A 238,818-nucleotide genomic window follows, 5' to 3' on the forward strand; every position below is an offset into this window, starting at 1 on the left:
TGCGCGTGAAAGTGTATGAGTAAGTATGTAGGCTTTAATTATCTAATTCTTTATTGACAATGTTGGTTCATTTCATGACCCATTAGGCTGCTCTGCTAAATGACCAGCATGTGTTTGTGATATTTCAGAAACGAGATGAAAATAAATTAGGGACACTCACACACACACACACACACACACACACACACACACACACACACACACACACACACACACAAGGCCACACAGACTGAAAGGTAAAAATGAATTCACTTCCTTAAAGGAGCTTTGCCTCAGGTCTGCAGAGTTGGAGTTGCAGTGTGTGTAGGTGTGTGTGTGTGTGTGTGTGTGTGTTCAGCTCAGACTGTGAATATATCTATGTGATCCACATTGTAAAACTTTTGTTTAAACTATACAGAAGAGATTCCTTTTCATGTGAGTGTTCATGTAAGTTGTTTCTAGTTTGAAATGTGCTCCTTTGTTTCCTCCAGCTGTTGACCTGAAATATGCATCCACTCACTTTACTCATAAAATATACTTATGGCACTTTGCTTTCTTTTTCCACAAACCTATAGCGGGGTCTGAGATAAAATGTTGAGATAGAGATGGTTGTGCAGCGCCACCATTAAGCCTGGCGTTCAGTTTTTGGTTGGGGATTTTTTATTCCCTTTATTTTGAAATTCAATCAAGAGAGAAATTAGATATGAACTTTAAACATTCAAACCATGCAACAACAAAAAAAAATCAACAGAATGTAAACGAAGGTCAACTCTGACAAAAAAGTGTTTCTCTATCGTAGCCTTTTGATGCACAGAGTTCACAACGACAGACAGCTACTCAAAGATACAGTATTTCATACTGAATGTCTGGTTTTTTGTGGGATGGTTTCACATCAGCTACTTCACTGGATGTTTTGTAAGTCATCTCATACACTGCCATCCACTGGCCATGTGTTGTAGGTGCACCAAAAATGTCTTCAAAATCAAGATGGCCACGAAGGTCACAGATGCCATGCAGCTCAGGAATATCTAAAAGCTTCTTCTTTTCATCGACGTCGCAGACGATCATTGTTTGTGACAGCTAAGGAGCGATAGATTTGTTAGAAGTATTCATTTTAAGTTTGGTGAAACTGTTTGTCCATTACATTGAACAATTCAAACGAATACAGCCTGCTGTTCTATTGTTTGATGTGAAGTTACTTTTTTTCCCTTCTAAAATCTATGAATTAATATAGTTTAACTTGCAAATGTTTCTGTTATGAAGTTAATAATCTCAGTTTATATAATGTGTGTCTATGGAGAGAGAGTTTAAATTCAAATCCATGCTTTCAGGTTGTCAGGTTCAAACAGTTTGTCATCAGTCCGAGCTTTCTCTCAAAGACAGGAACACTTAAAATTTCAAATTCAAGAACTTAAAATGTTGAGATTTTTTACAGTTTAGCACTCATTCCCATCAGTATTATATTCAAACAGGACCACCTACATCATACACTCTATCAAGTCTTTCATGTGAGGCGTACAAGTTAACTACTGATTGGTTTGTGTATGTCCTTTCTTTGACTTTCATGAAGTTGTATGGTGGTTGGCGTGGTATGGTGGCAGCTGAGGCATTCATCCAGTGAATAGAGATACAAACAGCAGAGCATGCAGTGTAGCAGTTCATCAGAAGGTTTAGATCCTGTTGGGTTTGAGCTGTAAATCTTCAGAGGATTCTTTAAATAAAGAGTCACTACAGGAATCACGTCACTGAATGCAACAGAGTTTTTTTTCTCAACAGAGTTCGGAACTGAAAACAGACTTTGAAGTGTCGTATGACAACATATCATACAACTGGACACTACAGCAGGGCTTTAAGCATGATTCACTGAATAATCTCTCTGATGTTTTTAAACTAGGAAGTTTGATTGAATGGAGCTCTATCCCCATTCACATCACTCACACTCCACTGTCTTGTGTCTGTTTCTGCAAATACAGTGACCACAAACCCAGGTTAGCTCTGCACTTACACCTGTGTTTTATACATGTTAAAATCCAGAAATCTTTTTAAAACAGACACAGTTTGTAAACTCGGGAGGGTTTGCTGAAATAAGAGATTTGAACAGATGATAATGAGGGACAATCATTTTATTTCTTCTGCTTTTGTTCCCAAACAAATATTTTGCAATTATTAGACTGTATCATAAATGGACGTAGTATCAGTGACATCACTTAAAGCGCTGGAGCTGAGGCGGGTCTTAAGCTTCCTGACAAATAGCTTCAACACACCAAGCTGTCAATCAGATTATCCCCGCCCCTAGTGATGAATAACTCTTACAGTGTTTTTCATTAAATCAAAACAGGTGACGTCTAAAAAGCACAGTGTGCACCGATAAAGATACAAATTATACAGACCAACATCATTTTTGGTACTAGGCTGTAAACGTGCTCATGCTGCTGTGATATGCTGTGTATGTGACTTCCACAGCTGGACACTCAAGAGATAAAGGGTTTTTTTTTTTGCACTTTGGCTTTGGCTTAATTTTTCAAAAGTGGAGGTCGCCACTTGGGAAAAATTATCAGTATTATCAGTCAAGTACCTTTTAAATGTCCCTGCTCCTTTTTAAGATGATTTTCAATAGAAAGGTAAAATAGTGGAGAAGGTGTGATCAAAGTTCTTTTCCTGTCCAGTTAAGATGAAAGTATATCAGCATGTTATACCTTTGTACAAAGACAGCTCAGTTCACCAAAGTTAAATTCTGTGTGTGTGTGTGTGTGTGTGTGTGTGTGTGTGTGTGTGTGTGTGCGTGTGTGCGTGCGTGTGTGAGAATACCCGGCCAATAAAGATGACTCTTATTCTGATATTCTCCCTCCAGGTATTTGCACACCATTTACCTGGGCATCAGGAGTCGACAGAGTGCAGAGACGGAGCGATGGCGTTACCACTGGAGAATGGTCTACGAGTTTGCAGACGTGAGCATGCTGCACCTACTCGCCACCTTCCTGGAGAGCGCACCGCAACTGGTGCTGCAGCTGTGCATCATCATACAGACACACAAGCTCCAGGCCGTTCAAGGTAGCATATTTCTCTATCAAACACTTACAGTACTCACAGAGGCATGTTTGTGTTTTTAAACTTTTAAACTGCTCTTTGGGGTTTAGTGATGCCCTTCTGTGTGTGTGTGTGTGTGTGTGTGTGTGTGTGTGTGTGTGTGTGTGTGTGTGTGTTGTGTGTGTGTGTGTGTGTGTGTGTGTGTGTGTGTGTGTTGTGTGTGTGTGCAGAGCTCCCTCTGTGTCGTACTCTCTCTCACTTCTGCAGTGTCGAAGGGCTATGTTTCAACTGTTCGACATATAACCAGTTTGCTGCTTCAGTCATAAGAGGGCTCCATAGTAACAAGCTGAGGGGTCAAACATACTTACATCCAAAGATGGATTCTCACTCTGTGCTTTTTTTTACTGGGACAAGAACAGTGGTCCAATTAAATGGTCTAATCAAGCTTTAATCGTAGCTCAACTAAACTGTGCACGTGAAAGTATGCCGCTGAGTGTGGCACCAAATCAGCATTCGTAGCACCAAGACTTTTTTATTGATTACTGTTTATTGCTGTGAATCATTTTAATCGAATTTGCCAAGTTTTAGGGGTTTCGTGACTATGGTGCCTTTGACTGCTGTGGTTTTCTGTTTGAATGTTTCTGTGTTTATTCTGTGCTGCCAACGACAACAAAAAAAACAAACTGCCTTTACTTCTTATCATCACTATGACAATCAATAATTATTCTATGCTAATCTGTTGTGTTGCAGGTATGACAGCAGCAGCCTCCCTGGTCTCTCTGGCCTGGGCTCTAGCCTCCTATCAGAAAGCCCTGCGAGATTCCCGAGATGACAAGAAGCCGATCAGCTACCTGGCTGTCATCATTCAGTTCTGCTGGCACTTCTTCACCATCGCTGCGAGGGTCATCACCTTCGCCCTGTTTGCTTCTGTGTTCCAACTGTACTTCGGCATCTTCATCGTGCTGCACTGGTGCATCATGACTTTCTGGATCGTCCATTGTGAGACCGACTTCTGCATCAGCAAATGGGAGGAGATCGTGTTCGATATGGTCGTGGGCATAATCTACATCTTCACCTGGTTCAATGTGAAGGAGGGACGAACAAGGTGAGGACTCTCGAATCGCCTTTTTTGTGAGCTGAAGTAAAAAAAATCCTGGTGGGTGGCTTGAGTTTTATAATTTAGTCATTTAGTCTTGTGAGTTTGTCACCATCCTACAGCTGTTAGGTTGGAAAGTAAAAAAAAGGTAGTACTCTGCATCTTACTGTCTGCATTGACACTGAACACATCCTGCATGTTATTTGACCTGTGTCCTGACCCGGCCCAGGAGGCCACAACAAAAAGGAAACAACATGTTAAATATTTAAATAGTTCTTTATCCAACCAAGTAAGGCCAATTAAATACACAAAGTCAGTTGCGTCATTGGTGCGTGATGAACATTATAGGAAGAAGTGTGCTTGTGTGTGTGAGTGTTGTCAATGCAAAAATAAACAATGGGTTAGCTCAGGTTACCAGAACCAGGCCAAAGCTCAGTGTACTTGTGGAGCGAGTCAGAGCAGAAAGTGTGACTGACACTGCAGGAGCTGAAGTAGAAGCGTAACGTTCTCGATGGATCATACGGCCTCCTTCAAAGTCATCTGTATATTACCTTTCATATTGTGCCTTGTCCCCCTCACCAAGTCTCACAAAGTGTAGCTCATAAAAAACACAGGAAGGAAGCATCAGGGTGAATCCGGTACAAAAAAAACGAAACTTTTCTGAGAGATATCTGAACTGGTTTAAAGTGTCAAAAAAAAGAAAGAACAACCAATTTTCTCTCTAAACAACCACAACAGATGAAACAGCGTTAAGTAAACTGGCAATCCAACATACAGGAAAGTAGGTGATGCCCGCAAGCTAGTTCAGGCAGTCAGCTCGAGCAGCACTGATTTCACACTCGACATGTCGCCTCCTCAACAATCTCCTTCCAATAAGCGGTCCATTTAGCTGAACGATTTCCAGTCCCTTCCTTTTTGCTCTTTCATTGCCAGCTCTGAGACTCTCATGTAGCCGGACCGCCGCCCCCAGCGTCCACCTGTAAGATCACTGACGGGCTGAAGATGTCATCCCATCACTCCTGAAATTTCTGCATGGAGTGATGAGGTCACAGACTTGATATGCCTTGCATAAATATATATTCCAACGATACAAACGTGAGCTGTCTCACTGAACCAGCAAACATACAAACAAAAGGATAACTTCTTTTTTTTTTGTCAATTTATTGAACATGTTGAAATAAAATAATACAAACATAAAATAAGAAGTATTAGATCCTCAGCACCAAATAAATAAGTCAAATATTATAGTTGGGAGGTTAGGAGAGGTAGAAAATGGGATTCCCTCTACACTGCAAATTGCATCGTTCCAGTTATATAGGGGGATACACCTCAGCCTATCAGCTGCTGAGATAGAAATCAATCAGCCTATCAGCCCCTGGAAGTGGCAGAAACAGATCTCATACAAACAGACAGATAATAATAAAGATAAATAACTAATACTGATTCAGTGACTCTGTTACATGTCTTCTGATCGTGTCTTCTCCCTCTGTTCAGGTATCGTCTTTTCATCTACTACCTTGTGATCCTGGTGGAGAACGCTGCTCTCAGTGCGTTGTGGTACCTCTACCGCTCGACGCACACGACTGACGCCTTCGCTGTGCCAGCACTCTGTGTCATCTTCAGCAGCTTCCTCACCGGCGTGGTCTTCATGCTCATGTACTACGCCTTCTTCCATCCTAACGGGCCCCGCTTTGGACGCTCGCCGAGCGGGCAGGGTCTCGACCTGGACCCCACCGCCCAGTTCTCCACACTACCGTCTGAAGGAGCCACCAACTCACTGCGCTCCAACCGAGGAGCCACCGCCACCCTGGAGCGCGACACGGGGAAGTACTCTGAGCGGGACGGCTGTATGCCGGTGTTTCAGGTGCGAGCCACCGTGCCGTCTACGCCATCGTCTCGTGCTCCACGCCTCGACGAGACTGTCATCAAGATTGATCTTTGTAGGAACCGCTATCCGGCGTGGGAGCGCCACGTTCTCGACCGCAGTATACGAAAGGCAATACTGGCCATAGACTGCTCGGCGACTCCTCCTCGGCTGCAGTACAAGGATGACGCTCTGGTTCAGGAGAGGCTGGAATATGAAACCACGTTATAGTCCCGAACAGAAATACAGATACCTGAGGATTATCTCACGGGGCGATACACGGCAAGCAGGGACTGTGGCAATAGGAATTTATTAGTACCAACAATATCACCACTCATTGTGCATTCCTTATAGTCTCTTTCTGTTCATCAGCATCAGCACCCTGTTGGTAGTGATCAAATGAAGCGTAAGTGCAGCTGTCGAATTTGTTCCGGTGCTCTGAAGGGTTGTTGCTGTTTTTTTTTTTTTTCGTTTTTTTTTAACTTTCACTCATCAGGGAAACCTCGTCTGTTATCAACGAAATGCTAAATCAATAGAGTGCTCTGACACTCTGCACGGGCAACACGCCGATGAAGCGTTTGGCTAACAGTGGAAATGAGACGCATCTCCACGTCCGTCAAGAGGGATTTTAAATCACAGATATTCCACTCTAACATATATGACACCTTTGTAGTGAAGAGAATGATCCCTCCTTCAGCTTCAACAGAAACACTCACATCGCTCACTGGTTGGAAATGTGAAAACTGTCCGTTTGTTGTTGATGATAAATCCCCAGCTGGGTGGGTGTTTTCATCGATAGGGACACGATTCCTCTTAATGCTGCTGTTTCTTTCAACAACAAGAAGGGATTAGAAAAAAGCAGCAGAGCAAACTTATGTTTCAAATGTTATTAATGATTATATGTCAAGTTGTGCACCCTTAGAGAGATCACGAGAGACAACAAAAACAATCTCATTACCTTTGCTGGCTGTGGTACATCTTGAGCATTTTTATTTGAATCCATCTGCTGCTGTTTGCTAACTTGCTGGTAAGAGGTTTAGTGCCAAAAAAAGGTTCCTTGGAACATCCTCTCTCTTTTGCAGGAGTTATAAAAACGTCTCAACTGGAAATGAGCGGGACAGAGAGCGAACTACACGCAGACAGGAGTCCAAATAGCATCTTTACTAGGTCATTGTGTTTTGTTTGAAAAAAAAATCTACCAAACTGGCTGAAAGAAAGGATAGGTAGACAAAAAAGGAGGATTAAAAATCTGGACAGTCACCAGCTCACAACCTTTGCCCAGAAGAAAATCGGTCAAACTCACACAATGCCAAGGCAAAATCTTTCGGGCAGCTCAGCTGAACGATTTGCAGTCAGCCACATAAAGAGAGAAGGTGGAGGAGAGGGCAGAAGAGAAAAAAGTAGTGAACTACATGCAGGAATGAAAAAAGGAGATGACAGGGGAAAAAATATGAAGAGGAAGAAGAAGAAAAAAAAAACTCAATGTGGAGCAGCCAACTCAGCCAAACCAAACCACCAGGATGTACAGTACTCTGATATAAATGCAGCATTTTTTACTTTAGAGATGATATAGAGGGTACTGAAGTCACTGTAATGCTGTGTATTTGTGGTTAAGTGTGTGTGTGTGTGTGTGTGTGTGTGTGTGTGTGTTAGTTAGAGGTGATGTGGGTGTTAGTGTGTGAAAGTGTGTGTGTGTGTGTGTGTGTTTGAAATGAGAAGCAGCTCAGGAGGACGTGCTGTTATACGCCTGATTCAGCTTCGTTTGGTGTCAAACTCCATCAACACGTCTCCTTCTGGAGGAGATGATCCTGCTTTTGTTCTTCCAGTCCAAATAATGTTTATTTTTCAACTGTCACACCAAGCACAAGGGATGTCATGATACAGGGTTTTAAAACGTCATCATGATTTTAGTTCAAATCGAACTATTTCAAGCAACACATGAAGAAGTCCAACACGTCGGCTATTGGATCATTTCTGGCTTTTAACGCTGACACAAATATTTTGCTGTACGTTTTAGACAGTAGCCACTGACACATTACGGATTGGACCATCAAAACACGTGAGACTTGATTGGTTCTTAGCTCAGTTAACGTTGGCTTGATGAATATTCTGTTGTTTGCACCAGGGTGAGAACGGCACTAAAAAGATATCTGTTGTCTTTATTAGTGGTATATTTGCAGTTAAAGTCTTTAGTAGGTTTACGTGCAAACACTGGAGTTGTATAAATGACCTAAATATCTCCTGATGATGAAACTACACGTTTCTAACAATAAGACCAGATGACTGCTCTTGGCCTTCTTGTCAGTCAGTGGTTGAAAATGAAACATATCACCATGAACCAGGAGAAAAGAAAGTTTGTTTGAAATCTGAAAAGCACATTTCTTCTTCTCTGTAGCTCATCTTTGTAAAGGCAGCTTTATATGATTTTAAACAGGGATGCACCAATGAGATACCAGCATCAAGACTCGGCCATTAAACTACATGCTGCTGCGCCTGGCACCACTTCACAGCGTGACGATAGCCTCTGATTATTTGAGCTGGAAGGTGGAGGAGGAGCCGTGTCCACAGTGTGGAGATATTTCAACATAAAAGAGAATGTTAGAAGAAGAGCAGACTGACGACTTTGTACTTCTAAATAGTCAAGAAGGTGGGCTGATTGCTTCTTTAATAAAAGCTCTTTTGATGCATCAACATGGACAACATATCAATTGAAGAGCTCTGCATGTAGTCTAATGAGCATGCTACAGGTTATAATGGTATCATTAAGTACTCAAACTGGTTATCACATCAGTGAGTGCCCAAATGTATGAACCACAGTATTAGTCTCTCAATATTAATGATGCACACTGTTTCCCTGTGCGAGGATTTTTACAGTGTTCAGCAAAGTCCAGTGTGTAGTTTCAGTGCAGCTGTGGAGCCCTTGTAGTTTTCACCATGCAGAATGTGTAATCCTGCTAGCTACCTGTAAGCTACCTACTTCTCACTCCACCGCTGTTTCATTTCCTGAGACGGCAAAGAGGTTTAATTGTGACTCTGCCTTCTGCCAGTCTGGTCTGCGTCACCATATGTCCCAGCACGTTTTACACTTGCAGTGAATGGGGGTTCATTTTCAATTGCATCCAGTCGTGCGCAGTGGGTGGATGATGATGGCGGCTGTATGTGCTGTTCATGATGGTGCATGTCTCATCATTTTAAACTGGTACATTGGTCTCACAGTAGGGTGCGGCCCACTTTTAGTGTCTTATTCACATCGGTGCATCCCTAAAGTCGAAGCATTTGACTTGAGTTTATGTGCAGTATCTTTTCAATCCAGTGTAGCCTTAGTTTAATGATCCCCGTCTCATGAACTAACACAGATCCTGATATATATGATTTACACTAAGCATTAAACTACCTCAGTTCGTTTCGTCAGACAACCCTCCGCCCTCTTATTAACACATCGTCTCTCTGAAACAATAAACTTTGCAGTGCTGCCATGACAAACTACAACAATACATGCATCACCATAATTCATTTCAAAAATACTTTTTTTATTTTCTCCGGAGCACAACACTGACATGAGGAACTTTTGCACTCATTGTGCCAAAATGAACTTTTCCTTTATTTTATATTGAAGCCATTTAAGGCACAACACATCTTATATTTGCATAGTTTTCCTGAAAGCTGTACTGACTCACATTCAAAGATACTAAAGCACATGGCCGTTTGAATTCACACTGTCAGTAAAGTTTCTCCTGCCGGCTGCAGAAAGTGTATCAGAGACAGAGAATAAAACAGACTCCATCCTCCCTCTAAGCGTTCTTTAAAGCTGCTTCCTCTCTTTGGTTTGCCTTAAAGAGAATATATTTCTATTATTTCTTTATTTAGAGTCCATGACACAGGACGTTGTTTAATGCTATAAGAAAGAAAGCACAGCTTGGTTTTCAGATTAGCCCAGTGTGTTTGTGTTTTGTGTGTGTGTGTGTGTGTGTGTGTGTGTGTGTGTGTGTGTGTGTGCTTCTAAAGCACAATGTCAACAGCAGGTACTGTGCTTATACCGAGGACTGAGTCTTTGTCCAACATGGAGCTCTATACACACAACAGTCCTCCATCCTACGAGCCTGAACATCAACTCTCAGTTTGGTGCAAGCTGGAGGACTGTGTCCAATGACACTTAAGTATGACCGTCACAGTTTGAGTTGGGCCTCTAACCCAGCTAGAATTTTTCAAGATTTGTATTTATTTGACCAGGAAAGCCTCATTGAGATTTACAAGAGGGGCAGCAGCACAATTCAGTGTAACAGACATACAACACATGCAAAGGGTCATTAGATCGTGGGTCACAGAGCAGGAAGTCCTTCATCAAATCCTCTTCCTTTATTCTACTTTCATTAAGAGAGCAGCTCCCCCAGACCCCTCATCCTCATCTAGGAGCAGCATGCCTGACGCTCCTTTTCCCTGTTTCAAGACGCACGTTGGGAACAGATGACAGGAATATTTGTTGTGACTGAGTCACAGAGCACAGAGCATTTTCCACAGATATAAAGCACACACACATTGTCTCTAATAACAAGTGAGAGGTCAGTGCAGGCCAGCCAGCTGAATCATAAAGAGTACAGTGAAAGAAGTGAGGGTCCTCAGTCTAGTTATGCACTTACATCCAAAGATTTAAGTCATTGAGAGGATGCGCGAATAAAACATCACTGTAGTCAGATCATGACGTTCTGAAAAGAAAATCTGTTTTTTTTTTGGGTTTTTTTGCAGCAAAAGTAAAAGCAACAAAAAAAACATTCTGAAATAAAACCCATCTGCAACTTTCACTTTTGTTATGAGCAGCTGAATATGAATCTGAAGAAAGAGTGACTTATCAGTTAAGAACCTGACATATATTCAGTGGCGATCCCAGAGTCCTACTGCAAACTGTGCTCATTTTGAGCCTCTGTAGGGGTTCCAGGTGTTTCAGCCCTTGGGGGGCCCCTACTGGCCTGAGGCCTCAAGGAGCTGCCTGCCTTTCCTGTTTATGAGCAGCACCTTTGGGTGTATTTAACATGTGATAGAGACTCACATCCTCCTGAGATGTTGTAATAGAAGGCAGGTTAGACTGAAAACAAGAATTCAACATCAGCCAACATTGCATGTCTTAAATAAACATCACGTCACCTTCACCACAGTCTTCTCCCACACTTTAACAAATGCTTTCGGTTTCCTGAATGTAACGAAAAGGTTCAAAGATAAGTAAATCTCTGAGATGAGTCATTCATAGTGTGCTTCATAGTTTGGTCTCAGTTGGAACCAACATGTCGAGTTTGTCTTTTACGCATGAGGACAGGTTGAAGGAGACCTGTGATTGTCTACACAATGAAAGCGATGACAGACACTGATTAAAAAATCTGCGTGCGTGTGTGTGTGTGTGTGTGTGTGTGTGTGCGCGTGTGCGTGTGTGCGTTTACCAGCTGATCAAAGCTCTGCTGCAGAGGTCAGGCTGAACTAGCCAATCCCAACAGCAGAGACGGCTTTTAACTGTCGGCTCACCGTGGATGTTAAAGACACGATTCAGATAAATCATTGAGCCTTAGTGTAAGCACAGTAACCAGTAGGTGAGTAGTGATAGGACTGCAGTCACTCTTGTATAATCATTCTGTACAGACGTCCATGTAGAGAGCTGGTTAAACACGGAGAGCCACAGATAGTGAACAGAACAAACTTATCTGTAAATAAATGTATGCAAAGTGTACACGTTAAAAAAGAACATTCCTCTCTTTGAGTTTGACTGTGAAGGGTGTCTTTAGAGGTTTTAACGCCACCGCGATGGCTCTAACTACGACAATATATAACAGAGGAAAAAAATGATAAATGTGGTGTATGTGGTGTGTTTAAAAAAAAAAAAAGAAACTAATGTAAAAGACAAAAAAACTGGTCCTTTCAGTGAGTTGCATTGTGTGATGAAAGTCTGAAGTGCTAAAATGAATAACGGGGAAAAGAACATTTTATTGTAAAAAGATAAATCAAGAGCGATAAACATGAACAAATTACATTTTTGTATATATGGGATTTTTGTAAATTTTTATTTCAATCTAATGCAACACAAACTACCAAAATTCATTTAATAAAGTACACTGTGGTCATTTTTCCAGCCTCAAGTTTCTTCTTTCATTTTTTCTTTTGAAGCTGGAGTTTGGAAAGTAATTTAAAATGTTTATTTTTTGTGGTTCATTAGTGTGTTAAAGGATATATATTCTCCTCCTCGTCAACCATGTTAAATCAGTCTCAGAACTTCCAAAACATGACTGTGAAGTGTCTTGTTGTCTCTGATCCTGTTTGTGATCTGTCTTTAAACCCCTCTATTTCAGCCCTGCTCAAAACAGGCTGTCTCTGTGTCTGTAGCTTTAAATTTGTAAATGAGCTGTTTATGACCACGCCCCCTCTCTGGAAGGGCTTGGGCTTCCTCGCTCCATGTACTATTTACGATAGTAAATGCAGTAAAAAGGTGTCAGTGCCGTTGTATCTGTGTAGTTTTCAAGTACGAGTACTCAAATATGGTATTTGACCGATGCAGAAGAGCAGAACAAACAACTAGCTGTGGGAGTGTCACACACACCTGGGGGAGGGGCTACTGCTCTTTGTGATGTCATGAAGGTAAAATCTCCAAAAATCTGTGAAAAGTGGAGCAGGCTAAAGATGGAGAGGATGGACTTTTCTCATCATTGAGAGGTTAGACAGACTAGGGACACATATTGTTGTTAGAAAAACATTGTGAAGTTTAATGAATGGGAAAAGGGAACTGGACCCAATTACAGAACGAACAGAAGATTTATTTAACAAAAAGGCAAAAAAAAAAAAACGTACAACTCTAAAACTTAATCGAAAATGTCAAAAACAGGGAGCCACAAGGATTAACGAGGAACATACAACCGCACATACTAACAAATGACAAACGACTATAAACTGACACAGAGGGAAAGAAACACAGAGACTAAACAGACACAGGTAATCACACACATGTGAGAACTATCCTGCCAGGAGGGAAACACACAGAGCCAGAGGTAACATAGAAGAAGACTTAAACAACACTGTTTAACACTAGGATACCAAGTTACAAAATATTAAATTAGAAAACACACAAGGGAAACACCAAGATCAGAAATGACTAAATAAGACAGGTAACACTTAAGACCAAACTAGGAAACATCAAGATAAGACACAAAGGAACCAGAGGGGACTTGGTAACATATGCCAGTGCCACGGCTGAGCTTTTGGGACCAGGAAGTTGGGTCAAGAGCGCGACAATTTGGGAAGAGGAAAAATTGAAACTTCTTGATTTGTCTAGCGCCAATTCATAACAAGTGTTATCTCGAGGCAGAATACCTGACTATATTACAAAGACCCTTATTAATCTATCATCAGAGAAGCACTTCAGCAACATTTTAACAAAAGTTAAATAAACACAAGATACTTGTTTGGTGTTAAACTCCATCAAGAAAAAACACCTTCAACAGAGCCAGGATCTGTTGATGCTAGCTGTAGTAGCACTGATACTTCCTACCCTAAAACATAGACCCTATCAGCACACCCCAACCCAACCATGTAGACAGATGGACAGCACAAGCCAGGACTTCATCAAATGGGAACCTCCCTTAACGGGTGTTTTGTCCAATTAATCAATTAAAAGAGATGTTAGAGAGAATTTCAGGGCTATTCAGGGTTATCAACTGTTTGGCAGGAGTTGCTTGCAGGTCTCCTATGAAATAAATGTGTAAAGTACATTTCTATTTCAAAAGTGGTTCCTTCTGTGTTTGTGCCGAGTCACACTCCGCGTGGCGGCTGCCTGAACCTCAGAGAGTCTGGCCGTATCAGTAACTCCTCCAGACAGTTTTGTTAAAATTTCAGCAGGTGTTTCTTTATGCCGTCTATGAATCTGACACATTAGGTTCATAAACAGATTGATGCAACACACACACAGACGCACACACACACAGACGCACACACACACACACACACACACACACACACACACACACACACACACACACACACACACACACACACACACTCTAAGTATTAAACTCACCCAGGGTGACGTTTCCATTGTTCCTGGTCACAGATGGTCTTTTGTTCTCACTCAGTGTGGTCTGGATGTAACACTGCCTGACAATTTGACCCATCAACAAAAACATCAACAACCAAAACACTTAACAAAACAACAACAACATTAACCATGGGCACAGAGAATAAACAGGAAGCTCACTTCACTTCATGATGAGTTCAATGCTTTGCTACATGTCAGGGGCTGTAGTGCTGAGTCAGTCACTTACATTAAACTAGATTTCATCCCATCAAAACAAAGTTATTAGGGATATATAATAATTACAGTCTTCTTCAATTGTACTCATTTTCTTAAATGATCAACGCAATCCTGATCCTGAACTCAAAGATCATGTTAAGTCTGGAAAAAAAAAAAAAAGCCATCATTATTATTTATTTTTTTAGGTCTAAACTAATACTTGTCAAGGAGCATGAGGAGTGGCTGCCAGCAGAGGGCGCTCATGGATCTGGAATTCCACATTTCCCCTCTCACATAGTTTTTTTTTCTATTTCTGCAACATTATACATCTGATGATCTTTTGCTCCTTGGCAGTGTTATCTCAGGGCTATTTAGAAAATACGGGGCCATTTATTTTGGCCAATAACTATTTTACAGTGACGTGGTTGTGTCATTGACAACAACCTGATGAGCCAATGAGGAAGAACTGCAGTTCAGTGAGTGTCCACTTGAGGCTCGCCATGTCATGTTAAAATGTCAGTTTTTACAGCAGAAAGCTGTAAAGAAAGTCAGCTGACTTTACAGATACCCCATAATGCTAACCAATGAATTCTGCATTCTGCAATTGGTGGCTTCAAAACAAAGTATTTCAACAACAATTCAACTCGGAATAAACAAACATTGGATCACAAATCCAAAATAATAGTTTTTATTTATAGAGCATTTTTCTAAATCCACATTATAAAGTGTTTCAAACCAAAGTCAAAAGACAAAATGGTGAAAACCATCAAACCTGGATAATCCCACAAACTGAACAAGCGGTCAACAAACCCAGGAGAGTTCAGGGAAGCTCTCAGATCTTCAGCACATCTTCAGAAGAGATGGAAGAATAGTCAGTGAGTGTGCTGACCTGATCTCCTCAGACAGCTCGTTCCAGAGCTTTAAGGCTTTCACTGAGCACGCTCAGTCACCCCTGCCTCAGAAACACATACATGATGATAAAAGCTGAGTCCTGCTTCATATATGCCAAGAAGGTCAGATAAGTAGCACTGACATGGGCTTTAAAAAGATCACAGGGGAGATCTTCAAATCACAGACAAGCAGAGAGCTGGTCCAAGAAGGCCGAAACAGGAGGAATGTGATCCCTTTAATGTGTAGACTAGTTCTGCACAATGACGATCAAATGAAGAGGTCGTTGTAACAGTCACAGCGTGAAGGGATGAAGGCGTCTGACAGTCTTAAAAGCATCAAATAGATGTTTCTGGGATGGTTAAAACAAGACTGTACTCGTGTTGATGTGTGAGACTCCCTGACTGTGTTTCAGCAGGAGGCCACCAGAGGGCAGAGTTTGTTCACACATAAAAAGCAATCAGCGTACAAACTATGCACAGGCCATTATTCACTAAATGTGCTCAAACATGTAGAAAATGGTAATCATTATAAACATAATTAATTAACATTTTATGGTTTCTTAAAAAAAAGGGTGCTGTTAATAATCAATCATCAACTTCCTTTTTATCAATATACATTCATTTAAGATTGATGTGCTAAAATATGATTCTAATTTCAACTTCATATCTAATATTGTAAGTGACTATTTTGTTTCTTGTCTGCCAAAACAAAACCTTCCCTCCCCCACCCTCCCACCCACCCACCCTAAATCTGAGAGTTGTCTGTTGATATGTGTCATTGATCCTCCATTCATTCCTCGACCGGCCCAGCTGTCAATCACTTCCACATCACTGCTTCCCCAACGGCTGCTCGCAGTCCCAGTGCAGCTCCAGACGTCTATCTGTTACGCAATGCGCCTGCTCGCTGCTCCAAGAGAAAAGCGCTGACCCTGAATCAGCTCCTGGTGCAGCACTCTGAGGTGGGGGGGCGTGGGGGATATATGAGAAAAGGGTGAAATAGAAAAAAGGAAGGAGAAAGGGAAGCCAATCATCATCAGTACGTCTTCAGTCAGACAGAGCAGATCTGTTCTCAGAGATTTAAATGTTGGTAATTAAAAAAATAGGAGCATATTGTTTAGCCCCCAGGGCAGACTCATACAGTAGAGAAGCTACGCTGGAGGAGAGGGGGGTGGGGTCACCTCTCCTGCCACCAACAGAGACATCCAATAGAGGTTTGCAGGGGCCGGGGGGCAGGCGAGCGGGGGCCATACACTTCCTCATCCAGGGATTATGCGGCTCAATCAGACTCTGGCAGATTATGTCTGACCAAAACAGACTCTGCTAGAGATTAACAACTATTTCCAAATAATGTTGTTCCATGAAAACAATCAGCTTTGAGATTAGTTAGCTGGAGGCATCAAATGGCCCACAGATGTAAAAGCGATGGTTTTGGAAGATAAATCCGACCTGAAATCCCCTCAGATTCAATGGTTTCAATATGTTTGGGAGGTTTGAGCGTAATTGGATTGATTTTACTAATCCATAAAATATATTCTCATAAAGCTCCCCAAAAACCAATTAGAGCTGTCTAAAACATGTCTGCCAGGGCCATAATTAGTGTCACCCGTAGTGTCATAAACATCAAATCAGAGTTTAATGGATGCATTTACAGATTACTCTGTTGAACATATTTTTAAATTGGCTGGATTTCTGTTGTGTTTTAGAGCTTCATTTGTGAGTACATGCATTATGTCACTCTCACAGTGCAGCATCAGAGCTCGTTCTTTAATGAAGACAGGATCATTCATCAAATACAATTCTATAATTCATGTTTTTAATCCAAAGCGACATCAGAAGCTTTTTCAAGTAGCTGCATGTCGTTACTGCAGCTTCACGAGGAGCCAATGATCCAACAGATCCTGCACAACACCTGACTGATCGATTATTCTCAACACTGATGCTAATCATTCCTCAATGTGAAGGGAAACAACACAAATAGAGAAATATGCCTCACCTTTAACAAGCTGTCTGTTTGTTTTTGTTGTTCATCAGTAATCAGAAAAAACAAGTTATGAAATGTTTTCATTAAAATAAGACATCAGCAAGATACATCTGAGCAGCGTCAGCAACATAAATGATTTCTTTTCACTGTTAACTTGTTCATCGTGATGCCTTTCACATCTGTAATTAACATGTACATGAACATGCGAGTTGTTTAATCTCTTTTGTTGAATCACAGTAAAGCCAAACAGGCCATGTGATCAAAGTCCTTCAAGTTGAAGCTTCACCGTACGAGTTTAGGCAGCAGTGTAATGTCAGCACCACAGAACTGTGGATGAAACGACATCCAAGAAGTTCATGTGTAGAAACTGAGTGCAGGAGAGGTCAACATCGTGGAAGACTCGGGTCTGAGGGACGACCTCGGGTTGGGATGTTGTTGTGAGTCACTCTGGAAACTAATCAAAGAGATTATTTCTTCTGATGTCATTCAGGCTGAATCGTGAGTGATAACACAAGGCATGGCATCAAAAGGTCAGAGCAGTTCTAGTCTGCTGTGTAGCCGACAGCGTTCGAGAGCAGCGACGAATATGAATCATCAGCATGGGAAGACTTTCTAAAGCTGTTTGAAGTGACTCTTCACCTCCATCACTAGATGGAGAGACATGAAGAAGGCACTGATCCGGGGAGCAAACAATGTAAGGACTGCTTCAGCTGCTTTTTGTTTCTGCAGCACTTCTGTAGTTGTTCACTCGTTATACCACACAGTAGGCCTGACCTGCACACACGTGGCAAGTTTCTCAACATTAAAGTTCACCAAGCATCGCCTCAGGAGCAGGATGTCACAGGATCATCTGGAAGGCTCCACACTTACGGAAACAGAAAAAGAGATGCAGATGAATATGGACTCTGATGACGTGATGACAGGATCAAGGAGAAAATCTCTGTGACTGCTCAGTGCTGTCTCATGTTCTGGTCACCTACTGTTTGCATTGTAGGCTAGACCAAACCAACAGAGACCAAGACCAGAGTGCTCCGAGACCAAGACCATTAGAGATCAAGTCAAGGCCAAGAACAAGGCAGGGTGAGTCGGAGATAAAACCAAGGCCATAGATATCAACTGAAAATCATCAACTCGTGTGCAGCAGGTGTGTTTTTCATCTAATCACAGTAATGATGTGGAAAAACCGGCTGTCAGTGCCACACCACGGCACGACCTTTGAGGTCATCCAGTCAATCTGCTGGCTGTCCCATCCTCCAAACTCAAGAGGAAAGCTGACTGCGCCCTGGTTGTTTTAGCTCCCCGACTGTTGCATGCACTCTCTCCTGAGATCCCTTCAATCTGTTCACTGTTGAAAAAAAAGTCCTCATAAAAACCTTTAACCAACCTTTAACCACCATAAAAATCTTTTTTTAACTTTGGCTGTAAAATAATCCTCACTGCTGTCCTCTCTGACCAGGTCTGTTAGTCCTTTTAGATCACTTTAAAAGTTCATCTTTCTAGGTTTTTATTTGTGAAGTTGTATTGTTGCTTTTATTATGGTTGTAAACTTTAATCACCACATTTTCTCAACCTTGTTGTTGCTGTAGAGCACTTTGTATCCTGGGACGGGTGCTATGGTAATGCAGTTTTTTTGTTATCATTTAGTATCTTCAGAAATGGTATTATATAGCAATCATAGTTCAAACCATGAATTTATCATTAGACTTGTTAAATTCGAGTTATTATGCTGAAATTGAATTAACCTCTGTGTTAGTGACCGTGCTTAGTGCCCGTCTGCAGCGCAGTGTGTGTGTGTGTGTGTGTGTGTGTGTGAAATAGAGCTGCAGACCGAATGATGAGTGACACCCTGAATGTGCATTCCACTTGATTTGCTCTGTGCTTCAATTCACTGATGGAAGTCCTTTCATCCCATTAGCTCCAAATTCCTATAACGGGCTCTCTAAATGCACAGGCCCCAACATCAGGGCCGTCCCCTGCTGGGAGGGCATATGGGGGGCTTTGTTGGCAGGAAGGGAGTGTGTGTGCAGGGTCCACCAATCACTGCCCTCGCCTGGGGAGTTAAACAAATTGATTGGCAGGCAAGTGGCGGCCAGTTCCAGACACTGTGGTCCCCATTCATGTGAACACAGAGCCCAAAGAGCTGTGCAGAGAACCAGCTGAAAGGCCCGAGGACTCATAAAAGGGGATTAGCTTTTTTTTTTATTCCCTTTAAACATACACTTCCACATTTTGTTACAACACAACACAGAGGCCTGAAATCTTGAAATGTACTCTCAGCGCACAGAGGAATTCAACTGTGAACGTCAACTGGGAGGAGATCTGAGATTTAACCTTAAAAAAAAACACGAGGTGGGATTGTAAAGCATTTTAGTCTTGTCAAAGCAAGAGCTCCTTAGTTATTCACTTTTATTGAAGTAGTGTTATCTTACAACATCTAATGCTAGTTGCTCTCATTTGTTTTTGTTTAAGCACAAAGAAAAGTTAAGAAAGAGTTCAAGTTACTGTTTTGTATTTCTTCAGTGCTTCATGTCTTTACATTGAAAAAAAAACCCATTTAACCGAGCCTGAACAGCACTAAAGTATTCAGAAACAGAAATGTCAGATTCAGATTCTTTATTGTCCCACATGGAGAAATGTTCTTCGCAGCAGGAGCACACACATGACAACAAAGACAAGGAGGACATCACTGGTCAATAAAACAAAGATAACACAATATGAAACAATGTAAAACATGGCAATAAAATCTGTCAAGAGCTCAAACCAAGATGGGAACTCATACCAAGTTATTCAAGTGTAAAGTGTGTTTGTAGCAACAGCACAGAGAAATGGCTGTTTGTTATTTCATGTATTAATTACAAGAGGGACAAATGTCACGTAGAGTGTTTTCGCTCTAAACGACGACCTGAGAGTGAAAGCTCCGACTCACTGTGAAGTGAGTGATTTAAGCAGACCACGATAGTCTTGTTATCAATCCCCAAAAGCTGAGTCTGACGCCCCCCCTCCCAAGTCTGTTCTCACTACAAACAGAAATGCTGCTGAAGGATGCAGCTTGTTGAGGAAAATCCTGAAACTCCCAGGTGAATGAAGTTCCTGTAAGACTCTATCAAGTAAAAGTACAGATAAAGTATTTCATATTTACTGTCCTTCAGCAGCAAAGTGTTTTCTGATATTAAATGTACTTCATTCCTTGAGTTATGAACATTATCTTTAACTGTTAGGCCTAAAAAACTGTCAGCATCATGTCTGGTGCTCATACACAGCTGAAAAAACAGGAACACTAAAAGCACACCTGAGATCTTGATGAACAAATGTTTTAAGTTAAACTGTTCTGTAATGATGAACCTTTTATAATCTCTTGAGAACAAAATGACGTTACAACGGTCATTGGACCAAGTTGTCGACACACTGAAAGCTGGATTCAAAATCTCACTGAAATTTAAAGTAAAACAGTCCCAGGCTGAGTCGCTCTACAGTGTTTACGGCCCCACCACACTGCATGGTCGTGTTGTCCTGGGGGATTTCCTCCCAGACCTGGATCAGAACATGAGTGAACTCCGGGTCAGGCTGTGGCGGTACTGTGCAGAGTCAGAGACATAACATCGAGTATTGATTTACATAGATCCTGAGGGGAGACGTATGAATGGGTCAGTAGACATTTTATTCAGGAAATGTGTCTGAGTAGAAATATTACTCCAGTAGAGATCTCCCACCTATACGTACAATGACTTCATTATATCACTGCTGATACTGACGGTTCATGTGCAGCATGCTACAGTTCTTCTGTCCTTCTCATTTCTAATTTCATGTTTTCAGTAGATTTTTCTGCTCATTTAAAATCAAAATATAATAATAACACAATGACTTTATTCGTGTGGCACTTTGACAACATGGTCTTCATCACCTTCAGAGGTTCGTTATGAATATAACGGATTTCTTCTTTTGCTCAACTGACTACATTTGTTTCCTCACCCGTGATGGTCCTGTAGTGACACAAACAGGCGTGATGAAACCAGACGGTCACACAGACGTGCTCGTCTGCTCTGCTGATGCCAAGGTGAATGGCTCAGTGCCCACATGTATTAAACCAGCCAGCAATTAGCCAGGGCCAGTCAGCCAGCAAGATATCAACACATGGGTACCACTCGCCAACCAAGCACAACACACACACACACACACACGCACACACACACACACACACACACACACACACTGAATAATAGAATTAGGTAGTCATTCTCTGTGTATAATAATTGTGCGTTATCCTCAACTCATTTCAGTTCATAAACCAACAACTTGAGCCTTTCACTGCCGGCGTTCACCTTTACCTGCCTTGAGTCAACTCGTGCGTTTGAATCACCTGTCAGTCCGTTGGCTGTAACTAATTCCATTTGTGTAATTTTAATATAGGCTTCCTTTAAATGTATTTTTTAAGGAATTTGCCAAAAGGACAGTTGTAGGAGTCACTGTATGTTTACTGCAAACGTTGGTGTCTCTCTGACCCCTCCCCTCCTCACCAAACCATACCAAGCACCAGACTCTTTATTCTGACCTCACTTCATGATTTATACTGTGCTCCGTTCATCAGCAACACAGAAGCATCTGTCACTTTGAAAACAAAGAACTTGAAAAAAAAACTTGGGCAACTTCATTTTCACAGTGACGACTGCCTCATATTCATTTCAAGCCCGAGCACACCTGTTTGAATACACATCGTTTGGCACATGATCTCTGTACTTTTTTCTATTTATATACTCAGCTTGCACATCTGGTCAGAGAGAACAGTTTTATCTAAATGTCCGTTCTTCTGTATGTACAGTACTCTGTAGACTGTCAAGAGCTGATGTTACATGATAATTGAAGAAGCGTTCTGTGAGGCTGATCAATCCACCATGATTACAGAACAAGAAGTCGAATGGAAACTGTCGAGCCAGTGCAAACTTTTCTGTAGTCTCATTATGTCGACAAACAGAGTACACACAAATACTCTGCGTGTGTGTGTGTGTGTGTGTGTGTGTGTGTGTGTGTGTGTGTGTGTGTAGGTGGACCGGCCCAGCTGCCGATGTGAGCTCTCTACAAAGCACTGACCTGAGTGACATGCAGCACCAGTATGAGGCATATTATCCACCTCATCAAACAGACCCCCGGAATTATTCTCTTTGTATGTAATGTAATGTGCTACTTTCAAAGGGGTGTGTGTGTGTGCGTGCGTGCATGTGTGTGTGTGTGTGTGTGTGTGTGTGTGTGTGTGTGTGTGTGTGTGTGAGTGGGATAGGGGGAGTTGAAACGACAGAGAGAAAGGAGAAAGAGAGAAACAGATTTTTACTCAACACTGGACGGAGTAGAAGACAGAAAGTCGCCCTGTTGCTTTGTGACAGAATGGAAATCATATTTGCTGCACAGCTGGGGGTCCTCCCCTTTGTTGCTTATTAAAAGAATATCTGAAAGGACAGAGCGCTCGTCTTTGTGTGTGTATGAAGTGTGTGTCAGCATGTTGCTCACTGCTGCAGTCTGAAGAATGTGGTAACATGGGCATAGCCTTATGTAGAAATGTGTCTTTGAGTAACAGTATGTAAAGAAAAGTTAACAATAACTTTTAACAGGGAGAATGGGATCATGTCCACAGAGCGCAAGGTCACCTACTGTCAAAAGTCTATAACCAGTTCGCTCTTCTCTGAACTTTTGAGACAAAGAGGGGAAAAAAAGAGAGCAAGAAGCTGCATGCTGTTTTTTTTATCTTTAGAGGGTTTTACTGAACCTGATGTGTGGAGAGCTGGAGTGACATGAAACCTCCGAACAGCCAATCAGAGAGATTCCTCTCTCCGATTCGACATATTTAATCGGCCAAATTAAGGTAGACGGGTAGCAATGGAGCCAGACACACCTCAAAAAAAAAAAAAAAAAAAAAAAAACAGGCCGACAACCGCTCACTGACGGTCCAACTAGGACCGACGGCCGACGATCTCCTTAGCCTTGAGAGGGGAAGGCTTGCACTGTTTGTATTGGCTTGTATTATAAAAGAATCAACGATCGATTGTGCAGAATTCTAATTATCGCAGCAGAGGGAGAAGTTGACGCACTTATCGTCCTTTAAACTTTCTCTGACGTTCAGTCATTCAGTCCTCGTAGCATTCTGATACGTTTCTTCAAAGACATTTTCAATATTTACAGCTCCTATAAAATTAAGCATCAAAGAATGATGGTCCACAGTGTCATGGTTTGTGTTCTGTGTTTATGTTTCCAAGTCTTGTTTACTTTAGTCTTTAGCGTGTTTCCCTGTGTCCTCCTATGTTGCCTGTGCTGTGTTGTGCTTTAAGGTTCCGAGTTCAGTGTTTTAAGTCTAGTCTTTAGTGTTTCCTGTTATAGTGTGTAATATTCAGGTCGTGTTTTCAGTGTTGGGTTTTACTTTGTACTTGTCCTCAGTGTTCTGGTCTTGTGTTCTGTGTTCCTTGTTGATTACCCTGATTAGTCTCACCTGTGTCTGGTTACCCCATGTTTATTTAGCCTCTGTCTTTGTTACCCTCTGTGTCAGTTCATTGCAGTTTGTCGGTATAGTTTGTGGAGTGTCAGTCTGAGCCCGTCGTTTGTTTCCTGCTCCTTTGGATGGACTTTGTTTTTGCTCCGCTTGGTTTTTTTGGACATTTTGGATTTATTTTGAGTGAGTTTTGTTTGTTGCCTTTCGTTTAATTAAACCAACCTCTATTACCTGCAGTTGGGCCCTTCCTCCCTGTTTTCAGCCCGTCAAACCTGTGACACACGGGTGATAAGCCATTTTTTCCAGTAAACTTTAATTTAAATCATTGCAATATTGATATACAAAGTCCAATAGTCATTCAGGCCCCTGAATGCTCCACATACTCCCAGTACTGAGACTGCAGGTCTGCTCATGCATGTTTTATCAAGCTGCAGATTGCAAACAGCCTGCAGTGTTTGACAACACTTCTCTGTTTGACCACTGTCGGGCAGCGTGTGGGAGCTCTCTGAGAAAAGACAAACAGCATACAGCTGCATTCACAGCTTTCAAGGGCTTCTTTATCTTGTACAAATGTTGACTGCCAGTCATGATGCTTATGTAACTTGGACAGCTACCTCAAGGGTCTTAGAAAAAATGCTAACAAGAATAATTGACACCATATCTGTCACTGATGGATGACTTGTTCACACCAGGGAGGGTCATTACCCCCTCTGATGTCTGCTTCTCTGAATCATCAGCATTCTCCAGGTGGCCTGACCCTCGCCTGCTTACATGCCCATCTTCTTTATGTTTCTCTTCCTCGTGGACAAACTGTGTGGCTGCCCTCGACCTCTGAATACCTCCTGAAATCACCTGTCGTCTTTCAATTCCTGCTGCTGAGCTTTCCAAAATCCGCTTATGAGGCCATGTGTAGCAACTTTGCACAGACGCATCTTATCACTGTTAATGTTCACGTCTTAGTATTCATTGAATGCATCAATCATTGTGTGAATGATATTTCTATCCCCTCTGTGATTGTTAATGTTTGTTCATGATACTTTTGATGCACTTTGAAGTTCTTTGTTGCTTCAATGTGCTATAAACCTGCCTCGTCTTAAATATTTCATGGCATTGACCGACCTGTTTTAAAAAGAACTGAACGTGTTGGTTCTGTTTTCAATGTTTTTAGTTTCTTTTCTTTGCACTATTGAAAAGACTTAAAGAAAGGTTAGATTAATGTTAATTTCATCATGCTTAAACTTGCCTCTTTCAGCTGCCATCTTGTTCGGTTTGGGAGGAGGGGGGACTGAATATCTCCCTCCTCCAGGGGGGACATGACAGAAGAACATTCAGAACCACTGCTCAGGTGTGATAATAGTAATGTAATGTGTTTTCAAATCACTTCATGATAGAGTGACTAAACATAATGTTATCACATAGTTCAGATAATAAATCTTTTATTAAGTTTGTATCTTACATTCTGACCATATGAATAATGGATCCTAGTTTCATGGTGGGTAAGATGACTGTTTTAAACGACAGTGCTGTGTGGTTCGCTGATAGGGAACATTTTCTATGAGATTTTCATTCTGTTCGGATTAAACTGGATGAAGTGCTCACCCAACAGCCTGACGAGCATTAACTCCACATTACCAGCTCAGTGTGCTTTGTTGCAGTCCAACAACAAGTCGAGTGGAAAGGAACGCGCCGACTTGAGCAGCCTTTATTTGATGCGTGTGTGACTAACGTACTGAGCGTAACGCAAACACTCACTAGAACTTTGAACCCAGTGGTTTGGAGGTCAGAACCTGGTCAGACGCCGTCAGGGCGAGGAGCGGCCCTTTGGGTTCAAGTGGATCATCAGCAAGTGACAACGGACAATGGGCCTTCAGACACACACACACACACACACACACACACACACAAACACACACACACACACACACACACACACACACTTTAACAGAGGTGAAGTGTCAGTGCAGATGTTTTGTCTTGTGTCCAGCGACCCATGGGCAGATCAGGACAGGGCGTGTCAGAGACTTGATGCTTGGTCAGCCTCCATGTGATTAGTGACTTGTGACTTGTTTTAGCTGGTTTTCACTTCAAACACATACAGCAGTTATGTGCGCTATTAGCATCCGTTTGGATAATGTCTTTGAATGTGTAAATGTGTAAAGCGCCATTAAGCACTGGTAGATTTGCACTCCACATCATTTGTGCCAGTATTGTATCGTCTTTAGAGATGTCTGTGTCGGTTCATCCAGGTCATCATGAATTCTTAGAGACAGTTCACCCCTCCTCCTGGATAGAAATGTAAGCCAGACGGTCGCTGAAATCTCACCAGTTGGTGGTTGCCAAAGTGACAGGTGAGAGTCTTTTATCTGCTAAAGAATCAGAAACCAACATACATGGAAACATTTTATAACAAGTCCCTCAGTGACAGTTCACCCTGCAGCTACTCTGTATTTAAACAACACGTGATCAAACATGAAAGATGCCAATAGATTTGAGACTGTTGGACCAGAGAAGCAACAGACCAGTGACGGAGACTCACTGGATGCTTTTTATTGGATGTTATCAGCCTCCTTTGGGCCCCACAGAGTCAGTTAATCATTGACCAGCTTGCACTCTTCAACACATGGCGAGCGGGTGAAGCGTTGTCATAGCTTTGAACCTTTATAGTCTCATTGGTTCCCGGCTGGACAGAAGCAAATACTGATAAGTAGTTTTAGTGCATTGGCATTCTGCCACTGTTCTGACTTGCTGATTGTGATGATTTATTTTTATTTTGTTGATTTTCACGCTTTTTAAATGTTGAACTTAAGACATGACTATAAACCGATTTCAAAAGCAACGAAAGAGCTTCGAAGTTTCTGCCAGTCACAGCTCTTACATCTGTCTTTGAGCCTATTCTCAGGACTAAATTATTGTTTCTCAGTGGCAGCAATTAGAAAGCTCTTAATTGTTTCTGACTACTGTTCTGGTGTTTTCTGTATTATTTTTGTATCACATATTATTGATAAGGCTGGAGATAAACTCACTGTTAAACCTTGTGTTAGCATACACATCCAGCCCCTTCATGTACCTCAAGAGGGGGCAGCAGAGAGCTGAAGCCAGACAACTACCTGCTACAGACATGGCAACACTCGAGGAGGCAACTGTTAGTCTGAGATTACTAACATCATGTTAACATCTGTAATCAATAGTAACATCCAAACAGCTCAGGTTGATGACCGGTGAACAGAACACACCGTCTGCACACATTTCCCTCCGTACAGTCTCTGTCCGAGTGTTTTTAACAACTATCACGTTGTTGAAAACAGAATCCTCATGAAAGTGTCAATCAGGGTTTTCACACTTGAAGAAAACTCCTGGAAAAACTCCTGATATCTGCTGGAGGAGCTGAAGTGAAAACACAGCAGGATATTCTCCGGAGAATTCAGCTCGAGCCAACGAGAGAGGGGAGTGACGTTTACTGTATAAACTGTGACTGTTGCATGCTGCCTAAAGTGTTTTCAGTTGATCGCTACCATCTCCATGCATGTAAATAAACAGCGACATTACATTTTCTGTTTGTCATGTTTGTTGTTCGTTACTCTTTGGTTCATATTCTCATTCTGTTGAACTAGCATCGATATAAAGGCAAATCTTGTCATTATCACGTCATATAGTGGCCTCGGTTGTTTCCATCGTTTCTGGCATGCCTTCGGAAACCCCCTTTTCCTGTCTTACAGGGATAGTTTCCCCCTAGGAGGTGCATGTGTCAGGGGAAGTTCTCCTGAAATCTCTTGAAAGGTTACAATGTGAAAGCAGCGAAAACATCTGAAAGTTTGGATGCATTTTCCAAGAGTGCTTTAAATAGACGAGCAGAGGGAGTAGCAGCAGCAGCAGCAGCAGCAGCAGCAGCAGCAGCAGCAGCAGCAGCAGCAGCAGCAGCAGCAGCAGCAGCAGCAGCAGCAGCAGCAGCCTGATTGACAGGGTTGTTAAGCAGCAGGACTATTTAGAAGTAACATCATGCATTTTACTGATAATAACCTAAAGAGCCTTCCTTTAGTGTTCCCCAGTGTGGAATAAAAGTGTCAAAGGAGACTGAAGGATTTGAGTTGCAACGGCAACCTTCACTTTAAGGGGCATCACAGCAGGAAAGCAGTAAGGACGGACGAGTCTTAAAAAACTGGAAGAATGAATTTATACATGTTTGATATGTAGATAATATATATCATTTATTTCTTAATGGCGTCGAGGGGGATGCAGACTTCAGCCCCCCCCCTTGCAGTTGACGTCTTGCTAATAAAGACCTTCCCCCTCAGGTCACTTCCATCGCTTGCCATGTTTTGTCTTATAACCCATCCCCCACCCACACACACTTTCATTGAGGGTGCTTTGTGTGTGTGTGTGTGTGTGTGTGTGTGTGTGTGTGTGTGTGTTTAGTCTTTTAAGAGCCCAGGAAACATGAGTGGGAAAGTGTGTGTTTCGTCTTTTTTTGTTTGACTTTGATTATTGTTTAGAAGCCTTCGACCCCCTACACAGCCACACAACAGCCTGTGCTCACCTCTGCCCTCAGGATGGAGGTACAGAGCCTTAAAAGCACACACGAGTAGACCGGGGAGACACTTTTTCAACCTGGACACTTTTAAATGAATAAAACCTCGGAAACACACCCAATGCAAACATCTCCTTTGTGCATTACTGACTCATTCATGAACCTTAATAATAATGATTATGAGCAATGTATAAGTTCAGTGACTGTCATACAAGAAGTGCACCTTGTGCTTTACGATCAGAAAAATCAGAGGACACAACACCAGACAGAAGAAACACATGTAGAAGAAAACCCTTTTTTCATGTAGCCTAATGCGCCAAGCCAACCACTAGATGTTAAAATATGTTTTTTATTTGGGTGCAATATTTCCAAAGTCTTTCCCATCCTATAGAAGCCATATCAAAGTGATGTCAGTATGACGCATCTTTACCGCGGGTGAAATACCAACTGCACGTTTGATGAACAGCAGGCGTAACAGCTGAGCTAAGTTATGTTGAAAAAAAAAACAAAAAAACAACATTGGGTAAATAAAACTGCATCTCATCTCTCTTGTTTAGAAAGGTGCAGGAAGACAAGCAGGTGCAGTCTCTTTCGCTCTGGTCCATCACTGCACCCTGTTGTCACACTATTGTGTTGGACCTTTGTGTCCAATCTTAATTGTGGGCCTCTCAGCCCTTCAGCACAGATACAGACATCTTTAGCCTCCATATGACTCTTACTTCAATGGTGCCAGAGACCTGTTCGATAATAACTGCCCTTGTCGCCTTCAGTTGAAAAAGAAAACTGCTTTTTGAGTTGCCTTAAGTGCTCCGTTGTTCGGCGGTTAGAGTAAACATGACCATCATTAAAGATCTCTGAAATCACTCATCCTCCGGGGACAATATAAGCCCTAGTGATAAGAGGTATATTCAAAGAAGTGGTCAGTGTCTGCAGGGCCTCAACGCAGGTCTGTGACGACACTGAAGACTGATGCTGGTGTGAATACTGCTTTTAACCTTAACACAATAACACTAGTCAGAGCAAAAACATGGGCTGATACATAATGCTTCTTTTAAGGTTTTAAGAGCTGACCCCAGAGATGAACGCTGACAAGCAGGTGAGTCGAGCGAAAACAGCTGACTGACTTTATCTGATATTATCAACGGTCATTTTTAAACAAGTGTTTTATGTTTACTTCATTTACTGTCTTAACTCGTCATTCCGTTCTGCTTGAAGATCAATTCACCGCGATATGTTACAACAAACACAAAAACAGGAAACACCTTTTCTCACCTTTAGCCAATCATAGCTCTCTGATGTTTCTGCTCTTTTTTATTCTTAACTTCCTTTGCAAATGTTTAAACCCAGCAAATCCATCTATCCGAGCCAAAACTAAGCACACGCGTACAGATCAAAGTTAATATCATGCCTGAATTATATTTAACATGTTGTATTTTAGAAGCCAAAGATCATTGGTCTCGCAGGTAAATTTAAAATATGTTGATTTTTTTCAGAATCTTAAAATATATAAGTTAATTAAAAATGAACAAAACCTGTTGCATGCATGTATTTTTGTTGTTGAGTACTTTCATTAAGCCAGAGAAATGTGTCATTTTAAGGTAGTAACGGGACATGTCATAAGAATCACCTGTAACAAATCTTAATGCAGAATGACGAACAGAATTAAGACGTTTGAAGAATGTGGAGGGTGAGCTCAGTTTATTCCTCCACCGTCCAAGACTGACATCGAATCTGGCTGCAAAAACCTGTCCTGACAAAATACTGTCATATTAGCTTGTTTTCACAGACCCTACAAGATTATTGATATGAAAGTTGTCTACCTTTAATTGGATAGGAGAGGTGAAGGAGAAGGAAACCAGGGAGCAGTTTATTTGAAAATAGCACATAAAATAGATATTACATAAAAATAGCACATACATACATACAACATACGGATGTTGTTCTGTCGCCGACTGGTCCTATGACAAACTAATGCTTGCAAAAGGTTCCTAGGTATGTATTGAAAGTGCATCAACTGGCAGTGGAGGAATACGGACGCCATTTTGCTGCATTTGGAGCAGAAGCGGTTTGATAGTCGTCAAAGGGGTTAAACTAAACCTTATACAATGACATGTTGATAAAGCTATTCAGATAAAACTTTAGCAATAAAAAATGTGATGAAACAATTAATAAATAAAATGAACATTCAGTGTGTAATGCATGTGGGAAGTCTTACATCAGAATGGTTTCTTCAAATAAAGTCTGTGACTGGGTGATTTCTGTCCATTCTTTAGACAGGGGACAGCAGAGTTCAGGCAGAGACCAGGGTTAACATGTCACCTTTGACCTCTGTGACAGGAATTTTTCAGACTATCTGTCTCTTAAATACTTAATCAACAACACCTCGCAGGCTGTGATGGCATCATTAGAGCTATCAGACCAAGACAAAAACTGACACGGGCTGCATACACAGACGGCTCCCGGCACTATTGATTTGTAGTTAATGTATGACTTCTGGTTCAGCTCTGGATCAACACTGAGGGTTATTTATCAGGGTGTCAAAACCAACACTTCACACCAACACAGTGGATTTCAACTTGGAGGATCTTCAAAACCAATCAGTACCAACATTAGTAACCATTTATTCATTCTGAGCACAGCACTTTGAGTTAGTACTTTATTACTTTGGTGTTTTTCTTTTTCATTACTCACTAATTTTCTACTCATTCTTGAAATGACTTCTTATATTCAGACCTTTTTTCTTTCAAAGCTATTCTCAGGAAATCCCCCTTTTGTTACTAAATGTAGAATGAGTAATGTTCAAATGTCAACTTCTTCTCTATTTAGTTATAGTTGTAGAAACTAGATTTAGACTGTAACATATTCCACACCTTTCATCTTGCTGGATATGAAACTGTTTCACTTCCATTACAAACAGATTTTGATTGCAGACAGTGTAGTGAGGGGAGTTCGTTCAAAGTGCGAGGCAGTTTAGCTCACAGACGTTAATGAAGTTGTGAACTTCATAAGCCATAAAACATGTTGAAGTTTAGCCACACAGAAGCTAATGACACAGAGCAGCTTGTCCTCAGACGTTTATTAAGCGAGGCAGTCAAGCTTCCTGTTAAGTCTCTTTTACGTCCTGTTCTGTGGAGTTAACCTCCAAATGATGCATCTGTCTTGGCTGGTTTTGATTGAATAATTCTTAGTGTGTTTACTCATAAATGTTACATCTGCATGAGATGCACCATCCTATAAACTAACTTCATTGCAAACACATGTTGGAAGTCGTGTTTATTGGTGAGGAGCTATGGGCCACCCGCTTGGAGGACAATAGCCTCCGTACATGGGACAGGCACACTAACTACTAAAGTACCAGCGCCCACAACAAGCAAAGTACCGGTAGTTCTCATATACTGAACCAAACAGATGTTAACCACTTGTGAGAAAAAAACAACACCTTCAGATAAGCCTACAAGGAACCTGCAAACATCATGATAAGAATCTCTGTGTGTCCTTATAAGATGAAATTGTGGAGCCATGGAATATTTACTCAATAATTAAAAACAATGTGTACATGAGGAGAATTTCTTAGAGTTATTCGGGTATTATTTGTAAGAATTTAGATTAACCATTGCATGATAGCATAAAGCTCCTTTGGTATTATATTGTGCACATTCAGATTAAGCAGACAACCACACACAGTTGTCTTTCACAGAGTCAGAAGGACTCAATGGTAGTGAATGTTCCAGCTGTAGATCTGCAGCTAAGCAGGCAGGAGGATGCTGTCGAGTCTATTGTCAGATAGAAACACCTACACATTTACTGTCCTGTCCCAAAACACAAAGCACATCAGGGACCAACAAGCAGGAGGCCTGTCCGTGTTTTTCATCTCTCAAACTGAGAAAGAGGACTGAGGGTTTGACTGTGTCAAGCCCGTCTGATCCACAGCAAAACAAACCGTGACAAAAAAAAAAAAACGCCCACAAACACCATGGATAATGTGACAGCTCAGGCTTTTATTCCGTCTCACACTGACACACACACACACACACACACACACACACACACACACACTCATTTCCATACACACATTCACTTACACAAATGCAGTCACACTCACACACACCCCAGTAGCACGCAAAGCCTGTCTAACACATGCTTTCAGTCCAGTTGGTAATGTGACAAGAAGGTGAAGTGAATCCTTCCCACACCAGTCTCTCTGGGTGACATTGTTCTCAGTGTTGGCAGGATAACACATAAACACTACATGTTTGTATCTCAATCTACAGTCACATAACATGTCATAAATCATTTTTTACATTGATCCCTAAAATGAATGAATTCTAACAAAACACATGTAAAGTTTGTGTGCTTCAGTTGACCACTGTCCCAAAGTATTATTGCTCTGTGCAGGTTAGCGTTTATTAATGAGGATTAAACATTCTGTCAAATAGTCACACAGCGGTGTTGATGTCTCATCATGACTGACAAAAGAAAAAGAAACCATTCATAAGAAGATTAATTATCAAAAGGGACTTTGTGATCCTTTAAGAGGCGGCCAAAGGCCAGGACTTGTTTTGGGGTTTTAAATCTGCTATAGAGAAAATGGAGTATTTCATGAGCACCACCTTCTACATCAACTACTGATCAAAACAAGCGAGGCTGATCCACTTTGATTTCCTTTTCAACAATACAGAGCTCCACAGTGACTGAACATTTTTTAGGCAGCTCTGGTTCTAGGAGTAATATTCCCCGTTTAAATCCTCAGCTGACATTTTAATGTGGTGAAAAAAAAGATTGATTGGAAACCAGAGTAGAAGGCACAGGTACAACACTGTGTACATTACTTTTTCCAGAAGTGAAGGAGCTACGCAGACCACAATGAGATTAAATGCAAGCGGAAAAATGACCTCTCGTCCCCAGCAGCGGCCAAAAACACTGGAGCTGCAGCTTTTGTTGATGCACCAAAGATATTGAACTTGTTGCCTTTAAATATCAGGGAACTGATGAAATGCTTTGGCAGTAGGCTTAAAATCTCAGCTCTCAGCATGTCGTTAGGTTGACGGCGCATTAGCCTGAGACAGGATTTTCAGCACTGGGTGATGTCACTCAGACTTCGTCCATAGGGTTTATACAGCATCCTAAGGGGGCGAGGATCCTAAGGTAAAAGAAATTCTGCACCGCTGTTGTTGCCGTGCAACAGTAATAGTCTGACAAATTAGTTAAACTGCATCACTAAATCAGGGGAGACACATTCTGGCTGTTATGTAATAACATCATCTACCTGGAGAGATAGACTGAGTGGGCTTGTGTTGAAACAAGAGAGAGATGAAGAGCCGGCAAAAGTAATACAAACCAAATATTTTATTCACAAACAACAACATGAACTCCAACACAAAACAGTCCTCCAAGAACGGACAGCTTGTTAACAGCTACAAACCTCTGGAGGAGTCAGGGGTTAAATGTTTAATTATTCAGGAAATATTAATTTTACTCTTGGCAGCTTAGAACACATCAATCAATCGATCAATCAATCAGTCTTCATTTGTATAGGGCCAATCAATGACAAAAAGAAGAAATGTTGGGCAGGTTTCATTTTCGTTTGTTTTGGATCTTTCTATCTGCTTCTGAATTAATATCGCTTCTGTAATTTGCTGCGTGTTTGTCTTTATGTAAATTGTTCGATCGTTGCTGAGCTTTTGCACCTGTCATTGTCGTGGATTTTATTTCAACAGAATATATTTCCTGAGACAGCTGGTCACTTCAAAGCTCCTGTTAGGACTTTGGTGCACATTGATTATGTCCTGTACATGTGTATGTAATGTTTACTGATGACCAAATCTCACCTTACAGTTTTTGAAGAGTCGCTCAATGATGAGCTTTGCTGTGGATCATCTCAACCAAGCTGTTTCTGCAGCGTGCTGATACTGACATTTTTCCACATTGAAAAAAGGACTAAACAGAAATTCTAAGTGCTTTCGTAGCTTTTCATGGCATCATTATTTATTTCCTATCCAGCTGAAAACGTCTCTACTTGACCTCCTCTTGTGATCAAAGGAAATTCCTGAAGAACACCATCCAAAGGATCTGATTGGATGCGGAGCAGGAGAGGAAGATTTTACGTGTTGCCGTGTGATCTGGTGAACTGACCCTTTAAATTACTTGACTTTCTTAAGTGTATAAAAAGCATGGCTGCCTGTGAAAGAGCTCCATCATGTCTGTGTGACATTGGGCTGGCTGCTGCCTCAGTCCTCCTGCTCATTACAGCTCCATCTGAGTGACCGCAGGCGGATTGAAGAAAATCAGTTGTTCCGGGTTTGACCTCTGCTGCCCTGACCTTCACCTGCTCCTCTGACCACAAGCTTTAAACCAGACCACCGTCCCCACCCCCGCCCTCCCTTCATTCACAATACTGGCCGAAGGTCCCGAAGAAAGGCCAGCACACCCATTCACAGCGCAGGACTGTGGGCCATGAGAAAGGACAGCGCCTGCCAGGTCGCCCTCCGCTCTTTGTAGAGGCTGAGAGTAACGGCACAGCGAGCACTGAAAACACAAACACTACCATTCACAGGGAGGAGCCTGAGAATGGACCCAAAACACACAATGAACGCACAAAGCGACGCCTCCTCAATCAGAATATAGACCTGACATGTTGAACAACGTCTTTATTCAGTCACAAGTGATCCATTGATTTGTTACAGGGATGATCATCAGGTTTGTTCTTCATTAGAGGAGGATTATTCGACATGATGACTGAACCAACAACTAACCGTCCTGAAGCCTGAACCTGCGACCGCCATGCTTTTACACTCAGCTGCTGAATGACACTATTTGATTACACAGGGTTACATTTCCCAAATTTATTGTGAACACTGTTTTTGACATAAACAACGAGAATCTGTTCATTTAGTTGAGTTAGACAACTAACGTGTGATGTACTAACAGCTGTAAATGCTTTGTTAAATTTCTTGAAGATGTCAGACTAAACCCAGCGTAAGGGCGGGGGAGGAGGAGACCCAGGAGGTGGGACATGATGTAAGAAGGAAGACAGAGAAATAAAGCTGTAACTAAATGCTATGTGTATCTCACAATATCAACAAAAGAGCAAGATGGTGGCACAATACACATGATGAAGCTGTTTCATTACACGGAGATCGCATACAGTCTATGGTTGTATCCAAACCGACATACAAACCTACGTTGATAAAATGACAATCTTACATAAAACACATCCATACATGTGTCGATAGAATGACTTACACACCTATGTCGGAAAATAAAACGTTTGAAACTAAAGACTTCCGGTTACTAGAGAAGTAAAGGTACATCTCATCTGAATAATTATGGCATTTTAGGGGGAATTTGTCATTCAACTAGGACTTCCTGGTTTCATTAACATTCAGGTAATCAAAGCAGTTTTTAAAGTGATCTCAGTGAGGTTTTATTTTCATTGTCTGTTTTTCATTAGAAAACTTTGAACACCGGGAAACCTTTCCTGCCTTACCTTTATACTAACTCAGTGCTGAGTTTAAAACATGCTGTACAACCGAAACTACACTATTACAACAACAGCTCAGACAAAGGGGGAAAAAAAGTCCATTTAACTGTTCCCCTGCTGCATGCTGGAACACAGCAGGATAACTTGTTGCTTTCTGGGATTGACATGACATGATTCTATGATGTGTGACAGAATTAGTAAAATCACATTTGAAGAAAACGGCCCAGCACAGTTAAACATAAATGATGAGTACATATCGCGGGGCGCTGGTGGCACAGTGGTTAGTGCGTGCGTCCCATGTGTTGCATGCTGCTGTCGTTCAGCCCGGTGTTAGGATCCGGCCTGTGGCTGCTTTCCTGCATGTCATTCCCTCTGTCGTGTTTGTACGGCGGGGGCGCACATGTCCTTTCCCTCTGATTGCTAACAATTGATTTATTCACAGTACATGTGCTGTGTCCTCTGATCCCACCATGCTGATGTTGATTTTTTTGACAGTTTTGGACAAAAGTACACTTGTCAGCATTTTTGATACATTATACTACATGTTTTTAAATGATACCCTGAGTGTTAGTTTAATTATCCATACTATCAGTATTTCATATACATTGTGTGAAAACCCATCAAACAGGCATTAATATTCATGAATCTCTTCGAGGTGAATTGTTTTCTTCCACTTGTTTTTCTCTGCAGAACATTTTGACACAAACCGTTCAGAGTTCACCAGGTGCTCGTCCCGCTAAGCCGTACTCGTCTCCTCCTGCTTTTCACTCAGCCAATGAATATTCAAACATTCACTGAATCATTAATCTGTCTTCTCAGCCACGGGGGGAAAACACACACACACACACACACACACACACACACACACACACGCACATACACACACACACACACACGCACATACACACGCACACACACACACACACACACTCGCGCGCAGACACTTCTTCTTCTCACCTCAGCAGGATGTTCAACACTTCCCTAAAAGAAGGAACAATTAGAGAAAGATTAGTAATGCAACTTTTAAGGTTTTTTTTTTTTTAGCTGGAACCACTGAAAAATCTGCAGCCTCAGCAGATTGTTATAAATTTATCTGAAAGCATGAAAGCATGGATCCTTTACCTTTCAGTAGATCATGTTGAGTTTCTTCTTCAAAATGTGTTAAATCGAGGTTTAGGAACTTGGTTTGAAGAATCTAATCATTTCCAGAATTTATCATGTACAGTGATGAGGTGTTTTACTGGACGAAGTCGGCAGGAAGTTAGCTGGTGTTATCTTCTGCTCCATTCACATCAGAGAGTTGTTGTAAGAGTGTGTTAGCAGAAAACAGTTAAGCTAACACTTAGCAATGTGGTGAGGTTTCATGACCTGTACTCACATGTCAGTGGGTCATGTTACAGTAGTACGTTTCCCTGTGCTTTGTCCCTCCTGTTGTCTCCAGCTTGGCCCAGGTGAAGCTTCTGATCAGCTGAGTTCAGAGAGAGGCTTTTTGAGTTGAGTCTGTGCCAGCAGTCTTTGTTTAACAATTCTTCTTCTTCTTGTGTTAACGGCAGTAGGCATCCATCACATTGGTGCATTAGCTCCTCATTCATTCAGCTGTCGAAAAATATTAAATCATTTGGTTTTAACTTTGTGAAGGTGTGATATGTCATTTCTTTGGGTCAGTTTTGTGGGTTATGAAGTGGGCGGACATCGTGTGTGGAGGAACCCAGCGTCCATACTAAAGAAATACTACAGACAATCTAATCTCTTGACTCATACAGTACTGTACTTTGCTGTCATGTCGGGGACATTGAACACTGAGATTTGTCAGATGTTTTTGTGTATTAAGGGCTGACGTACTGCAGAGTCAGCAGCAAGGATATAAAACATGCAGCTATACAAGGTGCTGTCTGTCTCAAACGAGTCAAACAGCTACAATCTGAATCAGAAATACTTGCTTCTTTCCTGGGGGGCATTAAAGGCGTCACGGTTGCTTTTATACACAATATAGCAGTAAGAAGTCGAGGAATATAAATATGAAATAAAGTACAACAAGGGCAGAGTATTGCAGAAATAAAGCCAAGTCCAGAGATGTTTAGAAAGTAAGCAATATAAATAGAATGGCAGCACAGTAGAGATGATTGTTAAAGTATTGCACATTGACTTGAATGGCCCACCATAAAATAAATCATTAATAATGGAGGCGTTTATGAGTGTTTTGAGGTGAAATAAGTTCAGAGCCAGACAGACGGTTTGACGTCCACGGGCAGGAATGACCTCCTGTGGTGCATCATGGGGGAATGAGTCTTTTTTTACTGCACCTTGATGGCTAGGTTTTCTCTTTAAGTTAAAATCACTTCACTAGCTTCCTACTCTAAATTGATTTATATTTGATCTTATTGCAGGCTGTGAGACATCAATACTAACATTCATGGAAGAAATCCTTCTATTATTTATACTTCAGGATAAAATGAACCACATTTTATTTGCCTGTTGAGCCGCTGACACCTGGCTGTGTCCTTCTCTGGGCTTTGATGAAGTGAATGAAGAGCAAAGATCACGGCTGTGTTTCCTCCTCGGGCTGCTGACGAGGAAGCCGACCTGGAAGCTGAGTCAACTGCATTAATCTGCAGCCTGATATTGACTTAGTGATAATTGGTCTGTGCTCTTAATGAGCTTAGCTTACATGGTTAGCACAGATAAGCCTGAGGGGGAGTTGCCCCCCCCCCTCCCCCCGCACCCTGTCAATATGGAAGCTCACACCACAGACTGCTGCACAGAAGCCAGCCCATTAATCTCTGCAGATTACACCATTGTTGTTCCAAAAAGACTCTAAAATGTGTCAACAAGAGCATCCTGTGTGGCGAGCAGTGCTCAGAGAGAGCTCAGGGGAAAGCTGTTTGTATGTGAGTCACAGAGCAGAAGATGAGGGGGATTAAACGGCAATCACCAAGTTTTAGTTTAATCATATCAGACCACCTTGTGAAGAGCACAGCAGGGCTGCAACATAGGAAAAAGTGGTCTTACGTTTAAGTAACCCTTAAAAAAAAAAGGATGAGTGTACAACAGCAATTGAGAACAAATAAAAAATGTGAAGAATAAATGTCAGAATACGTCAAATGTCCGTGTTAATGTCAGGCATGAGAGAAATAGATATGGTGGGGGTCACACTGGGCCACATTCTGACAATCCTAAAATCCTGTTATGATTATCCTAAAGATCAGATGCTCCTGTGGTGTGAGGTGTGTTAAGAGTGATCTGATCTGATCGTCGAGGCCACACCGAGCACGCTCTCTGTGGATTGTCACATGGCGAACGTGATGATAGCCGATTGGGCGGGAGAAAGAATCACAACAATTGCAGCAAATAGATTTTTACATTTTTATTCCCCCAGCTCACTCTGTAACGTGTGCAGCCCCTGCTCATGCCATCTCCATGACTTCGTCCTTTACTTTTATCTTTGTGCTTTTTTAGTGAAAAGTAGTCAAAAATGTGTTTGTTCGTTGTCAAATCACCTTTAACGATGAGAGATTTATTAAGGCTTCAAGTTTTGACAGGACTCTGGTTGTTGGCGGAGGAATCTGTGTGTGGTGTGCTGGTGTGGTCATATGTTCACTCTCCCACACTATGGTTGGATCTAGGATTATTTGGTGTCATGTTTGGGGTCTATTCTAAAAAAAAGAAAAAAAGTTGAGTAATTGTTGCACCCTTATAGTGTCTGACACACACAGCTGCCACAACATCTGTATTGCACCTTGGCCTTGATTCTCCTCGTGAATGAAGAGTGGTGGAGTCATGTAGAAAACTTCAGGTTTCACATAGAATAGACTGTCAGACGTAAACCCTGAGTGTGCGCACAGACACTTCCTCCAGATCTTTGATGATTGATGCTTTATTGGCCATCAGAGAGCACTTCCCTCCACCTCCTTCTCCACACACACTGAGAGGAATATCAGCCATCCATCACTGTGTGAACACAGCTGTGTGACTCTCTGTGCTGAGAGCTGCAGTCAAGTAGAAGTCAACAGAGCTGAGTGGGGGCTCTCCAATAAGCGATTGGTCCTCTGTCTGTCCCTCACTCCCTGAAAGGACCCAGAGGACACCCTCAACGTCACCCCTCCCTCTGCTCCTCCACACACCACCCAGCTTTGGTAATAACTTTATTATCCCATCCACACACACACACACACATTCACACACTCGCCCACCATGAGCATGTGGTCTCAGGCCAGGTCTCAACCTTCACCCCCCCCCCACACACACACACTCACACAAACATACGCACACACACCCTCCACTAAGCTCATGGATCACCGCTGACACATCAGTAATTGAGCTGGGATAGATAAGGCCGAGCGGACATGGCCCCGGGGTCCTGACACCGCTGAAAATCACCAGAACAAACTGTGTGTGTGTGTGTGTGTGTGTGTGTGTGTGTGTGTGTGTGTGTGTGTGTGTGTGTGTGTGTGTGTGTGTGTGTGTGTGTGTGTGTGTGTGTGTGTGTGTGTGTGTGTGTGTGTGTGTGTGTGTGTGTGTGTGTGTGTGTGGGTGTGTGGGTGCGGGTGTGTGTGTTTCACTTCACTAAACCTTAACCTGGACTTTGACCTCATTTGGGACTGCATGATGTTAGTCAAATTGATGATCACGATTATTTTGATCATTCTTGAAATCATGTTTAAAAACCTTAAAAACCAGGTTAACTTTTTGATCTAAGGTGCCTTTTTAACGTCTATCGTTTATTGTCTGTTGCTCTATTTCTTCATTTCATGTTCTCAAGTGGTGAAGATTACTTTGTTTTCAGTAACCCAATCACAAGTGAGTTCATGAAATAGCCTCACACATTTTATGGTGGTCTTTGTCTGATGCTTGTATTAGTTACTTCTGATGGACTCTTTTCATAGCAGCCTCGACCATCAGTGTGTGAACGTGAAGGTGTGACCTGCCGTGTAAAAGTGCTTTGAGTAGTCAGAGAACCAGAAAAGAGCTCGACAAGCTCAAGTCTATTTACCATACTGCCTATAACATATTAAAGAAATATATATATATATATATATATACTGCATAATGCATACTAACCGGACCAATAGAATGCGGTTTGCAAGATACTTCCAGTCCAAGTCTCGCATGAAGCTTGAGAGACCGTCTGTCCGTACGTATAATTTAACAACATTCAAACATTCATTACTGCTACACAGTCGTTTTATTATTTTTGGCAACATATTAAATGCGTTTCAGCATGGAACTTTTATTTTAAGCTGCTAGATGGCTGGATGGCCAGGTCCGCGATTGAACTGCCTGAGAGCAGCAGTGCATTGTGGGGCATTTAGTATGACCAGTATGTTTAAAAACATAGATATTCTGGTTGATCTAGTATACATCCGGTAATACTCCCATACTGCATACAATAAGTCTGAATTATACCAAGTGCTCAATGTGAAGTCACAATAAGAATGAAGAGAATGAAGTTATGTGATTTCGGACACAGTTTAAGACTACAAACAGAATCCTTTTGAAGTGATTTCCCAGGATGCAACTTTTGAAAAGAAAACTGAAAAGGAAGGATTAACTGGTTGAGTCTTCGAGAGAGCAAGAAAGTCCTCCCCTTTGTACCATCGATCAAACTCGACTATCTAGAGGGCATGAAAGTCATAACAAGGTTTCCATAGGTGAAGCTGTGTCGGGATCATCACAGGTGCGTATATGCTATAGGTAGCTATTAGCTAGCTGTTGCATACTCTCCAGAGATTTCAAGGTCTGCACAATTTCTGTCCCACTTATTTCCTTCTCCACTCTATGATACACAGACAGAGCTGCATGTAAACAGGTTCCCACTCTATGGGTACCATTATTTGAGGATGATCAATAATTGAATATCGAGATAGTAAACTGTATTGTAAACAATTCCATGGTTCTTTTTAAGTTTACAACACATGAAATAATTCAAACAAAGTTAGATTTGAAATCACAACATTCGACCCAGTTATTCATGTTATTATGAGTTGTTTCTCTTCTGATCCAAACATGTACTCGTGGCTGTATGGGCATGTTTTCCCATCAGGCTTCAAACGCTGCTCGGGCTAAAGGAGGATCCGTGTTTAAACAAGAGGAGAGAGAGCATGTTGTTAGCAGGACATACAAGCGTGATAAATTTGCGTTGGTCTTTTGTCACTGAATACGTCTGGGCCCATATGCTGGACTACAAAGCTACGTGAAAGCAGCATTTAAAAAGCCAGGCCTACCACATTAAAGCCTATAACAATCTGTGTTCATGGTAAGTTATCACTCTCAATTAATCACCTCCCACAATGGGATTTCTGATGTGTTCAAGCCCCCTGAAAGCTGCAGGTCAAGCTGAGGGCAGACTGACTCTCAGCTCCCCATTCTCCGTCCCCTCAGTCTCTTTCACTCCATCACATCTCTCAGCCGCTGCCGACTGAAGCGCCTTTACATTTTTCTTATTGGTCCGGCTCTGTGAAAGAATGACAGAGCGAAGCATCACGCACTCCAAAACAAACAGAGAGAGAGAGATAGATGTAAGTATGGAGATGTGGGCCTCTGTAGTCTGACGGACTGATGGACTGAGAGTCATTCTGCCTGATTCAAACCCCTCCCTGCTCATTCCAGTGGGCCTGTGTTAGCCTATGAATGGTTTTGTATTGTTCGGGCTCTGCCCATTCCTCCACTGCTGAATGGGTTTAACCACTGGTTTAGATTCAGTTACACGGTTTTGGTTGAAATTGTCCCCCTCCTACCGTTTTGGACTCCATGGTTCCCTTGGCTGACCTGTTTAGAAGCTGCAGTGGAAATGTCATGTCGCCCCTCCCATGGGCCGGACCCAACATTCACTTTGATAGGTAACAAAAAATGACTTGGGAAGGGATTAAACCAATGGCTCTTTGTGCAGCCCGATGAATTGTTAGTCTATAACAGTGTGCTGATGGAAGACTTTGAAGTGGAGGATGCAGTCTTTCTTCAGCTCATAATGGACAGGCATTGGTGGAATGTTAAATAGTCACCGCAACAGAAACACTTTCTGCAGAAGACAATTACAGCTGCACACATAGAAGCTGACTTTAAGAGCATAGATGCAGGAGAGTGGTTTAGATTTGACTGAAGAGTAGAGAGCCCATGCATTCACACGGACGTTAGTTTGTTGCTTTGCACCAGAATGCACATTCACACTTTGATTGCAACTCGATGTTTTCAGCTCTACTGGAGTGGAAGAACAATGTTAATCAAGCAGGAAGTGAAAGGAAACACACTCGGGGTAAAGGGAGTGTGGGGCCTCAGCAGGAGCCTTCAGTGCTCGTATGCATCGGGGTTCAAAAAGCAGTGACTGATGATGAATTGAACCTGCTCTTGTGGTCTCACATGTCAAGCTCTCTGAGGATGATGAGGATGATGATGATGAAGTCACAACAAAGATGCATAGATTTATATTCATAAGGAGAATGAAGGGGCGGAGGACCATGTGTGTTGCTTGCCAAAAAAAGACTTTAGCCATGAACTTAAACATAGTTGTAATTTTAAAAACATTTATACGTCATTTACATTTAATATCTCTACAATATCCTCTGATCTTTAACACAGCTGAGGAGTCTGTCACTCCACACATGAACAAAGGAAAAGACAAGGACTTTCAGTTTTGTGTTTTCTGCTTCGAGGCTTCCTGTAGAAGATGAACGTTGTATTTTTAAAAAAAAATTTTAGACCTTTTACAAACAGACAACAAACATGAGTGTAAAACTTTGATGGTTTTTACACAAGTTCATGAGCTTCCTCTAACACAAGTATTCTCTAGAGCCCAAAAACACAAAGGTATTCCTGAGTCTCTCTTTCTCATCAGTCCCCTGGTGTGTTGGAATAGGGCAAGCCTATAATCAATTAGCTGCTCCCTCTCCGTGTGGCTGTCAATTAGCCCGAGCAGTGATTGGGCTTATGACTGCTTTATGAGCTGAGCCAGCTGCTTCCTGCATCACTTGACAACAAGTAACCTAATAACTCGACTTTTACAAGACGTTTATTCGACTGATAAGTCCTGGAACAGCTCTCAGCATGATATGATGTCGCCTGGATTAAAGCCCTCTCACCCTCCTACACAATATCCAACACGTGTTAAACACGACAACTTTTTCTGTCAGGCGGTGTGAACAATCCAGTGCAGAGGTGGAACCAGCACACGAATAGAGGAGCAGTGATAACATTATGAAAGAGACAGAAATGAACGCTGATACTTCTAATGCAAACCAGACATCAGCAACAAGACTTTTTTTATTTTACATCTTTTGCATTATATCTTCACAATGAGTGATTCCTTCGACTGTTGAAAATACGGAACGATTAGATTTTAGAAACACGGTCGATGTGTGAACAGGACGACAGTGACAAAGGAGGAGGATCACTTTGTCCAAAGACGACGCACAAAAAGTAACTCACAGCAGCTTTATGTGCAGATATTCCACAAAAATCCTCCTACTTAAAGGACTCATATGTAGAAGTGATGCTCACTATGACACACTGCACTCAGACTGCCGCAGACTACCAGAACACAGTGGGTCTGACATCAGGTCAGGGAGGAGGTTAGACTTGGTGGGATGTTGCCAATCAAGACTTAATAAATAAATAAAGCTTTCCTGTGCAAGTCAGCTGGAGAGTCCAATGCTAGTCAGAATCATGCTCTGCACAGATAGATACATATAATAAAAACATCAATATCACACATGACAAATCCTATCAGCTGCTGTTTGAGGCGCCCAGCTCGAGAAGTAATGTTTAATATATATTTCTGATTTAATTGAATTTTGTGGACTCTGTTTGACAAAGATGAAATGGTAAACATTAGAGCAAGTCTCATACAACTCATTCCAGAATAGGTTAATGTTAATAAGGAAGCAATAATTCATATGTTCAGATAATTCATCCTTAAAGATTCAATTAAACACTTTGTAAATAGCGTTTAGCTACAACTCTAGACATCATGGCAACAGCTGAATACAAATCCACATTCACATTCGAAAACAACAGGATGTAGACACGAGCAGCGTCATATTAATGCAAAACATTGTACCTTGTCAGTCGACATGTCTTTAGCATCTCCAAACTTCCTTTCTTGCTTTGCAACTTTAAAAATGTGTTCACATAACAGATTTGCCATCGTCCATAGACTTCAGGAGATCAACACGATCTAAACCACATATTTAGTGGGCCAGCTGTAGCTCACTTGGTAGAATCGGCTACATGTCCCATTTGCAAGACCCTTTGGGATTAGCTACTTCTGATAGTCACTTTACGTAGCAGAGTCTCGAAGCACTTAAAACAGTCAGAAGACTAGAAGAGCACGATACAAACTCAAGTTTACCATTTACACCCCCCTTCACATAAGCAGTGGAAGTGGTTGACAGACGGATACCTCACACCTGGTCAAAAAGACCCAACAGAGACTCCTTCCTAAGGAAGCTGAAGGAGGCCCTGCTCTAAAGACACAGCTGCTCCATTTCTATAAGACCACCTTCCAATGCAGCCTGATCATAGCATCACTGCGTGGTATGCCAGCTGCACGGTCACTGAGGTGATGGACTTGCACCAAATAGTGAAGGCAGCCATGTTGTGGGGATGGCGAACACACTCTTTTGCCTTTAGTAATGCACAAACTACATGATTACAAAAAATAGGAGGGAAGAATCAAGATTAAGTGTCCAACAGAGCAAAGCATAACCTCACAATTACATTTTCTCACATTGTCTTATTTCATGGGAAGGCAGATGCAAACAAGATGGAGACTGACACTGTACAGAAACTTGCAGTAAGTGAAAAACAAAAGCTGAAAGCACAAGTCTAAATGAGAACATGTTTGGGAGAGGGGACACTGGAGGTTAGCTCTCAAGTGTCACTTTTAGTATTTGTCAACAGTAGTATACTTACAGCTTGCATTAGCCTCAAAGGCTAAAATGTTTACAGTGGCTCTGCAACATCACCATCTCCTTAAGCCCCAAGTAGATATTACATTGATAATCCTCCAGATTTGTTAAATTCTCACTAACATTTAGCATGAGGAAATGTTCTGTAAACCCCTTACGATCATTTAGGCAAACATCGTAGTTCCCAGAAAATATTGAAGTGTTTGTGAAGTGGGGTGACTGATGTGAAATGGCCTAAAACCTCTGCACTTTAAACCAAGCTCTGTAGAGACACGTTTCATGTACTTTCATGGTGTTGTCCGTCTCTTCACAGAGTTTAGCACATGTAAAGAAACTTAAAGGCACAGTATCTAAATTCCACCTCCAGGGGGCTCTCAATCATAAAAACAACAATGGATGAAGTCGAGGTCGAGTCATGGCGGGATACAGAAAGTATAATCTGCATGTTTTTATCACAGCAACAGAATGGCAGCCTGAAGAATTAGTTCCCGCTGCCTCATGCAGCAATTATCCATGGCAACAATTAACGGTTGTGTCCGTCGTGGCGACCCCGTCATGGTGGCTGCCATTAAAGAAACTACAGTATAATAGAAGTGATTTATCTGGCTTTGATAACTGTTAGAAATATGAAATGTAATAGAAGTCCCAAAACTATATGTAACATAGGTTCAGTAAATTCATAGATATTTTCATTAATTCTACATGTGAGTAACTTTCTAGAGAGGATAAGTCTCGGACAACCCTCTGGTAAAATAAATAAAATTTGGTGTGTACATCAGTTAGATTGCAGAGTACAACATTAACTTTCCACTTCAGCTAGTCCTGCTGTTTAGTCCACATCAAAACAATTCTTACACTTACAATCTGGCATTAACTCCAAACAAAGGATGAGATAGATTCAATACAAAGAACTTTATTTGTCCCCGGGGGGATTCAAAAGGCACACAGAGCAGTAAATGACAGACAGTGCTGCTCTAAAACATACGATAAAGTGTCAAAAGAATAAAGTGTCAAGATGTCAGTTCAAACTTAAAATACAGAAGAAGGTATACGTGGACAGTAATCGGATTAAACAGCCATCTGCAGTAGTGAACAGATTTAAAAAAAAATAAAAATACAGTAAGCAGGCAGATACTAAACAATACAGTGATAGTGGTGCATGGCAGATAATAGAACAACAACTTTATTAATCCCTTTAGAAGGTTCCAGAAGCAGGTAGCAAAAACAGGAAAAGCACTACATACAGTGATACAAAACATACAAGAAAAAGACAAGTTGTATATAGATATATACTGAACACAACAGCACTGAACTTTTTAAACTTGTGTGCATAGTATTTGCACCTTCTCTGTACAATCGTTACTTACCTTTAGTCAGAAACACATGAAACTTTTCTGTGCACTCTTTCCCTTTGGTAAAATGTTTTTGCAACATCTCAACCAACCTCATGCAAAGCTGTTGAACCTTGCTTGCATTATTTTTACCATCAAAGTGGCCTTGATATTTGCCATATGCAGTATATTAGAACAGTCATAAGCCAATGTACATGTCATATTATGAACGAAGTTATCTTTGCTTGATAAGTGTCTTACCGTAAAACATTGAATCCATGTTGGTGTTCTGCTGGATGGAGTCAAAGATGGCCGCCAGCTCCTGGTCAGGAAGAAACTGGGACGGGAACTGTGACATCATTGGCTCGGCCTCTGGAACCATCCGCAGCGCCACGACAGCTCCCATCGCTCACCACTTCCCCTGTGGAGACACAGATTAATCCGTTTACTATCAATGATGCCAAAAAGAGCAGGTTTAGCCTGTACTCTTTTCTATGTATAGAGAGCCAACATGAACCCACCATGAGCCATCTCTTGGCATCAACTGTTAATGGCAAGAAAAAACTGCCTTTTAACAGGCAGAAAAACTTGAGTGAAACCTTCCTCATGGTGAGCAGCCATTCACCTCGACTGTGTTGGACTTAAAGTGGACGATTCCGTGAAGCGGGAATCTTTCCTCTGTCTACTACAGAGCTAAAACATCCTACTATAAGGTCCACATCATTATTTACTCTAAACTAAGGGGAATACCTGATGCATCAAGGCTAACCCATCTAAACACAGCAAAAATACAAACATTACACAACAATACAATAATGAAAACATTTGACAGAACATTCAAAAACCCAAACAATAAATAAACAATACAATTAAAGAACACATGACAGAAACACAATGCATCCATGTTATAGGGGGAATCCAGCGTCCCTATAAACAGTCAATGTTCGAAGGCTGTCCTCAGGATCCCGGGTTTCTCCTCTGGGAATCATGAACTGCGAATAATCCTGGCAACTAACTGTCAAGGAAGGGAGTGTCCAAAGGAATGCCTGAACATCCTTTGGGAGCGCCAAAGTGCCAATGCTACTCATAGACCCCCCCTGTATCAGATGGAACATCTCATAGGACGTCTGCATTCCCTACTTAAGGACAGATGAAGCTTCTGTCGGGAAACCCGGAAGCCCGCTGAGAATGGAAGAAGCGTACAGACGTCCCTACACTCAGTCCAGCTCTTTGGGAAACCAGGCTCCTTCAAGTCACAACACCCACCAATAAGAGGAAACGGGACACTCCACCCAACACAAGAGAGAAACCCGAGAGTACCACGGACAAGCCAACGCTCGCCAAGAGGAAGTCGCAGCACCCGGTAGAACACTCCTGACCTCAACAGGAAGCTCTCAAGACTTCTTCACAGTCCTTTCATCCCAAAGAAGACGTTCACGCCGGACACGGAAGAAGCCCACGAGACCTGCAAGAGAAACCCAGAGACACCCGGACACCCAGGGACACCCAGGGAGAGACTGCTTCCAGGATTCCCTGGAAAAAGCAACACATCATTAGTGAAGAAGTAATAATCCTGTATTCACCACAACACTTTCCACAATTGTCCATCAGATACAGAGGAGCCGATTGTTGGAATAATTTACCCAGCTACATCAGAACCAGCATCAACTCGTTTATAAAAAAAACTGCATTTCCTGCGTGGCCAATTAAGTAATAGTCCATCATAAACATTTTTTGTTAAATGCTTCTGTTGTCCTCTTCCTTAATATTTACTCTCTTGCTGCATTTTCTTTTACATTTTGAGCAGGTTTTCTGGTTAGCTATATTATATTGGACTAGTTTAATAACTCGTTTCTGTGTTACCACTCAATGAGCCCCTCTGGGTTTGATTTACTTCTCCAGCACATTTCTTTCAAAAGACATCTTTTTTTTTTTGTATTAACTTAATCATACCGTCCTTTTTTTTTTCTTCATTTTTTGTTTTAAGTGCATGAAATAAATAAACGGCTCACTCCTTTGACCAGTTTCAATTTTATGGTGTTTTTGTAACTTCTGTGTGGAGGACATTTAACTCTGGAAATAACACCAGTCTTACCATCACAGCACGGCTGGTCAGTGGCCCGTACGGCATCCACGTCAGCTTCGGCGAGTAGTCAGCAAAACCCTGAAACAACAGCGTGCCTTAATGTCTGTACACAACATTAACACTACACATTACATTGGTGGAAAACAGGCATCCTGAAGATACTCCCCTTGTGCTCCAGTAGTCCTCCAAAGCCGTCCTCCGGATCCACTGTGCAAGCTCTGCAGAGATTAGGCCCCCTTGACAGACACCCCCGTCAGATGGTGACAAGTTGCTAGTAACACAGGCCGACACCATCAGGAGAGAGACTGCCTACTCGATCAGCTCACAACCGCTGATGTGAGAGGACTATTGGGGATGCCATTGTCCTTCAGGACAGAGGAAACAGAAGAGGGCCTCCAGTCCGCTGCAGAGCAGGCCTCCCTCCTACTCCACAACATCATGGATGCCCTCGCTCCCTCCATCCGTCAGAACGCTAGCCTTCCCCTCCTGTCCTGGAGGAAGCTCACACCAACAGCCGCAATTGACCAAGCAAAGCACCTCCTCCCGAAGATGCTAGCAAGTGAAACCAGCTCCTCGCCATGACCACCATGTGTCAGGGTTCCCGCACCCCACAAAGCTGCACACAGTGAATCATCCCTCTGGCTCCATCTGCGTCGGACCCTGGGGGTTGGTAGCGTGCTGCAGGCGGTGCTGGACAGGAAGCTCTGCAACACAGGACAAAAGCAACACGTCATTGTTAGAGATCAAGTATGAACAGCTGCAGTTGATATATACTCCTACACATGCAGACAAAACTAATAAACACAAATAAAAACAGTGAATGCAGACAACAGAGCGATACACATCCCAAGCAAACACAAAAAACACCACCAAAATATACTTCAGTGAGTGAAGAGTGAGTGAAACCCGAGGGGGTGGAGAGACAAAGTTGGAGCAGAAAAAGTGCACTTTTTAATTCACGTGTTCTGAGGTGGTATTATTCATCAAAGAAAGGCCAACCTGATACTTATTGTTCTTCTCATTAAAACGTCTAAATTCTACTTTTTAAACTTCTGGGATCATAAATGTGCAGCTGGACCTTACCTGCAGGGGACAGCTTCCGGCGGCATAGAAGGTCTGATTCAAAATGGCTGTTTATAAACGTTTCGTCGCGCATGCGCATTTCAAAATGTTTGTATGTTGCATTTAGGAACAACAGGAAATATAAAACCTGACATGCTGTCCAAGATCAAGTAAGTCAAAGAAATAACTATGTAATTGTTCTTTATCAGATGAACGAAACTCAATGTTTCATAGTATTTTGAAAACTTCAGATAAAACAAGGTTACTTTATTTATATCCTATTTTGATAAAATGTGGTTGTTAAAGTAGCTACTTTATTATTATTATTATTATTATTATTATTATTATTATTATTTGTGCTGTATGTTTGATGTTTTGATGATGATGTGTTGGTGTGTCAGTGTATTAAACCCTTTTTAATGTTATTTTACTGGGAATGCACGCCAAGTTGACCTTCTCCTAAAGATCTAGTTGGAAAAAGAACTATTGGCCTATCATTACAATTACTTCAATCCTCCATAAAAGCAATCTGTTGTTGTAATCCTTCACATAACTTGTATCAAACAAAAAATTCCACAACAACCAACTACAAAGGTTAAGGCGCATTTTTGTATTGAGAGCAGTGGTTATAGTCTTTGTTTTTCCTTGTTGGACTTTAATGCAACCTCCTATGGTCCCGCCCCCTAATTAGATCAACCATTAAGCACCTGTGGCAACATGGCCACCTTGTCTGCCTGTTTGTTGCCACTTCCTTGCTGTGAGGCAGGTTATGCATTCAAATGATTAGTTCAAGCTGGTTTTAAGTCATTTTGTAATTTGAAGTAACAGAGTTTAATTCGTTTTTAAACTGTTCTCTCTGTCATGTGTACAGGTGTGTGGTTTGTTAAGATCTGTCTTAAATAGTATCATATCACTGTGGAGATACAGACATATTTTATAGAACCCATTTTTGTCTCTTAGGCCAATATTGTAGTCTGTTTTCCTGCTGGTCCTGCACTTGAGGTGTTAAGACTTACCTGAAGTCTGGGTTACTATCCCCTTAATGTAAGTTTCATTGTAATATTTAAACTTTTTCTTCTGCACCTCATTTTGTACTGTAACTGTTCATGTTTCAAACAAATGCAATAGTTAACGTTTGTTCAGAAGTGTTCTTAATACCTACTATGTATGCATAGGGACGGGCAGAGCAGAGTGTGTGACGCTGCTGTGAGAGAGAACCGGAGAAAGTTAGGTGAGTGTCTGTCAGTGTTACCACAAGGTGTTCTTATCTCTGCTTTGTTAGTAGCGTGATCACGGCCGACATTGAGCACTTATTAAAACTGATTACAAAAAAAAAACATCTTGTCATTACAACGCCCGGACCGACGTTACAGCAGCCTTGCTGTTCCTCCCTTTAGTCCATTACCCTTGATTGGTTTCTGCTCATACTCTGTCACTTAAATTATTATGATTGAAATAATAATAATAAGGGTTTTAAAACTGGAATGAAGTCTTCTTTTTATTTTCTATTGGCAACAAACAGAAAATGCAAAATATTGCTTTATTGTCAGAAGATACAAATAATCAGTGTGTCATTCTTAAAAAGCATAGTTAGTCAAGAAAGCCTCTCTCTCTCTCTCTCTCTCTCTCTCCCCCCTCTCGCTCTCTCCATGGAAACTGACTGTAGGTATATTTTACAGCCTGTTGAAGCAGCTCAGGAGGGTTTCCTACTTCACGTCTGCCTCTCCTTTCACACTCATACTCTATTGGTCTGCAGGAACAACACATATAGTGTCGGCGCCGAGGCCTGCTCTAAAAGTAATTGGCTTCATTGGAAAGTGGATAAATAGCAGCGGCTGGTTGTGGAGGGCTTCCTGCGGAGTTTGACCGCTCCTGGGTTAATCACAGAGCGTCTGAGGCTGGAAGCTGTCCCAGTCAGCTCTGGCCACCAGCCATCGAGAGCTGCGAGTCACTGCAGGGCCGGCCGGCTGCAGGGAGACAGGAGAGAAAGGAAGTGAACACTTCCTCTTGTTACAGTCACACCATCAGTTTTAGCTGGATATGTCGGTTCACTGTTTCCATTTTTTCAGGAGAACAGTTTTTAACGACACTTCAACTCACTGTCCACTTGAAAATGTCAAACATTAGCTGAAGTCCTAAAAATGAGTGAGGTCTCATGATGATGTCATGATACAAACAAAAAGCACACTGAAACAAATACAGCAAACATGACAGACACTCAAACCGATCACACTCTGTGCTGAAGAGGTCAGAGATCATCGTCTTATTGACCATGAGAAACAAAAGGGTCAATCTGAAGACTGTGAATCTAAGAATCTGTGAGCTCATGGAGACACATATGAAACCGTCTTACTGGAATGAACCTGTTTGTAGAGGCTGAAAGGTGAAGCAATCGGGTGATAGTTTAAATATTGTGATTTTTTATGAACTGGGGCAGGCTGAACAGCAGAAAAAGAGTTTTTATATGAAAAGAATGGTTAAAAGAAAACTTTTATTAAAGCCAAAGTGTTCTCACTAGCCGACCTTGCAGCTATGAAAAGGTTTGACTGATGGTTGTTGATGTTGTTGTTTCTCTGAGCGTTGATCTCCCTCTATTCTACCGTCCAACCCCCAGTTTAATGCTACACACTCATCTGTGTGTGCTAACCCCCAGTGTAATAATATGCTGATCTGCATGTCTGTAAAAAGGGTAGAAGAGTCTGAATGTTCAGGGATACCCGGCAAAGGTTAGGCAGCTGGGTAGGAAGGGAAGTACAGACAACATTAGATAATAGGGCTGTGCTGATGTTTCAGTTTGTGCTGATGTGAAAGTTACAGTATCTCATCATCATGTTACGTACTCTGGTACTTTAATACTCCCACACTCCCCTAGCAGCACTTTAACTTTGAAGGTCACTTCATCCTGGTATGTTTTGAGCAACATCACAAACCAGCGACTTGTTGTGCTTGTATAAACAGTACGTGTCTCTATCAGCTAATGCACAGTTTGTACATGTATGAACCAGCATAGGGACTGTACAGGTGGAAATGAAGCCTCCGGCTGCAATCGGACATATTTCATGTTTATGTTCATTGAACTGTCCCTATTTTATGTAAATATAATAAATAAATACAGTTCAGCAGAAGGCTGTTCGTCGTGAGTCCAGTTTTGCTCGAGGTTTCTGCTTCGTAAAGGACTTTTTCTTGCCACTGTAACTTTGCTGACTTTGTGCTTTGGTCGTGTTGGATCATAATGTTGGGTCTTTATAAATGATATAACACAGACTAAGGTGTTTTACCTGCTCTATTTTCATTGTAAAGTTTCTTAGTTCAATTGATGCCACACAAATAAAGATTGATTGTTTGATTTGAGTAAACTTTAATGTTTTGCTGTCTTTGTTAAAGACTGTGAAACTGTCTGTTTATTTGTTGAGGTGTAACATGTCATTCATGTTAGTCTGTTTGAGGCCGGCTGGATAACACTTGAAATGAATTTGGTGCTATACAAATGAAGATCGATCCTTGATGCATGATGTAAAGATCTAGTTCATCAACAAACCATCATCTAAAATGATAATTTAGTGGACACCTTCTCTCAGACAGGATCCAAAGAAAGAACTGGAGCACACAGATCACTTCAGGCAAATACATTTTAGTGGAAAGGACCAACATTTAGGTGAGTCCTTGCTGACAGAAGGAGTCCACTAAATTATATGTTGAGGTCCGTCTCTGAGAGCACAGACCTCTATTTATTAAACAGCTTGTAAGTTTTGTATGAGAACACAACAACAGCCTTATAATGTGACGTTTGTGTCACAGATTAAGTTTGTACCACAGGCAAGGTAAACATGAGTCACTGAGTTGTGCACAAATGAGTCCACTTCCCCCTACAGTGTTTTGTATTCATTCATTTAAATGGGACTCATGCAATGAGTGTGTAAAATACAATGAAGATCCCATGCACACGTGTTTTTCTATTTGGCTAATATGCAACCCCTGTCCTATTTCTAATGTGTTTTATAAGGAATCAAAGAGTCACAAAGAGTAGAAAGGCTTTTTTTCCTGACATTTATTTTGTTTAAAAAGAACATACAGTTTAGGTCTATATGAAATAGAAGGAAGTTTAAAAGAGGTACTTTTCACGCCTTTCTTTGAGATTTGTTTTCTTTATTTTTTTAAATCAGTGTTTTGTGCTTCTTCAAGTTTGTTTTCACTGCTCTTTATCATGATTTAGTACCAGATCAATCCAACCTGTTTCAGCATGTAAGCTTATTTATTGTTTGTAGGTTTTATTTAAATCTGAAATGAACTTCCTTCTTTTTTTTCTTTTTTTTTTTACTTTTTGGAAAACAGATCTGACTTCCAGACACTGTTCAGCTAGAAGAAAGTGTCACTGACGATCTCCAGTTTTATAATCGCTTGTAAAAAGGGAGTTTATTTTGAAGGCACTAAAGACGCTTTTTATGCTTGACAAAAATAAGCAGCCATTTCAGCTCCATAAACTGGGCACTTTGTGTATGGGAGAGTAGGGGGGGCTTTTGTTTTTGATTGATTTGACGCCCGCATAATGCTGACTTTCTCCATGCCATCGGCTGACTGAAACGGCCTTTTTGTGCCACTTGACTCCCTCACACTCACACAGCTGCATTTGTCTTGCAAATCCATCCCCGCTGTGCCGCGTTCAGACGAGGAAAAGAGAGCAGTCGGACATCAGTGAAGTTCAAGCCAGCGAACAAGCGGAGAGGCTGTTTCATAGCAGCCGCTTTTGTCGATATCAGAACGGAGAGCTGGTGAAAAATGATGCATGCTTTTACACCTCTGAATCCTGGCAACTGACAGAGCAAGGGATGCAAGAGCACAGGGGTGGAGGGGGTCAAATGGTAAAAAAAAAAAAAAGAGAGAGAGAGAGAAAAACTTTCCTTGAAGGCTGAAGTCAGTGCTCGAGACAAACAAAGAGCCCCGGTCTGAACGGGTTGAGTGTCCTCTTGCGCACGACGGGGATCAGCAGCGCAGAGTGGAGGAGATGGATGGAGACGCACACGTACAAACGGCCGTGACAAAAAATTAGCATATTTGTAATTTATCACTTTTTCTAGAGTTATTCAAAGTTTTATAGAAAAAGTAGAAAAAGGATCATTTGTCACTGCGCTACGAGCGAAGATAAAGCTTTCAGACAGAAACACTCTGCATGAAGTGAAAGCCTGAGATCAGTTATGTTCTGCTCATTTTCCTATTTTCACATTCATTACTTTATTTTCCGGTTTTGTCCTTTAAAATCCGTACGGGGATCATCTCAGACTGCTTCATTTCCATATCTTTTCACGGCAGCTTCCTCATGAATAGATTGTAATATTTCATGATGGGGCACGCAAAAGCTGTGCACAATGCCTCTCATATCCACTCTGCTTTCAGCCACAACAAAGATCATAGCAAGACGTCTTTATGGCTAATTCAGTCAAAGGAGCATCTCCCGTCCTCTGGCGCGGAGGTCAGCCCGCCGTGTTTCGTCCACCAGGGGGGTTCTTCAGGGGCCAACTGGCTGCACACACACACACACACACACACACACACACACACACACACACACACACACACACACACACACACACACACACACACACACACACACACACACACACACACACACACACACACACACACACACACACACACACTTATTATATTTCATTTCTATAGAGCAGAAGGCAGGTTTTGTTTCGATCCTCGCAGAAGAACAAATCTCAAAACCTCATGAAACGTTTTATCCAGTATTTAATTCAAAATATTATTATTAATAATAATTTATTTTGATTCTATGTAGACTTTAGCAGACTGTGGAACTATTGGTTTTGTGAAATGTTTTTTTTTCTTCATATATATACCAACTTCTAAAACAGCATACTTGTTTACTGCCCTTCTCTTGATTTTAATATTAAAATGGTAAAAATGTGCACCTCATGCTAACCTGCCTGGCTGTGTGTGCATTGTTTTCTGCTTCCCTGCACAAAAAAAACGGTGTTTCTTGTCCTTCCTTTCAGTCTTTTGTTGCATGTTTCTCCTGTTTATGAATACGTCTGCACAAGAAGTCCAGAGTATAGTTAATGTCGTCAAGTCCTTCTTATTAACTCCCATTAGAGCTGTTTTGAACATTATTTCATTATAATGAATTCTCGCTTAATGTGTACTTAACGAGTATAATGATGAGTGATGGCTGTCATAAATGAAAAGCCGGAAATCTCTCTTCATCATTCTGATCGGTCACCTCATATTTAACCGTCCTCTTTAAATCGACCAGCTGATCTTCTGCTCCTGTTTGTTTACGCTTCACGTCACTTTTCTTTGGTGCTCTCCCGGTGGGAGTGAAAGATGCAGCCAACTTTTGTTCTGGGTGTCTTGACGCGCAGCAAACGCAGATTTACGCACAAGACAACAGTCGAAGCACGCTCTCAGCTTTACGCATGAACAAACTGCAGCCCAAATCAGACTAAATGCAGACAATTGTTTTTTTTCTTCATCGAACGTTTCGTGGTTGAATTTGAATCGACATCATCTCTTATAGAAACTCACATTTCACCTGTAGGCTACATAATAAACTCAGGCATTATCTTGATACGTGTGTATAAAAACATGTTGCAAGGGTGACATTTTGGTATCACTGAACTCATATCAGTCACATATTCAAAAATACTTTAACATTGTTCACTTAATCAGGTTTGTCCAATACTAACTTCAGCCTGTCTCTTCGTGCGTTTTCATGGATATACATGTGCCAAAAAAAACTGGTCTGTTGGAACAATTCCAAAATGGCTCACGTTCCATTTTCCTTAAAATTATAGACAGTGTTTGTGTTTCTTAAAAATACAACATAGCTTATAACTAAAATAAATTCTCCTCTAATTATTTACCCTTCTGACTCTTTTGTCTTGTCATTCTTGATTCTCTCCATTGAGAAAGCTGCTCGTGCGCGCTGGAGCCACTTGTTGCCGGCGCATAAAGTTGGAGCTTTTGAGAAGTTAAATATCCCGGAAAGAACACAAGTTAGTATCTCAAGGGCTCGACGGGGACAAAAGACCAGCGCCTTAGCACCATATGCTTAATGGCTACAGTCGTCCAGCCTTTATTAAAGGCAAAAAGTGGCCCTTTAAAAGTTGGAAAGGCTCCTTTATTTGAATTAGATGGAGCACTTGCGCACAAAACCAGAAGCGCGCATTGCCATTGACTCGCCCCTTTTCTCTTTCTTTCAGGAGTCTGAAGCGGCCACCGTCATCGCCCGTTTCACTCCAACATAAGCTTTTCATCACCCGGCTTTGTTCCTGGTGAAAGTAATGCTGCGAATCAAAGACATGACAATATTTTCCATCAGCTTGGAGACCCTGGACAAGAGCCCTCGAGCTTTGGCAAAAATCAGGGCCGGTTATTCATCCTGTCACTCCGCACCTGTGGTCCCGCATTCAAAGTATACAAACTTGTCCCTATTAACATTCATTATTCACAAACAACACAAAGGCTGAAATAGAGCAGGTTGAAGTCTGTTTATGGCTTCTAAATGTTTTATTCCTCTGAAGATGTGCCCAAAGCTCTTTTCTCTTCCTCGCTCACCACCGAGTGCCCGTCTCTCTTTCAGGCTTGAGTAGCCCTACAGTTTGGATGTCACAATCGCAGCATCTGCCAAATCTTGCGGATGAAAATATGAAACAAAACATAGCTACAAGAGGATTTGTTAAATCCTGATAATGAGTGATCAGCGTGAGGGACAATGGCGCAGGATGGTGAGAGCCTTATGGTTCCGGGGGCAGCAGGGACAGTTTGCTCTCTTGTGCAGAAAGCGCCAGGTGATGGCAAGAAAATCGTCTTTCCAAGGAGAAGAACACATCAAACCCACTTCCTTTCTCCCCTTGAAAAAAAAACACAAGACATAAATTTAATTGGCTTATCAAGGCGCGGCGAAAAGAGCTCGCTGGTAATTGGCTGGGGGCGCACAAAACAAACGCAGAGACATGTTTAGCCTTGCTGGCCCGCGCTGCGCTTTCAGCCTGGTGTCACATCATTGAAAATGTGTTTTATTATTGCAAAACGTCATGCTTTACAGTTGCCATATTGTGTCCTGGACAAAGGCTGATAGGACATTAAAGACGGAGAACACGGTGCCAACCCGTCTCGAAGACACTGCGAGGGCCTCTCTCTTTGCTTGTTTTTTAGGCAGCTGCTGTCCAGGGCGCATGAAAAGAGACAAAGTTTGAACTACCAGGTGCATCCCCGGAGATCACGAAGGAGACCAAGCCACCCCGGGACCAGGAACCGCTCATAAAGATGTAATTTAGGCTGGAAGGTCACGTCTGAAAGAAAAGAGCGCATGTCTCGCTCCCCTCCCTGCCGCACACCTCCTCCTGCCTCCTCCGCTGTCACTATGGAGCTCTGTAGAAGACACCTGTTGGTCACCAGCAGCTCACGCGCACACAGTAAAACAAATCAAGGAGCTGAGATCTCATCTGACCGCAAAAACCTGAGAGTCAGATGTAGTAATACTGACTCAACGGGCTTTTTTTTTTCCTGCACAAGGAGAATCGGCACATCAAGCCGCTTTGGTGCTGTACTTGGCGTCTCCCCCGGCGCGCTAACATGCGGGCTTAGAGCGGATTTGCCGCATTAGAGACGAATAAACCTCTTCTTTTCGTCCCATTAAGCTGTTTAACTTAAGCCTCACACCTTCACTGCTAATTCTTTTCACCACAGCGTAACGTTTCCCTCTTTGTCTTTTAGCACTTGTTGATTTTTTTTCCCCCCAGCCATGGGTGCGTCAGACAAACATGCTCACTGGTGCGTAAAAGTGCCATTCACTCCACCTTCTGTTTATTAAGACATCAAATGTCCTTCATCAAAACCATAGATCGACAAAAATACAAGACACATGCCTCTGTGACAGCAGGGACATGACTCTTTGATATATTCTCTGGTTCTGTGCCCCATTAAAAGCCACGAATCTCCTCCATGATGAGTCGGGAGCGACATGTTTAAAAGTGACCACAAATGATTCCTGTTCTTACCAACGACTGATACAATGTAAACCTCCCATTGTAGGGTTTGGGAGAATTGATTGAAAAGTTCAAGTTTGATCATCAATTTAAAGATCAAAGGAAGTAACTATCTGGTGTCAGAACTCGGTGATGGTTTATTTATTGATAATGGAATCTGCTCAGTGAAAAATAAATGATTTGGAATCTAATTTACAGCATTGTGCTTTCCTGTTTTTATGCATTACTACATATGAGCCACGATGATTTTTTGAAAGAAAATCTATGCAGACAAAAATAACAAAGACATACATATTATTTATATCACTGTGCCACTTTGTCTCAGTTTTAAAAAAAAGTGTGAAATGTGCATTAATGTCGAAAGTAAATTAAGAATTTTAAGAATTCTTAAACTGGCTCTCTTTAAAAAGTGATCACACTCTATTGCACAAGCGCAATATGCAGTTAATGTTTTATAATATCAAACTGGAATATCTGAACGGTTTTTTTTTTCTTTCTGACATATGGCAGAATATAACTGAGTCAATGTGACAGTGATCTGTTTCATCCCCACTCGTTATTCCAAAATATTTCAGTAATCTTTCATCACATAAATAACATTGATCCGAGCTTGGTGTGTGTGTACCCGGTGTACCCGGACAGCCTACTGTAGGTGTCAATGTGCGCTGTGCGTCTGTGAATAAGCGGCCTCTGAGCCTTTTCATCCAAATTACCGCTTGGCGTGGTTCTCCAATGTTGAAGCCCTCTGAGCTCCAAAGAGAATAAAACCTGTCTGACAGTAAAAATGGCCGTGTCCTTTTAAGCCCTGCCAAGACCGTATAGCTGGAGTGACAAGATAGCCGGAGTGCTTTAGCGCGTCTATTCCGCTTGGCTGCGGCCGCACCAAAGCGCTCTGCACTGCGCACTAAAAACCATCAAGTGCACAAAGAAACCACAAAGCTACCAGTGTTTTAACCAGAGCCCTGCAGCGTAATCAGAGTGGAACCGGCCCAGCATTGACTCGCCAACATTTGACTTTCTAATGACTGTAATGGAATTACATGGTGCTGTCGCGTTGGTAATGAGGAGCGGACTGACTGAGTCGCAGAGAGTCTTCAGCCCTCTCAACTATCAAATAAAAGAGGTTCAAAAGAGGAAATATTTGGTAACCACATGTTTTGTTTTTGTCCTAAAAATGATCAAACGTAAGAACAATGGAAAAAAATAAAATAATGAAAATAATAGAAAGCTGATCCAACCCACCTACGATGCTGGAGGTTTTTTAATAATCCATATTTTTATAATCCTAATCCGGCTTTGCCCCTCTGCTTTGCATGTCGCCTCTGCCATGTGTTTGCAGCTTTCGGGCCCACATGGTTCATATATGCGGCGGTGGAGTGTCGGTGGAGAGGGGGCGGCCTCAGAGGAGGCCGTGGAGGGACACATGTTGGAGGAATGCCGCTACCACGGGAAAATCTGTCCCGGCAGCACCTGGCAGCACAGAGCCGCATTCAACAGCCTCTCACCATGCTGCTGCGCGCCCGCGTGCGCTCCAAACACCTTCAGCTGTTTTGGGTATAGTGTGTCTGCTCATTTGCATACATTAGCATATTTATGTCACATTATTAGTGCGTTTTAGTTTGGGTGATTTAATTCTGACTCAATCTGCATGATAGTTAAGATCTCACGTAGATATAACGTGTGTACTTAACATGTTAATATCATGTGAATATGAGGCTTCATGACATGCTCCACGCGTGCACCTGCTGACACGTGAGCTGTTTACTGTGAGTAAATAAAGATCATAGCTGTTTACACATGCAGCATGATGACAAAGCGAGGGAAAACTATTAAGATACTCGAATTTTTATTATGGCCTAGGATGGGTTTATAAAACAACAGCCTTATTTTTCAATGAGAAGTTGAGTTTAAAATCTTTACTTTTGCGGGACCTCATGCCTCGTTACCCCAACATTACTTCAACGATATTGTACTATATAACATGAGATATTTTAAACGTCCTGCTTAATTCATCACGAGTAAAAAAAATATGATAAAGACAAGAAGAAAACGTGTCTGAGATTGATTGGACAGACTAATAATGCCTCGTTTCTTTGGACTGATGCAGATTTACCTCTCAGAGTGCAGAGCTGCTGCTCTGGTGGTAAATAAAAATAATACAATTGATAATAGTAATAAGAGAATTTCATTTTCTTTTCCTTTTTAGTTTTGAAAATGTCGTATTTGTGCGGAGTTGCTTTTATTATTTGATTTTGGACCAGCTTTTCCTCAGCAGACATTTAATTAATAAACTGTCAGAAAAATACTGATATGTCGATGGACGCTTTATTTCACATTGGATTAAATAACAACAGTGATTGCAAACGATTCATTTTCATCAGTAAGTGCCTTTTATTTGCAGTGAGCATAAATATAACATGTTGCAGGACAATATATATTTCGTAATCATTGAATTAAATTAAAACATATATTATCACTCGTAGAAAAAAATAAATACATGATTGCCATTTGCCTGAATTACAAAAATAAAATTATCAACGTGATAAAACTATTTACAACATTGAACTCAATATTGGAAACTGTACAGTCAGCTCACACGGTGTCCTCACTGTTACACGGCGCCTCAGTGCGCATTCACACACACTAACACACGCTCACACACATTAACATGACCCGCTTCATCATGGACACATTCACTATGTGCAACACAAGAGTCTGTTCATTTAAGCCACCAGGCCGAAAGGAGGCTCGTTTTCAATGTCTGTTAGGCCCGGTTTGTTGTGGAGCTTTCGGGGGTCTTCCGGTGTCCAGACTTTGGCAGTGCGAATGATGTTCTGCTCCCGGAGTTGTTTTTCATCAGACCAGGACAGAGAGTGACCAGCCAGGGGAGGGAGGCCGTAGTCGGGGTCACTGGGAGAGGGAGATCCTGAAAGAAAAAGTGGAGGAAAAACACGTTTAATAACAGTTCTTTATATGAACAGCATGCAGATGAAAGACATGCAAATAATGCATGCGTAATCTGTGGATGAGAGATTCTTGGACAGACACTCTACATTTCATCCTACCTCCTCCTAACATATTAAATGCTCATGACCAAAGTGGAATCATCTTGAAATGGACTTACTTGTCCCTCTGTGACAGATGATGATTTTCTTGGGCTGCGCATGCGTCTCGCTGCTGGAGTTTCTGATGGGCAGATCAGACTGCACAAGCTCTGCGAGAAAGTTGATGTATCCGATGGCGAGCCGCAGGGTGTCCACCTTGGAGAGCCTTTTCTCGTAGGGCAGGGTGGGGATGTGCGAGCGGAGCCCCTCGAAGGCGTCATTGATGGACTGCATCCTCCGCCGCTCCCGGACGTTGGCCGCCTGCCTCAGCTGCTGCATCTCCGTATCTGACCTCATCCTCCTCCTCCGCTTCATCATCGGCCCGCCGTGATGAGGGGACAGCTCCGAGGTGCTGTCTGCGCAGCCGTACGAGAAGGTGGAGGAGGACGAGGAGAAGGACAAGTTTCCGATGTCATAGTCTGCATCGTGAGGCGCTGCTCTGCCGCCGCCCTCTTTGCCGTAGTAGTCCTGGAAGTGACTCGTGAGAAAGTCCACGTCGTCATCCAAAAAGTCGTCAGTGTCAAAGTGGCCGTCCCTCGACGAGTGGTCGGTGAAAAACTCGTCATCGTCGAAGTAAGGAGGGGAGGAGAAAGATTCGAGTCCGGAGAACGGGTCCAGCACGCTGTCCATGCTTGTCTCTGCGTTTCCTTCTATTGTTAGTTGGTAACAATGAATTCTCTTCTTTTATGAACTCTGTGTTCACTCTCCACAGCCAACAGTTAGTTTTTAGTTCAACCGGCACGCGAGGCTTCTTTATAGCGACATCCATAGTCGCGTGCCGTTTGCTAGAAGCGCCAACCAATCACAGCTCGGTCCGCGAGGCGCATCTCGAGATAAGCCCCTAGAAAGACACGCCCCCTGCCCCCCCTCAACTAACATCTCAACTCTGCCCTGACACCGGCTGCTCAGCCGCATCACAGCGCCTTGATAAAACAGGCTATTTTATAGTTTGTCACAAAATTCAAATATTTGATCCCTGCAGGTCTGACCTGAGAGAATGTGAGTATTTTCCTTAACCACCGCCATAGTCCTCCCTCCCCCCTTTTTCTATTCTTAATATGACGACAATGCACAAATCAAGGACCAATAAATAAACATTTTCGATCTGATATTAACCACTTGCTTTTATCCGTAGTTTAGAATAAAATGATGTTTTCAACAAGAAAGTCCTGAACTGATCACTAATAAAACAAAATTAAAAAAAATTGTAAGCGCACAGCTTGTCCTCACAGCTTGTTGTCAAATATTGCAAAACTTGCTGTTGAAATCCTCAAGAAACTGAGCAGCAGCAGGTTGCATACATCGAGTTTTCCTTCATGATCAGAACTCAACGTGGTTCGATAAATGTTTAATCATGGGCTGTTGAAGTTATACTTCATTAATGATCATGGGGACATTGCACACAACATGAGAAGAAGAACATATCAGAAATATCCAGTCAGGAAACTGAAGGTCAAAAAGTCATTAAAGACACTGCAATGGTATTGTTCTTTCTTAAAAGTGGTTTAAAGAGTTTTATTGATGCTACATGACATATCAATTATATCAACCTTGATATACACATTATAGTCTAACTTGGAGCAGTGCATATGATGGACAGGTTTGAAGGCTCACAGTCCGCCTGCTGGTCTGCACAGAAGCCCTCAACTCTCTCATTTATTTAGCGGTAAGTGGGCAGCGCAGCTCCATAAAGAGCTGCACCAGTAGAGTGGCCGATGCACCACTTGTGCCCGCCAGTGTGTTTTTTATTGGGAGAACAGGTCGACAAATAAAAGCACAGTGGTGGGCCTCGGAGCGCACGCCTCTCTGACACCTCACGCGCCATATTAGCGCTCCCCGGTATACCGACTGAGACTGCCCACCGGTCTGGGCTCTGTAAGTACGCATCTATTCAGAGCACTGAGTGAAAGGACTCACTTTGTTCTGGAGACAAAGTAGACCTTTTTGCAGGAGCTGCCTCGGTGCGCGCGCACCGCGTGTGCGGTTAGTGGTGGTGTGACAGAAAGCTGCATCGCGGGCCGTGGCCGTGGGAAGAAGGCCAGTTGCGTCCTCAACGCCAGTCAAAGCAACATGTCGGGTTATAAATGAGGCTTGCGCTGCTGTCGACATAATGAAGCTGTCGCTGGGAACCCGCGTGCATTAACAAAGACACAATAAACGCACATCCCGGTACCAACCAGGTGCTGAACACAACACCAACCGCTGACAGGACCCTGCAGAACTGTGCATGAAACCCTGCGCTGAAAACACCTTCCAAATAAATGAGGAGGAAAATTCACCCTTCAGCTCTCTGCTTCCGCATGGTTCTCCTTCCTCCTGCAGACAGACGTGAAATAATGCCACTGGTTGTTTCTCTAATCTCAAAAAAAGGAGCGACAGCTCTGACAAACAAGCCACCATATTTACTTTAAGACAGCGAGGCTCAGAGGACAGTTACTCATTAGCTCCAATGATCCCGAGCCTGTTCAGGAAGACATGTTGGATGTTTCTCAGTGACTTTTAGGAGCTGACCTAAACCTTTTTTTTTAGATACATGTAAAGCGTCTTAAATTGTCAAACATTTAAAAAACGATGTCATTGTGACAGGTGTGATTTCTGAAATTGGTTGTTTATCATCATCTGTTATTGCTGTGCGCCAACACTGATCCACAGGTTCCTTGCGCGCAATCCGAATCATAAATGAGTCTGTATTTTCTTTAAAGCTAAATAATAAAACGTAATTAGAAGTGAAATAAAATGAAATGAATATGTAAACACACTCACAAAACACACGAGTTGATGCATTATAATAAAAATTAAGATTCAAATGTCTCTGCTCCTGTGGCTCATGTTGTCCCAGTTCATCTAAAAGGATGATTTTTAAAGGTCTTCTCTTGTTCGCATGCAGACACTGTTTAAAACACTTTGGGCCTTTAATTATTCTTTATGCATGCACACATGAATAAACTAAAATGCAACATGTGTTGGAGTGACGCTATAGTCTTTACTCATAAACAAAATGTATGAATGCCACCCTGGCTGATTCTTTTTCTTTAGATGATTTTATGGGAGCTCCTCAGGGTCAAACAGTGCGCGTCCACAGGCTGCACCAACATGTTAGAAAAGTGTGTGTCCCACCCTGGTCTCACCCCTCCCTTTGCTGAAACCAGATGATAATTCGAACCGTGCAGGTTTTTAACGCGCCGTGACCGCGCGCTCCACGCAGTCTCATTGATGAACGTGCTGTCTCTCTGAACGGACCGACCTGCGCGAGCGGAGCAAGTGTTTCTGTTCCCATGCTGCCCCTCGGTCTGCAGCATGCAGCAGGCTGGACGGTACATTAACACCGGCCTCACCGGTCACGGTGCAAGCCAGCGGGGGTGATGGAGGAGAAGCAGGGCGTAGAGGAGGGGGGGCAGACAGTCACACACACACACACACACACACACACGCACACACACACACACACACACACACGGTATAAAGTCGCAAAGGTTTGATTTAAAACCTTTGTAAAATAAAAGGGCTAACCCTGACACACAGATTAATTAATAACCATTAATTATCGATATGTAAATACATGACTATAACTACAGTGGCTTGGCTTTATTTAATTTAAATATAAGAATTAATGTTTATAATAAATAATAACAACCTAAAATACAAAGAGCTTATTTAGACTTTTAATAGCCTTTTTTAAAAAAAAAATTCAGATGCATTTTAAACGATCACACTGTTTTAGAATAAGAATTTGTGTCAAATCAGTGTTTATACTCTGTCCATTAAAAATCATTCTAATACAGAAATCTGAATTTCAATACTTTCAATCAGTAATTTATTCTTTGACACTTTACACTATCACACAAATTTAACATTTTGCCACTGCAGAAAAATTCAAATAAATCATCTTCGTCATCTTTGTGATTCTCGTGAAGTCTCAGTCAAAGGTTTCCTTATGCAGCCATACATACAAAAAAACAAAAAGGTGTTTCTAATGCGTGTTTGTCTCCTTTCAGCTGCCACAGAGCCCATGAGCACCTCAGCCATCACAACGTGAAAAACGAAATCCAGAAAGTGAACTAAAGCAGACAAATGTTTGGATTTACAGCTGCAGCTATAATCCTCCTCACTGGGATTCATAATCCTGTTAATCTCTGGCTACAGCGGATTATCCATCTAGATTACTCCGACTAATTAAAGGGATTTCTGGAGAAATAATTGAACTACTTGATTTGCTGCATCATGATTTCCTGTTGGTCTCTTGAAAGTATTTGTACACATTTTTATTTGACATGAAATTTGCATTTATCGAGGCCGGTCGTGACAAATGTGGCTGCAAAGATAAGACATCAAAGCAACACGTCCATTCACGTTATTTTGATACGATGGAATATAAAGTGGAATAATTTTTCACCGGTCGGAGTTTAAGCTCTTGATAACATCAATGAATTTTCTTGCAATAAAAATTTGACCAAATCTCAGTACATTTAGTCAGCCGAGTAACTATGGTAACCATCGACTTCTATCCAAAATCTAACAGATCTCAGAGGACACGCGCTCAACATGTTGGGATTTTCACTTGTTGCATTTGATTGCATCAAGATTTGAATTTCAAAAGTGTGTGTAGTTCATTTGTAAATCAACAGACGTCACAAAGTGCTTCACAATATAAGATTAATAATAAAAGCATTTTTTTTTCTGGAGATCTGAACTGACTGACTCATCTTTTTATCGAGGGATAACAAAGTATTTTCCCCCCAAGATAGCCATTTATTTTGTAAGATTATATTTATGAGAAAATATAATTTAAAAAAAAGAATGCATGTCCCATTAGGCCCTCTGTACAGATGCATCATTCGTTAACTTTTTAGAGTAAAGTCATACATTTATGAGATAATAGTCACACATTTTCGAGATTAAATTCGTAAAAAACTATTATAAAGTTACACATTTACGAGAATAACAACATAAATGTATGAGAGTGAAATCATAGATTTACGTGAATAACATTATAAATTTGCGCGATTCAAGTTATAAATGAACGACATTAAAGTAGTGACAATTTACGAACATAAAGTTATAAGTTTAGAGAATAACTTCATAAATGAAAGAGAATGAAGTCGTTATTTCAGTATAAGAAGAGCAGCAGTCGTCTTCAAAATTGAGGATCATTGAGCATCTTATACTCCAGTAAAGGTTTACCAGACAGGCATCTCATTGTCATAGCTGAACCCTGAAAACATACAGCAGGAAACTGCGGAGAAAGAACTACACTCAGGAAATCATCTCTTTTGTAATAAATGACTTTGAGGTTTCCTCTTTCACCATGTTCATGCAGACAGACTCTTCTCACTAACTCTGCTGATACAATCTGTCAGAGTAATCACCATAGCCTGATATAAATCATTTCAATCGAGAACATTTACAACATCATTCTTGTAAATGTATAACTTTAATTTTAGAGATGTGAATAACATCTTTAAACCTTTGCTCTTCTCAGTTTTCACCGATGACCTTCCTCTTGTTCTAAATCAAGCCCGAATAGTGAGTATGCACATGATACAACACATTACTAACCAGCAACATCAACATTGGGGAATTATGAGCTTTTGTAAACTGGTCATGGGCTCTGGTCATCAAAAACAAAGAGCATTTTATTTGGAACAAACTTGAGACTGAAAGCTACAGATTTACCTGAAAGGAGTGACTGTGGAACAAGCAGGAGAAGTGAAACTCCTTGGTGTGATATGAGACTGATATTGGACTGAAGTGGTTGAAGCAGATTGTCCAGAACAGAGTCTTAAGACTGCTTCTGAACTGAACAACTACAATCATTAAAATGGACTTAACTTTAAGTTGGTCATTGGTGAAAGAATGGGCGATTATTTTTGCTTTTATTTAGAAATACTTCACCTTTTAAAATGACATGTTTTGTTTAATCAGTTGTTTTTGTATTGAAATCATGACCATTACACCTAAAAAGTAAAATTGATAATTTCTTAACTGTCATGGTCAGGATTTCAATATGAGGCATGCTTCAAGAGGTTATTTACTTCCACCCTCAAATACTAATGTAAAACAACATTACTGTTACGTATGGAGGCGTGAATCAGACTCTCATGAACTTATCAACTGCTGCATAATACCAATATTTGATCGTTCATTTATTACTCATTTTTTATTCATGTGTTCATATGTATAATAATAATACATTTTATTTATGGACGCCTTTCATGTCACTCAAGGTCCAGTGGGAACCAGGGGGCAAAGTGGGAAAAGGAAACAGTCCAAGTCTTTATGGAAGCGAGATCAGGCAGGATGCTTTACAGTGTGTCATTTTAGTGGGAAAGCAGTTCTTCAGGAGTGGTAACATTGTCTTTGCCAGGGAGGTTATCAAGTCTATTTGTAAGAGCAGATGAATCAATGTTCTTGATGTGATGGAAGCAGATAGAAAGAGATGGGTTTGTTTTGGACACTGGTAAGTCAGCAATGAAGGACACCAGCTTGTGGTCAGATATGCGACACAATGAAGAGTGGTCGCACAAGAGCAGCAGATGAGATCAAGAATGTGGCCTTCAGTGTGAGTAAGTTGATGAATTGTTGTATCATAAATCTGTCGAGACAGGATGGGAGGTCCCTTGTCACTGTGTTTTTGGTGTTGTCCATATACACATTACAATCACTGAGCAGGATTACATGAGGGGATATGGAGCACAAAGCAGAAAAAAAAAAAAGAAGCTGAAAATCCCTTCTAGACTTCAGTGTTACCTTGGGATCGCTGATAAGAACAAAGAGAAGCGGATCTTTGTTGGTGAGCAAGCGGGTGTTGCTTGCTCACCAACAAGCCTGGTGAGCAAGCAACACCCAATAACCTCAAGCTGAGCTTGTTAGCATGTTCGACGCTAACCAACCTAGCAGGGTATGCTAGCGCATTGTGGTCAGCGGTCCGTGCAGATTTCCTTGTGGACCGGAGAGACCGGATAGGTTTTGTGTCATCACAGTTTAAGTTGCGTTGGGACCCACGGTGGACAAGGTGGAGTTATATCCAGATGCAGGTGCAACACCGCTGGACGCTCAGCGAGGCAGAGACGTACCAGACAATTGATGCCCTCTTTGTAGTCCATTATCAGTAGATTGTAATTTTTACACAGCAGTCCAATGTGACATCTGTAACATCTGCCCAGTGAAAGAACAGTCTGATACTCTTAGCCTCTCATTTCCTTGATCCTGGGATCTATTTCATCTGGGTCAAGGAAAAGTGGAGAAGACAGGTGAATTTAGGGTTTTACACTTTTAGGGGTGCATGTGGTCTAGTGGTTAGGTCGCCCGCATGTATGGAGGCTGTTGGACCTTTGGGTAACGCTGAAGATCAGCGCCCGTGCACAGTGTCTGTGCAGGCATGTACGGTTTAATGTTGCGAGAGGAGACCATCGTGTCAGAAGTGAAGAAACTTCACCCATAACACAGAGATTGGATAATACCGTTACAGGTGGAGTCTGAGCAAAACTGAAGCCATGACCCAAGAGTCATCATCGAGAGCATCCAGAGGTCTGTGCTGAGAGCCACAGGTCCACAAGTTTGACTTTGCTTCTGTTTGGAGGAAGGCGGTAGCTGATTTGATTTTATTTAATTTGTATTTTTGTTTTATAACATTAATGTAATGAAGACTATCTTTCTTTTGAGTAACGTTCCTCACCTCGCCACAGGAGGCAGAGCATGTGAAAGACTCATCGCAGGAGGATGTTTGAGTGGTTCTGTGCGTCAGTGAAGGCTGACACATCAGTGAGGTTTCATTTACCCCCTTTGGTTAACGCGGCCAATTAGGTAAACTGTTTCTCTTTCCGTTGTTTCAATATTATAGCCTACTTGTTGCTAATTGCTAATACGTTTATGTTTAATATAATAAGCTAATAGGCTAAGCTAATGACTTTCAATGACAACATAATTCACATGACAGTTGCAATGAATGTTTATCAGGCTACATTTTTGGTTATTATTCTCCATGAGACTGCTCTCTTATTTTATGCTTTGTGTATTTTGTTTTGTTCTCACGGCTTGATTGATGGCATAAAGAAGCTGATAAATGCCTGTAGCTCAAAGGACACCTTGGTTTCATTAACTGTCAGTGAAATTACAACAGACTATGTTTTAATAATCTGAATTTACCTTAGTTTCACTGACCTAAACTTCAATAAGTGTATAATAACCATATAAGGAGCTTTCAGGTTTAGGAAGGGTAAAGGACACCTTGACCTTGGCTGTTGAGAAGGCGAGGGGGGTTTTCACTCTCAGACTCTCTAAAAGCCCGATCATTCAGAGCCAGCTTTCTGTCTAATCATACCTCATGGAGTCTCCCAAACACTCTTCTTACTTTCTTTCCCCTACAAGATATCAACACTAAACACCGCTGATGTCTGGATTATAATCCTAAAAGTCCTTGAGGGTTGTCTCTGGGTGGGTGTGTGTGTGTGTGTGTGTGTGTGTGTGTGTGTGTGTGTGTGGGGGGGGGGGGGGGGGGGGGGGGGGGGGTTGGGGAGGGTGGGTATTGACTCATCTGTTGCTGGCTGTAATTGATTTGGGCGTTAATCTGGTGGTCTCAGACTCGGAGCTGAGCTAATATGTGAGGGGACGGGAGAGAGTCCAGCTCTGCCCGGGGGCTGTTGACAGTCGCAGGAAGGATTGGAGAAGATTAAAAGAGATTTCATGAGCGTCCAGCTCAAAAGAAACTCAGCTCAACTGTTTGTCTGCTTTTTTCATCAAACTACAACACGGAGTCTCAGGAAAGTCCTCGATGCTAATTCAGATAATTGAAATGAAGTACAGATTTTTTTTGGGGTGGGGGGGATATGGGGTCAAGGGGGCTTCTGGGGCTCCTTTAAGTTTTCTCAGGAGTCAGTGAGGAGCCTGTGGATGCCCCTCGGGGGGTTTACATACTGATTAACTGATTGTAGCGGTAATTCTTAGCTGCAGGAAACAGGACTGTGCAAGCTTAGTGACGTTATGGTCAAAGGTTATGTTGGTCATTTCAAGAATAGTGGTATCAAGGTGTTCTGTATCACACATTTTAACAGTAGAGCCACTATTAACAGAGAACGTGGGTTTGAATTCTGGTTTGATCTCTTTTCATTGGAATGAAACAGACGTAATCATTTTTTTTAATCCTGAGAGTTTAAAAATATAAATTAATTGACTGACATCAAAAAGTGACTCCAAAGTACAGCCAAGTCTCAGTGTTCACATTAGAAACACTACTATGCAACTGAAATGTTGCCACAAATTCATGAGATCCAACGTGAAGGACAAGTGATCAAGTTTCTGTTGTTTTTTTCTCTAAAACTAGAATACAGTACTTTTTGATTTTAATAATAAAGTTATTCATTAGTTGTTACTCAATGTCAACCTGCTGGGTCTTGTAGAGGATCAGGATGATGTGGTGTAAACTCCAGCCAGTAGGTGGCAGCTTATGGAAAAAACTTGCTAACCTGAAGTGTCTGATGTGAAACCATTCCTTTTAAACCTGTGCATTGAGACAAAGGCTGCTGAATAGTTGTTGACTGCAGTGACCACAGTGTGTGTTACAGGTGGAATTAGTGTCGTTAAACTGAGTTGATTAGAGTTTTTAGTCAGACTGAATTCTAGATTTATAAATGGTATTCTGACTACTCAAAGCACTTTTTACACCTCACTTCACACCTACAGTATATATTCACACTCTGATGGCAGTCTGCTATGACAGGAGTGTGTAATCGATTCCTTCACATTTGAGCACAGCTGAAGCAGTAGCAGGAGCTCCTTGGGTTTTAGTTCCTTGCCCAGGAACACTTTGACATTTGACTGCAGGAGCTGGGGATCAAACCCTTGACCTCCCAGCGACCTACCACTGATCCGCAGGGCCCTTGAGGATGTGCTGTTTCTTGACCGGTTTCAAACTTGTGCTCTGGAGGTCTTGTATGATGCTTTATTGTCTACTCGTCCCCCTTTACACAGTCTGAAACGATTACAGTCTCCATCAGGGGTATAAGACCTATTGGAGGGCCTCATATTTGGCCCCCTTCAACACATCCTCAGCTAACCTTATAAATAAATACAAATAATTATACCTCAGCCTATTTGATCAGACAGGGGTGTGAGAGAATAAAGCATCCATCATTAATCATACCAACACAAACGGGTGTGTATTTACTGTCTTACATGTGATTTCATTTTCACTTCACTTAGTGATGTGTTGTTGTTTGTATTTGATATTTAACTAATGTTTTAAACAAATCTTTAGAATAATGGGTTCAATATAATAATAATCTATATTCATTTTTCTCAAGGACATTTCATGACCCCCCCTTATGGTGGCTAGTGACTCCCACTTTGGGAACAGCTCTGAATGTAGGTATCAGTTTTATTTTTACTGAAATCAAATTGAAGTTTTAAGTTCTGGTATCATATCTTGGTGTTACACCCTGAAAAATGGTTGGTTACGTCATGCTCCCTATGTACAGTCCTCAAAGCAGGGAGCTTTGGACTCCCCATCCCCCACAATGACATGTTTGTGCACCAAAAGTTCATTAAAATATTTTTAAATTGTCTCTGTAATCAAACTATCATTTAACCATCATCTTCTTTAAAAAATCTAAATAATAAGAAAACATGCACATTGAATCGTACATCCCTCACAGATAAAAACTCTGACATCACCCAAGTAACCATGAAGGAATGGTGAGGTGAGGTGAGGAAGTGTGTGTCTGTGATGTAAGGCTCCCTCTAGAGGACAATCTATAGCCCTGCTAAAGATGTAGATTATTCAATCCTCAACGCAATACTGCCACCATGTGGTAACAGGATAAACAGTCCGATCCAAGAGGTCTGCTGATGGCTGTTCCTCATCTCAAAGAAGAGGACTTTCTGTTTCCCGCGATTTGCATTCAAAATAATCATTCATTCAAGAGAAAGTATTAATATTGGATCTACCTGACGGACTCGTTTACTCATTTTATGCAAAAGAAAACAAAACAACAACAACAAAACAATAACAACAACAATAGATTAGGGACTGAACCCTCATGAACCGTAATCTCTAACACTGCATGTTACAAAGTTACCAAACTTTAGTCTCACTAAGGTACGGCTGTGCTGCAAGGTTTTTGTCTCTTAATCAACAATAGGAAGCATTGATTTGTATTGTTTTCAGTAATGATTGTTAATGGGGGGTATAGGGGCTGTGGCTCAGTTAGTAGAGATGGTCATCGCTCAACTGGAACCGTTGGGGGTTTGATCACCTGCTCCTGAAGCCACATGTCCGTATGACTGTGTATGAACAGGAATGGTTACTTTCTTCTGACGATCACTTTTCATCAGTGTGTGAATGTGGCGTGAGGTGTAAAAATCACTTTTCAAGTTCAAGTCCAATTACCCCCATTTTAGAATGAAACGGGAAACTGAAAAGTTACTTTCACATATGTTTTAACCAATTGCAAATTGATTACATCAAGCTTTAATGCAAACCTCAATAGAGTTTGAGATTGTTATTTCAAAAAGTAATATATGTGTAGAGAAATGGGTCAGTTTTTATTATATTATATTACAAGGCATACCGGGGTTCCTCCAAGTTCACCTGAACAATTTAAATATGGTCACAAACATTTTCCACCCCTGCTTCGCTCTTCTATGGTATCACATTTAAAACGCTTACAGCACCCTCTGCTGGGCGGCCAGTGCAAATACACAAATATGATTTGGTCTGTCTTTCAACCAAATCAGACTGCAACAGATGGTTCTCATACACATCCTCAGGTATTCAAAAATACATATGTGTACATTTATGACTCATATGCTTGTGTCTCTATTTCCTTGAATTCCTTTATTTCTGTATTTGCTGTAACTTTTTCTCAGTTACATTTCTTTAAACGAACGACTACTGAGCAGATCGTATTCATGAGACAGATTGACAGGAGAGAGGAGAGGCTCCGGCCCACTGCCTGACCTGCTATGATCTTATATTTATCTGCAAAATCTCCTCTGACAAATCTTCATTGGGCAAATTGATTGTGAAGAGTTTTTAAACGCTGTGTGCAATACGAAGGAATAATGACAGTCTCCAATTTCATACATGAAGCCAGAAGTAAGTGAGTGCATTCTCATTTTTCTCATCCTTAGTTTCTTTTTAAAGTCACAGCACAAATAATCCTGCGTCATCTTTTTAACCCTTTCAGTCCCTGAATAACTGTGTGGGCATGAAGACGAGTCATGAGTCTTTGAAGAAGAGTCGATAGTTAATTTTATTATGGGCTCATCAATAGTTATGGACATATAATCATCTCTTTACAATACAACAGAAGATCAGAAGAGCATGACAGACCACTTCAACAGAATCTCATATTAAAAAATCAATAAATAAGACCATAAATAAACCAAGTACGTGTTTTCAAATCAGATATAGATTTATAAGTACTAATATTGTGTCTGCATGCGTCATGAAACACCCTCAACCATTGTCTGTACAAATACATGATCTGCTGTAGGTTATATGAAGAGGGCAAATCTACAGAATGACTCTATGAGGCTACTCGACCGTACTGAGGAAAGGCCCGACATAGAAAACAAGGAAGCACTTTAAAGAGACCTCACACACACACACACAGACCCTCTCTCACACACACACAGACCCTCACACACACACACACACACCCTTACACACACACAGACCCTTACACAAAGAGGTATACACACACACACAGCACATCTTCCATGATGATTATATTTACATATGATGTGCTTACACCCTGTATAACACTAAACTTTCACACACACTCACACACTGAGTAACAGACTCATGTCTGGGAGACCCTGATTGTAAAGACCATGTTTTCTTTCATCACATCCTGAGAACAAATAAATAATTAAATCAATAAAAAGCCACAGACAGCTGAAGCACGCCATTGGTTGGATTCTCTCGGTTTATCAGCACCTTCACGTCCAAGCTTGTCCTCTCTAAGAGCACAACTGAAAATTCAAAACACATTATTAAACAGAATTCAGATTGTGCATCATGTGTGAGTAAATCTAAATGTGTCTCTGAAGGCCGCATAGTGCAATGAAACACAGTGGAAACCTTTCAGAGAGATCACGTCTGTCTGGCTCAAATGGAACGGGGGTCCTGCAGAAAAAGTTTTAGTACTGCTACAATCAATCTATAACTTATCTGACAATAAAAAAAACTACAGAATGCTGCAGATCAACTCCAGCAATCTGCTGCCAGACGTGATAAACTAAAGTCCAGTGTTACTAAGTGACACATTACTGCAACAACACTATCTGCAGTAACTAATAACAGATTAGTTACAGATTCAATAACACTGTTATAAGTACTGACGTTAAAAAGCACTTATTACTGATAAGTGATAGGCAGGCGAGGTGACGTTAACATCAGAACATCCAGGAATAAAAAAAAACAAACACAGGCAGGGCTGAGTAACTCAGTTACTTTTTGTTTGTAGTTACTAGTAAATGTAACAAGAAAATATTTTCAGTTATTTGCCAAACACTGCTTCACTCTTGTTTAAAGTTTCATTTTTATGATGCAGTTTCTGCAAAATGTTTACATAAAGTGTCTTTTATTTGTCTTTGTATGTTATCACAGTTAGGTTAACCTCGGGAGCCCGTGACCATTATAAATCAGACGAGTTCTTTCAATTCCTTTAAGTGTGACAACAGTCTCGGTCGTGACCGTTTTAAAATGCAATTTAGATTTAGTCACAGATCATGTCCAAGCCACACGTTTTTTCCAAATTTGAAAAACCCCAGCCTTGACATCGTTATTCAGTCACAGTCTGTAAACCTCCGACACCGAGGCCGAAGAATCAAATGTCTAACAAAGAAAACACATTCAGTATGTTCATCTGAGAAGTAACGATCTCTGACACCATCCTGTTTCCTCATGTTGTTGTGCTATTTCTGCTCTCTAGTTCCTCCCAAACAAACACACACACACACATGCCCACATGCACACACGCACACACACACACACACACACACACACACACACATACACACACAAAGCCTGCTACTAAAACACTAAAGAAATGATTCAGTCTATGAGTACACAAAACCTCGCAGGATCTGTATGGCCCTTTCCTCTGGATAAAAAGGATATTTCACATTAAATATGGCTCACTGTCATCGTCACTGTCATTGTTATATGAACACAGAGGTAATCAGCTCCTGTACAAAATACCACCCCCCCCACCCTCCCCAGCCAAACACATACACACACACACGCGCACGCGCACACACACACACACCCACAACTAGTCTTTACAAAAGAGGAAAATAAATACAGAACACTTTCATCATCATCATCATAGTAGAAGAGTCTGTATAATCCTGTGACCGTGTTTCCTTTAGATAGTTGCTCTGCAGAAATAAATGGCAGTTATAGAGGTCGTCACAATAACTGTTAATGGCATATGTTGTAGTATAAATGGCAACATCACATGTAAACAACATGAAGTTCTGTTTGAAGAAAATCCTCCTGTCAGCAGTTCTGGTCCAGCTTTGGGTTCCAGCTGTGGAGGATGTTGGGATCTGAAACGTCTCCTTGTGGCACTTTTAAGCGCTCCTCACTTGGTGGCCGAGTGTTTGTTCACCTCTGCTGCCGCTGAGTGACGTGTGTCCGTGCATAACATGAGTTCATCGTCACACTCTCTGTACCGAATTCAGTGACTGGTTCTTCGGTTTGATATTTCAGCTTGGCAGCTTGCCCCTCAGTTCTTGCACTGGCACGTATAGGAAATAAAAGGAACCCTTGACTACAGCTGAGTTAGAAACTTTCACTCTAAGTGTGACAATGCGACAAGCCGATGGTTACATTTTCAAGGGGCTGCATCCTCTAAAAGAGAGACAGTGTCTTGCCAACACTAGTTATGTAAGCTAGTGCCGGTTCCACTGTTGAGGTTGCTAAGCGACAGGCATCGACGCTTGGACAAACTCTGCACCGAAAAGTTGCCAATGTACTTGTGCAATTTAGATAGTGCTCTCTCTCCATCTTTTGCTTGTGCCAGTTTTTGGTTAAAGTGTGACTGAAGTGTTTTCAGAGCTTTGGAACTTTTTGGTAGCGAAAACCTTCGGCAGAGCGTCAGCAAGTTTCAGACACAACCGACTCTTCATTTAGGTTAACCATCATCACACCCCACGCCTTTTTACAGAGCTGTTGGTTAACTGAGCCTGGTCTCCTTAAGATTTCTGTGAAGCCAATAATCAGTGTTCAAGGTAAACAATTTTTCTCTTATGAAGTTCTTGAGTGAAAAAGCTCCATAAACAAGTATCAAAGATTCAGCGACGCTGCTGTCCTCTGAGGCGGCGGATGCTGCTGCTGCTGCTGCTGCAGAGTCTCAAAGGAAAGAGGCCAGACTTTCAGCTGTGCATGCTCCAAACACTTCACTGCAAACATGGCAGTCTGGTCTGTTGCTCTACACTTCAAAATGTGACCTGCTGAGTTCCTCTTCACCATCATAGCGTGGTCCACAGCTGTTCATTTGGATGGAGAATTAGGACGGCTGGTTTTCCTCCCCTGAGGTACATTACTCCCATAATGTTCTTCAATTATTTTGGGCTTCTTAAACCCCGAGTCATGATCTTTACATAAATCTATCCAAGCAGTTCAGACACCAGACGTTTCTCCTTTTACGACTTTTAGCCTGTGTTAACACTAGTTGCAAAAATGTACTTTCAGAGCTCATGAACTAAAATTATCTCAGCAAGTTTATTGAATGTTGTTGATTATTGCTCACATGACTGTGGAGCCCTTTAAAAAAAAAATAATTCTGAGGAGTACTCAGTTGATCGTATTTTAAAGTGTTGAGCAACTGACCATGTCGTTGGATTTAACCCAGTCGGTAGTGAGATCATTGAACCTGAAGCCCTGCCTGTAATCACACTGACATGTGAAGGAATATAACTGTACACCTGATAAGTGACCTGGCCCTCTGGCAGCAGAGAACAAGGAAAAACAATCCATTACCAATAATAACGGCAGGGCATCACAGACATCATCGCATCACCGCAAAGTGACTCTAACAGAGTTTGAACATGGTCAAAGATCCAGCGAAGCTCAGACCAGTCTCATCTCTGTGCAGCTCGTTGTTGTTTTCTACAGTATGTCCTCTAACAGAGACACTCTGTACCTCTCATATAATCTGCCACTCTACACTACAAACAGAAGTGTAATGTGACAAATGTGAGGGTTTCTACGGATGCCAATAGAAGAGTGTCCAGACTTTTTGGACTGAGGCTTATGACTTATGTAGGTGTGGCCACAAATAAAAATCAATTATTATACTTTCTAACTTCACCAATAACAACTCCTTTATAACTCAAGATACATGTTTTTAACTCAAGTCCTGCCTCTGACAGATTTTTGGGGTGGCCAATCAGATTTCTAGTGGGGGGGGTCCATGCCACCCATGGCCGCCATTCTGGACACGCCTCTGGCTGCAAGTCATGCACAGCTCCTCTGTACATTCACAGAGTGACAGCATGAAAGGAGACAATGAGGACAATACGGGATCTTTAAGGTTAGTGTAGGATAAAGTTGTTGTTGTTTTTCGATGCACAACAAAGAGCTACAGAAGAGATGAGAAGAGATTCTTACAGCACTGCTTCAGTTTCCATCTTACTCATTATAGGGTTTGAAAGTCACGCTCTCCATTAAGTAAGTATTGCTTGGTTGATAATGCAGGTTTAAAAAAAAAAAGGGAAAGGGATGAAACCAAAAAGGAATAATAAAAAAATGTGCACAGGCGGCGATCAAACAAACATTCACATCAATTCATCTCCAAACATTTTTTGGCTCAAATTCTCTCTATAACACCCTGACAGTACCAACTTTATATTACTGCATTCGATGGCTTTAATGGTAAACGAGCACGGTTTGATTCTGTTTCTGGTTTTCACCTTTTCTTTTGTAGTTTTGGTCATCAAGTCAAGTTGGGTTGTTTTAGATCGGGTAACAAAGCCACCAAACTTCTAAGGGACTGATTCACAGCACCTGATGGCTCCTGTATTTGAGCGCCCTCTGGTGTCCCAACAATGAAACTGTGAGTAAAGTTCTCACAGCCAAAAGGAATGATGTCCAAAACGCATTTGTAAAAAAATCAGACTTTACCTTAAATAAATTGTCCCCTTATAACAAGTCTGTGTTGAACATTACATGAAGGTCAGTCAGTGTGTCTTTAAATGAAGATAAACAGTGATTGTGTTGTTCTCTTCTCCACGGAAAGAGAGAGAGAGAGAGAGAGAGAGAGAGAGAGAGAGAGAGAGAGAGAGAGAGAGAGAGAGAGAGAGAGAGGGACATTATATAACAACAGCCTGCAGGGTCATACATTCCCCTGTGAGTGTGGAGTGTTTACATGACACATGTTAAAGCATGAGTGTGTGATTGTCCACCCCCTTCGTACAGGTGTGTGTGTGTGTGTGTGTGTTATTCATGAGAGACCTAAGAAACCTGAACTCAAAAGTCTTCAGGTTTCTTGTGTCTGAAAAACAAGTTGATTTCTTTTGGATTAAAGAAATAAATGATGTTTGAAATGAACCAACTTGTCCTGTCATGATCTTTCGAATATGAGAGCAGACGAGGGGCGGGTTCTTTTCTGAAGAATATGTTTTTCTTATTTGTAGTCCAGTGTTGGCTGACGTCTCATGGAGAGAAAAACAGGCAGAATGCGTCATTTTGCTATCTTCAGATAATTATTGTATTACTTTTGGAGCGCTGATAGCCTCGCAGTAATGTAACGGACCACGTACAGAGGTTATAGTCCTCGTTCGCATGTTTTAACCTACTGCTCATTGCTGAACACAGTGGAATACATCATACAGAGAGACAGTTTAAACCTTTTGTGTTTAATTTACAGATGTAAAACATATTCTGGATGTGACGTCAGTAGTTTTTGTTTAATTTTATCATCTGTAGACATCAAACTTTTCTTGTTTTTTTTTTCCAGCAATTGTTTTATTCACTAATAACTTACGAGAGAAGAGAGGAAACCTGTCCAGTCTGGCAGAACAAGACTGTCGGAATGAATCCTGCATAATATAGCAGCAGTTTATTTTGTAAACTGTAGGATTGAACACAAATGAATTGAACTTTAAAATGTAGCTTTCATTAAGTTATGACGTACGTCAACATGTTCCTCTTTTTATCCAATAGAAACCTGATTTGGATCAAAAAAACGTAAGCCTCCAGGAAAGCTGATGTTTGTGAATAAATAGAAAAGAAAGATTGAGAGCTTAATCAGATGTTTTTTCTGTCTGTTCAGTGAAGATGGTCTCTGAATGTCCAGTTAAACACCTCTCCTGTACCGTGGAGTGGACAACCCTACACATGAGTGTGTGTGTTTGTTAGTGAAGTGCATGTCCACCCTTTGTGCGACCCTGCAGTGCCCTCATAGTCGTGTCTGAGCCTCGGGGATGTAGATTTCGATGCTGTCAGCGCTCTCCGTGGCGGAGTTTTGTCGTACGGATGCGGCTCTCTTGGCCGCCATTAGGCGCTTCCTGGCCTCCTGCCGCTGTTTCTCTGAGCTCTCCAGGGAGCGGTCTCGTGCCAGAGGTGGGTGGTGGTGGGGACCCTTGGGTGGCTTTTTTGGCACTGGAGGAGGGAGCCGCCTCTCCTGGTGGGAGAGGACGTTGGGGGGAGGGGAGGACATTTCAGGAAAAAGACACACGTTTGTGTGTGTGTGAATGTGTGTGTATGTGTGTGTGTGTGAGTGTGTGTATGTGCCTGTGACACTCATCTAATGCTTTTCGTTTAATTAGATTTTTTAAAATGCATTGTTGAACAATATCCTATCTTTACCGAGGAATCTGAAAGTATTGCTGCTCTACATTCCTATCAAAAGCTATCATGTGCATGCAAGAAAAGTATTGAAGTACTATAACAGATAGGTTTAGTTATTTGTGCTGATGTCTATCTTATGGTACGGCCTGTGCTGAATATGGCTTCAGTGTCACTATGCAGATATCCTGCTACATCTTTCAACTGGCATTTTCTTGATATGATTCCATGTAACTTTAAACTGGTCGATTATTGGAGCTGTTTTGGTGTTTGGCTTTAATGGCAGGGCGAGAGGTAAATGTACTACCAACCACGTCCACTTAAAGTTTTTTCCTCTACTTCAGTCATACACAAACTGTGCTTTAGTTATTTATTTTATCTTGACCTGTTTAAACCTGGGAAACTACTGCACATATCAGACACTTCAACATCTACCAATCTGGTTCCTTATGCATGCAAAGGGTTAAATGTTGCTCTAACTGAGCAGCAGAGCAAATAGCATCCGTGTGCATCTCTGGTGTTGTTATAAACACGCTTTTATACAATAATCTGAAACATTGGCCCCTTGCTTGCAAATCAGCCTCAATATAAATAATTAATTCACAAACACAGAGTGCTAACATCCATGAGCAGTGAGAGCAGTCAGCTGAGAGTTGGTGGAAACTGCGCCGCAATGTTTAACAGAGATGTCATGTGCAAGCTTTCCCGTGATCAGGAAAACTATTCCACCATCCGAGTTCATAAAAGCTGCACTTTAAGAAACTGCCACCTCAAAGTAATAAACAATTCTGATCTCAATAATATAGAGAGATAAAGCTCCTTTGGTTGTGAAAAAGATGTGAAAATAGAGAATTAAGTGAATAGATAGAAAAGCTTTTTCCCATCTCAATAATTCCCTTTTCATATTTTGTTTCTTGACCTATCTTTGTGGTGAATGCGCTTCATTCAACTAAATATTATCTTCTTTTAGGTCACCTGAGACTGCCTTGTAAACTGTGTAATGCAAACTGTCATGTATGTATATAGAAGGAACATTAGCGACGGTCCCTGACATCACTGTTTTCACTCTGGAGGCAGCCAAACGCTCAACAAAAAAAGTCACTAGTGGTGCGGCGGCTGCAGGCGGCAGCAAGATGAAAGGAAGGAAGGGTAGAAGAAAGCATGGAGATATGGATGGAAGGACAGACATTATGGATCTACGGTGGCCCAGAGGTTTCAAGGCCCCGTGGTGCTGTTGGCATTGCAGTTATGCTGATTGATGCGTGGCTGTTTGCAAGCGCCTTCACTGTCGACACAAAAGAAGCACAAGAAAGAAAAAGCACAACAATGAGAGCGAATGAGGAAGCAGATTCAATCTTCAAAATGATACAGAAGCAGACACAGATGCTGAGAGAGCAGGCGATGGTCACACTCACAGTAGCTCTGCACAAAGTATCTGTACTGCTGGAAGAACATTTGATACAAACACACTCTGACTTTGCACCATTAGTTTGGATTGGTGAAAGTTGTCTTTTAAAGCTTACGTTGGTGTGGTGGTTCTTGGAAGACTTTGCTAAACACAAGGGCAACAACTCGCTAACCCACAACTAAGCTAGCGTTTAGCTAGCGTTAGCGTTATTCAATCACTTTTATCTGCACAATCTTTGGGAAGGTTTTATAGCCATGATCTCATCAACAACACATGTTTTTTTTCTTTACTACTAGAGAGGTCACACCTAACTAAACAAAAAAAACGACCATATACATCCACAGATAAGTCTATGCAGGCTGCTGGGCTTTTGGAATAACTGTGGGGTTTCTATTTCCCATGTTGTACAGTTGTATCAACATGGGAAAATTTGTTGGAAAAAGTCAGTGTTGAGATTCTTCTAACCTCTCTAAGTGTCATAAATGATGATCAACCAAATAGATAGATAAACCGCTGTTTTTATGCCTCATCTTGTGGACAGTCATGTTAAAGTATTTGACTTTAAAGATCCCATATTCGGCAGTACATAATAACAGACACGTTTTTGGACATAAGCGATTGTTAACGTACGTTAGTAGGCACATAAAACATATGAACCTCAAAAAGAGCATAATATGGGACCTCTTAAGATCTGGATCATGACAACGTTATTTCTGCATATTTTATTTATTATAAAATCTGTATATGTGGTTTCTACTGCTGTATGAAATGAGATAAAAGCTGACTTGCTTGATACATCTGAAGTGCCAGCAACTGGAGACACACGTTCAGACCCTCTGTTCAAAGGAAACGCTGTCAGACTCAAGTAGCTGAAGTTCCTGACACCGCTCCTGCTGTGTGTGCCTTCAGAGGGTGTTATGAGCAAACACTCAGCAGAGTTTAGTATCCTTTCATATCTGAATGAGGGATGATCACGGGTTTGAAAAAACACCAAATGAGGTAGTGACAAAAAGTAAATCCACAACAGAATAACAGTGGAGCAGTAAGAAATGCCTTTGTGTGCAGGAAGCCACTTTATTCTGCACATGACTGTCATTCAAACCCATTCATTAAAACTTTTGTATAATACGATCCCTTTGTTGATACAACAAAAATGGAAGTCCAAGGAACCCAATATTGGATCATTTCTTGTTTTTGATCTCCAAATAATGCAGTTAAACTCCTGCACACGGTCAAGATTGCACAAACACTGAGACAACGTCTTGTTGCAATCTTGACAATGTTCTTTCCCCCTGCAGGCTTCGGTACTTTCTGATACTATTGGTCATTAAAAGAAGAAAGACTGCATAGTCTGGAAACACGTGGTATCAAAAAAGGATGAACGGGTATCATACTGTAGGATCCAACATTATTCTTACATTTATCTCCTTCTTTATAGAAAACAAATGAATGGACTAACGCTACTTAAATCCTTCCAGATGGATGTCAGCCTGGGGGGGTTTAGGGAGCTTTTGTGCTTGTATGTGTGTTTGTATGTGTGTGGATCCATGTGTGTGTGTGTGTGTGTGTGTGTACCTTTCTCTCTGGGGGTTCCAGGGGTCTCCAGCTGTTTGCTCTGAGCTGATGAAGCTCATCAAATTTGAGGCTTACGTTCTCGATGGACAGCTGAAGCATGTCCCAAAAACCAGCGAGGTCTGAGGCCACAGGACGGGGGTGGGCGTTCGGGTTCTATCACAGAAGGTTACAGGAAATAATGGGGAGAAAATTAACCCAAATAATTCAGTGTTCAATTGTTCTCTTTTTTCACAAAAGAATGTGCCGCCTGCGGCCCCCAATTTGCTTTATCTTTTCAACATGCAGGGCTACAGAGGAGAACACCAAAATATATCATCCTCAAAAAGTATCATCTGTCGTGATCAAAGTTCAGTCTATAAAGCACAGAGCGAAAGGTGTTTCAGACTCACCAGGTTCTCCTCACACAGCTCCCTGAACTGTTGAAACTTCTGAGATATGAGAAGCTGAGCGCTTCCAACAGCACTCCGCATCTTTCCAAGGACTGCGGCAGAGACACACAGTTTATCATCACATTCCATCCCTGCAGAGACACTCCTCCAGGTAAAGGTTTAGGATTCATGGGGAACAGCTGTTACACTGGTCAGTACAGAGGAAGCAGTAGACATGATCATCCTGATCTAAGAGGTTAGTTTGTTTTTCTGACTGCTTAGCAAACAGCATCTATATTTGTTGGCTCTGTTTGTGTGTTTTTGAATGAACCATCATGCAGTCTAAGAAAAAACATTATGGCCCTTTCTATGCTAGCTATCCTGATTCCAAAAACTGTAGGAATCACAAACATTGGCGCTAACAGCCATGCACAGTCAGAGTGAAAAAAGTACCCTCTGCTGAGAGTTGGTGGTAACTGCGCTGCAGAGTTCATAAGAGATGTCACGCTCAAACTCGTCAGGGTTCAGGAAAATATTCCACCGCTGTAAATAAAGTCTGTAAATATAACCGACAGTTCAATCATGCCGGGGCTGTCAGAGGCTCCAAACGCTCTGAAGCGTTCCTCAGGAGAATTTAAAGGTATTTTGTTTCTTTTCTTTCTCAAGTTGTCCTTTCTACTACATCCAGGGAGAAAACTTTGAGTTCAACAATGAAACTCAGATCACATTTGTCAAGTCGAGCACTCCTGAAGAAGTCTCCCCTCCCATCCTCGCTCATCATCTTTAGGTAGACTGACCTCTTTCAGCATGAGAGCGCAGCTCCGTGCCAAGGTGCAGGTAACGTCTCTCCACATTCAGACACAAAACAAGAGCCAACTGCACAGAGCAGGACAACTTTTGAGGTGACGTTTATATCCTTCAACCAGTGCACATCCAGAGACACGCTCACAACAAGTTCAATCTCTGTGCACATCATAAACCTGCTGCACCATGGTTTCTGTTTGTCACTATGTTCTTCTTGCTCTTTTGTGATTGGGTCAAAATACAGCTAGCATAAAGGTATTGAGGAAAAAAAATCTCATTATAGAATGTCCTTCCTTTTTAAGAGCAATTTCAAAGACTGACAAATAGGTGTTTCTGATTCTGTCGTCTTTCTTCCTGAGACCCATCAGGGATATTCTACTGCTGTGACGGACAGGGTGATTTTCTTGATATGATCAGGATTCACACAGGTTCTTGTGTGAAAATGGCTAGAGACAGATTTGGGTTGCCATGGGTAGCAACAAAAATACAGTTAGTACATGTACAGTACATGTAAAAATACAGCCAAGGTTTTAAGCGTAGACATGACAAACACACACAAACACTTACTGTCTTCTGGCAGGTCGTTGTCCCGCTGGTCAAGCTCCATCTGTCGACACCAGCCATCCAAACGGTCCGTCTCTGCCTGCAACAACTTCAGAAACCAGCGTCCGTCTCTCTGGCACACCGACCGCTGCGCAGCCTGTCGTTCAAAAGCTCAGACTTTAAAACATGGAGAGACTCCTCGTAGGAGGACGGATTGAGCATACGGGCACTGTGAAAATGGTGTAAATGTTTATATTATACATTAACATGGACACCTGTGCCATGAACCAGTTTTCTTACGTTTTATAATACGTTATAATGCAAATCAAGATGTGGGTGAGGGGGTGGTGAGAGCAGGGAGGGGCGTGATTGGTTCATAAAACTCGTACCGAGTGCAGACATTGGTCAAAGTTTTTTATGTTTACAACCTGTACAGATGACGGATTTTCTTTGTTTCTTTTTCCAAGCATGTATGTTATTAATTCATGTCAGGACCTAAAGACAATTTCAAACATAATCTTAAAAAAGTGAATCTGGAGAAAATGACCAACCCTGCATTTAATCAAATTAATTTAAATAAGATATCTAAACACACATAAATAAATGGCTTTAATAATTAATAATAATTGGCTTGTGGTGAAAAAACCTTGTTTGAATGTTTCACCTTGAGTTTATATGAAGTCAAAGACAAAGTTGAACCTCTGCATGAAAACGTAGAAAATGACATATTTTCCATTTGTTCCAAAAGCAGACCTTAGTTGTTGTCTCTATTTAGCTGATGGTTAAATTATTATTACTATTGCTTTAATGGGACGACTCAAGGTCCATTTAAAAGACATCCAACACACACACACAAGTTAAAAAAAAACTGGTATCCTGTCTATATATTGCCCTCTGCTGTGATTGTCTCATCATAAACCTCCCTGCGTCTGTTCTGAGCGGACTCCAGCGTACCTCCAGAATAGAAGAGCTGTGGAAGTTGACATCGAGCGAGTCGTCGGTCACGCTGTCTATCCAGGGATCTGGAGGGGGGAGGATGGACGGGTCAAAGCCCACGTCGTCATAGTCATCAGAGGTACAGGCGTGGTAGTGGTTCCCTGAGCCCTGGATGCTGACGGTGGACGTGGCAGCATCACGAGAGTATTGTCGAGAGAGGGCACCGGAAGACAGGACCTCCACGTCCGTGTCCGAGTCCAGAGGGGTGTCCATCAGGTCCGGCAGGTCCAAATCTGCCTGGGAGAGAAAGATGTATCCACCTCAGTACCTGCCTGAATGTGAAACTGTTTGAGGGATGCAGGGCTTTTTATGCATGAGCAGCTGATAATCAGTGACAGATGTCTCCTCTCAAACTTGATGCGTCTCAAGGTGGTGGTCTCAGGTCTCATGGTGCGATTTCAGCTGAATTTTAAAAGTCAGATTCGTTTTCAGATATTTTGTTACATGATAAAAAGTTGACACAAACTAAAATCTCCTGGATGTAGCAGGAGAAGTGTCCGTTGTCAAACTGACCCTGAGTGTCCGTCGTAGTCGAAGCTTACCTGTACAGCAGCCGTCACACTGTTGGAGCGCTGGAATCGACGATACCTGACCACAAGAAGAAAAACAGAGAGTAGAAAACAGAGATGATTCCACCCTTACTTCCAGACTGTTCAAAGACTCAGGATTTATTCGAGTTAGTCTTATTGTGTTGGTTATAGGTAAACATGTCCAAACAAAGCAGCGCAGGAAAATGATGGGAGGGTCTGGGAGGGTCTGATGGTCATGTATTAATTGATGTATTATACTGATCCATATTTGAATAGGCTACAAGCATATAATGTTAAAATGTTGGATATCCGTACTAAACCTCAGCAAAGTTTTTTTTAAATCAAGATACACATTTGTTTTTCGTATTCTCAGGACGTGGCTTCCTGCTGCTCTGAAAGTGCTAAAACAAAGCATGGAGCAAAGTTATAAGACACACCCACTTCTCACTCACAAAAGCCGAGATGAGATGAGATTTATATAGAAAGACACCTCCAACTAAACTGACTTGCAGCGTAATCCTATATAAGTTTATACATGACAAGCTGGCACAGACGGATCTCTGAAGTCAGTGAAGAGTGTCCTCAGTCACAGTTATTGGAGTTCATGACACAGGGTAACCAGGGCTGAGGACTGTGTGGGTGTTTGTTGTGACCAGAGAGAGGAATAATTGCATGACATTCCAAGATGACTCAGCTCCACTTCCAAATCTGTCTCAAACCTGAGACTGAAGCAACACACAATTATGAAAAAGGACTTGACTGGTTCAGATTCATTTTCATGAATCCATTCATCTGGGTTATGTTAGTCCAAGTCTTAAGATGTTGCAGATGTGCGGCTTCTATCCGTACGTGGCCGTTATATGTGAGCAGAGGTGTCAGCAGGACTTCTGGGCTCCATGACCACAGCCACAGCCAACCCTGAGAAATTATTAAAACCACACCTCCACTTCACAGGTGAACCACGATCAGCTTGTAAAGTCACATATTATTCTCTAAGTTTAAAGACGTTTCAGAGCTCCTCAAAACGTCTGATCCTGTATTTGATCATGACTATAAACCCCATGAGCTCATCAGCTCCGTGGTGTTGCTGACTCTAAGATGCAGCCTGTTGGCACTAACATCTGACATATTTGCTGTCTCATTCATGCAAGTGATGAGGGTGACGACATGAGTATGAGTAGGTGGACACGAACAAGGACTCCAGAAGGGTGGAAAGAAAAAGACTCAGAAACAAAATCAAAATCAGGTTTAAATGAGTTTACGCTCACAAGGAATTTATCTTGGTTTTTTAGGTGCAAAAACAATGAACATGATGTGAGATATAGAGGCAGAGATAAAGTGAGCAGCAGTTATAACAGCAAGATATTGTGGTGCTCACGCACACTGGCTCGGATCCATTCAAGAAGGACGGTGTTGTACCCAAGAAGCTTTGATTGTGCAATGTTACCGAACGCTAAAAGTTAATAAAAGTATTCTGGCTAATGCACAAAACAGGTCCAACAGGTGTTAAAGCGCGGTAAAACACATTTCTGACAAAGTCCCAGTTTGTGAAAATAGTTCTGAGGATTATCTTGCCTGATGATCCTGTGGTGTGACGTGATTCAATCTGCAGGGAAGGACGTCCAGGCTGCCTCGATTTCTCATCATAAATACTAAACATGTTCAATATTTACAATCAGATCTCCTGTCGTGTGGAGGACCCCAGAGGACAGTCGAGCTCACACTCTCAGGAGATCGATAATCCATTGACAGAATATTTGCTCTGTGAGCTCGATGTAGAGGATTTTCTGCAGCAGATTGTTAATCTATGTATGTTATCCCCTATTATCACCTCTGCAAACACATCAGTAGCATAGTATCTGTTTCTCCCAGTATCGATGAAGATATCACAGGATGGTAAATGGTTTCAGGCTTCATACTGAAACCTTTCTATAACCTTGATTGACAGTGTAATTCATTCATGTAATGAATGTCCTGCTTTTTCAGGTGCTCTGCAGTTATTAAATGGTTAAATATACAGAAAAAGATGACAACAAAAGGAAATATAGCGTGCCTCACCCTCTGTCATCCTCCACTTGCACCCCTACAGATGTAAACTTAGAGGGGTCCTCTGGATCTGGAAGCTCCTCTGGTCCATCCACCTATAGAAGACAAACAGGGTCAAACCCAGACACTCTCTAGTAACAGATCTGTCTGTTTTCATATCGAAAGATGTTCCAGCTGTAGTCAGAGAGTTTTAATCCAGTCGAGTTTTAAGTGAGCTTTTGGCTCAGTGCCCAAACGCAGACAGTCTGTATGAAGAGCAAACTAAAACAAGACAATATACATCCACTGTTACGAAATACTGCGACCAATCGGCTTTTATTGGATGAGTAGAGTTTATAGTAATATCCATAACCATAAATCTGCATGCAAGTCTGGTTTACAATCTCCTTTTATACAACATCTCTGAACACTAACTCTGCTCATGTTTCTCAAGCAAGCTGTAACCCCTGGTGTTCAACGACTGAATCCACCTCAGGTCAATAGATGCAGGTCCTCAAGTGTCCACTTAAGGTTAGATGCAAAAGTGAGTCAATCCCCGTTAGGCCCACCATCAAACTGTCCATTTTTACAGCAGAAATACACGTTTACAGCCTGGTTAAAACAAGAAGTTGGTTTAAAAAGGTCCTTTCTGGGATCGTCGGTGGCGAAGTGGCAGGGCGCGCGATCCCATGTATTGAGGCTATAGTCCTCGCGCGCGGGCGGCCCGGGTTCGTGTCCGGCCTGTGGCCCATTTCTCGCATGTCTCTCCCCACTCTCTCTCCCCCTTTCCGACTCTATCCACTGTCCTCCCTCTATAATAAAGGCATAAAAGGCCCAAAAATAAATCTTTAAAAAAAAAAAAAAAAAGGTCCTTTCTGAAACAGTACGAGGATGTTTTTTTTTCTTACTCATCTGTTTTAATTTGAGCTTAATCATGACACCGACACCATCTGCACTGGAGCTTACAGGTATATGTTTCATAAACTCTATGAAGACAAACTTAAAAAAACTGCTGACTCATGCTAGTCTGATCTCTGATCCATCTTAATCAGTGCTTCATTTATGCCGGATCCTGCCGGAACAAGATCTGACACCTTCTGTACCAGATTGGAAACCTGCACCTTCTGTATGTGACTGGATCCAGCCTCTTTCTCACTCTCCAAATATTGCATTCTCCAAATGCATTTGGCGTTATAAAAGGTTTTTTTGTTCTGACAATATTTTTTGTATTGAAATAACACATCTTATTTTTCTTGTTGTCTGCATTTTTCAATTAAAAAAACAAACAAAAACGAAGGACAGAGTGAGAGGTCTGATCGCAGTCAGGCTACATAGCGACACAGGAAGAGTTTTGTGCGTTTCATGAGAGCTCAGCGATTTGCCAATGTCTAAGGATCAATGGTTGTTATTTAGATTCTGAAGTTTAAGTTTATTATTATTAATTGTGGAACAACGTGTGAAAGGGAGTGAGTGCTCTTTATGTCTCAGATCATTGGGTGTATCACTCTGCTGCCTCCTTCTGGGTGGTGGTGTGAAATTCATTCAGAGGCACGTTATTCCTGTGATCCTCAAAGCTCAAAGCTCCGAAGCAAATGCATATGTGCACTTTATAATAAGAGTCAATGGATGCCATCTTTCAAGTTTGATTTGATTTAATAACTACATTATATTTACTTTTTCCATAGACATTGGTCCATGTATGTATGACTTAAAACTCCCTTCAGCCTCATAAATACCTGGATGCCTATGGAGAGACATTTCCCCTTCCTGAAAGCTTCTTTCCTGTAGTCATCCCGGTGGATTTCAACCACTGGCCCCCGGGTCAGGACGGGCGTGGGGGTGCTGACTGTCATGTTGTTGTTGCTGTTGCTGACGTGCTGACTCGCTGGACCATGGATCTACATGTACAAAATGAAAACAGACATTATGTGCAATATAACCACATACTTCAAATGCCTGTTAGGATTATCATCAGTTACACGTGATGAAAACATTATAAAAGCACTGACCTGTGCGTTAGCAGCTTCGATAGCAGCTGTCAGAGCCTTCATGCTGTCGATGCTCTCTGTGGAGTTACTGAGTCCCGACTGAATGGTCATGTCCCCTCTGGGCCCCTCCTCCTCCATGTATGCATCCTGGTTCATTAAAACATAACAAAATTCTTTTCAGACATACATTTGTACCTGAGTCGTAACGACTTTGATATCATTTTCTCATTAGCGTGTTTCGTAGTAAGTTTAAGTTTGTTCTAGTCATTTTAATGTATCCCTCTGTTGGTCTCACTTCCCCTTCAAGTGCATGAAGTCTAATTTTCTTAACATTGCACATTTATCTATCCTGATTAAGTCTCTCCTGATTTAAATGGTTTTAACCTTTTAAATCACCAGGTATGTTAGGGAGAAGTGTCGGAGAGAAGGTGACCTGGATGGGTTCATCAACTGTTTTTTTTTTTTTTTCTTAGATTTTTTTTTGTTGCCTTTTTTTACCTTTATTTGATAGGACAGTGGACAGAGTTGGAAATCGAGAGATACAGTGGGGTATGACATGTGGGACTTGAACTCGGGCCGTTCAGCTTGAAGGACTATATCCTCTGTACACAGGTCGTGACCTAACCGCTAGGCCATCTGTGATCCAGTTAATCAGCATTTTAAAAAAAAGTTTGAACCAAGATCCCTTCCGAATAAAAGTCTTGAATATTAAAGTCTCAATGTGTCTGTAGTGAAGATTTAAAGTGGGCCGATACAAATGTCTGAATACTTAACCATTCATGATGTCAATATGTGTCCTTTAAAACATGACCTGCCAGTATGTCAACTTCACGTCACGTCTTCACTCTGTTGATGTTCACTGTGTTCATTAAGACAGAACTTCTTTTTGAGGCACATAGTGAATCTGCCTTCTCGACCAAATGTCTTATTAAATAACAAGAGATGTGCCTGAATGTGGAGGTGAATCAGTGCAGAGCTGTTTAAACTTCTCTCTCTCTCTCTCTCTCGTTGATGAACTGTGGGAAGATTCAGCGTCATCAGTGATGCCGTCTCTTTATAAAACAAAGAAGGAAAACAAACATTATCCTTCAGTTTCTTCTTCTCTTCAAAAAACTATTTATCATCAATAGTGTCTTATGCTAAAGGAATTATTTCTCGGTTACTCCCTCTTTGGTTTGTTTTGACCCTGAAGGGTGAACAGGCGGCGACCAGCAGCATGTGTCTCCTGTCTCTCCTCCTCATTATTATTTGTCTGTTTTAAGTATGTTTTACATTTTGGCAGGTGGCTGAGAGCCCTGTGAGGAAGACTGAAAGATTATCCTGAGGTTACTCTTCTTGTATTGTTATTGCACATGAATATGATTCTTCAATACTGTGTTATTTTGAATTGAGTCATATTTTCCTGTTGATGTTGACCTTGTGTCTGTTGTCTTTCTTTGTGCTCCTGATGATAAACTGATTTCCACTTGTGGGCCAACAAAGATAATCTGAGTAACCAAGCAGATCTGAGCAACTGAGCAGAAAGTGTAACCAAGCTCCAGAGCACACATTTAAATAAAGTCAAATGATTTGGAGGAAAACTGACTTCTAAATATGTAGAAAGAGTTTCTGCCAAAAAGAAGGGGGCAGCGTGTAAAAGCAGTGCAGTACCTGTGCAGACTCTGTGCTGCTCTGGGCGGTGATGGAGATGTACGGCTTGGAGGCTGTGGAGCAGGTGGTGGTACGGGGCGGCACCGGTGGAGGCGTTTTCTTATAGGTGGTGATGCAGGATGAAACTTCACAGAACGAAAAAGAAGAAGGAAGGAAAATACAACGTGTTAAACTCGTATGAAATGTATCTTTTTATTTGCTCAACAAAAATGGATGAAAATAAAAATAAAATAAAAAAGCCAATTTCAATATAATACACATTTGACTCATTTGAAAAGGGATAGGGAGAAGTCTACCCACATTCGTCACCATAAATAGAAAAATCTAATTAAATAAACTAAATGGACAATAAAAAAAATAATACTCCAATCGAGCTATGTCAGTTTGACTTGCAGACAGTGTTCACAGCTGTTCACAGGCTTTATATGAAGTTTGAAGAGTTAATGCAGCCGAGAGAAGTAAAAAGCTAACGTTATGCTCTAGCGAACTACACCGCAGTCGGTTTATAATGACGTCACGACCGTTATGCTTCATCGATCTAATCAGCAGTTTTGACAAGCTAGCTAAACGTTAGCTTAATAAGTTGTTGATTAACCTAATATTCACAAGAACACTGAAAAACATGACTAGAGGCTTTGATGATGTGTAATGTAATGTGATGTGTAATGTCTGCGACAACCACTGTAGTTTCAGTTAGCTACTCGTTAGCAACCGCCGTTTAAAGTTCGCGTAAAAACTTTAAAAGTCACAAGTGGGGTCTTAGCTAACGTAGTTTTTCTCGTCTAACAAAATGTCAACATCTCTTCAGCTTGTGTTCACCACAGACCTTACTTCAGGCGTCGAACCACAAACCCATTCCAAATCCCCATTGACTTTTAGAGTTAGGAACCCATGGCGCTAAAATGCTAACTCACTTCCTGGTTTTAGGACTCAAAACTAAACCAGTCTATAGACTCTTGGTCTTATTTCATATCGCTCCAGCTCTCGTCAGAGTTTGGCTGTTTTTAAGTTCACCTACTACGGCCTACTATGTAGCGTATAGTGTGTCGTACGACTGGCAGTCTGCGGTTATTTTGTAGTATATACACTCAACAAAAATATAAACGCAACACTTTTGTTTTTGCTCCCATTTGTCATGAGATGGACTCAAAGATCTAAAATTCATTCCAGATACACAATATTACCATTTCTCTCAAACATTGTTCATAAATCTGTCTAAATGTGTGATAGTGAGCACTTTTGCTTTGCTGAGACAATCCATCCCACCTCACAGGTGTGCCACATCAAGATGCTCATCAGACACCATGATTAGTGCATAGGTGTACCTTAGACTGTCCACAATAAAAGGCCACCCTGAAATGTGCAGTTTTTGCTTTATTGAGGGTCTGGGGACTCAGAACCAGTCAGTATCTGGTGTGACCACCATTTGCCTCATGCAGTGCAACACATCTTCTTCGCATAGAGTTTATCAGATTGTCAATTGTGGCCTGTGGAATGTTGGTCCACTCCTCTTCAATGGCTGTGCGAAGTTGCTGGATATTAGTGGGAACTGGTACGCGCTGTCGTATACGCCGGTCAAGCACATCCCAAACATGCTCAATGGGTGACATGTCCGGTGAGTATGCTGGCCATGCAAGAACTGGGACATTTTCAGCTTCCAAGAATTGTGTACAGATCCTTGCAACATGGGGCCGTGCATTATCTTGCTGAAACATGAGGTGATGTTCATGGATGTATGGCACAACAATGGGCCTCAGGATCTCATCACGGTATCTCTGTGCATTCAAAATGCCATCAATAAAATGCACCTGTGTTCTTCGTCCATAACAGATGCCTGCCCATACCATAACCCCACCACCACCATGGGCCACTCGATCCACAACATTGACATCAGCAAAGCGCTCACCCACACGACGCCACACACGCTGTCTGCCATCTGCCCTGAACAATGTAAACCGAGATTCATCCGTGAAGAGAACACCTCTCCAACGTGCCAGACGCCATCGAATGTGAGCATTTGCCCACTCAAGTCTGTTACGGCGACGATCTGGAGTCAGGTTAAGACCCCGATGAGGACGACGAGCATGCAGTTGAGCTTCCCTGAGACGGTTTCTGACAGTTTGTGCAGAAATTCTTTGGTTATGCAAACCAATTGTTTCAGCAGCTGTCTGAGTAGCTGGTCTCAGACGATCTTGGAGGTGAACCTGCTGGATGTGGAGGTCCTGGGCTGGTGTGGTTACACGTGGTCTGCGGTTGTGAGGCCGGTTGGATGTACTGCCATATTCTCTGAAACGCCTTTGGAGACGGCTTATGGTGGAGAAATGAACATTCAATGCCCGAGCAACAGATCTGGTTGACATTCCTGCTGTCAGCATGCCAATTGCACGCTCCCTCAATGCTTGCGCCATCTGTGGCATTTTGCTGTGAGACAAAACTGCACATTTCAGAGTGGCCTTTTATTGTGGGCAGTATAAGGTACACCTATGCACTAATCATGGTGTCTGATGAGCATCTTGATGTGGCACACCTGTGAGGTGGGATGGATTGTCTCAGCAAAGCAAAAGTGCTCACTATCACACATTTAGACAGATTTATGAACAATGTTTGAGAGAAATGGTAATATTGTGTATCTGGAATGAATTTTAGATCTTTGAGTCCATCTCATGACAAATGGGAGCAAAAACAAAAGTGTTGCGTTTATATTTTTGTTGAGTATATTTTGTGCCATACTGCAGACCTTACATTTTTCACATACTGCATTTTGCCACAGTCGAAACATGCTAGTACATGAGCCAGTTTTTAATTTCCAATGACAGCGCTTGCTGATTTATTTGTAGCTGCATTACATGGTGGTGTGTCAGAACTGCCAAAGAGAGTGATAGAAAAAGAAGTGAAAAGTTTTTTTATAACACATGTTGATAACAAACATAAATATGAGATCAAAACTCTAATTGAGAGAGAGATCTGAGACTGAGTACGACAATCAAGTTCATGATAAAAAAGGTCAAAAGGTCGTAGAAACAGCCTGACATCTTTAAAGACTGTTCTCCCAGGACTGGGTAAAAGGTAAAGGTTTGCTTATAATGAGATCATTAATTTTCATCAGTGCTGATTGTCTGTCCCATATGCTCAATAGAAGAAGGAAACTTTTTAAAAGACTCATATTTTTCAGTGTAGAACAAATCAGCTCAACCTGTGCTGCGACCTTCACAAGGACACAAGCTCTGAATCGTACTCCTCCTGAAGGAGATTGATAAGTACAAACGCCAAGGCTGCACAGACGTGTGAGAGTGATTGAGGATGACAGAGGGTTAACATGATCCTAACAGACGACAGGATGCAGATAAACAGACTCATTATTTCTGTAAATGGGCCGGACGATGCGTTGTTTCCTACTGAGAAGTATTCAGAGAAGAGGATTTTGGATTTGGCTTATTCTGGTTGTTCCATTTAATGTCCCCTTTTTGACAAAATTGATCAAAACAGCAGCACGTCCATGCCACTGATGCAACACGAATATGAATCAATTGTTGAAATTCAAATTGGTTACATTACAGACAATATTTTCATTTCTAAGGAAACACCCACAGATTTTTTTTTTTTTAGAAATCGCATCCAGCTTACAACAAAAGTGTTTACAAGTGTCATAAACTCATAGACTGAATTCCCCTCTCAAATAAAGGTAAAAGAAGTCACAAATAAAAACTTTACCCAACACACATAATTACATTTTTAAAAAACCTAACTTCAAGCATGTAAAAGAAAACATAAGCTTTTAAGTTAGTATTGAATTAAACATAGAATATACTGTACAGGTTATTTATATGAGTTACTTGTAAAAAGTGTTACTACTATACTTGTACATGTGCACACAGTAACACAGAAGACGCCTAGCCCTCTGCACAACCTTTTTTTAGTCTCTTAGTACATTTGAACCAAGTGGCAACCTCTGGTTTTCAAAAATGAAGCCGATGCAAAAATTCTAAATCCTGCATTTCTGCTTGAGGCTGGCTACAGGAACACCAGAAGTCACACATGAGAGGCAAAGAAAAGCCATTTTTACAGCCTAAATAAACGCATTTACAGGTAAGAAAAAACAAAATAGTTCTGATTAGTTCTTGCCATTGCAGGCACACACTGTATGAGGGCTGAATTTCTTTTAAATCGACTCCGTTTGGATTTTGAAAACGATGAGTGTCATCCAAAGTTAGGCACGTAGCTGACATGATTGACAGGTGGGCGGGATTTAACGGTTCATCAAGAGGCTTAAAACCTGAGGCAGGATTTCCAGCATGTTCCTGTAGTAACAGATGGCTGACGTCACTCAGGCTTCGTCCATGAGTATTTACAGTCTATCATTTAAACCCAGTTCCTTTAACAGCTTACATGACAAATATCAACCTATTTTTATCAAACAGCACTGTGACTGCTTCATGCTTCTGGATACAAATCACTGATTGTGTTTCAGCCTCGGTCCAGTTTGACGTTTGTGGCTTCGACTCGTGTTTCCTTTGAACTGTTTTCATGTCTTATGTAAAAGCACTTTGCCAGCCTGTTGAAAAGTGCCAAACAAATCAACCATGTCTTGAGGAGAGAGGCTCAAGGCTTCCTCAGACACTTACTTGCATAACCACTACTTTTTTAACCCATGTGTAGGAGGTCAGGTTGTATTGTGGGTAATGCGGGAAGGGGGAGGGGGGGGCTGGTTATGATAAAAGAAGAACATGTTTCATAACTCTGCTCGGCTTTGCTTTTTTAACTGTTAATTATAAGTCTGCTCAAGTTGTTTTTGTAAAACTCTGACAGGAGGATCGTATCACTGAAACACAGTTTGCTGAGACACTGAGTGAAAGAAAACATCCACCATGGGCCCCATCACAGACACAACAGCACATGCTATCTAACTCCAGGTTGAAACTTGATTTGCTTTATGATTCCATTAAATCCTCCAGCTGATGAGTAAATTCTATTTTGCGGTGAATGAGATATGAGAGGAGGGAAACATTAGCGTCATGACGGTTATCCTCAATCAATTGAACTGTGATTCATTAAGGCGTGTGGAGAGGTAAAAACCTGTTTGGAGAATTGTCACTTTGAAACCAGAGTGACTCCTCAGCTCACTGTAACTGAGCGTGCACAGATCCTGCAGGACGAGATCTGTCTCCATCTTATCTCCCCCGACGTGGACACATTGAATCCTTATCTGCATCGTTTGATGATCTGTAACCACGCTTATCATTTAGCCAGTGGCTCCAGAAAAGCTCATAAAAAGACATGTTACGGAGTTTATTCATGCTTGTGTGTCCATAAATAACATGAGGCCTGAGGGGGGGATAAGCCACCTTGTTAGTTATGCAGCTCGCAGATAAATCTAAATATCAATGCACTGCTGGACAGAAAACAATAGCATGAAACACAATAGACAGCTACACGCAGCCATCAAAACCATGTCTGTAGCTTATAGGATATGAATCCTTTAATATTCTCAACACACTGATCGAAACTGCAGATTGAGATCACTGTGGACTTTAGAGAGATTTAAGTGGCACATAGATCTGTCTCGATGTCAATGAGAGGAGCTGCATTGATTCATTTTGATCAGTTTTAATTAAAACTGTATGACACATAAAAGCTCTTTCAGATGTTTCGTTGGGATTTTTTGGGAGCATTTCTTCAAAACTTTCAGACACTTTAAAGTACTGGTAGTTACAATCTTCGCTCCCAGGACTTTTACCTTTTAACTCTCCCTAAAGCCCGGACAGAACTGGGCAAAAAGGCTTTCTCGTATGCGGCTCCCTCTTCTTGGGGAGCTGGTTTCCTCAGATGTTTTTAAAGGACTTCTTAATGATCTGGAGGCGGGCATATTTGACTGTAGATGTTTTTACTGACTCATATGGCCTCTTTTTGATCCCTTGCTAATGATGATTTATAACACGTTTTGATGAATGCTTCTTATATTTAGTGATTCCTTTACTTTTACATTTATCATGAAGTGTTTTATGCCTGAAACAAAGTGAGTTGTGCTGCTGCCTGTCTTCGCCACCACGCTCTTGTAAAAGAGGTTGTTAATCTCAGTGAGACTTTTCCTGGTTATATAAAGAAAACAAGGAAAAAAAGTTACCTTTGGGAACATCCCTACAGTTCCTCTTACAGCATGGTCACAAACTGCAGCACAGTGTGATATGTAAACTACAGACTACATCACTATGCATCATAGTCAGGAACATCACAGGCTGTTTGACTCAATCTTAGGCACTACACAGGCTTACCAAGCAGCACCCTCAGGTGCTAAATGATAACACTCTAAGCACACAACACTGCAGTTCCTTTATTCTCCACTTGGCTGGCCAAGTAATCCTCATTTGATTCTGTGTCAAAAGTTCTTTTTCTACATCAGTTTATAACCGTAAAAACGTTAAACACCTCATCTGTTTTTGATGATGTGAAGGCGACATGTCCTGCACATATTTGCATACATTTGGGCATAGCTGAGTGGAGTGACAGGTGGTGTGTGACGCGGCTGTCAGGAGGCTTAAGGCCTTCCTCAGCTCCCTCTCTCTGCCTGGTTCTAGCTGGATGAAGAGTTCGGTAGGGACAACATTTCCAATATGGCGACTGCCCTCCTTGACCTTCAAAACTCCCCTCAGAAAACCAAAGGGTGATGTCACTAAGACTACGCCCATTTTTAGGCAGTATAATGAAGATGAGAAGTACAGATCCCTGAAGTTGGCAATAAAATATAATAATATAAAAGGGTTAGTCACATAATAATATTATATTATAATAATATTATAATAGCTTAATGGCTTTGTGCAGAAAATGACATGGCTACCTGGACTGCATTGAGTCGCAGAGAGATGGTTAAGGTTAGAGCGGCGTACAAAGTGATGTTTTTTTCCCCCGACTCAGGTAGGGATCAGATTTGGTAAAAGTTGCTCTGTTTAAGTTCATGTCGTATCTCTCCAGCCCACGATTTGTTAGCCCGATTTGTACTGCAATGTAGTTTGTCGGAGAAACGTTAAGTGTGATGTAATCATCAGAAACCCCTCCATGTCATCGGCCCCAACCGTCTGCAGCCTCCTCCGTCTATGCCATGCTTATAGACTGAACTACAAGTATCGGCTGTGGGACCACCTGGGGACTACACATGGTGAATAATCCTTATATAGAAGGAGTAAGATTAGCAGGGAGTAAAGCCTTCCTCCTCCTCAGTGTCTCCGCTCCTCCGTGTGTCATGCCGGCTCGATGTATTTCCAGTGTTTCAGCAGAATGTTCTCGTAGCTTTTGGACAGGGTCAGGTCAGCTCGTCACTTGTTTCTGATGCATCAGCAGAATGCTAAAGGTTCACCGGGGCCTCCTTTGAAAGAGGGAGCTTTGGCCTTTTGCTCTGTGATGTCAGCTCCTTTGACTGACGTAAAATGTGTAAAGAAATTGCTTGGCTGCTTTATTTGTCCCTCCGTAGAGCTTCAATCTCACACATCCAGCTCCCCGCGTCACTCTCTCTGTTCCCTAAACACTTCTCCTCTCAGGCCTTGTACTTTCCTCCAACTCCCCACACCTCACACCTTATAATCATCCATATAAGAGCCCTCCTACTCTCTCACCTTTCCGCATCAACAGACTCCCCCACATATCTTCACATCAGTGGTGTATTCAGGGGGATAAGAGGGGGAGGATGTTGCTGCTTCCAGCACAGCTTTTTTTTCCTGATAAATTTCCATAGTCCTCGATACCTAAATATAACTTCCACACTGTCTTTTTCTTTTTGGAAGCGTCAGCAGGGGAGTGAACTTTGAGACTTCACATACCTGATGAGTCTAAATGATGCAGACACTTCTTTTCTATTTTGACTTGTATCAAGTTCCCCAGTCTTTGAACATGACCTTGCACAGGCCGTCGGTAACAGCTGCACTCGGTCTGGTCTCTCCAGCGCTCAGAAACATTTATCTCGTACGTGGCCAGATGCCATCAGCTCACCTGCCCTGCATGGCAGCATCAAAGTCAGATCAATGTCAGCTGCTCTGCCACCTCTGACTGTAGTTAAGAAGCCAACACCGGTCAGCTGTCCTATTTCATGAATATGTTTAAAGCAAAGGTTTAAAGTAGAGGTGAACATTTGATGTCAATTTGACTTAAACAACCCTAAAAAGAATGAAACCCATCCCTGCAGCCCCTTCATTCAGACTCACATCGTTAGGGAAACAACTCCTAAACTAAATGTAAGGCGTGCAATGTGTACCATGGTAGAGCTCCTTTGTCAAATTTTTACAACTTCGATAAAGCTAGTATTTATCTGGACACAACACATTCTCTACAAACAGTTCCCCACACTTTCAAAAACGACAGCTCTTCAGTCATTTTGAACTGAAAACTGCCTTCAAGAGACAGACAGCACAAACCAAACTCCTGCACAGGGTCTCGGTGGCACAAATATATTGGTCCCCATCCTTAGATTTTATTAATGTGTAGTAATGAGACGGTGTCGTTCAGTATAGTAGTAAGTACACCTCTAACACGCTGTGGTCCTGCTCTGTGCAGCTGGCCCTGATCTGACGGAGCTCAGCTGTGTCCACATCAAGACGATGAGCTGGAGACGGAGTGGAAACGAGTTTATTGTGTTTCCAGACAAACAAAAAGTGATATAAGGTTCACGGTTTAAAACAAAGCTTCCTGCCTGTGTGGAACAGAAAAGAGACAAAGATCATTGTGCTTAATGGCAGTGTGGCCAACATGGCGACTTTCTCGCTATATCTGGTAACTTTCCATAATCCTCTCTGTGACTTTTTTTGTCAAAAGCCTGACTTTTCATTTAGAGAAGTGATGGACGATTTCAACGGCAAAAAAAACAACAACTAAAAACCGAGATTTATTTGGGTTGTTTTATTTACTCACTTTTTGTCTCTCCCACAGCGTCATTTCTCTCCTACAGCGTCCATTACGATTGCATGCTTATTGTCAATTATGCAAATTAGGCAATGATGTCATTTAGCGACTTTTAAGAGTTGACAACACCGGTTAATGGCTCCAGAGCATCTCAACACACGTGGATGAAGCCGCTGATAGGCCAGGACTGATTTAAGCCCTGGTTGTCAGAGTCATATTTACAGACTGTATCATCTGTATCACAGTGCGGAGCTGTTATAGCATTGTTTGCACTGCAGCGCAGCAAGGGGAGCATAAACCCTTGTTTCCTGGTTTTGTGAATTAAACACCGTCTTTTTGATTCATCTGCATTTTTCTAGCAAGTGCAAAATCCTCTTCTGAACCAGGCCCTCAGTAATTTCATATATCTGGAAACCAGACTTTTTTTTGTCATTTTGGCTAAAAAGAACAATCAGCCACAAAACACTGTCGATGTATTGGATTATGATTTTGATTATTAGACTTGGAAAAAAGCGACTTTAGCAGCTCAACATGAGTCAGATACATCTGTACTCCAGGCAGTAATATAGACAAGGGTTTTGGGGTTTACTTCCTGCTGGGTGGATATGGATAGAGTAGATTCATGATTATCTAAAAAAGACCTGAATGAACTTTAACAACAGTCTATTAATATCCTGCCTCCTAGACAGAGTTATAGAAGCACATTAAACAAAGGTCAAACATCTCTCAGTGAAAGCGCTCCAAAGAGCCTTTTTTTTAAGTGTGCTGCAAGAAGGCTTATCTCTCAGGGACTTTTCTTTATGTGAAAGTTATACAGCTGATGTCAAGTGTGCCCTCAGTGGCTGAATGCGGCACACAGAGAGAGAGAGAGAGAGAGAGAGAGAGAGAGAGAGAGAGTGCTGCATCTGAGGAGGCACAAAGAGAGGAGGTGATTAAGAGAGCTTAGACGGCTTATCAGCCTGCGCTGCCTCAACACACGCTGACCTCTTTTTAAGTTTTACTACTGAAAGCTCAGACAGCCTCCGTCACTCTTTCAGTGGAACAGATATGCAGTGTTTCTTTAAGTCTTTAAGTATACATTTGTCTTTGCCTCGATTGCAGGCTTCGTTTGGCTTCAGCTGTTGCACTGCTCTCTCTCGTCAAAAAATTGTTTCATTAAAACTTTTTTTACACTTACCATCTGTAATTCATTGTATCTTACTGAGAACGGAAAACATAATGAAACCGTTTCATTACATGCACAATGATCGAAAAGCTCACATAAATACAGTCTGACCCCTCAATTCCACCAGATATGTGTGCGTTGCCTGTCCGCTCTGGTGCGTAACAGCTCCATGCACTCTCGTTCATCAACACCTACCGGCTGCGATCTCATCAGCAGGGAGACAGCCGGTCTGCAGGAGCGCCGAGCCAAAGGGATTCCTGCAGTATTTAAACAGATTCACTTGCGACAGCGCGACATTATACTTTGTAAGTGGTCTAAAAAGCTGTGTCATCCTTATCAACACAAAAACTAACACGTATACAATTATTTTTTGAACCATCAAAACTGAGTGTTTTATTCAGAAAATAAACCATCCAGCAAAAATAGAAGCCTTGCTTATCTGCTCCAGAGGGCTCAGGACTGCTGGAGCTGAGACGCAGCGAACCCAGTAGTAGCACACACATCGCATGAAGGGAAACCTCTCAGAGACGGACCGAACACACATCTGGTGGAATTGAGGCGTAAGGTTTTGCAATGGACACTGAATAAATTGAATAAACATCCTCACCCCCTCCTACTCGCTGACAGACAATTTTCCTAAATATTTTGTGCTGCGTTCTTACATCAACTCACAGAGAAAATGTACGAGGCGGCTAGCAGAACAATTCTGGGGAAAGTGGCAATGATAACTTCGGCTGTTGTGCTCAACACTTCTGGAAGCTTTTCAGGAGTTTTGTGTAAATTTAAAAGTATTATTATCTGGAAAAAAACGTGTCAAATGATCCAATAAAAAAGAAAACTAAATGCTTCAGTTGGAAAAACACTTTTTTAGCCAGTTTGAATCATGAGCTATTTTAAAGAATTAAATTGTAAAGATACAGATGATGAGTTTTTGTTATTATTTTGTGGCCATACAAATTACAAGCAATACAAATGTTTGTGATTCATGTAACGTTTGAATCAAGTTTTTTAGTGATAGCAGATGAATCAACGTCACTAGACTAGCAAGTTACAAATTAAAAAAAACAAAGTTTGTTTCTTCTTAATCTGTATTTTGAAGAAAGTAAAGCACTTAACACATTTTGTTTTTTTATCATTTGCATTTGGTCAGCTAAATCTCCAACATGTTAATGTCCAAAGAGCAGAAAACCGGATACTGTTAAACTTCTGGTTTCTGAAGGGCTGTTTAAGCCCAACAATGGCAACGCCATATTGTAAATGCTGACTCTTCCTAACGTCAAATGAATCTGGTAACAGGCTAAGAGGTAGAGCTGAGGCGGCCCTTTAGCCTCCTGACAGACAGATACACTCCAGCCGATTGCCGTCCGCTCAGCCATTCCTGGAATTATGAATAACTCTTATCCTTCATAAAATTAGATGAGTTTAAAAAACAACCTAAATCAACCCCTGTACAGTGTGAGCAATTCAAACCAAACGTGTTGTTTAAACCAGGCTGTGAACACGTTTAAATGGGGATGTATACAGTATGACTTCAAGTGCTTCAACAGCCAGCCTCAAGAGGACATTTGAGGGAACTGCAGGCTTTTGCACTTCCACATCACGTTCATTTTTCAACATTGCTGCTTGGTTTATAACCTTCTATTTGTGTCTTCATACTAAACTTGGCTAATCTCCTGCTGGCTGTGATGTTATATTCAGTGTGTAGACAAGAGAGTGGGATCAAAAGACAACAGGAAAAGAGCAAAGGAGCAGAATTCCCCACAAACAGTCAAAGACAGCTAGTCATGGGGAGTGAAGGGTACAAACGACTGCTGTCAGTCTTTTAGAGATATTTTTGTGTTGTGTTGATATTTAACCTTACTGCCTGCACTTGTATAAACACTCTTTGAATATTTAAGGCAGATGCAAAGTTTTTACAATCTTAATATTGTGAATGCAAAAAATAGCAGCTGTACTCTGGAGAGCTTAGTGCAGTGACCACAGGAGCACCTGCTGTACATCGGAAGCAAATCTAAGTGGCTTGCAGTGGATTATGGGGATTGTAAAGTGCATTAAAAACGGTTAGTATAAATACACTAAAGTCATGAAATTTAATCCTCCATGGGGTAATGTCTACCCATCCTCTCCTGCCCCTCCCTGTCTAGCTCTGGACCGCTGTGGTCAAGGCCTCCGGGGGAATCAAGAGGAGAGAAGTTCTCTACTTTAAACAATGTCTCTTTTGCAGAGGCACTCCAGCCCAAACTCTGGGGTTTAGTTACCCTTTAAGATGAACAGTAGTCCTGAGTGGATACTTCATTAGTCATTGGACCAGTGTCTTCCAGCACTACTTTCAGTCATGTGGAACTAACCATCTACTGTACAGTGTGATCGCAACGTGCATGACTGAATAATATACATACACTTGTGTGTGCTTACATGTATCCTCTCGGTTAACCGTATAAGAATCCCCAGAGGAGCATCAAATGTAGGTCATCAGCAGTGAGGCACTTCACAATCCTAATACCCGCCTGCCGACACTCTGCAGTGCGCAGAAACGCACCCTGCGGCATCCTGTGTGTTCTTGTTTCAGAACCAGGCAGAAGGGCCGCCTTTTTTTTTACTTTTACAGGATTATCTTTACACATTACAGAGTGTACATATGCACATGACTGTATGATCTTTATCTGTTCAGAAACTTTATGGATCAGAGCTTATATGAAGGGTAAACATGAACAATGATCTTGAATAAGAAGTTAGATTCAGTTGGGGTACTGACAGAAGTTATTCTGTTTGAGGACAATATAATCTGTGTAGCGCAAATTCATATTCTAGTGATCAATTTAAAGGTCACGTACTATCCTCCTCGTCATCAAGTTTAAATAATAAAACACTGTCCCCTTAAAGGTCACATATTATACTCACTTTTCAACCAGTTTAAATAAGTCTCAGAGCTCCTCAAAACATGTCTGTGAAGTTTCTTGTTATAAATCCACTCTGATCCTGTATTTGATCATGTCTATAAACCCCTCTACTTCAGCCCTGCTCAGAACAGGCTGTTTCTGTGTCTGTAGCTTTAAATATGTAAATGAGCTGTGTCTGACCACGCCCCTCTTCAAGGGCTCGGACTTTCTCATGTTGTGCCCTGTTGTTTATCGTGAGAAGGCAGACTCAGAAGGCAGAACAAACGCCGAGCTGTGGGAGTGTCACCCACCTGTGGGAGGGGTAACTGCCCTTTGTGATGTCATGAAGGGAAAATCTCTCAAATTTTAAATAAAAAGATGGACTTTTCTCATCCTTGGACTAGCGAAATAGTGTTAGGGAAACATGGTAAAGTGTATGTTGCACAATATGTGACCTTTAAATGTTAAGGGTCTTTTTCTAACTCGTACCAATTTCAGAACATTTGACACTGATGGTGGCCGGTAGTTGCAAAAGTTCTGCAACAGCTGAAACGACGTACATCACATTTAGACAAACACACAGCATATTCAGAGATGCTGCACATTCAAAAGGCAAACATGCTAAACCAATACAACAGCTTAAATGTGCTGCAAAAAAACCCAAAAAGCAGTATAAACCTGAAAACATCCAATGTTCTGCAAAGAACAAGTCAAGTTGAAATGTTTTTATGATCGTTTTGTTTTTATTTTTCTGATCAGACAGCAATTTGATTGACATATCAAACAATTTCAAAATGTTTATTCATGAAGCCAGCTTTAGTCTCAAAGCTTGAGCTACAGATGATCATTCACACTTTGATAACTTCCTGGCTGACACCCTGTTATTCTCTCATTTTCTAGTCTGGACCGTCACTGGTTTGTATTCCGAGCCAACATATCCACAGAAACATCCATCTTTACTGCTTTTTTCTTTTTGTCCACACACCCAGGAAATATCAAAACCTGCATCAGAATACTCTGCTCTGATCAAAACAATCTCTAGCATGATTCTTCATGACAAATAGAACTTTGTACACCCTGCAGCTAAATGTTTCCTCCACCCAGCGAGCATTTCTCTGTGTATTTTAAAATCCTTTACATTTTTAACACATTTGTTTTTACTGTGCTCAAATTGAACTTGAACATAATACATGTAGCTATTCTTGAAAACACAAATAGTTTTTCTTTCCAAGTGTTATAAATAACCAATGTACGTTAATATAATATGAAGTCTGTCAGTATATTCAAACGTTTTCTGAATGTATAAGGGGGGTGGGGTTGGGGTTTCCCATTTAGTAATAAATTCAACTCTCTTCCATAAATAACTGTTCCAGAGCGCCCCCTAGAGGCCCGGAGCTCTCCTAGATTCACAGTGTTTGTCAATTAGCAGGTGTTTATTTGTTTTTTTAGCTTGAGGTATTTGTTGCATGTTTGATCTTAACTCGGTTTGTCTCATTTGCAGTGAGTTTAAGTTGTTTTGGACTTCTACATGTGCTTTTAAGTTAATATCATGTATTCGCTGAATTCATTGCAGATATTTGTTGTTCTAGGTCATTGCTGCCATGAATGGTCAGCCAGCGTTTCGGACAGCTCATGAAGCACCATTTTCATGATTTTTGTATGAAAAATAAAATAGCTCAGGGTTCCGGTGGTATAGTTGTTTGTGTGTGCTCTCAGTGCCGGCCTGTGTTGGTGACAGTATAGGCAAATGCTAGAGGCGCCCCAAATGAGAGAGGAAGAAAAGTTGAAGTTAAGAAGAAGAAATAGAAGAAAAAATGTGTTTCGATATGACGAAAGATGAGTGTGATCATGATGATCATTTTCATGCTATTTATTTAGGAATGTTACAAAAGAAGCCATGAAAACACAGCTCCATCACATATTTCAAGGCTCTATTTTCTTGCCTCCTGCTTGACGCATCACAACACCGCTGCTTATTACCTGCTCATTGTGGAGGAGAAGGGCAAACCACCGTAAAGTAAAAAAGAACAACAAAGTGACCAGGAGTTCAGGGACGAAAAAGAAGAAGAGGAGGAAGAATCTGCTGAAGACACAGAGGTAACGAGCTGCATGGATCAATGATTACTCTGTTGGAGTTAATCTAGCTTGTTATGGATGGATGATAGTAACCTTATTAGATCCTCATTCCTAAACAATAGTTATTTCTACTGTACTTTTCATTTACTCTCATTCTTATTTAGTCTTGTACATATTAGTCTTGTATTACTTGTTTATATTTTCAGTTAATTGTTAAATTACTTCATGTGTACATCTGTACAGAGAGAACACAGGCTACCAAAGTTAAATTGTGTTAAACATACCTGGCCAATAAAACTGATTCCGATTCTCATTTGTTCTTCTGTTGTTCTGAGCACAAAACCTACTTCCATATTTATTCTTAGTTAATTTTCAGCCTGAAATGTTTTTTTTTTCCATCTCCTGTTGTCCTTAATAGTTTGAAGCTCTTTTAACAGTATTTATGTCTAACAGCATAAATGCCTTTTGTGCATAAGTCCTCACTGGTAGATCTGTGTGCATGGTGTAGTCATGGTGGTTACAAGGAAAGTGTTTGGGCTCACCTGAAAAACAAAAGGTTTTTGAGCTCATCTTAAATTACAATTTTAAAACCCTCCCCTGCTGTCCCTGAGCCGTCATGTATGATATTGTTTGTTCTGAATGTATTTTATTTTGTATCTAGCTATAACAGTTATTACCATTTTGTTCATATTTGTTTAGAAGTATTTTTTATTTAAAAATAAAGAAATTACATTATTTGAATATAAAGATGACTGCCACTGTTCTTTCAGTTTATGAAAGTTGTCTTTGGTGGACAAACGATGAAATCTTGCCTGAGCACCAAAATTGTTAGGGCCAGCTCTGGTGCTCCCCACTATGTACAGAGGCCGTAATCCTCCAAGTGGGCAACCTGGGTTGCAACTCGACCTGTGGTTGAGGTATGTCAGTCACTTAGTTGACTTTGTAAGGAACACAAACAGGGAGGCCCATTTCTTAATCACAAGGTGTTACGAGGTCATTTTAAATATCTCCGGCCTCGTAAATAAAAGAGCATAAGCAGAGGTTTTTTTCTTCAGGGAGCTTGTTGAGACAAAACACATGTTTGAGATTTTCTGACAAATATTACGAGCTGGCATGTAATGATCACAGTCCAGAACAGGAGGGGTCTGTAGTGGGACATTAAGACCTCAGAGATCTTATATCTAAACTCAACAGCAGCTAGTTCACGTATAGCTGATAAACAATACTTCAGTGCAATACCTGCTATCAAACCAGCAGACAGCAGAGAAGTGTCTTTCTTCAGGCTGTTTGACTCCTTAACTCAATCTAATCCCACGCAATCTGCCATAGAGGAGCACATTAGTACTGTTTGGAGTATTTTCTGGTTGTAAAATGAATGCTGATTCTTTCATATGCGAGAAAGCGAGACCGATGAGTCCATCAGGAAGAGGATTTACTATTTTCCAGAGTTATTTTTAAGTCCTCTTACTAGCACCATCGGGTGGGTGTCCAGTGAAGCGGTTTACAACACTCTACTGAACAATCAGAAGGGAAGCAGGAAGAGAGTGTGTATTGAATAATACATAACATCATTATGAGAGAGAGGTTCGGATTGTCCACAGGGTCCGCAAATTACTCTCACAAATTGTGACTTCTTTACAGTTAAACAGGGCCCACACCCACAGGTGCTTGTGTATCCTTCTTCACCACGTCACGCCACAGTAACGTCTGAAAAGTCAGAAGATATAGGGCCCAAAACAGACCTGATTATCTTGTGACGTGAACACCCTCCCTTTTTTAAAAATATTTCTTCGGTAACGTATAGTCTTTGTTTTCCTGGAATGAATTTTTTCCAACACTGAAAAAGTGAAAACATTCAGCCGCATCCTTCATCATTCAATCCCCCTTAACTCAATCTGCGCCTGGTGGAGCCTACCTGTGCTGCTCTGGATGGTTCTCACAGTGGTGGCAGACGTTCTTGGTGGAGACGAAGGTAACAGAAGCAGCGGCCTCCCTCCCTCTCCTTCGTCCTCCGACGCACATCCCTGATCGATCGCCCTCACGTAGCTGTGGCTGCGCATCCGAAAGCATCCAGGCATAGGCAGGGTGTCCATGGTTTCCATGCTGTCCATGGCAGCCTCCATGGCCTGCGACTGCAACGCATTGTAGACCTGTTCACACACCTGCTCGATCTGCCCGTTCAGCTCCAGCTCACTCAGCTGGAGGAGGAAAGGTGAAGACAACAGAGGAAGAGCACACAGAGGGACAAGAGAGGACTCAGGATGAGGGGAATGCTGAGGAATATCCAAGAGGATTTTTAAGAACCTGTGTTTCTGTTGTTGGGTCTGTCACAGAGAGAAGCGTGTTGCTGTTACTGATAATGAGGTCAATACAAGATGAAAACAATGTGGAGGTGCCAAAGTGTAGTTTCTTCACGAACCACTAAGTGAATAACTGAATGAATGTCCATTCATCGCCATAAAGAGTGCTACTCTTAAAAGCAGGAATAATTATATTTAAAGCCCATAAACGTGAAGTCAATATCTTCAGGCTTTGAGTTGTGTAAAGTTAAAGACAGGGCTGCTTTAATTCACTGATAGGTGCTGCTAGATGTCAGCTGATCTAAGCCACTGCACATCTAATTCTCATCATCTTGTGCTTCAAAGTGTCGACACACGGCAACATCTCTTTGTGTATCCGGCTCATTTTCAGTGAAAAATATCTCATTACACTGAATGTAAGCCATATGCAGCTGACGAGTCCAGATGAACTTCTTATTTCAAAAAAAGCTAAGAAAAAAGTCTCGAATTGCTAGTGATGAGTATTTTGTGTATGCAGCATACACAATCTATTTGTGTCTTCAAGATGAGATGAGTGACGGTCACTGCCTCACATTTTACCCTCAGGCTTGACAGACTACTATGTGGTTCACATCTGGCATTCAAGTAATGATATCTTTAAAGACTCATCAGTGAGGATCTCAAGGCAGCGAACACCATGGCCATTCTTACTTGCTGCTGTAAAGCCATGCTTTAAGTATGCTTGCTGATGCAAGTTTGTAGATGACAGTGTGGTACTCTGTGATTGTGGCTCTTTCGCAGCGCGGTCATGTGGTTGCCTGGTGTTCTTTGGGAAAGAAGCCAAAGGTCGGACTTAAACCCGGCCTCCGATTTAAGGACTACAGCCTGCTTGCATTGGTAGCAACCTAAGTCTAACTAGTTTTCAATGGTAAAGCCACCTTCTGATATATCAGTGTCATAAAGAGTGGCGGCTTAATTCTAATTGGCTATAGTGGTGTTTCCCTTTTTTTAATTAGGCCTGGCATTGGAAATTACTATTACTGTCAAAATTAACATTATAATCTCTATTTTTGTTCCATTTCTCCTTCTCTTTACCTCAAACCTCAGAGTAGCCCCTGGCATCCCCAAAGGGGGTTGAGACAATGACTTTTAACTAACTTTAAAAAAAAACAAACACTTTCTGACAAATCTTATCTACATCTCATTTAAGTACATGTTATGTTTTTCCACTTATAATATCTTAAAACAAGATGTTTATCTGTTTTTTATCAACCACTGATTTATATTTAAAACATAAAGCCAGTTGAAAGTGCCCTGATTATTCAACCAGCAGGAGAAAAGCACACTGGTTGCAAAAAGAAGTAGGAAGGTCTGATTCATGAAAGGATTCCACGACGCAAAGGGTTAAATGCGCCTTTGTCGAACAGACAGCGTCTGAGTGTCTTTAAATGATCCATCACACAGTCATTTGGGGAACAACTCTCTTCTCTTTATGCAAATCAGCGTCATTACAAGAAGCTTATAACTCACAAACACATTCACTAGCAGCTATGCGCAGTTGGAGCGGAGCGAAATGAGTCTGCTGAGAGTTGGTGGTAACTGCGCCGCAGCATTTATAAGAGAAGTTGTGTGTTTTCTTTCCAGTGATCAGAAAAATAATTCCACCTTTGTCTGACTCAAACACAAATGATGGATAAATAAAGTCAGTGAATATTACTTTGACTTTCTGTTATAAATTCAACTAATTAATATATATCACATCCACGTGTGCGGAGACGCTCTGAAGCAGTTATGTAAGAGGATCCAAGTTTTCTTTTTTTATCTCCAGAAAAAGTTTCCAGTCCCACTGTCCCAGCTCATGATCTTTTTGTGGACAGATCTGAGCTCTGTCAGCATGAGAGTTCAGCTCCGTGCAGAGTAAAGGTGCAGATAGCTTCTCTCCACATTCAGACACAAAACAAGAGCACACTGCACGGAGCAGGATCATTTTTGACTGTGTTTGCTCCTGAATATCATTAGAGCTAAGATCTAAGATCATAACGTATGTACTGTGCAGATTGTCCGTAGTTAATCTTTTGGATTTCAGAGAGTATATATGAAATAGTATGGATCAGATTCAGAAAGAAGAAGATTTATTGCCCCATAAATGATTTTGATTTGCTACTTTCTCCAGCTGGTCAAGGATGTTCCCGGTTGGTCGGTAATCACAACACATAAGTCACCTTATCTTTTATTCCATTTTCTCCTCAAGTTATGAACCTTTAATACATACTCAAAATGAAACCCTTTCAGTAATGGATGGATCTCAATGGCAAGACAGAACTTTCTGTGGAAGGAATTTACGGGGTTTAATGGTAAGATCCATGCAGAAGAGCACATTTTAACTGTTCATTGAGCAGTTAAAGAGCAATTCAGTCCGGTAATGGTGGGAGCCAGGGGTTAGTGATGCATGTGTCGGTTCAAGGTGAGGTTAAGGTGGGACGAATGAAGGCTTATTGGGGCCAGCTTTGTTCCATGTGCTACATACCGCTTGAAGATAAGCGGTATGTAGCACGAGCAGGAGCAAGTCTAAACTGGAATTCATTAGAGGCACGGTGGAGGAGCCAATAAAGGAGGAGTCCAATATTTTTAAATCTTATTTGAACATAACTTGGTAAAACTAAGGTACAAAAAAGACCAAATTCGCACCAGTAGTTTATCTTTCTTATTGTTACGTGATAAGAAAAAGCTGAAGCTTGATGCCACGGAGGCTCTGACAGTTATTTACAGTGTCTGATGTGAATTTACCAGGGAGTGGATGAAGATTATCTTGTTTTTTTAAGCTAAAACGGTTGCTACATTATTTTCTCCAAAGAATCCACACACCTTCAACAAACAATGCCGACACTTTAACTCACAGAACATGGTGCGAGAAACACAAGTAAATCATTATTGTTGGGGCGACTGTGGTTCAGAGATAGAGTCAGTCGTCTCTCAAGAAGACTAGAACATTTTCTGACTACTCAAAGCTTTTATCACTGCAGGAAAATGTACTTTAATCAAGCAGGAGGGGATTGTGACGTTTATGTTTTGTAACTGGTGTACATCAATAGACTGTATGTATATGACCAGTGTGATGTCTGTGACTGAACTGAAACTGCTTTAATATGTTCACAATGTAACATGAGTTGAACCGCATGTAACATTGATATAAAGGCCACAAATCTCTTTATGGTGTTGGACTGTATTGTTCGTCTGCCACATATGAGCCATTCTTTTTACGTCATGTCGTCTTTTCTGAGGTCCCAAACTACCCGGCCAACTGTCTGACTGGGAAAAGTCTCCCGCTGTGAGTGACGCTTGTGAACAACCAACTCAGGGGCAATGTGTCCAAATGTTCTTGGATATAAAAAGACTCTTACATGTTTGGATCAATGGTAGCTTTCTTGAAAGCACTTCAACAACTGTCTTTGTTTCACACAAAAAAAAGACCTTATCATCAAACATCCACAATTTCCAACACGTTAACTAATTGTGTCAAGTTGACAAAAATACGTCAAATTTGGAGGCAGGTTTTGAAAATGCTGGATTTTCCCCTCTTACTGCTGCTGCCGTTGGGTTATGTTGAGGGGCCGTATGAAGTATCAAATCCAAATAGGTATGATTGAAAAACAGAGACCTCCTCCTCCTTGGAAATTGAGCTTCTTCAAGGACATCTTTCCGCGAACAACATTTTTTGAGCTGGCAACGCCAATTTTTAGTTCTAAATTAATTTACATTATTTCAACGTTTTAATGTGTCAGTGATAGCTCCTTAAATAAAAGAGAATATTAAGCAAACAGACCTAAAGACCACAGAGGGAAACTTTTGTAACCTAGCAACGGTAAGCGGCGAAGAAAGGCGCTCCGAACTTGGACAAAATAATGATAATGGACACACAAATCGATATGTATTTAAATCCAACAAATTGATGACCACTAACTTAATCAGTGGCTTTCTTCATAAAATCTAAAGAATATTTTCAGACTATAAAACTTTGATCAACAGGCTGAAGCAAGAAAAATATAAAATTGCCAAAACCTTTCATCTTTTGTTCTGTGACTTCATGTTCATAGATCTTTATTTGTTGTACTTTGTCAGGTACTTCATGTACAGCCAAATGTTGTTAGCTTGCAGTCGGCTTCTGCTGACATATTAGAAGCTTTGTGTTTCCAGACTGCACTTATTTTTGAACAGAACCTAAGATGAAACGCTCAAATCTACCCGAAATCTTTTTTTAATCTGCTAAAATAATGGAGTCAGGCATGCTGTGAATATGAACTCAGCAGTGCTGGCAACCAACCTGACTGATGGTGCTCATGGCTCGCATGTAGCTTTCATTGCGTGAGCGGTATTGGGGTGAGGACAGCAGCGATTTGGGGTCGAGGAGGGTTTTGGGGTCCAGGGTATCCAGGCTTCTATTGATTGAAACCTCACTCACCGCTCGCAGGTAACTGTGGCTCCTGATCTGCAGCTTGGGGGAGTGCTCCGTGGAGATCCTGAGAGAGGTGACAGACATGGACACTTAGAAAAAAGCTAATCTTTGAAAACGGTCAACACTTTTTTATTTGGTTTCACACAAAGCAGTAGTGGTCGCCATCCATGTTGCATCAAAAGTCACAGAACCAGTTGGTAGACCAATCAACCTGCACAAAAACATGCTCAATAAAATCAAAACTCTTATATTGTGGTAGAATGGATAAAAGTGGTGTTTTTATAAACGTAGCTGTCGATAACTTTGACAGAGGAAGGCATTTCTTCTGTTACTGTTTTTGTAGTGAAACATAATTCAAGCCTGCAGAGCCTCTTTTGTGCGATTCAAGAGTCACGATCCAACATTTTGTAAAGATGTGAAACTCAAAAGGGGAATGTCGTAAACCTTTTCTCCAGGACTGGTTCTAAAAAACCATGATACATATTACAAACACAAAAATAAAATCACACACAGTGTACACTGAGGACCCAAGAGGATTGTGAAGCGTTTGCACTTCCCTTGCAATTGAGACAAAATCACTGTCCCCTTAAAGGTCACTATTATACTCACGTTTCAACCAGTTTAAATTAGTCTCAGAGCTCCTCAAAACATGTGTGTTAAGTTTCTTGTTGTAAATCCACTCTGATCCTGTATTTGATCATGTCTATAAACCCCTCTATTTCAGCCCTGCTCAGAACAGGCTGTTTCTGTGTCTGTAGCTTTAAATATGTAAATGAGCGGTGTCTGACTGGTTTGTAGACAGGCGAAAGACACATTAGTGTTAGAAAAACATGATGCATTTTGTATAATGTGTGACCTTTAATGTGTTGCAGAGCAGATAGCGTCACTGTGCTGTATATATTAATATATGTAAGTCAATATGCAGAGTTTATAAACAACGGCTTTAACAGCCACACGCCCTAACCCTAAGACTTAAAAATAGTTCATCTGTAAATAAAGTCTATACATATTATTTTGATATTAAAAGTGTTTTTCTAATTAAGGGTTGAATTACCCCGGGGCTGCCAGAGGCTCAAATACACACACACTTTTTCTACACATGCAGATAGTCTGTAAATATTGCTGGCTGAAACCAGAGTGGCATCACACATCTGTACGAGCAGACAGCTGTGGTGTCTATGGTGATCTGCATGCTGGAAATATTCTCTCGACCTAAAGTTATGTCAACTTACCAACAGTGTGAGAGCTGAGGCAGGTTTTAAGCCGTCTGACAAGTAGCTGCACCAAAGCTCTTCATTAAATCAAAATGGATGAATCACGAATAATTAACCCCTGTACAGTTTGTGCCTCACCAGACATGAGCTAATCGGACATCTTTTGTTTTTTACAACCAGGCTCTCAAAATGTAATTTCGTAATTTCTGCTGTTAAAAAACGTTTTTGTTTTGTTTTGTTTTGTTTTTTACAAGGAGTGTGTATGTGACTTCCAATGTTTCTGCAAACAGCCTCAGCAAACACTTGACACACTCATGATTTTTCACTTACGCATTGGCCTCATTTTTAACAGCGGAGGTTGCCGCTTGGTTTTTACATGAGACAATATGGTGGAGTTCTTTTGTCGTCTGTACGAGCTGCTTCTGCTGGCTTCTTACAGGGGAAAGCTTTGTTTAAAAAGATGAAGCTTCACATCTGGAAAGACTTGACGGCACATTAAACACTGCCCCCTCATCATCCAGCTTAAAGTATATATGTGGGGATTTTTTTTTTTATCTCTGTCAAGGATTAAAACACAAAGCACAGCTAATAGCTCAACTACACAATCAGAAACAAAACACGAGGAAACTGCACAGACTAGAACATCTGAGCGTTTTCTGTGCTTGAATATCATTAGCACAATCTGCTTTGTGAATTGGACCTTGAGATGGGGCTGATTGTGAGGGCAATTGATGCACAATTCACGAAGCTATTAGCAGCCACAATCCATTCTCACTGAATTCCCCAAAAGGGTTTTTTGTAGAAAAGTAGAACCGTTCCAAGCAATTCACCATCTTAGGCTATATGCATGCTAATTAACAACAATGCGAGCTGGTCCATTCATGAGCAGACACAGAGGGTGTGTGTGCAACAAGAAGAGACACTGAGCAGAAGAGCAGCAGTCTGACTCCCTCATCGTAATGACTCTCTTTCTATTTCCAGAGCTGCGAAAGCTTAATTATACAAAGCTGATGTTTCTGGCTTCCTGCTGTCGATCAGACGGCAAATTATACCTCCCCCAGGGGCAGAATTACCCAGAATACCTTTAGTAGAAAGTCAGGGCAGCCTCAACAGAACAATGCTTCCACAATTTTACTTTACAAGAGAAGTCTTTTAAAATAAGACAATTTAAGTTAAATTTAGATGTCCTTGTCCTCTCCTTGTAATTGTCTATGTTCTCGTTGAATATATACTACTATACTTTATTTGACTTTCTTTAAAGGTCAAATAATATGCAAAATGCACTTCACCTTGTTTCCCTAACACTGTGTCCCTATAGTCTGCAAACCCCCCAATTATGAGAAAAGTCCATCCTCTCCGTCTTCTGCCTGCTCCATTTTTTAGAAAATGTCTGCTCAAAGAGGCCCTTTGAAAATGTTCCCTTCATGACATCACAAAGGGCCGTAGCCCCTCCCCCAGATGGGTGACATTCCCACAGCTAGGTGTTTGTTCTGCCCTCTGAGTCTGCCTTCTCACCGTAAACAACAGGACATGAGTAACTTCACAGGTTGTTTTGGGACGTTCTAAAACATATTTAAACTGGTTGAAAAGGAGGATAATGATTGACCTTTAATATTAGCCACAATAACCTGACAGGTCCAGATAAACCTCTAAAAAGATGCGATTGCATCACACAAGATTTAATATTTAAAAGCTATTTTGGGCATTTTTGCCTTTCTTGGATAGCTAAAGAGAGACAGGAAATGTTGGAAGGAGAGAGTGTGGAAGGTCAGATTTAAACCCATGGCCACTATGACGAGGGCTATAGCCTTTGCAGCGCAGAAACATGGCCGCTAATGGGTAACAGCTATCGGCGCTGCCAGAGGTTTAATTATTAAGTGTCTTGAAGTAGCTTATGTAACACATTACATCTCATTTGGGACATTGCAAAAAGGATGTGTTGGATTGTGTGGCATTTTAAACTTGAAATTAGATGTATAGACATTCAATGAACATAACATACAAAATGAGTTTTTGCTTTCTCCTGTTTTTTATGATGGAAAAAACACATTCTGCAGAGTACGCACAAGGAGGTGAAACTGTGATAAGTGTAAGAATGAACTCAAATAGCAAAAGAAATGTTGTGATGAGATGAAAATACGGTCATCTAAAGATCATGGAAGCTTACTGTAGAGTGGTCATCTCGGTCAGTGATGGTTGTGTGGCTTTTAGGTAGCTGGCCCGGCGTGCCTGGATCTTCGGTGAGGGTTTGGGACTCCCATCAGAGTCTCCACTGTCGTCCTCAGCCATGGCTTTGACGTAGCTGCCGCTCCTCATCCTCCGACAGGGGATGTCGTCCTCCTTCCCCAGGGGAGAGAAGCCGCTCCACTCGTCCTGAGGTACCTGACGAACGGGCGGAGAGGACAGACAAACACTTTCAGGAGGATCCAGCCTGCCGCCGTCTGAGTCCCAGCCACCAAACTGGCAAACTAAACGGTTCCCATGGTACATGATTAAACACTGAACTTGCATGCAGAACAACAACGATCATAACACAGAGGAAAATCCATCGTCCAGAAACACAACGTGGACTACTGTACATAAATGGCAGTGTTTTGCTCTCTCACACACATTCATCTCTACGGCTCACACGGCTGTGTAATTAGTGTCTCTCTGGCTAATTCATACATCTGCTTTCAGGAGTCAGCTTTGTTCATTAACACATAACTGTGTCATTACTTCAGAACAGCAGGAGAGGGAGTGTATGCGTGAGTGAGTGTGTGTGTGTGTTTGTGTGTGTGTCTGCACTAATCTGACCCGATGCTTGGTTTTTATCAAGACTTATGATAAAGAGCATGACAGTTATTTCACACAAATGGATTAAAAGGTACAAAAAAATACAAACAAGATTTGCAGACAAAGAGTTAAAACAACAGGTTACAGTTTTCCTAAGTGATTCCATCCTTAAAATAATGGAAACCGATACATCAGGAAATGTTGTATAAATCCTCTTTGTTTTTGCTTCAGATGTTTTTGGCCTTTCTTGAATTATTTTGAATGTTAAAAAACTGAAATCATATACATTCATCTCACAGCTTCCAAACTGGACAGAAGCTAAAAATAGAGAGTGGAAATCTGAAGTCATATGTCGTTGAAATAGTTTAGTTGTTCAATTGTATAATGACAATAAAGGCATTCTATTCATTCATTTCTATGTCAAGGACAACAACACGCTGGATATCCATATCCTTACTTTAACAGTGTTGGGACAAACACAACTAGTAACACTGTGATTTAGACTTCAGCTTACATGTTGGAGGCAGCAAATACACCTCCCAAATCAGTCATGTGTCCTGTCTGACATTTCAAGAACTGTACCAATGTCTGTGATTGATTACATGCTATTCTGTTGACAGTTAAATGAGTCTGACAATAGGTGGCAGTAAGACAAGACCAAATCCAGACACATCTCTGTTTCAAGACAAGACTCATCATGCATCTGAGCATGACAGACACTGACACTTCACCGACAATAACTGTGTGTTAAGCTGTGCTAAAAGCTCCACGATGTCTGCAAATGTAGCCTACATTCACACAACCAACCACAGCTCATTATTTTTAATTAGCCACACCTTCTTTTTGTTCCCAGCCAGCTGGAGTGATTGCAGAGCCGTGTGTTGAACTTGTGCGCGTTTACCGCCTTCAGACTAGAGGCCAGATTGAGACTTTGATAGACAACAACAGAGACAGAGACTTCTCTGACTAATTATATATGAATCACCGAGGGAGAGAGGAAAAAGAGGCTAAATGTACTGTGTGTGTGTGTGTGTGTGTGTGTGTGTGTGTATGTGTGTGTGTGTGTGTGTGTGTGACGTCAAAGAGACACAAATGAGCAGTTTGGCTATAAAAAGAGAAAGCGATGAGAGGACCAGCTGCAGTAGCATCAGCAGCTCTCACCCACGCACAGCCTCACTTCCCCTGCAGCTCGCACGTCTCTGTGCTGTAACGGCTGAGGACGGGGAACGCAGCGTTCTGTGCTGCACGCCGTCATTAGAGCTGCTGCTGTTTGTGAGAGTTTTCAGGAACCATTACTACACCTTAGTGTCACTGCATTAATGTGACATTCCCACTATGCACAGGAAATGGACTGTTTCTTATATTACAGGCCGTAGAGCGTTTCCGTGGCAACACATGGCTATTTTAAAGGCTTGAGGCAGCAGCTCTGAAAATAACAGGTAGTGTAAGAGTGCAGCCAGCAGCTGTGCTGTTGAGATTCTGAAGATAACAATTTGCAGATTGAACACATGTAGTCGAGGGAAGCTTTTATGTGTTATCTTTACACAACCTGCAGCCGCTCTGCTCACAGCTCCATTTTTAACACAATCAAAGATGACTAAAACGTTTTGTTTTTCCTCGGGTGCCCTTTTCAGACTTTGCTTTTAAATTGTTCCATCTTCGTTATTTATTTATTTTTTTGTGCTTTATGTTTGAATAAAATCTTAAAACACTGTCAAAACACTTCTTGTTCTGTTTATAGAGACAAATTAGGTTTCGGCACAACCTGCAGTTCAGACAACAATGATCTTAGTTTAATACAAAGTAAGCATGTGAGCATGAACACGCAGCTTTATCTGCCTCCATTCTGCTGTTCAGACTTTTTTGGGAAAACCTCTAAGACATTACTTTGACTTTTCCTCAATACAGCTCCTTCCAGAGTCATGGTTTTATTTATTTATTCATTTTTCTTTGTTATTTTATTAGTACAGTGTTTTTCCTCATTTCTCTGGATTATATGTTCCATGTTTTTTGAAGCTGTGTGTCTGGTCTCAGAGGAGTGGGGCCTTCATTTACAGCTGCAGTATTTAGCTCAATGACAGCACCTCCACTTCCAGATTGTCTTTGTTACTAAGTGGCCTCTTTAGAAGGTTTTTGAGTCTTTGTGCTTCCTTGTTTGCTCTTTGGATTCTAACTGTTGTGTTGTCTTTTCTCATCACTATGCCTCGGTTCTGGTTGTCCGAGACCTCCTGATCACTGCCCCCCTCACCACCCTTCTGTAGACTTCCAATCTCTCATTTGATCCTTTTCCCTCAAAACTCTTTGAATTCCATTTAGCTAAACAGAGACTGGGCATCTTCTTGCTTGTATAGCCTGCAATAAACCTTTTGTACTGTTTATCCTCTAAATGTATTTTGTTGTTTCAGGACAGTTAAAGCATCACATCCAGCAGTCCATGATTTGTCTGTGATCTCTGTGTTTCATGAAATCAGACGACACTGACAGAGATCGTACTGTTAGCATGAGGTGCACTACAAAAAAACAGAGTCAAGGAAACGCTGCTTCTGTTCAAATGTAATCAGTCAAATCTCTGTTCTTCAGATGTCTAACCAGTAACTAAACGCATAAACATCATCATCCTCCCTAACGGGAACCAGAATTACTTATCTGGTTAAAAACAAAAATCCAAAAAAAAAAATCATCTTCCTCTTTAATGCTGATGTGAGAACGCAGCAGGATATTCTCTGGAGAATTCACCTCGAGTCAATGGGAGGGTGGAAGCCAGCTGGTGTGGTGCTTGATTCATTCGGTCTCTTTTATAGAGGCGGGACAATACAAATATTCACTGCGAGTGACGTTTCTCGACTGTTACTGATGCACAGTGCATGCATTGCGGCTAAGAATTTGTTTATAGTATTGCTTTTGCTATTTTTTATGTAAATTTGTCATGTTTATTGTTACTCTTAGTGCTCTTTTTATGCACTGCAGGTTTGCACTGCGGCTTGAGGGGATTGTAATTTCATCTGTGCTGTATGGTTGTCATGGAGCATATTTGACAATAAAGTACCTTGAACCTTGAACCATGTGACGCTACCATCTCCATGCACGACATCAAGCGGCTGCATTACGTCGTCCGTTCGTCAGTAGGTTCTTCTCTGCTCTTGTCTTGATGTTGTGATTCTGAACTACATGCAGCACTGATATGAAGGCAAATTTTCTCATTACAGTGTAACGTCGCTTCGTCTTTTTTTCAGACTATCCACTCAAAAAACAGTGAAACATCCAGAAATATTAGACGATATTAAGAACTAAAGATAAATGTTGCTGTCCCTCTCTGTCATTCCTCACATGATTGCACTATTTTGTAAAGTCTGTATTTATATGAGTCACACTGGTGCTTGTTGAGACTGTCATAATTCAAAGACAGAGGGAGCAGAGAGTAGATGTGAAAGTGGAGCCATTAGATGATCTCTGTGTCTCCTGCCCACTCACCTTTATTAGATCCTAAAATACACTATGAACTCATAATGAACTAAGTTTGAGCCTCTCGTGTGTGAGCATAGGTCACACGAAAAAGAAACAACTCTTTGATCCTGTGATATTTGACAAGTGATGAAATAAGGGCGGGATGCACAAACAAAAAAATCAAAAATACTACCAGATGTCTAATGATACAAAGCCTCATGCCAATGGGTGAAGTATCCCTTTCAGAAAGAAATACAAATTGAAAGCATGAAGTACTTTTTTCAAACGCAAAACAATGGAATTTCAAAAACAAAGTTCATGAAAATGAACTATTGCATTTCGATAATTAATCGTGAGAAGAAAAAAAATGTAATTGTTTGGTAACCCTAAGTTTTAAATGTTGGCTCTTGATGCCAGTCAAATGCAAACTACAATGCAGCCGTCCGCCACTAGTTGGGGCTGTAGACATACTGTACACTGGCTCCTGTTAACGGGTCTGCTCTCTTCGCAGAGAGGACAGATAGCATCTAGTAGCAGCAAGGTTCGGCAGCATCTTGGTCCAGAACCTTGAGAGGATATGTGTAGGAAGTGTCAGGTGTTAAATGGGCATATGACAGTGAACCTACATCGTTAGTTCCTCATGTTTTCGATGTTTTCATTGCAGAGGTGAAAGTTTAGTGAGTTCACTGAACATAGAGTATTTTACTACACATGCCTCACCTATTCATAGCTTTCTCGTGACCTCACACCAGGCTGCGATGGCACCACCTGGAGGGCAACAAAGTCCTACTCCTGCTGCATGCTACGGTCAGTTAGCATCGTGGTATTTTAACCAGTTTAATTTTTTTTGGTTTTATACAAAAATAGGTTGTTATTGGATGTGATGCACCAACAGAAGATGAGACGAAGCCTGTCTATATAATCTAATCTGAGAAAGAAAACTCAGAGAGGAGGAGATTGTGGATTACAACCCTACGTCCACCTAGTGTTTTTTTTACTAAATGCCAGCGTCTTTTCTCGATTCTTGCTAAATCACCAAGAAACCGCCTGGAGGAAAAGCAAAGCGACCAGCATCTTTTCTACAGAGCGCTCTGCCTTTTTATACCGCCACTCCGAGCGCCTTTTAAACTTTTTAGAAAGACGTATGATGGGAATATCTTGCCAGTTTCAGCAGCATTGTGGACACCCAAATGACAAAGACATCAAAAGACATAAAGCTGTCCGTAATTTTGTAGACTTTTGTCGTTTTTGTGTTTGCCAAAGGAGTTTTTAACTGTTATCGTCACAGAAGGGAAGTTCTGGCGAGGACTTTGCTGTTATTAGAGACTTAAATAGTGTTCAAGTTAGTGCCCAAAGCTCGCAGCTCATCTTAATATTGTCAGGTGATTTACACGTGCTGCAGCTCCACTGAGTGTTCAATGGTGGACGGCACTTTTCTAAGCTCTTGTGGCCCTCCAGACCTCAGCGCTTCACGTGACTGTAAACGATGAATTTGTCAGTCTCTGTAAAAAACAAAGACAGCACGCTTCACTGTGTGTTTTAAAGGACACCTTGTCTCCCTGTCAAACCAACAGTCTTTGACGGATAACAGAGATTCTATGTATAACTTAACACGTTATTTTCTGTTGGCCAATAGGCATGTTAGGGGATGAAGTAGTGTAAATTAGGCACAGCAGACATGATGTGCTGCTGGTGATGGTTGTTGTTTCAGTTTGAGAGCTGATTTGACAGCAGCTGCTTATGGAGATTCAACGCATGACAAACTATGAAATCAAGAAGAGAGTTTTTTCTTCTTCGAGGGCTGTTGAAGGAATCAAAGCAAGACAGCGATACAGCAGATGGTGCTTTCTTTTTCTATTTTTTTTATGAAGAGAGACTCACATAAGAGTCAACTGGTCGGGCTCTTTTTTAATTGCTTAAACCTGTTCTAGTACAAGATTGTAAGATTTAACATGGCTTGGATAGATTTAGGAAAAGGTGATGTTTAGATCAAAACAAAAAGTTCATATTGCTTTTGAGCTATATTATGTACGCTGTAAAAAGACATAGATAACGTACATTTGTTGGTGAGCAAGGTGTTTTTTTATCAAATACTGCTATGCATCAAGATGTGCTAACAAAACAGGGCACATGATTTGAAAGGGGATACATCGTTAAGCTATCAGTGACTTAATATGCAGAGCCCTAGATCGGTAAAAACAAACTATGAACCAGGCTGTGGCCACATTTTGAAGTTATGAACCCGTTCGAGGTTTTTCCTCATACATACTGTGTTTAGCATATTTATTCTTAAGAGACTTTGAGTTTGACCTTAAACCTCTCACAAAAGTAATTTATGCTAAGGGATGCAGTTAGCATCTCTCAGCTCACAAGGAGAAACAAAAAAACTTCATAAAAACGTGGTTCTGTGCAAACTGTGCAAAAAAAGAGTTTGCATACCACCAAAAGCAATTTAACCCTTCGGTACCGTTTCAATACAAAGCATGTCAAAGTGAACACGCAACCCACTGGAGCTGCTAGGGCTAGCAGCTAGCTACCATACAGCTATTAGTACAAACAAGAGGTGTTTGCAGCCCAAACTCGACCAAATGACTTGACCAAATCACAAATTCACTCTCTAATTGGATGTGATTAATTGCGATTGATGAATTAGAAAGCCCTGAGTTAATTAGATTATTTTTTTTAATCAAGTCTCACCCCTAAAAATAAGACAAGTGGACTTCATATAAAGGTCCACACTCCACAACTCACCAAAGTCAAATTGAATCATCTTGTAAAAGGGAGATGCACACACATTGTGTTTTCTATTGATGAACTCAAACTGTTTGGTCTTACAACTATATAGCAGATCTGAAACAAAAAATAACTATCAGCGGCTCTCTCAGTGACTGAAACAAACAATTTGACTTACTTAGTGGGAGTGTGTGTGCAGCAGCCGACTAATGCAGTAAACTGGAGCATTTCCAAAGTTTTCGTACCATTTAAATTTTAAAAAGAGAAGAAAGAGCCAAGGCTAAAACACGACAGTAAAGTTTCTGTCAATAAATGTTCAACTTTCCTGTACAAATGTTCCAAATGTAAGCCTGCCAGCAGCTTGAAGGCTGTTGGGGTATTTTTGAGAGATGCAACAGCTGTGAAAATCAGGTCTGATGATGATGTGAACATACAAATCGAGTTGATTGTGAATGTGGCTTACAGCAAAATGTATATAGGATATGCATTTATCTGACACCTCCCATGTCTTACAAACTGTGTGTCTCTGCTCTAAAAACACTCCCACATTGCCGTCATTTTCTTTCACGCCTGAACATGAAAACAGATCAGTTTGTCCAACAGGACACTTCCAGCGCCCAATGAAAAACCTCTGAATTAGGCAGTTAGCCTGTCAGCAACAGATACACATTGGTTACTGACGATGGTGTATGCCACATTTTTTTTTGCAGATGTGCCAATCTCTCAACAGGCTGGAATTGATGTTTAACTGACGCATTGTGCAGTCCTTGTGTTTTATGTTTTACTTTCTGTATGTAACAGAACATAACCAGCACAGCTCAACACAGCACATCAAAGGACACACGGCACGGCACGGCACGGCACAGCACAGCACAACAACAAAACAGAGAGGAAAGGCGAGATAACTGGATAAAACTCAGGAAGGGAAGCGGTACTAAATAAAAAATGAGGTCTACAAAGAGGAAAGGATGCCATACTCCATGAGTTCATGTCAGTACCTAGCATTCAGAAAGTAAGGCTGCTACTGGCTCTGCACTTACTTCTTTCTTCAACTCAAAAGGAGGAAAGAGGAGGAAGAGGAGAAGGAAGAGGGAGGCTCTCCAGACGAAGAGGAAGTAAAGGAGGTGGAGGTGGATTGGTGGGTGGCAGGGGGGTTGGGTGGGTAAGAAGCCTGGGGGTGAGAGAGGTGAGTGGAGGAGAGGCGGGGCGGAGGGAGTGGTGGAAAGAGGGAGGAGGAGGTGGTGGGGATCTATAAAAATCAGTGTAAATTGTGGTGGAAGGGATCAATGTTCTCGCTACGACTGTGGACACACTACAGCATCTCTTGACTTTAAAGTTAATCAATAAACTCTAGTTCTACTTGTGACACTGGAGATAAATCTGCAATAATTTAGGGATGCTTGGATAACTCTAGAGCTTTAATTGTGCTAATATTCTAGTTCTACTATCAAGTAATTGATGGCTCTCATCAGACTTAATTAGAATAAACGTAACAATCTTGCTTAAACTTATGTAATAAAACATAACGAAATATATCGTAACGTAACATTTTGTTTACGTATGTGTGATGTAACCTCATTGAACTGAACTAAAACAAACTTGCCTTAACGTTACGTAACTTAATGAAACGTAGCATAGCGTAAAGTAGCGTTATCATAACAAAACATTAAAAAACACTTTAACTGAACTTAAATGCAACATGTCTTAACATATTATAAGCTAACGCATAAAGATTCCATGTAACGCAACTTAATTTTTTCTTCATGCATGTCATTAATTAATTAATCTGTTTGTTAATAATTCACTCAACTCTTTTTTAAACAAAATGAAATGAGTAATTAGTACACAATTATTTAAAAAATCTAAATGAAACAAAAATTAGGAAACACTACAACATTTTATTTTTTTTGTCTTTTCAAATGGTGAACTTTTTTTTTTTCCGTTCAGACTGTACATTTATTATCAATTAGTTTTATAGTTCCCAATAAATAGAAAATACATTTTCCCTATTGTAAACCAGTATTTCTGTGTTAGATGTTCATTTATCTGCCAACTAAAACCACATTATCTGAGTATAATTAACATCTAAATAAATGTATTTTCACATCCTATGAAACATTCAGAATATCTGATGACTCATCCTGCTCTCACAAGTGTCCATTATGTTTCCACAAATTAAAAATCTTTGTTGAAGCCAACGGTCTAATCCAATTCACACTGGTTCCATCCTGTTTCTGTTTCTAGGAAAGATGTCACAACAAAGCAGAGAAATAATCTAGATTCTGTTTCATTTTCAATTGTTTGAAGAAAAAAAAGCTATAATATGTAATTTAGGATTTTTGCAAATAACGTTTGATTGCCAATATGTTCATTGTATCTTGATAATTTGACAATCAATTAATTGCTGATATAATGTTTGAATGAAAAGATGTTAGTTTTAATTGGACATTTTTAGAGTTAATGAGCTGTATTCAGTCAGTAATGCCTAAAACATTCGTGTTTCCAGCTGTAGTGTGTCCGCAGTCTCTGTCAGCGATGTCCAGTTATACGTGTCTGCAGTTATCCATCCTACCAAACACTTGAAAGAGAGAGTGTGTGAAAAGTCTGAAAACTGGGAAACAGATCCACTGAACTGACAGGGATGCCGTGTAAAACGTATTCTACTCGATAATCTCTGATGTAGAAAAGTCATTTTGTCAGGTGCTTTAAGACCAGCCTCTGCCCTTCTTTACCTGTTACTGACTGATCAAAGAATCAGTGGAATTAAATGAAATTATATGAACACCAAAGATGTGTGTTATTACCATCAATGCAGTTGATGCAGTTTTAAGCTCATAGCATAACCCCTATTAGAGAAATCAATTGAACATACTTTTAAGAGGATGTCTTTATAAGCACTTTATCATGACTTTATTTAATTGGTGATTTGTTATTTTGAATGTATTTTGTCTGGAGGTCGTTTTTTGAATTGTTTATGTCCTGATCTTGGAATGCCTCATTTCCTGTCTGCACACCAGATTTACTGTACTAATTAAGATACCTTGAACATCGAACTAACCAAGTATTTGAATATTAGTCATAGTTGATTACTTAAAAGTTACTTCGGTTATGATAGTTATCTATCATAGTTACTTTGCTTTCAAGAGCAGATTATTATACTTCCCAGACTAACTAGCACACTCTCTCTTTAGTGTATAAGCCTTGTCAACATCAACCAACTAATCTATGATACTTTACAATCAAAATCACTGGGTGCAAAATCCAATATCAAGCAAATGCTAAGTGGTAAATTAAATTAACCATAACTGCTTCATTCTTAGGTGATTCATCCAGGGCTTGTTTTCTCTCCACAGATGGACATTTCTAAAAACTTTATTCACAGTTGATTCACAGAGGAGACCACTGCTTATGTCTCGTGTGTTCTTGGTTAGATTTTAAGCAAATACTGTTAATTCAGATGAAATGAAAATAACTGGCACCCTAATAAACTACATGAATAGATATTTCACATCTTATAAAGGCTTTTGTTTAACAATTTTAGTGTCTCATTGACATTAATCCTATTTTGTGTGACACTGGAATTCATCAGGTTCATGTGGCCTCGTCTTTAGGGACACTCTTCAATAAAGTCTTACTCTCTCACATTTGAGCTGAACTTGTCCTTCAGTGTGGTCAAAATGTGAAAGTGTTTGGTAGGACTGAAAACCTCACAGGGCTGGACATTACTGAGTCAGCAGGAACATTGGTGAGGAAAGTAAGTTGTGGAGAAAAGGGAAGCAACAAAGGGGAGAAAGGTGAATCGACTGGTTTTGGATGGGTGTCAGGGAGGAATTATTTACCTGTAAGAAATGGCAAGTGCGCTCCTGCTGCTGACTGCCCTTAGATTTGACTAGAGCTCTATCTAGGTTTAGGTTACCGGATCCTGCGCTGTCTCGAAGCTGGTTGTGGCTGCTGTTGTTGGTGTAGACCTCTCGGGCCCTGCTCACCGTTAGGCTCGATGACCATGCCCCTTTCTTCACAATGGGCCCGTCCACAAGCCCCAATGGTAGCAAGGAGCCACTTCCTCCACCGATACCGCCACCGCTGTTATTGCTGCTGACACTAACTGGCACACATGCTGACGAGGCCGAATACTTCACATCGTTGTTGCTCCGGGAGACTTTGAGTGCAGGATGGTGGTGTGTGTGGCCATGGTGTGCATGGGTGTATGTGTGCTCGTTGAGTGTGCCGTAAGGGTCCATCATGAAGAACTGCTGGGACTGCGAGGAGGAGAGCACGGGGATGGGAGATTGGGGGTATTTGTCATGGTTGTTGCCGGGGTAACGGCCCATTGTCATGGCGATGGGCGAGGGGGAAATGGAGGGCGAGGGTGAGGGTGGAGGTTGGTGGTGATGAGGGTGGTAGAGACACAGCTCCCGTTCCAGGTTGTCATCTGAGCTCCAGTAGCCGGAGCCCGGAGCGGACGCTGAGCCGTGGAGCTGGTGGTGTTGGTGGTGGTGGTGGCTTCGATGCTTGGGCTCCGCTGATCGACAGCGCTCACGGCTCTTGCTGCGCTTCCGGTGGCGCACTCCTGGTGGAGTTTCACCTTCTGGGCTGGCCCTTGAACCACCACCACCACCTGCTCCACCACCACCACCACCATTAACGCTCCCATTATTGGCCCCCTTGGAGGACTGTGTGTGGTGTGGCCCCTCAAGTGAATGTGACTTGGTGAAGAGTTTCTGGACTGAGTGGACCAGGTGGCGGATTCTCCCTGGACTGTCGTTGTTGTTGTTGTTGGCCACCGCCCCCCCACTCTGGGCAAGCACTCCTCGTTTGTACTGCAAAGTGTGGTAGCCATCTCTGGAAAATGATGGCTGACGCTCATACGGGTCCGCAAAGTTTGCAGGTACCCGGGTTGGTGTTTTACCTCCATAGCCTCCTCCACCTCCTCCTCCTCCACCTCCTCCTCCTACAAATGGTACCATGGCCATACACTCATCCTTTACCTCAGGATGGTGAGAGGAGGAGGTGGAGTGGCACCTCCTTGGGAAGGTTCCATATGGGACGATGCTGTTGCTGTCAGAGGGGTATGGGGATCGCTGAGCGTTGTAGTAGGACAGCTCAGCTGGATGTGGCATGGGAATGGGCACATGCATGTCATTCTGACTGATCAAGTATGGCTTGCGGTCAACGTGGTGACCGAGGGGATCATATGATGGCTCGTAAGAGATCACGTGATGGTGACTCCGACTACTGGACAGGCCTTTCATGACGGGGAAGGATGGGTGGATCGAAAGATATGGATGGTAGTTGGCAGGCAGGCCTGTGACCAGAGAAGGGCTGCAGAGGACTGTCCCTGAGAGGAGAGCTGCAGACTCTGGAAAACACAGAGAGAGAGGACTCAATAAGATCAAGTGGTCTTACAGAATACAAGCCATACAACAGAAAAGGCATATTACAATTAAAGACAACAGCCATATTTAAAAGAAATGGTAATTAAGTGCTCACATTGAGCGGCAATTATGCTTATGCGGGTACTTCATTTTGTGAAGTACCTCAAGAGACTCTATATGTCTTATAGTGGACATATTCTCCCCCTTCTCCACCTTGGGTTCTAAAAGAAACATCTGTGTTGTGCTTTGGTTCAAATACAACATGAATCAAGCACTAGAGGAGTTTTGTGACCCTTAAGAAACCAGTGCTCTCAGAATGCTCCGTTTTGGTGCGTGTCTCTTTAAATTAGCACCCGCTGAGTGTTCCCAGATCACTTCGCTGTAGCGAGAATAAAAATGGCGGACCTACGAAAACGTTTTTTTCTCAGCTGGAGGTGGAATCCATGGGTGAAGATACCAGGTTGGGGGAAGGCTAATTTATTTATTAATTTTTTATTTTTTCTACCAGAATCTAACTGTGATGTCACAAGGAGAGCAAAGGTGAAACAGAGCAATTTACTCTTATGCATTCTTATGCATATTTGGGTACACTCTTTAGAAATGATCTGGATGTCAGCAGACTACAATCTATTCTGAGTAGCTTTGACCATACTTGAAGAAATGTATATCATGTGTAATGTCTCTGCAGCAAAAGGTACTGACTCAGCTAGCAGTGTAATGAGAGATTGTTCTAAATAGATGGCTGACATTCAAAGAGTAAAGGTAATATGATTCTCCACACCATGTACAGAGGAATCTAAAGCTGGAAGGGATTTATGAAGTATGTTTTGAACTGTATTTAACGCAAAGAGATCATTAAACTTGTCTGTTCTACAGCCTGCACTAAGTCTCAGTGTTTCTTGTCAGACCCCCAATTGGGTTATGCCGTCTTCTATTGTCAAGTCTGTTTCATAGATTCAGCATTAGGGATATTTATTTAAACCCGTTACAGTGGGTTTATTTCACATTTTGTGGGTTGATAGACACTCAGGTTACCTACATAAATGTTCAAAAACACTGTCAAAGTGGATTTTTCATAATATGTCCCCTTAAAATAAATATGGAATATCTTTAATTATCACAATTAACATTACCTACCCCTAATATGTTTAACGGAACAGCATAATATTGGTTTTCCAGTCAGTTCACTGTGCTGTACAGTGTTAAGAAAGTGCAAGAGCATAGCAGGAGCTCCACATGCACACACCGACATGCACACGCACATACAGAGCTGGTCCCCCCTCTGTTAACTAGTGGAACTACAATCCCTCCCTGAAGCAAGTCTGATAAATTAAAGCTCCTGAAACGCTCTGCAGGTAAGAGAGACGTCTTTTGTACTCCCCCCAGTTCTATGGGAACACTGTATCTCTAATGTTCTTGATAGAACCCGTATCAGAGGGGCACTGGCAATCAAGACAATGAAGTCAAGTTCAACAAACTGATATCAAACAAAAAGTCATTCATACTGGTTGTGAACTATGCTCTGATGTGTGTTTTCAGGCATTAGTTTGAAAGGACAATACTGCCCTAAAAAATGCAAAAGACCTTCACTTAATTTATTTCAAAATGAGTATTGGCAAGAACCCTTATTATTGTACAGGCAATGCAAAGGCAGAGTATTTTAACTTTCAAATAAAGGTCAGAGTTCAAGTTTGAGCTCAAGATTTTTATGGAGATAAATAACCTCATTAAAAGATAAAGAACCGTCACATTTCCAGTAGCCTGCGTGCAAGTCGTTTGGCTGGACAACAAAAAGACTTTAAAGTCGGTTTCTCAGTTCTGCACTCTTGTCTTTTGCCTTTGTAGGGCAGAATGGTGGTAAAATGAAATTATATTGTGTTCTACACTGTTTGTGAAAGATTTTGGACGTAGCCTCTTCAGTGTAAAAATGTACCCAACAGGTGCAGGAAGAAGCCGAGGCCTAAAGCAACACAAACGTCCACATCAGTTGATCACAGACAAACAGTGTGCGGTGGATTCAGGAAGAGAGCTGTGCACTTACAAACACATCAATCCATTTAAACAAAAACAAGCAGCATAAGATGAAGAACATTTTAAAAAGGGGATGTACTCAATGTGCTGAACAAACATGTCCATTCATCCTGCTCTCATCAGAGCAGGTAACTGTACTGTAAGAAGTCCCCTCTCCCTGACCTTACATAACTGTGAGTTCACATCCCAGGAGACTCTGGGGAAAAGGCTCCAGGGATCAGACTGCTCACAAGGCAGTTTCACCACAGATGAACAGACACGAAGGGCCATTGTGTGTGTGTGTACGGTATGTGTGTGTGTGTGTGTGTGTGTGTGTGTGTTTCTTCGGCCTACTTGGCCTATGACAAAAACGCTTAATACAACCTGACAGCTCCACTGGTAGAAGGACTGCTAACAAGCTACAGTAATGCACAGTGAGCTGGGACAAACCAAAAACACAAACACACACATGTACGCACGCACAGACGCACACACACACACACACACACACACACACACACACACACACACACACACACACACACACACACAAGCTTTAGCGCTCCCATTCTTTCTTTGGCTGTCCATTAGAATAAATCTTCCTGATATCACTGACTGCTTTCTTTTTCCTGTGGATTTATTTTTAAACAGTTTTTATCCCTTGAATCTTAATCACTTGAGCTGAAAGGTGTGACTCAAACAAATAAAAACAACATTGATGAGAGTCTTTTATCCATAGTATGTCATTGTTTTTAAAAATGCTAAATCTGGAATTTTTGTCCATCTATTTTTGCTGAATAAAGAAAAACAACAACACGCTAAGCCTTAGCGTGTTGTTGTTTTTCTAAGCGGCTAAGGCTTCAAAACAAGCCTGAATATGTACATTAAATATAATAGACAATTATTTAACTCTTCATAAGTTATTTTAACTCTGAGAAACTTTAACCTTTCAAGTCGCAGGTAAGTTCACTTTCAGAGCAGAGCTGGGAGGCATTACAGACACACAGACAATATTTAGGCATTTTAGCTTCTTCCATAAGGTTAGGGAAGTCATGCTCCTGCTATAATCAATTTACATTTATTGAAACAGGTGCATTTAAACAGTCCATCTCCCTTCTTTGTTTAGAGTCCTCTAACAAACTTGCAATGCAATGGTGAAAGATGTCCAGAATTTTTACAACTGAATGAAGACTGGACATGTAAACAATTATTAAGATAAATATGAACAGGGTGGAGTAACTCGGATCTTCTTTGTCTGTCTCTGAGAGATCTTTCGTCCCTGGGTTGCAGGGATCGATATGATATGTATTTTACCTTTGTAATCTTTTGAAACAGCATATTTGGTATTTCATAGCAGGAAAAAAGGACCTTTGTGAATTCTTGCATTTCATTTGTCAGGTAACTTTACAGAGGCAGCGATGAATCCAGAAAATAAGAGATATAACAACACAACGATTTACAACTTTAAACTCTTAAATTGTACCTATTAAAGAAACAATGAAGAATGTGTTAAAAGACCAATCAGCAAGATATCTACAGAATTAAATCATAAAGTGACCTTACTGCCAGACATGAAGGAAACATGCTGTGTTGAAGTACTGTCTTCTCTAACAACAAAGCAGCAGCCAGTACCATTTGTTTTGAACAGATATGAGAGCAAACCAACAGGTGTTGCAGCGATGGAAGTTGCGTGAGCATCAATGAGCATGGCAACGGAGGGGGACAGCTCCATCCAATGTTTTGAATTTGATCTGCAGTACCCATTTTAAACAGTAGGTGTCAAAACTTAATGTTGTTCTATATATTGTGAGATTGTTTGCCCCCTTATATCTCCCCCTTACTGTGGCGTTGCTCATTGTTGTGCAAACTCTCAATTTAATCCTGATGATCGTGAGGTCATGGATGCTGACTCAGCCATTAGTCTTCCACTCGTGTTTAAACTAGAAATGACCACCTTCAATTTCTCGATCACAACAAAAAGTCCAGTCTGTTTCAGTATGTTGTATTTATAACACAGAAGTTTAATTACAAGTGGATGCATATCTTTGGACATTTTCTTCACCTGTCTGAAAACCCGTTAAGTTTCTGAGCCTTTACTCTAAGCTTGAATTTAAGATAGAAAGAAAAATACTTCATCTTTAATGGCTGGTATTGAGCTGTGGCATGGGTCAGTACAGGCTGGAAAGTAGACAACAGAGCGACCTCTCTGTCAGTTCTTTTGTTAGACAGAGAGTCCTTAAAACATAGAACAAAAAGAAAAGACGTATGACTCACTTTCAGTCTGAAAAGGAAGTTATTATTCACATTAAATTTATTGATGTGTCATTTATTTTTCTCATTGTTTCCTTCTGTGTGTGTTTATTTCCTTTACATGAAGCGTTCTTACACACAGCTGTAGATATGTGAATGAAACCTCAAGATTGCATAAAACAGATAACAAAAAGACAGGAGATTGACAGCTGAAGCCCCCCAGCCCGTCTCGAGCCACCGCCCCCTACTGCATTCTTCAAAGAGCCATATGTGCCAAGCAGGCTGGGTTAATGCTGAGTGTAGGCGGAAGGAGAAATGAAAATAGGGCCGAGATCAAGTTATTTTGGGCTAAATGGAAGCAAGCAAACAAAAAGCCTTTGAGTCATGCTCTGAGGGAGGATACCAGAGCCACAGGCAGACAGGATACTCATTTCATGACGCTTCAATGGTAATGTCTTCTGTACCAGAGCATACAAATAAACACTACTACCACACACACACACACACACACACACACACACACAGGATGTACTTGTGTATCAACTTCAGTCACTTAATATTTACGTGCCTATGAAAGAAAGGTTGTGTTCTGAATGTTTTCTGTATTGTTTGTACTCAGAGGATTGTGACGTTCATACAGTTGATCGATTTAGCATGTTCTCTTTTAAAAGTTTCTGCATTTGTCACCATCTAAAAATGATGGCATTTCCTATGGACAGCCTTCACTTTGAACCTACAGATTCAAGGATGTCTTTAACTCTTACAGTTGAGATATGCTAGCTGTAGCTACACCTACGCACAGGCATGAAGGCTACCAAGCGTCCCCTGCATCTTTTCACCTATCAGCTTTGATCAGCCACCCATTGGCGACACGTCAGGGACACGTCAGGGACTAATTGGAGGAAAATTCGAGGACCTGTTGGGGATGTGGATTCTTTGTGAACACACTTGGGACACGTTGGGAGCATGGAAGGTAAATTGTAGGGACACATTGGTTACAATTTGGGGACATATAAGGGAGACTTATGAGACATATTGTAGAATCATTTGGTAGAGTTGTGAAAGTATACTCCAGCTCTTTTAATTGAAACAACCTTGAGTCCACTACTTTGTCAATCATTCAATAAACTTCTTCAATTGATCAGAAACCTTGGTCTGGCTTTTGTCTGTCAACAAACCATTTCACCAAACAACTAGATGAATAAGAATTATTTTAAAAGTCTTTTGAGTCTTCAACCCAATCTGAATTAACACAATGATCTGTGTTGGTTGGGCTTCTGGTGGCTGAATTGGCAGCCTCTATCCATGACAGAGTGAACACTACAGGGATCCTTTCTGATGACGACTCGACTGTTTCAATGCTGACCTGTCAGTAAAACATTCTCCATTGATTCTACTCATTCTTCTCATTAAGGGTCTAAATTGTCCCTCTTCTCATCCTGGCAGGTGGTGCAAACAAAGCTGAACTTTCATAACATGAATCCATTCACCTGTGGAGACATTAGAGACTTCACACTGAGACAGTTTAGACACGGTGTGATCGCAGTAGGACTTCTTCTCTGGTGGAAACAGCAGATCTGCCCCCCTGCTTGTTACTATAATGCTAACATCAGGTGTCGCTCAGCCGCCTGTTGTCTTTGGATCATCAGGTTCAGGTACAAGCTGAGCTGAACTGGAGGCAGAACTGCATTTCAGATTAGGACATCGATTTCTATGAAAGCTAAAGACAAAAAAGGTTCAGATGTATAATCTGTAATGATCTATGATAGTAGAGATAATTCTGAGATGCACCAGCAGCTTTTTAGAACACCATTAAGCCAGATAGATGAACGACAATCAATACTGAATAGATCTGTAATCTCAGTCTTGGAGTTTTATTTCAGGTCTAGTTGAAAAATACAAATGTCCTTACTAAAGAGGAGCTGCAAAAATCATGTTCTGAAGTCTTTCATAAACACTGAAATTGAATGGATGTGTATTTGCTGCAATTATAATCTCTAAATGTGTACATCATGAATGGGACCGAGGCAGCCCAGAGTCAAACATATGTCAAAAAGATAAAGGCTTTATTTTTTCCAAGATGAGCTGAATAAAAGATAAAATGATAGTCATAGACTTCACTCAAATAGCTGCTATTGTCAACCGTTCACTGCTCAGACAACAGCTGGGGAAAAGTCAATACTGAAATGGGACAAAAGCCTTTAAAACATTAGATAGAGCGCTATGCAATGTTTTGATTTTCTCCCTCATTCTGATCTCTACTTCTCTTGTCTCTGAAGCTAACCTTTAAGCTTTTAGTTATCTGAGTTTCCTATGTGGGCTATCTGTGCTCGCCTTAAAGACCAAGAGTTTTTATTTACCTGCAGTGCGTTAACATACAGTATGTCTTATGTCGTTAGCAGATATGGCAAAGATAATGCAAGCTGTTATTGACTGTTTGAAGACAAGAGACTGCATTTACAGAAAAAGAACACAGGGATTTCTTGGTTACTTACAATAAACTAGAAAAGCTACGGTCTTCTCTAAAGTCAAACTGGATTCATGTTTGTTCCCAGCTGATAACGTACGACAAAGCCTTACTGTTTGGTTTATTTTCATCTACGCTCCCTCCTCTCCAGAAACAGTCACTTCTGACTAAACATACCAACCAAGCGCAAGTATTGTTGACAAGATAGATACAACCCATTGATGTTTCACACTATAGATTTTTTTTAAATGTCAGGACAGTCTGTCCCAGAAATCTTCCTGAAGTGGCTTATTCACAGTGGGAAGTCTTCACTGTCGGAAGAGAGAGAGAGAGAGCGGGGGAATACAAACATATCAACCCCTCCTGCTCACATGGTGATTTCAGGGTTACCTGCTTGAGTTGCAGCATGGAACAAACAGGACCCCTGTGACAGAGGGAATAACATTAAAGCATCACGTCACATAAACATGTGTGTGTGTGTGTGTGCGCGCGCGTGCGCATTCCCAGAGATATTCCCTTTCCTGTTCACTTGTCTCTCTATCTCTTGCCCTCCTCGACTAACACGTTATTAAAAAAAAAGAAGAGAGAATGGATGTGTCACCATGGTAACCGCAGCATTGTGTGAAACAGACACAAGTGCACAGATATTTCCTGCATTCCTCATCATTTAGTACTCTCCTTTAAGTCATATACACACTGCGCGCTCACGCAGAATGTATTGTACTGTGGATGTTATAAATACATGCTCAGTCAGTACCATAGAAACGTCGCTCTATAAACAGCAGAGGCAGGAGGCTTTTCCTCACACAGCCCGTTTGAAAATGAGCCATGATTCTGATTCATGATACTTATGTACAACAGCTCTAAACACTGAGGATAAATACACTTCTTACTGGTTGACTCACATTCTCTCTATCTTAAGCTGTGTAACAAATCTATACCAAACACTTAAACTCTACTGTATGTAACCATTTCCTCGGGACAAAAACCATTAAGCCATTTTTTTTTTTTCAACACTGCACTCCTGAACGTTTGTAGATAATTTCAGGGCAGGATACCCCCCTGACATTTTCCTGAATCATTGGTCACGCTGACCCTTGCTGCCGGAGATTTCTCTATCGAATCCAAGATGACAGATGAAAGAGCAGTGTCTGACGCTATGATGACAGATCTCACCTTTATATTCATGCTACACGTAAATGGAGTATCATAGAGTGGAAATACTGGCGATTAGAAAAGATGATGATGTTTCATAACTTGCATGAATTCCCAACAGGTTCTCATCGGTCGCAGGATATAATTGCATCACCCGCTCCATCTCCCTCTAGGTGAATATTTCCTGCTGCTTTCAAACATTAGCTATACCCGACTTTAAACGAAATCTCATTAAGTGTTTCTTCTTTTATTTACTCTTCGTTTTATTTTACTTCCTTTGAACCTTTTTTACACTTTGTAGTTTCTCTAAGTCCTTGGTGTCCGTAGCCGTGGGATGGCCTCACAGCTCTGTTTTGCAATACTGAGGGTTACAGTTGTGGGAAAACGATGTTGTGCTGTTTTAAAATAGACTGTGAAAAATAAGCTGTTTAAGATGTATTTGTTTTGCTGATGATATTACAATAGCTAATTTCATTTATGACCAAACATTCTAGACATTTTTTTTTAATGCAGCTTTTTTGATGCTATTATTAACACAGCATATTGCTCGGTGTCAAGTGATTAAAAGTGGCTCAGAGAAGAGACCAGAGCCCTGTTTCAGAAAGGGGGATCAGTGAGGATTCTGAATATGTTCAGCCTGAAATGAGAACTTCAAACTTTCTGTTTCTCAAACCCGAGAAAGAGGACTAACTCAAGCCTGTTACAAAAACAGATGTCATTTTAGCTCTAAGTCTGTGAACTTAACCTAGTCAGGAGCAGGTTTTCTTCAGTGAACCCCGAGTTTATGTCTGTCTCCGCCCTCTTACAGACCCAGAATTGCTGTTTAATTTCCTAATTTTGTGTGTTAGGGAGAGATTCACTGTTTGTCTTAATAAGTTTTAATATGATCTGTGAGGCACTCACTTGTATTGCCGATAACTCTGTAGTATTTACAATGGGTACTGCAGATCAAGTTCAAAACATCAGATGGAGCTGTCCCCCTTGACAATGGATGCTCACGCAGGCTGCCATGTTGCAGACACTGTAGCTTCAGTGTTTAGCCAGCTCTGCATCGGTCTGTAAACCTTTCTGCGTTCTAACCTTTCTCCATTTTTCAAAAGCATCTCCAACATTGATCCGAGTTTGAGCATGTTTCTGCTTGTTGAGCTTATTCGAAACATTCTATCGATATCAATTCAATTTCCCACTTCCATCGCTGCAATACCTGTTGGTTTGACCTTAAAACTGGCCACCTTCTGTGGTCAAACCAAGTACAGACCATGAGGACCAGAATCCAATCCAGGTAGATGGAGGACAAACTGGCTGCTGCATTGTTGTCAGAGAGGACAGCACTCACACGTCTGATCAGAGAGTGTGGTCCTTTTATGATTTCATTCAGTAGATATCTTACAGATTGGTCCTTTAACATAATATTATAAATGAGAATGGGAAAAAAAAATCCTGCTTTTAAAAAAAGCACCGCTTTTATGTTCTTGTCCTACAAATCCCAAACCCTCTACAGCATTTCAATGCCTTAAGTAATCCACTGCGTACAATTTAGCACAGCATGAAATCTGATTTTCTATCTTCATTCATTGCAGTGTAAAAAAATAAACTGCTTGCAGGGACTGAGAACTGGCTCGAGCTGTGTAGGTTATTCACCACTCTCTGGATGACAGGATGGAAGCGTGTAAAGCTCTGCTGCAGGATGTTGAAGCCTCAGAAACAGGAAGAAAATGAGTAGAGTGGGTTCTTAGATGTGTAGACAGAAAAGCTCATTACTTGATACTTAATATATATATATATATATACACACACACACACACACACAAACACACACACACACACACACACACATATATATATATATATATATACATATATATATATGCTTCTCATTGCTTCTACTATCATTAGACCTCTGAGATTGTTTCTGATCTTCTTGATCAGTCACAAGTTTAAAATACTTTGCTTTCAGTCACGTGAACACTAAAGGGGGTCAACAGTGCTGCTATCTGGGCACTGAGGGTCGAAATGTCAGAAACTCTGCAAGACTGAAATAATGGCCATTCGACAGGTTACCATGATCCCCCCATGTTTCCACGGCAACGATAAACATTTGGTGTCTCTGTTTTTTGGAGGGGTAAGAAGCATGTTACTCTACATGTTAGCAAAGTAATCATTTTTAGATCAATATAACAAATGCCTAATAAATGTTTTGCTGCAAATGAGGGATTTCCTCAGTCAGACCCGTTCACTATACATTAGTCCTCATATGAGTGAAAGCAGAGTCCTGTCTCTCTTTGCTGCTGCTGAAGTCTGAAGCAGACATTTTGAGTCTGTAATGTTTATGATCTCAAGTTTAAAAAAGCCTCCTAATGGTGGGTACAAACTGTTATCTGTCTACGCCCAGACACTGTGTAACACTCACAACTAGTGCAGCCGGCCTGAGGGATGAACGAGATGACTCAGAGAGGGACAGTGGATTTTTTTTTAAAAACTGGACACCCCAACACAGGGAAGAGGATGGGACGTCAAAGAGGTATCTGACACACAAACAGCTCATCATAGTTGGTGATTCAGAGGGGCTGGACATGTTTATATAATGCTGATCTCAGTTTGTCACTGCTGACAGACTCCAGTCTGCAGCATATTTCATAACACCGCACAACTGTACAATGTAACTGTAATAGGCTTCATGACAAGAGAACATTTTAATACCACTCTGAAATGATTATTGAAGAGAGACAAAGAGAGAGGGTGATTATGTTCGGAAGTTTCACAGTTCTTTTACATGCATAGTGTACAAAGAAGTGAGATCTGACTGCAGGTAAGCTCTTCACAAACATCTAAATGCAGACATGAACATACTTCCACTCCTGACACTGTCTGGCCATATTGATTGTATTACTCTTACTCTGCATTCTTCACTTCTTTGTGTTGGATATTTATGTATCTAAATCATAATTTGCAAAGTTTCATTTGGTTTGCTTCCTCTTCCGGTTACCATCACAGGTCCATTTTCAACTCTGTGAAAAAGGGAGGGACAGTTTCCATTCAGCCGTGACGATCTCTTACACAGGGCTGATAAAAAAAACGACTTGTGATAAAAGTTTGGTCCGATTGCATCTTCAGTGTCAGCACTTCCCTCTACTGTACACTCATCCACCCTCCTGTGGGTTTCCTGTTTGACTCAGCGTGACTAAGATGTCTCTGCGTGAAAAACTCCGCAGAGAACCTCAGGACAGAACAAAACCACCTAACCTTCAACTGAGAAGGCTCTGCATGCACGGTGTCTGCCGTGCATGCGCAAGGCGTCTACCGACAGTGAGAGTCTGTAGAGAGAATACTTCACATCTGCTCTCTGATCTATGTCATTACGTCTCTCTAGAGGTTTTAACATGAAGTGTACAAGACTTATAGATGACAGTTTTTTGTATGATGAAGGCAAGCCAATTAAAATTGAGCCTGGCGAAGTGAATTCTTGTTATTAAATCTGTATTGAAAAATTAAAAAACTATATATTTATGTATGCATACATACACATATATATATATATATATATATATATATATATATATATATATTCCTATATAGATAGATAGAAAATAAGGAGTAATCATGACCAAACATTTCAGTAGTTAAAAGAAAATTATCTCCAGAGAGGAGAACACTATATGAAAGAACAGAAAACGCAGCTGTTTAATTACATGCACGGAGATCGTAGTGGTCGCGTGCAGACTCTACGCACAGTGTGGCAGTCATAGTATGGAAAAGTCACCGTGGAGAAGATCCTGTGGCGTTCTAACATCAGCCTTCTCTGACATGCTGCAGAAAAATACAAGGGGTCTGGCAGGAGAAACTCTGGGTGAAGTCAGAAGGAAAAAATGTGGCTGTTTGCACTCACATACACAGCCCCTCTGGGAAATATCCTGAGTTTTTCAGGAGTTTTCTGCTAGTGTGAAAGCCCTACATGAGTTATCAAAGTGCATAGAACATCTATTTATTGCCACAAAATAAGAAGAGAAGACAGAAAGCAAGACCAACCTTAATAAAACAGAATCTCTTTCTTTCTCTCCAAGCTTTTGAGACCAAATTTAACAAGCCAGTTTTTGCACATCTGTCCGCCTCAATATGAGAGGATTTTGACGAGATACTTCATAAAACAATAATTCTTCTGAATCATCATATATTTTTCAATGCAAAAGAAAAGGGCTTTTGTTTGTTTTCTTCTGGAATATTTCTGAATCGACCGACTTCAATTGCCGGAGAGAGAATACCAGATTTTAACTGTGCGACAAAGGGTCTTTGGTTTCTAGATAAACAACATGTTACATGCTCAATAAAATGATGTTTCACCTGTGTACAGATCCTCAGGTTTGACCTGGACAGAATGTTTTGAAACCATGGTTCTTCATACTTGATCTGGAGCGGATGGCGTGAACTTTACAGCACAGATTATTCATGTAAATAATTAGAACTCCCCGGTATCATATCAGGCCTTGTGGACATGGCTGATTAGAGTGATGAATGGGTCTGAGCTGGATGTCCTGCTACGTGTTACAGCACTTAACCCCTGGCAACAAATAAAAATGGTTCGATAAGCTGTTGATAAAAAAAACCCAGGTGGTCTGGTTTACCTGCTCATTCTCTTAACTGGGTTAGTTTTTGAGCATCACATGATGAGACCGCTTCAGTTCAGGAGCCTTCTTAGAGCGGGCATACACTGTACAAATGGAGGCCTTTAAAGACACAATATTTGAGTCGCACAGCTGAGCTGAACCTCATGTCGGTCCTGCGTCGTATGCTGTGCAATGATCACGGCCTGATCGACTGTTCCTGATTTCACGTTCAGTTGAATGAATTTCTGTGATTTCAGATAATTGGGTTGGCCAACCGCAAACGACTTTACAGCCATGAGCTGGTTCACCAAATCGAGTTAAATTTCAGCAGTGCACCATTGCAAGATGGCCAACATGGCAACACACCATCTCTTTTTTTTTATTTTTAAGTTTCAGCACACAGGATGCTAGCGATCAGCAGGACTGCCTCAATCGACTTTGTTAGCATTGTAGCAACTATGTTTCAGCTAGCCAGAAAAACTACAACTTTGACTTCTTTCTTCTCTGACTTCAATTCTTCCATCTGTGGGAGTTATGAAGGAAACCTCATCGATAATTGTTATAGTTCTGTCCTGATTTAAGATATCTAGCGTCATGCTTGACAGTGGAACCGGACAGTGTTAGCACATAACTTGTTGTTAGCGAGGTACTCCTTACTTTTGCTGTAAGGAGTACCTCGAGAAAGCGTTCAGAGCTTTTCACAGACAGCAAACAGGATTCGACTTTTGGGGATGCTCACCAGAAGCCGGCCGTTTTGCAGAGTGTCACGGTGCTGTAAATGTCACCAGCCTGCCTTGACTCACATGTTGAGTTTCGAGCTCTGAAGACGATGATTCTGTGGGATAACTTTCTCTTACTGATTGAATTCTTTGAGAGCTTCCTCTCATTAACACATTTCTGTCAAATCTATCTGCTGCAAACACTTAAATCCTTGACGCCAGTATTTGTGACTGAATCTGCTTCTGTACTCATGAAAGTCATCCAGCTGGAATACATTTCTTAAAGGGACAAAACAACGATTAAAATCCTGCAGAGAGAAAGAGATAGAGCGACTAAGCACTGCTGGAGGCTATCAACTATACTCCTTCTCTTCCTCTTTCTCCCATCATCCATTTAATACGACCCCCAATCGACTAGAGATGTACGTCAGAATCTGCGTGGAAAGGATTTTTTTTCTCTTTCTTTTCGCCCACTGACTGTTATGATTCAACCCAGCCTTTAGAACAAGGTTGAGAAGAGAAGAGCGTGGGCTTACCCTGCTTCTCCCGCTGTATGTGTGTGTGTCTGTGTGTCTCTCTTTCTCTCTCTCTCTCTCTCTCTCTCTCTCTATCTTAGTACCTGCTGCTCCTCTGCACAGAGCTGCAGAGCTGCTCTCTTATACTCAGAAATTAAATCCTGGGTTTGTGCATGCCTCTGAAGCCTAAAATATACAGACAGATAGAAAGGAACAGCTCAGTGGTGGGATGTGTGAAGGAGGTGGGGACCGAAACGACCAACTGACTGTGAGAGATGCGTGAATCATTCCTCTACCGCCTCTCTTTGCCTGTCATATTCCTCAAGAATGATATGAGACAGATGATGTACTTTAGATTGAAGGTTTAATGCTGATTTTTTTACATCATCTACGAGGAACTAGCATGTCCAGTTCTGCTGCTGACGGTTGGTGAATCCGTCTTTGCCCTACAAACCAAAGCTGATGACCACATTCACTGCAGCGTTCCATCATAGTCCAGATTTTTTTTGACATTTGAACTACATAAAATCCTTTGAAATACTTAGTCGAGCTAGAAATAACTTTCTGTTGTTACTCACTGTTTTGTTTTTTATTCAGTGAAGGTCATTGTGATTAAGTGGATAATGTGTGTTTTTGCAGGCTGCATGATGGTGCAGGGGTTAGTGTGTTGCCTCACATCCTGGTTCAAAACCGGGCTGGACAGGTTTCTTGTTAGGTTAAATGGTGACTCTCAGTAGGTGTGAAGGTAAGTGTGGCTGCTTGTCTGTCTCTGTATGTCAGCCCTGTGATTGGCTGGTTATCAGTGCAGGTTGAAACCCCGCCTCTCGTTGTCAACTATGACAAAGAAGAGATGAAACTTATTGACGGAAATGTGACAAAGCGAAAACTACAAGTGGCAATGATCACATTGATAAATAAGTGTTAAAGGTTCCATATTCTTCTTTTTCTGGTTTTATTTGCTCTTTAGTGTGTTTTCCAGGTGTCTTGTGCATGTTTAGAAACATCTATGTGCAAAAATTCAAAGTCTGAGTAAACACGGCTTCTCCTACCTCCTACTTTTAGCAGTAGCAATAGCCGCATGTAACGCTCGACATCACAAGACAAAGATGTCACTGATCCAAGCCCATTGGTTTGTTGTCGCAAGCACAAGCTACCCTCGGACTGACAGTAGCATTCCCAATATGGCAAAAGGGCCGGGACATATACGAGAACAAACCTGAACGACTGACCAATTACAAGAGAGCAAATCAGCCTAATCAGACTAATCAGATCAGACTTTACTAATTTATTTTTTATTTATTTACGGGATTCTGCGTGTTAGAAATACAGGCAGATGAGAGTTTGAACATTAGCGCTTGTGAACATACTTTAGTAGACACATAAATTACAGATGTGAACCCCCAAAAGGGCATAATATGGGACCTTTAAACCCCCTCAGCTGTTCTAAAATCATTGTAAACTACAGCGTACTTTATTAGATGTTTGCATGTGTGCTGAGTGCGACAGAGTATGTCTGCAGCCTGCAGCCTTTCTCTCATGCTCTCTCACCTGCAGATCAGGAAAGCGCTGCCCCCTGGAGCTTCATGAGCTTCTGATTATCAAAATAAAATCCTATTTCTTTGTTTTAGAACTAAAGGCTTACGGCAATCATATCGGACTATTGAATAATCGCCAGTAGAAGAAACTATACAGACTATGAGCAGATTTTAGTTCTGATTACGGTTTCTAAAAAGACGGATAGATCAGTTTTTAAGTGGATGGATGGGTGACGCTTCAGAAAAAGCACAGCTGAAAAACCTTACTCTTTGTTGTATTATCTTCAAAGACCCAGAGTTAATCCGTCATGAGCATATGCATAGTTACAGTGGTGAAAAAAAACGTCCTTTAAGAGGCAAAAAACCTTGAGCAGAAGCAGACTCACAATGAGCAAACTACAGCAGCAGAAGCAGCAACAATAAAAACAAAGAATGACCTTTGTTGGCCCATTTTCCTTTCACATGTCTGATATTTCTTTAAAAAGTGGCCTCAACTTTTTTTGCGGAGCAGAAAGTCAAATCTCCTCTTCATAATGATGATAGATTATGTCACACAGACAGACTGTTCTGTAATACTGAACATCAGATTTTGGACTTTTGTTCAGTGTGCACTCAGTTCACACTCATGTAAATGACAGAAACTAAAGCATGTTTTTACCCTGGATTTGAGTCAAAAGTTTGAAGCGTCAGAGTGGATTTAAACAGATCAAAGCTCCATGAAGGCTGCAACAATGAACTGAAGTGTAGTAAAATAGGATATTTGGATAGCGAATCCAGGAGAGTTCTCACTCACCTCTTTTAAATTTCCATCATTGTAGAGCTCCCGCTAACTGCAGGGGACAGACATCTCTCTAACACTGCTCTCACATTTACTCCAGCTGTGTAGAAAAGGACACACACACACACACACACACACACACATAAGAACAGTTAGTACTGGTCCAGTCAATTATTCAGGCACATTAGACTCCAGAAAAGTCTGATCATGTAAAGAAAATCATTCTAAGAGAAAAATCAGGAGAGTTCCTGCGGCAGCCTTTAGTTTGGGACTTTACACATTGACATCAACTAAAATGCACACTAAGGCTAAGCCCATATCAATTCCTTTGTCAGAGTCTCAGTTGACTGCCATTCTCATAGTCGGGCACAAAGATCATTCTTTTCCAGATACATGGGGGTGTTTAATGTCTGTTTCATAGATTTTCTCAAAATAATTCATGACTCATATCCTATCTTGTTATAAATATCACCTTATTCATACATTAATGCAGGTCTGAAAACAACTCATACTTTGAAGGAAGAAAGAAATAACTCCCGAAGTATTGATGGAAGCAGCAGGTTCATGTTTAGAGAATCGTCTACGAGCAATGTCAGTCATTGACCGGATGCAACAACAGGGGGAAGCATCCTCCTTTTAGCAAAGGCTCTCATTTGCTCTTATTGGCTGTAATGAGATATCGTCAACATGTCAGTGGAATGGTGGCATTTTTTTTAACAGATATGTGGATCGCTAACAGCCACGCTCAGCACTGCTGAGAGTTGGTGGTAACTGCGCCGCAGTATTTTTTAAAAGATGTCAAGTTATCGTGGCAACAATTCCCCTCCTGGATGATCTGAAATAAATGATTAGTTAATTATTATTAACACAATCAGGAGTGAATTCAGTCAGTGGCTCTACACTTTATGCACGTGTGGAGGCGGTCTGGAGCTGTTACGTCACAACTGCTGAGCAAGTGCTCTTTGCTGTTCCTTTGCTTGCTCCATGAATGAAGGAACTTTTTTTGAAACCAGGTACATTCAACTCATTTTCTCACATCACAGTGTTTGAGTTTCAGCTTTGGAATAAGAGGCAGAGTTCCCCCGACACTCGCAGCTCATCAGGCGAATGGAATGAGCTCTGTCAGCGTAAGAGTGCATTTTGCGCTGAGAATGCAGCTGGTAAAATGAGAGCAACAACTCTTTGGGTTTAATTGCATCTGAATATCGTTCGTGTGAATTTTACCTCGAGAGGAAGCAGAGAGAGGGAGCCAATGAAGCACAGCATGCTTTTAGCAGCCGCAATCCATTCTGTAATCAACATTGATGAATGCATTTAACTTTTTATTTAGTGTGTTGCTAAACTCTTTTTGAAAAGTGACACAATCCAAAGGGCTAAGTCACCATAACTAAGTCATATTTTTATGATCAGTCAACGAATAAAAGAAAGCTTCCTGTGTACAAATCATACATTGATGTGAAATGATCTAATTTGTCGAGTTGTTGCCTTTCCCGCTCCCACATCGGCATACGATGAATCCTGCTGTATTTAAAGACCTGCTTGCTGAAGATTTACTCCAGACAGCGAAGGAAAACACTCATTGAACCACCAAAATCAAAAGCAAACTCAAAATGTCTAAATTGTGCAAATACTTGGCAACATTTTCAACAACAACCTGTTGCCAACGTATTCATGCAAAGACAACGTGATGGAGATTGCACATGGCAGCTCTTGGTAATTATTTGTTTGAAGGTCTGAGGTTCATTTCAAGCTCGGGAACGTTTTGATACCGATCATTCATGTAAGACATTATGTCATATTATATCATATCCTTTTATATGTGAATATCAATATATTCATCCATCCATCCATTATCTATACTGCTTTTGCCTTTCAGGGTTACATGGAGCTTGAGCAGATCTAAGCTGTTATTGGGCGAGAGGCGGGGTACAATCTGGACAGATCGCCACTCAATCACAGGGCGCACATATAGACCAATTATGGTCATTAGAGAGTCACCAATTAACCTGGCGATAAAGTCTTTGGACTGTGGGAGGAAGCCAGAATACCCAGAGAAAACCCACACATGCACGGAGAGAACATGCTTACTCCATGAAAGGAACCTTCACGCTGTGATGCATCAGCCTGGAACGAGAGTCTATATGTAGAGCTGTGAGAGCTCTTTGGAAAAACACCTTATGTGTCTGAAGCTGCAGGTCACAAGAACAAATCAATAGTTCCTTGGAAGCTAAATTTCACAGCATCTTATTCACACATCATACAATTGCACCTAAGGTACACACAGCTTCTCATTGGATGATATTTTTTACTACAGTTGAAGGGTGCTTCGCATTTGTACGTCGTTTATTTCTTCACTCTTCCGGAAATAGAAAACATCCTTCACCATGATGAAGCATGTCTCATTTCCTTAAACGCACCTAAAGAAGGAGGCAAGGACAAAGGAGGCTCCTGGAGGAGCTCAGAGCCTCCATGGAAGTTTTTTGACCAAAGACGTGACATGATTGGTGTAGTGCCAAAATGTCACACATCTGCCTCATGAGAGGCTAGATGACACATTAGTGAAATGAATGAATTAAGAAATACCTTTAGTCTTTAATTTTTTATTTCTTTAGTATGAAAACAATCAAAGCTACATTTGATCTTTGAAAGCTGCTTTCCTCCACAATCAAAGACTTCCTTCATTTTCGTCAAGTACCATACTTTTGCATCCACACATGGACCAATTACGTAGAATATCATTGAATTATTGAGTGAATTTAACCTTCTCTACCACTGTGTGTGTGTGTGTGTGTGTGTGTGTGTGTGTGTGTGTGTGTGTGTGTGTGTGTGTGTGTGTGTGTGTGTTTTGCACTAATGAAGGATGTGCTCAGAGCTTTGAACTCTGTGAGATCTCCTCTCATGACGCTGACTTGTGAAGAACTTCATAAATAGTACGGCCTTTACTTAGAAGCATAAAGGTCATGAATCTTCTAATTTGTTTGGTGAAGACGTTCATCCAGAGCCGGTAGTTCAAAAGTAATCCAGCAGGATTAAAGCTATCAGATAGAAATCACTCTTGAAATCAGGATCAGGAGGTTTAAAAAAGGCCAATGTAGTCGTAATATAATCAGGTAATCTAGTCCTGATCAATCCTCCAGTTTGTGGTGTTTTCAGTAGGATTGTGAAACTTTTCATTTAAAACTCAACAAAAACTATTATATGACCTATAACTGTGAATTTCTCAAACAAAACAACATTTTTACAAGGTAGCTGATATTTTAAAGGAGCAATATGTAAGATATTAACTGAATGAAATGGCCTTGCTATATCATCAGACATTAAGGAAACATACTAAGTTGGAGTTCTGGCTTTTCTGACGACGATGCATGCAGCTTGTACGTCCTTCCTCCTACATTTCAAGTCGTCCCGAAGGGTCTGTATTTGTTATGAACAGAGAAGGTAGGCGGGTTCAAGGCACTTCCACAAGGCCATTTTACTCACTCGATTTGCCAGGAAAATGGCAAACCAACAGCTGTTGTAGAGACGATAGCAGGCAAGAGAACTGGTAAATAAACATGTTTACAGCCTGGTACAAAAAAACTAAATAGCTCTGATTCATTTCTTTTTTAAATGGCCTCGGTTTTTCTAATAAGATCCACAAGCAGAAACGTTCTCAAATAGGATCGATATTGGAGATGCTTTTGAAAAATGGAGAGAGATGAGAACACAGAAAGGTTTGCAGAATTGAAACTTAAGGATTATTTTGGCTCCAGAATGTACAATACTTTCCTATGTACCTGTTTTATGAAATAAATGTGCAAAAACTTTCAATTTACAATTTAAAGTATGAAGAAACTATGTTACATTGATATGTAAACACAAACACTCGCAGCCTCATAGTTGGTTATAACATAAGTCCTGTCTCTGACAGAGCATAAAGCCAATCACAATTTAGGATTTTTGGGGTGGCACCTGGGATGGGCCAATGAAATTTCAAGGGGGTCCATGCCACCCCTGGCCACCCTTCTGAACATGCCCCTAAATGATGGAAAGCTCGATAGGTGAAGAATAAATACTGGGTAGTAGCGGCTGTGGCTAAGTTGGTAGCCTCCAACTGTTAGGTCAGCTCCAGCAGCTACAAGTCCAATGTGTCCAAGACGCTTGATTTGCTCCTGCTGCTTTGTCTGCAGTGTGTGAATGGGATTGGTTCCTTCTGATGGTCTCACTACAGAGCAACCTCTGCCATCAGTGTGTGCATGTGGTGTGACCTGCTGTGTAAAAGCACTTTGAGTAGTCAGAAGACTAAAGCTCTATTCACCTAAAGTCCATTTACCATTTACCGACTCTGACCAGCTCTCTGCAGACAGGAGGTTTTTTCACTCTGCTTGCAGCGGTTAGGGCTGAAGTATGTGAATTAGACATAGAAGGGGAAATGTATCATTTAAATCTGCCCAAACAGCACCTACACAGAGACGCTGTTTGCACTGGGCTGCAGTTAGGAAAGCTTTTAACTCTCTGTGGATGTTTGTATATATATATATATATATATATACGGTATATATATACACACACACACACACACACACACAGTGATGGTGTTATATGCACAGGGTGAGCAGCAAGAGAGACACAATCTTTTTGTGAATCAGGTCTTGATTGTAAGGAGATTTTTTAGGATTTCGAATCATTGATGATGATGGCTTGAGAAAAGCTGAAAAAGAGGGACCAATGCACAGGAGGAGGAGGAGGAGGAGGAGGAGGAAGAACAAGAAAAAAACTGATGACAATTGTAAGCCAGCAGCAGCCGGCGTCCTGGGGAAGAGAGTTCTTGCACTATCAGGAGAGTCTTGTTGGTTATGATGACGTTAATGTGCAATAGTTGTATAAATGTTGTTGTCGTGTTTTTACTGTTTCAAGTGGCAGTGAAGGTCAAGTGCAACATTTCATGAAGCAATAGAAATATTTCATGGTACACAAAAACATTTTTTCATGAAAAACTGAAAAAAAAGAAAACACAAGACTCGACTTGCTTCAACTACACAGTGTCCTTGAACTACGGTGGCCCAGAACAGCAAAAAACATTTCACTAAACAAAAATGTAAACAGGAGATGAACATTGCTAAAGACTTGGGTATTGGCCAATCACATGGAGTTAGTGTAGTCCCACACTTTCTGTTTTTAAAATCAGGTTTTCAGAAAGTGAAAAGTGAAATGTTTGTGTTCAATTCTTTGTTTCTGTGTTTTCATTTTTTTAACTCTTAAAGCATTCTGTGATGGTTGAGAACACGTGTTGTACATAGGACTTGAGCTCATACAGTATAGCACTTTTCTAATCTTCTGGCTACTTAAATTGTTTTACACAGCAGGTCACATGACACATTCACACACTGAGAGCAGAGGCAGTTACGTAAATTAACATTAACATTAAATTATATATAAAGCAGCGTGAGCAAATTGGGGACACAGCACATTACAACACAACACTAATGGAGAGATGTGAGAGTGAGGGGGCTGCCCACAGACGTGTGCCCCGCTCAGGTGTACTGGCACCAGACCAATCTCCAAATTTGGTCCACATCAGGACTTGAACCAGCAACCCTCTGGCCCCAAACCCAAGCCCCTAAAGACTGAGCAAACATGCAGTGTTTGTAGAATGCCAATTACACTTTGGTTTGATCCCCGTCCCTGTTTATGTTTCATTTCATCATTCATGCAAATGTCGAATGTATCAAATATTCCATGAACGTCAAAACATCAGTTCAAAGAGGAGATTTATCTGCAGGCTGAGGATGAGGATGACATGTCACCAAAACAACCTCCAAATAAAAGCTGCGTTCAGTCATATTGGTCGTGTGTTTGTTGTCGTGTGCATCCTTCAGTCAGGATTTCATTAAAGCTTCATATTAGAAACACGACAGTGAGAAAAGTGTAGGATGTTTCATAACCTGCAGGGCACTTCAGTCCTTCAGAGGCCTTTATGTTTGCACAGTGATGCCTTCTTTAAAGTGACAGAGGGTTTTGTGTGTGTGAGTGTGTGTTTCAGGATAAGCCTGGGTGTGTGTTGACTTGTTTTGGCTGAGGGCAGGGATTAAAAATATTTAATGGATTATAATTTTAAACCCCTGAAATGATTGGCTCCCAAAAGTGCAGCAGCTTCCAAAACAAACAGGAAATATTCACTCTGACAGAACGATGTCTGCAGGTGTTGCACGAGGTGTTGACTGATTACTCTTTCTTTAGAAGCTGAAGTAGTTGTAACAATCCTTTATAACATGTTTTTCTTCTCTGAACTCACATGTAAAGGTCATATACTATGCAAAGTGTACTTTACTATGCTTTTCTAACACTAATACGTGTCCTTAGTCTGTCTACAAACCCCCCAATTGAGCTATGGCTAAGCCACGCCCAACATTCAGTGACAGGCCCGATGGCAGGTGTCACAGTAGGAGATGTTCATCGAGGCCATCGCTGATATTTGCAGACAGAAAGATCAGATATCACGAGGAGTCAACAACAGGATCTAAACTGCACATTGGCGGGATATTTCAATCCTTTATTTTTGTTGAGAAGGTCGATAAAAAGCTTCAGTTTCATGCTAAAGTTTACAGGTCCCAGTGTAAACATGATAGACCTCGTCTCAGTGCCATCACCATCTCAGACAACAAGATGGAGGATCAGCATTGTTCATCCACTGCAGGCTGAGAAGTCTAATTTACCTTCAATTAATTAAGATAACTTGAAGTGATCCGGCAAAATAGACTATGCTAAATGCTCCAAGCTTATTATTATAATTTGTATCTACACTTAGCTTAAAGCTCTGTATTAGCAGAGCTAGATTTTTCTTTTGCAAAAGCAGAGTTTTGTAATATACTAGGCTTTGCTATAGATCTGTTAATATACACAAGTTCCATGTCATTGATCTGACACATCATTGCGATTGACTCCTTAGGGAACCAGGTTGCTGCTGCCATATTATTGGCCTATTCCATGTGGACCTGCTGCGAGGGAGAGATCAGCTGTCTTGTAGCAGTCAGGCCCAGCAGTGGCATCGGCCAAGAGGCAAGAGGAGCACAAGCAGCCAACCTATCACGATATTGTTGCCAAAGCAAAGGCTTAACGGAAAAAGAAGCCGTTCATCTGCTCCTTCAACCCAAACAGGTAATATTGGGGAGAGCTCCTCTTTTTTAATCAACAGGAGGGACTTCAAAGTCTTACTTAAAGCAAAATAACCTTCACTCTTCATAGTCTACTGATTCTGCAGTTAAACAGTCCCTGTGTGTTTTACTTTCAGCATCCAAGTATGACTGCCACATTGTGAGGTGATCTTTTGCAATGCATTAACTAAAAGAACCTTGCTGTCTTTTTATAGGAAAGAGTCCGGTGTGAGAGCAGAAGTATATGATATCATAAAAAACGGGACTGGGACCCCAGTATAAGTTACCTGGTCAATCTGACTGAAGGAACTACCAATCGGATGTGAGCTACCAGGTAAATAATACACTGAGGGCCTGATTTACTAAACGTTTGTGTGTATTAAAACGTGTGCAAACTTGATATCACCAGCAAAAAATGTGCTATCTGATTTACTAACAGCGTGCAGTGAGGATTGCGTCTTTCATATGAGCAAAACAACACGTATTGTTCAAATAGTACGTTTGCCTTAATGAATATGCAAAACGAGGCGTTTCTGCCTCAGCGTGCAAAATACTGGGAGGAGAAAATGTAAAGAAGTTAAGTTAGTACACGCAGTGTGATTTACCAAGACGGGCAAAAATTGCGGTGGTTGTGACGGTGTCTGAATTTAACACCTTTGAAAAGAACGTGCTAATCCAAGAGCCCCAGTGTTACGCACTGCAGGCTGCAGTTAGGAGGAGACATAGGCACAATAAAAGACGTGTTAACATGTTTAAATAAAAATAAAAATAAAAAATTTAAAATAAATGGTATGCATTTATTTTGTATCTTGCTTCAATAATAGTTTAAAAGAAACGCCATGATTAAACTGTGACTGAACATTCACAGCGTCTGCATTCTAAAGAATTTCAACACTGACATAATGTCGTCCTATTTCCCTCTTCTCGCCAACATTACATTTTAAACTTGGCATTTCATTTTCTCGGGTTGTGTGTCTCTGGTGCTCTGGTCACTCTACAGCCCCCTCCCCTGCTGCTGCGCTGTGGGACGCTTGAATGGAGGCTCACCATGCTTGTACCCCCAACTTCAGTACCTGTTGCCATGGCATTTATGTCCGATCAGACACAGCGCTGACCAGCTTCTGGTGCGTAACGATGCCACGAGTGACTTAAACCAGTAGAACACACAAAAGCCTGACAGAGATACTACGGCCTCCACAAGGTTTGCACCTGACGTCATTCACGCTAATGTTCTTAATAAGTAAATCACCCGCAAAACGCCCACAAGCCAAACGTGCAAACTTTTGCAATGAGCAGTACTCTTTAATTGAGATCTTAGTAAACCAGGCCCTTACTGTCGGCACACTGCACAGTATCTGCAGGAAAGATAATTCAAACATTCATGCAAACGAAGAAGACAATGCTATAAGTCAACCAATTCATTTTTATTTACACTTGGAAACATCCAGTCATTTCTCATAAAGATGTGTCGTGGGCCCCCAGAGGTCAAAATGTGGAACATTTGCAGCTAATCACAGTAGATTATCGATCAGATAGATAGATAGATAGATAGATAGATAGATAGATAGATAGATAGATAGATAGATAGATAGATAGATAGATAGATAGATAGATAGATAGATAGATAGATAGATAGATACTTTATTGATCCCGAGGGAAATTCAAGTCAACACAATATATATAATAAATAAAATATATAAAAAATATGTATAAAGAAAATACAACTATTTCTGATGAGCCACCTTTTTGACATCATTTTAAATCCCCTGTTCAGCACATGAAGGAATACAGGATAACTATAATATGTGAGGCTGAACATTTCAGAGCAGGCTTACAACATTTTATTTACGTTGCCCAAACTGCTGTTGTGTATTCTCCCCGATACAATTGTGAATTTCTTTACTTTGGCGAAAGCTGTCTTCTCATGAACTCTGAGCAGGTACCTTTGTTGTTTTGTGGACATCAGTTGCAGACATCTGTTTGTTTCATTGAGCAAAAGGGAAGTATTCACTCTCAGATTAACTCTCTTCTCGATGAGAAATCATTTGTCCACCATTACACCATCCCCCTTGTTGAGGTGGCTATGAGCCATGAACTCTAGAAAATTGCTTTTCTGAACGATTTCCTTGTCAGACAATGATCCAATAAACAGAGTAGATCACATGCAATCAGTGATTTCAGAGAGTGAGTTGACATGTAGTTTGAGAAACTTTGATTTTTCAGTACAAATGAACTTGGCCTCACAATCTTAAACTGTGTACAATCAAGTATTGCCAGACTTGCTGCAAAGTCGTTCTTATATTGAACTGGCATTTGAGAGATTATGATGTCTCTATGTGGCCATGCGGGAAAAACCACCAAGTACACCAAACATGTAATCAACCCATGAGTTGAAAAGAGTGCCTGCACTTCGCTCAGGTATCTGAAATCTGTAAGCCTGATCCTTCAAGTCTACATATTGGCCAAACTTCATGAGAACAAGCAAAATGTGGTGACGTGGTGGCATTTGATTTATTTCTTGATCAAGCCTTATATATTAGTGGGACCAAAGGAGCTCAATCTGTATTTGGCACTACAGAGCACAAGTTGTTAAAATGATCATAACTAAATCCAGTGCAATACTGGAAATTGTTTTCCATAGTGCTGCAGTGCAGGAGTTCTGGTGTCAGTCGAGTTAGTTTCTTTTTTAATTCTTCAATTTCAGCCTCCTTCTGAGCCAGCAGAGTCCTGAATGTCAGCAGCTCTGCTCCACTTCCCTTGTGGGCAGCTCCAGTGGCGGATGCTGGTCCACATGATCGAGCATTTCCTCTGGCTGTTGTTGCATGGGTGGCTGCTCATCCTCTGGACGCACTGCAAATACACATTTATGGTTTAAAATGAATTAAAGAAAACATATAAAGCAAAATCATTTAAACTTGAGTGTGCACTTAATCGAGTGTTTGAATAAGTTTCATATTTGAAACACGTAAAACAATGAAAACTGTGTAACTATGAAACATAAATGCTTTTAAAGGAAAACTATAAATTGGCTAAAAAACATACATTGAGACCGCAGCACACCAGGGCCAATAACCACAAGAGGGCACGCCCTCTCATGTGTTATATGTTAATAATAGCTATATTATATCGTACATTTCAGCTGTTTCTGTTCTTGTCATAACTTGAATTTTATTGTCCTGTAGCTTCCAATGTTTAACAAGCCGGCATCATCCCTGGCTGTATCCTGTTCCTGTGCCGACAACATCCCCCGGCCCCTCTCCCCAGACATCACTGTACAAACACCTACTGAACAGGTCATTCAGAGTTTCAATCTTAAAGATGCAAGGAAAAATCCAAGTGGCGGCAAAGGCAAGGCTGCCTGTGAGAAATGGCACAAAGAGCGCGCAGGAAGGCTGACAGCCTCTAAGTTTGGATAAATATTGAAAAGAAAAAATTACCCCAAGTTACGGCAGTGCCAATGAGCCAAAGGCAAAGCAGCTCTACCAAGAGAAATATCCAGCTCGACATGTACACGATGCTGGCCTAATGCTATAGACGGAACTGCCACTTCTTGGAGCAAACCCAGATGCTGTTATATGTGATGATTGGGAATGCAGACAGCTTGAAAATAAAGTGCCCCTTTGGCTCAAGAGAGATGACCATAGAAGAAGCTTTCCCAACTAAGACTTCTAAGTCATCAACATTGGACAAGTGGACTTGACTTATGTGATTTTGTTCTTTGCACAAGAGTAAATCTGTAAATCGAGAGGGTCTACAAAGATGTTTTCTTTAATTCAAAGCTTCATGAATTTCATGTAAAAAGGTTTTGTCCCAAGAAATAGATCTCACCTCCTCTCCTGATTTTTCAGTCCTTTGTTCCTTCTGGGAGTGAATTCACATGTTAAAGAAAAATAATATCATTAGGGCTGCACGTATCAATAACTTCACCAATGAATCTTTGGATTATTGTATGAAGTCATCGATATAAAATGGATTTATAAAATGTCAGAAAATGTTACAAAGTGTTTCTCAAAACATGTGTGCATATCCGTTTTCTGATTTTTGCCTTCAGTTTGTTTTTGTATCAAGCGTGACTCGAACCTGTGTGAGTTAATGGATGTGTGCGCACAAGTTTGAGATACCTCTTTTTTGGAGATGGACAGCACCTGTAGATCCTGTACTTGCAGCTTGGTGAGGATGGAGAAACTCGGTGCTGGGCCCTCCATTGACAATGCTTAAAGAAAAACACAGAATTTGTGCAAGTTTCCAAGACAAACATATGGACATATTAATTAGGCCTGGTTCAACTTTGTTTATCTCTTTTGTCACTCTATAAGTCAGAAAATAGTCTACAGAGAAGAGTAATAGAGCGATCAATTTTCAACCCATGTACTGTATTTAGGGATAACCTGTAAATCAGGCTGTGAATTATTTGTGAACAAGAATTTGGAAACTATCAATTTTGGTGCATCAAAGGGCCACTTAAGTTAAGATTTTTGCTCAGAATATAAGAAAAATGTAACTATGCCAACCGCTGTTATCTCGCCTACTACAGACTAGCTAATGATGCTAAGCTGAAGTTAACATTAGTTCAACTAGAGCCCTTTGGACAACAGCTAACAATGACGTATGATCACCACAAACTAGAACAAAGCAGGCCAAAGAACTCCCAGCTAACAAAGTAACGTGATGAACAACGCAGCGAGGAGCTAATGTTAGGCTAGCTTTAGCTCATGTAATTCAACGTTAGAAGAGTTAAAGATAACTTTGTGTTTCTTTCCAGCAAAGTGACGATATGTTGCCTCAAATAGGATGTTGACTTACCTTAGAACAGATGTAGACATCCTTGGTAACTTCATTCATGTTGTGGTCTACAGCACAACTTTATCCAATGAAGACACTTTTGAGTTTGAGGTTGCAGAGTCAAACGCCTCGCTCCGCTTGTAAAAATCTTTTGAACCGCAGTGCATGATGGTATGAATTTATAAGATAGTGACCATCGGGTGTAAACTAAGTTTTTATTGTGGAACACACACACACGATGTGATATGATGAATATGGACTGATTTCACAGACTTATCCAACACGTATGCTAAAGGTGCTACAAATCAGTGACATACATGTGGCCTAACACTACAGATAAACTTGTACACTGAGAGTCTCTAAGTGTGCTAATATTAGCATGCTAACACAACAGTGCAGGCTATAGGCTATTGCAGCTCAAGCAAAAGACAATTTTGTCCACCTCTTGCACTTAATGGAGCTTAATTATGGTGTGTTTAAATTCGTAACTACTTGGTGGAGAGGGGGTTGGAGGTGGGCCGCTGGAGGAGAGCAGAGATTAACCGAGGTGTCACCAAAGAGCACCAAGTTCTGGTTAAGTATCACAACCGGCACACTGTAAGTCGTTCACCTCATTTGGAAACATCCCTGCTCCTTCACTTTTTTTACATTTAAACCAGACCTGACAACAGGAAGGAAATACTGTACATGGTGCTGTTTTTGCTTTGCACAGGATCTACAGTGAACAGTTAATTCACAAGATTTCAGACCAAGTGAGATACTACTTAGTTTGTCGGTTTATCAAACACCCTGGTTTTATAATTCTTGCGCTTCTCTTGTGTTGTAAGAATTTTTGCTTTTTCTTGACGTGTTTCCCCGTACTTCAGCACAGTGGGTGATGTGTTAAGCTGTGAAGGAAAAAAAGTGTGTGCAAAGTGAGAAATGAGTCAGTGTAGATTCACTTTTACTGCTTGGAGTCACTTTTGTCGATGTGTGTTGACGTGTGGTTTCTAACAGTATTTGTGATGAATGATCAAAGTCAGAAATGTACATGTAATGATTTTTATTTTAACTAATTTAATCAAATTTGTTTCAAGATTTTCATACTACAACTATCTTTAAAAAACACACTGAATTAAAAGGAACTAAAAAATAAGCAAAACGTGTTTTTTCCTAAACCAATTGTTGTATGGCTGGGTTGATTATTGGGAATAGTTAAATGTGAAAGAGTTATTGACACTGTTTGTAATTTAAAGCTGTTTTCATGCATCACGTGCATGCCAGTTAATCATCTCAGGTTCTCCAGTGTCCACACTGTTTGTGTCCTTATATGTAGTTAAAACTGTCTCCAAATAAGAAGGGACTGCCTGCATGTGGGACGAGCTTGTTCTGTCAAAACTTTAGCATTTCTCTCGCTCACAGTATTCACATCATTTACATGTAAAAACTTCATTCAGTCCAAGAAGCAGGAGGGGGGCTTTCTCACCTTGATACTGATAATCTACAGCAATTACCAGCATTTTTCTGTGTTAACTGTAAATTCCTGTGAAGAGATGTTAATTTGAATTTCCAGAGCGATTTTTAATGACTGCCAAAAAACCTGCTTATCAATCAGTGGATCCTCTGTCTGATGTGTTCACTCCAATCAACATTGCTTTTATATATCTTTTAGTGAAAAACACAAACGTGAGACAGCGTTTTAAGAAATAAAACAAACTTCAAACCACAGCTGGACGATATATCCTTTTACCATGACGGTGCAGTATGAGCATACGCTATAGTCACATTTTAGTACGTGGGATTTCAGTCAGGTGACGTGAAGCATGCCATTGTTGTGTTTTTTGATGCAAACCAAAACCACCATTTTCTCATAAGCTACACTAAAAGTGTCTCTGAAATCCTCATCCGATTCAGAGGCATGTTCATTCTACAGGCGCCTCAGTGTTTGTTGATGCCATGGTCACATACATATTGTTAACGGAGCGGATGTGCTGCTGATTTTTTAATTTAGCCGCTACACCTGCAGTGCAGGTGATGTGTTTGTGTGAATCCCAAGCAGCTCAAGAAGCTGAACTTTGTCTTAATCAGAAGTTATATCAGCTCATATGGACGAAACTTAATTTAAGAAACATGTCGCTCTCCTGCTCTCCTTCCACCTCTCATCCACCTACTCCGTGTGTGTAGGTGTGTGTGTGTGTGTGTGTGTGTGTGTGTGTGTCAGAGCTGCCTTCAGAGGGCTGGACTCAGTGTGTGATGATGGAGTGGATTTAGATTTGAAATGAAAGACTCAAAGACCTAAACAATAAAAAGGACAACTGTTTGACATTTTAAAAGATGTACATGAAAAGACACTTCATTTATCTGCTTTAATTTTCTATTTAGTTTGCCTGAAAGTTAGCGTTCTAACGGGACATGCTGTGTGACGGCTGTCATGACTGATATCTGTAAATCTCTCTTTCTCCTGCAGCTAACTATGTAATCCAAATAAGGACATTTCCTTTCTACAAGTAACTGTGAAAGTTTAACGGGAGGTAACATCAATGGTTTGTGTTGGTTTATGATAACGTGATTCGTTCAGACGCATCACGTGGTATGCTTTGACTCTTCCTTGTTTAGCCTCTCAGACCTTTTGAGAATGAATCCAAATATCTTCCTGTAAATAAGTGAAAAGAAAACAAAAGTTGTCACTTGCAAGAGGATGTAAGAGGACAAGTTGTGATGCATTACCCCGTGAAATGCCCCTGGGAATCACTGAACGTAAGCTGTCGGTGGGAAACCAGGGGTAACGTCACTCAGCCGTGGCTACTTGTTCATGTTGCACAATTGAATGAGCTGCTTTGTTTATTTGATTATTTGTCTGAATTGTGCTGGTTCAGGGTCAAAACATGCTCCAGAGTTTATATTAAACACTCACAGGGGACTGTGCCACCCACAGCCAATCGTCTCTCTTTCCCCTCGCACAACAAACAATCTCACACAAACACACACCCAAATTGTCACTCACTCCGAATTTGGCACATGAGAGCGTCCTTTTAAATTACCTACAAACATTTATTCAATATTTTCATAAACCAAATGAAATAAGGTCAAACAAATCGTTAGAATGACTTTGATTGCAATAAATGACTGTCTCGCTGCGAGTTTCCACCATAGTGGAACACTCCATAGTGTTCATGTGCTCAACATGGTCTAAATTGTTATAATCAATGGACTGACTAGTTGTTTTGCTTGTTTGCAATGTTTTCCTTAAGAAATGAGTGAAATTTTACAATGTAAATCTTTAAACGCCGTTTTCTCAAAATGAGTTTTCTCTCATACTCAAAGTCTGAAATAACAAAAGTAGATATCCATAAATCCCTCTTGTTCTATTTAATATGTCAACAAAATGAGTGAATGAATGAATGAATGAATTTTGAACCTGGCTTTATCACATGATCAGACTTTGTTTTTCAAAATGTATGCAAATTAGCGCTAATTTCGTTAATTTCGCGTAATTTGCATATTTAAACTTTAAATTAAAATACAAAAAAACTTGAAATGATCTTTACATAAGTAATCAACTGGGAAAGTTTCATGAACATATGTATTATTTAAAAAAAATCTGTGTGTCTCGCCTTAAGAAAACATGCTTATTTGCAATCTTGGGGGAAAGAACTACACTACCCACAAAACCTCTCAGCATGTTTTGTAGTACTCGGGTGGCTGACCGGCTTGGATCCTGGATTATAAAACATTGATATGAGGATTACAGAAATGTCAGTGGAGGACTTGGATGGGGAAATTTACTACTGACTATGAGTACCTTGTGCAGAAGCTCAGAGGGAAGTTAAAGTGTTCACACCTGCAGGTCTGGGTCTCCAGGACCACCAGGAGGACCAGGATTTCAGGCATATCTCTGCATAAGTATCTGAATACTCCTTCAGGATGCTCAGGTACAGGTATGTCATGTTTGTACCCTTCATCTCAAGAAATCAAATCTTCAGAGAACCACAGTGTTTCTTTAAGTATGGCTTTAACATGTAAATAAGCTATGCATGTTTGTGCTGCTATCAGACAGCGTTTTTTGAAACGCAGCACCTCTTTGATCCTTTTATCGCAGGGTTTAGGCTCCGATAAGCTTTGCGCGCGTCTGCCATTCAGACTCTGTCGCCGTGCACAAGCTGCATGTTTTAATGAGCCTGTTTCCAGGCAACAACTTCATCAGGTTTCTACCAGAGGAAAAGAAGAACAAACTTAATGGGACCCCTGGGTGTCATTTCCCATCATGTGCTGTGGGACAAATCAGAGATGATTAACAAATTAATGTGAGAAACAGAGCTGGTAGAAGTCCGCAGGTTAGATATTAAGAGACTACCTGGAAAAAGGTTAAACAGATTGGTTGGTGGTAAATTGGTGTGAGAGCAGAATGTGTGTGCCGTAGAGATACACTTCATAAAGCTCATTTTACATGAACGCAGTAAAAGGCGTAATATGCAGCGCTGATGGACAGCAGATTGCACGGAGTGTGTGGAAATCCATGTCAGTGATTTAAATGCATTAAATGCTTTAACTTGAGACAGAGAGAAACTTTAAAAAAACCATCCGACAGTAAATATTGAAAGATCCTTCCACAAATGTTCTTTTTTTATTTAGCCGATGAAAGCTAAAGAAAACGTGCTACACAAGGTGTGGATGAGTCTGTGAGCTTTAACTACAGTTAATAGTCTGTTTTTATATATATGTATGTATATATATATATACATACACTCTCGTGGTAGCATGAGACGAAGTGCCTCAGGTAGTGCAGCTCATCCAGGATGGTGCATCAATGCGAGCTGTGGCAGGAAGGTTTGCTGTGTCTGTTAGTGTCCAGAGCATGGAGGCTCTACCAGGAGACAGGCCAGTACATCAGGAGATGTAGAGGAGGCCGTAGGAGGGCAACAACCCAGCAGCAGGACCGCTACCTCCGATTTTGTGCAAGGAGGAACAGGAGGAGCAAAATGACCTCCAGCAGGCCACAAATGTGCATGTGTCTGCTCAAACAGTCAGAAGCAGAGCCTGTCCAGGCATTGTAGGGAGCTCATACAGGCACGTGGAGGCCACACACACTACTGAGCCTCATTTTGACTTGTTTTAAGGACATTACATCAAAGTTGGATCTGCCTGTAGTGTGTTTTTCCACTTTAATTGTGAGTGTTACTCCAAATCTAGACATCCATTGGTTAATACATTTGATTTCCATTGATCATTTTTGTGTGATTATGTTGTCATCACATTCAATTATGTAAAGAACAAAGTATTTAATAAGAAGTGATCTGCTTGAGAAGTGATCTGGATTTTTTTTTTTATCCCCATAGGGATGTGAACCAGCAACCCTTCAGTTCTCAACCCAAGTCCTGACGGACTGAGCTACTGCCACCCCCTTTTAAGCAGAGAACAGTGCCTGTGGCTCGAACCCCATAGTCCACGTAGAGATTCTGAAGTAACCACTGAGCTAAACATCTACATGAGATAAACCTGCACTTGTTTATCACACATGACAAGAACGAGCTGAAAAAAACAGAAAAAAAGACAGCTTTGGAAACTAATTCAGATGTTGAATTTATGGCATTCATAGAAATTTACAGACTGCAGACAAATATCAGCTCAATATAAGGTCTCAAACGATCAAAGACACAAAAAATACAGAAAAGTATCAACTGTTTAGTTTTTACTCATTCAGTAGTTCACGTGAATGGATTAATACATATGAAATAAAGCCTAGCGAATATACCAAAAACATGGATTCAGTTACATGATACTTTTTAAATTACATATGTCTGCTTTGCTGCAAGACGATAAACAAGCTTCTATAAAGCTGCTCAGATTGTCATATGTGATGTGCTGATCCCATGCATTCAAAACAACCACATGTGCAACAATCACGTCGCCTGTAATTATGAGTTACATTACAGCCCTCCACTGTGACTGCACACAGCCTACAGACAGTGATGCTGTCAGCGTCAGCACTTTTGTGCTTGACTGCAGAGTCCGAGTGAAAGCTTGGTGGGCCGAGGGGTGAATGCAAACTAAAAGACTCATGCGAGTTTAATCTTTAAATCAAAAAAATACTTTGTCAAAATAATAATCTTGGCTGACACATTTAGATATTGAAAAAGGAAGGTTAAGACCAGATGATTGTAAATGATGGTCGATGGGGCCTAAATTTGATATTTTTTTGCTTGACGTCGATATTCGACAAGACTCGATATTTATCATATTAAAATTCACCCGTTGAACATGAATCTGTAGTGAAATTTGGATCATATATGTCGTAGGAATGTGACATAAATTTTGAAGTTGGTGCCTTCTTGAGAGCAGAAATTGTGTTTTTGTCTCACAGATAGATAGATTGGTTGATCGATTGATTGATTCTGAGATTTCTTAAAGAAGGAATTGGCAACTTGTAAATTCCTGACAGATAATGGACTCTATGTCTGTGTCAATAAGCAAACAGTGAGAGGACCGACAACACAAGTCTCACAGCCACGGAGCTAGCCAGCTGGCCGGTGCTAGCAGCCAGCTAGCTGCTTCATTACGTTAGCATATTAATATAGTTGAGTTGTCTAAAGGTAAGAAAACACAGCTGACAGTTTTACATAATTGTTTACTTAATTTTGACTTTAAATTATTGAATTTAGTTTTCATAGTGTGGCTTGCATTAGCAGTGCGAGCACCGCCAGCCTTCAGTCCTCCCTGCTGTTAACGTCCACATGCCTGTTATGAATGTGGTCACACATTGCTTTGGTTGATATGCCAATTTCACCAGACACAACCAACATAGAACGTACATTTTCGAGAGCAAAATACTGAGAAACAGCTTTGCTCCTACGAGACGGCCTCCCTACTCTGTGCTCGTTTACATCCAGGAAGTAGAGCGACTAGAGCAGGCCATTTAACCAGAGCATCTAAAAGAACAACATGTGGTTAACATCAATAATTTATGAAATAAATTAATACTTCTGGTTCAGATTAGAAAGGATGAAGATATTTAACCATTTAGTCCTCTTAATATAACCCTTTCACAAAACCTTAAAATGCACATTAGCCTGCAGAAGTTAAACACGCAGCGAACAAGAATCAGCTGAACGGGCAGCTCCACCTCAAACCTCAAAGACTCAGAATAAGTCCACGATGAATACAAATCAGTATCAGAGATCGTAAAACAAGCCAGGAGGGTAAAAGTCTCAGGGGATTACAATGAGCTCCGTGGATGAAGACATGTTTCCTTTGATATGTGTCCAGGGATTCGAACTCGTGTGAGGTAAAAAAAATGGAAGAAAAAAAAAAAAAAGGGAAGCGAGAGCCTGCAGGAGTGACAAATACAACATTGCTATACAACATAACACAGCTTCTTTCAGTGCTCACAAATGGATTCTTCTATTTCTTATACTCAGTCAATATGAAAAGGCCTCAATTATTTAATCTCCTGATGTATTATTATATGGGCACGTGCACACTTAGGGGTTTAATACTTCAAATGTTCGCTTTGTTTATTTTTCTTTGTGTGTAATATTGGCCTACAACCTCCTGGTTTCCTGCATGTCGTTGATGTTAAAGTTGTTACTCTTTTGACACAAAGCTTTTATTCATCAATATCAGGTTTTACTTCTCACATTCCTTTGGATGTATGAAATCAAGCTTAAAGTCATTATGGTCGAGGTAAGGTCAAATTGTCTGAATAAATTAACTTGATTCTTAACTTCAATAACACAAACCTGAAAGAAAAACCTCTCCATACCGTGCCCAAGCCCGCTTCAAACCTAAAGTCCACTTCACTTGACGAGTTTGAGTGCTCTGTTGGCACAGTAAGTAAACATGAAGTATAAGTGTTACAGCTGTATCTGACCATAATGACTCAAAATCAGCCACAAAGTCAGTAAAGTAACTGTCATGCTCTCTGCGTTGCTCTCCAATGTGCGAAGCATGCTTCATGATCAAAGCCACATGTGTTGTAAGCAAACATTATGTACAAGAGGTAACGTCCAATCAAGTTATCATTTGTTGCAGCAAGAAAGGCAGAGGATCATCAGGCAAAGAGGAGGAAAGGTGAGAACTGTAATAAGCTCAGAGAGACACAGTGAAGGAGCCGACAGATGAAACAGATAGACTACAGATATGTAAATGTAGCCGAGGCTGGAAAACGAAAGGATATGCAATGAATCAGAATATTTCAAGGCCATGTTCAGTCACAGTATGAATTATCCATCAATGATATTATTTGGGTGGATTAAGTAATAATGTGACTAAACATGGCATTACAGTTAAAGTAATCAGTAATCACGACTCAGTAGTATACTTGGACTTTTGATTTTAAATATTCAACAGAGGATGAGACAGACCAGGACCCAGTTACATACAAAGGCCAGAGTCATTCTCTCTCTCTCTCTCTCTCTCACCATAACCTATACCAAACACTTAATATACAGGTATAGAGCTAAATTCTAAATAAATATATGTTGTGCATGTTTATATTAGGTAGATCATTTTGACTTGGTCATTTTATAAGGTAAAATGACCATGCATATTTTTGGCATATTCCTTCCAACGGAAGAGTGTTCTATAATTTATGCTATATTATTCTTTATATTGTTACTTTCTGTTACCTGCTACATTTTTATCTTTATTTTTTACTTTTATTGTATATGCTGCTGGAACCTAAATTTCCTGAGGGAGTCATCCCAAAGGATCAATAAAGTTCAGTCTAAGTCTAAGTCTAAGTCTAAGTAGCTCCCATGCCGAAAAAGTGTGAGCACCCTTGTGTTAGTGTATCTGACATAAGAGCCTCAACAGTTACTCACACCGTTTATGTGCTAAGCTATGAAGCTAATATGGCTGTTCAAAGCTACAATCAAACAGTACTCAGGAAGAAAACTGGAAGTTTTTCGTTTTTTTAAGTTTATCAGTCACTTAAAGATATGTTGAAGTTCTTTATCATGGCATACACAAGCTTCTGTTCCCCCCGTGCAGCTGAGGCTCTTCTCTGGCTCTGTTCCTCCCGAAGCTCCTCTGCTCTCATTATTTAGAGCCATGTGGCACTTGTGCCCGGCTCTGTAATCTCATTTGAAGCTACACAATGTGTGAACACTGTAGGCAAGGCAGCTATCTGCAGGACTTATGAGGCAGCTCGCCACGCCAGCTCATGTGGAGAAGCTGCATTCTGCCTCCTGACAAATAAGATGCTAACGCTAAGACTTTGCATGCAGTGCTTGTGTAGTTTTGTATTGTGAGAAGCCGTGAGGCTCTCTGTGTGTTTGTGTAGTCATCCAGAGAGCTCACTGTCAATCCTGCATGTCCTCTGAGGAGCGTTAGTATGCAGTGTGCTGAGAAGGCAAAATCTTTGAACTCTTGTCAGCTCTGTGAGCCGACTGCTCCTGAGGAGAGGAGCGTATCCCCGTCCTGGTTCCACTGCCTGTCAGAGAGGGTAAGACCACCACCTCAACATGCAGAGACACGCTGTCTTATTAAGGCGGTAAACAGTGTTGACTCTCCGAAGGCTGCAGAAATGTAGCTCCCAACAGAGAAAATGTTAAGCAGCATGAACAAATTGTGTGTAACTGGCCACTGCAACAAGTGACAACTTCTGCTCAATAAAAAGTCTCCTCCTAAAATTGACACCACAGACACACGTCAGATGTTGACATTGTTAAAGACTGAAGTGTCAACGCAGCCCAAATCATCAAATGCTGAAGTTTAACTGATCTGCGGCTGCATCCCGAGCTGTGACGTGCTGCTGATCGACTCTCCCCGCCAAGACCGTTTCATACGTTTTTTGATTGATATATCCGTCACCTCCAGAAAGTCGCGATGTTGCAATCGCAAAAAAATCGCACAAATTCAACCAATCCCCGTGATTTCCGGGCGACCCTGCAATTTTGTCCAATCGCTGCAACTTTTCTGCAAATTTGAACAATCAAAGTAGTTTCCGCTGCAACTTTCACCTATCAGAGTAGTCCTCCACAGCGAGCTATACGTCCGCAAAGTTTAGTGATGATAGAATATTAGGTCTTTTTCTGCTAATTGTTTGAGATTTCAGTTCAAAGGTTAAAGGTATTCTGAGGGCTTGCAGAAGTGAGTGCACATTCCAACATGTGTTTAATGCGGCCCTTTAAACTGAATCACTCACCAACTCAAACATAGGTTTAGTTTAAGGCCCTGAATAGTTCATCACTCATCCACATTGATAGGTTCAGTGGGCCTTGATAGATAATCACTCAAATGGTTTGTTGCTTAAAAGGAAATGATGACTAGACTAGACGTCTTCCTGTGATAAGAAACATGCCAGGCAGGATGTGTCTTCCCCTACAGAAGGTGAAAGGATTCGGGAGTTTTGATGCACCAATGAGAGAAGCAGAACCAAACATCAGGAGGCGCATAATTTGGAAAGCTGCCCAATCGGAGAAAGGACACCGCACATTCTCAAATGCATAATTTGGTTAGATCTTCTCTGTCTAATGTATAAAAGGGTTCAGGGAAAGATAGTCGGGGCTCAGACTTCATGAACTGATCCAGCATCTGTCTGTTGTCAGGGACACGTAGTGTTGAACCCAGAGACTCTGTAACTTCTATTCTTGATTCATCAGGTTAATAAACTCTGTTGACCTGAAAGAGACGCCTCCAGTCATTCCTCTCATCCCATCAAAAGAATGCGCAGAGATTTGAGGTAATTATTTAGAGGAGTCAGATTTCTATAAACAACATTTAGGAAAAGGATCAAATACCAACTTTTTTCCTTCAGTGATCACGGACCAAACTCACTTCCTTGTTTATATGCACGAGAGTGTGCATGAAGCGTTTGTGCGCTGTCTGCGAAATCCTGGAGGGACTGAATATTGTTTGGTTTTTTTGTAAAGGGACCATGTATTGCTCCAGAGTTAGCTTAGAGCTAGTGTAAGAGCAAATATGCATACAATTGATTTGATTACAAATATTTAGTTAAAAATGATCAAAATTTGATTTTCAGTAATTTCATGTTAATTCATAATGTTTAAAATAGTTTGTAAAGTCATATTTTAGTCATTATAAATTAGTTTTTATGTTTCTGAATGTTTCGGTGATGACATCACTGCGTAGTTAAATGTGACGGATGTAACGCAAGCAGTTGGAGTCAAGTATTGATGGAAGCTACACAGTTTTTTGACCGTGCATTAGAACTTTGACATTTTTTCAGTAAACCTTTCGAAACGAAGGAAAGTTGTCCTCGCGTTGCGAATACTGTGAGTTGACTCCAATAAGTGATACAGAGGACGAAGAAAGAGACGGAGTGCCACTACAGGTAGTTTACATCTGTAGTCCCTCGGTCACAATGCTGTTGGACAGTATGTTCTTCTCTGCTCTTACGTTGGTATTCTGATTCTGTTGAACTGCACCAAGCCTTGATATAAAGGTAAATACAGCGTCTCACAGCAGATCTGTTTATTTGTCCACCACTTCTGTCTCATCTTTTTTAAACCATGTTTTACCTCTGGAGCCTCTCTGATAAGAAAAACACAGTTTATCAGAGCGATAGAAAAAGTTATCAACTGTATGTATATTTACTCCCACAACTAGACAAGCCTGCAGGAAGGAGCAGCAGTGTGTGTGTGTGTGTGTGTGTGTGTGTGTGTGTGTCTGTGCCCTGACCTCCATCACACACCTGCAGCTCTCTCAACATCCACAACGCAGCCGACTGTTCTCAGACAGGTCTGCAGGGTTAGAAACACTGCTTCACACCGTGATGGTTACATTTAGCAATTAGACCGTGGTTCACATGCATGCTGCCTGAGGGGGATCCCTGTGGACCCCAGATCAACCACATCCAGAGATTTATTCATTCTGATCTACAGGAGTGACCACGGCAGCTTCTCCTTCAAAGCGTGTTTGCTCCTGTTACCACACACACACACACACAGTATGGTTCCCAGAGGACAAACTTCCTACGTCTTCAGTTAGCTACTGGCTAAATCCTCCCAGTGGAACCAACAGTTTTTTTTTAGCATCTTCAGAGCTCATTTAAACAAACAGCAACATCAGAGCTTTTTTTAACTTTCCTCTCATCTTAACAAACACGCAGAGCCATCAGCTCAGGTCTCGTTCAGGCGTTTCATCCAGCAGGCTTCACTCCGCTGGGATTTATACACTCTGCATTTGCTGATATAGAGCCAAGTTTGTCACAAAACCAGAATTTGAGACTAACTATTTTTCCAGTAAAACATTTGTTTCTCTTAAATCACAGAGATCGCAGGTGAGCGGCACCAAATCACTTCAAACGTTTCGTAGCCTGAACCATGCCAACATATTTGTGATGTTTAGAAAGACTCAGTTTAAACAAATATGATCGGATTTGGTTACCCAGTCGTAAACGTCATGGAGGTTGCATCCTTTTTAAAACGGTGGATTTGGAAAAGATTCGATAACTACGGCGTATAATAGAGTGTTCCTCACTGTGAGTGTCCCCTCTTCAGACGGGGCACTCCTCCTTTCCCCAGGGTCACTGGGCAACACAAGTACCAGCTGGGATACGGGGAATCCTGTATCTCTCTCTCTCTCTCTCTCTCTCTCTCTGTCTCTCTCTCTCTCTCTCTCTCTCCACACACACACGCACAGAATCCACTATCATCCATCAAAGTGATTCCATCTGGCTGGGCTTTCCCCACGATTCACTTGTCCCACTTTCCATATCAGGCACCCTTCCAATAAAACGATTCAAAGCAGGATTAGCTCATTGTTTACCCTGCTCATGCACACACACACACGTGCACACACACGCACGCACACACACACACACGTGCACACACACACACACACAAGATAAACATTTCAACACATGTTCTTTGTTTACAGTCTGTTTTCTGTAGCACTGTGATTTAGCTGCCTCATAAACTCTCTGACTTTCACAAGTTTGTTTTAAGCCTCCTCTACCTGTGATGGTGATAATTCACCTTTGTTTCCCTGGATTCACCTGCTCTGGATGTACAGAGGGAGGTAGAGATGCACTGAGTGCAGCGTCTTTAGCCAATTTCAGTTGCTGATTTTTCTGACTCGACAATTTAAAAACAAAGTAAAGTAAAGTGTTTAGCACATTTCCTTTAAATGAAACTGACTGTGAATGAACTGAACACACATAGGAACACCTGTCCTCCCTCCAGACACACAGCAGCCTGTCCAGCTGTGTGTGTGTGTGTGTGTGTGTGTGTGTGTGTGTGTGTGTGTGTGTGTGTGCAGCTTCTTTCACTGTATCACCTTCATCACTTACCTTCTTAAGGTAACTTACGTGTAATTAGTTAAAGAGGAGATCTGAAGAGAGAAAGAGCATATGCAGGAACAAGGTACAAAGAGCGTCACTGTGAGCGTGTTTGTGTTGCTGCACACATGGCACCAAACTCGTGTGTGTGTGAGTCTGAAATCTGCACAGCGTTTGATTTATTTAAGAGGACCGTCTGTTCACTTATTAGGACCGATGAAGGCTGGAAATCGTTTGATTCCGCTCAGTCCACATCTCTAGATTGGAGTTGCGTTAGCCTCATGCAAACAGGCAGGGAGCCTTCATGTTTGGGATGTGTGAGATTGTGTGCTCAGTATTGGGATTTCAAATATTTACATTTGTAGAGGGGAGTAGTGTGTCAGAGTAACGACCTGATTTCACATCAGTAATAACCAGGGTTGTCTTCCTTCTCACTATAGCTTCAGTGCTCTATAAATGGCTTCATAGAACGTTGTATGTGAGGAGCCCTTTAGCTCTAATGTTTCATGTGAAGGAGTGAGGGGGGGAAAGAAGCGGATTAAAGCGTCAGTGCAGCAGAGAGCGGGGGCAGCAGGAAGGCTCAGGGCACAAGAATCCATCATCATCATCATTGCAGGAATATAAAACGCAGGACCGTACATCCAGGGGTGATCTATAATTTATCCCAGTGCAGCAGAAGATTCACTTCAGATAGGACATGTGGGGCAGGAGAGGTGAGGCAGGTGGCTTGAGAAGAACACAGAAGGTCTTCCTTCAGTGCTCCAGATCAACAGAAACACTTTGAGTTTCTCCGGTGAAGACTTCCACAACAAATCCATGAGGAGTGGAAACGACACACCTGACTGTTCTCATGATATCAGAGTTTACAGTTAGATGTTAGCTAAACTTTAACAATGTCCATTGAGACACCACGGCCACCCAGGATGCTCGGCACCCAGGATTAAGAACATCTTGTGTTAAATCACAAAAAGGAAATACAGTCAGATTCCTGCACTCTGTTGAATTGCCACAAATAAAATCCAATATTGGCAACATTTTGGACCAATGTTTGTGTGCAAAAAGGGCTCTCTCTCTGTTTCACACGCGTCAGCTTTCTTTTAAAAACACGACTGAAGATCAGAAGCTTCTTGTTTTAAAGCTTCGGTACTTTTCAATTCTATCAATTGTTGAAATAAAGAAGATTATATTATTTTCAAAGACGAAAATTATTTTTAAAATTCAAATCTGACGGAGGCCCATTGACCCATTAGTGTTGTTTCAAAGTGAAACATAAATACCAGTAAGATAACTGACTAACTTGGGAATGCAGGTGGAAATTAGCAAGTGCTACAACCTGGTATAATGCATCTCTCCTTTCTGAGGTAAATGTATATTGTACACTGCCCCTGTTCAAATAAATAAATAAATGAAATGAAATAAATGAAATTTAATAAATCAGATTATAAATCACATTTATCATTCTTTCTTTTTTGAAGCCAAAAATAAATGTACAGTACAACTGTCTCGTATAATGATTTGGTTGCAGAATTCCGGGAATTTTTAAGTTGGAAACTTTCCATGGGAATTTATGTGATTTAATGTGAATTTATAATCTTGATCAAAACAATCAGATTTCATGCAAGTCCACTTGAATATGCTATTCCTCAATCACATGCACAGAGCACACCGCTTCCTGCAGGGCTGTTGAGGCCACGCCCCCTACATGCACTGTGCACTCCTCCATCACGTGAACAGATGATTTCTAGAACCCTGGACCACACTTTGAGCCCAGAGAACAAGACTGTTGAAGCAGCACGTTTTAGCCCGTCTACCACATGTAGGGAAGTCAGTTTGGACGATATCATGGGGTAATATATTTAAAAAAAACTCATGTCAATGTGTTGACATTTAGTTTTTATTGTATTATTTTGCATGGACTTCTGCTTAGGACAAAACAAAATGTTTATATTCATGCCTGGATATGATACAGTTCCATTAAATTACCCTCAATTCCCATGGAAAGTTTCCGATTTGGAATATTTTCAAAATTCCCAAAGTTTCCAGAAATCTATCGGAAATTTACTGGAAACTTTCCACCCCTTTGCATACCTAATATACAGCGTGCAGGCCACCTCCAGGTCTGCGCTCCGACGTTTATTCTGGGTAGTAAGAAGAAGAAAGTGATCCTCTCATGTAGACTTGAGTTCACTCAGGAATAAAGAGAATCTCTTCAAACTGTTTCGCTATCACTCATGTCGGCTGACTTTCCATTCCACGACAAACATCTGTCAGCCCATCTGTTGAAAAATTAAATTGCGATAATTATGGTTATAGGGCCCAGGTCTACGAGGACAGACTGGCTGCTGCTTTGTTGTCAGAGAAGCCAGAGCTTCATCAAACTGTAGCACGTTTCCTTCATTTGTGACGCAGAGAGCTCATTTTATGATTTAATTCAGTTAAATTATTTTACTCATGGCTGCCTATTCCAAAGTCGTCGTGTATTTTTCGTTTGTCACAAAGTCCAAACCTTCTCCAAACTTTCTCAAGCGTCCCATGATCCTTGTTCGCCCCGCATAGGTCCGACTATTGGAGGTCTTTACTCTTAGACTTTGTGTGAAGTTTAAAAGGAAACTGAGCCGGGAACAGAGTCCTTAATGGCTGCAGCGAACATCACACTTTGAGCAGAGCGAACAGTGGAGGAGTAACAGGCCGTTCAGACAGAACTCGTCATGTCATATTCTGAGCGTCAAGCTGTGAATTGTGTTCACGCAGGATGTGTCGTCTAGGCAGCACATCAGAGGACAGACCTGTGAAAGTACAAACATGGATCCACTCCGACACTCTGAGTGACTCAACAGCTCAGTAATGTATTGAAATAGTTTGAGGAAAAGTCAGAGACAAACTGTTCAATCAGACTGCACTCGAGAAAATAACCAAAGGGTTGAAAGAGAACAGATTAGTCAGCGTGGATATTTCTTCACAGCTTTGCCCTTCACACATCCGTCCTTTAGAGCTTTTTTATCATTTGATCTGCCTTCCTAATGGCACAAAAAAAAAACAGGTAGACGACTGATTAAAATATTCCAATAAAGATATCATGACTGCTTGTTGGTTGAAACATTTATAGTTTAAACTGATTTAAACCCTCAGAGTACAACAACAAGGTGACCAGCGTGAAAGGAAGCACGTGTGACCGTCATCTGGAGCAGAGGGTTTGAATCCAGTTCAACGTTTGCTGTGATGCAGCGTGACTTTATGCAGCACATAAATATTCTGTTCCGCTCAGCTGGATTACAAAACACAGACTCAATACTTTCCATACCAGCTATAACATGAACTTTCACTCCTACAGAGGCAACAACTCTGACATCACAGTACACAACCAGATCTCACTTGGACTGTCGATTTCATAAGAGCAGTTCAGGTTCACAGTCTGTGAAATATCTCGTCTCACAGCTTTGTCCTGTTCCGCCAGCTCCTACGTTAACTGGATAACCGTGATTCATAAAGGTCCCAGAATCCTCCTTTCTTTCATTGCATTAACTGCATGCTATTTTGTCCCTTAAGGTGCACTGTAGGTACGCCTTCGTAACGTCTTCCTGTAGTCACAGTGTTGGAAAAGAGGGACACTGCTGCATCGTTGAACACCGCAGTCATATCCAAAGTCATATCCACCTGATGACATCATACCTTTAACCTTTGTCATTTCAGCTGTTTTGGCGTCACTTTGTGATCTGTGACGTGTTCCTTTATCTGTGGTTAACGTCCCTCTGATCTACAGGACGTTCCTTACTTTATTTAAAAATAAAAGCAGATTTGTAGAGGAAGTACAGTATGTAAAATAATGAAAATTCATCAGCGATTTATGTGACGAATAACAATTAACTAGGTTATAGAACTCCAGTGAATAAGCACAAACAGACTTCACCAACACATACAGCCCTAAATCTTCTCTTCTTTGACCACTCCTGCAGCAGATCGATGCCGGGACATCGACCCCAACCTCGCTCTCTCTCTCTCTCTCTCTCTCTCTTTCTCTTTTTTTATTTTTTACCAACAGGGAGGGAAAATAACAGGATAACAGTTCCACCTTATATACAGTAGGTGGTGAAAATAAAAAGGAGCTCATGTTTCTTTGATGAGAGCCAGAGGTGGGTTTTAGGCTGCGTGCCAAACGCTGCTAACATTGCCTCTCTAGCTGATCCTTTTACTACAGGATATTTTAAACTACAATGACATGAGTCATGCCTTTAGAAACCATGAAAGCGGCCGACTAAATATAATCCATGATTTAAAAACGGTGACACAGGTGTGTCTTGCAGGTTTCACTCCTAAAAGGCTCATTAGGGAGGTCAAGTTGGCACAGAACGAATGACAAAACACAAAACCTGTGAATCAGGCCAAACAAGGTGCAAAAATCTGCTAGTTCAAGAAACCTCGCAGTCAGCTCATGTGTCTGTGCTTAAGTCTCTGAGGACAATTAAAGCTTCATGAACACTTCCATTTGGTTGTGTTCTTTCACACCGATCAGCTCCATTATTGAAAATCCTCATCTCGAACACAGAGACAATTTATTATAAGGACGAGCTCTTTATTTAATCTGTGACATTTACGAACAGAATAACATACTTAGTGTGTTAGAAGAGGAATAATTAACAGCACTGCAGAGTTATTTAGAGTGAACCAACTAAAAGCTCTAATGGTCAGAAATTTAACAACTACATGAAAAGTGATTGTTGTTCCCCCAACATGGAGGAATTCATTCATTCATTCACACACCCACCGTGGCATTGATGTATTGAAAAACGTTAAGATACCACATCTAAAGACACTTCAATAAACAGCACCAGAGACGCCAGCAGCCCTAAAACTGTGAGTAGATTTTGTTTTAGGTGTTTTCAGACTGTGACATCAGCAAAGCGCATTTTTCAACTCTTGTATCAGGACTTTTTTTTTTAAGATGGAGTCAGGAGCTTTGTTCCAACAAAATAAAATACAGACTTGTAGAGAAGTAAAGCCACTCAGTCATCACTTAAGGGACTGCATATGTACGTGGTGGTGGTGGTGACTGTCTGTCCTCTGCAGAGGATTTTGAGGTTTTGGTTGGAGGCGTTTCTAAGGGAGGAGTTGGTGTGTTATCCCCAGCCAATGACGGCGTGCAGGTGGGCGGAGACGTAGCAGCAAAGAAGAGAAAATACAACCATAGTGATTCCAAACTCTGCGTGAAGAAGCTTGTTTTAAAACAAGGGTGGACCCGTCTACCTTCTGTTGGACAGACAGGCGTCAGACATCCCTAAAGGGAGCTGGGTTACATTGAAGGTACAAGCACTACACAAACACACTACATCCTGCAGTGAGTGTGCGCTTCTTGGAGCAATGAGCCCAGGAGGAGAGGTTTGATTATTGTGTTAACAAACTGCAACAATGATTGTGACTCCACCTGTCAGGGACACTCTTTGGCTTCCTCCACACACTAAGGTAGTGAAGCAGATGTAACTAAAAGACGGGACTGCTCATAATGTCACGAATGGCTTTAAAAAAAAACGTGCGTGTCTGGATTGTTGATGGTAAATGGGGGTGGACATGTATTTGTTGCTATAATAATGTGAATATTCTCATCTTTTTTGTGGCTGTGCTTGAAATAATGCTACTTTTATGATTTGATTCACATATACTGGACAATATATCTGGTTTTTGCTCATAGCTGGCTAAGGTTTAAAAAAAAAGTTAAATCAGTCTTTACGCCAATGTTGAAAAAAAACTTGAATAATCGATGTCACTCACACATCTTTTATTTGTGTTTCTATTCAGATGAATATTTGTTACGATATCCTACTTTGAATCATGTTGTATAACTGTGTTCAGATGTATTGCTTCAATTATTCTGGTTAATTTGTGTTTGTTTTGATTTGTATATAAGGATTATATAGGGATATTAAACACAAGGGGGAAATCAAGTAACAGATGAATACACAAGGAATATCAGTGTAGGCTGTGGTTCACCACTTCTATTGAGTCCAGAGGCTTATCATGAATGACATCACTCACTGCAGGGTGCATAATGAGAACATGTCTTTGAGTTATAAGACAGAAAAGAGCACTGACGGAGAGAAAAAAAAAACAGATTATGTAACTACTGAGAGCTTCTTCGAGTTAAATGTTAAGAGAGTGATAAACTGTTGAACTATTTCATCCTTACATGTTTATTGAATATCATACTATGGATATCTTAATTCTCCTTTTATTATCCTCTGCTCGCCCTCTCAGCCACAGGCGGCTCAGACGCTGCGTCCTCTGAGCGCTAAACTTCTCACTGAGGCGGAAGACACGGAGCACACACACACGCACGCACGCACGCACGCACACACACACACACAGAACATTTCTGCAGCACACAGCACTTCTGACATCACACGCGCCTCCTCAGCTCGAGCTCGGCTGATAATCGGTCAGTATAGCAACTGCATCAGCTTCCGAGTCTTCTCCATAGCAACCCAGCTTCCAGCTATGCTCGCGCGGTCTCCATGCACATCTCAGCCGGCAGCATCCAGGAGGCACTGCGGCATGTGGGGGACCCCCTGTCACTGAGTGTGTCACACACGCCAATGTCACGTCACATTTCTGACCATTTAGGGTCGGAAGAGCTCCTGACTCAAACCTTACGTCTCGGGTGATTTTTTTTTTTATTTCTCCGTCTTAATAATGTCGCCATACATGACAACACTGCATCTTCGTTAATGAAGCTCTGGCTGCTTGACGAAACATTCATTTCTGCACAAAATTTCCCGGTGTCAATTAATCCACAAACTTTGGCTTGTATACAAACACAGGTAACGAAATTAACGACATTCTTGAGATCAACAGGGAGATTGTTCACGACATGTCAAAGAGAATACGAAGAGATGGACTTTTTGTTCCACTGACAAGGACAAACAAACTGAAATCTGAGAGGCGACAGTGCAGCGTGAATCCCCCCACGCGCGGCGCGAAGATGGCACGTAGAAAGCTGCTGATGGAGCTCCCATTAACGCCACTGCAGCTGAGAGCAAATGAGGCAGACAGCTGCCAGTGACGGCTATACCTTTACAAAACACACCGTGCAAAGAGAACATTTCACCCCCGGTGCTCGGTGTCACCGGTGTGAGTCATTCCGCAAACCTGCAGCACTGTTTCTGATAAGCTGTTGAATCCCGTGCCCGTCACGCGCTCGAACCTGGACCGCATCGACACACCGTTAAAGCTCCTCTTACCTCGCAGCAGCTCCTCAGTCCATCGCTGCACCGGCTGCTAAATCCAAAAGCACGTCCGTCACTGGAGGCGAGGCGACCACAACACAGTCACTGCTGGAATGTGTGTGTGCGCTTGTGTGTGAGTGTGAGCGTGAGTGGATGTGGGGGCATCAAGTGGCGCGAGCCTGCGGTCCGTCATTGTACGTCAAGTTAGACATGAGGACACCGGAAAACCAAAGATTGTACTGTAAAGAATAAAAGCACAGGTGTGCCTGATGGATTAAACAAAAAAGGGCAACGATTTAATTGATCTAAAATGGTATTATTCGGCTGTACGAATGAAATACTGTGTGATTAAAAACACAAATACACACTATATATTTTGAAGTGACGTTCAGTCACCAACGTGTCAGATTTTTTATGACATGCTGTCAGGAGCAATTTAAGATTTAGTTGTTTGATGTTTACAGATGTGGAAGTAGGGGGGCCCTATGTGGATATACTTATTTAACTCTAGTTGACAATTTCCTTTTGGTTGTTTCCTTGAGATCTTCAGGCCAACTTATGTTATTATATATTGACAATCTTTATTAGAAATAACCCCTTGAGATGTGTCATCTCGTTTTCGAGGGGATCCTAAAATGCAGAAATGTAAAAGAGTAAAGCAAACAACAGCATAAGATAGAGAGGATTGTCCACTCACAGGTCATAAGAGAGAAATATGAACACTAACTTAATAATAGTATTTTGATAATGAATGGTGCTAAGTTATCATGAAGAGTTCTAAATAGGAAGTCAATACATTTTTCAACAGATGGGGAGATGAATTGGATGAAATATTAGCAGGTAAATAATTTCAATCTGATGGAGTCTTAAACATGAAGGCTTTCATTGTCTGTTGCTATTCAGACTGCTGGAACTGAAACAAGAGCAGGGAGGAGTGTCTTTATTGATGATCGAGATCGAGTCAAGACCAGGGCAGGAGGAGACTGAGGCCTTGTCCACACATAGCTGGGTGTTTGTAAAAACGAATATCCTGCCCCCTCCGTCTAGAACAAAACATACATACACACAACCTTGTTTTTAGAAAAAAAAAACTTCATCCAGACGTAACCGCAGAAATGTGTTTTTAAGCACATCCAGACGGTTTCCGAATGTAAACACAGGTCACATATGTGATGTAAGAACATATTTTGTCGCAGGCTGTGACGTTTCGAAAAAAAACCCCGGTAATTGAAATATCTTTGTTTTGTGAGATACCCAGCTACGTGTGGACGGCAAGACAAAGACCATTAGTGTCAATGAAAAATCATCATCTTGTGTGCAGCAGGCGTGACCATAACACCTGGAAGGTTGATAAAAATCATCACTAAATATGAGTTGAAGTTATTAGTCCTTTTAGAAAGAGGGGTTTCCTGTCTTCATCACAGTAATGACATACAAAAATAGCCAATCAGTGGAGATCTTGACCACTCTTGATTTAAAACCCAGTCTGACGCAGACCTGCGAGTAAAAAGCTTTTCTCAGTCTGAGACAAGACGGAGACCTTCAAAAAGTGGTCTCAAGACCAGTCTTGATTCTAGTCTTGAGTCCAAGACAAATTTGATTACTACACCTATCTCCTCTCTGTTTTGAATGTCTGGGAGGAATACCGATCTTTCATATGTAACATACCTCATGCAGGACCAAATATTTACCTGAACAACCACAAATGTTAGAGTAAGATTAAATTCCTATAGACTCTTGACAAGTGGAGTTGGTAAGTTAACCTTCAGTGCAAACATTCAATGTGCTGCTTGAAAGCTGGAGGTTTTATCACAGAACTAAACCCTGCTCTTTCTTATGTCAAAAACAAACTAATAGTCCACCACCTTCCCTGTCCTTGGTTATAGTGATGTTTGTCCATGAATGCCTCTGCTCAGAGGCTTCACGTTCTGCACAGTGTGTATCATGGTGCAATGAGATTTATCACAATCTGCAGATTCCTTATACTTTATATTCTGAAGTCAACTGGTTTGCTTTGGGTACACGTCAGCTCAGACATTGTGTTATCTTTATTTGTAGAGCTTTTCTGTCAACGATTGCCTTTTTATCAGTCCAGCTCTGCAAGGAGCTATTTAAAGGGAAGCCTTTTTAGGACTCTCTGAATTCTCCAAACATTTTCTGTACATTTTCTCCTGCAGGGTCAATCTCCTGTTTAGTGCCATCCCGCCCCTACGCCCACTCCCCAATGTGACGTTACTACAATATAGACATGTCATTTTCTTTATGTGGTATCACATTTAGGGCTCAGACAAAAAAAAAAAAACATCTATCAGATAAGAAAAATAAACCTTACCCCCTGTCATTAACATAATGGACATTGTGATGTTAGCATTTGGTATCTAAAAAAAATGAAGTATTGAATGGTTTTACAACCTAAAGAGGTTAATATTAACAGCTTTGTTCAAACTGTAAAAATGTGAAAGTATTGTCCTTTTCCATTTAATTACAGACACATTTGCAAACCCTCTTCACTGTTAGCAGAGTCCTGAATCATTGTCCTTTCAGACTGAAAATCAGCTGCAGACACTACGCTAACATTGGATAAGAAGGCTTTTATTTTGAAGGACAACATAACAGTGTGATTGTGTAACTGGATTAAACTTCACAGTAGCTGATTCATATGACTGAAATGAAAAATGTTGTTTTCTGCCTCTACCTATAGTCAGTGTCACTTTCACGCCAAGACGTGGAGTCATTTCTGTGATTAAATGTTTGTATGTGCATGTGAAGCAAACGAAGAAGGAAATCTTCATTAAAGTGTTAAAGACAATCTGGAAAGTCACAACGTAAACTTACACACACTGCATCAGCGCCAGATTTATCCTCCGAGCATCTTTTCTCGAGGGAGCATGGTTTACAAAACGTCACACGACAACGTCACTTTAAAGGACGTTGTTCTTCCTCCGGAAGATTCCGACGTGTCCACCATAATACTAACTGCATCGTGTCTCTTAGTTTGGGGGTGTCAGACGTCTGTTAGTCTGTTGCAAACAAATCAGCTCAAGTCTAGCAGTTGATTCCCCGTCACTTACAGCTGAACATGTAATGTTTTATTCTTGATGAGTTATATTTAGAATGTTTGTTATGTTTTCTGTTTTAAATTGTAATGTTCTCCTCTTGTGTTGCTTGTATCTCTGCAAGTGTGTTTCTGTTCATATCCCTGTTTTAAGCCTCTACTGTTTCCTGTTTTATTTTCTCATGTGTATCCTCGTGTTTCTCTCTTCCCTGTGTGTGTGTATTTCATCTTGACTTTAGTGTGACCTGTCTTATTTGGTAATTAGTGTCATCTCTTCTTTGACATGTTGCCCATCTACTGTGTTAATATTTGAGACCTAGTCTGTAGTGTTTCCTGTTTTATTTTGTAGTTGTTGTCCCCAGTTTTGTCTTGTTTCATTTCCTCCCTTTGTCTGGTCCCCTCTGTTACGATTGCCCTGTGTCATTAGTCTCACCTGTGTTTGATTGTCTATTAAGGGTGGTTTCACACTATGACCCGACTGGATCTGAATACAACTGAACCCAAAGCCCACTTCATTTGATCAGTGTGAAAACAACTGTGTTTGAGTTTGTTGAAGAGGTGGCCTGAGGCACGTTTGACGTGTACTTGAGTATGGATACGCGGAACATGTGACTGCGTCTGTGCTCAAACGAGGAAGTGGACATCACCTGAGCTGCACGAAAGTCGTGGACGTAGGAAGAGGGTCGTTTCTGGAGTCTCAGAGATAACAAAACATGCACAGTTAGCAGGATGGACTGAGCCCGCGGATGGTTGCTATGGTTGCTTCTTCTTGTTTCTGCTCTTTGGTGGATTTAAAAACCAACTATACTGCCAACATGCTGTATCATAACGTGTACATACAGAAGTGTCCTCGGGCATGGAACAGTACTACTAATGTAAACACAGACGGGGAGGGATGTAAAATGTTTCCTTCTCTCAGTGTTGCTTCCTTTCAGTTTCAGTCTACATACCTTTGGCCCCTGGGATTAGCTTGTTGTTGTTTTTTTGTGTTTCCTCTTCGGTCTTGGTTTTCACATGGCCTTTTGATGAACTTTGTTTCTTGAAAAATGTAATTTTTGGTTTTCTTTTCTTTTTTTAAACTAATTTGGTCCCATTGTTTGCAAATGGGACCAACAACTTTATACATTCACACCGCATCAGAAGACGGGACCTGAGGAAGCTACTAATCATTACAAATGATTGGTATTTTCACACAAGCAAAAAAATGAGATTGGCTTTTTCTGCACTTGTTCCTTTTGGTGTCATAAGAGTTCAGAGGAGGATCTGGGTGAGCTGATATGTGAACGCAGCAGGAACAATTCAGAGAAGTGACCTCTAGCAAAGAGGCAGGCGGACAAAGATTTCAACATGCAACCAGTGAATGACAGGCGCAATCGTCCTGCACATAATAAAGTTGCTTTCTTCTCTTTAATGCTTTGTCCAACGTGTTTACATCATGTCTAGTCTACTGCTGTGACAAACCTCCTTTTTGGGGCAATGGGGGAATGGAAAGTGATTTCAGTTTTTCAGTTTTAAATTCAAGGGCCTGCTTCAAACTCGTCCAATGACCAGTCCTCTGGCTTTGAGAAGCCCTTGACTTGATATGGCTCTTCAAACTGAGCTGTAAGGGGGTGAGGTATTTTTCTTCAAAGTGGGACACCATTTGATACTCCATGTTTTTTCTGATTTGATACACAGGATTTGGATGACAGAGCATTCCTTACACAGAGTTGTATTCACTTAGAAATAAGCAGAACCCTTTGAATTAGGTGTAATATGTACTTAAAGCAGCTCACAGTAGAGAGGGTGAAGGTCGCTAAGCAAAATGTGAAACAATTAAAAAGGTGCTGGCAATAATTAAATACAACAAGGAAGAAATAAATAAGAAATATCAGGGGTGTCCCCAACTGAGGACTTACATCACACCTAATTGGTCAGTTTTGCCTCATCATGTGATTATTATTGTTGTTTTTTGTGCTAAATGATTTTTATATATATACACATTCATACACTGATAAAAAAACAAAAAGGAAACACAATGATTTCACAGAAGTGTGAGTGACTTGGAATTACAAACTGTCCACTTAGGAAGCAACATTGACAATCAATTTCACAGGCTGCTGTTGTGCAAACGGAATAGACATCAGGTGGACATTATAGGCAATTAGCAAGACACCCATCGCCAGAGTTCTGCAAAATGACCTCCAGCAGGCCACAAATGTGCATGTGTCTGCTCAAACGGTCAGAAACAGACTCCATGAGGGTGGTATGAGGGCTCGACGTCCACAGGTGTACAGTTTTTCTTGCATGTTCTTCCAAAGTTTCCATGGTGAACATAGTTCAATATGGATGTGATTTTCTTTCTCCTGATTAAAAAGGCATTTTTTTTCTTTTCTAAGCCGTCCTAAACTCAGATCTTTAGTGTGTCTGCAGCAGAAGCTTCCTCAGTCGTCAGCGTGTCACACACAGTGAAAACACATGGATAATAACCTGCACAAATATTACCGTTTGTTCAAAGCTTGTAAAGGACTTCATAATAAGGCTGTGAATTCTGCTCATCTGCTGAGGGATCAGGGGGTTTAACTCACATCTTTGTTGTATTTGCAATAAAATCCTGAAGCCATCTGAACGAGGCAGACGTGTGACAGAAAACTTGGTGTTTTTCCCAGACTGTAAAAGAAGGAACCAGAAACCTTTGTTTCTTCAAATGATTGATCCCTAAAGGTTTAACTGAAATGTCAGAACATAAACCATCTTGATAATTGTTCCTGATCTTTTTTTTTTTAATTTATTGATAGCTCCATCGTTTATTTTCATTTCGTCTGTGACCGACTCTGTCATTATAAAGGAGGGTTACCCATCAATGATATATATCATATCTGGAGAAAAAATAAAGGTTCATTGATTGAAATGGGTTGCATCCTGCACAAAAAGACATCTTCATCCCTCTGATTTAATAAGGGTACCAGATCATGAGCTCTGTGTGATTTCAAAGGTAATCAGTTCAAATCAAAGCCAAGGCACTCGGATGGATTGCTGGAGTTTGGCTCTGCATGAGGAAAGACTCATGTCATCATAATGTGGAAATGGTTTTGAAAACATCCCTTGAAAACTTCAATGTTACTCAGGTTGAGTTCGTAAACTACAGAATCAATAATTCAGGTTTTAAATCCTAACACATCAAACATGTCAGACGTTACGTGTGCAGGTCATCTAGACTGGATTGTTTGTTCCTCACATTCACATTACCAGACATTTTTTTTTACCAAAGATTAGTTGTGACATGTTACAAAACTCCTAAAGAAACAATTTACAACAATGACAACAGTTTGTCGTGTCAGACATTGTAAATGTTCATCTGATGTCATTCTTTCCATTCATTTGGAAGTTCTTGTTTTGTTGGATCAAAATGCCTGTTCATCAAACCCAGGGTCTCTTTAAGTTATCAGGCGTCACGGAGTCTAAAAAAAGGAGAGAGCACACTGTCAACGAGTCGATTTTAGGACCTGAAATGATGTGATGTTCCTGCTCTAGATCAAGTCAGAGCCGCCCCGATCTCGAAGCGTAAAAAGCTTCCAGGTTGGGCTCCGATGGAACACTAACTGGATGTTGCATAAACACGACCATGCTGCAAGACATATTACACAGCTATCACGCAACTTTGTGTGAGCTCTCGTGTCCCTGGAATAACCACAAAGTATTTACAATATAATTGCCAGACCGTGAGACCACACACATGCTGATTGTCATTTCAATGAATCGGTTAAACTGTCCTGACGTCTGTGGTGTCCACGTTGTAAAATCGTCTCGTGTGTAGCCGGCCTAAAGAGGTGTCTTTGAAGCTCATGAACAACTACTTAATGTGGACGGCACAGGAGGGGAAGAGTTTATTTTATAATTCTAGACAAATCTGAAGAAGCTAATCACATCATAATCACGCTAACAGCTGCCAGATGCAGGAAGGACAGCTGGTACCAAAACAACCCTGCAGAGTGTGAAAGTTACAGCTTATAATATTACAGCCTAATTATCTGTAAAAGAGAGATTGGACTCACATCTGTGTGTTCCAGAGAATTCACTCCTTTCTCATTAGTGCTCTTGGGTTATGTTTAGATTTTTGGAGCGAGAGTGAAAACAAAAATGAAAACATGATTCCAGCAATAACAAGGTTCAGTTGTCTGTGTCGGTTCTTGGTCCCTCAGGGTTTAGACTAAACAAGCAGCCTACAATGTAGAATTATTGGACATTTATTTCTCAGTACCTGATGTGACTGATTTTATTTTGCTGGCCTTAATCGCTGGCCTGATAAAGCTTGTGCACAAAGCTAGGATACAATATTGATCATGAGAAATGAGCAGCAGTCTGAGTTTCTGCCATTTCTTATTGAGCCACAAGATGGCAGCAAATCACTTCTCTGGAAACTGGATTGTGTTTGTCCGTCCACAGTGAGGTGACTGTCATTAAAATTAAACAATCCAGATGAACGCCAGGTGTCTTCTCAGACGTTTCTGAGCTATCATCCCCACTTTGACTGTTATTACAGGTAGAATACATGATAATATAAAAACATGAATAATAAAATCCCTCAAATGCAGGCAGTTTGTGGTGGGCGGGGCTTCTTCAACAAATACTCTATCCTCCGCCAGGTGAGAAACTAAGTTACTGCAGCACTATCAATGAATGTAAAGACATTTATTGATGATTTCCCTCTGTGCATGATACTTTATTGTGGGTGATGGTGGCTACCTCTGCATTCAAAGACCTGCGGCCATCATCAGCCAATGAGAGCCACTGGACAGGAGGGTGCAGTGCCGCATCACGCCAGGGCCCGCTCCATTAGTGAGCTCTTTTTTAGTCGGTGTAAGATGTTTAATTTAATTACATCGTGACCAATTACGGAAATAAGAAGTGTGCATATTGAATATAGACCTCTTCCAGACCCTCTTCTGGTTTATCAATTCCCATTCCAAGTCAAATACTAATCAAACTAAACACAGCAACACACAATCCCTGCTGAGAGGCACAGCAGTCCTAAATCCAAGAGCCTCTGTCGTCTTGAACTCAGCTCTGGGCTTTAAGCTCTGAGGCCACGGTGCACCTCGCTGTTCAATCAGTAGCTTCATCTGGGATCTGAAATGATGCAGCTCCATCTTAAGTGTTAACACGGAGAGCTGAAGGCTGACAGGGGGGCTGTAAAAGTGTTTAGTAGACAAGTACCCGACACAGGTGAATCGATGGTACTATGAAGAACGGATTAACATTTAACAAGATTTACTGTTAATTAATTTGATCCAAGACACGTCTATGAAAGAGGCATCCTTATGAAGACAAGAACAGAAGATTTTCAAATCAATGATGACTTCAGAAACTGTGGCTATATTTCCCACAAGTCATTCTGCACTCTCTCCATAGTTTCCTACCATATCCACGTTCCTATCCCATAAAGGCAAAAAGCCAAAATAAATCCAACAAGAAAAAACACAATTATTACTTAGTATGTTGCAGGTAAAAGGTGTATTATCTATTTTCTACTCCTGAAAAAGAGAGCGTCACAACATGCAACAGCAGACAACTCAAAGCCTTCAAATGTGAATTTCATCACCTCTTTGTCTGTCGTTTGAAGTGATCAGTTCTTTGGTCTCAGGCCTGATTCCCTAAGAATCAATCACACAAAGATTCATCAGGATGCAATCTTAGCTCAAAAAAGACTGGATGGATTTGTTGTAATGCTCCGTAACTATCATGCTGACCGAGCTCCGTTCAGTCCACGTAAAGAGGATGAGCTTTAATATCAGCTTTATAATGACCTAAGAATCTATAAAACAGTTTCACAGCTAAAAACAAAACCGTCCCTTTGAATGAAACGAGAAAGGACAACTTGAAGGAAACAAATAAACTCCTTGAAATCCTCCTTGTCCAGGTATCAGCTCCAATCTGTCTCCACACGTGGATAAAAAGTCAATTTCGCCGACTTTATATGCAGATAATTTATTTTTAAGTCATACAGAAATGGAATAGTTTTCCTGATCACTTGAAAGTTTAGACGTCTTATCTCTTGATTTAGCTGATCATATTGTATCGGCTTGTCATTAGATTTCTTTGCATCGCCATCTTGTGCTGGCCAGTTGAGAAACATCATATATGAGATCTTTTTATTTCACTTCTGATGTTGAAGAACACAATCGTCTCTCCAGGACACTCAGGGAGTGCAAACAAATAACTTCAAGTTAAAATATTCTAGAATTTCTTAGTTCTCCGTACTGTCAGTGAATGAGTGTGAAGTTTGTCACGGCTGTTAACGTAGGGCTGTCATCATGAACAGTTTATCACATTTATATTCATTATATGACTCCCATGCTATGTTGTCCCTTTAGCACAACCGCAAGTCCTCCTCATTGTCTCCCTGTGTACACGGCTGCGTCCTGCACGCAGTAGCAGGTAGTCCTATCTTAGGCAGCAGTCTTTCATGTAACAGCCGGTGTTTCCTTGACAATGATCAACATTTTGTTTCTGTCAGGGCGGCTCATCATGGCGACCGCCTACAAGACACATCCCATTACAACGATCGAATTATTTCTCTGGCTTTGATTATTTTTTGAAATCTTTGAGGTGATGTAAGTACTCAAACTAACATAAATATATATCATGGGTTTAGTCCATTTTTAATTTAGACATTTTAATGTAAACAGAAGCATGCAATTCTACATACTGTACCTTTAATGAGCACTTTGTAAAAGTCAAAACACCAAACAAATGAAGTGAAATTTAGAAAAAAGTTCTTGAGTGCTGCAAAAGAACAAGTGTGCATTGTGAAAAACACCGCTGGAGCCACTTGCTCGAAACTGCAGGCAGTTCCTTTTCTGTTGCCATGGAAACATTGAAATGTAGCACTAAATGGTACAGAAAGACTTGAGGAATATCTTTAATTTACAGCTTAATAGCCTACAAAGAGCATCTCTCCTGACACTGTTATCTGTGCATGTGTGTCCACAGGATTCATCTGGTGAGTTGTTCTTCCTTCAGCTACTGTCTCTTTTTATGTTATGCTAGTTACTACATAGCTACTAAAAAACATGACATTGTTTTGTTGGACACATGGCAGAGAGAGCGGGGTTGGGGGCTATAGGTGAGAGGGTTCTGCCGCGGGCCACCTAAAGGCTTTGTCCGGTCCTGCAGACAGAGCCACAGGCATGCACATCCCGTGCGGTATGCATCTCTTCATGGAGCAGCGCATCAGGAGCTGGATAACCGAGATCAGTGAATGTTGGCAAGAGATGGAAAGGAAATGTGGAGGTCAGGATATTGCAATGAAATCCGATGGACGTCTGTCCGATTCTCTCAGCTGAAAACGGAACCTGAGCTGAGCCTTTTAACGCAGAGAGCAGAGGGAGTGATGGATGTGATGGAGGAGGAGTGTGGATGATATGCGCGGAGAAGAACCCTCGGGTTTATAATTCAACACCGTACCTGTGCATATTGTGACTAAAAGCAGGAGTGGAAGGTCAGAGAGAGGGTAAAGACGCCATCACTGCCCTGTATGTCTGCTCCGTCCTCCTGATGGACCGGCCCGCTGAGAGATCAGCAAGCCAAACCCACCGGAGTGACAGATATAAAGCCCCGAGTGTGTCCGCAGATCAGCATCATCCGCCTCTTCTGCTGCTGTCAGACCTGCACATCAACTGGGATTAACCATTGTGTTGTGTTACCAGGCGAGCAAGCACACGGAGCAGCCATGTCTCATGGATGGGGATACGCAGCACATAACGGTGAGGATGTCTGTGCATGTTAACAGGTTAACAACATGCTGCCTTACCCTGCTTTTTTCCATGTAGTGAAGACAGTCTGTTGATGTCATAAAAGGTGCATCAACAAACAACACTGTCATTTCATAAAAGCCACATTTACAAAATACACTGCAAAATCTTAAATCTTAGCAAGTGTGTTTAATTTGGTCAACATTTTAAATTAAACAGACAGTTGTTCTTTTCTTTTTTTCTTTTTTTCTTTCTTTTTCTTTTTTTTTGGAAGAAATTCAAGTTTTAGTTTTTGCTATAGTCATTGGTAGTTGGAAAATAAATATTAATACATGAACAAAAGCAAATGCTAAAAAAGATGCAAAAATGAGAGAGTTAAATTAATTCATGTAGTGTTACGTTTAAAATGCAATACACTAATTAAGGGTGTTAATCAAAGTTTATTAACTAGAATTTTAAAGTTCAATAAAATACAGGTGAATTTCGAAAGATAAGTAGAAGTAGAAATAGTCCTTGCAAACAATAAGCTTTTAATCAAACATTGTAAGAAATTGTACACATTTTTTGCAACTTAGACAGAAAGCAGGAGCTGTTCACTCTATTGATGGATTTATTCGTCTCTTACACACCGGTCTTATGAAATAAATGCAGTTGTTTTTGAAGCTTTTAGAATCTTTAGATATAGATTTTAGTTATCCTTTTTAAATGTGTGGCCGAGTTAACATCTTGTAATGCAACACTTTTTTCTGTTTTAAAGCACATTGAGTCTACGCCTGTCGTATGAAATGCGCTATATACGTTTGACTTGACATTTATGGAAAGGTGTGGTTAATATGTCAGTGCTGACTGAGGCTGTAATGGAGTGGCCCAATGTGGTACCTGTTCATGGGACTCAGAAGTCCTGAAGACGTCCCTGTTTGGAATCTCTTTAAATAAGATGTTGATCTGCGATTGTCAGCTGAGTGTGGTTTATATTTAGTTTAATGAGATATTTCCTATTAACAAGAAATAAGACAATAAACCTTTCAAACTGCATTTTCAGTTTATTTTTTAAACTTCTTATTTATCTTTTTCTTCCACAAAAAATAGAACAGAAGTCGAGACCAGACCAGAGGTGCAAAATAACAGAGAGGAAAAAAAAAAGACGGATATAAAACATATTGCACACATAGGCACTTCTGCATATGATGCAACTTTGCATTATGATACACAATATACAACTTGATAATAAAGAGAACAAATCAGGGCTCATTTCCGCACCTTAATGTTCAACTTTGACAGCCTTTTTCACCTTGTCAGGTATTTTCCGACTGTGCTCCACCTCCAATCAGAAGGGTCCGTTTTCATCTGTAGTGATGCAGTCATTTTTTCCATAAGAGAAACTTTTCTCAAGCTTTGCTTCCATTCAGCCACATTTGGTGGTTTAACATTCTTCCCTTTTGCTGTTACATATTTCTTGGCAACCAATAATAAAATATTCTGAATATTCTTAATTTTTAACAATGAAAACTAAGAAACGACCAAATATTCGGTGTCTAGGACTTGAGGATGTTGTAGAAATGTTTTATTGTCACCATGAGAGCACAACAATACTAGAAATACTAATAGATCTGACATAGTGTTATGTATCCCATAACATTCAATTATAGGACCTGATAAATGGGGAGATGAGTTTCCCGTCGCTAACGGGCCGAGACAGTCTCCCATCAACGTCGTCCCCAGAGAGGCTCAGTATGACTCCTCTCTGAAACTCCTGAAGCTTCGATATGACCCCTCCAACGCCAAGGGCATCCTGAACAACGGACACTCCTTCCAGGTGGATTTTGTGGATGACACAGACAGTTCCAGTGAGTACAGATCTGTGATAACTCTACTCTATGTAATCACAGCTATCCTTTTTGTTTTATCCCTGAACCAAAAGATTATTTCTGATGCAACAGTAAAAGCTTGTACAACATGGACAAATGTAGTCTGTTAGTTATGTAATAGTGTTGGTAATCTGTTCATCTGGTTCATGCCTCCACCCTGCTGTCTGTTCTGTAGCAGATAAGACATCATCTGGTGTCAGCACTCAGTGGACCTGACTGTGCTACACTCCCACTGTTATTCTACCTTCACCCAGCAGTGTTGTGGATAGACAAAGACATTAAAAGAAAGTAATGCTCTGGGAAACCTGTAGAGACAGTTACAGTAAAAAAAAAGAAAAATAATAATACTTTTTTTTTTGAGCCCTCTGCTGCAATCTGCTGTGTCTCAAGGTTGAATTCTCTTATCATGTAGAGTTGCACTAATGATATTCAGGCACACATACCCGGTGTTTGCTTGGGATGTAACTGCAACTGTTTGTGAATCAGACACTCTTCGTTAATGGGGCGAACTTGCACAGAAATGGGTCAATTTGTTCCCTCTAATTACTGCAAGATCAGCAGAGAGACACTGTTTGCACTGCAGTGTGAGGGCCATTTAACCTTCTGCGCGTTTTAGGTATGAGACAGAGTCTTTTTGACCTATTGTTGCACAGTTTTCTCAGTTGCAAAGGCCACGCAATCCTTCAGTTAATCAATGAGTGTGCCCCTGAGTGTATAGCACCAAGCATTGTTTTTATTGATTGAAAGTTATTCCCTTTGACCTTCACCGTTTGATGAACATATCTAATGTTAGTATGTGTATAAGAAACGTTTCAGATTCATTTTATGTCTAAAGTGCGTCTCTGATGGTTCTGTTGTTTTCTTCCAATCAGCTCTGACTGGAGGTCCTATTTCTGGAACGTACCGTCTGAAGCAGTTTCATTTCCATTGGGGAGCCAGTGATGACAGAGGCTCCGAGCACACTGTCAACGGCATCAAGTTCCCCTGTGAGGTACTGACCCTGCACCAGCTTGTGATGGAGATTTACATACAGTAACACATCCTCTCTGCAGTCTGTAGAGTAAATGACCTGGACTATTGGTAATGGTTGAATGTAGGTTTCTTTTTCAGTAGACTTAAGTCAAAAGAATAATGGACTGAACAGCAGCTTGTTGTGAACTATACTCCGAAGGCCTTATTTTGATTGCGTAAAGCAAGTTGTCTGAAGTGCATTTGGATCGTGTCAGACTATATTTACTGTAGGTATGTTCACGGCACACAAACTGGGTGCAGAGCTCGATGACAATAGATTAGGTGGCTTGATTACACATACAGGAAGGTGTGTTTTGGGTCTAACATGATTTAAACCAATCAGGGTGTCAGACCTCAATCCCTTTAACCTTACCAGATGTGCCTGCAGACGGGGACATTGCTATTGACACGGCAGATTTCTGTTGTTCTTCTGAAGTTGGCCAAACTCCAGCCACAGACCACACACAGGATACTGTGTGAAATATGTGGATGGCAGATTAAAGTTATATTTCATTGAATAATATCCAAAACATCAGAATCAATCAGAAAGACGCTGTGATTATTTTCTTATGAGGCACTAAAGAGTATCCTCATTGATTAATTAACATTTCCAGACCCACTGACAGGATCAAACAGGATCTATGTTAACTAATGCTCTGTGAGCTCAATACCAAATGAAGTGAACATTTATTTACTTTTTTTTCTCTTTGCTAAAATTGCTGGCTACATTCTCTAACACGTGCACATAACTACTGTTGCACCCGACAATATAGCGCACAGATAACAAAGAGTATCCAGTGTCCATTATGCAAGCTTCTGCTTTATGTTTTAAATAGTCAGCTCTCTGTGGCATGAGAGTGTGTGAGCGTGTAATTCTGTGTGTCTTTAGACACGTAGAAAGGAGCGTGTGAGGAGGAGATCTTGGAACAAAAGCTTTGTCCCATTAGAAACTCGACTTGATTGTTAGTTATTAAACTGTGGGGTAGTGCATCTTTGGCGTGCGGCGGGTTAAGAGTAACTCAGCAGCTAATAAGTGAAGCGAGGCTCACACTAAAAGTTAACAGGCTAATATTAACACAGATCCTTCCCTTCCACCAATCCTAAACAAAGTCCTTTCTATAACGTTTCTAAAGATCGTCTGGTTAAATGATGCTGTGGTGTGAGGTGTGCTGACAGTAATCCGATTTAACATGTTCAGTATTTACGTGGAGTGTCACATAGAGACAACTTACCCGACTAGGAAACGAGCTAACTGAAGAAGGAAGAACAACACACATGGCAAATCTTTTTCTACTCATTTTGTAACATGTACAGATCATGTTCACGTCGGCTTCACGTTTTCATTTATAGTTATAAATCTTTGTTTGTGAATTTTTTGTTAAAAGCAGTCCACAAACTATCCCAAACTCTTCCTGCCAGTCGTCCACCATCTTTGTTTACTGGTACTCTAAAGTCGCTTTTGACCACAAAAGATTCAGCGAGATATCCGTTTTTGTGAGGCAGGATTCTGGTTGTTGGTGAAAGTGTGACTATATAACTGTTTGTCTTCATGTGTCTGTCATGTTTTTAAAATCTGTCAGGATTTATAAAAAAACCTCCTGTTGTCGGCCCGACGTGACAGTCCAACATGATCACAGATGTACTTTTCACATCATCAATCTCCAAGATAAATGTAGTTGATTGTCTCTTTGGTTCTCTGTCTCGTAGTTTTAGTCTAAAGTATTGTTCATGTTAAGTTCTGGATAAGTGACCTGCTCTCTGCAGCCCCCGTCTTTAAAGTCAGCCTGTTTTCTCGGTAGCTTCACCTGGTGCACTGGAACACCAAGTACCCGAGCTTTGGAGAGGCAGCCAGTCAGCCTGATGGGCTCGCTGTGGTCGGGGTCTTCCTCAAGGTGAGTCATCACGGATCTCAGCTGGAAATGTTTGAACTAAGACACACAATTATTAACATTTGGATGAGAAAGATTAATTGTGTGTGTCGGGCTTCAGATCGGTGCTGCCAATCCCAGACTGCAGAAAGTTCTGGATGCCCTGGAGGCCATCAAGTCCAAGGTAAAGAGGAACTTTTCTGGATGATAAAGTGTTCATGATTGATTTAATGACACCTCTGAATGATTGTTTGTTTGATAAGCAGCATGTCCTTCCTCTCTCTCCCCTCCTTCTCTCCTCGATGGCTGCAGGGCAAACAAACGACCTTTGCGAACTTTGATGCAAAGACCCTCCTTCCTGCTTCTCTGGATTATTGGACCTATGACGGCTCTCTGACCACGCCCCCTCTGTTGGAGAGCGTCACCTGGATTGTCCTCAAGGAGCCAATCAGTGTCAGCCCTGCACAGGTACTTCATATGTCTTACACACTTATTTAAGTATTTCATTAAACAGATGCTCATCATGGACTGATCCACACTGCGGATACTTGTACATCCAGAATGATGATTTCAGAATTCACGTTGCAGTTACTTTCTTTTCAAAGTCTCAATGTTGCTCTTCTGACTTTGACATGTTCATGATCATAAGTCATTATGTGATTATTTTATAGCTCAGGACTCAATCTGGTCAGCCCACTGTGTCATTTGACTTTTCTCAAATTCTATCAAAGTTTAAACATCTGGTATTGTAAACAAGCAGCCACCTCCATAGTTGAAAATGAAGCCAATGTAAAAATATGAAGTTCATCCAGTGCCCACTTGAGGCACCAGAGGTGTGATTCAAAAAAACAAAATGGGCACACACTGTGGGCTGAGTTTCATGGGAGATTAGGGTTCTTCATTATTAGGCGCCTGGCTGACTGACAGGAAGGCTCGATGAAGCTGAGCCCTGGGTCAGGGTTGACAGAAATGGATGAGGACTGCTCTCTCAACCTAACTTTCAATGGTCGGGCCACAGTCCAAATGTTCCAAATGCTTATCATTAACACACTAAAACATGCTAACACTAGTGGTCAACAGAAATATGGGCGATTTTGATCAGTTAGCTGAACGTTCATTGCTGATGGCTGTTTGGAGGCTGAGATTTGGAGGTTGAATCCTCAGCTCCTCCAGTCTGCATGTTTGCGGTTGTTGGGGCAAGATGACAATAATTAGAATTAAACACACTGGCAATAATGTCCTTATTATATTCTTTCTCTTTATCCCTTTCCCTGTTTGGGGTTTGAGGGGCGCTGGAGCTGGCCCCAGCTGTCACTGAGCGAGAGGCGGGGTTACACCCTGGACTGTTTGCCTGTCAATCACAGGTCTGACAGACCACCAGCCACACTCACCTTCACACCTATGGGGAATTTAGAGTCACCAATTAACCTAACGAGTATGTCTTCTGACTGTGGGAGGAAGCCACACTCCGGGAGTCTCCGGAGAGAACCCGCGCATGCACGGGGAAAACATGCTAACTGCACAAAGAGAGACCCTGTCCGATGGGGGTTTGAAACCAGGAACCTCCTCGTTCAGGAACAGCGCTAAGCCACCAGTGTCTATACTCCTGAAAATTAACAACTCCAATCAGATCTCTGAACACGTTTTCCACAACCCGTGTAAAGGTCTGCCACTTAAACACGCTGAGAGCTTTACTACTTTTTCACAGGTACAAAGAGAGAAATATCTGACCCAACAACCCAACTGCTTTCCCATCAATATGGGTAGTTACATTGAAAATGTTTTCATTAATTTCATTGTAGCTACAAACATGACAAGTGGAGCTTCAGATTCAAAGAGGTCTTGATTAAATAGGGGAGATTTGTGGGGCACCAGAGTGCAGCAAAGGCTTCAACAACAAACGACAGCACAGGAAAAAAAAAAAAAAAAAAACCTTTAACAACTTGAGGATACAGCAACAAATTTAATGCTGAACTCTGTCTGGAAGGTCAAACAGCGACTGAAGACAAGTCACAGCTGGATTACACACTGTAAAACATTTAAACATAGCTATGTAGGTCATTGTGTGAGTATCCAGTTGATGTGTACATGGACGTCTACACAACAGCCTGTGTGTATTTGCAGCAGTTCTAAGTACAGACGTTTGTCTTGGCAGCTCATCTGGTGCAGGCTCACCGTGTAAATGCACTTCAGCTTTTTCAGTCATCTCGTCTGCTGTAAGCTGGAAGTGTTCAACTTAAAATAAGACAATAAAAGTGCAACGTTTCAGAGAATCTGAAAGGGGAATTAAAGGGCAAGCTGTGTGATCACAGAGAGCCGGATATATCCCGAGAAACTAACTTGTCAACCAAACCAATAAATATCATCAAGGTTACGAGTATATGCGGCGTTAGAGCAGGGCGTGTCGGAGCATGGAGTGCCTTGTGTTTCACTCAGATTACTCTGACTGCCTGTATCTCCTGTGGCCTGATTGCACACTATCTCTTTACATAATTCACGTCGCTGCGCTGTATCTACATGAGACTGAAGGGGCTGGGGGGTGGATTCAGGGTGATTCCTGCTGGGCTTTTTTGTAACATAAATAGCCTACACACTAGTTCTTTTATTGTTTCTTTATGAGAAAAGCCTTCTTCCCGATTAAACACAGTGACGCTGTGCCGGCCACACAATGTTTAAGTGGATAGGATAACATAAAAATAAAAATGTAAAGTGTACTGATTAGTGTGTCACATTCATCAAATAGATGAGTTTTGATAATGTCATTCAGTAAGTTTATGGTGAAAAATAACTAGCTCTAGCTTCTGTTAGGCTCAACACTTGGTGTTCGCTTACCCACCTGTGTCGTCACACCAACGATTTTCATCAATGTGACGTCACAAAACAAATAAGACTCACTTTGAGGGGTTGAGAGTGCTGCCCTGTACACCACACTGAGCGAGACCAAGTGAAGCAGCTGATTGCATTAAACACCAATGGCTGATGATAGGGAATCATTTAATGGGATGTTTACCTCAGTCTGTGCAGCAGTGGAAGAAACATGACTGTTTACTACTCTGTTCCCTCCTCGACATTTTGGCCTTGTGGGGAAACAAGAGCTCATGGGAATGTTTCATTCGTCTGGTTTCTAGGCAACAAGCTCTCTGTTTGACATTTGTAGTTGAGTGATGATGCAACAGAATTGATTTATTTCTGATTTAATGTAACCTATAATTCTAAGAAGAGCAAAGTTTTAGAGAGATGATTTTTTTTTTTTTTATTATAAAGTTCTTGATAAAGCAGGCAGCAGGTCAACAGAGTTAAAGAGAAAACAACACATTGAACTGAAAATAGGCAGAAGGCTGTTGATGTAGGGGTGTTCTCACTTCTTGTTTTTAAAGTGTTAAGACTACAAGTCTAGTAAGAAAGGAAACAGGGCTAATGTGAAACAGGAAGTGGAAAGTTTGGAGACAGGAGGGGAGGGGGAGCTGAGGGATGAAGGATGCATTGTTTGGTGGTAATGGTGGAGACTGGGGCTTGTTTATAGATCTAGTCTCTGTAACACAAAACTGATGAGAAGATTCAACCATGTGCTTAAAGAGCATGTCTGTTTCTGTATGAATAACATTAATCATCTCTGTCTCTTGTCCTTGGTTTCTCCTCAGATGGCCATGTTTCGCAGCCTCCTATTTACTGGGGAGGAGGAAACTCCTTGCTGCATGGCCGACAACTACCGGCCCCCTCAGCCTCTGAAGGGCCGTAAGGTCCGCGCCTCCTTCAAATAAACCCTGAGTCATCATCTAAGCTTTCCTGCCCCTTTACTATCCCACCCCTCATTTCTTTCACCTTATTTTGGCTGTTTTCCACATGCAATGTTTCCTTAGCTCATATGGCCCCCCATCCATTTACAACTGAAAAGTGGAATAATAAAAAAAAAAAATTCTTAAACATTTTATGACAAAGACAACCTGGATGTATCTCAATTCAAAAACAATGAATGTCTAAAGTGACATTGTGGAGAAGCACCAGCTGTGAAGTGTGAGTCTTAACCAAGATAAAATTATTTTTTGAACAGGACAAATATTTGATGGCCTTCAAGCCTCTTACCTTCAACCATACATATCAATGCTCGCTCACTCTCTTATGCCTCATTTCTTCTGCACGGCTAAAGGTACGCATCAACATGACAAACCAAGTGTCACAAGAGCTTCTTTTTTTCTTTTTCCTTGGCAGATTGCAATTCGTTACATTTTTGACAATGATAAAAAGCTACAGTCAACATTTTCAGTTAATCTTTTAGAAAGTGTAAAAAGATGTTTGCCTTCTTTGAAAAATGAATTGCCTTGATCATCTTCCTCGAGCTTCTCTCTATGCATTTCATTGAATCTTGCCTCGCACCACAGACAGCTGCTCAGATAGTGGTAGGTCATTATTTCATGAATTCTTCTTTCAGTCAGTTTGAGACAAAGTGATCATCGGGAGATCTGACTAAACATTTTGGTGGTTTTTTTATTCAGACAGTAGTTTACTGTTGTGAACATTTCAGCCTCCACCCAGCTGACTTTTCTATGCAAGTAGATCTTTGGACTTCAATCTCCTCCTGATGGTAATGCTGAAGACTGGTCCATTATGATGTAAACCAGTGTCAGCGGATTGTTTAGTCCGAGTCTGTGTCTTTAGAGTCTTAAAGAAAAGGTTGAAGTGTTAATAGCTTGTGTAACCATCAACTCGTCAAATATGGCAGCTCTATCAGCCCTTAATGCTTAAATAGGTGACTTGTATCATTGTGGCAATAAAACAGGTATTGATATGATTTGTGAGGTCAGTCAGAAGTTATGTTGGTTGGTTGCACAAGTGGATCATGTATGTCAGCAACATTTGTCAGTTTGGTTAAATTACTTTTATGTTTAACCTTTTTAAAACCAGTGAAAACAGTGAAAACAATGATGGGAAATATTGAATCAAATGAGATTTGTTGTGCTTTTATTTTGTAATTTTAACCTGCCAGGGACAAATATTTAATAAAAAATGTAATGCATTGATGTAGGAGGCGGTAACGCTGACAGCTCTGCCCATAATATAGCAAAGAAAAATAAATAAATAAAACTCATCATTTGTAGCCTAACTCAATGTTTCTGTTATCTGGCTCATTTGACTGCTTAACATTAACTCTTTCCCCGCCAGAGAATTCTAGAATGTTTGCCAGCCAGCGCCAGCCTTTTTCACCATTTTCACCAATCTTTCAAGACTCACAGAATATTTTGTTCTTTGAATATGTAAATATTGAATACATCAAAAGAAAGATCAGAGCCTCTGCTTTCATATACAAAAAACTATTTTATTCAAACTTCATTCAATCTTTTTTTATCAGCACTTGAATATCGGCCATTTTCACAAAAAAAACACATTCCGGACAAAAAGCTGAGAAAACAGCACTTTTGTAAAACACACTTATTTTCAAGAAAAAAAAGTGATTTTGAGTTTACATTTGGATTCTTTTTACTTTCATTTGCCAACTACAGTTATATTTTAAAATAAATAACTAAAATAAATAAAAATGATTACATAAAATTATTAATTTTCTTTGAATAGTGTAGCACTACAACATTTACAAACTATATTATACATTTTTCTTCTCTTATACACTCAGAAATACTTTGTTTTTACAAACACTTAAATATCATTATTATTTTCAATAATAAAACATTAGTTGAACAAAAACCTGATCAAGAGAGACAAGTGCCTTCTCCGCAATAGGGTTTCATGTTGTAACAGTACTCTGTGTCAGAATCGCAAAGGATGTAGGATTTGAACCCATTTTTGACAGGTTTTTGGGGATTGTACACCCTGAACGCTAGCCGTCCACACCACAGAAGCATACCCTCATCAATGCAAATGTTGGTGTTAGGTTGATACATTTGACTGAATTTAGATATAAGGTAATATAAGACAGGGCGGACTTTGTACAACCTGTCAGTGCTATTTGCTGGCCTTGATTCATAATCATTGGAGTGTAGAAATCTCCATATGATTTCAAACCGGTTGCGGGACATGACCTTGTTGAAGTAGGTGGTGACCAAAATGTCATCTGTAGACCAGTACATTTCAAGGTCAGGCTTACGAATGATATGATCAAGAGCAGCAGCATCATTTAGAGGTCCAGGATTCTCAGTGAAAAGGAAAGTCTTTTGGCTGCCAGTTCATTTCTTTCCACATCAGATTACCTGGACCAGGACCTGCACCTGGCTGGTTTACAGACCCTCTTGCTTGGTCACCAGGTACTTGACCTCCACCACACCCATAAGATCCACAGGTCCGACCTCTGCCTCTTTGCTGTGTTCGACCTGTAAATAATTAGAAAGACATTTTTTTTATTCAACAGTGTGATGTGCACAAAGAGAGAAACGTTATTTTTCGGCCTCTTCATATCATATCTTACCTTTTTCACCTTGAGTAGTTCTGTATAAAGGACACCTGGGCCTTGAATCCCTGGACTCTGTGTGTAAAATGACAGTAAAATGTCAAACAAATATTCATTTGGTAAATAGTTTGTGTACAAAATGAGAGCTAAATTATTTTTTTTTTATCTTCTCTCACAAGTTAGCAGATGCTCTTGTCTTGTAGTATCTAATAATCATACAATCCAAGTAACATACTATCAAACTAAATAAAATATGTTATCATGACTCACCTCTTGCACCTACGTGTATGTCTGGACCTTGGAGACCTGGACTCTGTGTCTGGAAATTACAATACAATGTCCGTCAAAAATTCGTTTTGTACATAGTTTATGTACAAAACTGAGAGATATGTTATTTCGACGTCACGTTATCTCATGAATTATCAGATGCATATGCTATCACGGTGAATCAAAAAATAACGTGATCATATCTTACCTCTGACACGTCCTGAATCCCTCCATTCACTGTCGCCGCTGCTGTCTTCATCCAGATCAGTTTCACGGAGGTCAAAAAATGAATTATCAGAGTCTGTATCGATAATTAACTCTGTAGTTTCCGCAGCCGAATATCTCCTTGCTGGCGCCGGCATGTTTGTACTGTTCAAGAGCTTTTATCTCATATCTATACGGCTAATGTTGACTTTTTGACGCGCGTCAAACTCACATACAGACTGATAGAACACCGCCCGCTGGAAAATAAGGACGAAGAAAATGTTTGTTTTTTTTCTCTCTACTTTCCCGCGGGTGGTCTTGTTTGTTGGTTTTTGACCCCACAGTCCTGTAACTTTTTCACAATGTCCGCCAGAGCGCCCCCTATCGTATTACACTGAAAACACCAATTGACGGAATATTCCGTCAATGGCGGGGAACGGTTGGGTTCCAAATGACGGAATATTCCGTCAATGGCGGAGAATGAGTTAACATAGAACCCTGAATGTGCAAAAAGGTTGTTAGATGGTAGGTAGATTATGACATTTTGAAGCATATGGCTGCTGACTGAGCTGCTGTACATGATGAGAGTGGGATCATGTTGTCGTTGTTTCCTCTGTGTATCCATCAGGTTTTTTTTTTGCTGTTGTCATGGAGTTCTTTTGCTGTTGTCATGGCAATAGTTATTTTATCGTCCTACGAGTCTCTCTAAATGTGACTCTATGTTTTTATTCAAACTATGAGACCTGAACTGCCTCTCACCACAGTGCATTAAACAATGTTAACGGGAAAATGAAAGGGATAAAGTTATGAGGTATTGATGACCACTGTTAATAATGTTTCTTTTTGCTTTCTAACAATGTCAAAGGTAAAGTTATATAAACAGCTCTGAGATTGTGGCAATCATGAAGCAGCAGTTTCCCTTTAAAGAGTCTCACTTCAAACTGTTGTCACAGAAAGAACAGGTTTTGTGTGCAAATATGTCCTCACTGGAAATTGGTATCAATAAAAAGTCATAATGTAATCATGTCTGAAAAGTTTCCTCTTCTTTACCTGTACACTTTCAAATCATTTTCATAATTTTTAAATGTTTTAAAATGTAGATAAAAACCGAAAAACATTAAAGGTCACATATTGTGAAAAATAAAGTTGACCATGTTTTACAAACACTAATAGAGTATGTGTCCTTCTCCGTCTTTTTCCTGCTCGACTTTTCAGAAAATGTTTGCTGAAACAGGCTGTTTGGAGATTTTACCTTCATGACATCACAAAGGGCAGTAGCCCCTCGCCCAGGTGGGTGACACTCCCACAGCTCGGTGTTTGTTTTGCCCTCTGAGTCTGCCTTCTCTCTGTAAACAACAGGACATGGAGCGAGAAAACCCGAGCCGTTCAAGAGGGGCGTGGTCAAACATATCATTTGCATATTTAAAGCTACAAACACATAAACAGCCTGTTCTGAGCAGGGCTGAAGTAGAGGGGTTTATAGACATGATCAAATACAGGATCAGAGTGGATTTAGAACAATGAACTTCACAGACATGTTTTGAGGAGCTCTGAGACTTATTAAAACTAAATGAAGAGGAGGACAATATGTGAGTTTTAATGGAAAATAGCACCTAGACATTATAAATGAGACATTTTATAGTTTTTACAAAAGGAAATGACCAATTTGAAGTGGAGGCTAACAAAACATTTTAATAAAAATTGGGACAGTAGCAACATAAGAGTGGAACAACAGTGAAATGCTTTGAAGAAAACTCACCTGATGGAACATCTCACAGGTAATAAGGTTGACTGACAACAGCTTAGTACCATGATGTGGTATTAAAAAAAAGAGTGTCCCAAAGAGACAGAGCCTGGCTGATTAAAAAGATGATCATCACTCTGTGAAAGACTGAGCTGTTAGATAATACATGACTTTGACAATAATGCTGTTATTATCCAAAACATGAAACCGTCTCTTGTGTCCCCTCAGGGTGTTTTCAGACAACAAGGCCCCTTAAATGTGTAAGTCAAATTTCTTTTCAGTTTCCTATTGAAGGACACGAGGCTTAAGTCACACGTGGATCTGAAGCAGATTAATAATCAGTCTCCAAATGTCCATTTCAGATTGCTTCTATGGCAGTAATGAAACGCTGGAGGTTAAAGAAAATCCTGAAAGTTTCATAGTATTAAAATACATAATAATTTGCTAATCTTCCCAACCGAAGGGGACATGACTTTTGTTGTAGCAGTTTATTGTGATGTTTTAGCTATACTAGTATCCTAGTGTTTATCACTGGGGCTGAGAACACAACATGATGAGGCGCAAGACCTGAGACTCTGAATGAGAGATTATCCTGACACTTGGAGAGCTAAAAAAGCTGACAGGTCAAAACTAGTAAGACTGATTATATGTTTAACCAATCCCATCAATGTTCCTGTTGAAGCATCAGTAACAGCTGGTTTTATATTGCTTTATTCATTTTATACATTTGTGAAACTTTTCATAAAAAAATCATGTGCGTGACTGACTTTCTCCATGTCTGATGAGATGTATGAAGGTCCTATGGAGCTTGCTGTCCACTGTCAGTTATTCATCCACTGCATGTGTCTGGTTGTATTCATCAGGTTTTAATCGGATCAATAAAAAGATCCCACCTAGGGAGCAGAGGTCTCAAAAAATGCGTATCAAATATGATTCATTTTCCTGAAGGGCTCGACCTAAAAACAGCATTAAAAGTTATTCTGTGTGTTTTGAGGATGGATAAAACAAAAATAATAACAAATGTATAATTCATTTCACAACAATCTACCGATCCTCTTGTAAGTTTTAGAAAACTACTGTAGTTGGTGTTGGATAGTGATGGCCTTACATAATTCTGTTTGTCTGTTTGTTGGCGTCTCTTCCAGCAGCTCTTTGTTGGAGTTCTCATCATCACAAGCCATTAGCTGGATGATCTTTGACGGATACTTGGCCGTTAAACAACCGCTGTGTTTGTCTCCCTCAGGAGATGAGAGAAGAGACCGATTCAATCGGGGAGACAAATATTACTTCAGCCAACCAGTCAAACTGCAGCCAACATGCATGAACGGACTTTACTTATCCGTCTGTTACTTACAGTATGAGAGTGTTCGCGGGTAATGCCTTAGGTTGGGTATAGGTGGGTCTGCTCAGAGTTATCAGGCTTCATCCACAGATGGGTGCAGACAGCTTCTTTGTAAACATTTTCACAGAACTTTTACTATCTTTAGATGAAACATGTTGCCTGAAGGATGCCTGATAAAAAACAAAAAGTCACATTCCCTCACACTCACGAAACTTTGACTGTCCCAATTCAGGGTGAGCCCTCAAAGAAGGAGCCAGCCTTAGTAGACTGATCTGAAACAAGACGGATTTCACCTGCTGTTCTTGTCATTATACCTTTATTTTTCTAAGTGCTGCTCCTGATGAAAGGCATCCTTGACAACTGAAACCTAAATTAACATTGCATAAATTAACCTGTTATTTTGAAAATAATTTCAAGTCTCAATGCCCCTTTTGTTTCTTGATATTTGTATCACCAGAGTAATCTTCAGCCACTTGAGAGTCCGCCATCTGGTCTGAATTGACGTTTAACAAATCTCACGATATGTTGGGCCTTGGAGGATGCACCAGATGCATCCCTACTTGGACACATGGCTGTGGTGTAATTGGTCTAGAAATGTGCCCTCGGCAGGAAGCAGCCCCTGAAATGAGACAACTTCATTCACATACTTCATGCTGGAGGAGGCCGGACCAAGAGGCAGTCGAGGTTACTCCTTTACTGTTTGAAAAATGTGAAAGAAAACTACTTCTGGCAGTCTAAAGATTACAACATTTTCTTAATTAAAAATGGACAAAGGAATTGACCACAAACTGAAAATTAATGTTAATGGAACGGTAAAAAATGTCACATGGTGGATATTACTTTGAGTGGTCAGCTTGGTCCATCTGACCACTCCATCCTTCTTACATGTGAAATGAGTCGTTCAAAGTTGCAGAGGTGTCATTGTGTTCCATCACTGTGGGAGCTGGATGATGCGGCTTAACTACAGGGCGCCACAAGGGACAAAATAGCAAGTGATTAATTTGCAAATAAATGGTTTAAGCTGAAAGCCCTTAATATGATATAAATAAATGTAAAGACATGGCTTATGGTCCATATATCTATTTGAGCTGGCTTTGGTTTTGTTTCAATATGAAGAGCAAAAAAGAGGCAACCTAGCTTTTAGTATATTACTTAAACTATACATCTGCATAATAATAACAACACAAAATAAAGCAAGATCTCAAGTCTAACTCCAAGGAGCTGCAGAATGATCCTGATCACTTCCAGGTGTACTTCAGGATGTCAGTGATCCACTTTGATATGCTGCTCTCTATATTGGACTAAACATTATAAAGAGGCCTACCAGTTACTGCCAAGCGACTGATCCTGACCAGCAGCTAACAGTTTGAAATATGGACACTACAGAAATTCCCCAGAGGCCCCACAATACCACTTTGTCACAATATGATATTATTGCAATGTTTAACATTTTGTGATTTGCTGAGAATTGTGTTTAATGTTTTTTATGCATATTTTGTCCACAAAATGAAACTGCATCAAGAACTGTTCTGTCATAAAAAAAAAAATCTCAGTCTCTTCATCTCGTGATTTCTACACAATGAGTCACACAGATGAAGTCAAACCCTGTACAAGGCTGTAAAAGGCTGTAAAAGGCTGTAAAAGGCTGTATGCGGCGCACAATCTGATCTCTTGTTGTTTCTGAACACAAACATTAATGGACGACTAAATTTCAAACAATGCAACCTGTTCAAAATCAATTTTGCAACCCCTTCAGCAATTAAACGTTTTATAGGATATTTATTATCAGTATAGTAAAAATATCGACACTTGACGGCAATTAATTAATATAATGTTAGCCTATAATGTTACCAAAATTACTCCCTGCAGTATCAATGTTTTCCCCCCAACTCTAACAAATACACAGAAATGGATGCTAAAAAAACTGCAAAAAAATCAAACCTGATCTTGAAAACAGAATGACAGAGTCATTGCACAAGCGTGATTGACATAACATGAAATTGTATTTTTTTTCAGTTTTGGACAGACACAATGTTCAATGGCTATAAGAGTAACAAAGCGAGCCCTGTGAGCTCTACTGTCGCTGTAAGTCACCAAAACAAATGTCTGCTGTCTACTCCTAAGGCTTTGACATATAACACCTAGGAAAACCTAAAGTATAACTTAACTGCATTTAGCTTCAAATTTATTTCAAACCTGTGACTCTGATCTAAAGTCAATTAAAAACGTTTATTTTTACTCAAAAGATACTGAGATTTCTCTCATTTATAGTGACGTCAAGCTTAAAAAAATCCTCTCCTTTCTTTACTGTCCCATGTACACTACTCTTCAGCCTGGCAAATCCGTTAGGATGTTAATGAGAGGGCAGAGGACTCCAACCTGGCAGCAGCACAGAGCTACATCAGTCAGAGTGTGTGTCTCTGCCTGTGTGTGTGTGTGTGTGTGTGTGTGTGTGTTTTGTAGTGGGGTCTGTGAGGATGTGAGAGAAGCTTTGATGAATTGTGATTGTCAGAGTGGGTCTCAGTTTCTCTCTCTTTGAAGATGGACTTCAGGGTTCTGTTGTGACAGTAAACATGTTTTTTTGTTAATCTGTCCTGATGGAGAGATGCATGACTAATCCTCTGTGTTAACTCCAAATATTAGGTAATAAGAGGATCCCCTCACCGACTTTCTCACTGTGGAAGTCCAACCACCCCTCCCCCATCCCAAGGTTGCCTACAAAGTCATTTTCCCCATGACTGGGTGGCATAAGTAACTATGGCAACTGCACATTCATATCATAAATGATAGAAAGAGTGTGTGTGTGGGGGTGGGGGGGTGTGCTGACCTGATTAAAGTGTGTATGTGTAATCAGAAGTGTGGCGCTCCGTCCTCGTGGGAGCACACTTGGACTGCTCTGTTCTAGACCCTCAGAAATAATCTGTTTAAAACAGGTCTCCCAGATATGACATGCTTGTGTGCAGCAAGTGTAGTCTTGTGGAGGTAGAACAATGCAACACTTGCTGCAACATATGAACAGCCATGAGTGTCATTTGCAGCTTTCATAACATAAGTCCCACTCAAGAATCAACCAGCTGAACTACAAAGCTGATCAGTCATCAGACAATAACACAACATGAGGCAATGACAAAACACTGGAAAAGCTTTTTTTATGACCTTGGACTGGAAGACTTTTATTTTGAAAATGTAGCACATACTGTAAGTATCAAAAGTATTGAAAGTAACTTCTCAATTGAATATAGCTTGCAGCACAGCAAACAATTAGCAATGGTACTTTCCTACGGCTAATGGTATACGAGTTATGACTGACCAGATGGTGACATATATATATATATATATATATATATATATATAGATAGATAGATAGATAGATAGATAGATAGATAGATAGATAGATAGATAGATAGATAGATAGATAGATAGATAGATAGATAGTATATTGAGCATATTGAGCATTTAACAACAAGTAAACATGAGGCCAATTTTAAAAACATTCAACACAAAGTAAGTAATGACTGACCAGATGGTGGCGCTATAGGATCACTGATAAGCATACTGAGTATACAACCGGTATCCATATGGCCACGTGTGAAAACTATCGGACTTTTGGTTTTTCAGATATCAACATCAAAACCTGCTTTAATTTATATTCAAGACTTTGAAAGTTCATTTAAAATAACTCAAACATTATTTAAGCATTGAGAAAAGCAAACACCCTCACAACACGCGACCAGAAGTCTGCAAGTTAGTGAACAGCTTATGCGTTTTCTCAAGAGTTGAACCCAGTATCTTCGAGTTAGGTGGACTTGCCATCGGCCTAAGCCTTTGCACCACAGTAAAGACAAAGCCTTAGCATGCACTTTTACTACATGAGGCAATGATATCACATGGAGACACAAACCAAAAAGGAGCATTCCGATAGAGCTGGTTTCTACAGGGTCACAAACCTCCTCTGGTGCTTGATTCATGTTATATTTGGACCAAAGCACAGCACAGATGTTTCATTTAGACCACAGGGGACTGTTTGAAGGGATGGAAAAGGGGGGTGATATGTCCTCTTTAAAGGAAGACCTATGACTATTCTGGCATGCACTGATTTGAACTCTTTCTCACTCTCTCTGCAGAAGAAGATGAAGATCAAGTTTGTAACAAAAAGGTATCAGTCTTTTACTTTACACTTCGGCTATTTCATAGACTTTTGTTGAAGACCTAATGACATTTGTCATGTTTAATTTCTCCAGAATGATCAACTGAACACGGATTCACACCTCGTAAAAGCTCAAAGGTAGAACTCTACATGTTGGAGTACAGTTGCTTTGAAGAGTGTGTGAAGGCTTTGTTCAAATTGAAGCAGAATCCAAGCAGTTCACCATGTTTGGATTTTTTTTACCTTCTGGATAAATCACAAGATGAGGTTTTGGGTGCTTATGGCAACACACCCCGAAAAAAAGTCCCAGCTAAGGGTCTCCTTCAGTTCAGTTACCTTAGCTTCAGCTTGTATGACAATGACTCATTCATTTATACGTTTACTCAAACAAGATCTTTTTTTTAATCTTTTTTTTTTGTTCCTTGTGACATCTTTCTTGTGTGGATGACTCGATTTGTCCAGAAGAAGTTAGCCAACACACGCTTATCACTAATTTAGGAGCTGAGTTGTACAAAAAAAAAAATCACTGGATATCAGTGCTAGCACAAAATTCTTTTTATAGCATATAAATAATTACATTTTGGGAGCGATAGCCGCGCACCATATCTGATTACTTGATTCATTCATGATTTTAACTTTTGCCTTCCATAATTGTAATAATTGGTCGTTTAAGAGCAGCATTTAGTGCCACTTATTTCATTCAGAAAATAATCCTTTGTCTTTTCCCTAACTCCCGACACTATCCACTGTCATGTCTCTCAATTGGGCACCTAGAAAGCACTATAACAGATTAAAAAAAAAAAAAAAAAGTGATGTAAAAAAACACGAAATGTGATGAGAGTCATTCCTGCTGTAAAAGGGAATTAATATGACTTTTTTTTCATCTATGGTATAATTTTATTCCCCCCGTATTTTAGGACGATGCTTTTGAGAATTTAGAGGAGATGAAACGCCAGAGTCATCTTCAGTCAACGAGCAAGGTACCGTTATTCCATTGCATGACGTGTCAATGTGTCCCAACTTTACATTTTGAGTTGTTTTTTTGTAATTATTTGCTGACTTGACGAATACCTAAAAATACATTTTATTCTATACTTCTGAGCAAAAGTGGTGAGATTAACAGTGGTTAGAGATTGGTGTTTTTAAATCAGGAGACATGGTTTTCACTCAGAGTAATGGGTTTGTTTCCCAGGCTGATTTTATGGATGATGAAGAATTACAGAGGGCACTCCACATGTCGGCTGGATTAAATGAAGATGTGGACCCATATGGAATGAAAGATGTCAAATCTGTATGTTTCTTTTGTAATCATACAGTTTTATTGACGTTATGTGTCCCGTCATCACAACTTGTTTTTTCCCTCCTTCATCCAAGAAAGAACCGACAAAGCTAAAGATGAAAATGCTGCCCGTGGGTCGTCGAAGCTTGAGGCTTCAAATAAATTTATCAAATGTTATTCTTAAATAGGAGGCCATGCTGGATGACCCCTTTCTCCAAAAGAAGAGCAGCTTCTCCGCAGAAAAGTTAGATGATGATAACCGCGAGGGGATGGATAAACAGGTATAGTTCAAAGTCTACTCTAAACAAAGATGATTAGATAGATTCATTGAATTCAAAGTTTATTTGTCCCCCGGGGGGCAATTCAAAGGCACACAGAAAGCATCAAAGCATAGACACAGCTGTACAAAAAAAAAAAAAAGAAAAAGAAACGATAAAGTGTCAACAAAAGAATAAAGTCTCAAGATGCAAGTACAAAAAAAATATAAAAGGTATAAGTGGACAGCGATCGGATTTAATAGACATATGCAGTAGTAAACAGAACAATAGTGCAGTAAATTGAAAATAAATAAACAGATCTATGTGCAAGTAGGCAGATAATAAACAGTGAAGTGACAGTGGTACATGGCAGATAATAGAACAACAGACTAAATATATAGATAGGAACTTTATTAATCCCCTGGTAAGGTTTCAGAAGCAGGAAGCACCAAAAACAAGAAAAGTACGACATTACAGTGATACAAAAAATAAAAAGACACGTTTTAAATAGATAAAGATATATACTGTACACAATAGCAGCATATCTATTACCTGATGTTTAAAGCTTGACCTCTTGTGCCAAGTTTTTGTACTTTTTCTGTAATCTTTCAACCTTGTTCAAAATTGTAAACTTTTCTGCACTTTTTAACTTGTGTGCAGTGTTTGCACCTTCTCTGTGCATCTTTACTTACCTTTAGTCAGAAATGCATGCAACTTTTCTGATGTTTTATGCAATTTGAACCAACATCATGTGCAGTTTTTGTACCTTATTCACTTTCTCAACCAACCTCATGCAAAGCTGTTGTACCTTGTTTGCATTATTTTTACCATCAAAGTGGCCTTGATATTTGCCATATACAGTACATTGGAGCAGCTATAAGCCAATGTACATGTCATATTATGAACTAAGTTGTCTTTGCTTGATAAGTGTCTTACCGTAAACCATTGAATCCATATTGGTAGAGCTGGTGTTCTGCTGGATGGAGTCAAAGATGGCCGCCAGCTCCTGGTCGGACAGAAACTGGGACTGGAACTGTGACATCATTGGCTCGGCCTCTGGAACCATCAGCAGCGCCACGACAGCTCCCATCGCTCACCACTTCAGCTGGTCCTCCTTCTCAAAATGCTGCTTCACCGATTTCACCTTCCCCTGTGGAGACACAGATGAAACTGTTTACTATTAATGATGCCAAAAAGAGCAGGTTTAGCCTGTACTCTTTTCTATGCATAGAGAGCCAACATGAACCCACCATGAGCCATCTCTTGGCATCAACTGTTAATGGCAAGAAAAAACTGCCTTTTAACAGGCAGAAAAACTCGGGTGAAACCTTCCTCATGGTGAGCAGCCAGTCACCTCGACTGTGTTGGACTTAAAGTGGACGATTCCGTGAAGCGGGAATCTTTCCTCTGTCTACTACAGAGCTAAAACATCCTACTATAAGGTCCACATCATTATTTACTCTAAACTAAGGGGAATACCTGATGCATCAAGGCTAATCTATCTAATCACAGTGGCAGAAAAATTGTGACATTATACAGAGATACAAACATTTTACAGAACATTCATTACACCAAACACAATAAATCAACAACAGAACCAAAATTTGATTAAAGATGTGTGACATCAGAAACACAATACATCAATTTGAAATGTGGAATCCATCACTGTTACATGGATGTTCCACGGCAGTCCCTCAGGATCTGTGTGGGCGCCTGAGCTCCTCCCCTGTGTTGGACTGAGTCTTTGTAAGGACACCTTAACACTATCCCCGACAACAGCCTAAGCATCTGTACCTCAGTTGGAATTGTCCTTTGGGATGTCTGAACTGTGAAGAAGTCTTAACACCTCCCTCTTGAGGAAGGGAGTGTTCGGCGGAACACCTGGACTCCCTTCTTCAGAAAAGTTGCAGCGCCTGTGGTACTCCTGGACTCCCCCCCTGTATCAGAAGGAATATCTCTTAGGACGTCTGGATTTCCACCTACGGATAGATGGAGCGTCCGTCAGAATGCCTAGATTCCCGCAGAGAACGGATGAGTGTACAGACGTCCCTACACAACATCCACTTCTTTGGAAAACCAGGCTCCTTCAAGACACAACACCATATCAGTAAGCGGAAATGGGACACTCCACCTGACACAAAAGGGAAGACCAGCAGTACCACAGACACTGCAACGCTCCCAAAGAGGAAGCCCAAGCACTCTGTAGAACACTCCTTCCCTCGAGAGGAAGGTATCAAGACTCCTCCACAGTCCTTCGATCCCAATGGAAAAGCCCAAGTAATGCACAGACAATCAATCCATCATGAAGGACAGCACTGTGTCCCCACAGATGCTGTCACATTTTCTAAAACAGGTAAATCAATGAGTCCTTCTAGATAGTACAACTATCCCCAGAGGATTGTCCATGTTCGTTGCAATGCTGGCTGGGCGGCAGCGGGGGCGGCTGGGGGGGTGGCGGCTGCAGGGGCTGGGGCGGGCGGGCGGCTGCGGGGCAGACCTGTTGCTGCAGAGATACAAACATTTGACAGAAGATTCAAAACACCAAACACTCAGAGGCCTTGACCCTGCTCTGCATTCTTTTAAACTTGTGAATTAATGTCATGTTGAGATTCTCAGAAGATGTAAGACTTCAGAAGCAACTTCTCGGCATTGTGGATCATCTCCTCCTTCCTAGTCCACAGCACCATGGAGACCCTTTCTGCTTCCCAAACCTGCAGGACACCGTCTTCCACTCCTGTCCTGTCACACAAAGGGCTGCGAGCACCCTCCATGCTGCTGAACAGAGCTTCCCCTCCTGATCCAAGTGCTTGTCCTTGTCAAGACCACCTTACAAGATGTGCATCTCGGTTCCCGTACCCTGCAAAGATACAACAGTGAATCGGCCCTCATGTCCCATCTGCGCACAAGAGTAAAGTATGTCATTTTATGAGCTGCTTCATTAAACGTGTATTCCTAAACATGCAGACAAAACAAATAAATGAAGACTAAGGAACAACATTAGCGAATGCAGACAACAGAGTGATGCATATCCCAAGCAAACAAAAAACACAGCATGGACACAACCAACAAAGTTCATAGGTTACTCTTATGAGCTCTATTAAATATAACCAAAGAAAAACACCACACAAATACAGACAACTTAACCAAACACAGCCAACAATGGCATTCACTCCCCTTTGTGTCACACCACACATTAATGCACAGGTGAGTGCCGGAGAGACTGCGTGGAAATGTTGCCTCACACAATGCAGTGATTCCCACACAGACTATAACTGGGTGGCTCCCACAGGTACGTTTATAGACACCCAAGTACATTAGCAAACCACATAAGCATTTTTATGTTCTATATTTGCAAAAAAGATTCATATCCACTTGATGAAAACGACAATTAGGGAACTATTTCACCGCTCAGTCTACCAGATTTCTGCAACTACTAGAACTAGCATAGCAGTCATTTTGACTGCTTGGACATAATTTGTAGATAATTTGGATTATCAATAAAAACATCTAAGAATTAATTGGTGGAATAGGTAAACATACATCAGGACATAAAATGAAAACTAGAATGAGTGAGTATTTTATTTATTTACACCAAGAGACATCACTCTCTGAACCTGCTCCTCCGTCAGAATCTTCCCCATTAAGGCTCTGAGGCCAGGCTAAAGCCTCCATAACTGTTGTTTCCTTTCTACTTTCATTTGTGTCTCTCTTGGCTTTAGAGTGAAACTATAGCTAGGTTTTAGCTTCACAGAGCATAAAGAACAAACACAACAACAGAGCAGGAGAAAGAGTGGGAAAATGTAGCAAATAGTGAACTACGACACCCTCTGTAAAAAGCATGCAGTCAATGGGACTGCTATGGTAGTTCAAGGTAGTAATGCTCATTTCTCGTTTGTGTTTTGAAATGCTAATGCTAAAACAATGTAAGAATGACATATACACACATTTAGGAAAAGTCAGGGTCCTATTGGTACATAGTTTTGTTTTTTTTTAAACCAAGTTATGACGTTGCAAATATTGAAAACCGTCAAAATGACTGTCTTGATAGTTCGAGTGTTAAAGAGGCAGAAGAGGAGGAAAAACAGCAAAAGGGGAAAGAATAAGATGATAAGGAGGAAGAGAAAAACATTAACAAGTATGGACAAAAGATGAGAATGAAGATGAGAAACACCAAAAACAGACAGAGGGAGAGAGGGAAGATTAGATAGAAGAACAGAAGAAGAAAAAGACACCCAAAATATAACAGATGGCAAAGACATTGAGAAGTAAGAGAACACGTAGGAAGATGGAAGAGAATGAACAAAAAAATGTCAGAGAAACACAAAGAAGAGAAGGAGGCGTAGGAAAAGAAGAAGAGGGAAAGGTGGAACAGGGAGGAAGAAGAGGCCACTCAGGTGGGGGGAAGGAAGGAGCGAAATATCAAAAAATAGACAACGGCAAACAAGTAAGAACAAGGGGAGGAAGAGGACCTAAAGAGGAAAGAAGACGAAGGAGCAAGTGGAGACAGAGGCTGAGGACACGAGGAGAAAGAGTAAGGAGAACAGGACAAAGGAGAAAGGGGAAGCTAGCAGAGAAGAAGAGCAGGGGGAATGAGTGAGAAAGGCAGAGGAGTGAGAAATACTAGAAGTAGAGAAGGTTCAAGAGGAAAAAGAGCAAAAGGACATAGCAAACAAGGAGGAAGAGTGGGATGAGAGAGGAAGGAGAAAAGCACAATAGTATAGAAAGAAGAGATAAAGGAAGAGAAAGACAAAGAACAGAGGGAAACAAAAGAAGAAGAAAGTGAGGAAGAGAAAATGGAGAACAAGTGGAAAGAGTTGAGAACAAGAAGAAGAGAAAGGGAAGCCGAGGAGAAATGAAGGTATGGAGAGGGAGAGGAAGGCAGGAGGAAGAGCATGAACAAAAAAGAAGAGGCAGAGGAGACAGAAGATAATGGGGAGGGGAAGTGGAAAGATCCAGAGGAAGAGAAAGATGAAAAAAGAGAGGAGAAAGAGGGGGAATACACAATACAGAGAGCCACAAATAAAAAAAAATTAAAAAAAGAGCACGAATGAAAGGAGCAAGAGGGAATCAGATGGAGAGAAAGAAGAGGCTACTCAGAAAGAGGAAGAGATATATCAAAAAGTCTGAGGAGAAAAGAAGAAGGAGATTTAGAGATAATGAGGAGAAAGATACAGAGCTAAAGGGGAGAAAGTTAGAGCAGAAACAGGAAGAGGAGAATCAGGAATAGGAAAAGCACAAGAGGGAGCAATACATGGAGAGAAAGAAGGAGCGAGCAAGCTGAGAAGAAAGGAGAAGAGAAAGAGGAAGATGAAGAAAATGAGGAGAAAGGGGAAAGTGATATGGGAACAAGATGCTCAATGAAAAGATGAGAATCATGAGGAGAAAGATGAAAAGAAATACGAAATTCGGAAAAGTAGTGGCAACTCAGGCAGAGGAGAAGAACGAAGAGAAATGTATAAAAAAGACAGAGGCAGGCAAGGAAGAAAAGGAGAAAAGTTGAGAAAGGTGAGAAGAAAAAGCAGATGTGACAGGTGGAGGAGAAGAGAAAAAAAAGGACAAGATGAGGACATGGTAGAGGGGAATTTAGCAGACAAAGCTCAGCTGACAAGCGAGAAGTGAGCGAAAACAGAAAACAAAGCGGGTTGAGAGACAAAGTTGCAGCAGATAAAGAAGTGCAATTTTTTAATTCACTTGTTCTGAGTTGGTATTATTGATCAAAGAAAGGCCAACCTGTTGTTTATTCTTCAAATTAAAACATCTTAATTCTACTTTTCCAACTTCTTAAATCATAAACTTTCAACTTGAGTTAACCGTCAGTGTCAGACGGTGGACATCGTCTTCAGGGAGAAAGACGACGCGGGCACAAGAGGAGATCGGCGTGGAGAGGTTCTTCTGACCACTGGTGACTCTCACCAATCTGCTTGTTGCCTCTTGAATTAGATCCCAAGAGGCCATGACATGTTCATATGATGGAAATCTGCATGCAAACAGGACGTGTCATAAAGTTTTTATGTTGATGGCATTCATATTACATTAAAACATTCTACTGCCTAATACAGATGGGAGGCAAGTGAAATACTTGTGTGATAATTAGAAAACCTCAGATTCAACATTTCTTACCTGGTATAGTAGCGAATGTCCATGTGCAGTGTCTCGAGCTGACGTGTGAGCTCCTCGATCTGCCTCAACATGCTCTCAAATTTGTAACGTTTTTTTCAATTTTTGGCCATGAAAAAATTTCAACTTTTTCGTATGGGGCATTTTTTTTTCAATTTTTGACCACAAATTAATTTAACTTGTCATGAGCGGGTGTTATGTTTTTGCAGTTTTCTCATGAGGGTGTAAAGTTTTTTTCAATTTTTGACGATAAAAACATTGTTCCAAGGTGGTTCAAGGAATTAACCATCATACCTGTAGCTCAGAAGTCACAGGTTACCTGTCACAATGAGTTTAGACCTATTGCACTCACCTCAGTGCTAATGAAATGTCTGGAGCGGCTTTTGCTTGACTACATCAAATGTCAGATTCCCAGCTCCTTGGATCCCCTGCAGTTTGCTTACAGGAAAAACAGATCAGTCGATGACACTTTATCTGTGGCCCTGACCACTGTGTATGAACTCTATGACAAGGGTAAGTCCTATGTCAGGATGCTTTCTATAGCTAACAGCTTCTTTCCATGCGCTGTACGCAGCCTGAGCAAACACATTTGACCTACAGGTATGTTTCTCATGTGGCTCTTCTGTCTCTGTTCTTTTCCTTAGTTTTTGTCTGATGTCCTTGTGTAGTTGTACTGTTTTAACTCTTGCACACACTTTCCAGTGTTTTTTTTTTACTACAAATTGCAGTAAACTGAACTGAAGTGAACTGAAATGAGCTGCTTGCATTAAAAATAGGATTCAGTGTTTCATGTCAGGTTGAGATTGATCCTCCTGAACGCTCTCTCTGTCTGCCTGTAGTTTGGCGCCCTCTGCTGGTGTGAGTTGTGATGCACAGTGACATGAAGTCCAGCAGGGGGCCTCGGTGCTGCTGCACAGCTTCAGAATGATCTGATGGAGCACACACACCTGATCAGCAGCTACTTAAACTCAGGTGTGTGTGTGTGCTGAATACTTCTGATCACTTTGTGTGCTGCTCTGAGTCTCAACAAGGTAAAGTCACTTTGTTTTACACACAATAACACATCAGAGACACTGAAGATAAGATGTTTAAATTCTACTTGAAGTCCTCTTTAATGATTAAGTGGAGTTTGTTGACTGTTTGGCTCTTTAACGATCTTATTGGATTTGATTTGAGATGATTGTGTTTGCTCTTTCAACTCTGCTTCTCTTTCCTTAACTCCACAAACATGAACTGTGCTGGAAATCTGGATTTTGTTGAATAGTCTTCTCATATTTATTAAGATTTTGATGCAGACACTCACTTTGTGTGGAAGCTTTTGAAAAAAAAAAAGTGTGTCTAAGTGTGTTTAAGTCTTCTGTGAGCTCCACCTTTAAACACACGTGGATTCTTCTGTCTCTTCCTCCACCTCTGTGCAGATTAAAGATGGCGGCTAATGTAGCCGTTAACAGACCTCCACCTGCTCATCCAGGACCACGCGCTGCAAACCTCCACTCACAGCCCACCAGCGGGGTACCAAACACTGGACTACATGATCCAGGACCACAGGGTATCAGCCAGGACCCCAGACTCCAACACCCCCACGTCTTATCCCGGCCCGTCTTCTACGTCCCTGTTCCACCTCCGCCCCCTTTCCTCCAGTACCAGTGGCCCGTGCCCTTCTCCTATAACCCCTTTAGTGGCTTCCCAGGCATGGGTGAGTGTCCTCCACAAACACTGAAGCTGATTGGTTGATACAGGTCGTAGAAATACGAGCTCCCCTTTTTTTTACTACTTTACGTTTTGTTTCATGTCCAACAACCTCACTTTAAAGTGCTTAAATCTTAGTTACATGAAGTTTATGAAAATGAAATCACAAAAAAATAAGGATTTAAAAGAAATACAAATATGATCTAAAGCAATGGTTCACAACTGGTCGTGCCTCAGGACCCACCAACTAAAGAGTGTGTGCACAATTCCCTTATATTTTTCAACAGATTTCTTTAAAGACAAATCAAGCAGTTTGGACCTCAGACATTTACAAGTGTGAGAGAACAAAGAACCTAAAAAAGGCTTAATTGAATTTTTGACTGAATTTTTCTACCACTTGCAAACCGAAAACTGGAAAAAGGCTCCTTGACCCACTTTTGGGTCCCGACCCGCCAGTTGAGAACCACTGATCTAAAGCCTCTATTTCTCCACATTTGATGGCCAATTAACTTAAATTACGAAAAATGTTGGACAGTATTTTAAGACGGACAGTGCAACTGCAAAACTATCTAGCGCTCCGACTTAGGTAATAAACCTCCATGTTAACTGTTAAACTGCTGTAACATTATGATTGACAGCTGTGTTGATGGATGCAGCTTCTTTCAGTGTGTTTATCCTTTAAGAAACTGAAAACAGTTAAAGTTAAACCATAGTTTCTTACTTTGGACTATACATGTTTTTGTATCCCTCAGGCTATGGTATGGTCATGCCCCCGTACCCCCCTCCTCCCCCCTACATGGAGGCTCCACCCTATGTTTTGCCCCACCCTCACATCCAATCAGTAGACTACAGACACCTGCTCCACCCCCCAGTCCATCCTCCTGCTCCTTTCCAGCAGCCAAACCAGCCTCGCAGAGTGCGCCCTCCTCATTCTGTCCCTCTGAGACACATGGTGAACTCAGAGGTCCAAACAGAACCCACATGTAGAGGCGGGGCTGCTTCTGGAGAGGTGAGCCCACTCATCAGCTCTGATTTAGGGCATGGTACCACCTCAAACTCCCCGTCCTCCTCCAGCTCCAGCTCCCACGAACGAGGCTCTGCAGAGCCCGAGACCTTCACCAGAGACTTGACCGAGAGCAGTGAGATCTCTGCAGTCACACAGAGATTTAACCTCATTCATCCTGAAGGAACAAAGACGCTCCAATCCCGTGACAGAGGAGCACAACAATCACAGAAGAGCCCAATGAAAAGTGGAGAGAACGTTCCCGCCTGCAGGAATGGTCATCACAACATGTGGTCAGTGGGCTCTTCTGGTAGCCTGGTTCCTGTGTGCAGCTCTTCTCAACAAGACGATGATGTCATCAAAGAGAGATGTGTCTCCGTCCCCGACATCCTCATGAGCTGGGTCACGTCGCAGACAATGATGCTGAAAACAACGACCGACGAGAAGCTTCCTGAGAACGAGCAGCTGCTGCCGTCTTCTGAAACAGAGAAGGAAAAGTCATCTGAGCAGCATCGTGCTCCTGTGGAGTCCGACAGAGCTGCTGAGGCTCTCCTCACTTCTGAGGACTCTGAGCCACTTTTTAAAATCCTCAGACTGCCTGGGACTCTGCAGGAGCTTCTCTCAGAGGCTAAAAGAGTCATAGAGCCTTCAGGATTGGTCGAGCTACCCTCCGCAGATGAACTGCTGCTTTCTCTGAACCAATCAGAGAGGCTCCTTGACAATGAGCCAGAAAACGAGACGAATCCAGACGCAGACAGCACAGGGCTCATTCCCTATCAGATGTCTTCAAATAGTTTTAAGAGAAAACTGAATGAGTCGGTTTGGTCTGTGGAGTCTCTCCCCCCTTTTATCCCCAACAAGGAGTGGCTGCAGCAGAACGGACTCTTTGAGCCTGAAGTCATCGTCACGATGACCGAGCAGGAGGACCACGATGGACCTTTAACGGAAAGTGAAAACTTAAGAAGTTGTAAAGACAGGAGGCACAGCCGCAGGCTTTCCTCCTCTGACTCTGTTCTCACGTCAGACAGCTGGCTGGTTTTCAGCACTCCGGCTGTGAAACACAGTCAGTCAAAGAAGACCGAAACAGAAGGTGAGATTGTTTCCCCTGATAGGAGGGAACATACTAAACCCCAGAGCACGACTCCTTCAGAAAAACTTCCCTCAGCTTCCCCGCCTCGATGCCAGAGCACAGTTAACGTATCTTCCCCTCCTAAAGACGATGCAGATGAAAACGGGTCTTCTGAACCTGAGGCCAATCAAAACCCAAACCAGGAATGTTGTCTCGTCACTGAGCAGACGGAGAGAAGCTGCCGTGAGCAGGAGAAAACTCTGCTCTCAAACTCTGCAGAGGAGGAGAAAACGTCGCCTCAGCTGATCCTCCAACATGGAGCAGACAAGCGAGCGTGTGTGAACGCTGAGGAGAGCGAGCGGAGAAACGAGCAGCTGTGCGTCCCTGAGGTCGAACACATGGCTGCCTTGTCTCCGTCAAAGGGACAGCTGGTGGACTGTGGCGTCCAGTGTTCTGAACTGACGGAACAGAAATGTCTGTGTGGAACAAAGAGCAGCACTGGACCAAACAACAGACCTGTTTTTAATGATTCAGGTGCTCTGCTTCTTTTTATCTACACTTTAATGTCACTTTGAGCTTCAGTAGAGAAACAACAAGTTATAACTTTAACGAGTCATTTATCTCCTAGATGTGAAAAAGACCAACAACAGAACTGAAGGATTCAGTGTGAACGGACAGAAGTCAAAGAACCAGAGAAGAAACGCTCACTGGAGGAACAGAAGTCAAGGTAATGCAGTTTATCTGAGAAATTTAACACAATAAGTTGTTTTAGAATTTGGTGTATGGAAAAAAAAAAAGATCTGGTGAAATGTTTAAGTCTAATGTAAGATGTGTATTACCCTGAAGAACTTTTGTAATACTCAGCATGCACGGTCTCACTTTGAAGACAATCAGACTGAACTGAAGTGCCCACAATTTGTCTCCATGGCAACGTTCAGACGATGGAACAAAAAACAGAATCCTGTCTGTATGCAAAGACGGCATAAAGCAACAAGTTCAGATGCATTTCTTTAGTGTGGTTTCAGTTTTTAAATGTTTTAATGAAATAAATATGTTGCTCTTTGAGCAACAAATGTTTACTACAGCTCTGTGAAACCTTGCACCTGTAAAAACTAATTGTTTAAAAATGATCAGTACATGCGTCTGTATCAGATCGAACAAGAACACAGTCAGTGTCTGCCTTCATGTTTGTTCATGGCTGAGAAAAGGCAGCCTCCACAGTTTATTAAATGTTAACAATTTTTAATGAATTTAGGATTTGCTGCACTTGAACTGTTCTTTACAACACAGAAGGTAACAGATTGACTCACTCAAATAAGCAATCACCGATTGTTGTTTTTGTTTGTTTTTCAAAACTGCTCAGAAGCCAACTTCTCTGAAATAATTGGTTCCTTTTTTTTAATGTTTAAAACGTTTGCTTTGGGAAACCTGTTCCCAAAAAGTACTATATAAATGGAATGGAGTAGTATAGCAAAAGGTAAATGCATGCATGAGGTGACGCCTGAATTACTTTTGCTGGTCAGCAGGGGGCGACATTAGACATATTCTTATTGTATAAATCTGAGCTAAAGATCCTACAGCATATTTGAATTGACTGCAACATTTTTTGGCATCAACTAAATGCTTTAATTTGAATACATAATGAGCATCATTTTAAGTTGTTCTATTTAGATTAAATTCGATGCGTTGTGAGTAAACCAGAGTTGAGGTGAAGCCAGGTTTATTCACCTTTTTTAAATGAGGTTAAATGTCTGGACTTCAGAGGTTTGAACCTTAACACTCAAAGAAGCCGACTGAAGAAACACTTTGAACTTTTTCTTTGTCCCATCACAGAAAACCAGAACGGCCAGTGGGACTCGTACGGATTCTACAGTAAACCTGGACGATCAAAAGGTGACGATCACAACTTCATTAATTACCTCACTTGATTTAACAACCATCTCAAAAATAGATAGAAACCTTTTGTGCCTGGTCCTTCTTTCGCTCTCCTATTAACAAATTGTCCCGCATAGCTTGTAACTGCTTTTGAATGTTCATCGTTTCTGAAGATGCTTCACATTTTTCTGACTATCGTTTTAGCCGTTGTCGAACCTTTGCACCTACAGGCCACCATACTCATCACACCCTGCAGCCTCTTCCAGACTTCACTTCAGTACAAGGGGTTTTTCTCGTGTTGTGCCTCACTCTGTCACTAACACCTTTTATCCTTTTGTGAGGGACTTAACTGTTCACGTTTGTTCTTATACAGTGAGTTTTTCTTCTTGCAGGTGGAAATGGAAGGAATACTCAGAACTGAACACTGACCATGCTCTGCAGGACAAATCTTGTTTTTAAACGATGTAATAAATTAAATGAACTTTTAAATAACTAATAAATGACTCGTGTCAAACCTATTGATGATTTTTCTTTTAGTTTCTTAACCTCGAAGAAGTTTAAAACATTTCGTGATGTGCTACCAATGTTTCAGTTCAACAATATTTTACTATATTTTGGCCTCTCATCCACGAAAACGCAGATTTACGGCATCAAAAACAAAGCTTTTAAAAAAACTCAGACCAAAGTGAAGATTTGCGAATCCTCGGTTAATGCGTTTGCACGTGGACGGCAATGAACCGGGGTTTTGCGTCACTGCCTGCGTCAAAATATGTTCTTGTCACATATGCGACCTGTTTACATTGGAAAACGGTATGGATGCCCTCACAACGGTTTTGGCGCTTTTTTTTTTTTTTTTGTCCATGCGCTTTTTTTCTTGTTTTTACTGCTCCATGTTCAAGACCACGGGCGAAGGACGATGTTAAGGACGGTTATTGTTTCACGTTTTTTGGAAGTAACGTCTTACTCTGATTGGATAGGATTTGGGGAATTACTGCCACCTAAAGGTTTGGCATGCTTATGAATGTGCTTAAAAACTCACTTCTGCTGTTACATGTAGAGTTTTTTCTAAAAATGAGGTTGTGTACGTTTTTTTTGTTTTTTTTCTTTCTAAACTGAGGGTGCAGGATATACGTTTTTAAAAAACCTGACTTCGTGTTGTCGAAGCCTGAGTCAAGATGTCCATCTGCTACATTCAGGGTCACAGACACAGATAGGCATTTGTGTCGTCTCGTAAGACATATAATGCTTTTGATGTTGAAAACACTCATGCACACATCTGAATTTTAACATCGTTCTGCAAAAAAATATTTCTACTGCTGAATTAAATGAAAATAGATCGCATTCAGAGAAATGCATGCACCAAAAGGTGGGTCACAGTACAGCTGCAGTTTGTTATATTTGGAGCCTTTCTGTGCAGCGCATCATGTCCTGGACACCATCACTCCCCTCCCCACTCCCTGGACACTATTACCCCCACTCCGGACACCATCACCCCCCCCCTCCCCACTCCGGAAACCATCACTCCCCTCCCCACTCCCTGGACACTATTACCCCCACTCCGGACACCATCACCCCCCCCTCCCCACTCCGGACACCATCACTCCCCTCCCCACTCCCTGGACACTATTACCCCCACTCCGGACACCATCACACCCCCCCCTCCCCACTCCGGACACCATCACCCCCCCCCCCCCCCTCTCCCCACTCCGGACTCCATCACCCCACTCCGGACACCCTCCCTGGACACCATCAACCCCCCCCATGTTATGTTACTCTAGTCTGATGCAATACTCCTATTTATTCTGTTTATTATGTTCACACTGGTCTGAATCCACTTTATTCTGTTAAGTATAATTATTTATGTTATGCACTATTCATCTTAGTCCGATCACTGTCCACTTCTATCTTCTTTGGCACTACAGTTCTGTTTACCTCATATACGTCTGTTCACACGTCTGCTTTCATCTCTTTACATGCATGTCCTTTTACTGTCCTCTGAATCTAACTCTGTAACTTGTTTTAACTTGTTTTTACAGTCTATGGTTTTAACTTGTACTAACATCTAGACACTTTACTTTGAACTGTTCCTTATAGCTAACTCTGTATTTGTATTCTAACTTTGTACTAACAATCTTCACACTTATTCTTCTTTGACACTTTATTCTTTGTTGATTGGTTAAATGTTTTAGTATAGGTGCACTGTCGCACATTTGCTGCTCTGTGTGCCCTTGAATTGCCCCCGAGGACAAATAAAGTTTTTTGAATTGAATTGAAGATAAACAGTCTTGTGCATGTGAGTGTTGTGTTAGCAGTGTAAACGCTTTGGGTATCTTGAAGGTCACTGTAAAACTCTGCTAAAGATTTAGAGTTAAAGAAAATGTTTACAGCTTTAGAAAAAAGTAAATAACTTCATGGAAATGAAGGGGTTAACTTTAACAATGAGTTTCTGTACACTGTTGACACTGCTGAACATCAAACAAATGCTGAAAAATATGTTTTTATGACAGACAGAGATTGTGTTTTAACATGAGTTGTTTATTCCCAATGAAGAGTAAAGGGTTCATTTTCCAAACACTCAAAAATGGTAAAAATACAGGAGTAGTTACAGAATACGATGTTTTTTTATTTTAACCGATCTCCCAAAGTGCAATAACTTATATTTGCAAAAACGCAAAACATGAGTGCTTTTTCTATTTGTTCTAAATTTTAATTAAGTAATAGTTCCCTTTGATATTACTATCAATGAATGAGAAGAAACATTTTCATGGGTGCAATATTTATTACCCCAACAATTTAGACAACAAAGATAGCCCCAAATAACCAGTAGCGGGTGTTTCCACCATTTGCCGCAATGACAGTTTGACAACGACGTCTCATGCTCCTAACTGGCCTCATGATGTTGTTCTGATGTGCTCCACTCCATAAGTGCTACATGCAGTTCTGCCAGGTCATGTTGGAGTGGAGTACGAGCATCCGGTCTCTGCTTCAGCTGGTCCCAGACCTGCTCTATGGGCTTCAGGTCAGGGGACATTGCTGGCTATACCATATGAGGCACTCTGACTTCCTGAAGTCGAGCTGTGATGATTCTGGCACTCAGTGGTGGAACATTATCCTCCACGAACAGAAAGTTGATGGGTCTGCTGGTTGAATTGGGGGATGATGATGGGTTCTATGATGTCTCTGAGGTAAGAATGTGCAGTGACTGACCCATCTACAAATCTGTTTTGCGCTGACTGGTGATTCCTGCCCAGACTGGGCACCTCCTCCACCAAAGTGAACCTTGGGGACCATATTGACCTTGTCCTATCCAGCACATGGTCACATGGTCTTGTGCCCACCGCAAACTGTCAAGGCGGTGTCTTGGTGTCAGTGGAGTCGCCTACAACGGTCGTGTGGCAATCAAGCCGAAGAGGTGGAGTTGGTTGCATCATCATTGTGGTCCATCTCTCATGGTGCTCCACTTCTGGGTCTGTCACAAACACTGTCTGTAGTTCTGAGAAGTCTGCTGATGACACTTTGAGACACACCAATTGACAAGCAGCAAAACATTTATTTTTTGTTGTAGTGTAAGATAAGTTTTAATTGAGATTTTCAGAAAAATAGGGAAAAAATATGCAAAATGAGATGTCTGCAACATGATTTAATATTCTTTCATTTCTGCCACAGTCCCTGTCGGCCTAAAACACTTCATAAATAAACACCTCAACTGAAGGAAGGAAGAAGAGTCGGTCTATATCTGATCCTCAGTAGTTGTTAGCGTCTGTATGACAGTATTAAATATCGATCCTCGTTGGTGCAGTGTTTGTATAAGCACTTACACTGAACTTACATCTGTATCGCTTCCTCTGTGACGACCAGACACAATAGGCGTTACACGTGATCCAAAGGTCGGTATCAGTGCAGACTCGCTGGTGGAGGGTTTTGTAACCCACTACTACTCCCCAATAACTGGTTTGGGGCGGACTTGAATTAATGGTTTTTAACCTTTCCTGTGGATTACTCATCACTAAATTACACATTTTGATCATGTTTATTAATACCACATCAAGTTATCTGTGGAGATAATATGAAAACATGTTTTATTAATCAACCACGTCATGTGACCTCTATGGCCGCCTATTTACGTTACGGAAATGGGCCGTCCAACGCCGTCTAACGCCCCAAACGTGCTATGAATGGATATAAATGTATGCATGACAAAAAACTGTCAAGTGTTCATCCTTGGTCGTGATATAAAACGGGAAGGGGAAGGAGGATGATGGTGTGGTTTAAAAGTTTGGGGTCAGTGTGTGTCAGCGTGTGTTCGTGTGTGTGCGCCTGCACTCTGTCACAATCGTTGAAGTAGTTTGTACTTCAATTGTAGTTTGGAAATCTTCTGTTAGTTGATGCTCTGCCTGATTGTAGTCCCATTGTAGTTAAAAGAGCAGTCCACAACATATAAGTCACTCCAGTATGACATGAGGTGGGAGTTTGAACGAGGCTGTTTCAAAATACAATCGTGAATTAGTTTGAGCAATAGAAATTGTAATATTCAAGATATGAAGGTCGTCTTGGGCTCAAACTGAAGCTTATAAACCTGGAAAATGTTATAAATGTAAATGAAATGGAGATATTGACCATGAAATCGTTAGTAATCTTTAATCTCGGTTATGTCGAGTGCTCCATGTCCAGAGGCTACAGTCTTTGTCACAGTAGCTGTGGGTTCATTTCTGGCCTCGGCCTTTTGCTGCAGGTCATCCACCTAACTCTCTTCTCCCAACGTTTCTTGTCTCTTCAGCTGTTCTAATAAAGGAAAGAAATGGCTTAAAAATAATAATAATCTGGGTTTACATTAATAGTGGGACTGTGCAGTGGATTGGAAAGGTTCCTGGTTTGAATCCTCGTCGGACAGGAGCCTCTTATCTTTATCTGTCTGGCTCTGTTAGGGCGGCTTCAAGGAAATAGACGACAAAGATATACACCCTCTGCTTTAGACTGTATATTGAGAAGTGTGATTTTAGACACTGCCTTTTGTCTCGTCTTCACTCTATTGCTCTCCTTGCTTGTATGGAGAGGATTCCTCCTTCTACAGCCACCAGAGGGCGACATTACATTACTTTTTGCATGTTCACTGTGAACACTCACACAGTCGACTTTGTTTTCCTCTGTTTGTCCACAGGTCAGGTGAACTCACTTTGTGCAGCACAGTATCACTCTCGACCTCTTAGATTAAATTAGATTTTTTTTGCGGAGAATTATCTCAACAGATGGGGAAAGTTTGAACTTTGAGAAAATAGGAATGAAACCATGCAGCAGATATGTAGAATATTAGTTGATATAAATCAGATATTTTATTCCTGTGATTACTGCTTAATCACATGCAGACATGTCAGAATCACATTTTAGACTCTTTATGATACGGGTGAAATTAGTCTAATAGTAAACAGACCTTTTCAATCTAAAAAAGCAGAAAAGGACTTTTAAAGACTGAATAAAGTAGATGTCTGTTTGTTCATCAAATATTCCTGATCGTTACAAGAAGCACTTTCAAAATAACATTATTATAAGTTGAACATAAAACATCTCCTGAACACCTGTCCTATAAATAAATATATTTTTATAATATTTATATATTTTTGTTTGCTTGCCATTTTTGACAATTGAAAACAAGAAATTAGCCAATATAGTGTGCATCGGGTCTGATTGGTATCCAATCAAGTATCAATATAACTTGATTTTAAACAAGTATTGAATAGACCATTTTCCAATGTTGCCGTGACGAAACACACTGTGTGGGAGATGTATCATTGTTGCTGTATCTTGCTTAGCTCCAAGTTTAATTCATAATAATGACACACATCTGACCAACCGTTTTCATTTGGAGGTGAGGTGAATTATTTGAGCAAAGGTCAAACTTGATGCTGTGTGTGAGTGTGTGTTAGCGCTCAGAAGTGATGACCTGTGAAATGTGAGCAGCAGGAGATGTTTGAGGTTTGACACTGTCTCCCGTTCACATACCTCTGTGAGCCTGAACCTGAAGCTGTGTGACCTTGATGATTCTGAAGGCTCCCTGAGCAGAACCTGAACCGATTTCAACATGACCTCTTCCCCCAAGACCCCCACAGTCAAACTGTGAGGGGGGTCTGCACTTCATCTGATACTTCCTCATGCTCCGAGTAAACATGTGCAAATTAATAAAAAAAAGAAAAGAAAGTCTGATACACAAACAGTTAAATGATCCCCTAACTGTGCTGCTGAGCAACCAGCGCCCTAACCCTGTCCATTGGTGCTGTTTGGGTGCATTTAAATGAGCCAACAAAAATCTAGCCTACCCTTTTATATGCAAATCAGCTTCATTGCAAAAAGTGTCTCATTCAGAAACACAGGTGCAGCAACTCAGTTTTCATATATGCACTCCTGAAAATATCCAGATAATTTTAGGAGCACTGCTCCAGAGATTCTTCTGACCACTGCTGTTCACATACAGCAGTGCTGTCCAAACTTTTGTTTTTGCGGGCCAAAATTGTTGTGTTAGAATCACTCGCGGCCACAGTTTTTTTTTTTTTTAAATATATTAAATAGTATTGCAAGGAACCTTATTTGTTTATAAAAGCCTTCTCTATTTACCTCAGGTTATTAAATGGCTAAACAACAGTTCGCTTGTTTGCAAAAATTATGCAAAGGTTCATTTTCATAGTCGTAGAAAAAAAAAGTCAAAGCTGTTTGTACGAAACATTTTCTATTTTAGGGAAAAGAACAATAACAAAATATACCATCTGAATGAGGCCTCGGGCCAAAATCTTTTGATTCTTCGATTGAAGCTGGAGGCTGCAAAAAATACCCTCAAGGGCCGCAAAATGTTCCCCGGGCCACACTGTGGACACCCCTGACATACAGTATGCTCCTCACAGCGGGAGACTATCAATGTCAGAAGGGAAGGGGCGGGTGGGTCTCTTAGGAAAAACATAATGATATACCCATCTCCCTTTATATTAATGCAATGTTTAGTTCAACAGAGTGAAAATATCAACTAAAGGGCAGAGAAGAACAGACTAAGAAACAAAAAACAAAATGCAGCAGTTTAACGACGTGACAGAGATTTATGGGTTTCATGTCTGCAGTACATGCTGTGCACCGTGCAGCAGTCACGGTATAAATGTCACTCCCCCACTTATGGGCTCGAGGTGAATTCTCCTCAGAATATCCTGCCACTTTCTCACATCAGCTCACTCTGACTTGCCGTGAAAAAAAAAATAGTAGGGGTCCTTCAGGAGAAACTCCTGCTCCTCCTAGAAATGTCCTGACTTGTTCAGGGGGTTTCTGTGAGTGTGAAAGTCCCATTTCAGTGAAAAAAAACTATTGTTTGATGAGAGTTGGTGGTAACTGCGCCGTAGTATTAGATAAGAGATGTCACATCCAAACTTTATCAGGTCAACTATTCCACCTCTGTATGACTTAACAATAATTAAGGCATCTGATACGTAAGTATTACTTTGATATTACTATTACCTTTGTCATGATCATTTTAAACTTCAAAACATTTCTCGTAAAAATGTAACGATATATTCCTGTTTAAAACAGGGCAACAAAAAATAAAAATCATAGACACCAAATATTGGACAATTTTCAATGGATTAACGCCTGTCCTGCACACCTGTTTAATGGAATTGATTTTTTAAGGTTTGGGGGATTTCAGATACTATTGATCATCAAAACAAATACAGATTGTATATTTTTAAAACCTGTAATATGTCAAAGTAAATACCCTGAAAGTAGACTTGAGATGGACCCCATCTGGAGTGAGGCCATAAACAACCTGCTGGAGAACTGGCACCACAACAGTTTGTAAGGAACACATTTAGCTGAAACTGGACAGTTTTCATGGTTTAGGAATAATATATACCCTTTGGCCAATTTCAACACCGAAGAGGGATTTGTGATGGAGAACAACGGTTTGAAAAGGAGGCCAAAATCCTGCCATGGTAACTCCTACAGAAGGGATCTCGAACAAAAACTGTCCAGGACTCTTAAAAAAAGGCCAAGTCCTTTTTGTCAGAAATAAAATACTCAAAACATGGGCAGATAAACTTTGTCACAAGATGCAAACTGGAGTGTCATTCAATGACGTCACATCTTTTCGTGCTGTTATGTGCAAGTGTGGCATGGTGTGTTAGAATAAATATTTGACCCCCCTTTAAATTTTGAGGTTCCTAAAAGCTAAACTCTGAAAACATAAGCAAACTACTGTTTCACTGCCTGCATTATTGTTTTCTCATAGCATAATCTGAGTGAATGCGCTTCGTATGGGTGATATTATTCCTGCTAAAGTCAGCCTGAACAGCAGAGGGCGCTCTAAGCTTCATAGTAGACTGAGTGTCAGGAGCTGACGCAAGTGGAGCAGAAGTAGTAGTCAGATGAGTTCCAGTGTGCATTCAACAGAGAGAGCTCCTGATCTGACTGTAATTGTTTCATATTTCTACAGAAATAAATGTGTTGCACCAAGTATGGGCGTGACTTCATACACAAGAATAGAAGGAGTAATAACAGTCATATCTCTTAACTAAAAATTCAACTATGTACTAGCTGGCACTGTCCGTCAGTCACACAAATATAAGTTATGTAGTTAGGTTGACTACCACTTTCAAATAAAAGCTGTCATTATGGAGTTGTTTGCTGAGTTGATGATGACCAAAGCACTGTACAGAGCTGTCTTCTGTCCCTGCTGCTGGCTGGGCAGAAACTCAAGGTTGGTCAACTGCACAGATAAAATAATGAACTTGGATATATAGCTGCTCTAGACATAGTTAGTCTCTTTACTATGTACTTTCTGACCTCGTGTCAGAGCTTTTCCAAACTGTACAGAACAGCAACCCAGGAAGTTTAATTGTAGAAGGTGGACAAACTATTAAAAAGAATTCAAGGTGGCAACTGACTGAAACTGTTATTGAGCCACAGAATATCCAGAGTTAAATGAAGAGACTGACTTTAGATCTTTTCTGTAGTTCTTCTGGTGGATATAGTTCGGCTCCTTAGTTATCTTAGATATCTTAGTTTCTTTGTTCCTTCACTTTGTGCGTTATTGTTGCCTTATCTTATGTTATAGTACTATATGTCAGTATAAAAACTACTACTACTACTACTACTTTAGATAGTTTATATCTAGATAGTTAGATATCTAGATAGATAGTTTATATCTAAAGTGTTCTGGCCAAAACAGTCCTTTTCTCAAATATCGTTCACTTCCTGTCTTTTGTCTCGTTACAGCCATTTTCTGTTGTTACTGTGCAGAGACGGCGCTGTTCTTTTTGGCTCACCAATAAGAGTGACGATTGCTCACACAAACACTCAACACTAGTCAATCCAAGGTTCTGTAACAAAGTGGAGTTTTGAGACATCTTTTTCTTGCTCAAAGACTTTGAGTTAAAATGACTGTTGTTACAAATTTCTCATTAGTGGCCAGTTTTGTTCTTTGAAGACGTACTGAGACACTACATTTAAAAGTGTGTCATACTTTCCGTTGGCGACATTCAAGAATCAGATAAGTTAAACGGATTGTCAAAGTTTAAACTTCAGTAAAAATGTCTCTGTGCTGCAGTCTCCAGGCAGGCCAGCAGCTGTCAGCCGTCAGGACTATTTTAGTCAGAGAGCCAAGCCAAATTTCACACTTTAGAGTTCTCTAGAAGAAAACTACACTGCCTACCGGGGGTCACAATGCTGTACTGCATGCTGCACAGGGTGTCAACATGAGGCAACCAAACCCAAGTAAAGGGGCATCTGAAGTTAACAGCTGAGGGAGAAAAGAGAAGGATCTTGATTCTTTGGATTTTGCATGATCAAGATTTGTAGGACAAAGCAGCACTGCATTCATATAACAGGGGTTACATTCAGTAGGTGCACAGTTTATGAATGTGCATGTAACTTCAGTGTTCAGTACTATGATAGTGAGCAAATAGTCCATATTTCTCGTGAAGTAAAGAATGCACACATACAGGAATTAAATGTAAATCCACTTTTTTTAATTCATCACAATAGAAACATCTTCCAAAAAACGACAACGTTGTGCTGTAAGATAAGCAACATGTGCAGCAGTCAGGATTATCATTCAGTGAAGCCAGAAGTTCAAGAAGCAGTCCTGACCAGATTTAGAAAAACAGGCGTTTCAAAGAAGCCTTAAAGAGAAAACAGAAAAAACAAAAATGATAATATTCAAACAGAGTCGATTGTCCTGTGAGCAGGAAACGAAGTTGGCACATCAGGTACAAGTAGCAGAAACTAAACTGTACAAAAACAATTTAATAAGAGAAATATTGTAGCTTGTTTTTTATAAATTCTCCACCGAATTAAATATTCAAATTAAAAGGTTTTAAAATAACAAACCTCCTAAAGCAACCTCAGGTGTTCTCAAAAACATTTAAACAATCATCAGACCGTTCTTCCTGACTCTCGTATCTTTCTCTAACAACAAGCTTCAAAGCTCATATTTATTTATCCATGAGTGACGTGTGTCCATCCACCACTGGTTTTTTTTTGTTTTTTTTTGTATTTGTGTAAAAATAGAGCCAATGCAGTTTAGGTTTCCAGGAGGTTTTCAGAAATGTATCTGCCAATCCTAATCAACAGTTAAGTGGAGCTACACTTACAGCTCGATTGGGACAATACATTGTTCTGCTGTCCTTGTCTCAGCGTACAAGCGCCGGGGGGAGCATCCATTAACTGACAGAAGAATATCTGACTCCTCTACTGTAGGTGGCGCTATGCCCCTTTCCATCGAGTCACTTTTGGAGGTGGAGTCGTTACACCCCTGATTCATCAACATTATGGGGGGAAGACTGAGGTGATGTGAAATCAAGGAGCAAACAAGGCGAAACAGCCCTGTGTATGTGCATGCCTGAGTTCTGTGTATGTGAAGTTCTTGTTGTGTGCTCACACATTGTGTCTCTTGCACTTCCGCAATGTCACACGAGGACACCAGTATTACATTTTGGGAGGAAATGTGTAAACAAAAGAAACGCAATAACGGCAGAGCTTCGTACGTGGTTCTTGCTCTAACACTTGTCATGTTGATACCTTCGTCTTGACTTCTTCCTGGCCTGTTTCTACCCACTTATGCTGTCCGACGTAGGGGCAAAGCTCGGTGTGGGAACTGTGGTGCATGCTCAAAACGCCTGGGCTAGTTTGGGTCTGAATAAAAATAGACCCAAAACTGCCATCAATCTGAACAGTGTTCAGTTTGATGACCTGATAGCCAGGATCACTATCAGGGTTTTTCTGCCAACTACTGTCTCCATGCATCAATGTTTTTGATATTTACAAAAACCATTAGGTATTTATTTGTGGAAATATTTTTCCCTTTCCAAGCAAATTATCCTCATTGCAAAAACTGTCTCATTGACGAACACTGGCGCTGACAGCCATAGACTGTCCGATTGAAAATAATACCGTCTGCCGAGAGCAGGTAGTAACTGCGCCGCAGTCTTTAGAATAGATGTAGAGCTCAAACTTTCCAGTAATCAGTAAAACACTTCCACCCATGCATTTAAAAATAAATCATCTTCAAATATTACTTTGACGTCACTGTTATGAATATAACCAGAGGTTAATTCAGTCCAGGGCTGTCAGCGGCTCCACACTTCATCTGCGAGTCTGAAGATGGTCTGGAGCCCTTACAATGACCTGAGGTGGTTTTTGATCTGGATCAGCTGCTCTTGCTGACTCGTCCAGTGAGGAGACCTCGGTAGAAGCAGTGTACATTTAATGTCACTTGCAAAGACTTGTGTTTGTGCTAGCGCTATATGCTTTGTGAATTTGCCCTATAGACTGAGCAGGTCGAGGGAGCTAATACAATCCATTCTTATTAAATCAGGCACCAGGTCCCTTTCATCAAAGGTAGCACTGTCAGACAGCATGTTATTGGTCAGCAGCACAGATTTGCCAATTTTTTACAAAGCTGAACTTTATGAGGGATTTGCACAGGTTGATCTCAGGAATGTTGGTACATCCTGTCACTATACATTTTGCCTCAAAGTTCTCGACGAGCAAAATCAAAAGAAACGTTATGAACTTTCATGAAATTTCGAAAGCAGCTGCCTAACAGACTTACAACTCATTTCACATAGACACTAACCCATCAATCCTCTACCAGTCCACAGCGCTGTACATGTTCACAGAAACACAGTGACCACAGTTAACCCGAAGATGCGACTTCCATTACTACTTCACCTCCACCTCTTTCATCCAACACTTCACCATCTCTTATTTAGACACTTATTTAAGTTAGAAACACATACCTGCTCTCTAACTCTAAAATGTCTCTATTCATTAAATCAAACTTCAACACTGCTGCTTCCATACTCAGAACTCCCTGTAAGAATATACAATATACAAAAACAAAAACAGCATTTATAATGAATTTCACAAAATAATCAGGAAATAAGCATATTTCGAAAGGCTTCGAGGGACTATATGGCGTTGTATTTGAATCAGTCTTAAGAAGTCACTTCTGCTGAAATACTGCTCAGAAAGTCTAGATTTATGTAGATCTAGCTGATTAAATTGTATAAAAACAAATCCTGAAAATTATAACACCAGTAATACTGTATCTGCTGTCGGCTAAATAAGGACATTTATTTCGAGAGCCGGCTGACAAGTGTTTGAATGTTTTAGATACAAATATAAATAATGGTTTTGCTTAAATCATTGAATCAATCATTTCAGCCGACAGAGAGTTCGTCAGCTCTCCTGTTGATTTGAAACTTTTCAAAAGTAAATCCATTTTGTATCAAGCTGGCAGAGAAAGGGCCCTACGTTTTTAGGGGTAAATCATGTGTGGAGTTGAAAGTGTGGACTGCAGAGCGAACTGTAAGAAGTCCTTGAAGTATTTTTAAAAGCTGCTCTCTACTGACGCGATGACATCACCCACTGTAGTACAGATCATCCCGTCCAATAAACAAACCTGACACTGTGAAGTTTGAAGGAAATGTGAAAACACAGCTATTATAAAAACATACCTTAAAGCCAAAAAGCTCTCTATTTTCTAATGATTAAGGTAAAATATATCTTATACTGTAATTTTAACCATGCTGTGCCTTCACTATTACCTTACACTAATAATGTTTCCGTTGAACATGCAAACACAAATTATGCGTCATGTCTACTGCAAAGGACTGAGGGTTTTCTTTTAGGCAGCAATGGATCAAACTGGGAGTATTTCTATTGGACCTACAGTGGAATCCATGTTAACAGCGTCTAACAAAACGACCCGAACACCTGCATGCTTCATTCTGCACCACAATCACACCAGGACAACAAGAAAGACCAACAACAACCAGGTAACATGTTTAAGACGAGACTATTTCTTCTCCCCACGTAAACTTCTTTAAGAAATCAAATACCTAAAACTTTCATCCAACAAACACATAAATATGTACAACATGTCGTCATGCATGTAAATAAAGACAGAAATCCGTCACGCACATTAGCAGCTTTCAATAAATTAACACACCTGAAAACATAAAGCTTTCACTTAAGTAAGTTTGCAAATCTCAAAGCACTGCCTTCATGAAAGCTGTTATATACAAAGTCAGATTTTTCCAATTTAAAGTTTTAACTAATAACCAGTCACATCGCTAAAATTATTCTTACATCATAAAAGCCAAACGACAGTTTATCTACAAGTCAAAAATCAATTAAATAATGAACACCATAGTGTTGTAAATGGTATCATGAGATGAAAATGTTTCCTTATGATGTCAATCACTAAAACTGAGCATTTAAAATTTTACATGAGAATTAAGATAAATAAATAAATACAAATATATTCACCACCATGGCTTTATATTTTATGAGTTTTAGATTTTCAATGTTGCATGATGAGCACTGAATTTAAAAAAGACGCTCAAATCAAGTCTGTTAAAACTGCAAATATCAACCTTAATAAATATGTTTTAAATAAAACACAGATGTATATGGAGCTAGAAAAGAAAGTCGTTCATTTATCCATTGCCCTGTTTAATATTTTTTACCCACACATTTGTAAAACGTGCCCACAGATTGCAACTCCATGCGCACAGATTTATAAACCATGTGCATGGATTTATAAACAGCTTTTAGTTGATTCTTCCCGAGTCTTGCAGGGCTCAGTCGAAATACAAAAACATGCTCAGATAAAGTTGATTTTCTTACAGCTTCACTGGATCATAAGGCCATCGTCTTTCTCAGAATAAATTATGAAAATTAGATAACATAATCAGCAGGGGACTAAACATCAGCCCGTCAGTTAAGTTAGACATAAACAAGAGCAGGAGAGAAAAAAAGCCAACAAAGGATTCATTACCTGAAAATATCAGTGCACTTAAAAGTCACATCTTATCCTCATTTTCAACAAGTCTCAGAACTCCCCAAATCGTTAAAGTCTCTTGTTAATAATCTACTCTGTTTCTGTGTCTGTAGCTTTAAATGTAAATGACCTGTGTCTGACCACGCCCCTCTCTGAAGGGACTTGGGCTTTCTCGCTCGCTTACGGTGAGAAGGCAGACTCAGGCCCCGTTTACACGGAGACGCTGTGGCAGAAATGCATCGAAACGACCCCACTCTGGATTCGAAGCACAGACCGTCTACACGGCAGGTCTTGCCTGAGTGAAAACGATGTAGTTCTCACGCCCGGCCAGTAGTGGGCAGTGGAACGTTACAACGCGACACACGCGACACTCACCAGTACAACAACTTCCTCCACAACATCCTCTTTAGTGGTTAGTTCTCCCAAGTCTTACCCAAATGCTGCGTATGGTCGCCCTGTGCTTGGGTAAAGGTTGAACTATTTGCCGCAAGTTTCGCTCCACTCTGGAGGTCGAATTCAAAAGCTTGCGTTTTCACCCCCGTGAAACACAGACACCGTGTGAATGAAAGGCCAATCCGATACTCAACTGTTTCGTTTTACTGTCACAGTGTCTCCGTGTAAACAGGGCCTCAGAGGACCAAACAAACACCGAGCTGTGGGCGTGTCACACACCTGGGGGAGGGGTTACTGCCCTTTGTGATGTCATGAAGGGAAAATAATCAGACGGCCTGTTTGAGCACACATTTTCTGAAAAGTGGAGCAGGCAGAATATGGAGAATGGACTTTACTCATCATTGGGGGGTTTGCAGACAGTCACATTATATATTATAAAGTATATTTTGTGTGATATGTGACCTTTAAAAAACTATTTGGTTCTGCTCCAAAATGACATGAAATATGAATTCAATAGACTTTTAAACTAAATAAAAATAAATAACAGCAACTGCAAACTAACTTTTGCTCAATCTTTATATTTACATCTCTAAACATAATTTGACCGTTTCTCTGTTTTCTGTGACTGTTGGAAACTTTGTTACACTATATCAGGATATATAGAAACCACTGCTGTGTATCAGCTGTCAGTGTATCATGATTCAGACCACGGCAGGCCAACACATGAGGACTGCAGCAGTAACATTTAGTCAACCAGAGACACAGACACTCACAGTGAGGTGAACCAGGTCAGACCAGGTCTAGTCCAACCTTTTAACCATCGTTCAGAATACCACAGCAACAACAAAAAATACTGGGGATATTTTTTTGTCTTTTATAACCAAAAATTGCAGTCAAACTAGTTCATTGTCTAAATTTTACAAATCCATTGTGTCATTGAGAGGGCGCTTCCTCCTCTGCTCTCTGTCTATAAGAGACATAAATGTATGTATCTGAATGAGACACGAAAAGGACTGGAAAAACATGAGCCGGTCAATTCAAATCTCCCCCCTGCAGCTTTTGGTTAATTAATGATCTGGTCATTTTCATTTTACTGGTTCTGTTGATTGTTGAAAACATGTATTGTCTCGTTTTAAAACTCATGGTTTTAAAAAGTATTTAAAAACTTGATGTAAATTTCTTCAATCATGACTGTCATATTTAAGTTAAGTCGTCTCTGCATCCAAACAGCAGCAGCCATATGTCTCAGTCAGTCTCCTGCTTAACATCCCTGTCACAGAAACACCTTCACATCATCACCCACTTCAATAATCACACAGGGCCAAAATTACGACCTAACTCTGATCACAAATACCTGCAATTACAATTTGCCTAATCAGTAAATTGTTGCACAACAAAACTTCCTTTATGATTGTCAGACTTTGCAGCAATTATTAAAATGTTTAATAATTAGTATATATAAAAATGTTTTGTTCACATGTAAAGCTGTCCACAGTGTGACAGATCACTAAAGAGAAATAAAATACTGTATCTTAAGCCTTTATCAGGCAAGTGACTATTTTTGGTAATTTCCACAAACATTACATGTGGCAACCCTTCTGCACCTCAGTAAGGTCTGGAAGCATGTGACCTTCACACAACCAATCAGAAGAGATCACCCTGCGTCACTGATCCTGCCATTGTGGCATTTGAACCAAATGTGATAACTTTGTCAACGTTTATTTTTCTACATGAAATTAAACATTTTTGAAGATTGTTTTAACAGAAATAAAGTTCTGTTATGTCCCCCAGTAACACTCTGGGGTTGAATTTCAAAGTATTTCAATAAGTGCCCTATAAAGGGTTGACTACTTCCAAACATGGTAAACCTTGTATCCAATCAGCTGCTCTACAGATCTAGCTTATACAGCTAAAGGATTAAGCTTTCAAGCTAGCATGTACTAGCCTAATTAGCGTCAAGCAGACAGTGAATCTGTCAGACAGGTAAATACACTTTTAAAGTCAGACATCAGGAGAATATTTACAGCAGCGGCTAGCTTAAAGTGTGCATATGTTTATTTTCTGAACATGTTCAAACTGTTAGCTAGGAGGGGTTTATTGTATCCTAAGTTGTGTGTTTAAATGTTTGTTGTCTTATATTTAACCAGAACTGTTATACTCATACTGAATGAAAACAAGTTAAACCTTTAAAAAAAATAAAAATAAAATACAAACTTCAGCTATAAAACAACATCCTGTCTCTTCAAAAATACTCTTTCAACAGATCTAAGTGTAGCTTTTCTCTCCATCATTCTGGAGAGAAAGCCAGCTGATGTGGTGCATAAAGCAGCGAGCAGAGAGATAAAAACAGATCTGAGCAGATCGATAGACAGACGGGTATAAATAGAGCCGCTCTCCCAGGACATGGCAGAGGGAGAACATTCCTGCCCCGGCCCTTCTCACCCACCAACACGTCACTCTGTAAAACGGTAAGGCAGCTGTTGGCTTCCATCAGCTCAAAGTGCATCTACGAACATATCCAGTGCACCCGCCATCCACCCACACACACACACACTCACACTGAGATATGCACACGATTGGCCTCTGTCCAAACAGGTTTGTGTGGATTTTTATGTAAGATAAAAAGTTGAGAAGAAAAAGCAAAATTGAAGAAAAGGTCCTTCTTTACAAACTGCGCTCACATGAAGCAGGAGCTGTTTTTACCGGACACTGTACAGCAGGCGGCAGCAGGAAGGCATTGATTGGTGTGAGTGACCTGCCGAACAGTTCAATTAAAGTGCAC

The 238,818-nt window shown here is 41.0% G+C and overlaps 5 protein-coding genes and 4 long non-coding RNA genes across 12 annotated transcripts in view; 6 read left to right on the top strand and 3 right to left on the bottom strand.

The window, feature by feature from the left end:
* xkr4 (XK related 4) overlaps positions 1-8,963 on the top strand; it is a 15,371-nt gene extending 6,408 nt beyond the window's left edge. Inside the window, exons 2-4 of the mRNA XM_079347808.1 lie at positions 2,831-3,030; positions 3,757-4,111; positions 5,597-8,963. Of these exons, the coding sequence (XP_079203934.1) occupies positions 2,831-3,030; positions 3,757-4,111; positions 5,597-6,197 (1,156 nt within the window). The 3' untranslated portion in view covers positions 6,198-8,963. The remainder of the gene's footprint in view (positions 1-2,830; positions 3,031-3,756; positions 4,112-5,596) is intronic.
* A 34,939-nt stretch (positions 8,964-43,902) lies between these two features.
* Positions 43,903-50,046, bottom strand: LOC306826485. 2 transcript variants are annotated; one of them, XR_013779428.1, is made up of 4 exons: positions 49,985-50,046; positions 49,023-49,568; positions 47,066-47,225; positions 43,903-44,113 (listed from the first exon to the last, which is right to left on the bottom strand). It is a non-coding gene; the product is annotated as an uncharacterized lncRNA (long non-coding RNA). The 2 variants fall into 2 exon arrangements; XR_013779429.1 differs by lacking the exon at positions 43,903-44,113 and having other exon boundaries at positions 46,367-47,225; positions 49,985-50,044.
* A 589-nt stretch (positions 50,047-50,635) lies between these two features.
* LOC306826483 lies at positions 50,636-52,333 on the top strand. Its single transcript, XR_013779426.1, has 3 exons — positions 50,636-50,996; positions 51,128-51,183; positions 51,619-52,333. It is a non-coding gene; the product is annotated as an uncharacterized lncRNA (long non-coding RNA).
* Positions 52,334-61,391: 9,058 nt separating this feature from the next.
* ptf1a (pancreas associated transcription factor 1a) lies at positions 61,392-62,757 on the bottom strand. The gene is made up of 2 exons (XM_079348565.1): positions 62,088-62,757; positions 61,392-61,889 (listed from the first exon to the last, which is right to left on the bottom strand). The coding sequence occupies exons 1-2, from the start codon at positions 62,695-62,697 to the stop codon at positions 61,687-61,689; spliced, it is 813 nt and encodes a 270-aa protein (XP_079204691.1). The 5' UTR covers positions 62,698-62,757; the 3' UTR covers positions 61,392-61,686.
* Positions 62,758-80,140: 17,383 nt separating this feature from the next.
* Positions 80,141-146,484, bottom strand: dlgap1a (discs, large homolog-associated protein 1a). 3 transcript variants are annotated; one of them, XM_079347789.1, is made up of 15 exons: positions 146,072-146,484; positions 128,491-130,010; positions 117,867-118,081; positions 114,354-114,549; positions 109,669-109,951; positions 92,751-92,875; positions 91,122-91,247; positions 90,849-91,010; positions 89,146-89,228; positions 87,100-87,145; positions 86,516-86,794; positions 85,586-85,718; positions 84,236-84,327; positions 83,847-83,999; positions 80,141-80,699 (listed from the first exon to the last, which is right to left on the bottom strand). In XM_079347789.1, the coding sequence occupies exons 2-15, from the start codon at positions 129,901-129,903 to the stop codon at positions 80,475-80,477; spliced, it is 3,531 nt and encodes a 1,176-aa protein (XP_079203915.1). In that variant the 5' UTR covers positions 129,904-130,010; positions 146,072-146,484; the 3' UTR covers positions 80,141-80,474. The 3 variants fall into 3 exon arrangements, with proteins under 3 accessions (XP_079203915.1, XP_079203916.1, XP_079203917.1); XM_079347790.1 differs by having other exon boundaries at positions 128,638-130,010; positions 146,072-146,478; XM_079347791.1 differs by having other exon boundaries at positions 129,640-130,010; positions 146,072-146,474.
* On the top strand, positions 120,810-121,168 carry LOC306826498. Its single transcript, XR_013779443.1, has 2 exons — positions 120,810-120,869; positions 120,906-121,168. It is a non-coding gene; the product is annotated as an uncharacterized lncRNA (long non-coding RNA).
* Positions 146,485-188,347: 41,863 nt separating the features above from the next.
* On the top strand, positions 188,348-199,025 carry cahz (carbonic anhydrase). The gene is made up of 8 exons (XM_079348958.1): positions 188,348-188,441; positions 189,148-189,204; positions 190,842-191,039; positions 191,933-192,051; positions 193,871-193,963; positions 194,061-194,123; positions 194,252-194,407; positions 197,581-199,025. Exons 2-8 carry the CDS (start codon positions 189,171-189,173, stop codon positions 197,698-197,700), a joined length of 783 nt encoding a protein of 260 aa, XP_079205084.1. The 5' UTR covers positions 188,348-188,441; positions 189,148-189,170; the 3' UTR covers positions 197,701-199,025.
* Positions 199,026-216,621: 17,596 nt separating this feature from the next.
* On the top strand, positions 216,622-220,029 carry LOC306827150 (uncharacterized protein; the record flags this gene model as incomplete). Its single annotated transcript, XM_079348817.1, has 3 exons — positions 216,622-216,724; positions 217,112-217,389; positions 218,135-220,029. The coding sequence occupies exons 2-3, from the start codon at positions 217,119-217,121 to the stop codon at positions 220,027-220,029; spliced, it is 2,166 nt and encodes a 721-aa protein (XP_079204943.1). The 5' UTR covers positions 216,622-216,724; positions 217,112-217,118.
* A 32-nt stretch (positions 220,030-220,061) lies between these two features.
* LOC306826230 lies at positions 220,062-221,847 on the top strand. The gene is made up of 3 exons (XR_013779389.1): positions 220,062-220,181; positions 221,288-221,347; positions 221,722-221,847. It is a non-coding gene; the product is annotated as an uncharacterized lncRNA (long non-coding RNA).
* Positions 221,848-238,818: the final 16,971 nt, after the last annotated feature.

This window comes from Symphodus melops (genome assembly GCF_947650265.1).
Source record: "Symphodus melops genome assembly, chromosome: 7".
In the NCBI taxonomy this organism is placed as follows: Eukaryota; Metazoa; Chordata; class Actinopteri; order Labriformes; family Labridae; genus Symphodus; species Symphodus melops.

Coding starts and splice junctions, on each gene's coding strand:
- ptf1a (XM_079348565.1), bottom strand. CDS start 62,697: ATGGACAGCGTGCTGGACCCGTTCTCCGGACTCGAATCTTTCTCCTCC. Junction 61,890..62,087: donor CATCTGTCACAGAGGGACAA/GTAAGTCCATTT, acceptor TTTTTCTTTCAG/GATCTCCCTCTCCCAGTGAC.
- cahz (XM_079348958.1), top strand. CDS start 189,171: ATGTCTCATGGATGGGGATACGCAGCACATAACG. Junction 194,124..194,251: donor TGGAGGCCATCAAGTCCAAG/GTAAAGAGGAAC, acceptor CGATGGCTGCAG/GGCAAACAAACGACCTTTGC. Junction 194,408..197,580: donor TCAGTGTCAGCCCTGCACAG/GTACTTCATATG, acceptor GTTTCTCCTCAG/ATGGCCATGTTTCGCAGCCT.
- dlgap1a (XM_079347789.1), bottom strand. CDS start 129,903: ATGAAAGGCCTGTCCAGTAGTCGGAGTCACCATCACGTGATCTCTTAC. Junction 87,146..89,145: donor CAAGTGGAGGATGACAGAGG/GTGAGGCACGCT, acceptor TCTTGTGGTCAG/GTATCGTCGATTCCAGCGCT. Junction 80,700..83,846: donor TGGAACCCCCAGAGAGAAAG/GTACACACACAC, acceptor CTCTCCCACCAG/GAGAGGCGGCTCCCTCCTCC.